The sequence below is a fragment of the Notolepis coatsorum genome, assembly GCF_963971535.1.
Source record: "Notolepis coatsorum genome assembly, chromosome: 1".
Lineage (NCBI taxonomy): Eukaryota > Metazoa > Chordata > Actinopteri > Aulopiformes > Paralepididae > Notolepis > Notolepis coatsorum.
Window position 1 is genome coordinate 188,313,570 of NC_140165.1, and position 250,018 is coordinate 188,563,587.

The following is a 250,018-nucleotide window of genomic DNA, read 5'->3' on the forward strand; positions in this document are numbered from 1 at the left end:
TGGGTACGCAACCTATGTGTAATCACCACCAAAACCCTGTGCTCTAACTCAAAAATGCTACTAAAACAAGGAACTACTAATATAACTATAAACTAATGTACTGGTAACCCAACGGACAAGGACTGTAAGAACCTGACAGCTCTTTCACTAGGCACAGACAGTGCATGTGTGTTTCTGGGTCTGCCTTTGAAGCTCCCCAGCAGGTAACCAATCAGCACTAATTGGCTAATTGGCAGCCCTCACCTGCCTGCCCTGGTGACACAGGAGTGACCAGGCCTCTAGTACATAACACACACACACACACACACACACACACACACACACACACACACACACACACACACACATGGACAACGTGCACACACACACACACACACACACACAACATGCACACACACACACGCACACACACACACACACACACACACACACACATGCATGGACAACATGCACACACACATTCACAAACACACACTCAAGGACAAACACACACACACATACACACACACACACACACACACACACACACACACACACACACACACACACACACACACACAGAGGACCCTACACTACAAAACACCCTACACTAGAAACAACCAGACACTGTTTCAATCTCACTTTCCTACAACATGAGCGTCTGCACGGGAATTAAAGTCATCGTGGGATAATATCGAAGTTATCAGCTCTCAATAAAAGCATGTTTTGAGGATATCAGTATGTTGGATCTATTGAATAACGATGACGATATGGGCGGGTTTTCATGTCTCTCTGTCCTGTCTTCACCCTCCTTCAGATAGTCAGCTAGCGAAGCCCTTTAAAATCTCCATCTGGTGTGATCCTATAGACCATGCCTATAGAACATGTGATCCTATAGAACACAGGCACACAGAACCAAGGCTGCGAGCACTGAGACAGAACAGCAGCTTCTTTACGAGATACCCTGGTATTTAGAGAGATACCCTGGTATTTAAAGAGATACTCTGATATTTAGATAGATACCCTGGTATTTAAAGACATACCCTGGTATTTAAAGAGATACCCTGGTATTTAAAGAGATACCCTGGTATTTAAAGAGATAATGTGGTGTTTAAAGAGATACCCTGGTATTTAAAGATATACCCTGGTATTTTTTAACAAGGCACTTGTAAATGTGGGGGGAGAAAGTTTCACCTCAGAAAAACTGCCTGTTATTATCCTCATCCAAACAAATGGGGACTGCTAGCAGCAAACTAGTTTTCTAGCTTAGCTTAGGGTGGCTACCCCCATTGATATATTATAGACAAATAGGCTCTAAAGGTGCTCCCATAGTCGAGCGGACCGTACACGGAGCGGACTCGCACGGACTCGCACGGACTCAAAGCAGACCCAAAGCGGACTCCAAGTGCGAAGCTCCAATTTTCTAATGCGCGGACGTCCGCGCCGCTCACTTGGTGTCACACAAAACGCTGCTCTGCGTTTTGGTTGACATCGACCTGCATTTAATGTGACGCCGATCTGCATTTTACTCTGACCACTCGCTTTTTCACACGCAAAAGAGAATGGCTTTTCTAAATGAAGTGTGTAAAACTGCCAGTTTTATTATCGAAATATTGGAAACGGAGATAACATACTCTTTATTTTGACATCGGATGACGACGACATGACAGAAGTTGAACAGCGTGGGAAAAATTGTGTAAACTGGCACGAGACATGTAGGAAATTGGTCTGCGGAGGTCCGCGGAGTTACGCTCGACTATGAAAGCTCAAAGAGTCCACGCGGACCTCCGCGGAGTCCAGTCCACGTACAGTCCGCTCGACCATGGGAGCACCTTTAGTTGAAAATAACTGAAATTATTCTTTAAAGGTCCCATTAGTAAGATAGTTGATTGATGTGCAATAAGCATATTTAATGGTTGAGTCTAAATGTAACAGTGAGGACTGTTGTGACTAGGGATGTTCGATATTGGCTTTTTTACCGATACCGATATACCGATATTGTCCAACTCTTAATTTCCGATACTGATATCAACCGATACCGATATCAACCGATACCAATATATGCAGGGTTTCCCCCCCAAAAAAACGGAATCATTTCAGGTAATTAACATTACATATCTCTTGTCGTGGAATTAACACAACATTATGCATACTTTTGACAATAAATTAAATCAGAATTTGTTCTTACTTGCTTGCCTGGGTAAATAAAGGTTAAATAAATGTAAAAAAAAAAAATAAAAAAAATAATTGAAAACCGATACCGATAATTTCCGATATCACATTTTCATGCCAATATCGGTAGGCCGATAATATCGGACATCCCTAGTTGTGACTAAATAGTGTAATGACCATGGATGCCTAGACTTGCTAGCCCTCAGCTAACGGGTTGGATCCTTTGGTTGACTGGTTAGCACTGTCACCTGTGGTCTGGGCGACCCGAGTTTGATTCCCGGCTGCCCCCTGTATTCGCTACATTGGTGTCAGAAGTGGGATGGTGGGAGTGTGAGGCCATCGGAAGCGTGTGTGCCTAGAGGCGTGAGGAAGCTGATAGGCTGAAGCGCTTAGACACACTTCCCGAAAGAGGGGGGTAGTGTAACGACCATGGATGCCAACTCACTAGCCCCTTTTTTTTTGACCAAATGTTTTTTATTTTCCCTTTTTTTACATAAAACAAGACAAACAATACAATAACAGTAATAACCAACGATAAATCACAGGACAATAACAGAAATAATAATAACCATAATGACAGTCCATTAATTAAATCAGAATGAAAGTAGATTAAAAGATTAAAATACATAAAATAATAAATTAGAGGTGGGCATAGATTAATTTTTTTTAATCTAGATTAATCTATCTGCAATCCTGGATTTAATCTAGATTAATCTAGATTAAAATGGCTCAAAAAAAAAAAAAAAAACTGCCGAAGGCATTCAAAATATGTGTGTTCTACCCAAATAATGACCAGAAGTAAGTCCTTACTTTTTCTTTCCTCCTTATGTTTCTCAGGCCAGGTGGCCCATTACACCATGAGCCCATCTCCCGTTTCCAAAATGCATTACAGACTGTTTGAAAAAGCTGTTTTGCTATGATAATTGGTAATGAAATATCAAAATAATGTTCAATAAGATGTACTTGTGTTTAATAAGTTGTTTTATTCAGAAGTTAACACAAATAAATAATATTACCAGTACAGTACAGTATCTAGCACTCTCAGGAGCAAAACAGAAAGAATCATTTCAAACTTGAACTATGTGACATGGCTTGAATCAACTGCTCCAGTGGAGTTGCTCAGTGGCCAATGGTGTCAACTGTGGTTGTACTGGGCAGCTCCCAGGTGTGAATGGAACTGTGTGAATGTGAAGCAGGGCGTTCCTGAAAAAGAGCATCTGTGCTCAGCGAACCTACCCTGGGTAAATAAAGGGGGGAAAAAAAGGTAAAAAAAGTATAGCGTTAACGCAGCACGTTAACGCCGTTAACGGCCCAGCTCTATAATAAATACAATACAATACATGGGCTCTTGCTCGCTCTTCCCCAACTCACTAGCCCTTGACTAATAGTTTGGACCCTTTAGTTGACTGGTTAGCATTGTGGTCTGTCTGACCCGGGTTCGATTCCCGACTGCACCCTAAATTCGCTACACTATGCTTATTCCACAAAATGTAACTCGCTTTGAGTCTACGTCATTCTCATTCCAATCTTTCTGATAGGACCTTTGAGGACAAATGCTTTTTCCCATATTGTGTTGAGCTCCTGTAAAAAGAAACAGACTATTCAAAGTATCAGCATATCTGTCTCACTCCTTGTATCAAATGAGACCAGGAGGACAGTCCCCACGGTCTGTACTGTGGACAGACGGGTATCATTGAGTAGGTCTGTTCTGTGTCTCAGTGACTCTCTTGTCTCATACTCACCTGCCTTACTGCACATCGCCGCTGCCTTTCAGAGCTTTTAATATGGACATGGAAATGAAGAGTTTGTTTAGTATGTACGTTGTATATTTGTTATAGACATATAGTTTAACAATGTGTGGATTGATAGTGCTCAGAATGTGTATAGTAGTGAACAGTACCTGCTGACCTCAGATGTCTAAACGTGTAATACCATGTGTTGTGTGTAAACGTCTAAATAGAGAAAACCATGAACCATTTTTTTCTCTCCATGCTGCCAGAGACCTTTTCTTTTCAGACCGACATGCTTCAGCTGCCTTTAACCCCACCCCCAACCAAGGGAGGTATTGGGCTTACTAGGTTTCAGGCCAAGGGAGATATTGGGCTAACAAGGTTTCAGGGAAAATGTGATATTAGGCTTACAAGGTTTCAGGTAGGGCTACTATGTCTGCTATGTCAGCCGCACCTGAGGGGGAACTGTTTGGAGAATTTACATGTTGTCTTTGTTTTTAGCAGTCGTCGGGACGGAGCAAAGAATGGCCAGACGCCCCCAGGCATTGTTGTTCAGTTTGACTCAACAGGAGATACTGTAGATTGGCGTTAACGCACAATTCCTTTAACACCACTATTTAACTAATTTCTAATGTTTTAAGAAATAATTTTTTTTACTACAGTAGACTTCACTCAGGTGTATTACCGTATTGATACTCTCATTGATACTATGTTTGTTTCTGACTCAAAGTGTGTGTGTGTGTGAGAGAGAGAGAGAGAGAGAGAGAGAGAGAGAGAGAGAGAGAGAGAGAGAGAGAGAGAGAGAGAGAGAGAGAGAGAGAGAGAGAGAGAGAGAGAGAGAGAGAGAGAGAGAGAGAGAGAGAGAGAGGGGGGGGGTGAGTCCTTTATTCATTGTTTCAATCATCCTTTTGTGATGGCTGCATAAAGCAAGCATTTGTTGACTCATGTTGATAAGAGTATTAAAACTTGAAAAATATCCGTTTAAGGTAGATTTAGAACAGATACAAAATATGCGATTCATTTGCTATTTAACTATGGACAATCATGCGATTAATCATATTTGAATCGATCGACAGCCTTAGTAAATATCTATGCCTACTGTTGCTGTACATTTATACTTTGATGCCTGTTTTTCCAGGAGCACCTTGGTCTTAATATCATCTTAAAGTCCTACTTTGACACTCTGAATTGTAGTTTGTTTTTCACTTGACATGCCAGTAGTTTAGTCTCCAGCTGCCCTAATGTTGGCTTGTTACTATAGCATTCCTCATTGACACTAATGTATACTGCTAGCTGCAAGCTTGCTCCATAGCTTGCTGGTTAGCGCTATCCATGTTGTGGCCAGCTGGAGGATAGACACTGAAACACTGTTGGCCACATTGTGATAAGGATTTGAGTAAAGAAACCATATTAACTACAATTCTAAATGTTGAGGTATTCCATTGAATAAGTTAATGTGTTCAGATATTCTATTATTCTAGTTTGTGTGTTTGTTTGTTTGTTTGTTTGTTTGTTTGTTTGTTTGTTTGTTTTAGCAAGTCAGGGCTCTGTGTGCCAATCAGTGGGTTTTCACTCTCCAGTCAAATTACAAAGTCAAAAATCATCATTTTAATTGATGATCATTATATTAAAAACGCTTTTTTTAAGTTTTTTAAATAAAACCATTTGTGTTCTACTGCAGCGTAGGGTTGCCACCCGTCCCGTAAAATACGGAATCATCCCGTAATTGGAAACTAAAAGACGCGTTCCGTATTGAACTGATACAGGATGCACTGTGTCCCGTATTTTAAGGTCGGGGAATCAATATGAAAGACATGTGCTGTCCTGTCTCTCCGTGTGATTGGGAATGTGAGAGCTCAGCTGTCCGCAAGTCAGTCAGTGTTGACAATATAGTGAGAGAAATGAGCCAGCCGACCTAAAAAACAAGATACATTTTGTCCAAAAGTCCAATATAAACAGACTTGGCAACTCTGGTATGATCCCATTGTCTGGGAGTGCGCTCAGCATCTCACGACCAATGACAATTAGCGCTTTCATGTTGCTAAGATATGTTCTGTGCAGTTGTGCCAATATAAATATATAAAATAAAATGTCTCCACATGTACACACCCATCCGCCTGGCCACACCCACATCCGCTCCTCTACATAAGTGGGGACGTGGCCATACTAATAATAATAAATAATAATTCATTTAATTTATATAGCGCTTCTCAATAACCCGAAGTCGCTGACAGTAGTCGGGAGCAGGGGTACAAACAAAGAGGCGAAAGCAAAGAAACAAAACAAAACAACAAAGAAACAAAAACAAAGGAACATGAGACCATGGGGGGAACGGGGGAGACAGCCTGGTGGCACAAAAAAAAGACTAGAGACATATCGATCAGGTTGGAGGGGAGGGGGGGGTTTAGGGGTGGGGGGGGTTGAAGGCAAGGGAGAACAGGTGGGTTTTGAGGCGAGCTTTGAAGGTGGAGAGTGTAGGGGAGTCTCTGATGGACTGGGGGAGGGAGTTCCAGAGTCGGGGTGCAGTGCGAGAGAAGGCCCGATCTCCGAAGTTTTTGAGCTTGGATGTCGGGACAGTGAGGGAGGCAGTGGAGGAGGACCGGAGGGAACGGGTTGGGCGGTAGGGGAGAAGGAGATCAGTCAGGTAGGGGGGGGCCAGGCTGTGGAGGGCTTTGAAGGTGAGGAGTAGTGTTTTAAAGTTAATGCGGTGTTTGATCGGGAGCCAGTGGAGGGAGTGGAGGACAGGAGTGATGTGTTCGCGGGACCGGGTGTTGGTGAGGAGGCGGGCGGCTGAATTTTGGACCATTTGCAGTTTATGGAGGGAGCGGGAGGTGATACCAGTGAGGAGGGAGTTGCAGTAGTCCAGGCGGGAGGAGATGAAGGCGTGAATGAGGGATTCAGCAGCGGGGGGGGAGAGGCAGTGACGGATTTTTGCGATGTTGCGGAGGTGAAAGTAGGATGTTTTGACGATGGAGCGGACGTGGGGGTCAAATGAGAGGGTGGGGTCGAGGAGGACACCAAGGTTGCGGACTAGGGGGGAGGGGGTGATGGTGGAGTCGTTGATGGTGAGTGTGATGGGTCCGGATCTGGTGAGGGTGGTTTTGGTGCCAATGATGAGGAGTTCAGTCTTGTCACTGTTGAGTTTGAGGAAGTTGTGGGTCATCCAAGTTTGGAGTTCGGTGATGCATGATTCAATGTGACTGAGGGGTGGGCTGTGGGGGGATTGTGTACTGATGTATATTTGGGTGTCGTCAGCGTAACAGTGGAAGTTGAGGTGGTATTTGCGGATGATGTGACCAAGGGGGAGAATGTAGCAGATGAAGAGCAGGGGGCCTAGGACTGAGCCTTGGGGGACCCCCTGTGTGACTGGGGAGGGGGGGGAGGTGTGGCCTGAGAGGGAGATGAATTGGTGTCTGTCAGTGAGGTAGGAGGAGAACCAGTCAAGTGCTGTGCCCTCAACACCCAGTTGGTGCAGCCTTTGGAGGAGGATGGAGTGACACACTGTGTCAAAGGCTGCACTGAGATCGAGTAGGATCAGGATGTTGAGGGCACCGGAGTCAGCGGAGATGAGGAGGTCGTTGATGACCTTTACCAGTGCAGTTTCGGTGCTGTGAGCGGGACGGAAGCCAGACTGAAGGGGTTCATATAGGGTGTTGGACTGGAGATGGGAGTGGAGTTGGGAGGCAGCAATACGTTCCAGTGTTTTTGAGAAAAAAGGGAGATTGGATATGGGGCGGTAGTTGGAGAGGGTGGATGGGTCGAGAGTGGGTTTTTTGAGGACAGGGGTGACAGCGGCGAGTTTGTAGGGGGAGGGGACGTGGCCTAGGGATAGTGACTGGTTGAAAAGGGCGGTGAGGTGGGGGATGAGAGCAGGGAGGCAGGCTTTGGTGAGAGTAGTGGGTAGGGGGTCAAGGGAGCAGGTAGTGGTCTTGGAGGTAGTCATGAGGTCCATGATGAAGGAGGAGTCAACTGGGGCGAAGGCAGTAAAAGGGGTGGGAGGGATGGAGTCAGGTGGGGGAAAAATGTTGGTGGGGGGGGCGAGGGTGGGGGAATTGGCGATGCGGGCAGTCAGTGAGCTGTTGATTAAAGATATTTTATTATTAAAGAAGAGGAGAAACGAGTTGCAGAGGTCAGGGGAGGAGAGTGAGTTATTGTCCGGGGGTTGTAAGAGTTTCTTGACAGTGGAGAAGAGGGTCCGGGGGTTGCGGTTGCTGCTGTTGATGATGGTGGAGTAGTGGGCAGATTTGGCAGCTTGGAGTGCATCACGGTAGGAGGAGACGTGCTGTTTGTGGAGGTCAGCGTGGATGGTGAGGCGGGTTTTTTTATAGAGGCGTTCGAGTTGACGGCCGGTCTGCTTCATGGAGCGGAGTTCCGGAGTGTACCAGGGGGAGGAGGTGGTGAATGAGACAGTGATGGTTTTCAGGGGTGCCAGTGAGTCGAGGGAGTCAGAGAGAGTAGAGTTGAGGAGGAGGGCATAGTCGTCGGGGTTAGAGGGGGCGGAGTCAGGGGGAAAAGCGGAGGATATGGATTGACAGCTCCTTCCCTATTTTCACCACCGACAAGTGTCTGTATACACCACTTGAGTTTAGTGCCGAAATAGTTGTTGGAAAGGAGCTACGTGGACATTGTATCTTGTTTTTCTCTCTCTCGCCAATTTACGAGAAAAGCTAAGACATAATGTCTGCACCTTCGGAGGGTTCGAGCGCTCACAACGTCACCCTTCACCAGCGCTTCTCCATTGCCGCGTGCGTCGTGGGGCGGCTCTGACTCCGCGGTCGTGGCAGTCGGATACGCCCGGGCGGCGCCCGGTGGTGAGTCTGCCTCTCCGAGGGGCCATTGACCCGCCATCTCCCGTGAGATGGCCTGGTTCCGGCCCTGGTTCCCCCGCCAGTGGACAGTTGACAGCTCCTCTGGTGGCTGGGGATTTGCGATGCAGACTCTTCGCCTCTGCTCGCTCCCGTCGTAGGGCGGCGAGCTGCAGGGGCGAACGGCCTGGCTTTGAGGTTGTGCTGGAGCCGGACGAGAATGCTCTTGCCTTGTCTCCATTTCCGATGGAGACTGAGGATGACATGGAGGGGGCGAGAGCGCTCTTGTTCGATGCCCCAGTGGAGACGTATCTTTCTCCCCCTCGGGGTGTGGCAGGGAGTGTTGCGTCTCCTTGGGGTCCCTTGTTCTCCGGTGTTGGGTTAGAACCTCCGACCCTGAGACAAGATGCCCAGCTATCTGCCGCGTCGGATGGTGGCGCCCGACATGGCAGCCTCCCGTATGTGAAGGAACCGAGTGACGTGGAGGGAGGTATGCAAGGGGAGTTGCTTGCCTTGTTCCCCGAGCTCATGGCGGCCGCCGCAGCCGCTAATGGCGTGGCGTTACCGCAGCCTCTGCCTGCACCTGTTCCTGATGACATGATAGGTCATCTCTGGCAACGTTGTCCTGTGAGAAAGACGGGCGTTGTCTGCCCATTCTTCCCGTCAATGGAGGCCTACGTGAAACAGGGACAGATAATCTCCCGCATCACTGGCCTTACCCCCGCCTATGTGCCAGTCACGCGGGTGGCGGGTTTGGTACAGGGGCTAAAGGACGGGGTGCCTCGGCTTGATAGCCCGATGGCATCCATACTTTGTCCCGAAATGGTGTGGAAGCCATTGTGGAAGCCGGTTCCCCAAGGGAAATTGGCTAGGCAGATGGCTAATTGGAGTGACCAGGCGTACATCGCCCCGACTCAGAGCCTAGCTGCGACTTCTAAAATCGTGCAGCTAGCGCGCTACATGTCGGGGATGATGGCGGGCGGGTCGGTATTGGATGACTGCTTGTTTGTTTTCATCATATCCGGGGTATGGGGTCATGAGGGGGTGGACTGATAAACCCCTCCTCCCCTTTTTTCTGATTGGTCAGGGGGTTGGACCTCCTGTCCTTCGGGCTTACTGTCACGCTGTTGGGTCAGCGTGTCACAGGGTAGGGAGAGGGGGGGGGGGGGGAGTTCCCTGGTCCCACGCCATATTTGGGCAGGTGGGTCACGGAATTCCCCCCGCCATAGAGTACGTCACTGGGTGCGTTTATATTAGTCGTGAGACTTCTGTGAGTTCTTTTCAGGCTCCATGTTGTGGACCACTGTTATTGTCAAGATTGGGTTATGCGGTGCGTGAGAACTTTGTTTTCTGCTCTGCGCTCTGTTGCATATGTATTGAGCTTTTGGTCATGTAGCTCAATGTTACATATATCTTTTCAATTATTACTCACGTGGGAGGTCTCTCTGGGGGTTCCCTGTCTCCTCTCTTTTATACAGAGCAGGTTTTTAACAGGGGTGTTTTCCCTCGGACGCGTCATATGGGACCCATATCTGTGTCTCTTGGCCAGCTTCCTGCCGCTCTCCCAGGCGGCTTGGAGGGAACGTTATCTGGGTTCTTGTTAGAATTACCATTGATGTGTTTTGTGTCTCGACGTGTACTGTACATAGTGCTGGCCCTGAGTGCTTCTGTGTGGAACCACACATGGGTGGCGCGCCTTGGTTGCTCATCATGGAAATGGTGTTTTTTATGGAGCAACTAGGATGGAGTTTTGTCTCTTCCGAGCGCCAGTGTACTAGGTTAATCTCGACGAATTCTCGTTCATCTCTGGGGGGAGATGACGGAATAGATCAAAGCATTGGCGGAGGGGTCTCATGCCCTTGGGGTGGGCCACCGGGCACGGTGCATTCATGTTCTGACCATCTTGGTGGCGCCCTCTGTGATGTGTTAGATCGACACGCGTACCTACCCCCCTCTTAGGAATGAATGAATGAATGACCTTTATTTATATAGCACCCTTCACAGCATGAATGCACAGGGTGCTTTACACTACATCTTAATATAAAAACACAATAAAAACAAAATCAGAAATAAATGACAACAACAACAAACAGCAGTTAAAAACAGTGAAACCAGATAGAAAAAGTAGAATAAAAGAATTTGGATAAAATCATGAGTCACTAATTAAAACAAAAACTATAGAACAGTGAGGACAAGAAAAAAGTGCCTATGCATGACCAAAAGCCTGTCTGAACAAATGTGTTTTTAATTGTTTTTTAAAATAGTTCTAGGACTGGGGATGGTGGCGTGATTAGGACACAGGACTGGTTCTGGTCGCGCCGGACCAGGTCAGTTAACCCGTTGTCCGCCGGGGCGCAGATCTGCTGTTCTGGTACCCTGAAGGACTTGTGCTTTTTCGGGTGGAAAATGCCGGGTTGGCCCGGGCATTGCAGGGTTTGATGTTATGGAGGTGTTTGTGGTTATGTCACTGCGTGTTATCCTTCACTGTTGCTTGGTCCATATTGTGTTGTGCCTTGCGCTGTGCTAAGGAGCCTGGTCCTTCTCCATTCTTTTTTGCCCCTCTCTTCCCCTGCTTGGCGGGGGTGGGAGGGGGCTGTCGAGGTGGTTCTTTTGTACCCCTCTGGCATCCCTGTGTACGTCCCGGTCCACCGGGCCCAGGTCCGGACTCGTTCTCGTCGACCTGTTGGCCTGGGTTAACCCCTTCTTGAGAACTGAAACACTTGTACTGCTGTATAGCCGGTGTATACCCGCAGTTGTGTTTCTGAGTTTTTTCTTGGGGGGGTTATGGGAACAACCGCCTCCTGTTAAACTAAATATAGGGAGGTGGTTGGTTCCCCAGTGTGTTGGTAGCGGAGTCGACTCTCGGGTTAGGCCGGGCTTGACCCTGTCTGCCTGCGAGTGTGCCCCCGCACCTTTCATGACGTCTGCCAATCATGTCAACCTTCTCTGCCTCGGCCTCTCTAGGGGGTCGGTTTTTTTGTGGAGGCTGCGACATGGTGCACAGCATACCGAACGCCCCTTCCGCCGGGGTGCTGTTCTCAGCAGACCCCTTAGGCGCCTGTCTAGTCCGCAGTGCTCCGGGCACAGGTTGAGTTATGCTTTTGACCTGTTGCCTGGATTGAGGGATCAACCTCTTTGGGGCGCTGCCTGGTCCCACTCTGTTGTGGGGGTGTAGCCTCTTTGGAGTGCTTCAGGGCGGCGTGCTGTAGGGGGGAAGGGCCTGCTCTTGGATGGGCCCTGTCCGATACGCTGGCGATGTGGGGGGTGGTGTCACTAGTGACCGTCTGGTGGGGTCTCGATGCTGCGGCATCGTTGGCCTCACCAGGCCCCCTTTCCGGGGGGTCCTGACCCTCAGGCTGTTCCTGGGGCTGGGTCCTCCTTCGCGCTCCGCTGCTACGGCCTTGCCACGGGGTTGGGTTCTTGACCTTGACCCCGTGTTGTTAGGGATTGTAACATGGTTTTTTTCCTTCCCGTTCGTTCCCTGGTGGCATGTGGGATGGCGCCTATGTAGTCGCGGGTTCTTCTGTGTGAAGGTAAGTCCCACGATCTGCTCACCCTGTGCGTTTGAGTTGCTAAACCCTCTTCGCACAGTCGGATCCGATTCCCTCCCGTCCTCCTCTAGGGGGGTCCGGGGGCTCGGGTCCTCCCCGGTTCTGATGGTTGTGGGGGGCCTCAGCGGGTACATTTGTCAAGCTTCCGCTCTGCTCAGCTCCTGTGTTCCACTACGAGCAGAGCGTAAGCTATACGATAATATAACATACGGTTATCCTATAACCATAGTTATATGAGTATAGCGAGCGCTCTGCTCGGACTCACTGAGGACCCCGTGATCTTCGCCTTCGGTGGTGAAAGACTTGGGAAGGAGCTGTTAGTATGGCCACGTCCCCACTTATGTAGAGGAGCGGATGTGGGTGTGGCCAGGCGGATGGGTGTGTACATGTGGAGACATTTTATTCAGAATTAGATTGAAAGGGATAAGTTCCACTACGAGCAGAGCGCTCGCTATACTCATATAACTATGGTTATAGGATAACCGTATGTTCTTCATGACTGAAACATCTCCTGAGATTGATTCGGTATGGGATATTACATCTTATTTATCTGGTTGTGTTTTTAACTAGATGTCAGTATTTCTATTTACCTGCCCTGGCAGCCAGGAGCCTACATTATTGGCTGCTGATGTGGGCATAGTCTAGGCTATTTCAGTTGACTAATATGGTTGATTGTTCATTAATGTTGAGTTTTTAAAGTCTAATAAATAAACATGTATTTAATATATATTAATCAATATAATTAAATAGTGTGCCCATTTATAATAATAATAATAATAATAATACATCTATTTTATATAGCGCTTTTCCAGGTGCTCAAAGACGCTTTACATGGGTAGAAGAGACAAAACTATGGCAAAACAAAAAAAACTGAACAAAAATAATACATGACAAAATAAAATAAAACTGACAGAATTAGAGGTCAAAAGCAAGATTGAAAAGGTGGGTTTTGAGGGCTGATTTAAAATATGTCAGGGTATTTGCATCACGGATATGGCTGGGGAGGGCATTCCAGAGGGAGGGGGCAGCAGCAGCAAAGGCCCTGTCACCCCAGGTCCGGAGCTTGGTCGTGGGAGGTGTTAGGAGGTTGGCATCAGCAGACCTAAGGCGTGTGACGGTGGAGGAGGTCGGACAGGTAGGGAGGGGCAAGGTTGTTGAGGGCTTTAAATGTGATGAGAAGTATTTTAAATTGTATCCTGTATTTGATCGGAAGCCAATGGAGGTCATGGAGGACAGGGGTCATGTGATCAGAGCGACGGGTGGAGGTGAGCATGCGGGCAGCAGAGTTTTGGACATATTGGAGTTTATTGAGGATAGTGTTTGGTGAGCCGTAGAGGATGCTGTTACAGTAATCCAGTCTTGATGAAATGAATGCATGAACCAGTGTTTCAGCAGCGGAGAGTGATAGGGAGGGGCGGAGACAAGCAATGTTCCGGAGGTGGTAGAAGGCCGTTTTGGTTATGTGGTTCACATGGGTTGAGGAAAGAAAGGGTGGAGTCCAGGATGATGCCAAGGTTACGGACGTGAGTGGAGGGGGTGACAATGGAACCATCAATATTTAGGGAGAAATCCTGGGTGTGGCTGGTGAGGGATTTTGGACCGATAATGATGATTTCTGATTTATTGCAGTTTAGTTTGAGAAAGTTATTTTGCATCCATGTTTTGATGTCTGTGAGGCAGGTGGTGAGGGTGGAGAGAGTGGCTGGAGTGATAGTCTTGGTGGAGAGGTAGAGCTGAGTGTCGTCTGCATAACAATGGAAGCGGAGGCCATGTTGGCGGAGAATCAGGATGTAGAGGTAGAGGATGAAGAGCAGGGGACCAAGTACTGAGCCTTGGGGGACACCATGAGTGATGGGGGCAGTGGGGGATTTGCAATTGTTGATGGAGATGAATTGGTGCCTGTGTGAGAGGTATGATTAGAGCAAGGTGAGGGGGATTCCGGAGATGCCAACGGAGGACTGGAGACGAGTGATGAGGATGGGGTGACTGATGGTGTCAAAAGCAGCGCTGAGGTCTAGGAGGATGAGGATGGAGAGGGAACCAGAGTTGGCAGAGAGGAGTATGTCGTTGGTGACCTTTAGAAGAGCAGTTTCGGTGCTGTGTCTGGTGCGGAATCCGGATTGAAAGGTATCATAAAGGTTATTGTTGTCGAGGTAGGATTTTAATTGGGAGGCAAAGGGTTGCTCAATAATTTTTGAGAGGAAGGGGAGGTTGGAAATGGGCCGGAAATTATCAAGGGTTTCAGGTTGAGTCTGGGTTTTTTTAGTAAGGGGGTGACAGAAGCAATTTTGAGGGCAGGGGGAAATAGGCCAGTGGTCAGAGAGGAGTTTACGATGGAGGTGATTAGGGGAGAAAGGGGAGGGAGACAAGCCTTGACTAGGATGGAGGGGATAGGGTCCAGGATGCAGGTTGAAGTTTTCATTGTAGAGAGAATGGAGGATAGGTCCAATGCGGTGATTTCAGTGAAGGATGTAAAAAGGGGGTTGGGCGGTGGAGGGGGGGTTGAATCCGGAGGGGAGACAGTGTTGGCGGAGGCAATTGTTAGTTGGGTGTGGATTTTGTCAATTTTTGTTTGGAGATGTGACAGATAGGAGACGCATTTACTGACAGTGAAGGAATATGAGATTGTGTCAGAGGGTTTAAGAAGTGTGTTGATGGTGGAAAACAGAGTCCTGGGGTTGTTGCTGCCAGACTGTATGATAGCGGAGTAGTGGGAGGAGCGTGGAGAGTTGAGGGCGTCTTTGTAGAGCTGTTGATGTTGTTTGTAGGCATCTTTATGGACAGTGAGACCGGTTTTATTGGATAGCCGTTCGAGCTGGCGGCCCTTGGATTTAAGGTGGTGTAGGTGATCGGTGTAACAGGGAGCGGAGTGAGTGAAGGAGACAGACTTGGTTTTGATTGGGGCGAGCTGATTGAGACAGGAGGAGAGAGTGTTGTTGTAGATGTTGACCAGGTCTGTAGGGGAGCCATGCTGTAAGAGGGATGGTGTCAGTCAGTAGGGAGGAGAGAGAGGAGGGGTGGATGGATTTGAGATTACGGAATGTTATGGAACGCATCTGCTTGATTGGGGGAGTAGGGATGAGAACGTCCATGGTGATAGCCAGATGATCAGAGATGGTGAGGTTGCAGCAGGTGAGATTACGGATGGAGATGCCAGATGTGCAGACCAGATCCAGTGTATGACCTTTCTTGTGAGTGGGAAAATCAGCATGTTAGGTGAGATTGAAAAGGTTTAAAATGTCCAGGAATTCTGTGGAGGTTTTGGAGTCTGAAGTATCAACATGTATGTTGAAATCACTAATTAAAAGGATGGATGGAGATATGGCACAGAGTTGTGTCAGGAATTCAGACAGGTCGGAGGGGAAGGTTGTGTTTGGTTTGGGGGGCCGGTAAATGACTGCAGTGACTATGGGTTTGGGACCAGACAGAGCGCACGTGTGTGTTGTTGTGATGATGTAATGTTGTTGAGGAAGTGCGCTGGGGAGACCAGAGCGTGGGGATGTGATTGGAGTCAGACCGGGAGTAAGCAAACTTTCTCCAGGAGGATCAGTGGATGTAGCAAGGGCGATGCAGGAGTCCAAGTGTTTTGATGACTGAGAGGCACGGAGGAGCGCTGACATATTTGAGTAGTTGTGAAACTGAGTATTTCAGAGACATGCCAGCTGGGAAGGATGTAATGTTGAATCTGTTGTCAGTCGGTCGCCAATGACTTGAATGAATGAATGAATGAAAACTTTATTTAACAGATTGCAGAATGGGTACAATACAGTACGGCTCAATACATTGATGACCAGAGAAGAAGTGCCAGACAAAACGAGATGGTCCACAGCATGATAGAAGATCCGTGATAGTGGTAGAGACGTTAGTCGCTGCTACTCAACAGAAAGGAGACAGTGGAGTTAGCTGGAGATGTTAGCTTCCAACAGCTAACTGGAGGGTGGCTAGCTGACAGCTAGCTTGAGGAGGCAGCAATCCCAGTCAACGAAGACCAACCACACCGTGCCAGTTGTAAGGTTGTCCAGGAAATAAATCTTGTAGTCCCAGTATGGAGCAGCGGAACAGTGACGAAAAATTATCCTTGAAAACAGCAGGAGCTGGCTACCGTTGGAGGTACCGGTAGGAAGCTGCAGGCTAACACAGTGGGACAGGTGAGTCCAAACAGTTCGGTGGAAATCCAAACAGAAAACAGGAAAATGTTTAAATAATGAATTGACTGAAAAGTAGAGATTGTTTGTAGAGACAAACAAACTTTGCAGGTAGAAAGTAGAGAAACTAAACAGATAGACTATAAAACTAAGTTTCAGGTGGAGAAGTGGCGAAAAAACAGCGCCTGCGTCCTCTCACACCGGAATAAAGACAGAGATTTAAACTCTTATGTTGTTATGCTCATCTGGAAAACGGAATTCTTCATAATGGATTAACAGTTAATAAATACATAAATAATATAATTCATAAATACATAAATGCAAAAATACTTAAATAAATACATAAATAAATAAATAGTGTTCAGACAACAATATAAAAGTCATACTGTTCAATTTCATTTCAATTTTATCATCCCACTCCTCCCCTCTAGGTTACTGCAGCTGAGGTGACACAGGTATACCACACGGTTAAACACAACCTCAGCTACAACAGTGCTGACTGTGCACACAAGCTCAATCAAAAGATTCTACATTATTCCAACATAGTGAAGAAAATTACTTTAGGAAGAACAAAGGCAGAGGCTCTGGTCAAAGACGTCCTTGCTCCAAAGGCAGTGGGTGATGTTCTCAAGGCCTTAATGTAGCACTTGTGTCACTAGCAGTAACAGCTGTTCGCCACGGGCACAGTTCTAGATTCGAATGAGGAGAGGAGTAATATACACAATTAAAGGAATAGTAGACCAGAGACAGAGTTATAACAATGACCGGTGGTTTATTTTCAAGCGTGCTAGCTAGACAATAATAATACATACAGACACGAAGTACAAGGTAGTAGTGCGAAGTATCCCTTTTAGGTTCTTTCATTAACCACTCCTTCTTTCGGGAGGGTTAGTTCGATATCAAGTCCTAGGTTGATTGGATTAAACACATTAGGGTTGGTTCAGACGTCTCTGAGGTTATCTCTAGCTAAAGCTAGGTTCAAGGTTGGATATTGGATGTATCCTTTTATCATGAGTAACTCGTTATCTTTTCTTCTGCAATTGCAGATCAGTAAACTCTATATTAGTTTATCATTTCAATAGGTAAGTGTTTAAACATATTAATTTAAACCTTTAAATGTGCAGGGAATGCAAGTACCTTATTAGGTGAAATGCCCCTTTAAACTCTTAAGTACCAATAGAAATATTCCAGGTTATAGGAATGCAAATACCTTATTAGGTGAATTTACCCTTTAAACCATCTTTCTTTACAGGAGAACCATCAGTGATTCAACTATAATCAATATGTCATCAATGAGATTCAAGTATCTTACTGGGTACATAGACCCTTTAACTCGTCCTCTATAATGGAGAACATCAGTGGTTCAAGTATCTTACTAGGTGTATTTACCCTTTAATTCTCCCTTCTTATAGGAGAAATATCAGTGGTTCAAGTATCTTACTGGGTGTATTTACCCTTTAATTCTCCCTTCTTATAGGAGAAATATCAGTACCCATATATCAAATCAAATCAAATACAAAATACAATATCAAAATAACAAAAGTTGAACGGGGTCGAAGTCCTTGTATTCTCGTTCAATCAGTTTGTGTCATAGAAAAGGATATGGTCCTTGGAAGTTCTTATGACTCAAGTTCAATCAGTTCGTTAATTCCTGATCCACTCCCTCACTGGGAATGAGGAAGGCAATTCTCAATCCTACCAGACTGTTGAGGCAACAGGAGTTGAGCAACAGGGGTATTCAGATCATTGATCTATATCAGAGGTTCAGTGGGTTGGCTCGCCATCTTGTATCGGTCCGGCACACTGCCTCGTCCCTCGTGGGCACACGTGGTGATGAGTGGTCGGCCGGGACTCCTGGAACTGCTCCCAGGGTGGAACGGGGTGCTAGAAAAACCTGGCCTGCGTCAAGCAGGCATTCAGAAAATAAAAGCTATTTACCATCTTTTATCGCTTCATCATCTTTTCATTGCTTTCAGAATGAATAATCAATCAGGCTACTTTTAGCTACAGTATGCTAAGCTAAAGTAGGCTACCTTATCACAGCACGTGGGAATGTCCGTCTGTCCCATGCGAAGTTAGACTGAAGTGCGCTAGCATATGGGACATTCCTCACGTTCCATATTAAACTCTCAAAAACAGTCAAAATGTATATAGACCATGTTCTTATCGTACAGCATATCAATACAATTATAAGTACTTCTGAAATGGTTTCTTTCTAGTTTTCATTTAACCAAATTGAGCTTGAAGCTTCGCTAGCATGACTCAGGATGAAGCTACATTATTAGCTTATAGCATTGAGCTAACGATTTTGTACATTCGACAAATGGACAGCACAATATTGATGAAACTCACCAAAAACGCAGGCTACTTTAACTGCAACGCTTCTTCAATTTTGTAACTGGGGGAATCTTTTATAACTGTTTGATAACTGTTTTTATCATGCTATTTCATCTCGGTATCCAGCAACATACAGCTGCGTCAATCTCCGTGGTTTCTGTAATCTCATCTGCGTGTTGCAAGACAAGATTGATTATTTTTTGAATTTTTTTTGCGAGGCCCCCCTTCCCGCGAGGCCCTTTTTCATTACAGACCTAAAATCTAGTTTTGCTTATATGCTTATATATTTCACATTAGACACGTTTGTAGAATGTGTCTGACTTGTTCCTGGGTCTGCAGTCCTGCAGACATACTCACTATTGGAGCTCAGCCTCTGGGGTTCTGCAGCAGACATACTATTGGTTTCAACGAAGGGAGTGGTTTTACTTACATCATGTGTAGTACGCCGGCGTGAGTCAGCTGCGTTTGACTATTTCGCGCGTGCAGCTTTTGACTATTATGCTTAGTTATGCCAGCCAAGACGAAGAAAGAGGTCGGTCATTATCAGTCGGTCGGTCACCAAGGAACGTTGACGAAAGGCCTCTCGCTAGCGGGACAAATGGCCGGAGCCTTGTCATGGTATAGCCATGATGATGTCGGCTAGTAGCTAGCTTAGCTAAAGGCTAACTAGCGTTAGCTAACCTATTCAGAGGAGCGAGGCGAGGCGAGTGCATGTCTTTTCAAAAGAAGGAGAAGAGAACTTGTGAGCAGATAAATCTGTTAGGCAGCAATACGCCGAAAGGTGTCCAGTCTGCCGGAAAGTACTCGAAGAAGAAGAAGAAGAAATTACACCGTGGGCCAAGAAAGTCTCCTTCCAACTTTACCATTGGCGCCGCGTTGATACTGCGTTATGGTGAGTCAACCTATGATTATATTCCCGCCGTGGACCTGACCTATCTCTCTTTCTCTCTCTCTGGAGCCAAACTGGTCGACTAGCTAATATAGTACTACTAGTAGCTAACGGTGTGTGCCTGGTGAGAGCACCTGGCTGTATGTAGCCGCATAGCTTGCAGAACGCAGAAGCAAGCTATGCGGCTACATACAGCCAGGTGCCTGATTGAGCTAACTGTTAGCCAGTTAGCTGTTTAGCGTCAGCTGGGAACGTTCGTTTGATGCTATCAGTTAGCCTTGAGAATAGCAGGCCCTGGCACTCTGACTACGACATCATCTTTGACAGAAGATGTAGTCGGGCCTGCACCATGACAAGGCTCTGGCCATAGCTTATTTGTCCCGACAGCGAGAGGCCTTTCGTCATTGAGCGAGAGGCCTTTCGAATTGAAAATGGGGGACCCTGATGGAAACAAGACAAACGTCTTTCTCAGGTCTGCATCCCCTTAACAATTGTATGTATTGAGCCGTACTGTATTGTACCCATTCTGCAATCTGTTAAATAAAGTTTTCATTCATTCATTCATTCATTCATTCATTCATTCATTCAACGTGGAGACCTGTGTTGCGGCCTTTCGCCCTGCGTTCCTCGTGCAGGTAAGATTAATGAAAATGTCATGACATTACCCCACTCTTCCTTCCTTCCCCTCCCGAATGTTTTGTTAATAACGATGTTTTTTTCCAGGCAAAACATATGCTACTTCACAACATTTGGAGATACGACATGTGCTGTGTGTGAATGGTCGTTTGTGTAGCTTGGGTAGCGTTGGGCCGTTGGCCAAAGCTGTGTGTGGCCTGGTGTCACAGTACCTGGCTAGCCTATTTAGCTGATGTCGGCCATTGGCTCCTTGCTGCTTTGGTTTCTCTGGTATAGACCCTCTTCTTGTTGGATTTAAGTGTTGATCTTTGTCCTTTTGGATCTCTCATACATGCTCTAGTCTCTCTCTAACACACACACACATGACAAACACACATGTTCTCTCTCTCTCTCTCTCTCTTTCTAACACACACAGTCTGCCTATGGCGGCCTTTCTCGATGGCTAGGCTGTGCTCAAGGATCTTCAGTCACAGTGCTCAGGTATTCTGCCACTGTGTACTCTCTGTTTAGGGCCAAATAGCATTTCAATTTCTTTCCAATGTGTCTCTCTCTCTCTCTCTCTGTACACTGTATATTGACTGTAGAACGGGAGCTCTCTCTCGCTCTCTCTTTTGCTATATGTTGACTGTATCATGCCCCGCCTCGGGCAGCGCTATTATTTAAGAATATGTTGACTGTATAAAAAAAAATATATATATATATATATATATATATATATATTTTTTTTTTTTATTATTTTTTTTACCTTTTGGGGGGGGGGGGGGGGGGGGGGGCTCGCGTTAAATCTCGCACAGGGCCTCGCATTTCTCCCAGGCGGCCCTGGGTGCGTCAGCTAGGTCGGGAGGTGACAGGGGGTGCACGGCCAAAAAAGTTTGGGAACCGCTGATCTACGTCATGAAGTAATTTAAAGGGCAGTGCAGCAATTCAAAGGATTTGGCCAAAGTTGCTAATCTCATACAAATATACATATGACCCAATAATATTAACTACTTATGTTCTTACATAATAGCATTAACTATTTATGTTCTTATGACTAAATAGTTATGAATCTGAAACATGGGTTACATTAACTTCAGACAAACCCCTCCCATTCTCCATACAGACGGATGCATCAAATAAAGGGAACAGGAAGATGTTTCCCCTTGCTGTCCAACACTTCACTCCAGAGTGTGGGGTCACCAACAAAATGCTAGATTTCATTGAGAATCCAGATGAGTCAGCTGCCCGGATTGTAGCTCTCCTAGAACAATCCCTTGAGAAATTTGGCTTATCATTATATCAAGTGACAGCATTTAGTGCAGACAACACAAATATTAATTATGGAATTCACAACTCTGTCTTCACCAACCTGAAGAAGAAACAAAAATATCTGCTGCAAGGAAACTGCCATACCCACATATTGCACAACACAGTGAAGCACGCTCTTGACAAGCTCACCGTAGATGTGGAAAATGTTGTGCTGAAGGTCTATGACCACTTCTCTGTATCTGCCAAACGAAGAGAATCACTCAAAGAATTTTGTGAGTTCTGTGATGTTGAGTTCCAAGAGATTCTACGACATGTCACAACCAGGGCTCTCTCTTAATCCAGCCATCCACAGACTAATGCAAACCTGGACTGCATTGAAGTCTTACTTCATCAGCCTGGGGGATGAGTGTCCCAAATGGCTTCAAGATTTGTTAAAGCTCAGTGAAGACTCAAATGAGGAAGATGAAGACATAGTGGAGGTTTACCTTCTCTTCTGCAATAATATCCTCTCCCTCTTTGAGGAAGTTGTAAAGAAGCTGGAGAGTAATGCAACCACCTGTGTTGAGTTATATTCCATCATGGATAACTTCGAGCAAAAACTCACACAGAGACGAGATGACCAGTTCTACGGCTACTTAACTAAATTGAAGCTGCAGCGCCTCCTTCCACAGGAAGCAAATATGGCAAGGGCAGAGTTCACTGCATTTCTTAACACTGCAATATCATATGTTGAGAAATGGTTCAACTTCTCAGAAGACAACTGGCTGTTCTCACTGCAACCTCTCTCTCTGCACCATGGCACCTTGACCTTTGATGACATTGAGAAGGTGGCTAGTAAGCTCAACCTCATCCATAAAGTCAAGATGGATGAACTTTATGATGAATGCACAACCACAGCCAATACCATTCTGAAGAGTTTCACAGCACTGCTTTGAAAGACAAAGAGCTACTCAGTGCTGCAAGGAGTAACAAGAAGTACACTTGGAAAAAGAAGTAACACAGTGAGGAAGAGCGGGAAAGCTGTTGACTGTTTAACCCTGGTCTACACCAAAGAGGACATAAACACTTTCTGATGGACCCATGACGTTTTGGCTAAGAGGGTTGAGGGAAGGAGGATTTCTTTGCACTTTATTTTTTATTAATCTTTTAATTTGGGTCACACAAGTGTTTCATTGTATTATTGTCCTCTTTCAGTAAAAGTGTTCCCAGGCTTTGTTTTTACAGCACTTTATATGCATACAGTATTATGCTCAAGTTGAGGCTATAGTTCAGCCAATTTATTTAAACATTTATAACGATGTTCAATGCAAATAAAGCACTTTAAACTTTAAGTATGACTAAATGCTTTGGGGGTTTGGGGGGCTAGCTCTTTTTAAATGTCATAGACAGTGGTGCAGTCGTAATATGGGAACTGGTTACACGCCACGTGCACGCGCGCTCCCGCGCACGCGCATACATGTTCCCCCAGTTGCGCACAGAACAGATGATTATTATGCATAACAATGGAGATCAAGCAGCCCCCCACCTTCTCGTAGGTTCCTATTATTATGCAAAGTCTAGGGGAGGCGGCCGGGTAGCTTTCTACAACAGCCGGGTACTTATCATTGCGTGCACTTCTGCCCTGAGTGACCTACTAATAACACGCTGTGTAACCGCGTGTGTGCACGACTGCACCCCTGGTCATAGATTGTTTTATTTAGATTTCATAGATTTCTATGCCTTTCAGGAGTTTTGGGGGCTGGCTCGCCCAAAATAATTAAATAACATAACCCTAACCTAACCCTAACCTTAAAACAGAAATAAAGTTAAAAAAATTATAAACTGCCTAAAATCCGCCAATTTTCGCCCAAAAACTGCCCAAAACCGCCAAAATTTGCTTCGCATGCGCGTGTGCCATGTGTCCCTTATTTCTGAAAGGTGGCAACCTAGATGCGTGATTCTTTTTCCGTAGCCGTAGTTTGCACCGACGGGCTCTGGGATAGAAATGTCCGCCTTGTACACACAAGATTGTTCGCACATTACAAACCCTAACCCTAACCCTGTAATGTGCGAACAATTGTACTGTACAAGGCAGACATTTCTATCCCCCAGAGCCCGTCGGAGCTAAACCAATCAGAGAGGGTCTTCGCTGTACGCGGGCTAGCCAATCAGAGAGCGTCTTCGCAAACTACGGCTACGAAAGAAAATCACGCAACCTAGATGTCTCATAACGTCCTTGTGGGTGGTGACAACTTTTCTGAGCCAATGGTCGCTTTGCCATCATGCATTTGCGTCGAGCAGTCGGGTGAGAGGTAGTAGGCGTGTTCGAGATGGATTTCGGTTTGCCTCGAAAGTAGACGAGAGTAGCCGAGTGAAGCCGGGGGAGGAGTTAAAAAGGCGGACACTTCCGATTTCACGAGAGCCTCTCGCCTAGTCTCGCATGGCAGATACGCTTTCACGTCACCACACACACATTACACACCTGTCCAGCTCATTATAATGCGATGGCCGTGTGCAAAATTTGATCAGATTCAAATGTACAGCACACCATATACTGCTATAGTGGAATATACTATTCATATACCATAATGTATACCATCTTGTTGCGCGCTCCTGGCCGCACGCACACACAACACACTGCTGAATAATTCTGTTTTGCATCAATATATATATGTATACTGTGTATATTGAGGCAAAACAGAATTATATTGAGGCAAAACAGACAACGCATGTGTGTATGTGTGTCTGACTGACAGCTTGAAGTTTATCATGATGATATGATGATAACGCATAACATAATAAAGTTTTCAATCAATCAATCAATCAAACGTCTCATAACTTGAAAACTTTTCTGAGCCAATAGGCGCTTTGCGCGACCATAGCAAGTCGCTTCCCAGCCGGGAGCAGCCGGGTGAGAGGTACTGTGGCGCCTCGCTCTGAAGGCTGTGCGTGGCTCGCTCCCGCGAGAGTTCCGCGCCTCGTCTCGTCAGATTTTCAGAGCAAGTCGGACAACATTCTAACCGTCATGCAACGCGCTTGGCGAGGCCGTAGTAAAACCTGCGCAGATCTGCGTCCGCCTATCCCATCTCGAACACGCCTATTTACAAACGGTTTGGTTTATTACAAGCATTATTTTAACGTGGCTATGATTCAAGCGGTTTGTAAAAAAACATCTTACATTTTATTTTTTATTTTTAAGTATCGCTGCTGTCGGGACAAAACCTCATAACTCCAAAAACCCAACTTTTCAGCAGATGAAAAAAACTAACACAGATTTGAGGGTGAATAGAGTTAGGAGGTTTAGACAGATGATCGGTTTAATGCTTTCCTATTGTTTAAACTTTGTAAAACCCACACACACATATGGAGGATGATCTACGGAGTTGATTTATATAATAAAAAAAAAAATTCTAAAAATGGAGTTATGAGGTTTTGTCCCGACAGCAGCGGTATGCAGTATCATAACTACATCTTTGATGTTTATAGCAAACCAACCCGTTTGAAAATCGGTAAAGAAATGAGCAATCTATGGTTATTTAAATAGTACATGCACCATAGACATTAATGTTATCAGTAGCTGAGCTGCCTGGGGCAAGATGGCCGCCCTACGACGACGTCGCTCTCCATTGGCCGGCAGGCGTGTTGCTTTTTAACAGCGGAGCAGTGCAAGAATGTGACAATTTGACCATGTGACCGCGGCAACGCGGGAGAGCGGCAGTGCGGAAATAGGCTGTCTCTAAGACAAACTCTAACCTTAACCAGCTCCTTAACAGCGCCTAAACTTAACCGTTCTAACCTTAACCAACTCCGAAACAATGCCTAACCTTAACCTTAACCTTAACCATGCCTAACCTTAACCATAGAAAGAATATTGCCATTCTCTAAGACAAACTCTAACCTTAACCAGCTCCTTAACAGCGCCTAAACTTAACCGTTCTAACCTTAACCAACTCCGAAACAATGCCTAACCTTAACCGGCGAAAGAATACACGTTAAAAAAAAAAAATTTATGGGATTCGAACTCGTCAACAACAGACCGCAGGACCGCAGGACCGCTGCTCTGCCAGGTGAGCTGAAGCACCGAATGAAAATCATGGCGGATTAGGGCGGTTACATAATTCCGCAAGCTCTGCCGCTCCGCTCTGCGGTTGCCGCGCCTGCCGCGGGGCGTGTCGCAGCCAATCAGGGAAAACGTGGAAGCAAAAGCAGCACTGCTCCGCTGTTATTAAGCAATAGGCGGCCGGCAGCGCGGGTAAGCTATCTAGTGTTCTATATATATCTATGGTTGTCACCACAAGAGGAAGTTATGAGACGTTTGATTGATTGATTGATTGATTGATTGATTGATTGATTGATTGATTGATTGATTGATTGATTGATTGATTGAACACTTTATTACAGTACGGGTCCCGTCTACCCGTCTATCAGATATATTTATTATTATTATTATTATTATTGGATACAGGAGTTTGGGTACCAAGCAGTGGTGCAGTCGTGGTCACACGCGGTTACACGCAGTGTTACCAGATCACATGTGCGTGCGTGTGTGTGTGTGTATAAATCAGTTCTGTGCGCATGCACGTGGCGTGGCGTGTTACCAGTTCCCATATTACGACTGCACCACTGGTTGCACCAAGAGCTTCTTCAAATAAAGTTATCATCATGATGGGGGACCCTGATGTAAACAAGACAAACGTCTTTCTCTGGTCTGCATCCCCCTTAACAATTGTGTGTATTGAGCCGTACTGTATTGTACCCATTCTGCAATCTGTTAAATAAAGTTTTCATTCATTCATCATATCATCATGATAAACTTCAAGTTGCGTGTTGGTGTTGTGTGTGCGCGCACTGCGGTGGCCAGGAGCGCGCAACAAGATTGTATATTATGGTATATGATTTATGAATAGTATATTCCACTATAGCAGTATGGTGTGCTGTACATTTGAATCTAATCTAATTTTGCACGCGGCCATCGCATTATAATGAGCTGGACAGGTGTTTAATGTGTGTGGTGGTGACTGACGTGAATGCGTATCTGCGATGCGAGACTAGACGAGAGGCTCTCGTGATTTCTGAAGGGACTCTCTGAAATTCCCTGTGGCTAAAACCCGGGCCGAGTGCACTCAGAACGTGTATTGATTGATTGATTGATTGATTGATTGATTGATTGATTGATTGATTGATTGAAAAGTTTATTAACAGATTGCAGAATGGGTACAGTACAGTAACCTACAGCTCAATACATACAATTGTTAAGGGGATGCAGACCAGAGAAAGACTTTCGTCTTGTTTCCATCAGGGTCCCCCATTTTCAATTCATCATAACATATATGACATACATGACATACAGATAGACAGTACTGCTACATCTATACATTTATGACATATCAGATTTGCAAATACAGTACTGTTTGTGATACAAAAGTGTCTGTCTATGTACTGTACATTGGGGGAGGTTGGGTGGGTGGGGTGGGGTTGGGTGGGTGGGTGGGGGCTGTACATTGGAGGTGGGGGGGGGGGGGGTTGGGAAGGGGGGGGGACACTGTACACTGTACATTGGAATACTGACAAAGCCATACTTGGTCATTTACTGTACAACTGGTTTAGGACATTTGTAGCGGCCTGTTTCAAATTGCAGTCTCCCGTAGGTGTTCTTTGAGAGTGTTTTTGAAAGTGGGTAGTGATTCACATTCCTTTACAGCTTTGGGTAGGGCGTTCCACATTGATGTGGCATAATTGCGAAACGTGTTTAGTTCATTGTTTGAGCCGAATCTGGGTTTAACATGATTTGTTGAGCTTCCTCTAGTGGTTGTGGTATTCACTGACCTTTGGGAAGTATTTTGACATGTACATGGGTACCTTGGTCGCGTAGTGTATCTTGTAGACCAGGCCCATTGCAAGTTGCTGTACTCTGTCGTCTACTCTAAGCCATCCTAGGTTGTCAAAGTGGGCAGGCGTGAGGTGGGTTCTGGGGGTAAGGTCAAGCAGTAGTCTGACCAGTTTGTTTTGAGATGTTTGCAATTTAGTTTTTATCGCCTTTGAGGTGCTTTGGTACCATGAGGTGCACGCATAGTCGTAGTACCCTTGAATGAGTGCTCCTGCCAGAGTCTTCAGGGTATTCTTGTTTACCAGAGAGGAGATCCGGTACAAGAATCTAGTTCGTTGGTTGACTTTTTTTATTACATTGGATGCCATTTTGTCACAGGAAAGATTAGCCTCTAGGATGGAACCCAGGTAGGTAATTTCATCTTTCCTTGTGACAATATTGTCACCCACTGTAACCGAGAAGCCTGACAATATTGTCACCCACTGTAACCGAGAAGCCGTCGGTCTTTCTGAGTTTGTTATTGGAACCGAAGAGAATGGACTCTGTTTTGCCCATGTGTAATGTAGTTTGTTGTCGGCGAGCCATATGCAGATTTTGCCTAGTTCTGAGCTGAGGGCTTTTTCAACCTGTAACTTGTTCTTGTCAGAGACCAGCAGGGCTGAGTTATATATATGTGTGGAGCAGAGAAGAGAAGAGAAGAGAAGAGAAGAGAAGAGAAGAGAAGAGAAGAGAAGAGAGGAGAGGAGAGGAGAGGAGAGGAGAGGAGAGGAGAGGAGAGATTGTAAATATGCGTTCTATGCAACGGCCTGGGCAGCCAGCATCTAACTGTTCTAACAGCAATATATAATCCATTTCAGAAGCAGAACGCACGCAATAAGTTATAATAATAATAATTATTGAAAAGTGCTGGGTTTATAAAGTTGTATATTTGGGGGTATTTGGGGGCAATTGACCAATGGTTTGCTTTCAACCCATGAACTCCTTCCTCTCTCACCTTTTTATATATATTTTTTTATTTTATCTACTAAAACTGTATTGTATTATATTGTTTGTTTTGTAAAGTGTCTTTGAGCATTAGGAAACGCGTTATATAAATCTGATGTATTATTATTATTATGAATGGTAGGCTTTTTTAAATGTTTCTCATCTGGGTAAGAGTTCCTTATCTGGGTAAGAGTGCTCTCGACCACTCTTAGAATTTGGTCTTGACTGAGAGAAAAGCAACAAGAAAATATTGCTGAATCCCAGGTAAGAACAAAATAAGAGGAAATGCTAGTTAAGAACTAAATCTAAAGTAAAGTCAAGAGTTTTATTTGTCACGGCATACAAGCATACAGTGAAATGTGGGGGGTCATGCCCGCAGCGATTGTGCAATAATACAAGTAATAAGAATAGGAATGAGAATAAGACATTTGTGCAATAATACAAGTAATAAGAATAAGACATAACAGGTATAATGTACATAAAGTTTACAAAAAGCATGGTAAGACATGCTACGGTCCTGCGATAGTGCATGTTAGCTACGGATGAAGCACTGGGTCTTATGTACACTACTATACAATGCTATACTATACAATCTACATATGTTTCCTTATGCTAGCTTGCTATATCCATCTGTTCACTATACAAGAACCACTCCTGTTCTTATATCGCTTCATGAATGAGGCCCAATGATCTTTCATCTTGGGACGTGACGATACATTTTTGAGTATTTAAATGTTCAAGGCTTATTGTCATCAAATTCTGATATTATTTGTTTGTTTTATTAAATACTTATAGTCTACTCCCCTTTGTATTACAATCACAAATACATTTACTTGTTTTAGTTACATACACACATTCATGAAATGGAACTATAAAAGTTCTGTATGTCTCAGTTAGCTCAACATTGTCATCATACAGTATATTTATTTCAGAAATAAATAAACAATGTTCCTGGTTCTTTGTTCCGCCTGTCCAGTGTTCACTTCCATCGCCCTCTGACCTTGCCCTTGCTGTGAACCTTTTTGCTGCAGAGAGAGGTAGGGTGAAAAGACAAGATAAGATAAGATCCCGATGGGGAAATTTGGGCGTCATAGCAGCATGGGGGAGGGGGAGGGGAAGTACAGGTATGGGCAGGGTAATATAAAGACATAAATATAGGCAATGAAATTAGATCAGTGTAAACAATATAATTAACTCTGAATATAAAAATATGCTAAAATAAATAGTGTAAACAAAGGTCTGTATGCCCTATTGGTTATATATTATGCGTTACTATAAATAAAGAATTTTTATCTGAATATATACTATTAGATTTGTATTTTAATATATAATATGAGAAAAGAGTTGGAGAAGGGTGTAAATGGTCATAATATATCACTTGCATCAAATATATCAACATGTACATGTCTGTTTACTTAACAGCAAGGCATAAACCGTATGTTTTCAATACAAATGATATTTGAGAGGTGATATTACGGGGCACCCATCAAGATGTAATAATTGAGTCAGGGTAACTTTATGATTGCTGTCTTTACCAGTCCTCGTGCAATGAAAGACACGTTGCGTCCACTGCTATTTTTATGCTTTGGGATCTCCGGTAACAAGTTCAAAAGCCTGAGATCTTTGCGTAGTCTATGCAAATGTACACATAATAGCAGGAAATACTGTTCACACACAACACAAGAGCATGTGTCAGTTTGAGACATCTATTTGTGGCGGGCCATTCAAACACTGTGTTGTGTTAATAGAAATTAAACAATTCATGGGGAAACTGCAATATGCCAAGTCATGGAAGACTAAATTAAAATGGGCAATTAGCTTACAATTTCTGAGCATGATGAATTCTGTTCAGGAGGACATTGATCTGCAGATACACAACAATGTACAGCAAATGAGATCACCAATTGCACAGAAATATTTTCAAGAGTGGTCAAATGTGACCAACAAGTGTTCTCTTCTCAACCAAACCACTCACTTCATACTTTTGTCTCCTAAATAGTGCATTTATATAAATGGTGCATTTATATAAATGGTGCATTTATATAGATAATTTATCCAAAGCACTTTAAAATTTTGTTCCTCACATTCACCCATTCACTCACCCATTGACGGCGGAGGCAACCATGCAAGGTGCCAACCTGCTCATTGGGAGAAATTAGGGGTTATGTGTCTTGCTCAAGGACACTTCGACATGCTGCCCAGGAGGAGCGTGAATCAAACCAGGAACCTTCCGATTACCAGGCAACTTCTCTACCTCCCGAGCCACTGTTGCCTTATCTTCTCAGTCAGATCAAACTTGACTGCAGCTGGTAGATCCACTCCCACAGCTCCTTGGCTCGCTATCTGACAGGGCATCAACAATGTCATTCTGCTCTCTGAGACAGTCACAGGGCATCAACAATGTCATTCTGCTCTCTGAGACAGTCACAGGGCATCAACAATGTAATTTTGCTCTCTGGACACTCAGGACGCCTGCAGGTGAGATCACTATGTAGCTTAACACTCAGGACGCCTGCAGGTGAAGAGAAGCTGTAGCTAATAATCTTTCAACTAGAACTATGTTGAATAGAAGCTGTAGCTAATCATCTTTCAACTAGAACTATGTTGAATAGAAGCTGTAGCTAATAATCGTTAGACTAGAACTATGTTGAAGAGAAGCTGTAGCTAATAATCTTTAGACTAGATGTATAGCACTTGTGTCACTAACAGTAACAGCTGTTCGCCACGAACCAGTTCTAGGCTCGAGTGACGAGAGGAGTAATATACCCAGTAAAAGGAGTAGTAGACCAGAGACAAGGTTATAACAGTGACCGGTATTTATTCAATTAAACAGCAGCGCTAGCAAGACAATTGCAATAACATACAATAGATAGAATAGAATAGAATAGAATAGAAAACGTTATTGCCATTTCAACACATAGTTGATTGGGATTTGTCTTGGTGCCAGCACATACAGTACATACATTATAAAAACATACAATATAAAAACACAAGAATACATCCAATACAATCCCCACAATAAAAGTTTTACACAGACAATTAAAAAGAAAAAATGCTACAGTACCTAAAATAAATAGCTCAGTGTTCCAGTTTAAAGTGCATATTGCCTTAAAGTGCCTGTCGGCTGGTGCTAGCCCTAGTGGTGCAAAGTGCCTGTACATTTGTACTTGAGTTCAGGTGACGGACAGCCTCGGGATATGTACTGTTTTTAAAACGGGATGTCCTGCACCTGAGACTTTGGAGTCTTCTGCCAGAGGGAAGGGGGTTAAAGAGGTCGTAAGCAGGGTGAGAAGGGTCCCTGATCACCTTCTCCCCTTTCCGCCTGATTTGTGTGGGATAAATGGAGGCCACAGAGGGGAGATCACAGCCGATGATTTTTTTAATTTTTTTTTATTTCTCTTTCTCCAATTTTCTGTTTTTCTCCCCGTCCCAATTTAGTCGACGTGCCAATTCCCCCCCTCCCCTACCTGGCTGCTATATGCATGTTCTCCTAAGAGTCAGTACAAGGGCGTCCCGAAGCCGACCGCACGCTTCCTCCGATACGTGCGGCGACTGCCAGTGACGTCTTTTCACTTGGCAGCGAGGACTCTCATTGGTGAAGTGTAACGCGTGGGAGGGCACACTATCTCCACCTAGTCCTGCCCCCGCTGAGCAAGCGCCGAGACCAGACCTGTAGGCGTCGCTGTCCACAACACCAGATTCCCACCCACCAGCTTCCCATCCCCTAATACTGCCAATTGTATTAGTATGAACGACCAGCCAAGCTGGTAGCAACGCCGAGAGCTGGGCTCGAACCCAGCATCTCCTGCGTTGGTGACGAGCACAATCTCCGACAGCCGATGATTTTTGACGCTGTGCGTACAGTTCTTTCTAGATGTCCCCCATCATGGACGGTGGTGTTTCCGTACCACACAGTCATTGAGAAGGTAAGGACACTCTCCACAGTGGCTCTGTAAAAGCTGAGCATCGCCTCCCTGGACACACTAAACTTTTTAAGCTGGCGCAGGGAGTGGAGCCTCTGGTGGGCGTTGCTAATTATGAGGCTACACAATGAGTAACGTGAGGTAGTGAAGTATCCCTTTTTTAGGTTCTTTCTTTAACCACTCCTTCTTTCAGGAGGGTTAGTTCGATATCAAGTTTTTATAATAATAATGCAGGACCTCTTTAGAGAGAGGTCTTTATTCGGCATGCAACGACACAACGACATGCAATGGGCGACACACACACAGAAGAATACACACACACACATGCAATTGTCTCTCAGGGTCGCCGATGCGATTGAGCTCTGCTCTTAACCCATCCCGTCGTCTTTCCCCCCAAGGGCTGCCGGGAGCAGACAAGGCGTCGGCGAGGGCCACGCCCAGGGACCAATCCAAGTGCTCCTGCTCAATGGTGCGTAAGCACAGATATGTGTGTAACCCGTGCGTACGATCATTTCTAAGCAAAGTGTGTGACTTATCAATTTGAACGTGTGCTTGACTTTGTGCGTATATTTACGCACAGAATACATGCAATACAATCCCCACAATAAAAGTTTTACACAGACAATTAAAAAGAAAAAATGCTACAGTACCTAAAATAAATAGCTCAGTGTTGCAGTTTAAAGTCCATATTGCCTTAAAGTGCCTGTCGGCTGGTGCTAGCCCTAGTGGTGCAAAGTGCCTGTACATTTGTACTTGAGTTCAGGTGACGGACAGCATCGGGATATGTACTGTTTTTAAAACGGGATGTCCTGCACCTGAGACTTTGGAGTCTTCTGCCAGAGGGAAGGGGGTTAAAGAGGTCGTAAGCAGGGTGAGAAGGGTCCCTGATCACCTTCTCCCCTTTCCGCCTGATTTGTGTGGCATAAATGGAGGCCACAGAGGGGAGATCACAGCCGATGATTTTTTTTAATTTCTCTTTCTCCAATTTTCTGTTTTTCTCCCCGTCCCAATTTAGTCGCCGTGCCAATTCCCCCCTCCCCTACCTGGCTGCTGTATGCATGTTCTCCTACGAGTCGGTACAATGGCGTCCCGAAGCCGACCGCACGCTTCCTCCGATACGTGCGGCGACTGCCAGTGACGTCTTTTCACTTGGCCGCTGAGCAAGCGCCGAGACCTGACCTGTAGGCGCGATCTGTTGTGCATGTTTTTCCATTGGGTTTCTCTTATCGGGGGGGGGGGGGGGGACCCTTGCAAGCACGGGGAGAACATGCTCCACACAGAAAGGCCTGGGAGATCCCCCACCTGGGTACCTGGCATCGCGGAAACCTGGGCCCTCATTTATCAATGGTGCGTAAGCACAGATATGTGCGTAACCCGTGCATACGATCATTTCTAAGCAAAGTGTGTGACTTATCAATTTGAACGTGTGCTTGACTTTGTGCATATATTTACGCACAGCTCTGACCATGCGTACCTGGCGCCCGGTGGTAGAATATTATTATTGCAACGCGGAAATAAGCTTCCATGCATTACTTCCAACACTGGCGCGTGTTCTGTATGAACCGTAATTCATTATAGTTCATTGTAAAATAGCGACAGTAGTGTAATTATAACGTGCTCACGCACGAACAAGAGGTTGGCCTGCTTGTATGGCACGGGGGGGCAGACGCAGAACACCCACCTCCAAACGCGATTAAATATTGTTTCAAATAAAAAGCTAAATACTATTATTTTGTGTGTCATGTTTCCAAATAAGATTGGTCACAACTAAATGCTTTCTACTTCAATTTGTTGGTTAGAATAGATGACCTCCGTTGAAACTTCACTGAGACTATTTGTGAGCTCCCGCACAGACGTGATAATAATAATAATAGCTTCATTTTATCGCCTTTCAAGAGACCCAAGGTCGCTTTACATAGATAGGGGGGGGGAATAACAAAGTAACAAACATAGTGGACAGACACAACATATAAATATGATGATGGAATTCAAGTTCAAGTTTGTATTGATCACATATAGGCAGGCTACACATGGCGTAGGCTACATCATACATGGCAGTGAGATTCATTGTTCTTGTATATGCTCTCGTATTATTGTTTATATAGGCTACCTAATACCGACATCAAAATAGATTGTATGCCTCTACAAATCATATGCAGGTAGAAAATGTATGGAAAATCTATCGCAATTTGGAATCAAATTGAGGAGAACTTTAATCCCTGGGTATTAATCGAACGAAACGGGAAAAGGCAGTCATATTCCAGCACGGTCTTTATTAGTGTTATTAGTTATTAGTTTATTAGTGCCCAGGCAGCAATGGTTAATAGATATCATATCCGATATCACTGTACGTGTACATGTCTGTCAGCCTGTCGCGTATTTCTCCCATAACACGCTTCGCTCGGCTTAGTCCACTTTTCCACATTTCATGGGGGTGTTTCATGACCGTATATGGTTAATTACGGGCGGTTCTATATGCAAATACTTAAAATCGTGCACAAGCGCGGAGCGTAGAACAAATGGTATTTATCAACATGGAGTGTGCATAGGACCCGTGTACGCACGTTTGATAAATCCAGATCTTTCTGTAGTACACACATTCTAAATTCTGTGCTTAAGAACGAAAATAGAACACTTTCTACGCATTGTTGATAAATGAGGACCCTGGTCCCCAAGTGGGAATCGAACCCTGGACCTTCTTGCTGTGAGGCGACAGTGTTAACCACTACATAACATATTAATTTAAACCTTTAAGTATGCAGGGAATGCAAGTACCTTATTAGGTGCAATGACCCTTTAAACTCTTCCTTTGCAGGTGTAATTCCAACAAAGTACCAATAGAAATCTTTCAACGTTAATAGGAATGCAAGTACCTTATTAGGTGAAATGATCCTTTAAACTCTCTTTCTTTACAGGAGAACCATCAGTGATTCAACTATAATCAATGTGTATCAAAGTGGTTCAAGTATCTTATTGGGTGAATTGACCCTTTAACTCTCCCTCTTTACAGGAGAAACATCAGTGGTTCAACTGTCTTATTAGGCGAATTGACCCTTTAACTCTCCCTCTTTACAGGAGAAATATCAGTATCCATATATACAATGCTCCTTCCAATCCTTACAGGAGAAATAGCAGTATCCATATATACAATGCTCCTTCCAATCCTTACAGGAAAAATATCAGTACCCATATATACAATGTGCTGTGGTAATATTGAGTTGAATTTCATAAATAATATGTGTGAATAATTAGAGAGTCATAATGTAGGAAAGACAGACATTTCACACCAACCCCCTCGCATGAGAAGGCTGCATACCCAAATGGTATATAGGGGAATAGTTACAAGTCACAAAGCCCTCACTCAAACTGACTGTATGTAAATGCTGATTACATGCTGAAGAGTCATGGATCTATTAATCAACTGTTTAGTATCAAAAGAGTAAACCATAATATTAGAAATAAGGTTTGAAGGGTGATTACACTCGTGTTAAAGAAGTCATCACAGCTACTCTGCCAACTAGCAGGGGTGACGAGAGCTACTCTCCACCCCCACTCTGTGATCAGATTAGTACTATATGGTAATTTGGCCCAAAGTGTATTCACACCCCCCACCAGAAGGACATCAGGCCAGCCCCCCCCCCGTGAGAAGACACACAGAGAAACCCAGAGGGAGGGGCTGCCAGCGCCCACCGGACACCGCTCACAGAAGGCGCCCACAGGAGATGCATGATTGGATCAACTGTAATAGTGAACTGGATTCTATTTTGGCTAGAAGTTGGGTATATAAGGAAGAGACAAATTGTAATTCGAGAGCTCTCAGACCAGACACAACCCCAGGGGGTCTGTTGGGCTCCACCGCTCCTTCGACCAGAGAGAGACTGCTGTGCTGTTTGCATTTTATGTGAGTAAATCATGGGAAAACACCATTTGTTGTTTAAAGTTTAGTGTAAATCCTTAATATCTGAAACCAGATTTACTCATGTATAAATGTGTGCAGCATGGTCAATGTATGTTCAGATTATGTTACCGACTGTTTTATGTACATTATTGAGGTTGGAGATGCAAACCTGGTTGTGATATTTCTGTACAACAGACAGCCCTGTTAATGTTTTCTGATAATCTTTTGTATGTGAAAGGCAACCTTTTATTCACGCTTGGCCCTGACTCAAATAAATCAGTTGAGTTGAACTACAGTTCTGGTTTGTCTGGCGTACACGTTTTATTCCTCATCTGCTAAGTCAGATGAGGAGACCAACAATTCTACAAGTATGAATCTTTCCTCCTCCTTCCAGATAGTCAATCTCATTGTGTTGTACTACAATAACCTCAAATTATTGTAGAAAGTCTGTGGGAATTTACCACAGAAATGGTGCCGTTCTTCCCATCCTTTGTGTCTCCCCCTGAAAGGGTGCGGTAGGGTCTTGTCATATGTATCATATCTGGACCTTGCTGTGTGTTGGGGACACGGGGCAAAGAGCTGGGGTGTTGCTGCGTTTGAAGTGATAGACGAGGGGCTTGTTGTCTGAATGGAGGGGAGAAAGGGACAGGATGAAGGTTGGTTGTGTACGCCACTGTTTGGGGCCCACGGTGAATATGGCTTCTGCATGCAGGGGGGGGAGCGGTGTCTTAGGTTAGGATGTCCGGAGGTATGAAGATCGCGCTTGTTGTGCAGTGAACATGCAAACGTGGGCTTTTTATGTTTGTATGTTTATTCAGACACAGGAGGCCGGTCTCGGCCCAGCGGGCCACGGGGGTTGGGTTGGTTAACTCGTATGGAATATACTTTATGAACTGTACGGGGAAGTTGAAGTAATTACAAGGCCTCATGTTATAGTAATGTGATTGCGTATTGGTGGCGCACAGACTATCTGGTCATGATATAACGGGGGTGGCGTCGCATGACGGCAGGTAAAAGGCTTTTCTTGCTAGGAAGCATGGTTATTCTTGTGTATACGACAGGAGCGCGTTCTGAGTATGTAATTGCCCTAAAATTATTCTCAGGAAGAGGGCGCAGGTAAGTTGGGGAGATTTGATTGTTCTGAAATGGAAGGAGAGCTGTGTCCAATGTGCATTATGACCCTGCTTGTAGCCACAGAATAGGCGGGACGGGGACCGTGAGTGGGTCAGTATGGGCATAAATGCGTCGGGCTAAGGGCTCTGTTACTATTTCAGAACATGCAAGTCAAGTATGGTGAAAGATTGTTAGACCCTGGCATGATCAGCGCAGGGGTCTGTGCGGTTACAGGATAAAAACGTAGTAATTAATAGAAGTGTAGGGTGCCGGCCTGTTCAAGACAAGGCTTGATAATGGACGGACTGAAGTCTGGGGGACCAACCGGCCTGTTTTAAATGTAGATATATTTGCCGTCCTTAGGCATAGTATCCTTTTTAATCTTGAGCGAAACCGGCCTGTTGATTAATTGCGTTCGCTGTGATACAAAAACAATTCGGTCGAAATGGCTGATAAGTACTTAGTGGGAATTCAACGGAGCTATGGTAGGCTTAAACATTCGGTAATGGTTGTATGGAGAGTATGGCTATGGTTAAGAAATGCATGAATGAATTATGGCTGTGGTTGGGAATGATTGGCGTGACGTAGGAGCTTATTGTTATTTTGTTATGATATTTTAATAACCAGCGAACATAGGTCGGATGCGAGTCCTACTGTTGGTTGGGGCTAGCTAGCTTAGCTCTGTGGAAGAGTCCACGGTGAAACTGGGGACGTTACGATGGCGTTATGAGAGAATTGTTTAAACACTGTGGCGGCGATTACAGGTAAGAAGCGGATCGAGACGTAGACTGGCGAGATTGTGGCCGTTTTGAGGGTTATTATTGATGCGGTAGCGATAGTGTATGATATTAAGGATTCGCTGCTTGGTGACGTCATGGTGTTGTGGGGAGTATGTAACGTTCGCGGTGCTATGGAGTGTGGCGGAGTAGGTAGGAGAGAGAATTCGTGTTGAACTATGTGTGCGGCGTTAGTTTGTGTGGATGTTTTGAAAATTATTTTCTGTTAGAGTGGTTGGCTATTTTAAGCTTGTGTGAATTGTTTATGCTTTGGTTGGTACTGAGCGAATTGCGTGGATGAACGGATCTTGAAAGGCACGGCTCCCGTGAGGGCCTTGAACGTCGCATTAGAGCTGGCTAAGCTAGTTAGCTTGCATGCCGTTGTTTTGTGGCGTTTGCGGGCGGCAGATGTTACGTTTCGAGTTTTGAGAATGATGTTGGGGAAGGGGTAGGGGACGTGATGAATGTCGTGGCAGATTATGAATATCGGGGCATGTTATGAATGTCGTGGCAGATTTTGGTTGTCGTAGGCGACGTTGTAACAGTCGCTTCGGTTGCTACTGCGCATGCGCGGTACGACGTGGATTGGGTCTAGTGCATTCGGAGTAGTTCGCTCTGGGGACAGAAATAACGGGTAAGAGAATATTCTGCATTATGTAATATGGCGGTGTTTGTATATTGTGCATTGTATTTTTGTGTAAGCAGGGGAAGAGATGTGACATGTATGGTGGTTAGGTTAGTGGTGATAGTCAGTAAGGGTTTACTTAGGCTGCAAACAATACAGTGAGCCTATTGAGGAGGAATGAAATAATGGATACATTGCCTATGATAGATCTGGGGTTCACAAACCGGCTATACTGGGTAGGTTGTATTATTGTCTTTGATGCACAGGGGTATATTTTTAACCAGGGGGGAATAAGTACAGCTCAATACACACAATTGTTAAGGGGATGCAGACCAAAGGAAGACTTTTGTCTTGTTTACATCAGGGTCCCCCATTTTCAATTCATCAGATAGTCAGTACTGCTACAGCTATACATTTATGACATACCAGATTTGCAAATGGAGTCACCCGTTTTAAATACAACATAACTTTTATTGCATACATGATACACAGATAAACGGTAGTTTGAGAGTAGCTATAGGCTGAATTTGGAAAAATGCTCTACACTAGAGTTACATGTTGCTTGCAGTAAAATCAATTTATCACTCGGGTATGGAGAAAGGAGCATTTGGACCTAACCACTAATAATGTTTTTCTAGATGAAAGATGCTTGTGTTTGTAGTATGCATAAATATTGTTTTGTGAAGATGTGATTTTTAAAATCTGTTTAGAGTGCAATTGTTTATGCTTGTTTTAGATTGTTAAATCTTTAATACACTGTTAATATGGTTAGGACATGTGTTTATGCTTGTTTTAGATTGGTAAATCTTTAATACACTGTTAAAATGTTGACACAAGCCTCCGACTTGTAGGATAATTTATTGATGGAGGCTTGCTGCAATGACACATTTTGATATGGTTGTGTTTACAGCGATCGAAACGATTGTTTTTATTAATCCTTAATGAGTTTCATTGCTATGTTGAAATACTGTTAGAATGTTATGTCTTTAAATGCCATTTGCAAATCCTTGGGTCACAGTGGGATAATTTAGTGACAGGGGGTTGTTTAGAAGCTGCTATGATGTAAGATTGTGTTTTAGCAGTTATTATAAATGTTTGATAGATGATTTGTGTATGAAATGATTAATCCTTCTGTTGAGTTACAGGGAGGTCACGGAAACTCACAGGAGTGACCCAGGCTATCTTTACTAAGCAGTAAACGGCCCAAGGGGGGTCGAGATGGGCAGCTGTTACAGTGGCTGTTTTTTATGACAGGATGGCGTGAGATTAGATGCAACAGGAAAGAGGCCACAGGTGGAGATAGGAGGGAACAGTCAAAGTGAGATAACAGATGGCGTTATTTTTAGAGCAGAGGACAGGAAGTGGGGGTACTGGGCCAGGGGGCCAGGAAGTGACAGGAAAGTGTGACAGGAAGCGTGCTAATACAGAACACAGCTGGGTCAGTGAGTGAGACAATCAGGGAGGTAGTCGTTCAATGGGGTTATGACTTTTGAAGGGCTAGCTTTTTGGTTAGGGGGAATAACGGTAGGCTCTCAAAGTACTAGGACTGCTTTGAGGTTCTGTCGTTGAGGGAGAGTTCCTAGACTCTCTCTGGCAGTAGGTAGGAGTGTAGAAATTAAGTGTGAATTGTATTAGCCAGGGATGAGTGTAGCCTGATGAGAGAGCAGAAGAGATGAGCGCAGGGGAACTAACATTGTTTGTCTGTCTGTTGGTTGATTAATGAGTGTATGAAAGGAAGTATATGTTTATAATATGAATGAAGCGTGGATGATGTTGAATTGTGGGTTTAGCTTTTATTTCTTTTTTAAATTTAATTTTTGTATGTATGTGTGAGATTGAGATGTCCTTTTGATTTCAGTGAATGATTGAGCGGGGGATGGGGGCCAGGAGGCCTTGATTACCCGTTCACACACAGACACACACACACACACACACACAGACACGCACACACACAGACACACACAGGCACACGTTCACGTAATCTGATCGACACATACATACACACACACAACTTAGCTTTCACTTAAGGTGAAACTAGTCTTAAAAATATCAAAATGTGTTTAAGTATGATATGTCTGGGTGGATGTAATCAATTGGATGAGGGTATTGAATTTAGATTTCTATTCTATTTTTGATCTATGGTTGTGTGGCCTGATTGGGTGTGAATGGTTCCTGTGGAGGGTGGATGTGCTGGCTTAAGGGGTGTCAAAGTCACTGACATGTGTGAATGGTACGGTTGGGTGATGAGATGTTGAATGGGTGGTTTTGGAAAACCTGGTTTTTATGTTATTTCATTGATTTACTGTTTTAGGTATGAAGGGTTTAGGTGTAGAGTTTTGATTTCTTTTCTTTTCTTTCTAAATAACCATTAAAGTGGTCTGCGGTTGGAGCTGGTTAAGTTCATTGATTTGCTTTCACATCTGTTGGAATGTTTTTTGATTATTTGCCTTTTGTTTCTTAAATTCTCTGTTATGAGCTGGTGAGAGGACGGTTGAAGCGTGAGGATACGTTGGATCAGATCGATGGCAGTTAAGTGGTCCCATTACGTTTGCATAATGGTTAAACATTTGGCTTCTCTTGAGAAATATTTGACATATTGTGTAAAGAAAATTTGTTTTGTGTTTTTGTTCCCTTGCAGTTCAGTCGGAGGGGGAGGATGGACCATCACAAGTGGAGGGATCATGGGAAGAATGTGTAGGAATACATTTCATTAGATTATGACATGATGGTGTGAACCCGTTCAGTCAGTTCCTGTGGGAGATTGTTGGATTGTGGAGAGAGGTCGCTTGTGACGCTGCCCCTCCTTCAATATAGCCCCAGATACAAAGGCCGGAGGTTGAGACAAACCTCCAGACTGACGGAGTCGTTCGTCTGTAGATCCATGGAAATACAGTCATGGGACAGAATATGACGAGGTCCAGGCCTACAAACATTGGCTTCAGCTGAGGCTGGCCGACATGGGGTGGAGGGGGGGGGGGCGAAAACGGTCGGAGACTGTGCAACCAAAGCGTTGAACAAGGGCCTCTGTGTGATTGATTGGTATGTTGAACGGGAGGTGACTGAACGGTAACAACTGGTATAGATTATGACACAACGCAAGAGTACTAAACTAAACACATGCACATAGGTAGAGTATTAGGTGTAGGTTATGGCCGACATGGTGAAAAAAAAATTTCCTTGCGTGGTGCTCCGCCCTCCCTGTCGACTGTGCACTGAGGTGGTAGGTATTGTTATGTCCATAGGGATGTTCATAAAGGGGGGAGAGGTGAGAAGACCAACTGAGTTGATTATGCAAGATGTGATTGGGCTGACTTGGAAAAGGAATTAACAAGAGAGGAGAAGCAAAATGTATGAAAGAATGAATAATAATTTCTGTGTCCTCCCCAGATCATGTAAACGAATACTGTAATTTAAAAAAAATTGTGATTGATTAGACTTTAAATGTGTAATGTTTAGATTGGAAAAAGAAAAAATGGAGAAATTTTGAAAAAATGAATTTTAATTTTGGGAAAAAATGAATTTTATTATGTATGGTTAGAATGTATAGAAAATCAAGTCAATATATCATATGTGACGATAAGAATCGTCAAAACGGGGAAATGTGGTAATATTGAGTTGAATTTCATAAATAATATGTGTGAATAATTAGAGAGTCATAATGTAGGAAAGACAGACATTTCACACCAACCCCCTCGCATGAGAAGGCTGCATACCCAAATGGTATATAGGGGAATAGTTACAAGTCACAAAGCCCTCACTCAAACTGACTGTATGTAAATGCTGATTACATGCTGAAGAGTCATGGATCTATTAATCAACTGTTTAGTATCAAAAGAGTAAACCATAATATTAGAAATAAGGTGTGAAGGGTGATTACACTCGTGTTAAAGAAGTCATCACAGCTACTCTGCCAACTAGCAGGGGTGACGAGAGCTACTCTCCACCCCCACTCTGTGATCAGATTAGTACTATATGGTAATTTGGCCCAAAGTGTATTCACACCCCCCACCAGAAGGACATCAGGCCAGCCCCCCCCCCCGTGAGAAGACACACAGAGAAACCCAGAGGGAGGGGCTGCCAGCGCCCACCGGACACCGCTCACAGAAGGCGCCCACAGGAGATGCATGATTGGATCAACTGTAATAGTGAACTGGATTCTATTTTGGCTAGAAGTTGGGTATATAAGGAAGAGACAAATTGTAATTCGAGAGCTCTCAGACCAGACACAACCCCAGGGGGTCTGTTGGGCTCCACCGCTCCTTCGACCAGAGAGAGACTGCTGTGCTGTTTGCATTTTATGTGAGTAAATCATGGGAAAATACCATTTGTTGTTTAAAGTTTAGTGTAAATCCTTAATATCTGAAACCAGATTTACTCATGTATAAATGTGTGCAGCATGGTCAATGTATGTTCAGATTATGTTACCGACTGTTTTATGTACATTATTGAGGTTGGAGATGCAAACCTGATTGTGATATTTCTGTACAACAGACAGCCCTGTTAATGTTTTCTGATAATCTTTTGTATGTGAAAGGCAACCTTTTATTCACGCTTGGCCCTGACTCAAATAAATCAGTTGAGTTGAACTACAGTTCTGGTTTGTCTGGCGTACACGTTTTATTCCTCATCTGCTAAGTCAGATGAGGAGACCAACAATTCTACAAGTATGAATCTTTCCTCCTCCTTCCAGATAGTCAATCTCATTGTGTTGTACTACAATAACCTCAAATTATTGTAGAAAGTCTGTGGGAATTTACCACAGTGCATCAATCAAATACAAGGTGCAAAGGGTACAAAGGCCCTTGGAAGTCCTTGTGATTCAAGTTCAATCAGTTCGTATCATAGAAAAGGATATGAAGGTCCTTGGAAGTTCTTGTGATTCAAGTTCAATTAGTTCGTTAATTCCTGATCTACTTCCTCACTGGGAGTGAGAAAGGCAATTCTCAATCCTACCCGATTGTTGAGGCAACGGTCCGGGCAGTTTGTATGCGGTAACTGGGGTGCATGTCTGATCTAGGCTATATCTGAGGTTCTTACGGTTGCCTCGCCATCTTGTGTTGGTCCGACACACTGCCTCGTCCCGTGTGAGTACACGTGATGAGCGGTGGTCGGTCATCGGACTCCTGGGAACTCTTCCCGGGGGTAGAAAACGGGGGTAGAAAACCTGGCCAAAACCATCTTGGGAAGTGGTATGTTCTTTAACAGCAACACCCTCTTCAGCAACAGTAGCAGGACAGTACATCACAGTGATGCAACACTGTTGAATCACTGTGATGCACTGTGATCCACTGTCCTGCTACTGTTGCATCACTGAAATGTACTGTCCTGCTACTGTTGCATCACTGTGATGTACTGTCCTGCTACTGTTGCATCACTGTGATGCACTGTGATCCACTGTCCTGCTACTGTTGCATCACTGTGATGTACTGTCCTGCTACTGTTGCATCACTGTGATGTACTGTCCTGCTACTGTTGCATCACTGTGATGTACTGTCCTGCTACTGTTGAATCACTGTGATCCACTGTCATGCTACTGTTGAATCACTGTGATCCACTGTCCTGCTACTGTTGCATCACTGTGATGCACTGTGATCCACTGTCCTGCTACTGTTGATTCACTGTGATGTACTGTCCTGCTACTGTTGCATCACTGTGATGTACTGTCCTGCTACTGTTGATTCATTGTGATGTACTGTGATGCACTGTCCTGCTACTGTTGCATCACTGTGATGTACTGTCCTGCTACTGTTGATTCATTGTGATGTACTGTCCTGCTACTGTTGAATCATTGTGATCCACTGTCCTGCTACTGTTGCATCACTGTGAGTTTGTGATGCACTGTGATCCACTGTCCTGCTACTGTTGCATCACTGTGATGTACTGTCCTTGTAAATGCAGCTGTCGCCTATGTTTATTTTTATATTTCATTTTATCTCTTGTGACGTATCACGTCCTGTCTCACGCTCTGACTTGCCGTAGTTTGAGCAGATCTGGCAGAACGTGGCCAGACTTGTCGGAGAAGACAGTGCAGCAGATTTATGCACTTTATTTGTCAAAGCTAAAAGATTAAAGTACTAGAGTTTTGAAGATAACCCCCTCCCATTGAGCTGCAAGCAGGCCAAAGTGGTTAGTAAAGTTTATTCACACTTTTCGTTTTGTTTTTGTAATTCTATTGACTGAATTGTATGAGTATTGACTGTTATTATTTCCTGCAATTGTAGTTCTACAGTGGTGAAGAATGTGATTTGCATCAATAAACAGCCATCTGTAATTAAAGAACTCGGAGTCCTCGTCGTGCATCAATGGGCGGCACAGTCCTGCTACTGTTGATTCACTGTGATGTACTGTCCTGCTACTGTTGCATCACTGTGATGTACTGTCCTGCTACTGTTGATTCACTGTGATGTACTGTGATGCACTGTCCTGCTACTGTTGCATCACTGTCCTGCACAGTACAGGACACAAAATGATTTAACTGCCTCTCCTCTTCGGTTTTGTAAATGGGGAATCTTTTATGACTGTTTGATAACTCGGCAGAATCGCCACCTGGCTCGCTGATAACAAACTATCATTACACCTGGGTAAAACAGAGTCCATTCTCTTCGGATCAAATAACAAACTCAGCAAGACCGACGGCTTCTCAGTTACAGTGGGTGACAATATTGTCACAAGGAAAGATGAAATTACATACCTGGGTTCCATCCTAGAGGCAAATCTTTCCTGTGACAAAATGGCATCCAATGTAATCAAAAAAGTCAACCAACGAACTAGATTCTTGTACTGGATCTCCTCTCTGGTAAACAAGAATACCCTGAAGACTCTGGCAGGAGCACTCATCCAAGGGTACAGTACTACGACTATGCTTGCACCTCATGGTACCAAAGCACCAAAAAGGCGCTAAAAACAAGTTCTGTATTCATAGTGGCTCCGCTCTGCGTCACTCATGCACTGTCCTCGCACACGTGCACGCGCGCTGAATAAAGACCACAATGTACCTTTATATCCCAATATTTGTCTGACCACACCCCTATCAGCTTACCTACATAAGCAGGGGTGGGGCCACATACTCGCCTCCTTCTCGCTTTCACCACAAGGTAGTGCCTCGGTAGATCCCCACTTGACGTGATGTGATGGTAGGAGAAGAGTTGGAAAACAAGAGATACGTTGACATCATATCTTTATTTTCTCTCTCACTATTTTCGAGAAAATACGGCGATATTGTCTTCGTCACTGGAGTGTCTGGAAGATGGTGATCATTCTAAAAACCTCCATCGGTTTTCGTATTGGGAGCACGCCGCTACATGCCTCCCAACTACAGTCTTCCTTGCTGCGGCTGGTTGGGGTGAAACCCTCCAGCGATACAGCTGGACTGTAGGACGCGCCGCTGTTGTGAGAAGCGGTGGGTTCCAGGTTGGTGAGTAATGTTGCTTGCGAGCGCCGCTTGTCTGTTAGTGCTATGGGGGTTAGCTGACAATGTTTACGAAAACCGGCCCCAGACCGGCCCCAGTTCAGCCTCTTAGGCAACGGCGGAGGACCTTGGTCTGAAGCCCATTATAGTTAACTAGTGGGCCACGACCAGTAACACTGGTGATCCCTGTGTTTTCTGGACGAGTGGATGTTTCTCTGTCACCGTGTAGGCCCCGTCTTTCATATACAAATGAGAGTATACCCTCACGAGGAAATATGGGCATAGATGTTCGTTATCGGAAGATCTGTGTTCAAGTCAGCTACAGCTATGGGACTTGTGCTGGCTCCGTCGGATGTTGGTAAAATCACTGTTGTAAAACTGTGTTAACATCTCGTTTCTCTTCTCTCTTAAAAGGTGAGAAGGGTTTCAGAACGGTGGCCTGTCTGAGTGTGACTTGTTGTATCGTTGTGTACGAGTTCAGGTGATAGCTGCTTAGCTTGCGTGCTAGTTGTGGCCTACTGTGTAGCCAGTCAGCTGTTAGCTGCAGCGCTAGCTCGCTGTGTTTACCAAGCCTGTTGTGTTACTAGGCTAGGTAACGTTAGCTTGCTGCTATCGGCCGAGAGCGGCCGTTAGCTTAATGCTACACTGTTGAACGTGCTGTGACTATAACATGTTTTAAACACTCTTGACTACGACGTCATCTTTGACAGAGGATGTTCGTTGAACCTGCCCTGAGCCAGGCCGGCAAGGACTGCGTCAACAAGGAGCACCGTAGCGGCGGGTTGGAGCAGCGAGCTGCCCGTGTCGTCAAACACAGGAGGCTGTGTTACTTCGGTGCCATGTTAGAGACTGCAATTCGCTTGATCTGCGCTCCCGGTAGGCAAGGTCCTGACCAGACCTTGAACACTTCTTCTTGCTTTCCCTTCTAAATGTTTTGTAAATAACGATGTTTTCCAAAACGAGTGTTGCTGCACTACATTTAGGATACGACGCGAGTTATGTGTGAATTGTCTTGTCACTGGTCTCCATGCAAATCGGGTTATTGTTACAGATGTGAAAATGATCTGGTTTGTTGTGTTGAGACACATTGTGTGTTCATGTACCGTGTACTCACAACTAAGGGGGTTAAACTAACCTATAAAGCTATGCTTAGTGACATATGAGTAAAGAATGATTCTTTTCTCAGCCTGTAATGACAATGAACAGTGTGTTCACATATTAACAGGTTTACCTGTTTAACTGGCCGTATTAAGGGTAAAGTAGGAGGGTTGTGTTTCCCCCCGGTTCCCTGGGGACTTCTTCATCCTCCTCTCAGACATGTTGTTACACTATATTGTGTCACTGTGTGGTAGGGATACGATGTAACCCTTAGCTTAGTTGTTGGGGTTGTGCTAACCGCTTGAGAAACTTTATTTTCCTAAAGAAAAGATTGTTTGGTCGCTTTTTCGTGTGTGCTTAGCAAGGCCTGTGGCCGATACTAATCGAGAATTGTGTATTCTCTCATTATGAAAAACGGCGTTCCTCTGTAGAGTGTTTTTTGCCATTTTTTTTAGGTGATAATGGGTTGTGTGTGTCGTGTGACCTACAACTGGGTTGGGCTGGCCACAGAAGCACATGTGTAAGTCTGATACCGGGGCTCTTGAGAGGGCCCTCTCTATTCTGTGTTTTTTCCTTAGTAAAAATCAGATAGCAGGTTGGCACATGCGCTGTGTGAAGCTGTTAGACGCTTCATGGAGCTGACTATGACTGCGTCATACTCTTTTTTGTCATTACATCGTATCATGGGTGTTGGGGTCGTAAAGGGGTGAACTGGTAACCTTTTCTCCCCCTTTTTTCTGTTGGTCAGGGGTAAACCCACCTGTCCTTCAAGGTTCCTGTCACGTTGCGGTTCGGCGCATTACAGGGTGAGGGGGGGGGGGGGTTTCCTGGTCCCACGCCCTGGAATATTGGGCGTGTGCACCGCAGAAATTCCCCCGCCATAGAGTACGTCACTGTGCGCGTCTTACATGGCTCAAGGTGCAATATATTCTTTTCAATCTGTACAGCTCGCGTGGGAAGTCTCTCTGGGGATTTCCGTCTCCTCCCTATGGGAGGGTGGTGGGATGTAAAAATGTGAAAAGATTTTACCCCCGGCTGTGTAGACTGGGATACATACTGTTGGTGCTTCCTTCTTTTCTATTAAGAAGAGTTGGAGTTAGGAAGCATCACACCCCTCTTGTCGTTCCCCTGGGCGCCTTGGGGATTCAATGACAGGTCTAAATAGCCTGTTCATTGATGTGGTTGTGTCCCGACCAGTGATGCCAGTAACTAGTTACTAAGAAACTAGTTACTCTAATCTGATTACTTTTTCAGTAAATAGTAATCTAACTTACTTACTTTTTACAAGCCAGTAATCTGATTACAGTTACTTTTCCAAGTGGCTGTGTGTTATTATTTAGTTACTATCTCATAATGCTGATGATAAGAGAGCCAGGGGTACAGTCAGCTAGACTGGAGATGGGATGTGCGCTCGTGCACGCACGCACACAGCCACACACGCATGTTTACGTTTATAGCTGATTTTAGAATGGCTTCAGCATGAAGTTAAATAAACTATCCAGTTTGTTTTATAGTGTAATTTGGCTACTTGAGAGAGAGTGAGAGAGTGAGAGTGAGAGAGAGAGATTCATGTTACGCGCGACTTGCGGAGTACGCACTGAGTCCGTTGTCTCAGAATGGATTTGGTAGAGAGAGAGAGAGAGAGAGAGAAGAAAAAAATGTGTCATTCTTATGTTGTGGCAGCAGCAGGGGGGACGACGACAACTTCGTAACCTAGTTACTTTCAAAGTAAATAAGTTACTTTGATAATCAAGTAATCAGTAAAGTAACTAGATTACTTTTTAAAGGAGTAATCAGTAATCAGTAATCAGATTATTTTTACAAGTAATCTGTGGCATCACTGGTCCCAACGCACGTATAGTGCTAGCTCGGGGTGTTCTGTAATCAGGCGAATGACTGGCACGCCTTGGTTGCTTGAGGTTAAAACAGCGTTTTTATAAAGCAACTGGGATGGAGGTTTTTCCTCTTCCGACAACCTGTTTTGGTTGTCGACGGATTCTCGTTCATATCTGGGGGATGATGACGGAATGGATCTGAACATAAGTAGAGGGGTCTCACGCCCTGGGGGTGGGCCACCGGGTGCGGTTCGCACAGAACGTCTGGGTGGCGCCTTCTTTTCATGTTTAAGATCAACACGCATATCTGCCCCTTCTCCTGGAGTAGGCATGTCGGCGTGGTTAGGGCACGGGACTGGTTCTGGTCACGCTGGTCCGGATCAGTTAAACCCGTTGTCCGCCGGGGATGCAGATCTGCTGTTCTGGTACCCTGAGGGACTTGGGCTTTTTCAGGGGGAAAATGCCAGGTCGGTCCGGGTGTCACAGGGTTAAGCGCTATGGAGACCCTGGTTGGGTACATTTTGTACTCTGCACTGTCGTAATGGCTTACGGCCATGCCAACCTGTACACGCTCGATCTCGTCAGATCTCGGCCGCTACGCAGGTTGGTCCTGGTTAGTACTTGGTTGGGAGACCGCCTGGGAATACCAAGTACGGTGTGCTTGGGGCTGGTTGGGTAACACCAAGGTGGTTGATTCCCTGGTGTGTTGGAGCAGTGTCAACTCCCGGGTTACCCGGTTGAGGGTGCCCCTGCACGTTCATGACGTCTGCCAATCGTGTCAGCCTTCTCTGCCTCAACCCCTCTGGGTGGGTTTTTTTTTAAATGGAGGCTTGGTCATGCAACAACGCCAGCATACGCCCCTTCCGCCGGGGCGGCTGTTTTCAGATGACTCCTTTGGCGCCTGTCTCGTCCGCAGTGCTCCAGGCTCAGGTTACAGCCTGTTGCCTGGTTTTTCCCCGGTGCGCTGCCTGCTTCCGTTGGTTAACCTTTTTTGTGTGCTTACGGCCATGCTGACTGCCTGTTCTGCAGGGTCAGTGTGCCAGGCGGTGTACTATTGGGGGGACAGGGCCCGCTCGGCTGAGGGGCCTTTGTCCGAATACGCTGGCGATGTGGGGGGCGGGGTCACTAAGTGCCCACCTGGTGGGGTCTTGATGCTGGCATCATGGACTTCTCCGGGCCCCCGTTCCAGGGGGTCCAGTCCCTTGCTATGGCCTTGCCACGGGGTTGGGTTTGCCCTTGACCCCGTGATTCTGGGGGCAGTAACAAGGTTGTTCCCTCCGTTCGTTCCCGGGTGGCATGCGGGTTGTGCGTGTGTGTAGTCGTGTGGTCAGGCCACGGTCTGCTCACCCTGTGCGTTGAGTTGCTTGAGTACCTCTTCGCACGGTCGGGTCCGTCGCCCTCCCGGGAAACCTCCAATAGGGGGGGTGCCCTCCATTAGGGGGGGTCGGGGGGGCTCGGCCCTCCCTGTTCTGATGGTTGTGGGGGGCCTTCAGCGGGGTGTATTTGTCGGCCGGTGGCTCCCGCTCGGCCTCCCTTGTGCATGAGTGACGCAGAGCGGAGCCACTATGAATACAGAACGATAGGTTATGACTATAACCAAGTTCTGTTAATAGTGGTGACGCTCGGCGTCTGCAGCCCTTGATCTCACCTTGTGGTGAAAGCTTGGGAAGGAGGCAAGTATGTGGCCCCACCCCTGCTTATGTAGGTAAGCTGATAGGGGTGTGGTCAGACAAATATTGGGATATAAAGGTACATTGTGGTCTTTATTCAGTGCGCGTGCACGTGTGCGAGGACAGTGCATGAGTGACGCCGAGCGTCACCACTATTAACAGAACTTGGTTATAGTCATAACCTATCGATTACAAACATCACAAAACAAACTGGTCAGACTACTACTTGACCTTACTCCTAGAACCCACCTCACCCCTGCCCACTTTGACTACCTAGGATGGCTTAGAGTAGACGACAGAGTACAGCAACTTGCAATGGGCCTGGTCTACAAGATACACTACACCACAGGTACCCATGTACATGTCGAAATACTTCCCAAAGGTCAGTGAATACCACGGCCACAACACCAGAGGGATTTCCACAAATCATGTGTGTAACTGAGGGGTACAATTCCCTGACTGTATTGAGAGTATGGTATTATTAAACCACTACTTAGTTATGTACTTTAATTACTGGCCATACAGTACATGATATATCTGGTGAACACCCCACACAAGAATACGGCGATGACAAAGAAAGTTCTAGTTAGAGGGATTTATTATTAGAGCAGCAACGGTAGGTTACAGATTGAGAATTATAATTGCGCTTGTAAGGCGAAGAACACTTAAAGTAGGTCAAGAGCGTAAGTCCATGAGAATAGTAAGATGGGTATAACTGACGCCACCTGTAGCATAGTAATTACATAAGGCACACTCGTAGTCAGCTGGAGACACTAGGGGGTTCCCTCCGGTTGTAAGCCGGCAGGGTAGAGGAATGTTCGGGAGCAAAGTCTGGGTCAACGAGGAATAAAGAAGCTCCAGCTACGGGAGTCGACACATGTACTCCCCTTGATCGGCAGACAAAGCAACAGCTATAATCCAAGTAGGCTCGACAGCATGGATGAAAGCTAGCCAGCCTCTGGTCCTAGAGGCGGGCTCGATGGATGCTCCTCACTGGGTAGATCCCACACTATAGTGGGGTAGACGGTTCTCTGCTCCAGCAGCCACGGTACCAAAGCAATATAATCCAGCCGGAAAAGGCTCTGCATTCGCCGGTGTAGATTCTCCTGTGCACTATCCTTCACACTTAACTAGGTCGAACTTGACGTTATTTCACTAAACTCTGACACTTTTACTATCCTATTCGCACATGTTATAAGCGCTCTATTTAGACGCAAAGTTGCTCACTTCACTTGGTCGTTGACTCGTGGTGAAGGCTTTACTAGTAATGAACGAACTGATACTTTGAACGAATGATGAACTGAATGAACTGCTGCTGCTTTCCACCTGCGCCGTATTTATACGTAAGGTGAATTATCTAGTGCCAACCTCAGTTCTGTCTCGTATTACTGCGCAAACCTGGACATGTTGAGACATGCCTTGGCGGTGTCTTTGAACTTGCCATTGGGGGTATGGCCGTTGGCGCCTAGGGGTCGCTGTCCAATAGGAGAATGAATATTATGGTCTGGCTTGTACCTAGGTAAAGGGATATTCCGTGTATATATACAAAGAATATACAAGGGATATCAGACGATATACAAATATTATGCAAGGTATCTCAAGTAATAAATATATATATTCGGTTTAATCTGACCCTTTGTAACAGCCGCCTCCTAATTAGTCCGCACCTAATTAGATAAGCAGAGACAGATTAACCGTCTTGTCAACTACTCAATATCCGTTGTGGGGAGTAGGGCAATTCACAAAGTCAGTGGGTCATGATCGTCATCAAGGGAGTCAGGGAGCCTTGGCAACTCTATCAGCCTCGCCACGGGTCGGGTGTATGTCCGTCCCTGGACAAGAACTCCTGCCGCTCTGACCTTTCCGTCGGCACCAGTGATCACTTTGCTTACGCGGCCGGCCGGCCACGCAGCTCGGGGTAGTGACTGGTCTATGATCACAACGATTGTGTCCACCTTTAAGTTGTCCCTGTCCTTGACCCGCTTCTGACGGGCTGGAAGGGATGGTAGGGGGCTTAGGAGGAAGCGGGCCCGAGACTGGTTGATCTGTGCTTGGCTGTGTCTCCACATCCTCCGTCTGTTCCTCTTGTTTGGTCTGTACCCCGTCTGAGGAGGGGCCGGTTCCGGCCGCCCCATCAAGGAGTCGTTTGGGGTGCTGGGTTCGAGGTCAGCTACGTCGCTTGGAGCGCAGCTGAGGGGGGTGGAGTTCGGAACTCCCTCTTGTGCCCACGGTTCTCTCACAGGCCTCTCGTCTAATGTCAATAGCCTCTCAACGGGCTGTACGAGAGAGTGGCCGGTGTCGCTCACCTTTGTGTGCAGGCAGCGTGTAGACGTGGGTTTACTGTCAAGTCCGTAGAGGGGGCCCTGGAGCGTCCACCCCAGTCGGGTCTGAACCGCGACTGGGCATCCTTTGGGTCCGATGTGTGTGTGTCCCTGGGGTGTCCCCCAGGGCTCGGTTTTAGGACCCCTTCTCTTCTCCCTCTACACTAAATCACTGGGTAACATTATCACGTCTCATGGCTTCTCCTACCATTGTTATGCCGACGATACTCAACTCTTCCTCTCCTTCCCTCCCTCAGATATCCACGTCTCTGAGCGGATCTCGGCCTGTCTGTCCGACATCTCAGCCTGGATGACGTCCAACCACCTCAAACTGAACCTAAGCAAAACAGAATTGCTCCACCTGCCGGCCAAATCCTCCCCCCTAACCAACCTTTCAATCACAGTCGAGAATGCAGCTGTGACTGCGTCCCCGACCGCCAAGAACCTTGGTGTTGTCCTCGACGACCAGTTGAACTTCTCTGCTCACATCGCAGCGACGACCAGAACCTGCCGATTCCTCCTGAGCAACGTCAGAAGGATACGCCCCTTCCTGACAAAAGAAGCCACCCAACTCCTCGTCCAATCAACAGTCATCTCCCGCCTCGACTACTGCAATGCACTGCTCGCTGGCCTCCCGGCCACTGCCACTAAGCCTCTTCAACTCATTCAGAACGCAGCGGCCCGCCTGATCTCAAACCTACCGAAGTCGGCCCATGTCACCCCACTTCTTAGGGAACTGCACTGGCTCCCCATTGCTGCACGAATCCGCTTCAAGGCCCTCGACCTAGCATACCGTGCGGCAAAGGGAACCGCTCCCGCCTACCTCCGGTCAATGGTCTCTAACTACACACCCTCAAGACCCCTACGCTCTGCATCTTCTGGCCGCCTCAGACCTACTCCTATCCAAGCTCCGGGAGGGTCATCAAAGAGAAGTCGCCTATTCTCAGTCCTTGCCCCACAATGGTGGAATGAACTACCCACCCCAGTTAGGACAGCCGAATCACGTCCAATCTTTCGCCGTCGACTAAAGACGCACTTCTTCAACCATTATCTGAATTAAAAAAAAAAAAAAAAAAAAATCTAACCCTAACTAACCGTACTGTCATGCACTTGTCCTAATAAACTAACCTACACTGTAGCACTCAACACTTTGATGAACATTGTTGCTCAGCTGATAGAGTTGTGCCCTTCCTGATGGCTTGTCGTACAGAACTTGTAAGTCGCTTTGGATAAAAGCGTCAGCTAAATGACTAAATGTAAATGTAAATGATGTGGGCCGCCTCAATTGGGAGAATGAGGTCCGCGTGGTCGGAGCCTATGAGCAGGGTCGGTGTGGCGCCGTCGATGAGCGGTATAGGTAGTCTGCGTAGGTGCTCGTACTTCGCCATCAGCTGTGGGATGGGGTAGGTGTACTGTGACAGGCCTATGTCGTGGCTGGTGAAGACGTTAGTGATACTATACTGCTTCTCGGGCTGGTCCACCGCTGCTATCTTGAAGGAGACATTTTCACCCTTTATGGTCTTCTGGTCTCTTCTGATGGTACGGATTGTCATTGTTCCTTTGGCACCCCGCAGGCCCAACTGGGCTGCGGCGGAAGCGAGGAGGAGAGTCTTTTCAGACCCATCGTCTAGGACGGCGTAAGTGTCCAGGACCTTGTCCTCGTAGCTCAGGAGCACTCTGACCACTTTGATGAGCACTCGGGGGGTCCCGCTATGCTGGTCTATGTGGAGCACTCCTGTTGGTGGGTTGCCTTGGATCTTCTGGAGTGGTGCCGACTCGCGGTCGTCCGAGTAGCACCGTGACTCCCAGTGTCTGCTGTAGCAGTCGGTACACCAGGGGGCGGTCTGGTGGATCTTCGGTACTGGTGCCACCGCCTCGGCCTGATACATCACCGTGACGGGCCCACTTTGTTGTCCTGGCGGACGCTTGTTGATGTCATGCAGGACCTCCAAGTGGGCGCCGTCGCACCTGCTGCATTTCTTCTTTAAACGGCACTCAGCTGCCATATGGCTGCGCGCGCAGCGGAAGCAGCGGCGGTTGGCTTTGATCCACTGACTCACCTCGTCCGTGGTCAGCTTCTTGAAATTGTCACATTGATACAGCCGATGTTCCCCTTCGCAGTACTGGCATTCAATCTTCCACTCCCCCTTGGTCGGGGGGTTGCTGTGGTTCTCGTGCTGCGGCACTGATTCGGCTTGGTGCATAACGGTCACCGACCGGCGGTTATCATTAGATCCCCGAGGTCCATCTCTTGGGCTTGGTCCACTCCACACGAACGTGTCCAGTCGTAGGCTGCTGACCTCCCTGGCGAGGAAATCAGATAAGTCTAGGAGGGATGCCTCTGGGCCGTTGGGGTCGCGGTGGTCTCTCTGCCGCCGAAAGCGATTTTGGCGGGCTGGAGGGAGCTTCTCTAGTATTCGTTCTACATTAGAGTTAGCATATAGTTCATGTCTCCCTTTTTCCCTTTGGGATCCCAGCATCCCTACCAGGGATTGTACCTTGATAGAGAGGTCATCCAATGCTCTATTGTCTTTGGCTGGGGGGAGGCGGTCGATGTCTCTTATTTCTTGTATCACGTAGTCCCATATGCGTCCATAACGCTGGTCGAGGGCCACTAGAGCCGCGGAGTATGGGGTGCTTGAGTTGGAATATGCCAGCGCTATATTATGCGCTCTGGGCACCTTGAGATGCTTGAGGAGGATGGCATATTTGTACGACTCGTCAGGGACGTCGGACATCATAGTCTCCAAGCACATCCGTAATTCCGTGTACTGTGCTCTGTCCTCGCGCGTAAAGTCTGGGAACGTCGGTGTGCCAAGGTACGATGCCATGGATGGCTGGCACATCGTGAGCGTAGGGGAAGAGACCTCCTGGGCGAGTCTCCCCGTACGTGTTGTCGTGGGTTGGTACTTGGTGGGTACCAGGGGCCGGGTACCCAGGTGCTGTTCCTCGGTGCTGACTGTACGTCAAACTCACCCGTGAGTTGGGTCGGGGGTTTGTAGTGCAGTGGCTCGGGGCTGACGTCGGGGCTGTACTGGGCCTCCTGGTCCAGAGTACGTTGCTGCTGGTCGGGGCTGTACTGGGCCGCCTGGTCCAGAGTACGTTGCTGCTGGTGGGCTTGACATTCCTCCTCTTCCTCTTCCTCTTCCTCTGCTAGGTCCTGGAGTCTTCTAGTCAGTCTCTCGGCCACGTAGGCCGGTTCTTCCCGGTGGCTGGGTCTCGTATGGACCGGTCGGGGAGGGGGTTCGGAGACGTAGACAGGATCCTCCTGCTGGCGGGGTCCCGGGTCGCTTGGTCGGGTAGGGGAATGTGCCCTAGACCCTTGTCGTGATGATCTCCGGGAGCTCCGTGCGGAGAGAGGGGGTGTCGCCATGGCAATCAATTGTTCTACCATCTGCGCCTGCAGCCTGTCGCGCTCTGCTTCGCGCTGGGCATGGGCGGCGTCGCGCTCTGCTTCGCGCTGGGCATTGGCGGCGGCGCGCTGTGCATCGGCGCGGCCTCTTTCAATGTTCTCTTCCGTCTGAAGGCGTCTGGTCTCCAGTCTTATGCGGTCGTCTTCACTCCTTTGTTGCGCCTGGAAGCGCTCTCGCTCGGTTGCAGCGTGTTCGCGCTCACTAAGGGCTTGCGCTTGGAGCTGCGCGTGAAGGCGCTCTCGTTGGTCTGCAGCTTGTTCGCGCTCGCTCGTCTGTTGAGCCTGGAGGCGTTCTCTTTCCATGGTAGAATGTTCGCGCTCACTTAGTTGTTGCGCCCGGAGGCGCTCTTGTTCCATGGAAGAATGTTCGCGCTCACTAAGCGTCTGTGCTTGAAGTCGATCGCGTTCACCCTGAAGTCGATTGCGTTCACCCTGAAGTCGATCGCGTTCGGTGGAGGCTGCCAGAGTGGCGATGAATGCCTGCGCCAGCATCTGGTCCGCCTCGCTGGGGGATGACACTGACGGAGGTGATCGGCTTCTGACAGTGCTCGTTGGAGATCTTTTCTCTGGGCGCGCCTCGAGATCCATCTCCTGGGCGCGCTTCTCTTCTGGTGGTGTGTCGGGTTCTGTCCCTGGAGCGCTTTCTTTATCCTGGAGCTCTCCGGGGACTATTCCGTTGACGTTGTCTGGGGGTATAGTCATGTCATGTCCCCCCTGGTCCCCCCCGTGAGCTTGGTCAGTTTCGTTAGAACCCACTGGGTTCTCTACTGGCAGGGTCGCCTGGTCGGTAGGATTTGACATGCTTTTACTATCCGCTTTTTCCGCATTTAACGTCTGTATAAAGCTAGGTATTAGACTGACAGCGTAGTCCTCTAGGTAGGGACGTGGCTGACGTCTGCGCGGCGGGCGTTCTAGCTTGGGAGAGCCGATTGGGGAGTGTTCACTGCTGGCCATGGTTAATATCAATATTATATTTAGATATTACACTGATATTCCTCCGGCTCGAAGGACCAATTGTAACTGAGGGGTACAATTCCCTGACTGTATTGAGAGTATGGTATTATTAAACCACTACTTAGTTATGTACTTTAATTACTGGCCATACAGTACATGATATATCTGGTGAACACCCCACACAAGAATACGGCGATGACAAAGAAAGTTCTAGTTAGAGGGATTTATTATTAGAGCAGCAACGGTAGGTTACAGATTGAGAATTATAATTGCGCTTGTAAGGCGAAGAACACTTAAAGTAGGTCAAGAGCGTAAGTCCATGAGAATAGTAAGATGGGTATAACTGACGCCACCTGTAGCATAGTAATTACATAAGGCACACTCGTAGTCAGCTGGAGACACTAGGGGGTTCCCTCCGGTTGTAAGCCGGCAGGGTAGAGGAATGTTCGGGAGCAAAGTCTGGGTCAACGAGGAATAAAGAAGCTCCAGCTACGGGAGTCGACACATGTACTCGCCTTGATCGGCAGACAAAGCAACAGCTATAATCCAAGTAGGCTCGACAGCATGGATGAAAGCTAGCCAGCCTCTGGTCCTAAAGGCGGGCTCGATGGATGCTCCTCACTGGGTAGATCCCACACTATAGTGGGGTAGACGGTTCTCTGCTCCAGCAGCCACGGTACCAAAGCAATATAATCCAGCCGGAAAAGGCTCTGCATTCGCCGGTGTAGATTCTCCTGTGCACTATCCTTCACACTTAACTAGGTCGAACTTGACGTTATTTCACTAAACTCTGACACTTTTACTATCCTATTCGCACATGTTATAAGCGCTCTATTTAGACGCAAAGTTGCTCACTTCACTTGGTCGTTGACTCGTGGTGAAGGCTTTACTAGTAATGAACGAACTGATACTTTGAACGAATGATGAACTGAATGAACTGCTGCTGCTTTCCACCTGCGCCGTATTTATACGTAAGGTGAATTATCTAGTGCCAACCTCAGTTCTGTCTCGTATTACTGCGCAAACCTGGACATGTTGAGACATGCCTTGGCGGTGTCTTTGAACTTGCCATTGGGGGTATGGCCGTTGGCGCCTAGGGGTCGCTGTCCAATAGGAGAACGAATATTATGGTCTGGCTTGTACCTAGGTAAAGGGATATTCCGTGTATATATACAAAGAATATACAAGGGATATCAGACGATATATACAAATATTATGCAAGGTATCTCAAGTAATAAATATATATATTCGGTTTAATCTGACCCTTTGTAACAATGTGCAACCCAGATTCGGCACAAACAAGGGACTAAACACATTTCGCAATTATGCCACAACAATGTGGAACGCCCTACCCACAGCTGTAAAGAAAATGTGAATCCCTACCCACATTCAAAACCGCTCTTAAAGAGCACCTACGGGAGGCTGCAATTCGAAACTGGACACCGTAAATGTCTAAACCCCCCACCCCCTCCTAATAGACAGTCTCCTCCCCACCGTATGTATATATTCTCTCCCCACCGTATGTGTAACGGTTGTTTAAGTTTAAGTTTATTTGGATCCCCATTAGCCACAGCAGTGCTGGGGCTATTCTTCCTGGGGTCCATAACACGTAAAATACAGTTACAGACTTATACACTGGATCTCCTCTCTGGTAAACAAGAATACCCTGAAGACTCTGGCAGGAGCACTCATTCAAGGGTACTACGACTATGCGTGCACCTCATGGTACCAAAGCACCTCAAAGGCGCTTAAAACAAAATTACAAACATCACAAAACAAACTGGTCAGACTACTACTTGACCTTACCCCCAGAACCCACCTCACGCCTGCCCACTTTGACAACCTAGGATGGCTTAGAGTAGACGACAGAGTACAGCAACTTGCAATGGGCCTGGTCTACAAGATACACTATACGACTAAGGTACCCATGTACATGTCAAAATACTTCCCAAAGGTCAGTGAATACCACAACCACTACACCAGAGGAAGCTCAACAAATCATGTTAAACCCAGATTCGGCTCAAACAAGGGACTAAACACGTTTCGCAATTATGCCACATCAATGTGGAACGTCCTACCCAAAGCTGTAAAGGAATGTGAATCCCTACCCACATTCAAAACTGCTCTTAAAGAGCACCTACGGGAGGCTGCAATTCGAAACTGGCCACCGTAAATGCCCAAAACCCCCACCACCTACTAATAGACAGTCTCCTCCCCACCGCATGTATATATTCCCTCCCCGCCGTATGGATATTTCCCGCCCACCCACCCACCCACCCCCTCCTAATGTACAGTCCCCTCCCCATCATATGTATATACTCTGTCAGGATCTAGGGGTAACAGTACTGTATATTTGAATACCGTTTATGTCACAAATGTATCAGTACTAAATACCTATATGTCCCTATGCCATAAATGTCATGTATGTTGTGTATGTCATAAATGTCTATATGAATTGAAAATGGGGGACCCTGATGGAAACAAGACAAACGTCTTTTTCAGGTCTGCATCCCCTTAACAATTGTGTGTATTGAGCCGTACTGTATTGTACCCATTCTGCAATCTGTTAAATAAAGTTTTCATTCACACTCACAACATTCACATGTCATACAGACAACGTCACAACGTCACCTCAAACTTCGATGCCCCGAGGGAGATTCGAACCCCGGTCTCCCACGCCGCAGGCAACAACACAGAATGCTATACCAAGAGGTGAATTCACTTCTTTGTACCGTGTCTATACGTCTTTTGAGAATGTGAGAGTGAGTTTAACCCATAGCACCGCTACTCACCCCAGCCCTTCTCGACTGCGCTTCACGATACCATCCGTTACATATGTATATTTTCTCCTCCCACCCACCCACCCCCTCCTAATGTACAGTCTCATCCCCATCATGTTAGGATCTATGGGTAACAGTACTGTATATTTGTATATCGTATATGTCACAAATGTAACAGTACTATATACCTGTATGTCCCTATGCCATAAATGTCATGACGTCATGTATGTTGTGTATGTCATAAATGTCACTATGAATTGAAAATGGGGGACCCTGATCATGATGTAAACAAGACAAACGTCTTTCTCTGGTCTGCATCCCCTTAACAATTGTGTGTATTGAGCCGTACTGTATTGTACCAATTCTGCAATCTGTTAAATAAAGTTTTCATTCATTCATTCATTCACTATTATCATGGTGCTAGTTTATACCAGTTCTATCAGTATTCAGTATCTGCGTCAGTCTCCGTTAATCTCTGATTCCATCTGTTGTAAGGCACGAACTGCTCACCTACTAGCGTTCTGAGATAACTTAAAGGGGCAGTGAGGCAATTCATAGGATTTGGTCAAAACGTTGTTAACCTCACATGAATATACATATAACGAAATAGCATTAACTGTTTATGTTCTTATACAATAGCATTAACTATTTATGTTAATAACTAATAAATAGTTATGAATCTGAAACCTGGGTTACATCGAACTATGTTGAAGAGAAGCTGTAGCTAATAATCTTTAAATTAGAACTATGTTGAATAAAAGCTGTAGTGTCGTATATTTCTAAATGAAAACATGAACATAAGCAACTATAAATGTACCAAATGATAAAACAGAGAAGTTGATTTGAAAGACAGGGTGATTGAACACCATATGAAGTTATTTCTGAGACCCTAGGCTAAAGAGGTTGAGAGACAATGGCCCCTCACCCCGCCAGCTGGCAGGAAGCGAGGTTGTTTAAAGTAAGTGGTATGAGACAAGGAAGGAATTTCAGGTTACAACACGGCAGCTGCTGACTACCCCAGAGGTCAAAAAGGTGACACAGGCTATTTGGAAATCGCCCCTTACACAGTAGAATGCCACTCTAATAGGTAGACTAGATGGTTTTTAGACCTTAAGGATATAAAGAAAACTAATGGCTTTGTCAGAGAGATTAGTTAGATGGCTTTAGAAAACATTGCAACACATATGTAAAGAAAGGACCATTATGTTAAAAGTGAGCTGTCATACCAAATCACCTTAGAGAAATAGGTTTGGCAGGCATGAAAAGTTGACCATAAGTGAACCACATACAAAGACATTGTTTGTAAATTAATGTTAATACTGAACAAAATAATAAGTGATCAAAATAGAGCTAAAACCTAGATTACAGCGTACTTTAGAATAGGAAAAACAAACAGTAAGATAAATAGTTCAATCAAATAAAGTAAAAAGTGGACCCAACTGAAGACAAGACAGTGAGTCACTGGCTAGACAATAAAGAATTATCTTAGTATTCTAAAATGCAATTACAGAATGGTAAAGAGTTTGTAGATGGAAATAGCTCATGTTTTATTATGAATGCATCAAGAGCCAGTCTGTCTCCCCATAGACTGTGAAAACCGTTGTCACCAGAACCAAATGGTTGTGTCAGCAGAAGAAATTGTGTAACATGTGGACACAGGACACCAACAGACAGGTTTCTGCTGGAATGTGGACCAAAATAAGAAAAGCGTATGGACGTGAACAGGCAGGCAGGGTCTCCCCCCCCCTCTCGCTCTCTGTCTCCCCCTCCCTCTCTCTCTCTCTCTCTCCTCTGATAAAAAGGGCTGATGGCGACTCACTAGACACACGACTCACACCAGAAGGAACCTGGAGAGACACGCCACACACACCGGCTGAGCGAAGGAACCTGGAGATGAGCGCTACTTGCTTGAGCGCTGAACCTCCACCGACAGAGAGAGGATCACCAACCGGAGCTTGAGAGCCGAGCCGGAGACTCAGAGCCACTGACACCCAATGACAGAAGATCGCTTCGCAGCAGGAGATCCTGCCACGGAGAGAGATGAAATCAAGCGCTCCTTGCTTGAGCGCTGAGACTGACGGAGACCCAAGGTTGCCTTGGCAACCATCACAAAGAGAAGCCGCGTGTTGGCCATGGACAACCTGAGACAGCGAACAGCACCGAGAGACGACAACAGCCAAATGAAAGAGACAATTAGATTGAACCAAAGAGACGATGTACTGTTTTAATTCCTAAAGCTGTTTTATTAATAAACACCGCCGCCCGTTGATTTTGACCATATCGTCAGTCTCCTCTTACTTGAAACCGAACATCTGAAAATACCTAAAACCATGCAGAGGAAAGGGTGAAATAGAACACTATACGATCAATGAACTTAGATAGAGATACATGAATGAAGAAAAGACACTTCAATTGGTCCGTGACCCGTCCTGCATTCGGCCAGTACCGGTTGAAAAACGACAGCAGCCACTTCTCAAGGACACGGAGAGGTTCTCTCCCCCTCATCGATGCTCTCTACGACTGAGGACTGAGGATCGTCACCGTTGCGACCGAGGCCAGTGGGAATAGGTAAGTAGTACTAATGTGTTTAAAATTGGTAAATGGTCGAAGCAGTCTCGCATTTTGGGGTTGCTGTTGCATTAGGTAGAAATGAGTTGTAAATGGACCGGGATAATGTTGGTGTTGGAGGAGTACCGGGGTCCAGGTTTCACAACCTGGCTCTGGTCTCAGCCACACACCGGCGCTGCACTTGGGATGTTCAGTTAGGATACCTATAGTTGGTACAAGGCCAAGTGAGGAGAGGTAATAGATGTCTATATTTAGTTATATCAGCTTAGGGGATAGGCTAGGGATTAGGTGAAATATTTGAGGGGACCGGCGTAGGAGCAGTAGAACGGAGATTAGTCACAGATAGCGGGACGTGGGACTGTGAGTGACGGAGTGGTTCATTAGAGAGAAGGTAAAAAGTTTAAAGAGATAAACCGTGGTGTAGTACAGGGCAGCCTGGTTCCACGAAGAGATAAACCGTGGTGTAGTACAGGGCAGCCTGGTTCCACGAAGAGAAAAACCGTGGTGTAGCACAGGGCAGCCTGGTTCCACGAAGAGAAAAGAGAACAGAAAACGGAGTGTAGAGTAGTATAAGAGAACCGTGGTGAAGTACGGGGTAGCCTGGTTCCGCGAAGAGAGACAGAGAACAGGGAGATGAGAAGAGGTTAAGGGTTCGGGCTAGAATGCTGTAGAAACCACACTTAGAATCGGTGCGACGGAGTAATAGACTTTGGAAGACGTTCCATAAGCGAATTACCACTTCTAATCCGACGTCATTTAGGCTCAGATTGGCTAAGGTCGATATCTGAAGAACATCAAGCCGCGTGGATGAATGCAAGGGGCTCTACGGGTGGCGGGGAGTACGGTCGAACACACGATTTGGCCATATAAACTCCGATACAAGCCAACATAGGGCGCTGCTGAAACTTTCACGGGCTACAATACATGAATGGAGTGGGTTTCTCAGGGGTATAGCAAGTCGGACTCAGTAGATATATGAAGCACTTTGGAAGTAAGTACTGCACGGGGGATTAGAAAATAGGAGGATATTGTGTGAAAAAAAGCAAGGAGATGCGTTTGGAATGATTGTGTACAAATGAATGGTATGCTTATAAATGAGACATTAATTTGCTAAGTATATGTGTTTGAATGGATGGATGTTAGGAGCTCTGAGTAAATGTCAAGGTATTTTTTGTATTATTATGAAACAGGTGGCCAAGGCTGCAACGGAGAAACCACACCCCTGTCCTGCCAGCATTAGCTGAGCGCGACGCGACTAGCGTGTGGACGCTGTGTTGCGTTTTCGAGTGAATTGAATGAATGACATGTGAGATGGAACCTAGGAGATGTGTAATGTTCGTTGAAATTTTTCAAATCGGGGCTGTAGAAGTCTAAAAGTAATGTAGTAAAGATCAAAGAAAACGGGGATTTTGGAGCTAATGACGTCACTGGAAGCGTCGGAGCTTGGGGTGCGTTAGATTTGAAATACGGAGCCGGCCGGGGCCAATCGGGCGTGCGTGCTAGAATAAGGATAATGATATATGTTCTGTGAACAGGGGCTTAATAGGATTAAAGTTATGTTGCGGGGGAAAGCAGGGGTTGTGTAAACGTTGCGATGTGTTGTGCCGCTCGAGTCAACAGGACTGGGCCGTTTGGGAGGAGTGATGTTGGGTGCTAAGCTAAGCTGGTGCTAGCGGCACTGAGCTAACGAAGCTAAGATGCTAAGCTACCTGTGCTAACAATATAGCATGATTGAACTCTCGGGGAATCTCGCGTGTTGCTACTGTTGCTGGCGCGGGATCTTGGAGAGGCGGAGGACAGGGACTTCCGGTGTAGAGGGTTCTGGGAATTGTAGTTTTATGGTTGAGGTGGAACGTCGAGTTCCCGTCTTGGGGTGGTTTACGTAATGACGCACTTGCGGGGGAGGGCGTGGGCGCCTCCTACAGGAAGTGGTGAGTGCTGTAGTGCGTTGGTGATGGACAAGACGTTCCAGCGGAGGGCGCTGTTGCCTCTTTTATAGTTTCACCTTTACAGGTGGAACGAGGTGCAGTAAACAATAGAGATCAGTTGTGATTATTATAGGTTTTGAAGCGCGGCAATCTGTGGGAATTTGTGGGTTCTTTTTATCGGTTTTAACTGTTGTTGATGATGGGTGTGTTTACTGGTTTGATTATAAATCTGTATTTGTTATGGGCCAAGTATGGTTGAAGTGAGAGCAGCGGCGTTTTGTGATGGGATTTGGCGTGAACAACCCCCCCCCCCCCTTTTTCCTCTGTCTCTTCCTCCCTCGTTCACGCTCTCTCCCTCCCTCCCTCCCTCCTTCCCTCCCTCCCTCCCTCCCTCCCTCCTTCCCTCCTTCCCTCCCTCCCTCCCTCCCTCCCTCCCTCCCTCCCTCTCTCCCCCCCCGCCCCCCTCCGCTCCATCCCTGTCTCCCGGCTTAACTTTGTGAGATGACAGGTGCACGGAGGGAGTTTTGTTTAGGATAGATTGCCTGATTGATTGATTGATTGAAAATTTTTATTAACGGATTGTTTAATGGGTACAATACGGTACAGCTCAATACACACAATTGTTAAGGGGATGCAGACCGGAGAAAGACTTTCGTCTTGTTTACATCAGGGTCCCCCATTTTCAATTCATCATGGGCTTGGAGTGTTGGTTATATTAATATAGTGTTACTTGCTAAAATAGGATTACATAAGGATAGATGGAATATTCATGGTCATTTTTTTGGTCTGATTAAAGTTAAGGTTGATTTAGACGGTTTTGGTAGTAGTTAATGTTGCATTGTGTGACCCCCCCCCCCCCCCCCCCCCCTTTCCTCCCCTTAGTCCCTGGATCCCTGTATCCCTCCCTCCTTTTTTCTTTTCCCTTCCCTGTCTCTCCTTGTATTTCGCCATCCCTGGATTGCGGCGTGTGTTGTGGGCATTTGGTTGTAGGTATTATGTATGTGAAGTAGGTACCGGATGGGCGCTGGCCTGTCTAGGTGCAGGTGGTGGTAGGATGATTTGTGATATTCTTGGTGTGGTAAAAGCTTGGGGTGTTTCCGTTCAGGTTCGAAACTGAAGGGAGGACGCTTTGGGCTGTGAGTTGACGGTTCTTTGTATATTCAGAGAACTGGGTGAATATTGCGGTGGCATAGTGCGGGTGTCCATGAAATTATTAACGTGGCCAGCTGTACTATGTGTCGGTCAGGGTTTTAGTGATCTAAGTTGCTAAAAGTTTATTGTTTTCCCTGATTAGGTGGTTGGTAGCAGTAGCAACACTGATTAATTTTTATTAAGTGTTGTGGGGGGTAATGGTTGTGTGTAAGGATGAATGAAATGGATGTAGTATGAGAAGTGAAGCGAAAGCGAATAATACATTTAGTCGATACGCTAATCGGGCATTTAAAAGTAAGAAATAAGGTTAGGATGAACAGATTCATCAAGCAAAGAGAGATTAGAATCAGATGAAGGACCAGGTTTACAAAGGATTATTAGACAATGGATAGGAAGGGGATTAATGATTATATTTCCCAGGAAATCAGGTGGAGAGAGCACACAGGGGATTGGAAAACCTCCAGTGTTCCTGTTGAAGGAACGGACAAAAAACAAGATAAGCTGTATCGTTATTTTTTCAAGCAAATCACACTGTGTCTCTTTAAATATATTAGTATAGTGTTGCCCGACATTTCCAATGCATAACGAAGAGTGGAAATAATAAGGGAAATGCCACTGTATTAAGTGCTGGATATTTCTGCTTTCTTTCTGTACAGGTGCTCGGCCGGACAGGTGCTCTAACGACTTCCATAACCATCTAGGGAAAACGGCTTTAATGCGCCTTGGTATAAGTATGAATGATAAGCCAGTTATCAATCCTTGTCTGCACAGTAAAAATTTGACAGTGTGAGTGTTTTAACTCAAGTAAGTAGAAGTAGTGGAAGACAGAGAAACTTGTTTTTTCAAACGGTGATTACAAGAGTGTGTTGAAAGTGGAATGAATGACAGTAACATAGGAAGTTCACTTTAGTGGGACATTTGATAGGAACAACTGAAGCGTTAGATGCAATAATAATAGAATAACAACAACGACAATATGGAAGAGGGCCTTAGTGATCGGGCCATTGGGGGGAGTAGGCCGAGAGCCTCTGCAGACATTTCCCAGATAGACTTTGCCGGTGATAATGATTTTATTGATTGGGACTTCTCTCATGTGACCAGTACGACAGAAGGACTTGGAATGATGACTTTGATTCCGATACAGGGAAGTGAACCAGTGACAACGGTGTTACTCCAACCAGAACCGATTCAAGCTGGAGTGTCCATTGCAGGCGACTGCGGTTTAACCAAGGGGCAGAAAAAGAGACTGAGGTTACAGCCGTCCCACGAAGTCCACTCTGGCCGGAGGGCTGGAACTGAGACCGACAGCAGGTATGGAATACACGAACAGTTTCTACAGCCCACCCGTTTCCCATATCCACCCTGCCCTCAGCACCAGAGCCAAGATGAGAGGCGGAGCCCAACGGTGGGACGTCAAACCGCCGGTGCTGAGATGGGGGAAGAGGCAGCATACTATAGACAACAGAGAGCGTTTGTGACAGCGTTCGAACAACACGAGGCAGTTCATCGAGATCTGATGAAGACACAGCTGGAGATCGGTCAAGCCGCACACGAGACTCAGAGATTGGAACGGGAACTGGCGAGAAAGACTGTGCTACTAGAAGCAACAGCTGTTGGGATCATGCTTCGGGCGTCTGACCTAGGCCGCTGTGATCAAAGAATGCCCTGTGCTCTGTTGCCCGGACAGGGAACTGGGCCGCGACAGGGTGAACAGAACCGCAGGAGGGGTGAGTTTCCAGGCCCCTCCCAACAAGAGAAGGCCCGAGGAGAGGCAGCAGAAAAGGACAGGTATGCCCCTCTCTCCTCCAGGCAACAGGACATGCGACCAGAGGACAGGAGAGGGGTGGACCTGGCGAGGACTGTGGGGGGCCAGCCGAGGGACTGTGGGAGTCGTGGTGAACTGGAACCCCTGGGATGGCCGGCGTCGGCTGTGTGCTGGGGTTGTGGGGAGGTTGGCCATTTCGCTCGGTCATGTGACAAAGGGTGGAGGACTCAGCGAACGTCCAGTAAGAAGCAAGTGCCCAAACAGGGTTGCTGGGGATGTGGAGAGTTGGGACATTGTCAGAGGGGGTGTCTGCATAGGTCATAGGTTAATTAAGAACGAGGCAGGAATGCACAAGCGGAGCTAATAGTGCTCGGGAAAATAGTTATTAATAAGTTAAAATGGGAAGAAGGACTGATTGGAATGAAAATAGAATAAAAAATATATAGAAGCGTTGGTACATTAGATTATGAGTGGAAGCGACTAAGATGGATGTGCAACTAACAGGGAGAGATGGAATGACTGACAGATGCATGAGCCAATCGTACTAACAGTTAATTAACCCTTAGAAGTCTAACCTAAATAGCTCCTCCTCCTGAGAATTTCCCCCTTTTTTTTGTTACATAATATAAAATTACAGATTCATACCTTCAAAATAAGCCATCAATTGTCAAATTTGAGACGATAGTTTTCAATCAATGTCCTATCAAACATTCTGGTAAAATCCTAACACCTTTTCAGTATAGGACTTTGAACTAGATCCAAGTTCATTCAGCTATCTGATGAGAGAACTACACTCCCAGAATTCAATGTGATCATTGTCACTAGCACCATTTCACACCTGAGCAAAGGTCCAGTCATTCCTTTGTTATTCCAGTGAATGGACCCAGCAGGAGGCCTAGCCTGTGTGTGTTTCTGTGTGTGTGTGTGTCTGTGTCTGTATCTACAGTACTGTACCATATCAAAAAAAAATAAGCAAACTAGACTAGATGTAAATGTAATGTGTAAATGTGTAAATGTAAATGTGTGTGTGTGTCTGTCTGTCTGTGTATGTGTGTGTGTGTATGTGTGTGTGTGTGTCTGTGAAACATGTCTTGTACTCATTTACCTCACTAAATACATACTAAATGTGTAACTGTAGATTTCAAGAGAGAGAGAGAGAGAGAGAGAGCGACATTTATAATAATTATATTATTAGTTTTTTTACACACACACACTAATAACATGATCATAACCAGAGAAAACAAGACCAAAGACAACTGGAATAGAATATCACACAAGGAAGGTGGCGCATGCATAGAAGCTGGTCTACTTTGGGGGAAAAGGCATTTTTCTATCACTAAATATGGAGTACTCCCCATTCAAAGAGATAGGGCACAGATCTTGTTCATCTTGTTAGTCCCTGTTATCAACAATGAAGCAGAGTGAACCATCTTCTCTCTAGACAGACTTTGGTAGTACCCTCTTGTAAGACCTTCTGGTGTATAAGATTTCAGACACACATCCAACTCCCAACATACTAACCGACATACTGTCATCCATGAAAGTGTAAGAATAGGACCTTTGAGGGAAGATGCCTCTCCTGTTTTGGGGTAATACGCCCCCCACAGACATCTAATGATTTTGAATAGACTAAGCCTAGCTAGTAGCTAATGTTAGATTTCTGAGAAAGTAAACTATCATCTAACAAAATAACACAATAGCTATGCTAAGAACTGTATTACATCGGTTTAAAAAGTATTATAATGATAAAACAATTGCTAGCACTATTATATTGCTATAGCATCGCAATAGCTTGAATTTCTTCACCTCCTGGGGTAAAAAAAGATAGTGAGAAGGCTTTTGATAAAACTGAACTCTTTTACATGATGCATTTAGCGAATGAGACAGTATTAGTTATTTTGTTAAGCTTGTTGATACATTACATTACAATATTTTACATTTCGTTCCATAATAGCAAAGCTGTAGTCTGATTTACCATCTAAATGTGTTTACTTAAGTGTACATATTATATGAATATTCAAATGATATATATTTTGAAAACACACACACACACACACACACACACACACACACACACACACACACACACACACACACACACACACACACACACACACACACACACACACACACACACACACACACACACACACACACACACACACACAAAACACACACACATACACACCTTAAATGTCAGGCACATGGACAGTGGACTATGAGGTGTAATGCACAGTGAGCCTTTAGATATGTTGTGGTCTTTATAGCTGGATCAGGACTGAGCAGCCAGAATGGATGGCTTTTCCATGAAAACCCAGCCGATTCTCTTACAGAAGGTAGGCTGCCTTGATGGAAACAGACATGTGGGTTGTTAGAAACTGCACTGGGCCAAATGGGCATCAGGATCTACCAGATTATTAACACTTGTGACACGACAGCCTCCAATATATCAGATATTTTGAGAAATGCGAGTTATGTGCTTGTTATTACCAATTCAGATATAATTGTGTATCACAATATCATGATTTCATCACGTTATGTTCCATCATGAATGATCTGAGGAGAATTAACTGAATTGCCCAATTAGCAACACCCCAACAAATAGTCTAACCTAAATAGCTCCTCCTCCTGAGAATTTCCCCCTTTTTTTGTTACATAATATAACATTACAGATTCATACCTTCAAAATAAGCCATCAATTGTCAAATTTGAGACGATAGTTTTCAATCAATGTCCTATCAAACATTCTGGTACAGTCATTACAAATTTGCCATAGAAACTGTGCATTGGGGGAGGTTGGGTAGGTGGGGTGGGGCTGTACATTGGAGGTGGGGGGGTTGGGTAGGGGGGGGGGGGACACTGTACATTGGAGTACTGACATACATTTGACATGGAAACTGTACATTGGAGGAGGTTGGGTAGGTGGGGTGGGGTTGGGTGGGGCTGTACATTGGAATAGCCATGCTTGGTCTTTATTGTACAACTGGGTTAGGACATTTGTAGGGGCCAGTTTTGAATTGCAGTCTCCCGTAGGTGTTCTTTGAGAGTGTTTTTGAAGGTGGGTAGTGATTTACATTCCTTTACAGCTTTGGGTAGGGCGTTCCACATTGTTGTGGCATAATTGCGAAACGTGTTTAGTCCCTTGTTTGAGCCGAATCTGGGTTTTACATGATTTGTGATTTACATGACTCAGACCGGGAGTAGTCTCAGAGAGGGAGATACAGAGGAGAGATGGAGGGAGAGAGAGGGAGATAGGGAGATATAGATAGAGAGAGGGAGAGAGAGAGGGAGAGAGATATATATAGGTTAGAAAGCAACCTGGGTTCTCAGACAGACAGACAGACAGACAGACAGACAGACAGACAGACAGACAGACAGACAGAGAGAGAGAGAGAGAGAGAGAGAGAGAGAGAGAGAGAGAGAGAGAGAGAAAGAGAGAGAGAGAGAGGCGACGTCATCTTTCCTTCACAAAGCGCATCGAACGCTGTCAACTAAAGCACCGTGTTTACTACAGCGCGGGTGCATGCGTAAGCTGTCAACTAGCGAGATGCGTTGTACTTGTTACAGAGCTGGTTACAGAGCTGGTCCACACTGCTATTATGAAATGACCCGAAATGTATGTAATTTTGTCAACTAAAGCGGTCCGTGTTTAATAATAATAATAATAATGACTTGGATTTATATAGCGCGACAGCGCGGATGAGCAAACTCGTCACACAGCAGCCAGTGATCATTCATACCTCGTATACACAGACGCACTCTGCCATACAGTAGTTAATGTTAAATAAAGCCCATTTGAATTGAGAGAGAGCGAGAGTGTGTGTATGTGTATGTAAGCTTTTTTTTTTTTATCTGAGAGAATGTCCGCGAATGTCCTCAGACTCCTCACGCAGGAGAGGAGAAACGACTGCAAAAAGTCGAGTCCCGTGGATATTATTGCAACAGATAATTCATACATTATTATGTTTAGAATTTGGATGGGGGGGTAGGCTCTGATACCAGTCTCACGCCTCTGCGGGGGTGTAAGTGTAACACCTATTCACAGCGCACACGCCGCTATTGTGTGTGTGCGCGCGTCCATGTATGTGCGTTTCGTGACGCGATTGTAGTTCTTATCGCAAATGGAGATTATTACAATCATGCCATCTAGCAAGAATTAAACGTATTTACAATTCGTATTAGGTTTAGCAAGTTGGGGGACGTATACCTTACATGTCAAAGCACTAGAAATGGCAATTTTTCTATTTTTATCGATTTCTGAAAAGATGTCCTTTTTGAGCATTTAAGAGGGATTCTAATTTCTTTTGTTGTCCGCCGACGGGTTCAAAGCTCCAGTGCGACCCCTAAGGGTTAATAGACAAATCATGGGTTTTCCTTTTTGCTACAGTGTGTCTGATCAACTCTTGCTGTGGCAGTGAGGAAAACGTAAGGGAGAATGGTATGGTGGACGATTTTTGGTATCTCCCACCTGTGCAGCCTGGCCCGGCTGCACAGATTGGAGAGAGAGAGAAAAATGGTCACCGCAATGGCTCTTGTGGTCGTGTGAACTCTGAACCAGACGGTGTCAGAGAAGGGTTAAACAGTTGGTTTTAGACAGGAACAATGGAACATATAATATTAGACAGAGTTAGAAACAAAGGACTATTTATAGTAGTGATTACAATACTTGATCAAAGGGTGGTCGAAGTTGAATTAAGGAATTAAAAAAAAAAAAAAAAAAAAAAAAAAAAAAGAACAACAACAATATTATTATTTCATTACTTATTTTATTTCTTTTTGGATTTCTAATTTTGCTGTCTTAGTTTTGCGGGGGTATTTATGCCTCTGGATGATAGTTTAATTCTGTTGGATGGGTGTGTAGCATGTAGGCACTCACAGTTTTTTGTTTATTTTTAATTTTCTTTGTTTTTGGTTGACTATACTTTTTTTTTTTTTAGGAACTGGCTGGCTGAGGGGAGTTCTCTCGCCGGTCGGGGATAGCAGGTGGTGGTGACACAGCGGGACTGGTAGGAAGTCTGATATAATGAGCTGGAAACTGGGAATGGACGGGAGCTGGTTCGTGGTTTGTTTTCCGCTCATTAAGAGTCCAGATGTAGAATCTGGGCGGTTGTGTCACTTTTTGGGTTATGATAAGTGTTGGGGAAACATATTTCTCTGTCTATAAGAAAGCTCTGTAGGTTTTTGGTCGCCAATTGGCCGAGACAGTGTTCATGTAGAGTGCAGACATGTGAATTTGATGATTGACTTATGGTAGACTCTGCACCGGCTTGTTGAAAGCTGGCAGAGACTGTGTGATGTGTGTTTAAAGGGACTGTGGTTTGTTGACCATGCACATAGGTTCTGTTGGTGATTGGCCTCGTCTAGAGCTGACTGTCCGGACCGAGGAGCTGTCGGGAAACGAGGTATTTGAAAGTGAAATAATGGTTATTCCACTGTCAAGGGTGGAGGTAGTTGTGTTGATCTTAAGATATTTGATCTAGTAAAACAGTACAGCACAAAAAGAAATGAGACAAAGATGATTTGATTGAATGCTAACGTAAGAAGCTGTGAAATACATAGATAATGAATTGGAGAAAAATGTATTGTCAAAATGCAGAACAGTAGAGAATGTATCTGCGAAAATAACTGTTTCCAATCTATTGTGTGTTTTGTAAATAATAATCCAAAATGCAAAAAGGACAGAGGGAAAATCGTTTCCTTCTGTGGAAAATCGGAGCAGTACCAGAGACCTGCATACAACGAAGAAGGGGCGGTGATTAGCACAAGATACAACAAGAAGAAAACGGTCAAAAACGAGTTAGCAGTAAAGGCCTTAGGAGGTTTAAACAGAGATAACTGACAGGGATGAAAGCGAAGAATAATTGAGGCCTCAGTGGTCTTTTTAAGGAGTAAAAATGATTTATGTTGCTGGTTTGAATTTCCCTCAAATGTTTAGAGTGTTAATATTTTAGTGGTGTGATGTATTAATCTTTTCTTGCAGAGTCCATTACACAAAATAGACATTTAAGCTAAGTACATGGATAAATATAGTCTTAAACGAAAAGAAGCTGAGAATGGTACGATCATCTCTTTGCATAGAGAGACGGACCTAGACTGGATGTCATAATAATAACTGATAAATGTGTATAATTGTGAAAGGAGGAAAAGGTAGGTGAAATGATGATTTTGTAACTGTACAGATGGAAAGGGGTTTTGTAGTTTGATTTGGGTCAATTTTGGATTTTTTTTGAAATTTTGAAAAATATTAGCAAAAATTATGGATATGATTTTTAACATGTTTTAATTTAGAATATTGATGTTGTATAGGAGGTTATTAAACCCCCTAAGGGTGGATTGTCGTATATTTCTAAATGAAAACATGAACATAAGCAACTATAAATGTACCAAATGATAAAACAGAGAAGTTGATTTGAAAGACAGGGTGATTGAACACCATGTGAAGTTATTTCTGAGACCCTAGGCTAAAGAGGTTGAGAGACAATGGCCCCTCACCCGGCCAGCTGGCAGGAAGCGAGGTTGTTTAAAGTAAGTGGTATGAGACAAGGAAGGAATTTCAGGTTACAACACGGCAGCTGCTGACTACCCCAGAGGTCAAAAAGGTGACACAGGCTATTTGGAAATCGCCCCTTACACAGTAGAATGCCACTCTAATAGGTAGACTAGATGGTTTTTAGACCTTAAGGATATAAAGAAAACTAATGGCTTTGTCAGAGAGATTAGTTAGATGGCTTTAGAAAACATTGCAACACATATGTAAAGAAAGGACCATTATGTTAAAAGTGAGCTGTCATACCAAATCACCTTAGAGAAATAGGTTTGGCAGGCATGAAAAGTTGACCATAAGTGAACCACATACAAAGACATTGTTTGTAAATTAATGTTAATACTGAACAAAATAATAAGTGATCAAAATAGAGCTAAAACCTAGATTACAGCGTACTTTAGAATAGGAAAAACAAACAGTAAGATAAATAGTTCAATCAAATAAAGTAAAAAGTGGACCCAACTGAAGACAAGACAGTGAGTCACTGGCTAGACAATAAAGAATTATCTTAGTATTCTAAAATGCAATTACAGAATGGTAAAGAGTTTGTAGATGGAAATAGCTCATGTTTTATTATGAATGCATCAAGAGCCAGTCTGTCTCCCCATAGACTGTGAAAACCGTTGTCACCAGAACCAAATGGTTGTGTCAGCAGAAGAAATTGTGTAACATGTGGACACAGGACACCAACAGACAGGTTTCTGCTGGAATGTGGACCAAAATAAGAAAAGCGTATGGACGTGAACAGGCAGGCAGGGTCTCCCCCCCCCTCTCGCTCTCTGTCTCCCCCTCCCTCTCTCTCTCTCTCTCTCCTCTGATAAAAAGGGCTGATGGCGACTCACTAGACACACGACTCACACCAGAAGGAACCTGGAGAGACACGCCACACACACCGGCTGAGCGAAGGAACCTGGAGATGAGCGCTACTTGCTTGAGCGCTGAACCTCCACCGACAGAGAGAGGATCACCAACCGGAGCTTGAGAGCCGAGCCGGAGACTCAGAGCCACTGACACCCAATGACAGAAGATCGCTTCGCAGCAGGAGATCCTGCCACGGAGAGAGATGAAATCAAGCGCTCCTTGCTTGAGCGCTGAGACTGACGGAGACCCAAGGTTGCCTTGGCAACCATCACAAAGAGAAGCCGCGTGTTGGCCATGGACAACCTGAGACAGCGAACAGCACCGAGAGACGACAACAGCCAAATGAAAGAGACAATTAGATTGAACCAAAGAGACGATGTACTGTTTTAATTCCTAAAGCTGTTTTATTAATAAACACCGCCGCCCGTTGATTTTGACCATATCGTCAGTCTCCTCTTACTTGAAACCGAACATCTGAAAATACCTAAAACCATGCAGAGGAAAGGGTGAAATAGAACACTATACGATCAATGAACTTAGATAGAGATACATGAATGAAGAAAAGACACTTCAGTAGCTAATAATCTTTAAATTAGAATTATGTTGAATAAAAGCTGTAGCTAATAATCTTTGTATGAAAACTAGAACTATATTGAATAGACGCGTAACTAATAATACTCTCTTGTGTAGAACTATATTGAAGAGAAGCTGTAGCTCTGTAATAATAATCTAAACTAGAACTTTTTTATAATTTTTTTTTAGCCTTTATTTAAACAGGTAAAATCACATTGAGACAGAGGTCTCATTTACAAGTGTGACCTGTTCAGACAGCAGCTCATACAACAGTTACACATGTAAACAGCAACAGTACACTCATCAGTCAATACATAATACATGATCTGAAATGAAAAAAATATATATATATCTAACCCTAACTAACCTTACTGTCATGCACTTGTCCTAATATATTAACCTACACTGTAGCACTCAACACTTTGATGAACATTGTTACTCAGCTGATAGAGTTGTGCCCTTCCTGATGACATGTCGTACAGAACTTGTAAGTCGCTTTGGATAAAAGCGTCAGCTAAATGACTAAATGTAAATGTGAATGTAAATGAGATAGTCACAGGGCATCAACTGTAGTGGCCGACTGTCATTCCTCTGTGTGCTGACAGTCGTCCACGATGCACCCGCTATTGCCTTTTTACACTGTACCAAAGTTGATGTTAAATGAGTTGAATGTCCACAGTTGCTCCTCTTACGGTGTACAGGGTTTATTGTTGTCCAAATGAAAGTGATAGTGAATTAAAGGTTACACAGAACAGTCGTCAGTTGCTCCGTGGTCGGTTCCAACAGTATAACAGTTCCAACAGTGAGACAGCGTTTGAAGGTAAGTCCTCCGCAGGTGCATAAGATTCCGTTGATCACCTTGGCCATTTATAGGAGTGGGCTGCAATGGGTGGTGAGCCCTCTAGTGGCCAAACAGTCTAAAGGTTCTAACAATAAGACAGTCTAAAGCAGGGGTCGACAATTAGGTTTGCCCACGGGCCAAATTTTCCCCAAGCCATTGTGTGGCGGGCCAATGATAAGTGAACATTTTTTAACTGTAAAAAAAAACGACATATACATGTTTGCACTGTCTTTTTTCTATTATAAAGTGCCTCTCACACAGTGCATTACACATGAATAGATCAGTCATTTGATTTTAATGCAGGTGCTCGCATTATAAATCGAGATCAGTAGGGTGCATTTGATTTTAAGCACCATGGCGGGTGTATTATACATCGAATGTATTATTATTATTAAAACACAACACTCACCGGCATAATGCAGGCAGCCCTGCCCTGGACTTATTATTGTTTCTGCTTTGGTCCTCCAAAATCCATGCTAATAACATGTTAAATGTCCACTCGCGTTGAATGCTCACCCAACTTGAACACAGTTGCTTGCTCGTGTTGCCATGTCAACAAGCGAGTCACCGGTTGCTTATTGCGAGAGTTACCTGTTGCGATAAACCCGTATTTTAAGAATGACTCCTGTTTATTAAAATAAGCTTTATAGGTCGTAGGCTCCTCTTCTGGCTCATCATATTTCCCCGTTGCAAAGAAGTTATTCAAAGACGTTTGTTTTGTTTTTGCAAACGTTCGCTCGCCGGCATCCCAAACGCGGAAGTGAACGTGCAATTCCATTGGTTCTACCAGTCCACGTGACCATTTCTAGCATTTCAATTGGCTATAGTGACAGCCATAGATATGATGAATAGATAGATACAGCTTCACAAAGACACTCTGGCGTCACGACGAGTGAACATTTCCTGCGCGTAAAATAAACATCATATTCTCAAAATAACCTGACGGGCCAGAAATTATTGCTGGCGGGCCCATTTCGGCCCGCGGGCCGCCTATTGCCGATCCCTGGTCTAAAGGTTCTAATATAAGACAGTCTAAAGGTTCTAATATAAGACCGTCTAAAGGTTCTAATGTATATATATAATATAATATATATATAAATAATAATATAATAATATATAAATCCACCAAGTCGGTTTCTGCCTCTACACACCGGCCCCTTAATTGTGCACCAAAACACAATTATAAAATTATATATATATATCAAAGAGGCAAAGAAGCCGACATAACTTACAGTCAATGCCAATGTCCTCAATAATAAACAACATGAAATCACAATTCTAAACATAAAGAAACTTGACTGGGTCCTGTGGTTTTCACCTGTTGTCCCTGAGCATGGGAAGAACAAATCAGTTAGTGAGTCAAGTAACAGATAAGGCAACTCAATAATATTCAATTTTTTTTTTATATATAACAAACAGAGCCATAAAGCTCCGACAGGCATATAGCCAATGTCTATTCAAAGTTCAATGTTGTGACTCTCCGCCAGGGTTAATCAGGACTGTCTGCGGTAGGTCGGTCAGGAAGTCTCAGCCGGCTTTCCCAGGTTTCCCTGCTCCGTCTTCTCTTGTAATTCTTTCTCCTGGAAACTGGCATGACATTTACATTTACATTTAGTCATTTAGCTGACGCTTTTATCCAAAGCGACTTACAAGTTCTGTGCGACAAGACAGCAAGAAGGGTATAACTCTATCAGCTGAGTAACAATGTTCATCAAAGTGTTGCGTGTTACAGTGTAGGTTAGTTTATTAGGACAAGTGCATGACATTAAGGTTAGTCGGGGTTAGATTTTTTTTTTTTTTATATCATTTCAGATAATGGTTGAAGAAGTGAGTCTTTAGTCGACGGCGAAAGATTGGACGGGATTCGGCTGTCCTAACTGGGATGGGTAGTTCATTCCACCATTGTGGGGCAAGGACTGAGAATAGGCGGCTTCTCTTTGAGGACCCTCCGGGAGCTTGGATAGGAGTAGATCTGAGGCGGCCAGAAGATGCAGAGCGTAGGGGTCTTGAGGGTGTGTAGTTAGAGACCATTGACCGGAGGTAGGCGGGAGCGGTTCCCTTTGCCGCACGGTATGCTAGGTCGAGGGCCTTGAAGCGGATACGTGCAGCAATGGGGAGCCAGTGCAGGTCCCTAAGAAGTGGGGTGACATGGGCCGACTTCGGTAGGTTTGAGATCAGGCGGGCCGCTGCGTTTTGAATGAGTTGAAGAGGCTTGGTGGCAGTGGCCGGGAGGCCAGCTAGCAGTGCGTTGCAGTAGTCGAGGCGGGAGATGACTGTTGATTGGACGAGGAGTTGGGTGGCTTCTTTTGTCAGGAAGGGGCGTATCCTTCTGACGTTGCTCAGGAGGAATCTGCAGGTTCTGGTTGTCGCTGCGATGTGAGCAGAGAAGTTCAGCTGGTCGTCGAGGACAACACCAAGGTTCTTGGCGGTCGGCGACGCGGTCACAGCTGCATTCTCGACTGTGATGGAGAGGTCGGTCAGGGGGGAGGATTTGGCCGGCAGGTGGAGCAATTCTGTTTTGCTTAGGTTCAGTTTGAGGTGGTTGGTCGTCATCCAGGCGGAGATGTCGGACAGACAGGCCGAGATCCGCTCAGAGACGTGGATATCTGAGGGAGGGAAGGAGAGGAAGAGTTGAGTATCATCGGCATAACAATGATATGAGAAGCCATGAGACGTGATAATGTTACCCAGTGATTTAGTGTAGAGGGAGAAGAGAAGGGGTCCTAGGACCGAGCCCTGGGGGACACCCGTCCGGAGGGGGCGGGTGGCCGACAGAGTCCCTCTCCATGACACTTGGTAGGAGCGGTCATTGAGGTATGATGTCAGCCATGTCAGCGCAGATCCAGCCACTCCCATTCCTGCGAGGGCCGCGAGGAGGATCTGATGGTTGACTGTGTCGAAGGCTGCAGATAGATCTAGGAGAATCAGGACAGAGGAGAGGCCTTTCGCTTTTGCTAAGTGAAGTGCCTCTGTGACCGCAATGAGGGCCGTTTCTGTGGAGTGGCCAGTCCGGAAGCCAGACTGATTGGGGTCTAGGAGGTCATTCTGTAAGAGATAAGCAGTAAGTTGGTTGGATACAGCACGTTCAAGTGTTTTAGAAACGAAGGAGAGAAGAGAGACAGGACGATAGTTGGCTATGACGGTGGGGTTCAGGGTTGGTTTTTTTATGAGGGGCGTGACTCTGGCTTGTTTTAGGGAGGTGGGGACCACCCCCGAGTTGAGTGAGGAGTTGATGGTTGCAGTTAGGAATGGGAGGATGTCCGGTGCTATGGTCTGGAGGAGTGGGGAGGGTAGCTGGTCCAGCTGGCATGTAGTCGGACGGTTCGACGTTACCAGTGTCAGGGTCTCGGCTTCTGTAATGGGAGAGAAAGATGACAGAGTGAAGGATGAGGTTCTCGATTCAGCGTTTGGAATGGGTGGGGGTTGGGAGAAGGAGCTGCGGATGTTCTCCACTTTTTCCTCAAAGAAGATCGCAAAGTCTTCGGCAGAAAAAGATGAGGGAGGAGGAGGTGGGGGGGGAGTGAGGAGGGAGGACATGGTAGCATGCAGTTTGCGAAGATTCTTGGCAGAGGCCTCGATCCTATGGTGAAAGAAAGAAGCTTTGGCATTAGTAATGGTTTTGGAGAATGTTAACAAGAGGTTGTGATATGTGTCGATGTCAGCAGTGAGGCGTGACTTTCTATACTTCCTCTCAGCCGCTCTCAGGACCTGTCTTTGTTCTCTCACTGCATCCGTCAGCCATGGACTGGGTGGGGAACGGCGGGCAGGTTTCTCAACGAGGGGACAGAGCTTGTCGAAGGAGGTTGCAAGGGCTGAGAGGAGGGTGGAGGTTGCCATCTCTGTGGGGAGAGCAGAGAAGGTGTCACTCAAAGGTAGAGCGGATATTATGTCAGAGGAGAGGGTGGAGGGGGATAGGGAGGGCAGGTTGCGTCTGAGTGAGACGGTTTGAGTTGGGGTGAAGACTTTTCGGTTAAGCATGAGAGTTAGTGAGAAGGATATGAAGGAATGGTCAGATACATGTAGGGGAGTTACCGTGGTGTTAATGATGCTGGAGTTACGGGAAAATATGAGATCCAAGGAGTTGCCTGCTTTGTGGGTGGGAGGCATGGCAGTGGGAGTCAGGTCAAATTGTTGTAGGAGGGAGACCACTGGGACCGACTGAGATGAGTCAGGCAGGTTGAAGTCGCCCAATAGAAGGAGCGGGGTACCATCTTCCGGTAAGGAGCTTAGAAGCATGTCCAGCTCATCTGTGAAGTGATCAAGGGGACCTGGAGGGCGATAGAGTGTAACAATGGTGAGATTGAAAGGATTAGAGACAGATACTGCATGATATTCGAGGGAGGAGAGTGACAGTTCTGGGAGTTGCGTTAGGTTTGTAGCCCATGAAGGAGATGTCATGAGGCCAGTGCCTCCACCCCGTCTGGAGGGTCGAGGTGTGTGAGTGAAGTTATAGTTTGTAGATAATGCTGCAGGTGTTGACGAGTTATTGGGGGTTATCCAGGTCTCAGTTAGAGCCAGGAGCTGCAGATTTAGACTATGGGCGTAGGCAGTAATGAAGTCAGCTTTCTTGACTGCTGATTGACAATTCCATAAGCCTCCCTGTACTGTGACAGGTGTATTAGTGGCTGTAGGAGGGTAGGAGAGATTAGCCGGGTTGCTAGCAAACTGGCGTGGATGGGTTGATTCTGTTCTTGAGGAGCAGATTGTGGATATAGGTATGAGGCACATTGTGGTGTCAAGAGTGGTAGGAGGAGGTTGAAGGGGGTAGGGAGGAAGCGAGATAGTAGGGAAATAGCAGAGTGGGAGGGAAATGTGGGATTATGGTGTACTTAGCACTGGGTGGATCGGTGGATCCCTCAGCGAAGAACTCCAGGAAAACTCCTCCTCTTTGTCCCTCTTCGTTTCTCGACGCTTCGCTGACGCTAAGCCAGCAAGTCTTTAAATCACTATCACTAATTACTGATGAGTGACACCTGCAGCAAAAGGCCACACCTCCAGTTTCTGTCAGCTGGGTGAAACTAATTACAAACAATTTCCACAACACAATTTAGTCACACACTTCAAAATGATGTACACAGTATTATTCAGTTAAAAGATCCTACCCTCTCTGCTGTTGTCCTCAGAATGAATCCAACAGAGAAAAAGCTGGTATTTAAGCAGAAAAACTGTCACAAGTGCCCACTTAACTACATGCACAAAGGCCACACCTCCAGTTTCTGTCAGCTGGGTGAAACTAATTACAAACAATTTCCACAACACAATTTAGTCACACACTTCAAAATGATGTACACAGTATTATTCAGTTAAAAGATCCTACCCTCTCTGCTGTTGTCCTCATGATTGCAAGTGCTTGGTCATCACCGGCCCCGGTAACACCATGGGCTTCCAGAGAAACCATTCCACTGCCGGTTGACATACCCGTTTCAACCGTCTTTTGTCCTTCATCCTCTTCATCTTCATCAGATATCAGAACACTTTTATCATGGTGTTCATCTGAACACGCCTCCTTTTCTTCTGATACTTTTACCTTGGTTCTGCTCTTTCCCGTTGGCTTGGCATTTCCTCCAACACTCTTGACCTCAGCAGGTCCTTGCAGAGTAGAGCTACGTTTTGGGAGATGCACTTCTATGCTTGTTTGATGTAGATCAGTGTGAGACTGAGGGGCTTGGATATGAGAGGTTGTTGGCAGCACATGCCGGCTTCGACCAGCAGGGGTAGCACATCTTGCTTTAGCAGTATGGCTTGGCCACTGGTCCACCTCTTCTACCTCTTCTTCCTCTTCTTTATCACTGTCCTCCTCCTCGTCTTCATCACTGTCCTCCTCTCCTTCATCACTCTGGCTATGCAGTTTGTTTTCGTCATCGGCGTCCTCTTCTTCATCATCGACGTCGACGCCGTCCTCTTCTTCATCATCGACGTCATCATCGACGCCGTCCTCCTCACCACCATCATCATCATCGTCATCGACGCCGTCCTCCTCACCACCATCATCGACGTCATCGACGGCGTCCTCCTCACCACCATCATCATCGACGTCATCGACGCCGTCCTCCTCACCACCATCATCATCGACGCCGTCCTCCTCACCACCATCATCATCGACGTCATCCTCTTCCTCACCATTGTCATCTGGTTCATTCTGATGAAGTGTCTGAGGAACAATCCACTCCTTGGAGGGAATATGAGGCGCGATCGAATAGTCATCCTCATCTTCATCCTCGCTGCCCTCTTCTTCATCGCTGTCCTCATCTCCTTCATCACTGTCTGACACAGCGACTTCCTCTGTCACTGATTCTTCTTCTGTGGAAACAGACTTTAAACAATCATTTTCATTGAAATTGCTTCGAACAGTGTCAACTGCTTCAGCTGAGAATGCATCTGTGTTGTCCTCTGCAGACTTTAATAGGGCATAACTGGTATGTGCAAGTTGGTAATGTCCATCACTTTTCACAGCAGAGTTCGACATAATTTCCACAAATCTTTTGTCTTCAACAGACATCTTCTTCTTTTCCTCACAACTTGATAGTGCCTTTAATGTAGCATCTGCAGCGTCAATGACAGTTTTCATCTCAAGCTCCTCTTGTAAGATGATTAATGCTGCTTGTCTGTTTTCCAATTCATGATTTATTGCTGCTTGTTTGGCTTCCAATTCGTGATTTATTGCTGCTTGTCTGGCTTCCATGGCTGCTTGTTTGGCTTCCAATTCGTGCTTCAAATCCCTTTGTTGTTTTTCAAGGTCATTTTTTGTCTTTAAATTGGCAAGACGTGCCATCATGGCAGCTTTTTCAGCTTGAGTCCTTTTAAACATAGATGAAGTTGTTGAGCTCACACTACTTCTATGACTGCTTGGCTGGCGAGGCACGTACTTTCCCAACTTGGCTTCAGACATTGTTATTTATTCTTTTTACTTTTTACAAATATCGTTTGTAGTTTTAAACGTTACAATCACATGGCGACGTGGTGTGACGTCAGAGCCTTCAAAGTGGGTTTATGTGCCAACGTTATCCCGTTTCCACACGTCCATACAATATTAATTGTGATGGTTCCACATTTAATTCTCCGTTGCACTGTCCGCTGTATTATATATCGGAATTAAATCATAGTTCATTGCGTCATCTAGTGTCCAGTTTCCACACGTCCAGACAATATTAATTGTGATGGTTCCACAGTTTCCACTTTCTAATACGGCGCATAGTCTGTTCTATAATCCACAGCATCACAATTTAATTAGTCCGACGCTAGAATTCTCCACAGCGTTCGCAAGGAAGCAATGTCCCGAGTCAGTTCCATTCGTAAATACAGCAGCGTCCACCAAACAATTTCAGCATAGCGTTCAAACTATTTATCTTCACGGAAGGCTTTTGCTCTTCACGCTACTATCCATTTCCTTTATCCAGGTCTTCATCAACAGAGGTGTATTTCATAAATCTTCTTACCTCTGGTTTCCTTTTGTGAGGGAGGTTGTCCAACCTTATACTCACATGTCCTTCTATAGTGAGGGTAACTTCAAACTTTGTACTCACGTCCTTCTGTCGTGAGGACACTTTCAAACTTTCTTCTTTTCACTCACGTTCTTCTGTTGTGAGGGAACCTTCAAACTTTTGTACTCACGTCCTTCTTTCAGGAGGAGACCTTGAGCAAGACACTTAACCCCTAATTGCTCCCGATGAGCAGGTTGGCACCTTGCATGGTTGCCTCCGCCATCGGTGTGTGAATGGGTAAAATGTGAGTAACAAATTGTAAAGCGCTTTGGATAAAAGCAGCCATTTACCATTAGTTCCCCCAAACTTAGGTCTGTTATGATAAGCTAAGAAATCTGCTAAGAAGCATATTATTTATTATTATTTTATTTCATTGGGTTTTAGCCCTAGTTGCACTTTTGTTGCAAACTCAGTTATCCCATTAGTTCCCCCAAATTTAGGTCTGTTATGTTAAGCTAAGAAATCTGCTAAGAAGCATATATTATTTATTATTCTTTTATTTCATTGGGTTTTTAGCAATAGTTGCACTTTTGTTGCACTTTTTTGTGTTTATTTCATGTTTTGAAAGATTGCGTATTACTGCAATTTTTTTTTTTTACATAAATCATAGTGGTTCAAAATGTTGGGTCGCGACTTAATGACTAAGGAAAATGTTGGGTCCCGAGGCTAGACCAGTTGAGAACCACTGGTCTAAAGGTTCTAATATAAGACAGTCTAAAGGTTCTAATATAAGACCGTCTAAAGGTTCTAATGTATATATATAATATAATATATATATAAATAATAATATAATAATATATAAATCCACCAAGTCGGTTTCTGCCTCTACATCAACAATGTCATTCTCTGAGACAGTCGCAGGGCATCAACAATGTTATTCTGCTCGCTGAGACAGTCACAGGGCATCAACAATGTCATTCTCTCCAGCAATGACTGACAGATGTGTGTGCTTTTAATGCTCAATAATACTTGACCTATGACTCAATGTGAATGGAATTACCAAGGACCTTGTAGAAACTGAGAGTTGTCTTTGTTGCTGTTGTTGTCGTTGTTGTAGTTTTTTAATGAAATATTCTTGAAAGTGGGGGGCTGGGTAGTGTCGTATTCGATTAAATAGAATAATCTTCAGGACGAGGAGATAACATTTATATGTTTATTCAAAGGTAAGCATCGTTCAGCATGAGTGTAACTCCATTCACGGCTGGCAGCCAACTGCCTGTGAGGACCCCTGGTCAGGTATACATAAGCAAGGTGCGCCTGGCGCGCCTGTCGTAAATGATATATTCACAGCATGAATAATATAGTAAAGATATATTCAAAGCATGAATATTACATCCTCCTTCTTTTAGAGAAAGCTTAATAAGCTATGAACAAAATTGAAATTAGGAATGGTTGTGCAATACTCTGTAAGAGTTTCTTTGTAAACAATAACAAGTGCGTTACCTGTGTCAGGACCAGGCAATGTAAACAGGTAGGATTAATATGTTAAACATAAAGATTCATGTATCAAGGTATTACAGTTCGTATTGTGTGCCCTCTTATTCTGGATAGTCTGCTTTAATATTTGAATACTTCAGCTGTGAATAAGGTATGTATTCATGGCTTATTTGGTCGTGTCTCAACACTCTTACCATATGCAGTTCTTATTTGTAGAAGTAGCTTGCTAACAAAATGGGAATATATCGACAATTAAGCAAGGTAAGTAGGTCATAGATTCAGCACATATAGTAAGTCATCATTTCAGCATACATTAATATTTGTTACATTTCACCACCCCCTTTTTTTTTTTTTTTTTTTTTTCAATGGGGCAAATGGTGTTATAATAGGGCAGCGATCCGCCTGCACCCTGTACATTTATAGGTCTAAAATGTCCCGAGGCTTCACTGCTCGGCCGGATCTGGTGTAGTATGAAGCTGAGTTCTCTTCTGAGTCCTCTGGCAGTTCAGGGTCGTTGGTCTCCGGCGGTTGATCGACGCTCTCTGGACTCGGCATACCGTCGCTGTCCTGGAAGTGTTCCTCTTTCGTGTCCCTCAGGTGCCTGCGGTTGCGGCGGTATTCGCGTCCATCTTGGGTGCGAACGTGGTATGACCGCGCAGTGTCAGCTGGTTGTATGACTACTGCTGGCCTCCAGCGTCCAAGTTCTTGTAGCCTGACAGATTCACCACAATGTAGTGGGGGCAGCGGTCTAGCTGACCTGTCATAGTATTTCTTCTGGTGCTGTTGTCTTTGCACTCGTTTGTTATGTCCATCTTTTTGGCTTACTACCCCTGGCCGCAGCTGTTGGTTGGTGCTCGGGAGGGTTGAGCGTAGCCTGCGGCTCATCAACAGTTGTGCCGGTGATTTGAAGTTGTCGACTGGGGTATTACGATACTCCAGGAGGCTTAGGTACGGGTCTCTTCCGTCTGCCTTAGCCTTGTCCATGAGTGATTTTGCCGTCTTCACGGTTCTCTCCGCTAGTCCGTTGCTTTGCGGATAGTGTGGGCTTGACGTGACGTGTGTGAACTCCCACGACTTGGCGAATGCCTCGAACTCTTTAGACTTGTATTGTGGTCCGTTGTCCGAGACTATGGTCTCTGGGATGCCATGCCTGGCACAGGCTGCCTTTAGCTTGTGGATAACAGCTGCCGATGTGGTGCTGTGAAGTCTGTCTAGTTCGAAGAATCTGCTGTAGTAGTCGACGGTCACAACATAGTCCTGGTTGTTCCAGTTAAAGAGATCTGTCCCTACAACCTGCCAGGGGCGGTCTGGGATACGATGAGGCATCATGGGCTCCTTGGTGTTTGATGGGCGGCGCTCTTGGCATATTGAGCACTTCTCCACGACTTGCTCTATATGTCTACCCATTCCAGGCCAGAACATGATGTCTCGTGCTCTCAGTTTGCATTTTTCCATTCCCATGTGGCCTGCATGGATCTTGATCAGCATATCTCCTCTGAGGCTGGTAGGGATGACTATTTTCTCCCCCTTGAAAATTATTCCATTCGTCTTGGATAGTTAATCTCTGTGATTCCAGTATTCGGTAATGTTCTGGGGGCATTGTTTTCTTTCCTCAGGCCATCCCTCCAGGATAGCCTGGCTGAGCAGCTTTAGCTGTGTGTCATTGTCTGTCGTTTCTCTGATCTCCTGTAGCCTGTCGTCGTGTACAGGTAAGCTGTTGTACACCATGTGTACCTGAAGGTCCATCCCTTCACTGAGACCGTCGTCGTGAGAGGTGAGTGATTTCCTGGACAGTGTGTCGGCTACTGGGATGTCTTTCCCAGGGCGGTGCACGATCGTGAAGTTATACTTGTGTAGTTGCAGTATCATCCTCTGTAACCGCGGTGGGGCTGCGGCGATCGGCTTCTTCATGATCGACTCCAGGGGCTTGTGGTCAGATTGCACCATAACATGGCGACCGTAGGCATATTGGTGGAAACGTTTGAATCCATAAAGGACTGCGTACATCTCCTTTTCGATTTGTGCGTAGTTGACCTCGCTGTCCGTGAGTGATCTGGATGCGTAGCTAATGGGCCTTCCTTCCTGCATCAGCACAGCACCCAGACCATACTTTGATGCGTCCACTTGTAAGCTGAGCTCCTTATCTGGGTCAAAGTAGATGAGGACTGGCCCAGGTTCACTGGTAAGTATGTCTTTCATCTTTTGGAATGCAGCGTCGTGCTGCGCGTCCCACAGGAATTCATTCGATTGTTTAAGCAGCTGTCTCATGGGTGCGTTGATCTCGGAGAGGCTCGGGGCGAATTTCGCCAGATAGTTGACCATACCTAGCACGGTTTCCAGTTCTGCACGGCTCTTTGGCGCCTCCATCTCCTTGATGGCAGCTATCTTGCCTGGGTCAGGCTTCATGCCGTCAGCTGAAAGGATGTGCCCAAAGTAGCTCACTTCGGTGGCTCCGATGGTGCACTTGTCTGCGTTGAGCCGAACGCCTCTCTCCCGTGATCTCACCATCATTGCATGTAGGTTCTTATTGTGTTCCTCTCTGGTCGCGCCATATACAAGGATGTCGTCTACTATAGCTGCTACTCCGTTCAGTCCCTCGTATGTCTCGTAGATTTTTCGTTGGAACTCGTCTTGGGCAGAAGCGAGCCCAAATGGTAATCGTAGGAATCTGTACCGTCCAAACGGTGTGTTGAACGTCGTCAGCTTCGATGATTCTGTGGAGAGCTTGATGGACCAGTATCCCGACCTTGCATCCAGTACGCTGAAATAGCGTGCGCCTGTTAGTCTGGGTGTGATGTCCTCTAGTGTCGGCAGAGGGTAGTGCGGGCGCTTGATAGCCTTGTTTAGCTCCTTAGGATCCAAACATAGTCTGAGCTTGCCTGTGCGTGGTTTCTCAACAATGACCAGTGCACTGACCCACTCCGTTGGTTCGATGATTCTAGCGATGATCTGTGTGTCTTCCATACTCTGTAGCTCCTTCTTTAGTCGGCCACGCAGGGCGATCGGTGTCCTTCTCAGTGGGCAGACTACTGGCTTGGCGTCTGGGTCTATATGGATGTGACACTCTCCTGGGAATAGTCCTATCCCTTTAAACACGTCGTGGTATTCTTCTGTAACGGTTGTCATCTGGTCAGAGATTGAAGAGACGGAACTGCTTTCGACTGTTTATTGCCTATAAAAAGACATGAAATAGAAACAGCTGTAGTGTTTTCTTGGTCACTGTACATCTGGTAGACCTCAAGCAGACCAGTACAACACTGCTCTTTTATAATGTCTCAATGACACAGTATTTATAAAAGTACATGTATTTTACATTCTCATAACAATTAAAATAACAAACCCACTACCCAACACACAGTATAATACCATTAAGTCTATTAACCAAATTGGTAAACTTGCACGACCTGCTGGACATAGCAGGAAGTGCATCAGTATATCCCCAACATATAATGACGTCGAATATAACATGTTTGCATTACGTATGAAGCCACATACCTATAAAAAGACATGAAATAGAAACAGCTGTAGTGTTTTCTTGGTCACTGTACATCTGGTAGACCTGCATGTGTAACATAAAACGGTACATTAGACTTCCTTCTCAAGATTATTGTACAAAGAAAGTATTCGCGCCATAACACGTTCCTCCAGTTACAACATTTGCAAACGCAACACACATACAGAACCAATACCAGCGGTCAAACCAACACAGCTATCATTACGTTATGTAATACAGTGAGCATTATGCACTAGGGTACATAGGAGACACGCCTCCAGTTTTTCAAAAGTTTTTGACACGCCTCAGCTTCTGAGCTGAAGGCGTGTTTTTGCGGACCTCCCAAACTTTCAAACTTTTTAGATGAAGGAATGGGTACAATAGGAGACACGCCTCCAGTTTTTCAAACGTTTTTGACACGCCTCAGCTTCTGAGCTGAAGGCGTGTTTTTGCGGACCTCCCAAACTTTCAAACTTTTTAGATGAAGGAATGGGTACAATAGGAGACACGCCTCCAGTTTTTCAAAAGTTTTTGACACGCCTCAGCTTCTGAGCTGAAGGCGTGTTTTTGCGGACCTCCCAAACTTTCAAACTTTAGACTGTTTTCTTTATACGTTTTTCTTTTTCTTTCTTTCTACCACAAGACGTGGCCACTGATGGGTCCATGGGACTTGGATAAGTCCTGTGGACCCAACTCTGGCCACTGACCACATGAGCGAACGGGTACATACGCACACAATACACGGCCACTGATGGATCCATGGGACTTGGTAAAGCACTATGGACCCAACTATGACCACTGATAAAAACGTAACTACACTAGCATTATAAGACCTAAACATTGCTACCTACCATACAAGTGCATTGGTTTAGTGCACTTCCGGTTGCCACTGAGCGGAAATGTTTGTGCGGACCTGTTCTCCCAAACTGGTAAGCAAATGACTGTTTTTACGTTATTTTCATTTTTACGTTACTATTATTATTATTATTATTATTTTTTTTAAACATTGATCTTAACTGATCACTATGACTTTATTGCTTTTATCGTTATATATGCCTATAATTGTGTACAGCACTTTGAGCTACATGACATGTATGAAAGGTGCTTTATAAATACTTACTTACTTACTTACTTACTTACTTACTAGGTTACTGCAGTTTAATGTTTAGACAAATTCTAACCAGAGAAATTAGTGAATTAGCAGAGCTACACTTCAATGAGGAACCTACCTCAAGCAGACCGGTACAACACTGCTGGATAGATACGGTGTCCCCACAGGGACATGCAGCGCGATATACAATGACCTCAACACGTCACCAGGTGGCTCCCAAAACAATATGGTATGATGTTTCTCAATTTAGATAAAATTCACATGCAAACAAATATCATTTCTAACTCCGTTACACCCACCCCCACTGAATTTTGGCGACATTGAGCACCAACCACGTACTACCTACTAAAGGCACAGTACAACACAATCACACACACACTGGGTCTTCAAAATAACAAAACCAACTCAAAGTATCCCATAAGGATGAAGTGGTATGAGAACAACGCTCTCAATCCAGCTACTGGCGGTAGGGTGCCTTGTACACCCCACAAGACCCTCATACACTGTGTAGTATAAGCCCATGAAAATAAATCATCCGAACATAAAAAAAAATTTATGTAAGATAAATTACTCTGGACTGTCAAAACCTAGAACAAGGACCCTGTGTTGCGAACAACATCCTGCCTTGACATGGTCTGTATTAACCTGCTAACTGGTTTGATAAGGCGGCCAAATCTAGACCGAGCCTGATCAGTGTGCACGGGTGGACTCTGTATGTCACTGCACTGCACATTTCTCGCCCTATCAGTCCGTGTCACAGTGTCAAGTGAAGGATCCGCCTGCACTCTGTGTACAGAACTGTCAGCATCAACAGTGACGTTCACTGGTCCATAGTCACAGCTCACAGACCGAACCTCCATCTGGCCCTCAGGTCCCTCTGAGATGTCTCGAGACACAGAGGCTGCACTGCTTATGTCTGTAATGTCGGCCTGCGAAAGACTAGGAACGGACAATTGCGTAATCCAGTCTCGGGTCCTTCCTTCAGAGTCCACAGATGCTGGGCCAGTCAAGAGATCCCCACTCCCTTCCTCAGAGATGTTCTCTGTGTTCTCCCCCACACCGTCGACACTTGGAATGGACGATTGGGTCTCAGGCATGGATGAGGCAAGGTCGGACACTTCACTCATGTCATCCACAGGGATAAAATTGACAAGCATCAGCAGGTTCCTATGGACCACCTTCTCACGTCCAGCAACTGTGTCACAGATCCTGTACGTATGTGTCTCAGCATTCATGCCCACCACAGTGTAGATGGTTGATTCCCATCGATCAGCGACTTTCCTCTTCCCCCTTTCCCTCCTGTTCGCCAAGAGCACCCTGTCGCCGACCTCAATGTCAGACCCCTTCACTTTCCTGTTGTAGAGCCGAGCATGCCTGTTCTGCTCCTTCGTGGCATGTTCCTGGGCAATGGCCATGGCCTCCCTCAGATCTTTAGTGAGAGATTCTACATACTTGTCATAACTCGTCACACATGAGTCATTCAAGACGGTTCGGAAGAGGACATCTACAGGTAGACGGGGAATGCGGCCAAACATGAGATAAAAGGGGGCGTATCCCGTCGTCTCATGGACCGTACAGTTGTACATGAATGTCAACGTCTGCAAACGCCGTGGCCAGTCAGCCTTTGCTTCAGGTGTCAATGCACGGATCATCCCACCCAGGGTCCTGTTGAATCGTTCCACACTACCATTTCCCATTGGATGGTAGGGTGTTGTGTGCGACTTCCTGACACCTGAAACTCTGAGAAGCTCACTGATTAGCTGACTCTCAAAGTTGGCCCCTTGGTCGCTGTGGATCCGCTCTGGGAACCCGAAGACACAGAAATATCTGTCCCAGAGGACTCTCGCCACTTGCTTGGCTGACTGGTTTCTACAGGAAAACGCCTGAGCCATCCTCGTAAAGTGATCGGTCACCACCAAGACATCGACTGACTTGTTTCTGGAATCTTCAGCCGACCAAAAGTCGATGCAGACAAGCTGCAGCGGTCTGGTTGATGTTATACTCTCTAAGGGAGCTCTCCCCTCAGGTTCGACTGTCTTGCTGACGATGCATCGCTGACAGTGGCGCACATGGTCTCTCACATCCCTGTCAAGGTTTAGCCAGAAGAACCTTTGTCTGGTTAAACTGAGACTCCTGAACTGGCCCTGATGTCCTGCATCATCATGAACACCCTTCAGAACCTCAACCTTGAGTGAATCAGGCACGACATACTGAGACCGCCTTGCCTTGGTGATCTGGTCTCTTGAAACTCTGTACAGCACACCATTGCTCACAGCGAGCTTCTCCCAGTGCTTCAAGTATCTCATGACTGTGACAGACTCTTTCACTCTTTCTCTCCTGGAAGGTCTCCGACATCTCTCCACGTAATACAAGACACGGGAAACTGTTCTGTCTTCCAACTGCCTATCACGGAGGTCCCTCTCTGTGTGGGCAGGCAAAGAGTCTTGTCCAGGCGGAACCAACTGAGGCAAATACTGCAGCACTGCCACAGCACGAGCCCTTGAACCAGCCTCCCATTCCACATGTGATTGTACAACAGCAGACACATCTTCCATCTCAATGGATTGAGTATGCATGTGAATGGGACTGCATGAGGCCTGAGCATCGACACTCATCGGGGGGTGTTCCCTGTGACCACTGGAAACCCGAAAGGCATCTTGAACAGAGCCACTCGACATATCCCTGACTTGGGACAGGAGACTCAGGTAGGGCTCTTCCAGCAACCTATGACCAACACTGTCCTTAACAAACGGCACACGGCTCAGGGCATCAGCCACAACGTTCAGCCGGCCTGGCACATACTTGATGTCAAAGTCGTAGCTTGCCAATTTAGCTACCCAGCGCTGTTCACAACAGTCCAGCTTCGGCTTTGTCATTATGTGAGTCAGCGGGTTGTTGTCAGTCCAAATTGTAAACTTGTGGCCCTTCAGCCAGTGACTAAACTTGTCACAGACTGACCACTTCAAGGCCAGAAACTCCAAACGATGAGCTGGATAGTTCTTTTGAGACTGAGACAAGGACTTGCTGGCGAACGCAATAGGCCTGGCTCTGGTTTCGCCTTCCTGGACTTGTGACAGGACAGCACCAATACCATCCAGGGATGCATCCGTCGACAGCATGAAGGGGCGGCTGAAGTCAGGGTGAGCCAGGACCACCGTGTTAACAAGGGATGTCTTCAGCTTCTCAAAAGCCTGTTCCTGGTCTGAGGTCCAGTCAGAGGCTCTCAACTTCTTGTTCGACAGTCTGTACTTCCCCTCCTTCCCTTTTCTTCTCTCGCCCTTTAACAGAGAGAAGAGAGGCTTGGCGACGGCGGAGTATCTGGGAATGAAGTGCTGGTAATAGTTGATCATCCCCAAAAACGATCTTATCCGCTTCTGTGATGGGTTCACCCCATTGGGCTCCATGAGGTCAGCACTCGTCATTTTTGCAATGCTCTCAACCTTGCTGCGGTCTGTTGACACGCCCTTCTCGTCTATTATGTGACCGAGAAATTTCACAGACCTTCTAAGGAAGAAGCATTTCTTTGGGGCCAACTTCAGGTTATGACCACGCAGTCTGTCGAACACCATTTTAAGGCGCCCCAAGGCAGTCTCCTCATCTGGAGCAAACACCAACAAGTCATCCAAGTAGCACAGTAAACTCAAGTAGTTCTGGTCCCCGAAGATACTGGTCATCATGCGCATAAAGCTCCCGGGGCTATTGCAGAGGCCCTGCGGAAGGCGGTTGTACTCATACAAGCCCATGGGCGTGGTGAAGGCTGAGTACTTTCTGTCGTCCTCATGTAATGGCATGTTATAGAACCCGGAGGTCAAGTCCATTGTACTGAAGAAACAGTTGCCACCAAGCGCAGCCAGGCAATCCGCCTGGTGAGGGAGAGGATGAGCGTCCTTTAGGGTCCTCTTGTTCAGCCAACGGAAATCCGTACACACACGGAGATCGCCATTCTTTTTCCACACAAGTACCAGAGGAGACGCGTATTCACTGGTGGACTTTCGGATGATCTCCTTCTCCTCCATCTCACTCAGTACCCGGCGTAATATCTGATACTGGCCGGGGGGAACCCGCCTGAATGGGAGCCGGAATGGTCTGTGGTCAGAGAGGTGAATGCGGTGTACGAAGTCCTTCGCTTCTCCACAGTCAAGATGGTGGCGTGAGAAGATGTCCTCATACCGCACAATCAGGTCAGCCATCTCCTGTTTCCAGCTCTCTGATACATCACAAGACTGGACGTCGAGACTGCTCAACCCAACTGACTCAAGTTTGTCATCAGTGGAACGTACCTCGGCAGAGGCGGGCATCTCCACTTGAGTGCAACTGACCAGGGGGACCTTTGGAGGGTCAGCGACATCCATGTCCTCAAGCGCCATGCAGGAGAAGACGTCGGCCAGCTTTGCATTACGCCTCACCAACACGGGCCTGTCAGAAGTATTGATGAGCTTCAGTGGGACCCATCTGTCTCCCCACAATGGAGTAACAATCCTTGCTACCAAAACTCCCCTCGGGGCCGAACGAGCAGATGTGGGCTCTGTCATTACGGTGCTGCCCGGAGATACAACAGTGTCTTTAGGTAGTTTTCCCCATACGAGATATTCACGGCCAGGTTCAAGGCAAACAGCTGAATTGCACCTCACAGTGCCAACTTTGTCCGGCACGTCCTGACCTCTCCACGGACTCAGACCAGAGAGCATAGATAGGAACTGTTCAGATTCTTGATCTTTGGCAGTGCAGGGGTCGGATACAGCTTTCCAGTAGGAATCGCACAGCTTAGACTGACGAAGGACATGCTTAATAACATTAGTCCCCAGTATCAACTCATCATGCTGTCCCTGAACAACGAGCGTGGGGACCGACATCTTACAGCCATACACTTCCATCTCCACATCGAAGGCAGACTTTGGCGTGACACGACGTCCACCACATCCAACAAGGACCACGTTCACATTGATCTGGTTGTGCTCAGTTATCACTCCAGCCTCCCTCAGCTTCATCTCTGCTGCCTCGCTGATGCTACAAGCCATGGACCCGCTGTCCAGCATGCCACCCAGCGTTGTTGTACCACCCACACCCACAGGTGTATAAAAAAGACTGTCACTGCTGCTAATCCTGTGTATGTTCTGATACACAACAACTTCTGAGTCATCACTTGAATCCTTCACAGACGTATAAACCGTCTCAGCATCAGATATATAACTAGTTTGGGAGTTCACGATGGGACCTGTACTGCCTCCCTTCACATACAGGTCAGTTAGTTTCCCCCAAACTGAGGTTGGGAGGACTTATTGGCCTGACAGTCCCTCTTTGTATGCCCAGGGGCCAGACAGGCGAAACACAGCCTCTCATTCATGCAGTGTGAAATGGTGCTATGACTAGAGTCATCACAGACCCGACAAGCTTGCTCCCTGGGACGTCCCCCTCCAGGGGTACGCGGGAACCTCCCACCACGCATTGGCGTAGCGACATTGCGCTGCTGCATTTTCTCCATCATCCCCTGAAATATGTCCACCATACGGCTAAGAAGCCTCTCCTCCGACTGCTGGAGATTCTGACCGACAACTGCCGTAGAGGTGGGGCGTGGGACATGGCAGAACTCTCCTTGAACTGGGACAGAACCAGGAGAGGGGTAAGGAGTATGACACTCCTGGTGTTGGGCTTGAAGAGAGAGAGAGATAGGACTCTGGGTGTGGCACTGCTCAGGTACTGACAAACTGGCTGGTGATGAGCTAGACTGCTCATGGAGGACAGTGGTGGTGTGACTCTTTAACTGCACAGCCCCACTAACTCTGCTGCTAGCCCTCAACTCCCTTTGGTAATCATCAATCCTCATCTGCACATCTCGTGAGGTCCATTCATGGATTGGCTTACATTTCAGAGTGTAGGATAACTCTGGGTCAGGACAATGTTTCACAAACATGAGCGCCACCTCATCACTCATGTTCCCTGCTTGCTTGCCCTGTCTGTCCAGACCCTCAATAGCTAGGTCTGCTGCCTTGTTCAATCTAATCCAGTAATCGACTGGGTTTTCTCTGGGTTTGGGCAGGGTGGCATAGAAGTCTGAAAGAGGGAGACATGAGGATGCATCACTGAAGTACTGAAGGAGGATATTGTAAATCAGCCCAGGGTCTCTATTGGCATCAAGTGATGGATCACTACGTAGGCCGATCCTCACAACATCTCTAGCTTTACCCCTTAACCGACTCAGAATTTCCTCAGCCTGCTCAAGCATAGGTATCGCCTGTTTCCTGAGATGAGACTTAGTCATGTCAATCCACTCCTGAACTGAACACTTATCAGAACCGTCACCTCTGAATGTCTGGGGTTCTCTGTCTGGCCTAACCTGAACTGTCACATGTGGGGCTTCCTGCCTGGTAGCTTCCCTGTGCGTATCCTGACGTGAAGTATTCTGGAGATCGCCACTCATGTTTATTACACCAGATGACATCAACTTTGCGACTATAGACTCGCCAATCTGGGCACCTAACTGCCCTACCATGTCTGTGAGGTTGTTCATAGCATCAGCATCACTACTAGGTGTAGAAGTGTGAGGACCCTCCCCCATGACCTGCTCAACAGGGGCACAACCTGGGCTCTGACTCAACCCTGTACCCCTACCGCTGTCAGCCATGGACCGGGAATGCCCCACCCCCCCATCAAACTTCCTGGTGACATCGCTGCCTTCAGCATAGCCACTCAACGCCAAACCTCTTCCCATCGATAGGACTGGGCTGGCAAAAGTATCCACCCTATCGTCATCAACTCCCCCCTCAGACATTGCAAGTACTCGCGTTGTGTTAAACTACGGAATATCAAATGAAAAGAAAGAAAATAAAGAAAAATAAATAAAGAAAAAGAAAATTATAATCAAAATAATAATTATATATATATTTTTTCTTTCTTTTTAACAAAACAAAACAAAACTAATCGTCACTCTATGTATGGGAGTGAAAACACTTCGCTCTGACCAATATACTAGTTACAGATCTGACCACACACTGATCTTGTACACTGGACAGCCACACAGCATCCACGGCGATCGGCGTCGAGCCCCCCCAACCACCTCCAATGTACAGTCCCACCCCCACCTACCCAATCCAATGTACAGTTTCTACGCCTAATGTATATACTCTTTTCTTTCTGGACTCTTTTTGTATCACAAATACAGTACTGTAATTGCAAATCTGGTATGTCATAAATGTATAGATGTAGCAGTACTGTCTAGTAGGGGTGGACGGTATGGTCTAAAATTTATATCACGGTATAATTTGAAGCATAGACGGTAACGGTATATATCACGGTATCATCGTTTTTGATAAAAAAATTTTTTGTATTTTATATAATTTTTTTTTTTTTTTTTATAAAATATATATATTATATAATTAGACTTGTACTTGTATTATCTGCGAGACATCGCCACCACGCAACAAGCTCCACTGTCTGTGTGTACTCTAGTAGCCTCCAGCTACGGCCAGGTTTCCCCGGAGCTGCACCTGGACCTATACTCAGTAGCCTCGAGCAGAGCTACGGCCAGGATTCTCCGGCGCTGCACCTGGACCCTATTATATTGGAATAACGTTAGCAAGCCCTCAGCTCGAATACGCATCGAATCAGTGTTATAAGACATTGATATCAGGAGCTATCCGGCTAAGCCGGATATATAACGTTAATACAACGCCTCAGTGAATTATTTAGTTCAATGGGACATTTCGTTTTGAACGGTGAACTAACTCGCGTTAACGTGAGCTAACGGCTAACAGGTAGCACACACACGTCTCTCTCTACTAGACTTTGTGGAGCGTTTGTTGATGTCAGGAGCTATCGGTAGCTGGCCGACTAGATACCGTTCGGTTAGACAATGCCTCATCATGTATTAAACTAAAAGTGAATAGTTGACTGGGTCATTTTGTAACGGTAGCTAAGCTAACGTTAGCTCAGGGAGACGCCGCCGACAGCTGAGCTCCCGTGTCCCGTCCCACTAGACTACTAGATCCGTGTTTACATGCGTGCGGTAGGGGCTGGCACGCCCACTGCGCGAAGCCTCCTAAATAACTTTTTCCAGTTCGCACATATCTATTATCTATGACTAATTCTATCTATTTTTAGGGGCAAATGCGAGTGAAATAGTCGCGCTGTGGTTACATGACGTCATTGGTATTTTAGAGCTGCACTACCGGTTTAGACGGTATAGTCAAAATCCATACCGTAGAGCAAATTCATACCGTTTATACCGTATACCGTTTATACCGTCCACCCCTACTGTCTAGCTGTATGTCATGTATGTCATATATGTTACGATGAATTGGAAATGGGGGACCCTGGTGTAAACAAGACGAAAGTCTTTCTCTGGTCTGCATCCCCTTAACAATTGTATGTATTGAGCTGTACTGCACTGTACCCATTCTGCAATCTGTTAATAAAGTTTTCATTCATTCATTCATTCATTCATTCATTCATTCACCTCAACACGTCACCAGGTGGCTCCCAAAACAATATGGTATGATGTTTCTCAATTTAGATAAAATTCACATGCAAACAAATATCATTTCTAACTCCGTTACACTTCCAAGCTCTGAATATCAAATGAAAAGAAAGAAAATAAAGAAAAATAAATAAAGAAAAAGAAAATTATAATCAAAATAATAATTATATATATATTTTTTCTTTCTTTTTAACAAAACAAAACAAAACTAATCGTCACTCTATGTATGGGAGTGAAAACACTTCGCTCTGACCAATATACTAGTTACAGATCTGACCACACACTGATCTTGTACACTGGACAGCCACACAGCATCCACGGCGATCGGCGTCGAGCTGATCTTGAAGATCCAGAAGGTCACGGCACCAGTGTAACGGTTGTCATCTGGTCAGAGATTGAAGAGACGGAACTGCTTTCGACTGTTTATTGCCTATAAAAAGACATGAAATAGAAACAGCTGTAGTGTTTTCTTGGTCACTGTACATCTGGTAGACCTCAAGCAGACCAGTACAACACTGCTCTTTTATAATGTCTCAATGACACAGTATTTATAAAAGTACATGTATTTTACATTCTCATAACAATTAAAATAACAAACCCACTACCCAACACACAGTATAATACCATTAAGTCTATTAACCAAATTGGTAAACTTGCACGACCTGCTGGACATAGCAGGAAGTGCATCAGTATATCCCCAACATATAATGACGTCGAATATAACATGTTTGCATTACGTATGAAGCCACATACCTATAAAAAGACATGAAATAGAAACAGCTGTAGTGTTTTCTTGGTCACTGTACATCTGGTAGACCTGCATGTGTAACATAAAACGGTACATTAGACTTCCTTCTCAAGATTATTGTACAAAGAAAGTATTCGCGCCATAACACGTTCCTCCAGTTACAACATTTGCAAACGCAACACACATACAGAACCAATACCAGCGGTCAAACCAACACAGCTATCATTACGTTATGTAATACAGTGAGCATTATGCACTAGGTTACTGCAGTTTAATGTTTAGACAAATTCTAACCAGAGAAATTAGTGAATTAGCAGAGCTACACTTCAATGAGGAACCTACCTCAAGCAGACCGGTACAACACTGCTGGATAGATACGGTGTCCCCACAGGGACATGCAGCGCGATATACAATGACCTTTCCCCCCCCCCCCCCCCCACCCACCCAACCACCTCCAATGTACAGTCCCCTCCTACCCAACCCCCCCCCCCCCCCCCCACTCCTACCCAACCCCCCCCCCCCCCCCCCATGCAAACAAATATCATTTCTAACTCCGTTACACTTCCATGATGGACTGTTTATCTGTGTGTGCATTCACTGACAATACTAGTTTAATGAGGTCCATATTCAGGCATGCCTGTAAACCTAGAACTGGGGGTGCCTGAGTGTCTACTATGTAAAAGTCTAACAACATGCCACGCTCTTTGTATTTACACTTTAACGTGCATGTGCCCTTTACCACTAGCTTCTCTCCACCATATCCTGTCAGTCTGCGTGAGGTAGGCTGTATTTTGCGTTTATCTTGTAAACTGTGATACTCTCTCAAAGGAATTACATTTACTTGTGCACCTGTGTCTAACTTAAATTTAAGCTCTGTGCCCTGTTTTCCTACTTGTATGTCTGCGAACGCTTGTTCTGTTGCATCAAACCGTCTGTCTGTCACGGTGTCTACATACAGTTCGTCTGACTCTTCTCCTGACTCAGAGCGCATGCTAATCTCGTGTACTGACTTTTTCTGGAAGCTACCGGCCCTGCAGACTTTGGCAAAGTGGTTCCATTTTCCACACTTCGTGCACTGTTTTCCCCTAGCTACACAGTTATCCCCTTCCTTGTGAGCTCTACCCCCACAGTATCCACAGTTCTTACGTGTGTCTGTGTCGCTCGCTCTGTTCGCTCTCTCTGTCCACTCTGCTCTGGGGCGATATCTCTGAGCGCTATGCTTCTGTTCATGTCTGTGCACCTCGTGCACGAGCTGCTCCTGCGCGCTGCACGTGGCGCCAGTAAAGCTCTTTATCTGTGATTGTGCTAGCTCGTGGGCTCTAGCTATATCTATTGCGTTGTCTAACGACAAGTCTGATCCTATGTTTAATAGTTTCTCTCTTACTTTTGCTGAGTGTATGCCAAACACTATGCGGTCTCTAACCATCTCATCATTGTTCACATATGCACAGTCTTTCACCAGTAGTTTCAATGCAGTGACAAATTGTTCGAATGACTCGCTCGGTCGCTGGGTTTTCTCATGGAATTTGTACCTGGCGAAGATTGTGTTCCTCCTTGGAAGTACGTATGCTTCGAAATTGTCATAGTAGCTCTTCAGTACCTTTGCTTCATCTGCACTGAGAGTCCATGTGTTGTGAATGTCTCTCCCTCTTTCTCCGCTCCACAATAGCAGGTAGCTACATTTCTCGTCCTCTCCTTTCTTCTTGAGTGGGCCCGAAAACATCAACTCCGCGTGCTGCCTGAACTTCTTCCATTTTCCCGGTAAGTCCAGAGAATCCCAATTCATCCGTGGCGACGGGACTCCGTTGATATCCATGTTCATCCTGCTTCTGACACCATGTCGTATTCGATTAAATAGAATAATCTTCAGGACGAGGAGATAACATTTATATGTTTATTCAAAGGTAAGCATCGTTCAGCATGAGTGTAACTCCATTCACGGCTGGCAGCCAACTGCCTGTGAGGACCCCTGGTCAGGTATACATAAGCAAGGTGCGCCTGGCGCGCCTGTCGTAAATGATATATTCACAGCATGAATAATATAGTAAAGATATATTCAAAGCATGAATATTACAGGTAGCACAGTGAACTAAGCACTTGCCTACCACCGCAGAGATTCTGGGATCGAATCCAGCTGTCAGCGTTACCTCCGGCTTGATCAAAGGTTAGCGTAGAGCCCTCTGGACTACAGCCCCCCGTTGTACTTTAGTTTGTATATAAATATTGTATATTTGTATAGTGTTGGGACTTTATTCTTCTTTTACTTTTTTACTGTATGAAGCACATTTGCAGGGGCTCATACATAACCAAGCATGTACTTTATACGTGACAAATTAAAAACAAACTTGAACTTGAAAACTTGTAGTCATGTCACCACCAGTGAGGCTTTTTATAGTTCCTCACTGCATCTGTCAGTCTGGTTGTGGAACGGCGAGCAGAGAGAGCAGTCTCACTCAACAGGCTGACAGGATGTCACAGGAGAGGGTGGATGGGGACAAGGAGCGTGTCTGTGAGACAGTTTGAGTTGGATTGGGTGATTTGAAGTCCATATGAATGTCCTAGTTTCCCCCCAACTCTCTCTCGCGTGAATTGAAGTACGTGAACTGTGCGCAGTGAGAACTGCAGGCAGGTACTCTGCCATTGCTGTGTGGAGAAGATAACCGTCGCTTTGGCTTCGGCTTGTCAACAAGAACCGGGGGAGCCGAAGCCATCAGGAAAGTCGACCGAAAGCTCACCGGCCGCTGTCCCCTGTCCCTCTCTGGAAAACACTTTCATGTCAACACGGAGCACACGGACGAGCTAATAACCATGTCCAATCTCAGCAAAGGCGGCACCAAGAAGGACACCAAGATGAGGATACGGGCCTTTCCCGTGAGTATACGCCGCCAGATGCGCTCTGTCTGCGCGCCGGGCTGTGACTCGAGTACCGCGGTCTGAGCTGGTAGCTACAGGCTAACAGGCTAACCAGCTGAGCAGGCCCGAAGATTAGTAAACAAACCGCAGGCGTCAAAATATATCTACATAACAGAGTTAGCTTCTTAGTTATTTATATTTCTACATAACGAGTTAACTTGTTAGTTAAGCTATTTAGTTATTAATGTCTATACATAAAGAGTTAGCTTGTTAGTTATTTGTCTATATAACGAGTTAGCTTGTTAATTAAGCTTGTTAGTTATTCATGTCTCCACATAACTAGTTGCTTTGTTAGCTAATTATTCACATCTCTACATAACTAGTTTGTTGTTAGCTAGTTATTAACATCTATACATAATTAGTTAGCTTGTTATTCACATCTCTACATAACTAGCTGAACACCTGGGTGCTTGACAACCCTTATCTTCTCTCAACTTGCAATGCTAGTTAGCATGGTTTTGGCTTGCTAGTTAGTGCACCATTGTGTTGACTGTGGGCCCATATACTAGTTGGTTTGGCTGCTATATAGGCTTCTTGTTCAGTTGTGTTTAAGGCTTAAGCCATACATTTATTTTAAATAGAAATGTTACATACTTTTTTAGTTGTCCGGCAGTATGTGTTCTTCAGTAGTTGGCAAAGTGTTGAAATTGGGTTACAATTGAGTAACTAGGCATCTGAACATGGTTGATCTTAGTGGTATGAGGTCGTTTAGTAAATCTTTAGGTTACTTGTAGACTTCGTTCAGCCCATCCGTTATTTTGTTGCAAGTTATTCTTTGTCTTTGAATCTAGAACCAGCTCGTTCAGATGACTAAACTCCACCACCAGCCTTATAAAGATATAATTTCAGTCGGACAGCCGTACCCAGGTAGTTGGCTGTCTCCTCATCTGTTCAGCACCGTGACCCTCTGACACCGTCCTGTTTGTAACATAGACAGAACATAGTGTAAGTGTGTTGAATGTGGCCCATCCTCGACAGAGAACCGCCTGTTTGTGTGTGTGGAAGCAGCATCTTGATATCGCTGTGTCGGGGCTTGTCTGAAGAGAAGGAACACATTATTCTCCAAATTAAAGCTGAACACATATTTAGAAAACAAGATTTTCTCATCTTGGGCATGTTGTGTCATCTCCTGCAGACAGTCCAGGGCCCTCATTTATCAATATGCGTAGAAAGTGTTCTATTTTCGTTCCTAAGCACGGAATTTAGAATGTCTCTACACACAGAAAAATCGAGATTTATCAACCGTGTGTGCACAGGTCGTACAGGTCGTACAGGTCTGTGTTGATAAATACCAATGTTCCTACCGTCTATGCTCGTGCATGATTGTAAGCATTTGCATACTGAACCGCCCCTAATTAACCATATATGGTAATGAAACACAACACCCCCATGGAATGTAGAATAATGGACTAAGCGGACTTGAAACTTCACTGATAGCGAGTCCTCCGTGATCAATCGCGCTCTGTGAAGATTCAACGGAGGTCATCTATTCTAACCAACAAATTGAAGCTAGAAAGCATTTCGTTGTGACCAATCTTATTTGGAAACATGACACACAAAATAATAGTATTTTGCTTTTTATTTTAAACAATATTTAATCGCTTTTGGAGGTGGGTGTTCTGCATCTATTCTATTCGGAAAGAAAGACTTATTCCAAATGCTATTTATAGGGTTTGACAATAAGTACACTACTGTCCAGGGCTGTACAGTGCGATGATATCGTCGCGAATTGCCCCTTTAATTGGCCGTTGCGATTGGTAAATATTATCTGGGGGCGGGCTTGCGAGTAGTGCTTTCAAGCCTTGGATTCGCATTTCACTCCTAAATTATCCAAGGCGCGTGATGACGCGATGACGTCACTCACGCGAGCTGAGCAGTGAGCACTCAGCAGGTATGATCAGCGAGCTGCGGCGTCTGCTCCTCCTCCAGCGCTCTCGCACCCGTGGCTGTTGTAAACACTGGGACCTCGGTGAGCCTGCCAGCCGGCTAGCTACTGATAGCTATCAACAAATGCTCCAGTAAGTCTAGTAGTGCATGATAGCTTGCGTTAGCTTACTGTTCAAAACGAAACGTCCCATTAAACTAAATAGTTCAGATAGCTCCGTCCTGATATCAATGTCTTATAACACTGAGTCGATGCGTATTCGAGCTGAGGGCACGCTGAATATAGTCAATAGGGACCAGCTGCAGCGCCGGAGAATCCTGGCCGTAGCTGGAGGCTACAGTATAGGGCCCAGCTGCAGCTCCGGAGAATCCTGGCCGTAGCTGGAGGCTACTCAGTACACACAGACAGTGGAGCTGGTTGCATATAGCGAGCATTTAGACTTGTTGCGTGGTGGCGATGTCTCGCAGATAATACAACTACAAGTATGATTATATAATATATATATTTTATTAAAAAAAAATTATATAAAATTTTTTTTTCTTTTTTTTTTAAATAAAAAACAACCGATATAAATAATGGTACAATTGTTATTTAAAAATTTGCCCCTAAAAAAAAATGTTTGCCCCTAAATTTCTCATTTAGGGGCAAGTGTGCCCCTAGTGAAAAAGCTTAGCGTACAGCCCTGCTGTCGCTATTTTACAATTAACTATAATGAATTACGGGTCATACAGAACATGTCAGTATTGAAACTAATGCATGAAAGTCAGTCTCATGTTGCAGTCTTCATATTCTACCGCTTTGTGTGACATGTACGCACGGTCTGAGCTGTGCGTAGATATACGCATAATTTCAAGCACACGTTCATTTTGATAAATCCCACACTTTGCATAGAAATGATCGCACGCACGGTTTACGCACATCTGTGCGTACGCACTACGCAGCATTGATAAATGAGGGCCCAGGAGTCTGGAGCTGGGGTAGCCCCTTTCGTGACTGTGATGCAAGCCTTGCTTGAATACGCAGTCAGTGATTCCACGGTACTAGCTATGTTAATGTGCACCATCAAGCACTGGTTAAAAACGAACGGATCGTTCAAAATTTATCAGATAGAAATTTCAAAGGTACTCAACGTTGCACGAGGGTTTCACACACAACCGGGGTGGTTTGAAAGCTTGGCGTTGCTAATAAACATTTTAAATAATTTTTATAAACGAGTAAAAAAATCACTGAGCTAGCCTTGGCTAAAATGGCTTCTTCCGCATTTTGACGTCGGAGCGCTGTGATTGCTGGCTGCTTTGTCACATGCCTGGTGCGCCCAGCAATCACAGCGCTCCGGCGTCAAAATGCGGAAGAAGCCATTTTAGCCAAGGCTAGCTCAGTGATTTTTTTACTCGTTTATAAAAATGTTTTAAAATGAGGCAGCCGTCGCATCTTTTCACCTGCACAGCGCGATCTTTCAGAGGCGAGGGTCTGCGTGGGAGGGACAGTGGGACACGCTGCCCTCGTCGCTTCCTGATTCTACTGCGCAGGCGCACCAACCGACCTGTTGGAGTCGCTGTCCACAACATCCGATCCCCACCCACCAGCTTCCCACCCCCTAATACTGCCAATTGTATTAGTATGAACGACCAGCCAAGCTGGTAGCAACGCCGAGAGCTGGGCTCGAGCCTCGAACCCAGCATCTCCTGTGTTGGTGGCGAGCGCCTTGCCCACTGCGCCACCTAGCCACCCCCGAATTTTTTTTTTTTTATAATTACATTTTTATTTTTTTGAATTACGTGTCTATTCAATCTGTTTCAACTAATGGGGGTTTTCTTCACAGTTGCAGTTAAAGATTAGGCTACACTAATATTATAATATTATACTATAAGACGTCACCATCACTCAGGGTTAGAAATTAACATTTTTTTTCAAGGGCTTTTTTTGCCCCCCTTAATTGATTTTCGGGGGCTTTTTTTGTATTTCGGGGGCACAACATTTTTATAATGAAAATTAACAAAGATTATAAAACATTGTTGACACTTTTTTTTACAGTCTTCATCCCTATGTTTGATAACGTAATGTTAATGTCTCCATATATAGGGCTCTACGCTAACCTTTTTCCCAACCGGCGCACATGTGCTCCTAAATAAAATGTTAATAAATGAAATCTAAATACAAATTTAGGAGCACAGTGACAATTGTTCAAGTAATACACACACACACACACACACACACACACACACACACACACACACACACACACACCCACACGATGTGTGACATGGCTTGGTTTCATGTTTTGAGGTAACTTCAATTATCTGTAAATAATACATACATACTCTATCTAAATAGATTAAATATGATTGTCCCTGAGGGCAAGTTGTGTTGTTGTCTTGATATATCTACAAATAGCAGACGAATAGCCGGTTGCCTCTGGATCAATGAATGTCTAATATTGAATAATATTATTAGCTATTTTATTTTTAACATCCCTAATTCCAACAGTCAAGAGGCTTGTTTCAAATTGATATATGAAAAACCCCACACACGCAACAACATCCACCTCAAACACAACAAAAGAACAGAGCATCTCATGAACTTATGTCATGGACTCTATGGACTGTCGGCTGAACTCGCACCAATGCATAGGGAAATACACACATCCCAGAATTATTTCATAATACAAGTTTTGAATGGACGTTTGGATTAAAATCATCCTGAAGACAGCACTGGAACGTTTGTGAGTATAGGCTCTGGCCAGATCTATCAATGAAATACGTTGCACGCTCAGCGCTGTGGAATGAAGGAAATGCGCATCGGGATCGGATTTGGATGTTATTCTTTGGAGTTGTGTTACAAATGGAATGGTCTTTCCCCGCGGAACACAAGTTACTTAACGTTACACAGGTCGCGCTATGCAGATGCTTAGCTTGCTAACGTTAAGATAGCAGTGTATGCATGCTTGATGAAAGCAGAGCTCTCTGTCTGTCTGCGTTCGCACCTCTCAAGTACCCTGTAACACGCAGCAGGCCCCGCCTCCCTCCCTCCTTGCAACACGGTTCCACCCAAAAACTGAATTTCAGTCCAGTTTCTGAACTATTAACAGCGGAGCTGTTTTGTAATCTTCACTCGTCTCGCACACTGCAAGTAAATAATTTTTCCGGTTCGCACACACATATTATTAGGGGCAAATACGAGGGAAATGCTCGCACTGTAGAGCATATATATAATTATATATATAATTAGTAAACTGTCGGGGGCTTTTCTTGCCTCCCTTAACTGATTTTCGAGGGCATTTGGTCAATTTTCGAGGGAATTTTTGCCCCAAGCCCCCGTTAATTTCGAACCCTGCTGGCATCACTTTAATACCAACCGTGTCCTTAGGCTTATCAAAATAAATGGGTTTGGTTCCGGTTGCCGACCGACCCTGCCAATTTAGGTGCGACCAAATTTATTTTATGAGTAAAAAAAAAAAAATTAAATCTTTTAATTTTTTACAATAAAGTTTAATAAAAATCTTAGTCAAACCTTTAGTATTATGGATATTAAACATGCTGGCAGAGTACATGCATCCATGGAAAAAATAAAATAAAAAATAAAATAAATTCCCTACCTACCCATGGCCTTAACTGACAACCAACAGGAACCAAACAATTTATTTTGTTAGGCCTTATTGGATTATTTATGTTGACGAAACTGATTAGTTATATTCATTAAAGAAAGTTGATTTAATAAAAAAAATACTAATTTAATCAGATTAATCACTTTATTCAAATTGAGGATTTTGTTTGAGATATTTTTAATTTCTTTAAGTACATTTATTTTTTATAGACATTCAAAGCTTCGTTCGAATACTTCAATAGAAGCTTTGAATGTTAAAAAATGACATTCGGTACAGCCCTAGAATGCAGTTCTAGTTCACAGGAGAGGGTTTGATCATAGATCATTGTGTGTTTCTAGTCCAGGGGGCATGGAACTAATCACTAATCAGAGCTGTCTCTACACACCTGTATGACAAAGCCTCCGAAACATAGGGATGGGAATTGATCAGATTTTATCGATACGATTCCATTATCGATTCTGCTTATCGATCCGATTCTTTATCGATTCCTGATACATTTATAATTTAAATAAATAAATTGGAAATGCAACAGAACTAAGCTGGTTAGAATAACAACATGCAACTTGACATTTCTGATTGTCATTTATTGTTGAGCCCCCATGTCAGAAAAATACAAACTGTAAAAAAGAAAAAAATGTAACTATAGCCTACACTTAAATAAAATAATGTATTTGAGATTCTCTTAAAGGGGAACTCCACTTTTTTTGGAAATTAGCTTATTTAACATCTTCCCTGGAGTTAGACAAGAAGATGCATACCTTTTTTGTCTCTGTGCGTGCATTTTAGCTTTGGGAATAGACGCTCCGTTAGCATAGCTTAGCTTAGGGCTGGGCGATAAAACGATAACGATAACTATCGCGATAAATTATTTCCTCGAAATAAACATGAAACGTGGTCGCAAAGTTTCGATATATCGATTTTCCAAGCTTGGCTCCGTTCAGCCTCGGCTCACCACACTCACTGACAACAACCAACGTTACGTGATGACGTGTTTACGCACAACAGCTAACAACCAATCAGTGAAGGAGATGGCCGAGAGCGAAGTATACCCGGAAGGAGGTAGGACTCACTCAACAACCAGGCTTGCTAGGCTAATTAGCTAGCATACAGTGGACGTCGTTTCAATATATTGTGGCGGAAGAGAGTATTTTAGTGTAATATTTAGCACATTGTCATGGAATACTCCGCTTAGATACTACAGGCTTGCTAGGCTAATTAGCTTGCACGCCGATGTTTTATATATTTACGTGCCGAGTATGTGTGTGTTTTGAATTCTTAGGCCACGTTTATAGTAGTGTGAGGTATACAGTTTGTTTCAATATATTGTGGCGGAAGAGAGTATTTTAGTGTCATATTTATTGTCATGAGATACTCACTCCACCCAGGGCATCCGGGTCTAACGGCACCACGTGTAGCCGGTGTGATCTTGTCTGCGTTGTGTTTAGTCGATTCGACCCATGTTAAGGGATCGCCCTGAGTGGGAGTTGAACCCCGGACGCCCGCGTCGCGGGCGGCATCACAGACCACTAAGCAAGAAGTGAATTCACTTCTTGCTTCCGGGTCTGGATGCCTCTGGGGAGTGAGTTTACTTGCAGTACCGCTTACCATCCACAGCCACTGAACTACTTGTACCATCGTGACTGTGGATATACTGCGGTACCTCCGTTACAACTGCATAACTCATAAATGTTCGGATTACATTTTTGGTTATTAGTGATACTCTGTATGCACCAAATTCATAGTTAAAGCTGCATTTGTTTTGGTAAAAAAAAATTCCCTCTTGGGCCAGGTGTTTCGGTAGGGATGGGAATCGAAGCTAACTACTAACGTAACGTGCGCGGACTGATGACGACATCAACTCGACTTGAGACATTCGCAGCAGCATAAGAAGTCAATTAAACTTGACGGACATTATATCGACGATAATTATCGATATCGAATTATATGAAAATAATTTTATAATTTTATCGCGATAACGTTTTTGGTCATATCGCCCAGCCCTAGCTTAGCTTCATCACTGGAAGTGAGGCAGGACAGTAGCCTTACAGTGCCTTACAGTGTATTGCAAGGTCTGACATTGACCAAACTTGATATGCATGACCTTGGTGGGCTCTAGGTCAACTCCTGAAAAGGGGGTCAATGTCAGACTTTGCAATCAAAAGTTAGGGGGCTAATAACCCTTGCCATAATTTCAGTGCGCCCCCTAACTTTTGATTGCAAGGTCTGACATTGACCCCCTTTTCAGGAGTTGACCTAGAGCCCACCAAGGTCATGCATATCAAGTTTGGTCAATGTCAGACCTTGCAATACACTGTAAGGCACTGTAAGGCTACTGTCCTGCCTCACTTCCAGTGATGAAGCTAAGCTATGCTAACGGAGCGTCTATTCCCAAAGCTAAAATGCACGCACAGAGACAAAAAAGGTATGCATCTTCTTGTCTAACTCCAGGGAAGATGTTAAATAAGCTAATTTCCAAAAAAAAGTGGAGTTCCCCTTTAAAGAAAATGTATTTTTAGAATTTTTTTTATTCTTACACTAATTTAATCTATTGAATAACGACCTGTTGAATGTATTACAGTTCAATATCTTAAACTAATTTAATCTATTGAACCGTAGTTGCATTCAACAGGTCGTTATTCCTCTGTCTTCTCTGTCTCTGGTCTTTCAGAGACACACACACACACACACCCACACACACACACACACCTACACACACACGCACGCACGCACGCACACTAGGGATGGGTACCTTTCACATTTGAACCGATACCGGTACAGGTACCTGTGAATCGATACCGGTACCCAACGGTACCTTTTTTCGGTACTTTAGTCTCAAGAAATGTAATGTACCTACCTCAGTCGTAAAAAAAAAAATCCAAACTTCAAATAACTACAATTTCGACAGTTTTCGGCTTGCCATTGCTCCGACTGCTTTGTTGTTGAATCAAGTCAAATCCTAGGTAAGCATATATTGTGCGTGTGAACGTTGACATGAAAAAAAAAAAGTAAAAAAAAAAAATTAATAAATTATTTTTATTTTTATTTTTTTCCGGTTTCTCACTTGATTCGATACTCGGTAGTACCGACGTGTTTCGGTTCGGTACCTCAAAAGTACCGAATTCGGTACCCATCCCTAACGCACACACACACAGAGCTCCCTCCCCGGTCCCCGCTCGCCCCTGTCCTGTAAGGTATTGGCTTGTGTTACTACACGGACATGTTTGTATGTTGCACGGTACTTCCTGGCTTACCGACTAGTAAACAAACACTCAACGTGATCATCACACGCTCTCCGTCTCTTATTATATGTGAACTAAAGAGTACAAGGTTTACACAACAGCCCCTACCCCCTTTTTTTATTGGATTTGTACCTGCTGTCAGCTGTTATCTCTCTCTGTGAGTTTGATTAGCTAGCGTTAGCTCCGCGGCTAATCTTAGGTTACTTAACGCATCCCACGCCGGAAACGGCTTACGACGTGTTTCAAGTTCATGCGAAATCTGCCAATCCACGGCGTACGACGTTATTGAGATCATATTTAATTTTTTCGCCATGTTATTCATAATTCCCTCACGGAGCCTGGTATGATGCAGTGGGAGCATGCACAACTCTGCAACGCTTCAATACTGCCACCTGGTGGATGATCGGCGAGTTGCCAAACCGGAAATGGACGAGTCGATCTCGGTGCGTCTTGGAAATGCGTCCGGCACTCTCATATTGTTGCGGGACTGTATACACACGTCCGTGTGTAGCGATCGCTGCCATAACGCAATAATCTATACGATTTGGCCGTTTATTATGATTGTACGAACCGGAAATGGATTTAGGAGATCGCCGTCAAATAAGTGGGATCTTTTTCCTCCAGTCTCATCGTCGAACGCTGACAAACACTGACGTCATTTTCAGCACGTTTGTTTATTATTATCCATGCAAACCGCTCTGATCAATATATCACCCATACTACATAAAGCATTTACCGACGATCACGGAATTATAAACGACCCCCCTCCCCCCGTTCATCCGCGCATGATCAGTCATAACGTTTAGGATCATGTACAGTTGAAATGTTTAATATAGCGTGTATCGCCAACAAACGGCATTTGATACTGCAGAAAACGATAAAAACATATTTATATTCTAGACGGTATTTTCGTATGAATCTACGAATGAAAAAGTAAAACGTTCCTACATCCTGAACGATAGATAATCGATGTTGAATGGGCCATAGTAATGTCAATTTAGCAATACAATTAAAAAAAGTTATAGCCCTGCAAAGAAGGTGAACATCTCCATAGGCTTACAGTGCTGGCAGAGAGTGGTATGAGATGCTCAAATTGCGTGGCAGGGAATGTGTTAATGACTTAGAACATTGGAGTAGTTTTCACTGCAGATAGAAACAGCCAAACAGCTTATGACCAAAACCCAGGCAATTTCGAGCCCTTAAGGAATCAAATAGTCTGCCATGGCTACATGCGTGGCACTAATGTTATGCGCAACTGTAGGAAAAACCTGGCAGCAATAAGGGAATCGATAGTCACGGAGGCATGCGATTCCAGGAATCGGATAATTAGGAACCGGCTCCCAACGGGAACCGGTTTTCGATTCCCATCCCTACCGAAACACCTGGCCCAAGAGGGAATTTTTTTTTACCAAAACAAATGCAGCTTTAACTATGAATTTGGTGCATACAGAGTATCACTAATAACCAAAAATGTAATCCGAACATTTATGAGTTATGCAGTTGTAACGGAGGTACCGCAGTATATCCACAGTCACGATGGTACAAGTAGTTCAGTGGCTGTGGATGGTAAGCGGTACTGCAAGTAAACTCACTCCCCAGAGGCATCCAGACCCGGAAGCAAGAAGTGAATTCACTTCTTGCTTAGTGGTCTGTGATGCCGCCCGCGACGCGGGCGTCCGGGGTTCAACTCCCACTCAGGGCGATCCCTTAACATGGGTCGAATCGACTAAACACAACGCAGACAAGATCACACCGGCTACACGTGGTGCCGTTAGACCCGGATGCCCTGGGTGGAGTGAGTTTAGGGGGGTGAGTGTAACGGAGGTACCGCAGTACAGGGCTGTACACTGCGACGAGATCGTCGCAAATTGCCCCTTAATTTGGCCGTTGCGAGTTGCAAATATTATTTGGGAGTAACGTTGCGAGTTGTGATTTCAACCCTTCATTCGCATTTCACTCCTAAATTAATCCATACAAATTGGATACATTTTTTAAAAAACATTAGCCTACAACCAAGGCTGTACAGTGCGACACAATGTCGTGGTGCTATGAAAGAATCTGTCGGCAATGAATGAACTTACTGCGATCACCGATAGCCTGAGTGAAAAAAAAGATTTGCGTGTGGAGTGAATCTGGGTCACGCTATATACTTGGTACTTGTAGTCTATCGTGCGATTAAAGACCATGTCCCTATCTGCGTAGTCTATACATCCAACACCAAATCCCATAATTCCTAGCAAAACAAAACTGAATGTGGCCTCTCTTCCTTTCAATATGGGCTATTGCATCGCCAAAGAAGCACCTCCTTTCAATACATTTAAGACGGAAATTTTGCTCTGCAAGAACAACGGAGTGGATATCAGTCCATCTTATGACAACCACGTCCGATGTGGAGAGATGATAAGATGATGATGATTGACGTGATGATGTGATGATTGATTGACGGGGACACGGACACTTCTAACGTTCAGGTTCAGCCATGCATTAGGTGAGTAGTAGTAGCCCACTATTAGGACGTGAAATACTGTCTACTTAAATTTATAAAATATCAACCTATCTATCTATCTAATAATGAGACAATATGCAAATAAGATAATACTAATAATTGTCACGGTTCCCCGTATATGAAATGAAAGTGGCTTGCAACTTTACTGCTGGTAAAATCACTGTTTATTTCTCGTTTAGCATAGTATTACATTCCACTTCTATAAACAATCAAAGTCCTACCGTAAGAGCCTCATACGGGTCAATTAAACCTTTTTGATTAGTCTTTCCTTCGAGCTAAGTTGGACTGAACATTTCACTGTCAAAAGCGCAAATGTAAATAAGGTTGCGTCGCAACACGGTTTTCAAAATAAAGGTCACATATACAAATACCTCTCAATTCTTATTAAAAAAAGTCCCGGATATACATAAACATTAATTGGCATAGATCTCTATAAACGGCCCAACACATTGATCACTTTAGGCACACACTGAAACCAGTAACATCACAAATATGAAGCAGGTAATTACCCATACAAATAATAAACCTTTCATGGGGTTATTTACAATAATAATTCATTTGATTTCTAAAGCACTTTTCATTGTGAAACAAATGTATGCAGAGTTTCTTGTCCTCCTGATTAATGCAATGGTGTGTGTGTGTTGTGGTGATCTCATTCAAGGAGCACTACACAAGCGCGCACACACACACACACACAGTTTGTTGTTTTTGTTCTATTAGTGATTTACACACTTTCTCAGTTGGTTCATTATAAAAGATACAAACCTGAAAACAAACGCACTTAAATGTTAAATAAAAGGACCACAGTAATGAGGCAGGAGGAACATATTTTTTTAATAATGGTAAAATTGTTATTTAAAAATGTGCCCCTAAAAAATATTTTTTGCCCCTAAATTTAGGGGCAAGTGTGCCCCTAGTGAAAAAGCTTAGCGTACAGCCCTGCAGTATATCCACAGTCACGATGGTACAAGTAGTTCAGTGGCTGTGGATGGTAAGCGGTACTGCAAGTAAACTCACTCCCCAGAGGCATCCAGACCCGGAAGCAAGAAGTGAATTCACTTCTTGCTTAGTGGTCTGTGATGCCGCCCGCGATGCGGGCGTCCGGGGTTCAACTCCCACTCAGGGCGATCCCTTAACAGGGGTCGAATCGACTAAACGCAGACAAGATCACACCAGCTACTAGGGCTGACCTTCGAATATTTTTTTGGCAATCGAAGCTTCGGGGCCGAGCTTCGATTTTAATTCGAAGCTTCGAATACATTTTTTATTTTTTTTTTATCTTATGTTGTGGGACTTGTACAGCACTTTGGTAAACTTTGTTGTTTTTAAATGTGCTCTATAAATAAAGTGGATTGGATTAATGAATTAAGTAGCCCCTTTCGTGACTGTGACGCAGCCAACACGGCTGTGTGATTTAATTCAAGGTGGATCGCTGTTGTCGTTTGAACAACTTTAGATTTCATGGGAACTACCAATCCCCCAAATTAAGAATGTTTAAGATGAATGAAGTAAGATTTTGATTATTTGAAATATGGCCTGTGTAGACTAAACTATGCACAGAATTATGTCAGTCTACAAGGTCCGGATTCTACATGGTCCGGCAATGTAGACCTTGTAGACTCCACTACAGACCAATTATCAGTGAATGTTCATGCATTTTTAAGAAGGGCTACTTCCACAAAAAAACAAAGAACTCACCAAAACATCTCAGTAGCACCTTATCTAAATGTTCTATTTCATATATGGAGATTCATATTTATTTATGTATTGCATGCATTTCTACATTTTATTTCCTATTTTGTTTATTCATCCCAGTATCTTTCTTTCTTATGTGTGGAATTCTACAAGGCATTTACATTCACATTTACATTTAGTCATTTAGCTGACGCTTTTATCCAAAGCGACTTACAAGTTCTGTACGACAGGTCATCAGGAAGGATACAACTCTTATCAGCTGAGTAACAATATTCATCAAAGTGTTGCGTGTTACAGTGTAGGTTAGTTTATTAGGACAGGACAAGTGCATGACAGTAAGGTTAGTTGGGGTTAGATTTTTTTTATTTTATTTTTTTTTATTTTATTTCAGATAATGGTTGAAGAAGTGCGTCTTTAGTCGACGGCGAAAGATTGGACGGGATTCGGCTGTCCTAACTGGGGTGGGTAGTTCATTCCACCATTGTGGGGCAAGGACTGAGAATAGGCGTGTAGGTGGTGTATATGTGTTTGAGGATGATATCCTTCAAACGGGCAATAGTGATGATATAAGTTGGGCAGTACTGAGCTGGGTTCCTTTCCTCCAGTGTATTTGTCCCCCGGCCCCACCCAATGGCCGCACACACACACACACACACACACACACACACACACACACACATACACACACACACCACACACCACACACCACACACCACACACACACACACACAGCGAAATTAACTTTTTGACTCACCGGCCAGTGGCGGGTAGATGGGAAGAGTCTACCCGCCAAGCATATTTCTTACCTGCCAAATTTTTTTTGATTAAAAAAATATATATATATATTTTATATAAAAATTTTTTTTTATAAAATATATATTATATAATCATACTTGTAGTTGTATTATCTGCGAGACATAGCCACCACGCAATAAGTCAAAATGCTTGCTATCTGCAAACAGCTCCACTGTCTGTGTGTATACTTGAGTAGCCTCCAGCTCCAGCAAGGATTCTCCGGCCCTGCAGCTAGACCCTATATTCAGCTAGACCCTACATTCAGCATGCAAGGATTCTCCGGCGATGCAGCTGGAACCTATTTATAACGTTACGGTCCTTTTGTCAAATCGCATTCAACATGCCCTCAGCTAGAATATGCATTCAATCAATGTTATAAGACATTGATATCAGGAGCTATCTGTAGCTACTGCTAGCCCGGTAGATAACGTTAAGACAATTTAGTTTACTGGGACAGATCGATCATCTAACGTGAGCTAGCTAACGCGAGCTAACGAGGGAACGGAGGTATTTATGCACTCGAGTCGACTATTGCTGGAGCATTTGTTGATATCAGCAGCTATCAGTAGCTAGCCAGCTAGATACCGTTAGACAATGCCTCGTCATGTATTAAACTAAAAGTGAATAGTTGACTGGGTCATAGTTTAAACAGTAACGGTAGCTCGTGGAGGTCCGCTCTTCTAGAGCAGACTGCCTGTGTTGACATGAGCACTGCGAGCAGAAGCCCTTAGCCAATAGTATCCCGCTGCAGGGCTGGGCGGATATGACTCGTTGCCACGGTTACACGCCACACGGCGTGCAGCCCTCTAAGTGTCAAGCGCCAAAGGTAAAAACTGAGCGCCCCTGGCGGGCGGCGGGCTTTAGTTTCGGTCCCTGCACACACACACACACACACACACACACACACTTTTCTTTTTTTTTAACTTCGATTTTTTTTTTATGTTCGAAGCTTGTCGAAGGTTCGAAGTATTTAAGACAGCCCTACTGGCTACACAGTGATGTAGTCAGAAAAGTAAACAGACTATAGCGTCTTTTGTCTTTTCTGCGTAAGGAAACCATACCTTTATGACTGCATTCATCGTCGTTTTGATGGACACAGTGAATAAACAAGGCTGCACAGTAGGGCTGACCTTCGATTTCTTTTTGGAATTCGAAGCTTCTGGGCCGAGATTCGATTTTAATTCTAAGCTTCGAGATAAAAAAAAAAAAAAACTATAATTTACTTATTTATTTTTTATTTTTTATGTTGTGGGACTTGTACAGCACTTTGTTCAACTTTGCCAGTGCTGTAAAGATTAAACCTTTTTAAATCTTAGACAAACAAAACACTTTGCTTTCATGAAATATTGTAAGCCGTCATTTGAGGCTTTATAAAAGCAGCACAATGAACACATCGGTCAGTGCCGAGTCCGACCTCATCTTAAATAACAAACGGCACTCATTTTAAACAAACAGAATTGCTTGTTGTAGTTAACAAACTAGAGTTGATTTAGAAAAAAAAAAATTAAATATCATGTATATATATTTTTTTATTTTTTTTATAATCGAATTTTATTTTCATATTCGAATCCCATGCCCATCGAACGAAGCTTCGAAGTATTTAAGACAGCCCTACTGCACAGTAAGGCTGTCCCCGAAGCCTGTTTTTGGTATTCGAACTTCGTCAGGGTTTTTCGAACGTACGTTCGAACCTTCGTTTTTAATAAATATATAATTTTTCAAGTTCAAATCTCCTTTTTTTTTTTCTCCTTTTTCCGCTTTTTCTCCCATCCCACTGTTAGTCGTTATGCCAATTCCCAACCCCCTTCCTGGTTGTTGCGCACTCCCCCCTACTGTTGGTCCGAGAGAGAGTGTAACGTGTGGAAGGTCGCACTACCTCTCTCCAGATCCTACCCTCGCTGAGCAGGCGCCCCGACCGAACTGTAGGGGTCGCTGTCCACAACGCCCAGGACCCACCCACGGCTCCCCTCCCCCTAACTCAGCCAAACGAGTTAGTATAGCGATCAGCCCGAGCCAAGGCAATGCTGACTCTCCGGGAGTCGAGACCGCAGCCTCTTGCATTGGTGACGAGCACAATCTCCGCTATGCCCACCTGACCGCCCCCAAATCTTTTTTTATTATTATTATTAATAAATATCCTCAAACTAAATCCTCAATTTGAATAAAGTGATTAATCTGATTAAATTAGTCTTTTTTTATTTTTATTAAATCAACTTTCCAGACCCAGCCCAGGGAGAAGCCCCAGCCCAACTAAATCAACTGTCTTATAAATGGCCTTTTCCAGTGTTTAGCATTGTTTTATAGCAATGGGGGTTAGTATCAATGGGTCTGTCTCTAATTGCCATTTTGGCGGATTGCTCTAATTCAGTTGAGACAATCTCTTCCCCCAGTGAATTAGGTCGTTCTGATTTGACTCGCAATGCGACGTAGCAAGGAGCTGATCTGCAGTAACGCCCCCTCTGTGGTTGTAGCACAACCATTCGCTCAACAACAGATAAGCGAATGGAAATACCCGACACTTCCTCAAGCAGGTTTTGACAGAGAGAGGCAGAGAACGAGCGAGCGGGAGATAGAGAGGGAGAGAGATTAGGGATGGGAATCGAAAACCGGTTCCCGTTGGGAGCCGGTTCCTAATTATCCGATTCCTGGATTTGCATGCCTCCGTGACTATCGATTCCCTTATCGCTGCCAGGTTTTTCCTACAGTTGCGCATAACGTTAGCGCCACGCATGGCAGACTATTTGATTCTTTAAGGCATAGGTGTCAAACTCACGGCCCGCGGGCCAAATCCGGCCCGCCACGTCATTTGATGTGGCCCCCCAAGAGCTCAGGTAAAAAAATAAATAAAAAAAAAAAAACGTTTTTTTTTTTTTTACATTAATATTGGGTTAAAAAATAGCAGTGTTAAAATAATTGTGGGTTAATGCGTTAATAAAGCTTTAACTTTGACAGCCTTAGTTATTACACATTCTTACACATACATGTATGTTGAACATCTGAGGTAACAAAGGAAAAAAGCCAAAAGCACTTACTCCTCAGACATTCTTTGACAATTTTACAGCCCAAAATACAAAAAAGATCCAGGCGGAATAGGTAACAAAGGGTTGAAGAAATATTGTCTGAACTGTCAGATGCAAACTGGCTGTGTGACATAACCGAGCATCTCGCTCAATTGAATAAGAAGCTGTAGGGACGCAAACAAATCCCACCCAAAATTTGACCAATATAGTTGTGAACTGAGACAACCCTTATTTTGTTATTTTTGAGTACAGTTACAGTTGTGTGTTCATGCAGACACATAATAGCAATTTCATTACGAATTGAAAATGGGGGACCCTGATGTAAACAAGTCGAAAGTCTTTCTCTGGTCTGCATCCCCGTAACAATTGTGTGTATTGAGCTGTACTGTACTGTACCCATTCTGCAATCTGTTAATTAAAGTTAATTAAACTATCTTCCATTAGTTGGATGTATGGCCTCTGCAAGGTTGTGTGCAGCCATTTGTTTTTGTAACATCTGCTACATCTGTCCCATGTGTTCTTTGCAGCTCACAGTTGTTAGTTCTGCCCCTCTTGACTGTGACAAAAAGGTTTTGAACAAACTTAATGTCATAGCTTGTATTTGATGATATTCTTCTTTGTTATTTACTTGAATGGTTTGATCATTGATTGGTGGAGTAATATGGGGTTCTGATAAACTAAAATTATTTGTTAAAATAACATAAGCTAACATATATTTTTACATTTATGCAAATTAATATCCAATATGTATAACTTGAATAAGTAATAAATACAGAAACACCATGTTTAACAATATGTAAATGTGTAGCTACATTTATTTTACATTACATTAACATTTATACGGTCTTTGGCCCTTTGAGGGCAACCATAATGCTGATGTGGCCCTCTGTGAAAATCAGTTTGACACCCCTGCTTTAAGGGCTCGAAATTGCCGGGGTTTTGGTCATATGCTCCCGAAATGCTCCCGCTGTTTGGCTGCTTCTATGTGCAGTGAAAACTACTCTAATGTTTTAGAACCTAGTCATTGATTTAATTCAGGGTAAGCTAAGATTAGCCGCGGAGCTAGCGCTAGCTAACGCTAGCTAATCAAGCTCACAGAGAGAGATAAACAGCTGACAGCAGGTAGTACAGGTACAAATACAATAAAAAAAGGGGGTGGGGGCTGTTGTGTAAACCTTGTACTCTTTAGTTCACATATAATAAGAGACGGAGAGCGTGTGATGATCACGTTGACTGTTGTTTACTAGTCGGTAAGCCAGGAAGTACCGTGCAACATACAAACATGTCCGTGTAGCAACACAAACCAATACCTTACAGGACAGGGGCCCGGGGAGGGAGCTCTGTGTGTGTGTGTGTGTGTGTGTGTGTGTCACAGTTTCCGTTAGAATCTTTTTTTGTCGGTCCGAGTGTCCGGTAGATTTCAATCTACCGGACAAATGGGATCAATTCCGGTCAGAGTTTATTGAGCTTAAAAACAATTGATAGGCCTATATAAAGAATGACATCCTCAAGGCATTTATAATATTTTAACTTAAAACTAGGCTACTTTTGCGTATATACAGTCATTAATATATTCCAAATAAAATAAGTCCCTCGAGACTTCGTGCTGCTGCCGACTTGAGGTGTCGGTGGGCAGTCTGCCCGACATTAATAAACAGCTGTCTGTTATAATCACATTTTTATGAACTAACGAATTCCGTTATATTGGACATTTGTATTCATTATATCAAGCGAAGAACTGTGAAATTTGGCAGAGAGAGACGACAACATTATCGTGGGTTTGCGTGATGTATATCTCCACCTCCCAACGACTTGGTGCTGGTCATAATGTCCGGTGAAAATACGAGATTTACGAGAAGCATGGAGCTGCAGAGCAGCAGTGTTTTCAGGTCCGGTCGCGTCAATATTTTAGGTAACCAACTTGTGTTCAGCGTTTCTCTGATTGGCCACGACGCCCATGTGACCGCGGCAGCGCGAGAGAGCGGCAGTGCGGAGATAGGCTGCATTCTATTGCCATGCTCTGCGACAAACTCTAACCTTAACCAACTCCGAAACAATGCCTAAATTTAACCCTAACCTTAACCAACTCCGAAACAATGCCTAAACTTAACCATAACCTTAACCAACTCCGAAAGAATATTGCCATGCTCTAAGACAAACTCTAACCTTAACCAACTCCGAAACAATGCCTAAACTTAACCCTTCTAACCATAACCAACTCCGAAACAATGCCTAAACTTAACCCTAACCTTAACCAACTCCGAAACAATGCCTAAACTTAACCAGCGAAAGAATGCATGTTAAAAAAAAAAAAAAAAAAAAAAATTAAGGGATTCGAACTCGTCACCAACGCACCACCGCAGGATCCACAGCAAGGCGGCGAACCAGTTGAGCTAACCGTCGATGTTAGAAGAGGGGGAATTACGGCTGCATAATGCGGGGGCGTGGCTAGACGCAAGATTATTCTACCGACGACGGCTAGCCTTCCCCGGCTTGGATTATGCTTTGAGTACTTTGATTATTCTATGGATAAAGGCCAACACTGCGGTGTGTTGGAAATACCCCCCCCGGAGAGGACGACAGGTGAGAAGACGCTCTACACGACGAGGTCGCCTCACGTCTCTCCATCGTGGACCGGAGGACGCCGGCCACAGAGTGTCCAACTGCTTTCATCTGTGGATCGAGGATCGCTGGGCACCGGGTCGCACGACTGTGGGCTCTCCCAGGATACCCTCGGCCAGACGGGATACAGCCAGACTCTACCCCCCCCCTCCAGCTGTCCTACAAGCAGTCGGAACCTTCCCCTAGAGTATCCAGCTATATAATCATTCAAGTATCATTGCTATTGTTCCCTAAATATTCCAGGTTGTATATTTGCTTCCTGCGCAATCAGAGATTGGACATTCGATATTGATCTACCTACGAATACTCATTTGCCATAAAAGTGCATACTATTTCAAATCATAAATGTAATTAAGTGATCGTTGTACATACCTTTTGCTATGTATTATTAATAAACGCAGACTTTCGACTTGGTACATTTGTGTTGGATCCGTTTCATCAGGTGGGAGTGTTTATCATAATTATTTATACCTAGTACTGGGTGGCCAGAGTCTAAAGTACAAGAGGTAGTGGTAGTAAGTATCATATCTAACCATACAGTCAGGGAATTGTACCCCTCAGTTACACTAACTATATAATGTTAATGCCACAAAACGAATGTTTGTCATTTTAACAGCAGATACTTTCTTAAATGACATCTTCCCGAGAGAGGGGTGTTGACGGGGAGCTGTGATGGGTTCGCTTGGTTGTGTTATTAATAGCATTGAACAGCTAACCGAAAGCTAGCGTTAACTAACGTTAAAGGTTTAGCCATAACGTTACCTTGGCTAAAGTTGGGGCTATTCATAATCCAGCAATAATGGCTGCAGACCTGCAAGCAAAGTACAGCAAGTTGGCAAAGGAGTATTCCAACGTAAATCACATTTTCACCAGTAACGTTAGTCTTCCATCTCCCGGTAGCTCATGCTAGCTAACCTAGCTCATGGTAACGTAGTCACTGAGCGACCACCTCGTGTACACAATTAATGACATGTTGCGGACAGCCATATCGGTGACAATGTTTAGCTTTTAGTGCCAAATGATAAGAGTCTGAAGCGGAGTCTCAAAAGAGAATGTTGAATATTTAGTAGTAACTTTGATGCAGTAGCTTGTGTGTGGGGGACTGGGGGCGGCGCCGTTGGCAGGACGCGACTGAACTTATCGGCTACTGCCATCGGCACATTCGAGCTTATAGGCCGATTGCAGTCAACAAGGCACTTATCGGCCGATACCGATACCCGACCGATACATCGGTGCACCCCTAAAATGTGTCTTTAACATGCTTTATATCCTCGCCATTACTATATGCCCGTCGCGGTTAAAACATTTTGAACTAACGTTAGCGTTAAGCTAGCTAACGATTCCATTCCCCTTTGACCCGTCTCTCGTAAGCTACGTCATCCCCCGCTAAGAGTCATGGGAGATGTAGTAAATACAACAGTCCTGTGTGTGTGTCTTTATGCAGATCGTTATGCAGTTTTAAAGCACCTTGGCTTTGTTCTGAATGCACTTTGTTGTAGTTATCCTACAGAGAAAAGAAAATGCACTTGACTTTAATGCACATTTTGTTGTATGCAAAGAGAAAATGTTTAAATTGTACAATCTTTCAGCAGTCAGTCTGAAATTAATGTATGCATTCAAAAGTGCTGAATAAATATTTTATGGGCCCATAATAGTATTTATTAATATTATTTAAGTTAAGTTTGCCATAATCATGTCTTTTGCCATAATCAGGTAGCTAAAAAAAAAAACATTATATATATATTTATATTAATCATTTTCGGCCTTTCGGCATTCGTTTTTCGGCCAACTGTTTCCTATTTTCGGTATCGGTTTCGGCCAAGAACTTGGGACTTTTGAAATGTTCTGCGTCATCGTTGAGGAATAAAAACCCTTAAATTGTACTAAACCTGCCTCTCTCTTTCTCACCACCACTCCCACCACAGATGACCATGGATGAGAAGTATGTGAACAACATCTGGGACCTTCTGAAGAACGCCATCCAGGAGATCCAGAGGAAGAACAACAGTGGTCTGAGCTTCGAGGAGCTCTACAGGAACGCCTACACCATGGTGCTGCACAAACACGGGGAGAAGCTCTACACAGGCCTGCGGGAGGTCGTCACCGAACACCTCGTCAACACAGTAAGACCACGTCTGTCTCCATAACAGGTTTTCACCAAACACCTCGTCAACACAGTAAGACCACGTCTGTCTCCATAACAGGTTTTCACCAAACACCTCATCAACTAGGGCTGTACCGAATGTCATATTTTAACATTCGAAGCTTCTATTGAACGAAGCTTAGAATGTCTGTAAAAAAAAACATTTAATCTTTTTTATAAATAAATAAAACATTTATTTTATTTTTATCCTCAAACTAAATCCTCAATTTGAATAAAGTGATTAATCTGATTAAATTAGTCTTTTTTTTAATTTTATTAAATCAACTTTCTTTAATGAATATAACTCATCAGTTTCGTCAACAAAATTTATCCAATAAGGGCACGGTTGGTACGAAAGTGATAGTGACGTCTTATAGTATAATATTATATACTATATTATATTAGTGTAGCCTAAACTGTATCTGCAACTGTGAAGAAAAACCCCATTGGTTTAAACAGATTGAATAGACATATACAAAAAATATTTAAAAAAATAAAAATAAAAAATATTTTATAAAAAACTCGAATGTTGATTTAGAATTTGAATGTCAACATTATGATCGAAGCTTCGAAGCATTCGGTACAGCCCTATCATCAACACAGTAAGACCACGTCTGTCTCCATAACATGTTTTCACCAAACACCTCGTCAACACAGTAAAGGTGCTCCCATAGTCGAGCGGACTGTACTCGGACTGGACTCCACGGATGTCTGCTGGACTCTTTGAGCTTTCATAGTCGAGCGGACCTCCGCGGACCAATTTCCTACATGTCTCGCGCCAGTTTACACAATTTTCCCCACGCTGTTCAACTTCTGTCATGTAATCGTCATCCGATGTCAAAATAAAGAGTACCGGTATGTTATCTCCGTTTCCAATATTCCGATAATAAAACGGGCAGTTTTACACACTTCATTTAGAAAAGCCATTCAAACATCTCAAGCCCTACTCTCTCTTGGCACGGAGCGAGTGGTCAGAGTAAAATGCAGATCGGCGTCACATTAAATGCAGTTTGATGTCAACCAAAACCCAGAGCAGCGTTTTGTGTGACACCAAGTGGGCGCCGCGGACGTCCGCGCGTCAGAAAATGGGAGCTTCGCACTTGGACTCTGCTTTGGGTCTGCTTTGAGTACCCTTTGGGTCCGCTTTGAGCCCGCGGGAGTCTGCTCCGTGTACGGTGCGCTCGACTATGGGAAGGGCTTAAGACCACGTCTGTCTTCATAACATGTTTTTAAAGGTCGTCACTAGGGCTGACCTTTGAATTTTTTTTTGGCATTCGAAACTTCGGGCCGAGATTCGATTTTAATTCGAAGCTTTGAGATAAAAAATAAATAAAATAAAATAAATTAATATTAATTAAATAACAAACAGCATTGCTTGTTGTAGTTAACCCTTTAATCGCCAAGGAAGAGTTAACACATCATTCTCCGCCATGCGTAATATGCCAATGGCGTCGTAACACGTCATTGAGATCAATATTTCAAAAATCTGTGATGGCAATCATATTTCACCCGCGGAGACTTGAGATCTCCTGTTGATCTCCTCTCAACTCTCCAACGGTTCAAGAGCGCCATCTGGTGGCCGATCGGCGGATCGCCCAAACAGCAAACCGGAAACGGAAATTGGTGCACAAGCCAAAGGTCCGGCCTATAGCTCCCGGGCTCCATCTCGACACACTGGATAATCAATCGCTCCCCCCTACTCAATAAACAAGTTATTTACTATTATAAACAGTTATTTGACGTATTATACAACCTGGAAATGGTTCATCTAGATCAGGGGTGGCCAACCTTTTTTGAACCAAGATCTACTTTTTAATTTACCACCTAGCCGAGAGCTACCAGCCAAAATTGTATATTGTAAGCCGTCATTTGAGGCTTTATAAAAGCAGCATAATGAACACAAATCTGTCAGTGCCGAGTCCGACCTCATCTTAAATAACAAACAGCATTGCTTGTTGTAGTTAACAAAGAGAGGCAGAGTTGATTTAGCAAAAAAAAAAAAAAATAAAATTATATAATACAATTTTATTAATCGAGATCTACTTTAAATCAGCCCGCGATCTACCTGTCGATCGCGATCGACTGGTTGGGCACCACTGATCTAGATCAACATCCCATAATAGAAAACTGTCTACTCCAAGCTGATCGCCCAACGGCCCGAGGAGACTGGGGTAAATTTCAGCGTTTATTATTACCGTGTTCGATACAAACTGCTCTGATGATCATATCACCCACACTACATGAATCATCTAACGTTGGCCACGGAATTATAAACGACCCCCCCCCCCCCATCCGGTCAACATCAGATGATGAGTAGTAACTTCTAGAAGCACGTACATTTGAAATTTTTTATCTGGCGCAGATCGCTATCAAACTGTATTTGATCATCAATATAATGCATTTAGGGCTATAAATCACGTTCTGCAGAATGCTGCAGAAAACGATAAAAACATATTTATACTTTAGACCATATTTTAGTATGAATATGTGAATGAAAAAGTAGAACGTTGCTACATCCTAAACGATAGATACTTGACGTTGAATGGGCCATAGTAATGTCAATTTAGCAATACAATTTAAAAAGTAAGGATTTTGGCTTCCACTGTATTATCAAAGGAGGTGTGTTTTATTGCTTGCAGTTATGAGGCTGAAGGGCCAACTGTATAAGAACTCTCGGACAGTACAGCCCGGGGTCTTTTTTATTGTTCTCTTTTATTCTTAACGGCTTGTGTAATCTGTTCTACTATTTGTGCATTTTTATAATTTTTCTCTATATATATATCGCTGTGAAACAACTTTGTATTCTCATATTTTTTTTATTAAACCGTTCCTTTTTAAAGCAATTATTTTCCTCTGTTTTCTTACTGCATTTTTGACAAAAAACAAATAGATAGTGGTTTTTCAACAAAGCTTTGCGACCGCGCCCTAACTTCTCTGTCAGTGTTCAATGGGTTATTAAAAGGTTTCTTTAATAAGTACTGGACATCGCCTGCTACTCTTCAATCCAGCTGGTAAGCAAAAATACAAACAAGGAGTATTACAGTGCTTTGTGTAATATGACACTTGCTCAGAAAGCCTCTTGTCTATGAGAGTGTGAGGCAGAGTGACTGCTCTTTTCTGGTGAAGACGTATCTGGTAGCCAATAATTCAGATCAATATAATTGTTCTTGCTGTTTATAACTCATACTTCTGTATAGTTATTGAGTAGTCTCATGTCTATACCCTTAATCAGAGTCCATTGTATCTATTGTTTTTCTACCTGGTTTTTAAAATATTAGAAAGTGGAAAGTGACGCTGGGATTTATGAGGGCTCAATGAAAGGATGTTTCTCCCAAGCAGACATTCTGTTTATTACAACAAAAGAGGATTAACAAACCTCATTAAGTTATATTTCGAGTGAAATTGATAACTAATTAATTAACCAGTGACCATGAAATGAATTAAATAAAATTAGACTTGGCAACTTTCATGAAGAATTAGCAAATCTTCCGGGAGGGGTTTTCCGAGCGAGCATCAAGGCTTCTGATTCAACGGGTTCTTGAGATTGACAGGGGCCTTGAGGCTTATTACATAGGACGCTATGTGATGAGCATCAAGGCTACTAATTCAAGGAGTTGTTGGGGTCCTGGGGCTTTAACACAGGCTCCTGATTTACTTTACAGGATATGGTTCTAAGTTACTTTACAGAACAGCAGAGCAGCTCAACTTTGCGTTTCTTTACAAAGGTCCGTTCTAAATTAATTTATAGAACAGTCCGAACAACAGGGCAGCTCCTTCTTACTTTGAGTTACTTTACAAAGTTCAGTCCTAGATGTTTTATAGAATAGTTCTGAATTACTTTACAGAACAGAGCAGTGCCTTAAATACTTTGAGTTTCTTTACAAAGTTCAGTTCTAAATTACTTTATAGAACAGTTGTTCAAACTATTAGAGTAGCCCCTTAATACTTTTAGATTCTTTACAAAGTCCAGTCCTAGATATTTTATAGAACAGTTCTGAATTACTTTACAGAACAGTTGTTCGAACTATTAGAGCATTTCTGAACAGTGTTGCTAGGCAGATTACAGTGCATAAGCGGTAGTAAGATCAAATCTGCATTGAACCGACACATGAATTTGACAGGAAGTGCATAAAAGTAGGCAGAATAAAAATAGTGCAGGATAAAATACAATTTGTGTCAAGATATCAAGTCTGCCTGATGTCTCATTTAAATGCCTGCAGTTTAGAACCTGTAATAAAAGAGGAAAATAGAATGGACAGAGAAAAATGGTGCAATCTACATTACAATCAGCAGCGGAGTGTATTAAAAGGCCATGGTGAAGAGGTACGTTTTTAGCTTATTTTTTAAAATATTTAGAGATCTAGCATCCCTAATGTCCATAGGTATTGTGTTCCATAACTTTGGTGCATAGTTTGTGAAGGCTGCGTCCCTGATTCTCTTTAGGCTGTGGTTTGGAACCTTCAATAGACCAGTAGATGATTGCAATATTCTAGAAGGCTGTCATGTACAAAGGTCTGATGACCATATAAAATATACCTGGAGCGGGCTGTACATGAAACCAGCCCGTCCAGTGAGTGCTTTAAGCACAGGTCCCGGTAGGCAAGTAAGTAAACAAATGCGTTTTCCAAAAGTAAATTATATTTATTATAATGCAAGAGGCGAATGAAACCCACAACAAATAGACAAACAGGGAAAAGGGTAAGGGGAGAACAAACAAGGTAAGTATAATAAAGTAAACTAAATCAGCGTCCACAGACACTAACCAACCAGCCAGAGGTTGGTACTGGGAACCACCCAGCAAATGTACCAAAAGTACAAGTCCACACAAAGTGGCAATGGCATACAGTTTACTAATATATATATATATATATATAGTTCCACTTAAATGGGACATGGCAGTAGAGTATCACTCAACACTCAGTGGAAATAGGCACAGAGGCCAACAATAGAATACTCACTCAAGTAGGTAAGTGGCACAGAGGCCAACAATATATATATATTAACACACAGTACTTGGTCCACACAAAGTGGTAAATAAGCACAGTTCCACAACAGTGGCAAACAATGGCAACCCCACTCCACTCTGGTCACTGGCAAATGACAGAATGAGGCGCCAGGAAGCGTGAATGCCACCTACAACAGAACTGTACAGAACTGCGTTTTCCGCCTTTGCTCTGATTGGCCACTGACCCCACGTGACCCTACCCTATTACACGCCCCCTTATCGACACGCGTTATGCGACGCTCTACAGCTCTTTCGCTCACAGAACAGCTGTTTCCGTATTTATAATATTGGAAACGCCGCGCTGTGAGCGCTGTGAAGCACCTCTGTATTTATAACGTCTATCTGCTAACGTATTTATAATATTGGAAACGCCGCGCTGTGAAGCACCTCTGTATTAAATGCCGACAGCACCTCTGTATTAAATGCTGACTCATCAATCAATCAATAACAACATTAACGATAACGCCAAGCTGTAATAATAACCGGTTTAAAATGGATGGTGATTACCTCACGTTGTGTCTATTCTACTAATGTCTAACTATGAATGAACACAACACTCTAACTTAACATCTTTAGATAATAAAGTACTCAACCTCTACTGTCTAAAAATTGTAAAGTCAATTAACGACTGATGGCTGTTTGTTGTAGAGGGCGCGGTGGCAGACTGCAGGAAATTAAGTCTATGTAACTAAAGAAATCCTGATTATACGTGCCCCATGTAAAATATTTAAACAACCATTAAGCAGTGTTGGGCAAGTATTTTGTTTTTAGCGCCTTTGAGGTGCTTTGGTACCATGAGGTGCAAGCATATATAGTACCCTTGAATGAGTGCTCCTGCCAGAGTCTTCAGGGTATTCTTGTTTTACCAGAGAGGAGATCCGGTACAAGAATCATGTCAGTCTTGTGCTTTGCCACACCATTTAGAAAAGTGCAGAATAAAAGTATTGCTTTCCCCCTAAAATATACAAGATACAAGATACTTTAATGCCACACATTAATATATTGATGAATGAATGTATCATTTAAAAATCATTCCGGATCCTAAATGAATGTTGTTGTTTACATGTTGTGTGTATGTATCCCTTCCCTACTTCCCATTTCCCCACGTGGAACACACCTAATAGGATAAATTACATGCTGGTGCTCTAGTGCAACATTGAGTGGCTGAATGTTATCTATAGCACATTTAACCCATAGGGGTCTAAGCTGACGAGCTTCTCCTTTTTGAACCCATCGGCGGAGAACAAAATAATTATGGCTCCTAAATGCTCAAAAAGTACATCTTTTCCCTAAAAGTACATCGTTCCCTAGTGGCATGTGGGTTGCGCGCCTGTGTGTTTGAGTTGCTAAACCCTCTTCGCACAGTCGGATCCGATTCCCTCCCGTCCTCCACTAGGGGGGTCCGGGGGCTCTGGTCCTCCCCGGTTCTGATGGTTGTGGGGGGGCCTCAGCGGGTACATTTGTCAAGCTTCCGCTCTGCTCAGCTCCTGTGTTTCACTACGAGCAGAGCGTAAGCTAATACGATATATAACATACGGTTATCCTATAACCATAGTTATATGAGTATAGTGAGTGCTCTGCTCTGACTCACTGAGGACCCCGTAGTCTTCGCCTTCGGTGGTGAAAGACTTGGGAAGGAGCTGTTAGTATGGCCACATCCCCGCTTATGTAGAGGAGCGGATGGGGGTGTTACAAAGATGAAAACAGGAATGTCCAGTCGTTGCTTTTCTTTTGAATCAAATCTTAATTTCTTTTATTTTCTATTAGTTCACAATTCCTAGTTCAATTCAGTTCAAAATCCTTTTACATTCTGTGTGCTTGACGAGCCGCACCAAACATATCACAGCTGTTTCTAATGCAGCAATCAATTCGGTCACATGCAACTCAGCACGGCTGCAGTGTTGGCAGGAGCTGTCCACTCTTGAGTGGTGCTGAAAGACAAATGTGTTATTTTTGTGGCAAACAAGCGGTGCACTTTCAATGTCATTAAAGAAAATAAAACAAATAAAACAAAACGTTATCACCAATTAACTATGTGTATATTTTACTTTATGAGTCTGTAAAGAAAATGTATATTATCTATATAATAGTTGCAACAAACTCCGGCCCGATGAACACTGTTCATCAATTAATCTCAAGGTTATACAATAACTGTATTGGCCGTCTGATTATTTTTCTTCCTGGCAACTGTATTGAGCAACTTCTAGTTTTGCCATCACGACCTGGGAATACTTCATGTATCCTACCCATTCTCCAGAGTTGTCTTGGCAACATGTGTTCATTCACTAGTACCACATCGCCTTCCTTCAATGGTGTTGTTTTCTTTGTGGAGGATGCTTGAGCAGATCAAGTCAAGTCAAGAGTCAAGAGTCAGGAGTTTTAATTGTCACGGCATACAGGTATACAATGAAATGCGGGTGGTCTTGCCTGAGCGCACCACTCTCTGTAGGGCCTTCTTGTCCTGTGCCGTGCTGTTTCCATACCAGGCAGTGATGTTTCCGGTCAGGATGCTCTCTACAGCTCCTGAGTAGAAGGACTGGAGTATCTTTCCCGATACTCTGAACTTCCTTAACTGTCTCAGGTGGTAGAGACGCTGTTTCGCCTTCTTTACTACTGTGTCTGTGTGTTGACCATGTCAGGTCCTCTGAGATGTGGACCCCCAGGTACTTGAAGCTGCTCACCCTGTCCACGGTAGCCCCGTTAATCATCAGTGGTGTGTGCGTCTCCTGCTGTCCTCTCCTATAATCCACGATCAGCTCCTTGGTTTTACCAATGTTCAGGAGCAGGCTGTTGTCCTGGCACCAGCGTTCCAGTACCTCAACCTCCTCCCGGTAGGCCTTCTCGTCGTTGTCCGAGATCAGCCCCACCACCACTGTGTCATCTGCGAACTTCACTATGGAGTTGGAGCTGAACTTGGCCACACAGTCGTGTGTGTAGAGTGAGTACAGCAGGGGGCTCAGAACACAGCCCTGGGGGGACCCGATGCTCAGGGTGATGGTGTTGGAGGTCTGACCCCCCACCCTGACCGCCTGGGGTCTTTCGCTCAGAAAGTCCAGTACCCAGGCGCTCAGGGCGGAGCTCAGACCTAGCTCGATCAGCTTGTCCACCAGTCTGGTGGGGACTATGGTGTTGAACGCTGAGCTGTAGTCAATGAACAACAGTCTCACATAGCCCCCCTTCTGACGATCTTAATTCCATCAGGTATTCACTTCTCCACCGATTCCAGTATCCATTGACGAGACGTTCTCTGTACCGCCATCTCTTGTTCATGTCCTTTCGAGTTCCTTGTTGTATGTTTGACTCTTTTACCGTCTGTGGTGGTAGTGTCGTCAGTCGGTTTCCTACCAGGAAGTGAGCTGGGGTAAGAGGTGCCACCTCGCTTTCGTGGTCCACATAAGTGAGCGGTCTTGAATTTATCACAGCCTCCACTTCAGTCAGAAAGGTCTGCAGTTCCTCGAAGCTCAGAAATGCCTTTCCCACGATTCTTTTGAGGCTGGTCTTGACTGAACGCACCATACGCTCCCATATACCTCCCCACCATGCAGCTCTTTCCACAATAAACCTCCAGGTTATCCGTTTTTCTGCAAAGAAGTCCTTCACTTGTTTGGATTTCATTGACTTCCATATTTCGTTCAAGTCCTGTGATGCCCTTTTAAATGTCTGTACATTGTCTGAATAAATTGATGAGCAAATGCCTCTTCTTGCAATAAACCTTCTGAAGGCCAAAAGAAAGTTTGGTGTTGTCAAGTCTGACACTAATTCTAAGTGAACAGCTCTGGTCACTGCGCACGTGAATAAAGCAATGTAGGCCTTTTTGTGGTTAGGTCTGACGTACAACGGCCCTGCGAAGTCGACTCCAGTCACTTCAAATGGGGCGGCTTCAGTTGTCCTGTCTAGGCCTGCCACGATAACAAATTTTGCTGGGCGATTAATTGCCCCCGAAAATATCGCGATAAGCGATATTATTGCGACCGGTTAGAGAATTTTTTTTGAGAAATTTATTTCCCAAAACTTTTATTTTGAAGCCCACCGCTCCGTCTTTTCCGGTGTTTTAGACTTTTATTTTGAAGCCCACCGACCGGACCGGAAGTATTGTTGTTATTATCCTAGCTTGCTGATGCTGCTGGTGGACTGGGGCCAGCTAACGTTAGCTTGCTGATGCTACTACTACTTCGACATGCTGCTAATGGGCTGGGGCCAGCTAACGTTAGCTTGCTGATGCTGCTGGTAGATCGACATGCTGCTAGTGGACTGGGGCCAGCTAACGTTAGCTTGCTGATGCTACTAGTAGATCGACATGAGCTAATGATAAAACAAATGTTGAGATTGTTGGTGAACAACTAACTTTAAGTTAGTTTTAACGTTAGCTACTAACGTTAAAACGCTAACGTTACACTACAAATAACGCTACTTGGTTAAAAGGAGCAACACTATTGAGAAATGTAGTTAAGCTATGTGGTGTTGCCCCACGGAGCTCCTGTGCTGTGCTCTCTGCTCTGTAGTAAAGCCAGCGGCCCGCCTCCCAACACGGACAGTGACTGACAAGGGGCACTGGTTCCGCCTCATTAAAACAAACGCGCAAATAGCAATTAATCGCGCCCGTCAAAATCATTGCATTAATTTTAATTATCGCGGCAATTAATCGATTTATTGCTTATCGCGGCAGGCCTAGTCCTGTCCATAGGTAAAGGTGCTGTTATTTCCTGACTGGCCTTGGTTGTAAACCTTTTGCAAATGAGACATCGGTTTAGAATCAGTTTAGTTGCTTGTTGTCCTCTTAGGATCCAGAAACGCTCACGTAGTGGTGTTAAGGTGTTCTGAAGTCCATTATGCATTACCTCTTCATGCGCATCATCATGTTTTATTTCCAGTTCTGTAAATACGTCATGCGCGGGTAGAATGAACGGGTGCTTTTGTCCATATCTGAGGCTCGATTTTTGCAATCTACCTCCAACTCGCATTACTCCATTATCCAAGAATGGGTTTAGATCTTTAATTTTCGAGTGCTTGTGAATATCCGTTCCCTTTTGCAGTTCCTTCATTTCTTGTGAGAAAGCTCTTTTTTGCGTTTCAGCAATCCAGTATAACTCTGCTGTGTTCATTTCCACTGCCGTTAGTGGCCCTTAGCGTTTACTTTTATTGCGCGAGTTATGCACAAATCGGTTTACCCATGCAGTAATTCTGAGAACTGTAGTTAGCCTACTGTAATTTTCAAGTGGAATAATTGCAGTTTCTTTTAGGTATGTTTTCATTTCGGTCACAACGTGGTACTGTTTGACAGTCTCCTCAATGGGCTCTTGTAGGCTATGCCCATTGGTCTCCTTTTCAATTTGACGGGGGTCCGCGTCTCTTAGCCATTGTGGTCCATTCCACCATAAGCTCTGAGTCTTTAAGTTTTCCGCGGATATTCCTCGCGTGCCTAGATCGGCTGGATTATCTTTACCAGGACAGTGTCGCCAATCTTCTGGCTCGGAAAGCCTTTGGATTTCAACTATCCTGTTTGCAATGAATGGTTTCCACTGGTTGGCGGAGCCTTTTATCCAGTGAAGTGCGATTGTTGAATCTGTCCAAAGGTAAGCTTTTATCGGTGTGTCTCTGGTGTCCAATATATATTTACAAAGTCTCGCTCCTATTAGAGCCGCTAATAACTCCAGTCTTGGTAGCGTCACCTTCTTCAAAGGGGCTACCTTCGTTTTGGCGCATATTAACGTGCAGGTGCTTTCATCGTTCCCAACCGTGCGTAAATAGCCTACGGCGCAGTACGCGGTTTCACTGGCATCGCAGAATACGTGGAGTTGTCGCTCTGTGATTGAACTCGGGGTTCCAGTGTCGTAGGGTCTGGGAATTACCATAGTCTTGACAGTTTGTAACTCTATTTCTTTCACTATTTGGGCACTTTTACACAATTCCTGTGAGTCTATGGAACACCTCTGTAAAATATATATATTTCTTTATTCATTGTTTTGTATTTCTAATCAAGTCCTCAAAAACAGCATTTTTCTACCTCAAGATCTCGAGCCGTTTTGAGCCTGGGCTCCTAAACCACTGCGCAGCGGCGTCGTCGCCTGAACATTAACATGCAGCGGTGTCTTTCTGACATCACATATCGCGCACATTTTCAAATGACTCAGTTCAGTGAGGGTGAATATTGTGAGAGGAGAATTGGAAGAATGCGCCAATATGAGAATTTTGAGACATAGATCATATTAATATAAGTTCACATAGCTAGGAAACAATGCTAAACACTCAAAAAGGCCATTTATAAGATAGTTCCCCTTTAAATCGGTGAGCAAGTCTTCATCCCACTCTAGGCCTCGTTCCCATGTTTCCTGGAATAGTCGCTTGGCCCTCACCGTGAATGGTGGTGACAGGAACCCGATAGGGTCGAATAGCCTGGCGGCTGTTTGCAGGACTGTCCTCTTTGTGCATTTTGTATTCTTTGATTCGCGTAGAATACTTGTCAGATCAAACATGAAATCGTCCGATGTCGTTCTCCACGTCATTCCCAGAACCTTGACTGGGGCATTCTGGTCCAATTTAGTTTCCTGTAGTTTGTTCTGTAGTTCAGGCGAATTAGTTTTCCATTTACACATCTTCATCGCGGCCTTGTCCATGATTATTTTGGATTCTTTATACAACTTGTATGCATCTTCTACTGTATCCGCTCCATTTATGAAATCATCCACATAAAGAGTTTCTCTTAATGCTTTTACCGTAGAGGGGTATGTTGACTCCAATCCCTCCAGATGATGTCTGATAGTTGCTGACAGCAGGAATGGGCTGGCAGTCGCGCCAAATGGAACCCTTGTCATCCTCATTATGCATTCATTATGTTCGTTTTCATTCTCTGTATGAGGTGTCTTGTCTGTCCACAGGAACCTCAGTGCGTCTCGATCTGTCGGGTTTATTGAGATTTGTAGGAAGGCCTTTTCAATGTACGACATGAAAGCAATTTTGTGTTGCCTGAATTTCAATAGAACACTCAATAAATCACGGTTCAAATTGGGCCCAGTTAATAGACAGTCATTAAGTGAGTCACTATTTCCATCATGTGACGACGCATCGAATACAATCCTGACTTTCGTCGTTGCGCGTTCCTCCTTCACAATAGCATGATGTGGCATGTAGTACAATGGGTTACCGGTAGTATTGGTTTTGACTGGTTCAATGATTTTCTTCTCCAAGTAGTCATCGATCACCTCATTGTATCTTGTGAAGAGTTTACCATCATGTTTGAATCTTCTCATCAGACGTTGAAACCTGTTCTCTGCAATTCTGTAGTTCGATGACGGTTTCAAAGTATCTGTGCGCCATGGTAGTTGCACTTCATAACGTTCTCTGTTGTGCGTAATGGTTTCTTTGAATTGTTTCAGGGCAATTTCATCATTGGCGCTCAACTTAGTTTCTGGTTCAGGGTTGATTCCCAGGGATTCTAGCTCCCAGAATAAGCGCAACTGTTCAGACAGTATTTTATTATCTACATTAGTGTTGTCACGATACTGGAATTTCGACTTCGATACGATACCTTGAAAAGTATCGATACTTCGATACCATTTCGATACCAAAAAAAAAAATATATATATATATATTTTTTTTTATTTTTTTAAACAAATTTAGCTTTTGTTGCTGGTTGATTCTCCTCAGCTTCTCTCTGGTACTATAAGAGAAGATAAATATAACACTTTTAAAACCCTTTGTTTATCTTTAGATCAGAGAGAGAGAGTGGCTGCTGGAGATTTGAGGTCTACTGAGCGCACCTTTCTAGTTATGACCCGAAAACAAGGGTACTTGAGAGAGGGAGAGGGAGAGATTTCTCCGGAGCTATGCTCGGAGCATTTATTAACGTTACATTTTCAACAACATTGCTGCTAATTGGACACTTCATGGAGGCGGGGTAACGTTGTGTCGAGTTCATGCGTGTACTGGTGTAGTGTGGGTGGGCTCGGCTTGACGTTACTCCGTTTCCATGAAGTAATTATAAATGTGGCCAGCTAGCTAGCATAAGCTAACGGAGGAACGACCGCTAACGTTAGCTAATAATAGCTTTGTTGAACACTCCCGGCTGTAAGGGGGAGGAGGCTGCAGCAGCAGCTTGTGTCTGTTGCCGGTCTCTGAGGAGGAGGAGGAGGCGGAAGGGCAAGCGTGCTCTGGCAGCGCGTCTGTCTGTCAACAACTTGCGGGAGCAAGCCAGCTGGTATCGGTACTGCAGAAAGTATCGGTATTTTGGTAAATGAGTATCGAAACCTTTTTAAATATTCAGTATCGATATGTATCGATACTTCGATATTTTTTTGACAACACTAATCTACATTGACATGCATCACTCCAACGTTGGTTATGGTGCTGACGTGCATTGTAGTTACCGTGCCTTGAATGAGTCATCCGAAGCTGCTCTCAGCTGCCACTAGTCCATCTTGTAGTCTTTCAATCTTTCCAGAGACCACTTTCCAATAGTAGTCGGATCCGATTAATATTTCCACATCTTGATTTTCCATTCCGTGGACCTTTACGTCGGCCAACAGCATTCCTTTTCCTTCCATTTCCGTGCGTAATGGCTCTCCGGGTACACTCATTAGTGACGTGCACACTTGTGGTGATTCCAGTAATTCAATTTCGATTGTTTGGCCATTTCTCACATCGGATAATTTTGCCCGTACTTTATTGCAATGCACTCGTTTTGGTTGTAGGCTACCAAACGTGTGTAATTGTATTACCTCGGAGCCTATTACCGGTAGATTTAGTTTGCGTGACAATTCTGTTCTTATAAAGCTATGTTGACTCCCACCGTCCAACAGGCATCTGGTCAATTTACTCCTGGTTGAGTTTTGGCTAACTAACCACACTGTTGCTGTTTGGAGTAAAACATTGCTGTTATGGCCCGAATTATATCCGACGGTAGTATCAGTTTGTAGGTTGTTGCGCTATGCGCAGTCTTGGTTCATAGGGACGCGTATCGTGGAGCTGAACGCATACTACTTTGTGGTGTCGCCGGCCACACTTCTCGCATGAAACCTGCGCCTTACAAGTTCTGGCCATATGTCCTGTCCCCAAACACACAAAACAACGTCCTTGTTTTTTAACACTTTAACTGCCGGAAGACGCTTTTAGGCGTCCTTCCCCGCCATGCTCAAGTTGCCGAGGACGCCGTAACTCGTCTTTGATATCAATATTTCAAAAATCTGTGATCGAAATCATATTTTCTTTCCGGAGCCCTGAGATGTACTGGTGAGCTCCCATCAACTGTCTAACGGTTCGAGAGCGCCATCTGGTGGCCAAACAGGAAGTGCTCATCCATATGTGCTCCGGGCACTTGCGATCGGTAGCCGGACTCCATCTCAACACACTGGATGATCAATCGCTCGCCCTAACTCAATAAACAACGTTATTTGGACGTATATAGTATTATACAACCTGGAAATGGTTCATCAGGATAAACATCCCATAATCGAAAACGGTCTACACCACGCTGATCGTCCAACGGCGCGAGGAACATACGGTAAGATTCAGCGTTTTATTCTAACGTGTTCCATATAAACTGCTATGATGAACATATGACCCACTCTGGATGAATCATCTAACGCTGCCCACGGAATTATAAACGATCCCCCGCCCATCCGGTCATCATCAGATCATACGTAGATCATTCTAGAAGTACATCCAGTTGAAATTTTTCATCTCGCACAGATTGCTACCAAACTGTATTTCATCATCAATATAATGCATTTGGAGCTATAAATCACGTTCTGAAGAAAGCTGCAGAAAATGATAAAAACATACTTATACTTTAGACCATATTTTACTATGAAAATGTGAATGAAAAAGTTTAACGTTGCTACACAATGAACAATACATATAGGACTTTGAATGGGCCCTAATAATGGCAATCTAGCAATAGGATTTAAAAGGTTATAGCCCTGCAAAGAAGGGGAACTTATCCATAGACAAATAGAGCTGGCAACATATGGTATATCATGAATTTAACCTCCGGCAGCCAAAGTGTTAAGGAATTCTCTTCTCTGTTCGACTGTATTTTCCGTGCAGTGTTTGGAGATATGGTTGGCTTTGTTGCAAAATATGCAGTTCTGTGGCGCTCCCGTATATAATGCAGTGGTAGACGCTCTATAGCAGTGGTGCCCAACCAGTCGATTGCGATCGACAGGTAGATCGCGGGCTGATTTCAAGTAGATCTCGATTAATACAATTTGATTATTAATTTTTTTTTTTTCTTTCTTTTTTTTTTTTTTTAAATCAACTCTGCCTCTCCTTGTTAACTACAACATGCAATGCTGTTTGTTATTTAAGATGAGGTCGGACTCGGCACTGACAGATTTGTGTTCATTATGCTGCTTTTATAAAGCCTCAAAATGATGGCTTACAATATAAAATTTTGGCTGGTAGCTCTCGGCTAGGTGGTAAATTAAAAGGTAGATCTTGGTTCAAAAACGGTTGGGCACCCCTGCTCTATAGGCTGCGGTAGACCTATGTCTTTGCTCATCATTTGGTTTGTCAATTTGTGGGTTCAGATCAATCAAGTTTGCCGTTCTTTCTCGGCTTTCAACCTCTCTTTTCAGGAATTTAAAAGGCATAAAAAAAAATATTGTTTGTTTCCTGTTGGTTGTCAGTTAGGCTATGGGTAGGTAGGGATTTTTTTTAATTTTTTTTATTCTTTCCCACGGCGACTATGGATAGGGAATTTCTTTATTTAATTAAAATGTTCACAACAACATGGATGCATGTACTCTGCCAGCATGTTTAATATCCATAATACTAAAGGTTTGACTAAGATTTTAATTACATTTTTTATTTTTTTTTATTATTTTTTTTAAAAACTCATAAAATATATTGGGTCGCACCTAAATCGGCAGGGTCGGTCGGCAACCGGAAACAAACTATTATTTTTGTTAGGCCTAAGCCCTCTACTTCCAACATGTCATCTTCCTCTCTTTGGCGGCTGAACGCGAGCGTTATGCTCTCTGGCACCATTTTCATTAGGATAGGGCAGAGTAGGCTACTTTAAGCGCTGACAGACTTCTGACTTGTATTTCGATCTCATCATATAGTTTTCGTAGGGCGACTGTCGTTTGCACGTTTAACCGGGGTCAAGTTTAATAACATTCATATGGGCATTGATTAAAAGATCCTTTCGGCCAAATCTGTTTTCCAACATTTTAATCGCAGCATCATAATTTTCATTGGTTAATGCGAGACCCGTGATTGCGTTTGCAGCCCTTCCCATGAGATAGGACTTCAGATAATTAAACTTGTCAGCCTTGCTGAGGTCTGGGTTTCTATGAACTGCCATGTCGAACTGACTCCAGAATGTTTGCCATAGGCTAATTTCTCCGTTGAATTTGTCAATGATCAGTCTCGGGAGTTTGACTGCAAAACCATATCCCTTGTTGGAGCCCACTGATGAACTGTTTTCTTCTCATAGCCTTTTTCAGTTTGGTTTTGCGCACACATATATCCTCTTCATATCGTTGCACACCCTCAAGTTCATCTTAAAAATTCTCTTCCTCAATTCTGTCTTCAATTTCTGTGTTCAAGGCTTTCAATGCAATTTCTTTTTCCACAAGCATGTCCAATATTTCTTCATAATCCGCATCCACATCTTCTAATGACACTCTTGTCTTCTCATCTATCACATTGATTAACTTTGTTATCGCAGTCCTTACCACCCCTCTTTTCAGAAGTAGTTTCTTTAGTTGCGTCTTGGACATCGCTGCTGTAGGCATGTCTGTACATTCCCTTGATCCTTCTTTGTTTCAAAGCACTTCTTTTCTTTGTTCCTCCCTGGTTTCGGCACCAGCTCTTGTTACAAAGATGAAAACAGGAATTTCCAGTCGTTGCTTTTATTTTGAATCAAATCTTAATTTCTTTTATTTTCTATTAGTTCACAATTCCTAGTTCAATTCAGTTCTTTTCAGTTCAAAATCCTTTTACATTCTGTGTGGTTGACGAGCCGCACCAAACATATCACAGCTGTTTCTAATGCAGCAATCAATTCGGTCACATGCAACTCAGCATGGCTGCAGTGTTGGCAGGAGCTGTCCACTCTTGAGTGGTGCTGAAAGACAAATGTGTTATTTTTGTGGCAAACAAGCAGTGCACTTTCAATGTCATTAAAGAAAATAAAACAAATAAAACAAAACGTTATCACCAATTAACTATGTGTGTATATTATATTTTACTTTATGAGTCTGTAAAGAAAATGTATATTATCTAATAGTTGCAACAGGGGGTGTGGCCAGGCGGATCGGTGTGTACATGTGAAGAAATGTATTCAGTATTAGACTGGATATGGGATATGTTCCACTACGAGCAGAGCGCTCGCTATACTCGTATAACTATGGTTATAGGATAACCGTATGTTAACCAAACGCTTGGTTCAATAACCAACTAGGAATTAATTGACTGTCCTATCTATCTGTCTGCATAACAGATACTAACGTCATGGAATCGTTTGTTCAACCCGGTGGCCAGCGAATTAACACCAGCTAAAGCTAGATGGATCTGGTTACATGGGGCTCACTCAAGAGTTAAAGGAAAACTCCAACATTTTGGGAAATTAGCTTATTTGCCATCTACCCTGGAGTTAGACAAGAAGATACATACCTTTTTTCTTCTCTGTGCATGCAGTAGGAGTAGGAAGACGCGCACCGTTAGCCTAGCTTAGCGTCAGTCACTGGAAGTAGGTTCCTCCATTAGCCTAGTTCCCAACGTCTTCCTACTCCTACTGCATGCACAGAGAAGAAAAAGGTATGCATCTTCTTGTCTAACTCCAGGGTTCCCAAAATGTTGGAGAGTTAACACTTTAATCGCCGGAGACGCTGTTCGGCGTCTTTCCCCGCCATGCTTATTGTAACTGAGGGGTACAATTCCCTGACTGTATTGATAAGTATGGTATCATTAAACCACTACCGCTTTATGTACTTTAATTACTGGCCATACAGTACATGATATATAAATATAATGAACACTTCCCACAATGAACCGGTTCTACACAAAGTTGTCTTTAAGTATTTATTGCAGCAAAAGGTACATAATACTTCTCGATTATACTTTGAATGCACTTGTAAGGCAAAGGAATGTGCGTAGGCAAATCAACAATGAATGTCCATTCTCTGGTTACGCAGGAGGTAATTATACAACCTGAATCTTAGGGAATTATATCTATGGTACACTAGTAATATATAGCGGGAGATACTGGAAGGGTCCCCCTGGTTGTAAGCCAGCAGGGGTAGAAGATCTGTCGGTAGTAGAGAGTCTGGTCAACGATGACTAAGGAGACTCAAAGTACAGGAGACGGTGCAATAGCCTCTTGATCCACAGACGAATACAGCTGTTCTCCGTAGATTGTAGCTCCACAGTGAAGAAAGCTAGCCGGCCTCAGGCTCTCTGAGGCGCCGACTCGACTTGGCTCCTCGCGGGGTAAATCCAACACGTGCAGGCGTCGGCGATTCTCCGCTCCATAAATCACAGGACCAAAGCAAATATATTCCAGCCGCAAAGGGCTATGTAGTCGTCGGGTAGATTAATCCAGTGTACATGTCCACACGGTTCTCGTCTAGGTCTCCTCGGGTGAAAGCGCCATGAAAGCAGCCCAGCCTGGATAAGAACTCTAGCTAATACGAGGAAGCGTTGGGGATGCTGGTCACTGTAGAACTTTAGCCGCACGATACACTATACACAAATAGACTATTATTGACTTAATAGAAATATGTCGCACTCGACGGTATAGCGCCAAACTCTGACAATTCAGTTATTAATTCGCACGCGGTCTCAATGCTCTATTCTGGGGCCAAACAGGCCATACTTCACCGCACGTTGTATCGTGGGTGAGGCTTCAACTTATTGGGTAACTCTTGACTTCTGACTAAATAAGACTAAGTGCTTCTGTATTCACCTGCGCCGTATTTATATGCACGGTGAACAAACTAGTGCCAATCTCATTTCTGTCGCGTATCCCTGGGCAAGGCCGGGCATGTCCAGACATGTCTTGACGGTGACTTTGAACCTGACTCCGGAGGCTGGTCCCTGGCGCCGGTGGACCGCTGTCCAATAGGGGAATGAAATATTATGGTCTGGGCTAAAGGGATATTCCGTGTATATGTACAAGGAATATACAAGGGATATCAAACGATATACAAATACTATGCAATATATATCAATCAATAAATATATATATTCGGTTTAATCTGATCCTTTGTAACACTTATTCTGCCGAAGACGCTGGACAGCATCTTTGATATCAATATTTCAAAAATCTGTGATCGAAATCATATTTCTCCCCCGGAGACATTATATGTACTGGTGAGCCCCTCTCAATTCTCCAACGGTTCAAGAGCGCCATCTGGTGGCCGATCGGCCGCTCGCCCAAACAGGAAGTGATGCGGATTAAGTGGTGCTCACCCTTATTTCGTCCGGGCACTCGCTATCATTAGCAGGACTCCATCTTTCTTGACACAATGGATGTCGATCGGTTCAGGGTTCGTACGGGTGCTGGAATTCCTTGAAAATGCTTGTATTTCAATGTGCTGTTTTCAAGGTTTTAAATGTGCTTGAATTGTGTATAAAGTGCTGGAAAGTTACTGAAATTGTAATTGCACTTTATACTTTAATAATAAATCGCTATCTGACTGAATAGTTTGGTTTGTTTAGACAAAGAAATAAAATAAGTCGGAGCGATTCGAGTGAGCTTATTTTGCAATCGCCTTTCACGCAAAATGAAATGTGGCTTGCCTCGACCCGTAGTGTTTTTAGCTGTGCCATCTGAGAACAGCGCGCGCGTGTGTGTGGTCAAAATGCCGGGAGGCTGCCGTTTCAATGAGCTCTGGCTCGAAAATATCAAATAAGTCATGGTTGAAAAGAGGAGAACATGCTCGAGTAGCCGTCTGCAAAATATGCAGAAAGGACTTGAAGATTTTTACGATGGGGGAGAGTGCACTTTCGAGCCACATGCAAGGTGAGCTAAATGGATCATAATATTAACGTGTCTCAGTTTGGCTCGACACTACAAGTGCTCCACACCGGTCTCCGTAAATGTTAGTTTTAAAAATACCACTTCAATAATCGAAATAGTCAAGTAACAGCCCAGGCAGAATACACTATTGGAATTACAAACTTGTGTTTACCGGACTCTGTTTTCACCGCAGTGTTTTGAAATACGCAGCATGTAAGTTAGCAAAGCCTTAACGTTAGGCGAATCAACGTTAGCTAATTTCCTTTCACTTGTTGTGTATTGAAATGGTATTTTATTTTTATAACGGAACATTTACGGAGACTGGTGTGGAGCAGTTGTTGGTTGGAACGCAGTAACGTACTGTATATGTGTATGTCATAAATGTTATGATCAGTGTTGGGACTAACGCGTTACAAAGTAACGCGTTACAGAAACGAAGTTACTTTTTGCCGCAACTAGTACTCTAACGCATTACTTTTGAAATTCAGTAACGCTACTTACATTACTGAATGGTTTGTTAGTTCGTTACTGCGTTCTTTTTATGTAGATTCATAGCGAGCATCCTTATTTCGCCTGCGTTTGTTTTGTTTACTGTAGACTGAAAGGCGCTATATAAAACGAAGTATTATTATTATTATTATTTCTTTCCGTAGCCTCATTCTGGTTTCGCACTTCTGATTGGCCACTGACGTTCTGAAAGAAATAGGCGCTCTCTACAGTAAACAACAAGAGGACGCTCGCTATGAATCTACATAATAAGAACGCAGTAATAATAACGAACTAACAAACCATTTAGCAACTACTTGGAGAGATAATTAATATACAACATGGAAACGAGATAAAGAACATGTTTGAAGGGCTGCTGGAGTCAACTGGACTAACGTTACATCTCGACCACCGCAGACTGGTGACGGTGAGTGCAATGTGTTCACTGAAACTCAAGATCAACGGATTTTGACTGTACGAAATCTGCCAGGGAATCTCATAATACTAATCAAACAATATAAATATAGTCCTTTCATGCACAATTGATATCCTAACTATTCTAACGTTGCAATGCTTTGATAACAACGCTGCAAGATGGTTATGAATGAATTAATGAATGGATGAATGAATGAAAACTTTATTTAACAGATTGCAGAATGGGTACAATACAGTACGGCTCAATACATACAATTGTTAAGGGGATGCAGACCTGAGAAAGACGTTTGTCTTGTTTCCATCAGGGTCCCCCATTTTCAATTCATATAGACATTTATGACATACACAACATACATGACATTTATGGCATAGGGACATATAGGTATTTAGTACTGATACATTTGTGACATAAGCGGTATTCAAATATACAGTACTGTTACCCCTAGATCCTGACAGAGTATATACATATGATGGGGAGGGGACTGTACATTAGGAGGGGGTGGGTGGGTGGGAGAGAAATATACATACAGCGGGGAGGGAATATATAATGAAACGCTCTAGACCACATTGCTTAGCAGAGTTCGGTGATGTGAATGGAAACTGTCAAGTTGATCAACCGATTTTGAGTATATGGGGCATGGGACTTGAGCAATTTATTTTTTTTTATTTTTTTTTTAAATAACTAAATAGTTACTTTTCACAGTAACTCATTACTTTTGGGTGTAAGTAACTAGTACAGTAACGAAGTTACTTTGAAATGAAGTAACTAGTAAAGTAACTGAGTTACTATTTTTCAGTAACTAGCACAACACTGGTTATGATGAATTGAAAATGCTTCTCTCTTTGCTCTTGATGAGCTCCCTAGGATCCAGGACAGAGATGCTTCTAACAAGAGGATACTTGAGTGGAGCCTTTTCAAAAAGCTTGGAGACCATCTTCAGCAAAAACACCTTACAGTTCTGCCTGAACTCCAGCCTCAGCCTCTCAGCATTTGAGTTCTTCTTCATGTGCTCCTGCAGAGCTCGCTCTGTGACAAATCCCACACTCAGTTTGGTGACATCCATGTGGTTGACTGGGTCAGCATAATCAACTTGGAGAAGCTTCACTGTGGTAGTTGCGTCCTTCATGACACTGGGCTTGATGAACTTCTCCATTAGACTCCTCAGCATATTGGTGAGATCCACACTCATAAACGGCAGCATGGGTTTGTCGGTCTGGTATAACTTCAAAAATGGTGTTATTTCCCTAGCCACCATTAGAAAGAAGTTGAGCTTTGCTGGGAAGAGGTCATCTTGAACAATCATCTGAGCAGTCTTGAAAGACTTAGTAGATGGTTCCGTTACTATTTTCGTTTTGGCTGCATTAATGTACATTTTCAGAGAAGGCAAAATCTCTAGTGCACGCTCAGCCACCTCCACATTTTCCAGCCATCGATGACTACAGAAGTCAAGAGGGAAGGACGAGGAACCAGTGACTGCTGTATAGTCCTCCCTACGAGCTGGAACATCTTTGAATAGCCATTTAAGGCTCGACAGAGCATTTCCTAGCTCCCAGTCTGTGGATGCACACCCTCCTCTGAAGGAATTGTGTAGTATATGCAAACCACAGCTTCCTACATTTAGCATCGTCTTGCCTGTTTGTTCTTCTATCACTATGTTTTGCTGGGCCAGGGAGAATAGCTTCCAGTTAACATTTGGGCCATCCATAGACAGCTGAATCAGGTTTTGGAAGCCGATATCCGAACACACTGCCTCAACCTTCTCATGTATTTGTTTTGCGGTGTGATGGCCCATGAAAAAAGATGTCAGATACCTTGAGTTTACTCGATTATCATCCCAGAATCTCATGTGCATGTCAAGCTGGCATTTCTTCATTTCCCGATTTAGACTCTCATCAAACGGAAGTACATATCCAGATTCTTTCTTGGCTTTGGCCTTCATCAGGGAAGAGAAATGAGGAGCTATCCCAAATGTGGTGAGGTATGCCACTTTATTCTCCCCACAAGTAAATTGTTTTGCTATCTCACTGTCAGGAAACATTGTTTGAAACATGGCCCCCATGTCATTACATGAATGGTAGGAATAGTGGCTGGTTACAGCTTTTGTTGCCCAGCATATTTCAGCTTGAAGTGTTGGATTAGAGGTAACAAATGATTTAATGGTGCCTGTGGTGTTGCTAGTTGACTGGTTCTTGGATGAGCCTGTGGATGGTAGAGGGGCAACTCCACTGCAAGCTACTCCACTGGCTGCTTCCACTGTACTGGCTCTCACTACACTGCTGCTTGTTGGTGTGGATGTAGCTGTGCTGCATGATGCATTGCTTGTCTGCTGGAAATAATCCACTAATGCAGGACCTGGATTTAGTCGTGCTTTCATCAGAATTTGATGCTTCTTGCCTAAATAAAAAGGAGCAACATCATGTTATAAATAAAACAAAGTGTTTTAATTTAATCTCACTGGTTGCACTTAATTTTAAGAGTGTTTATTGTTTAATGTTGACATCTAATCTAAATGGATCATTATGATATTATGCATTTATATTTCATTTTCATTTATAGGCTACTGCCTATGAATTTTAGAGCCTAATGGTGGCCTGGAATGAACTAACTACATTATTATCCATGTAATTAACTGTAAGTTCACGTTAGCTGTTAGATTGCATATTCCATAAATAAACATGCTAAAATTGGCCTGGCTCGTCACGTTTGATTGAAAACGTTATTAACAGATTGCAGAATGGGTACAATACAGTACGGCTCAATACACACAATTGTTAAGGGGATGCAGACCAGAGCAATACTTTCGTCTTGTTTACATCAGGGTCCCCCATTTTCAATTCATCATGACATTTATGACATACACGACATACAGATATACAGTAAGGTTACTGCATAACACATGGGCTCAGCCAGGTTATATATGATGCCAAGTCTACATAATTTTGGTTGTTTATAACTTTATAGCACAATAACATCTGATTTAATGTGATGGAAGAAGTGAAATAATCATTGAGTAAATATTTAATTTACCACAGCCGCATAAGATGCTGGAAAATCTTGAAAATGCACCTTGAAAATGCTTGAAAAGTGCTTGCATTTTGCCTTGGAAAAGGTGTACAAACCCTGTCGGTTGCAAATAACTCGATAAACAACATGATTTGGACGTATATACTATTACCGGTATACAACCTGGAAATGGATCGGATATTTCCACATCCCATAATAGAAAAAATTCTGTTCCACGCTCATCTCCCAACGGCGCGAGGAAGATACGGTGAGTTTCAGCGTTATTTTGTAACGTCTTCGATACTAACTGCTCTAATGATCATATCACCCACACTAGATGAATGATAATGTTGCCCACGGAATTATAAACGACCCCCCCCCCCCCCCATCAGGTCAACATCAGATCATACGTAGTAACTCCTAGAAGCACGTCCAGTTGAAATTTTTTATCTCGCACAGATTCCTACCAAACTGTATTTGATCGTAAATATAATGCATTTAGGGCTATAAATCAAGTTCTGGAGAAGGCTGCAGAAAACGATAAAAACATACTTATACTTTAGACCGTATTTTAGTATGAATATGTGAATGAAAAAGTATAACGTTGCTACACCCTGAACAATAGATATAGGACGTTGAATGGGCCATAGTAATGTCAATTTAGCAATACAATTTAAAAAGTTATAGCCCTGCAAAGAAGGGGAACTTCTCCATGTTAAATAGGGCTGGCGAGGGATGGTAAATTATGAATTTAACCCCGGCGATCAAAGTGTTAAGATACATACCTTTTTCTTCTCTGTGCATGCAGTAGTAGGAGTAGGAAGACATGCACCGTTAGCCTAGCTTAGCGTCAGTCACTGGAAGTAGGTTCCTCCATTAGCCTAGTTCCCAACGTCTTCCTACTCCTACTGCATGCACAGAGAAGAAAAAGGTATGTATCTTCTTGTCTAACTCCAGGGTAGATGGCAAATAAGCTCATTTCCCAAAATGTTGGAGTGTTCCTTTAAACTGCTCACTCAGCCCTATCGTTACATTAGATAGCCAACAGTTTAATCCCTAACGTTATGTGTAGTTGGCTTCCCTTCAACACATACCATAACACGGCCCAGGAGTACATTTGAGCTTATTCTACCAGGTGCCTCTTTCTACAACCTGTTACAGACCCGGAGCGAACTTACTGACGTTAACGCGGGCAGCTGCGCTTAGCACACGCGCGCACACGCACACACACCCAGGCCCCTACACACACACACACACACACACACACACACCTACACACACCTACACACACACAATTAGGGCTGCAACTAATTACTATTTTGGTAGTCGACTAATCTGTCGATTATTTTTTCAATTAGTCGACTAATCGAAAAAAATTATATTAAAAAAAAATATATATATATATATATATATATATTTTTTTTCTCACTACCCATCTTTGTGAAAGTGGCTTCTCAGCTCTGGTCCAGCTGAAGACCGAGCAGAGGAACAGATTGGACATTGAGCATGACCTCAGAGTTGCTTTGAGACTCTTGTCAGGACCAAACAACATCCCCAGTTATCCCATTAGTTCCCCCAAACTTACTGTCGGTCTGTTATGTTAAGCTAAGAAGTCTTCAGCTGGACCAGAGCTGAGAAGCCACTTTCACAAAGATAGGTAGTGCAAAAAAAAAAATATATATATATATATATATATATATATATATATTTTTTTTTTTTAAACGACTAATCGACGCAACAATTCCTCGTCGACGATTTTTTATAATCGACATCGTCGATTATGTCGACTAATCGTTGCAGCCCTACACACAATATGGCATATCTACTGCTCCAGAACAGAACCAGAACTTACCTATCCTCGCTAACCGTAACCACTCCATCTTCTTTCGGGATCAAAACGGCAGCATTCACGGCATCCGAATGCCCTTAAATTGGGTTTCGCTACAAGATCCATGTTTTTAGCAGAATTCAAAGCGGAAACTTTCCGTAGCAGCAAAGCACGTTAGATCAGAATGTTAACTGCGCAACTGTGGGTGGTCAGGTGGCGTAGCGGAGATTGTGCTCATCACCAATGCAAGAGGCTGCGGTCAGCATTGCCTTGGCTTGGGCTGATCGCTATACTAACTCGTTTGGCTGAGTTAGGGGGAGGGAAGCCGTGGGTGGGTCCTGGGCGTTGTGGACAGCGACCCCTACAGTTCGGTCGGGGCGCCTGCACAGCGAGGGTAGGATCTGGAGAGAGGTAGTGCGACCTTGCACACGTTACACTCTCCCAGTGAGAATCTGCGCTGCCAGGCTGGCTGCCGGCTGGCTGCACATGCGTCGGAGGAAAGCATGCGACAGTCTCCGGCCTCTCGGACCAACAGTAGGGGGGAGGGGGGGGGGGGGGGGGGGGGCTGCGCAACAACCAGGAAGGGAGTTGGGAATTGGCATAACGACTCGGAATCGGAAAAAGGAGGGGGAAAAAGATGATAAATGAAATTTTAAAAAAAATGCGCAACTGTGAGTGGAAACTTTCGAACACATGGCGTGAAGAAAATAGGCTATACACAACTATAATAATAATTATTATTATTAAAAAAAATAAAAACAGCCGGTGATGCGGTAATCAGCGTGACTCTGCGGTGGGCGTGACGTGATGGCAATACCGCGATATTGCGGTAACCGCAGCAGCCCTATACAGTATGTAGTCTCTCTCTCCTCAGGGACACAGGGGTCAGTATCGGTAGTATGCTGACTCACTCTGCAGTACAGCTCTCATCAAACCTGCCTCTTCTAAAACCACTTCCTGCATCAACCTACCACCACTGCTTTTCTCTATAGTGGTTCAACCAGGGCTTCCCTTATCCAGTCATTTACCAGGAAAATCTGTTGAAGTCCAACCTATTTAAATCTCTCCGGTGAAAATAATTACAGAGTGGGCCAAACTGGCCAAGGTAGCCTGCTTGATCCCTATCTCCATGCCAGCAGTGAAAGGATTCTCTCTCTTTGGTCCTGTTCAGACCTGTTCAGACCCCCCCCCCCTGTTTGTAAGTGTAGCTGTACAATAAAAGAGTCGAGTCGCGCTGGTTCTTAATGCCGTGTATTGCCAAGCAACAAGTAAACAAACCACACCTTCCCCAGGAAGTGAGACACGTCATATCATACAGGCACCGGCCCAGCACGCCCACAAGGCGGAGCTGTAGCCCAGCCTGTAACATCTCCCTTCCTTTAGTAAGTAACAACATCAATCCGTGCAGACCTAAGTAGTATCAAAACACCTCATCAATAACAACCACAATTAAACACAGAATCACAATTTTCCCACATTCCCATTCCCTTTTTTTTTTTTTTTTTTATATCTTACAGTCCATACGCATGTGCACAGTCCTTGTGTGCTGGGGTGCGAGCGTGACTATGTGTGTGTGTGTGTGTGTGTGTGTGCATGTGTGCGTGTGAGACAGTCTCAGTTTGTGTGCGACCTAGAGGTTAAGTCTGTCCGGAGGCCGTAACGGCCTCCCGCTCCGGGAGAAGGCCCGGGCCTGTAACTCACGGCCTGGTGTGTTACCAGTCTGCGGGGAAGACGGCGTCGACCTCGGGGCTGATGACTTTGGAGACTCCTCAGGACCGCTGACGACCTCTTCGGTGCTTCCCCCCCTCGCAGGCTGTTCTGGGGCCAATTCTGGGTGAACTGACGGCTGGGGAGGGGCCGCTTCTGCTGGTCGGAGATCAACCCTGTTGCGGCGATACGCAGTTCCCTCCACGTCGACCAGATAGGACCGGAGTCCCAACTGCTGCAGGCACACGCCTCTTCTCCATCGGCCCGTCCTGTCACCCGGGAGTGGCTTCATCCGTATGGGCTGGCCGACGTTCAGCTCCGGCAGATCCTTCGCCGATCGGTCATACATCAACTTCGCTGCCTGATGTTTCACTCTCAGCTTATCCGGGACCCCTGTGACGACCTGAGGTACCAGCAGCTGGTCGGCCACAGGGAGAAGGGTTCTCAGTCTCCGCGACATAAGCCGCTGTGCAGGGCTGCACTGCATACCCTCAGTGGGTGTGTTTCTCCAATGTAAAATGGCCTTCCAGGGGTCCTCTCTGGCCCGGTCTGCCTTTCTGCACAGGCTCTTCACAATCTTTACCGCCGACTCCGCTTTGCCGTTAGCCTTCGGGTGCCTCGGTGAGGACATAACGTGCTCAAAGCCCCACTCCCTCGCAAACGCCCGGAACTCCCCACCGGCAAACTGGCCGCCACCATCAGAAATGGCCCTGTCTGGGACCCCGTGGCGAGCAAACTGTGCCTTGCATCGTCGGATCGTGGTGTCCGCTGACAGGTCAGGGAGCAAGTCGACCTCCCAGAAGTCCGAATAGTGGTCCACCACCAGAAGAAAGTTCTGTGCTGCATAGCTGTACAGGTCCATGCTTACCAGCTGCCAGGGCCGTGTGGGGAGCGGGTGTGACATCATAGTCTCTTTCTGTTGTTCGTGTGCATACTCATTGCACACGGAGCACTGCTGTACGTAATCTTTGACTTCCCCTTGCATACCGGGCCAGTACAGTGTATCACGAGCCTGTCTGTAGCACGCCTCGGCCCCCACATGGTTGTAGTGGATCCGTCTCAGCATTTCCGGACGCATAGCTTTCGGAATTATGATGCGCTGACTCCTGTAGAGCACGCCATCCTGTGCACTTATCTCGTCCCTGATGGCCCAATAGTCCCGGACGGCTAAAGGGGTCTCCTCTCTGTGGTCTGGCCATCCCTTCAGCACGACTGACTTGAGTGTTTGCAGACACACATCCTCCTCAGTGTGTGTTCGAATCTGTGCCAGACGTTGGCTGCTGACGTTCAGATAGTCCGCCTGCCGAATGGCGGCCGTGTCCCACTGCTCCTGCCGCATGCTGCAGACCATTTCCCGTCTGTACAGTGTATCTGTTCTCTGTGGTGGGGTGGTGGCTCTGCTGAGTGTGTCACTTATGTACATTTCGGGGCCTGGCTTGTACACCACCGCCAGGGAGTAGTTCTGCAGTGTGAGGAGCATGCTCTGAAGGCGCTTTGGCGCACTGAGGAGAGGCTTAGTGAAGATGGACACCAACGGGCGGTGGTCGGTCTCTGCAGTCACATCACCCCTCCCATATAGGTAGTAGTGGAAGCGTTGACAGGCGAATACGATGCTTAGACACTCCTTTTCTATTTGTGCATAATTTTGCTCCGTTTGGGTCAATGCACGAGAGGCAAATGCGACAGGCTGTCCCCCCTGAAGCAAGCAGCAGCCCAGACCCGTCTGACTGGAGTCGCTCTGTACGGTGACCGGCTTGTGGACGTCATAGTACCTTAGGACTGGCACCGCCGTGATCAGAGCCTTGATTTCCTTCATGGCAGCCTCATGTTTGGGCAGCCAGTGCCACATCACATCTTTGTCGAGCAGTCTCCTCAGAGGCTCACATACCGCTGACAAGCGTGGCATGAACCTCGACAGGTAGTTCACAAACCCAACACATCGCTGGACCCCTTTTGCGTCTGTGGGGTTTGGCATGTCCAGAACCGCCCTGACCTTGTCAGGGTCAACCTTGAGGCCCTCTGCGGACAGTATGTGGCCGTGGAAGCGGACCTCCTTCAGTCGAAACTGCAGCTTTTTCAGGCCCAGTCTCAGCTTTACCTCTCTGCATCTGTCCATCAGAGCGACGAGGTTCGTGTCATGGTCGTGGTTGGCCTCATCCTCTGTGTCCCCACAGCCCACTATGAGGATATCATCAGCTATGGGCTCAATCCCCGTCAAGCCAGCCAGCAGCTCATGCTGCTTTCTTTGGTACAGCTCTGGAGCCACTGACACACCGAAAGGGAGTTTTAGCCAACGTTTCCTACCCCACGGTGTCCAGAACGTTGTCATCAGGCTGCTCTCTTCGTCCAAACGGCACTGTAAAAATGCATCCCGTGCATCCACCAGCGTGAATATACGTGCCTTTGGCAGCTTATACAGCACGTCATCCAAAGTGGGCATCAGGTAATGGGACCGTTTCAGAGCTCGGTTAAGGGGCTTTGGGTCTATACACAGTCTCAATTTGTCTGGCCTTTTCACTATGACCAGATTGCTAATCCAGTCCGTGGGTCGAGTGACTGTGGTCAAGTGCCCATCTTCTTCATATTTATCCAGCTGTGCTTTAACAGCTGCCTTCAGGGCCACTGGAACGTTCCTGGGAGCACACTGCACCGGCGCCACCGTGCTGTCCAGCTCAAAGTGAATATCACCGGGCAGAGACTCAACAGGGCTGGTGAACACATCATGGTAGCCTGCTGGCCTCTTTTCATGCAAACTTTTGCAAAATGGTTAGCCGTGCCACATGAACGGCATGATTTACCAAAGGCGGGGCACTGGTCACGCCCACGTTTGTGCCGTGTGCCACAGTACTTGCATTCACCAGTGTCTCTCATGTTCTGTGGCTGTGCCGATGTGTTGGCCTCGGATGGCCTGCTGGCAGGCCTCCGTCCATATCGCTGCCCTTGTGTGGCGTTAACGCTGTCCCCAGGCCCGGAGCTGCCGCTGCCCAGAGACATGGTCTTTAACCTACTGTCCATGACCTCAGCTGCTCGACAAATACTGATGGCCTGATCCAATTTAAGGTCCTTTTCTCTTAATAAGCGCCGTCTAGCGCCCTCATCAGTTATCCGTAGGACAAGCCTGTCTCTTATGAGTTCATCTTTAATAGCTCCATATTCACAAGAGGCAGCCTTTTCTCTCAGTCTTGTAACAAAAGCATCAAACAGCTCTCCATCCTCCTGTTTCAAGTTGCCAAAAACGTACCTCTCGAATATCACGTTCTTAGCCGGTGTGAAGTATTGCTGCAGTGCTGTCAGAATAGCCCCCACATCTTTTTGTTGCGCCACGGTGAGTCCCAGGTTGTGTTTGTAAATATGACGACAGTCATTCCCCATTAACCGTCTGAGCGCCGCCGCCTGTACTGGCTTTTCCTTCTCGCTGAGCCCGGTCGCAAGCAGATAGTCCTCGAACTCTGCTTGAAAGCTCACCCAGTTGCCGTGAATGTCTCCCGTCATCTTCATTGGCTCCGGAGGCGGAATGCTGGATGCCATTGTCGCCACAAACTCTCACCCAAACAACACATAAACGTCCGCTGTTATTGCAAACAGCTGTTTCGGGCCGTATATAAATCCTCTTTGGGTCCTCCTAATCCCACTTCTGACACCATGTTTGTAAGTGTAGCTGTACAATAAAAGAGTCGAGTCGCGCTGGTTCTTAATGCCGTGTATTGCCAAGCAACAAGTAAACAAACCACACCTTCCCCAGGAAGTGAGACACGTCATATCATACAGGCACCGGCCCAGCACGCCCACAAGGCGGAGCTGTAGCCCAGCCTGTAACACCCCCCCCTCAGCATCGACAGGGCACCGGTCATGAGAGTGAGCAGTTCTAAGTACCTCGGAGTCCACATATCTACTACTTGACATGGACCACACACATTGACAGTGTAGTGAAGAAGGCACGGCAACACCTCTACTTCCTTAGGCGCCTAGGGAAGTTCAAAGTGAGTCAGAAGATCCTCAAGAACTTCTAATTGTGCACAATAGAGAGCATCCTGACTGGTAACATCACCTCCTGGTTTGGGAATAGCACCGCACAAGACTGCAGCAGACTACAGAGAGTGTAGAGCCATATGAAATCCGTTTTATTTTTTTCCAAATTCCATTTTATTTTTTTCCAAATTCAGTTTTTTCTGTTTTAATATTTCAGAATTCTGTATTTTGCTTTGTACGCTCATTTTACCATCAGAAATAGTGTCTAATAAGTGGGAATGAATAAATGTCCACAATTTAATAAGATATAACAGTCCATTTAATAGGGCTGTCTTAAATACTTCGAAGCTTCGTTCGATGGGCATGGGATTCGAATATGAAAATAAAATTTGATTATTTAAAAATATAAATGATATATATATATTTTTTTGCAAAATCCACTCTGCCTCTCTTTGTTAACTACAACAAGCAATGCTGTTTGTTATTTAAGATGAGGTCGGACTCGGCACTGACAGATTTGTGTTCATTGTGCTGCTTTTATAAAGCCTCAAATGACTGCTTACAATATTTCATGAAAGCAAAGTGTTTTGTTTGTCTAAGATTTAAAAAGGTTTAAACTTTACAGCACTGACAAAGTTGAACAAAGTGCTGTACAAGTCCCACAACATAAAGAAAATATATATAATTTTTTTTTTTTACAGTTGATTCCATTTTTATTGCTCAATTCCGCGATTCCGTCCGCGATTCCGTGATCGCGGATTTCATATGGCTCTAAGAGAGTGGCCCGTTCAGACGAGCGCACAATTGGAGGTGGGCTTCCCACTCTCCAGGACGTTTATAACAAGCGTTGCAGGGCCAAGGCTAAGAGAATAATCAAAGACTAGTCACCCAAACAACTGCCTCTTTGAACTGCTGCGGTCAGGCAAGCGCTACCGGAGTCTCATGGCCAGTACAGAGACTCGGAAGGAGCTTCTATCCCCAGGCCATCAGGATGCTCAACGACAATGACACTATGTAACAACCCATCATCTACACTCACTGCACACACATCCACATCTAAACACTCACTTTAAACAAACACTCACCTTACCACTCACTTTATTCACTTTAGACACTTTAACACACTTTATATGTATCTATTATTAAAGAGATTTGCACTACATTCATACCTCATTTGCACCCTACCCTACGTTTTGTACCTCTGCATTGTACCTCACTGTTACTCATTTTACTCTGTATTGTATATTGTATATATGTATATTGACTTTACTTACTTTTTACTTACTTCTTAATAACTTTTTTTACTTTCTTTTGACTGTATTTAGCACACTCTCAGTACAGGGGCTCCTACAGAAACACGCATTTCATCATAAAGTATTCTGTATTTTGTTGTGACAAATAATAAACAAACAAAACAAAGAAAACAAAACAAGATCCGATCTGGGTGATCCGACCAGCTCTACGTACGCATGTTCACACCTGAGTGTGGTCTCAACTGGCCCTGCTCGCTTTTGAATAGAATGTGCTAACAGAATACAGAATGTGTTCAAGCGATCCAGAATGCGACTCCAAATGTGGTTTGAGTGATGAGATCTCAGTGCGTTCACACCTGGCGTTAAAGCTGCTCACTAGAGCTGGTCACTAGAGCTGTTTACTGGAGCTGGTCACTATAGAGTTGCTCACTAGAGCTGGTCACTAGAGCTGATCAGTAGAGCTGGTCACTAGAGCTGTTTACTGGAGCTGGTCACTATAGAGTTGCTCACTAGAGCTGGTCACTAGAGCTGATCAGTAGAGCTGGTCACTAGAGCTGTTTACTGGAGCTGGTCACTATAGAGTTGCTCACTAGAGCTGGTCACTAGAGCTGATCAGTAGAGCTGGTCACTAGAGCTGATCAGTAGAGCTGGTCACTAGAGCTGTTTACTGGAGCTGGTCACTAGAGCTGGTCACTAGAGCTGGTCACTAGAGCTGGTTACTGGAGCTGGTCACTAGAGCTGTTTACTGGAGCTGGTCACTAGAGCTGATCAGTAGAGCTGGTCACTAGAGCTGTTTACTGGAGCTGGTCACTAGAGCTGTTTACTGGAGCAGGTCACTAGAGTTGCTCACTAAAGCTGATCAGTAGCGCTGTTTACTGGAGCTGGTCACTAGAGCTGTTTACTGGAGCTGGTCACTAGCGCTGTTTACTGGAGCTGGTCACTAGAGCTGGTTACTGGAGCTGGTCACTAGAGCTGGTTACTGGAGCTGGTCACTAGAGCTGTTTACTGGAGCTGGTCACTAGAGCTGGTTACTGGAGCTGGTCACTAGAGCTGGTTACTGGAGCTGGTCACTAGAGCTGGTTACTGGAGCTGGTCACTAGAGCTGGTTACTGGAGCTGGTCACTAGAGCTGGTCAGTCACTAGAGCTGTTTTCTTGGAGCTGGTCACTAGAGCTGGTTACTGGAGCTGGTCACTAGAGCTGGTCAGTCACTAGAGCTGTTTTCTTGGAGCTGGTCACTAGAGCTGTTTACTGGAGTTGGTCACTAGAGTTGTTTACTGGAGCTGGTTACTGGAGCTGGTCACTAGAGCTGTTTACTGGAGTTGGTCACTAGAGCTGTTTACTGGAGCTGGTCACTAGAGCTGGTTACTAGCGATCTCTCAGGATTCTGTGTGTGTGTCTCTCTCAGGAAGATGTCCAGAACTTAAGTATTCAATATTAAATGAAGCATCTAATAAATTAACTCTCTCCTTCTGTTTTATCACCCCCCCCCCCCCCCCCCCCCCCACACACACACACACACACACACTTCTCTCCCTCTCTCTCTCCCCCTCCCTGCTCCATAGGTACGAGAGGACGTTCTGAACTCTCTAAACAACAACTTCCTGCAGACATTGAACCAGGCGTGGAATGACCACCAGACAGCCATGGTGATGATCAGAGACATTCTGATGTACATGGTTAGTAATGATGATCAGAGACATTCTGATGTACATGGTTAGTAATAATGATTAGACATGGTTATTAGTAGTCATAGTGATGATCAGAGACATACTGATGGGCATGGTTAGTAGTCATAGTGATGATCAGAGACATTCTGATGGACATGGTTAGTACTAGTTACGTTAGTAGTCATAGTGATGATCAGAGACATTCTGATGTACATGGTTAGTCTCTCTCTCTCCCAGGATCACATGTATATATTTAGTCTCTCTCTCTCAGGACCATGTGTATGTATTTAGTCTCTATCCTCTCTCAGGACTGTGTGTATGTATTTAGTCTCTCTCAGGGTCGTGTGTATGTATTTAGTATCTCTCAGTCAGGACTGTGTATGACTATGTATTTATCTCTCTCCTCTCTCAGGACTGTGTGTGTTTAGTCTCTCTCTCTATCTCTCTCTTTCTATCTCTCTCTCAGGACTGTGTATGTATTTAGTCTCTCTCTCAGGACTGTGTATGTATTTAGTCTCTCTCCGCTCTCAGGACTGTATGTATTTAGTGTCTCTCCCCTCTCAGGACTGTATGTATTTAGTCTCTCCACTCTCAGGACTGTGTATGTATTTACTTAGTCTCTCCTCTCTCAGGACCGTGTGTATGTATGTATTCAGTCTCTCCTCTCTCAGGACCGTGTGTATGTATTTAGTCTCTCTCTCAGGACTGTGTGTATGTATTTAGTCTCTCTCTTCTCTGTCTCTCAGGACCGTGTGTATGTATTTAGTCTCTTTCTCTCTCTCTCTCAGGACTGTGTGTATGTATTAGGGCTGACCTTCGAAGCTTTTTTTGGCAATCGAAGCTTCGTGGCCGAGCTTTATCTTATGTTGTGGGACTTGTACAGCACTTTCATAAACTTTGTTGTTTTTAAATGTGCTCTATAAATAAAGTGGGTTGGATTAATTAATTAAGTAGCCCCTTTCGTGACTGAGCCAACAAGGTTTCACTCGGCTGTGTGATTTAATTCAAGGTGGATCGCTGTTGTCGTTTGAACAACTTCAGATTTCATGGGAACTACCAATCCCCCAAATCAAGAATGTTTAAGATGAATGAAGTAAGATTTTGATTATTTGAAATATGGCCTGTGTAGACTAAACTATGCACAGAATTATGTCCGTCTACAAGGTCCGGATTCTACATGGTCCGGCAATGTAGACCTTGTAGACTCCACTACAGACCAATTATCAGTGAATGTTCATGCATTTTTAAGAAGGGCAACTTCCACAAGAAAACAAAGAACTCACCAAAACATCTCAGTAGCACCTTATCTAAATTTTATTTCCTATTTTGTTTATTCATCCCAGTATCTTTCTTTCTTATGTGTGGAATTCTACAAGGCATGTAGGTGTATATGTATTTGAGGATGATATCCTTCAAACAGGCAATAGTGATGATATAATTTGGGCAGTGCTGAGCTGGGTTACTTTCCTCCAGTGTATTTGTCCCCCGGCCCCACCCAATGGCCCCATGCGCGCGCGCGGCACACACACACACACACGCACACACACACACACACACACACACACATTTACATTTAGTCATTTAGCTGACGCTTTTATCCAAAGCGACTTACAAGTTCTGTACGACAAGACAGCAAGAAGGGTACAACTCTATCAGCTGAGTAACAATGTTTATCAAAGTGTTGCGTGTGTAACAGAGGCAACTCGCCCCTGCCACGAATTCGACCATGCCTTGAGTGGGAGTCGAACCCCAGGCGTCCGCACTGCGGGCGACATCACAAACCGCTGCGCCAAGAAAGGAATTCCCTTCTAAGCGCTCAGTTTGGATGCCTCTGGGGAGTGAGTTTTACACCCGTTACATTCACCCCCCCTAAACTCACACCACCCAAGGCATCCGGGTCTACGGCACCAGTGTAACAGAGGCAACTCGCCCCTGCCACGATTTCGACCATGCCTTGAGTGGGAGTCGAACCCCAGGCGTCCGCACTGCGGGCGACATCACAAACCGCTGCGCCAAGAAAGGAATTCCCTTCTAAGCGCTCAGTTTGGATGCCACTGGGGAGTGAGTTTTACACCCGTTACACGGTTACAGTGTAGGTTAGTTTATTAGGAAAAGTGCATGACAGTAAGGTTAGTCACGGTTAGATTTTTTTTTTTTTTTATAAATCATTTCAGATAATGGTTGAAGAAGTGAGTCTTTAGTCGACGGCGAAAGATTGGACGGGATTCGGCTGTCCTAACTGGGATGGGTAGTTCTCACACACACACACACACACACACGCACACGCACACGCACACACACACACACACACACACAAAGCGAAGTAAAAAAAAAAAAATTATATACCGGTATATATATATATATTTTTTTTTAAACTTTGATTTTTTTTTTAATGTTCGAAGCTTGTGCCATCGAACGAAGCTTCGAAGTATTTAAGACAGCCCTAGTATGTATTTAGTCTCTCCTCTCTCTCTCTCAGGACCGTGTGTACGTGCAGCAGAATAACGTAGAGAATGTCTACAACCTGGGTCTGATAATCTTCAGGGACCAGGTTGTTCGTTATGGCTGCATCAGAGACCACCTGCAGCAGACTCTACTGGACATGATCTCCCGCGAGAGGAAAGGAGAGGTGGTCGACAGGTAGGACTCCAGCCTATAGAGATGAGAGTCTCTCTCGCTCTCTCTCTCAGGACCGTCTGTATGAATTTAGTCTCTCTCTCGACAATGTGTATGTATTTAGTGTCTCTTTCTAAGGACTGTATGTATTTAGTCTCTCAGGACCGTGTGTATGTATTTAGTCAAAGTGAAACCTAGAAATCTGCACGTTCAGTTCATAATGTCTGATTTACACGCTTGATAACACGTTTAGCACCTTTGGTCATGCTACTGAAACAGCAAAGGAAAGAGGGATAATAGCAAGGTTTATGAAGTACTTAGAAAGAACAGAACGAAACTAATGTGTGCGTGTTTGTGTGTGCACGCTGCCCACACTCTGAGCCACTCCGAAGAATATGTGGTATGGGTGTGCACTGCCAAGTCAGTGACAGCAGCTCCTTCACAGTATTTCACAAATTAGCGCTTTTTATTTGAATGTGGGCACGGATGTGGCGACAGTGGCTCAGGAGGTAGAGCGGTCGCCTGGTAATCGGAAGGTTCCCGGTTCGATTCCCAGGCAGCGTGTCGAAGTGTCCTTGAGCAAGAAACTTAACCCCTAATTGCTCCCGATGAGCAGGTTGGCACCTTGCATGGTTGCCTCTGCAGTCGGTGTGTGAATGTGTGAGTGCGTGAGTGAATGTGAAGAACAAAAGCACTTTGGTAAAAGCGCTATATAAATGCATCATTTAATTTACCATTTCAATGTACAATTTTTTTTATTTTTATTTTTTATATAAACATACACCGGTGGGAAAGTAATGTACTCTGTGTACCACGGCAAGCCTAATGGACAGGTAGGACTCCAGGCTGCAGAAACTCTACTACTAGTACATACACACTACTCTACTACTACTACTACTACTACTACTACTACTACTACTACTACTACTACATACACACTACTCTACTACTACTAGTACATACACACTACTCTACTACTACTACTAGTACATACACACTACTCTACTACTACTACTACTACTACTACTAGTACATACACTCTACTACTACTACTATTCTACTACTAGTACATACACGCTATTCTACTACTAGTACTACTACTACTAGTACATACACACTACTCTACTACTACTACTATTCTACTACTAGTACATACACGCTATTCTACTACTAGTACTACTACATACACACTACTCTACTACTACTACTAGAAGTACAGACACTCTACTACTACTACTAGAAGTACATACACACTACTCTATTACTACTACTAGTACATACACACTACTCTACTACTCCTACTAGTACATACACACTACTCTACTACTACTAGTACATACACACTACTCTACTACTCCTACTAGTACATACACACTACTCTACTAGTACATATGCACTATTCTACTACTTACTACTAATACATACACACTACTCTATTGCTACTTCATGTGCTAGACTGGGTCTCATACAGTTTAAGGGGCAAATTGGGCTCCATTATTCCAAAGCCAGACTAACAGAGATATACCCCAATGTAAACAATAATATATAATAATAATAATAATGTGATCGCTGTAGCCACACCCCTGCCAACCTTATAATAATAATAATAATAATAATAATAATAATAATAATAATAATAATAGCTTGCCTTGGATTTATATAGCGCCTTTCATGAAACCCACAGATGCTTTACAAAGCAACAAAAAGACGGATAAATCATTAACAGAAAAATAACAACAACAATGATGGACAGGGAGACGACTAGAGGCCATAGGCCTTCACGGACAGGTGGGGTTTCACTCATAACACTTTGAGTGCCAGCCGACGAGATATCTTCGTTTTTAATCGTTATTTTTTTTATTAGCGATTTCCATTCATATTTCATCAATCTAGCCTCATTGGAATGGACTCAATGAAAATGGATGAGAAAAGAAAAATCCGGAATCCACATTTTACTTCTCAGGCAAGTAACCCGAGCCGATCGGACTCATTGTGGACAGTCGGAACAGTGTGGAATATATATTTCCAGTACCCAGCGTTGGATCAATAAACGCGATCGATATTTGGAATGGCGATCAGGAATTGGAATAATCTGTTTGGAGAACATCTGATCTGAGGTAAGGAATCTATTTTACCAGTATTGGGATAATCAGAGCTATTTTCACCTATATATATCAGCGTGTGCCATATGTGTGTGTGTGTGCGATCAGGAAATAAGAGAATCGATTTTTCAGCGCGCTTCTATAGCGTGCATAAGTACACATATACTATCGATAATCTAGCGTTTATTTGAAAACGATTCATAAATAGGCCGAAAAATTACAACGTGTTTTGTGTATTACAGTAAAGGGCGTTTATCACAGAATCTTCTGAAATCTTCTGGAAGTTTCAAGAAACAAGCGTTTTTCAAAATGGTATAAAACGGAAATGAACCGATTATTAAAAAAATAAATAAAAAAAATTATCCGTTTCGACAATGTTGACTGCAAACAAGTCATTGATAAGCAACGGCCACATTAGACACATAGCCATAATTTAAGATATAGTTTATGCGTTTGCAAATATGAGAGCTCTATCATTGAAGTGGGTGGCGGCATTTAAGGGGGTAAATAGGAAACGGAGGCCGGCACCGAAAGTGTTAAAAGGGGGTGTTTTTCTTCTGCCCCAAACTACTAATATCATTTTAGGACACTTTTTTAAAACCCTGTCCGACATCCTGGAAACTGATCTGCAACCATGTCCCTGACCGCCATCTTTGGAGTTCCTGAAATGAGATGATATTGCATTTTCCTCTCTCATCCTCCTCATCTCCTGGTCCCCCTCATCACCACCTTTCATGTGAAGACATGGTGTTCTTTATTAAAGTTTATAGAAGTTCAGTGGCAGGCGGCAGTGTCTCTGAGGAGCCCTTCTCATTTATTTTCTCCTCCTGAACGTCTCCTCCCCCTCTTTTCTCTCCCCCTCTTTTCCCCTTTCTTCCTTTTTATTTAATTTTTGTTTTGTGTGTATGTTTATCGGGGTGGGTTTGAGACTGAGCCTGATGATTTATTTATTTACATCCATAGTGCAACTAAAAAAAAATAGTTTTTAAATCATTTGGATACATAGCTTGTATGTTTCATGTCACATTCATTGTATCGTCTAATGTCCAGCCTGTGTGTTGTCCTGTTGGAACCAAGTCACATTCTGATGTACCCACACACTGGTGAATAAAGTGTTGCTGATTCTGAAGAACATGATAATCTTTTTTTATTTTACTGTGTGTGTGTGTGTCCATCAGGGGAGCCATCAGGAATGCATGTCAGATGTTGATGATTCTGGGTCTGGAAGGCAGGTCTGTGTATGAAGAAGACTTTGAGACTCCTTTCCTAGAGATGTCTGCTGAGTTCTTCCAGGTTTGACCCAGTCTTTCATTCTCACATTCAGTCTCTGCTATAGAACCACATGTCATTATTACATTCAGTCTCTACTATAGAACCACATGTCATTATCACATTCAGTCTCTGCTATAGAGCCACATTTCATTATCACATTCAGTCTCTGCTATAGAACCACATGTCATTATTACATTCAGTCTCTACTATAGAACCACATGTCATTATCACTAGGGATGGCACGATACCACTTTTTCATGTCCGATACCGATATCACAGCCTTGAGTATCGGCCGATACCGATCCTACCCCCACCCACAAAAAAATTTGAGTTTCACCTTTTATTTTTTTGTTCTTTGTTTTTCTTTTATTTATTTTTTTACATTTATTATTTGAACGGCTTAAGGCTATATCTGTACTTGATGTTTGTTTGTTGTGTTGCATATTTGAAATAAACTTCAATCAAATCAAACCCCCCCCCCCCTCTTAAAAACAAAAACCTGTGTTTAACCTAGCCATCTATAAAACATCATGCTAAAACTGAAACAAATGTCCTACTCCCCTAAAGGAAGAAATACATAGCAAACATGACAGTTATGCAATAGTGCTGCTGCTTTTTATTTTGTTAATCTTTTAGTTAATAAGACTACAGCGATTTCATGATGGCTTCCTGTCCTCGCCCCCGTTTTCCGGTGCAATGCTCGGAGATTTTTAAATCATTGGTAAACAAACGTAGTGCTGAAAATATACAATTTGAATGCTGTTTTGATAGGGTTATGATCTTACTCTTGGCTACGTTTGAAAAAGAAACACAACATTGTACTTATTTGGAATAGCCATGTCGGAGATAAAATGCCGGTTTGCCAACATGAAGCAAGGCGGAAACCTAACGTTACATTTCCTACAAAGGGGCTGGTCGTCCTGCACAATACATTCGGTTATTTTCTCTGTTAGAGTTATCAGCTTTGCTTTGTTACCGTCTGCAGGGAGTTTCTCACACTTCTGAATGGTTTCCAGCGAACTTAGTTGCGGTCTTGGCATTCCTTCGTTGCACGTATAAATTCGGCATACTCCGTTTCAATGATGTAACGTTAGTCCAAGTGTTTAATTAAGTCTGTGGTGTTGAAGTTCCCAGCCATCCCTAGAAATACTTCCGTAGCAGATATTACACTCGGCTGTGTCGTGTTATGCCACATACACGTGAGTCCTCTGTATTTGTGAGTGTCTTTATTGTTAGCTGTTACGTTAGCTCTGTAGCTCCACCATTATCTGCTCCTAGTCTACCTGTCCGTGACCCCAGTACGTTGGCCTGTACTCTGTGTCGTATTAGCACGCATACACAGGCTGTTTTGCCTTTTTCTTCTTGGAGCTTAAAATAACTCCACACGGGCGGCTAGGTGGTGTAGTGGGCAAGGCGCTCGCCACCAACGCTGGATACGCTGGGTTCGAGCCCAGCTCTCGCCGTTGCTACCAGCTTGGCTGGTCGCTCATACTAGCACAATTGGCAGTGTTAGGGGTGGGAAAGCTGGTGGGTGGGTCCTGGGCGTTGTGGACAGCGACTCCTACAGTTCGGTCGGGGCGCCTGCTCAGCGAGGGAAGGATCTGGAGGGAGGTAGTGTGACGTTCCACACGTTACACTCTCCCAGTGAGAGTCTGCGCTGCCAGGCTGGCTGCCGGCTGGCTGCACATGTGTCGGAGGAAAGCATGTGACAGTCTCCAGCCTCCCGGACCAACAGTAGGGGGGAGTGCGCAACAACCAGGAAGGGGGTTGGGAATTGGCATAACGACTGACAGTGGGATGGGAGAAAAAATCGGAAAAAAGGAGGGGGTAAAAAGATAATAATAAAAAAATAAAAATAACTCCACACAGCTGACATGACTGCGGGACTCACGTTTAGCTAACGCTAACGTTGTTGTCGCGCTAGTACTGTTAACGTGGTGGCACGCTTCACGCCGTGTATCAGATCATAAAATACGTCCTGTTTTTCCGATATCCAATCCCGTGAATTTGGCCAGTATCGGACCGATACCGATACTGAGTATCCGATCTGTGCCATCCCTAATTATCACATTCAGGCCTAGATCCACAAAGAATGAATTGCACGGTGCTAATTGCACCCTTACTTACAATTCATTATGAATTGAAAATGGGGGACTCTGATGTAAACAAGACTAAAGTCTTTCTGGTCTGCATCCCCTTAACACATTGTCTGCCAGGCATTGTACCCATCCGTATGCCCAATCTGCCAGTGCTGTAACCCTATGGAGATGTTTACCTTCTTTGCAGGGCTATAACTTTTTTAATATTATAGCTATATCGACATTACTATGGCCCATTCAACATCGGGTATCTTATCGTTCCGGATGTCGCTACTATACAACTACATGTCATTATCACATTCAGGCCATGTCCAGATTTAGGCAAAGTATTTGATCGTTTGCACCTTTCTGCCACACGGAACTGCGTTCTGGCAGCCTGAAGACGGTACTTTCTGATACCAGCTCCCAGAGTGCGCAATTCTGAAGACGCCCCCCATTGCGTCACCATCTTTACAAGCGATACGCGTCTTCTCCTGAACCGATGGCGCGATAGCCCACCTTACCCAGTGTGTGAAAACATCACAAGAACAATGACATGTACAGCTATTGAGCTTGATCGGGCTTTTACAGCTTTACATATGCTGTGCTCTCTCTATCTGTCTGAAGCGAGCGGGGCTCTGCTGTACACACACTCCCAACCGAGGCGCACACACATACTCACACGCATCTCCCTTAATCCGCATGCAAACCCAGACAAAAAAAAATAAACATGATACATATGTCTTATATGTCCTGGCTAGAAGTGTTTATTAAACACCGGGAGTTATTATTAACTGACAACCAACAGGAAACAAACAATATTTTCTTTTATGCCCTATAGAAGCGGGCTGAAAAATCGATTATCTTATTTCCTGATCGCACACACACACACGCTGATACGTAGGTGAAAATAGCTGATTATCCCAAGACTGGTAAAATAGATTCCTTACCTCAGATCAGATGTTCTCCAAAAAGATTATTCCAATTCCTGATCGCCATTCCAAATATCGATCACGTTTATTGATCCAACGCTGGGTACTGGAAACACACATTCTCCGCTGTTCTGGTGGTGGGCAATGACTTCGATCGTCTCCGGTTACTTGTCTGACAAGTAAAATGTGGAAGCAGGACTTTTTTCCCCCATGCGTTTCATTCAATCCAATGGGGTGCAGTACCATCCGGAGAGACGATAGGGGGCGGTATTTTCCCTGTTCGAGTTCAGACAGATCCCCACTGGTAACGTGAGGCTAGATTGATGAAAAATGAATGGAAATCGATAAATAAATAATAAATAACGATTAAAAACGAGATCTCTCGTCGGCTGGCACTGAAAGTGTTAACTCTGAAAAATTATTGCATCACCCGAGCCTACCCGAGTATAGCCGAGGGGCGCCGACGATCACTGTGGAAAAAAGCGCCCCCTGTCGTCTCCCAGATGATATAATTGATTTTGGAATGGACTCAATGAAAATGAATAGGGAAAAAAATCCGGTACTCCACATTTTCCAGTTCACTGATCCAGCCGGGGTTACTAGAGTTCATTCTGGAGCCTCAGATCCCCGCGGATCATGGAGTTCTACTGTATCGCGTTGGATCCATACACGTATCGATTTTTTCGAATGGTGATCAGGAATTGGAATATACCAGTTGGATACCATCTGATGTCAGGTAAGGACTCTATGTTATCAGTGGTAGGATAATCAGAGTAAGTTTGATGAAGTTATAAGCTGTTTTGTGAAATGTCTTCTTTCGGTTTCACTGTAAAAGTCTGTGAGCAAATCAACGGAGCGATTATCAGTGCGCGGCCGTAATGTGCGTGCGTGCACGTATAATATTGATCATCTAGCGTTTATTTGAAAACGATTCATAAAAAGGCCGACGAATATCAACGTTGTGGAATATTCCACTAAAAGACGATTTTCATAGAATGCTCCAGAATGAGCTGTTTTTTATATCAAAACGGGGGCTTTTCTAACTGCTCTGAAACGGCAACGACGCGATAAAAAAACAATCTGTCTTCACAGCACTGACTGGAAAATAGTCTTTGATAATGCGATGGGCAGATTAGACACATAGCCATAATTTAAAACATAGATTAGGCGATATTAACGTTAACATTGGCGCCGATGGTGGCATTCAAGCAGTAAAACGGAAAACCAGGCGTGGCGCTGAAAGTGTTAAGGCCATGGGTAGGTAGGGAATTTATTTTATTATTTTTTATTTTATTCTTTCCCACGGCGACTATGGATAGGGTATTTCTTTATTTAATTAAAATGTTCACAACAACATGGATGCATGTACTCTGCCAGCATGTTTAATATCCATAATAGTAAAGGTTTGACTAAGATTTATATGAAACTTTATTGTTAAAGATTTTTTTTATATTTTTTAAATTAAAATCTTTTAAATCGGCAGGGTCGGTCGGCAACCGGAAACAAACCATTTTTTCTTTTAGGCCTAGCGTGCATAAGTACACATATACTATCGAATCTAGCGTTTATTTGAAAACGATTCATAAATAGGCAGAAAAATTACGACGTGTTTTGTGTATTCCAGTAAAGGGCGTTTATCACAGAATCTTTATTTTTTTCTGAAACTTTAAAAAAACTAGCGTTTTTCAAAATGGTATAAAACGGAAATGAACCAATAAAAAGAAAAAAAAATCCGTTTCGACAATGTTGCCTGCAAACAAGTCATTGATAAGCGACGGCCATATTAGACACATAATTTAAGATATAGTTTATGCGTTTGCAAATATGAGAGCTCTGTCATTGAAGTGGGTGGTGGCACGCAACAGGGTTCCGGGGCACTGCATGGCTGGCACTGAAAGTGTTCAACAACAATGGCATCAGAGTAGTTGCATTTGTGTTACAGAAGCTATTGAGCTTGATCGGGAGGCTACTGTGATGCAATACACGATACTAACTAGAGATTAGCGTCACATAGCTGGCCTTTTTTTCCTGAAAACCCAAGCATATATTGTTCCATAGCATACGCCTTCAGTTGATTGTGACAAATCCTCTCTTACCTTGATGATTAAAAAGCCTCCATAATTTAGTAAATAAAGCTGTAGCCAGCCAGCTAGCATTGATGCTATTCAAAATGCTATCCACTAAGGCTGTCCCCGAACCCTGTTTTTGGGATTCGAACTTCGTCAGGGTTTTTCGAACGAACGTTCAAACTTTAGTTTTTAATAAAAATAAATAATTAAAAAAAAAGTTAAATATTTTTTTAATAATATTAAAAAAGTTAAGCTGCTAGCAACAGACACTATAACACTTCCGGTCGGGGGTTTTCAAAATAAAAGAGCGATGTCTAAAAACAGGAAAGACATTTATTTTGTAAATTTGTGGCACGCACTTATTATCTTGACTGTTTCGTTTTTACGGAAACCTTTTTTTAAATGAAAACGAAACGTAAACGAAAAAGATCAAAATCGTTTTAGTCTGGACAAGGCCTCAGTCTATAGAACCACATGTCATTATCACATTCAGTCTCTGCTATAGAACCACATTCCATTATCTCATTCAGCCTCTGCTATAGAACCACATTCCATTATCTCATTCAGCCTCTACTATAGAACCACATTCCATTATCACATTCAGCCTCTACTATAGAACCACATTCCATTATCTCATTCAGCCTCTACTATAGAACCACATCCATTATCTCATTCAGCCTCTACAATAGAACCACATTCAATTCTCTCATTCAGCCTCTACTATATAACCACATGTCATTATCTCATTTAGTCAGATAAGGATGATGATAAGCAGTAGTGTTGCTCAAGTCCCCCTTTAAAAATCGTTCAGTCCCCCCAAAAAGATTTCCCCCCCCCAAAACACCATCTTGGCTCCATTAGCTGATCTTCGTGCTGATTATCTAAGATAGGTCGCAAAGGTAATTGTATCGTAAAACTAGACAACCTAAGGTACCCACGCTCCAAAGTTAGGCTGTACGGCCCATGGGGACATTAACGTGTGTTGTCGGGCCTTATAAATAAATTTGATTTGATTTGAGTTAGGCTACATTTTGGCGAGGGCAAAAAATTGCAGGGTCATATTCAAAGGGATTCCATGACCTCTCACCTTAACTCATTCAGCGCCGGAGGCCTAGAGCATATTAGTTCCTACCACACCAACGCTCTAAAAGATAGGAATAAGTGGCGGTGTTTGCAGGGCTATATATATATTCTATATTATAGCTATGGATACAATACTATGGCCCTTTTGACATCAACTATCTATCGTTCAATATGTGAAAAAGAATAAATGTTTCCATCAATACGTTCGCGTGTTATACCGTGGTGAATATAAGTATAGTTTTAGAGTGATCCTGTCTAATCCCAGAAAACTACGATATGCGGCAAAACGTGAATTTCACTAAAAGTGTTGCCGTTTCTCGCCTGGACACGCTACTATTTCCAAATCAAATGTATATAATAGGTATTATGTTTCATCATGAATGCATGAAAGGGGGGGGGGTCGTTTTTTGATGCTTTGATCGTTACCAACAGCATACGTCGTGGAGTAACGTTACACACACGTTCTGATCGAGGTCAAATCATGGTTGGATCAAAGCAGGATTGATATCATTTAGTCCTTACCTTCACTAGGAGGTACCCCAAAAAGAATATTCCAATTGTCTGATCGCGAGTCCACGTACTGGTGTCCATCGTGTCGCCAACATAATCCACCACAACAGATGCATCGGAGGCATTTGACGCTTCTCAATGTGATCAGGATACCCGCTCGGCCCGCCTGACAAATAAAAGTGCGCCCGGAGACATTTGATCATTGCACAGGCCAAGATATAAGGTTTCAAAGGGTGCTCGATACTGCCACCTGGATGGATGCGGCCGGTATTGCACTTAGGCATTTTCAGGATGATTTCCCATGTTAACCCCGAGTCCGTGTGCCTGTAATGAATGGAAATATCGAATAAAAGAAATAACGATGAAAACCCGACTATACTCGGGTCTGGCGCTGAACGGTCGGCGAGATAACCCGACTATCCTCAGGTCTGGCGTCCAAAGAGTTAAGATATCTGAACAAAAATGGGTCCTATGGCGTCTCCTCTTTACAGACAGGCCTAATGTATGCTAATCCCATACAGTCTTGGGGGCAAAACCATGCAATGTAGTACAAATGTGTTATTTTCACCTATTGAATTGCATACATTGGGTATTACTGGAAAGCTGGACTCTTTGCTGAGCTTTGATTCTCTGTCCGAACAGGATTGGGCCTGGCTGTAATTTATCTTAGCACATTGAGTGCCACGCCCCTTCCGGGAAGTGACCACTTCCGTGCCGCCCATTAACCCCATGTAAACGTAGTTGTAGTTTGTAGAACTAAACCTATATTTTATCGTATCGCTATGGGTCTAATAACGCCCTCGAGTCTCATTGAGCTACTTCTGGTCAACGTGCAAAAAACTGATTATTTTTTCATCCGTACATTTCCGTTTGATACCGTTTTGAATATGAACATAGTCCGGCCGCTGCTGAGCAATTCCAGGGAAAATAAACACTGTCATTTTTCACCTGATTATCGGATCTTCCTTAAACCAACGCTAGATCATAACTATTATCCTTTGTGGTGCACGCATGCAATGTGGTTTAGACCGGCGCGCCCCCCCTCCTGCATCCCAACGGCAGAAGAGCCAGACACATAAACACATATAGCTTAAATCGCAGTAGAAATAAATATCAGATCAACGCAAGCTTTCATATATAGTGTCCTTACCTGGTCTCTGAAGTAATGAAAAAAAAAAATCCAATAATCTCATCGCCATTCCAGTTATCCACAGCGATCGTGCCTCCGACGTAGGCCTGCCGCGATAAGCAATAAATCGATTAATCGGTGCGATAATTAAAATGAATGCAATGATTTTGACGGGCGCGATTAATTGCTATTTGCGCGTTTGTTTTAATGAGGCGGAACCAGTACCTCTCGTCAGTCACTCTCCGTGTGGGGGGCCGCTGGCTTTACTACAAAGCAAGCACAGCACGGGAGCTCCGTGGGGCAGTAGCAACGCCACATAGCTTAACTACATTTCTCAATAGTGTTGCTCCTTTTAACCAAGTAGTGTTCTTTGTAGTGTAACGTTAGCTATTTTTAGACCCAAGTAGTTACTCGCTACTGCCCGGAGAAACTGGACTGCTAAATAAAGATTAAAGATCTAACGTTGATGCTCATTCAATGTTAACAACATTAGCTAAATAGCTAACAAACGAAATACAACGTATAGCTACAACACAGAATAACGTTAATACAATTACATGCATCATTGTTTACAATGAACGGGTGGGGCTAGTCAAAGGACTGGACACAGGGACAAGTTAAACATGAATTAATTTATTATAACAGGTAGTTTCGAGTCGTGCCTACGCACCACAGGGCTACTATTATATACGGCTTTGACGCTTCCTCCTCATCGTTGATTGCCTGTAGTAGCTGCATCTAACGTTAGTAGCTAACGTTAAAACTAACCTAAAGTTAGTTGTTCACCAACAATCTCAACATTTGTTTTATCATTAGCTCAAAAACATAGAACCGGACGAGACAAATTGTCCGCTCATACGTTCTGCTAGGATAATAACAACAATACTTCCGCTCCGGTCGGTGGGTTTCAAAATAAAAGTCTAAAACACCGGAATAGACGGAGCGGTGGGCTTCAAAATAAAAGTCTAAAACACCGGAAAATACGTTTATTTTGTACAGCATTTTCCTCCACGAGTACTCGAGTACATCATGTGATCAATCGATCTGGATTATTTTTGCCCATCCCTAGTTTATCCTGTGCTGAAGTCTCTATTCCAATAGAGATAGTATATATTTTGGTGTTTATTTGATTATTGTTTCACTGCCTTTTTATTTATTATGTTTCCAGTTTTTTCCTCACTTTATTAACATTTTGTACATGGTACCGCGGCGCAAGGTACATTAATAATACATGTACATGTTAAAAGGATGACACAAAAAGCCAGACGGAGGGCCACTTTCAGTTTGTTTTATAATAAACAATCAAACTGAGCATTTTTTATTTAGGATATTTAAAATGTCTTCCAATGTTAAATAAAAGTTTATTGCACTTTGAAACGGTGTCCTTGCATTATTATGCTATTATCATTATATTAGTGAATTTTTAAAAGAAAATTGAGAACTTTTGGGAAATAAATGTCTCCAAAAAAATATTCTCTAACCGGTCGCAATAATATCGCTTATTGCGATATTTTCGGGGGCAATTAATCGCCCAGCAAAATGTGTTATCGTAGGCAGGCCTACTCCGACGTTATTGGGCATTGCTCTTCAACGGGCGGGCGGGGTCAGTTGTCCAAGGCATCCCTATAAGCGTGTGTTTTGCCGGAGTGTTTAGGACCCGCCCCCACGCCGCAGATCGGTATAGAAAATAAACGAACCCGTTTCTAACCGGGTGCATTACTGGCCGAAGGCGTTAGAGGGCGGTGTAATACCGTCTGCCAGCTTAGACACACTCGGAACAGTATGCACAAGGTGCCCCGCTGAATTATGAATGGATATAGATAATAAAAGAAATACCGTGACAGAAACGTAGATCTACGTTTCCGGCACTCAACGATCGGACGACAGAAACGTAGTTCTACGTGACGGCACTGAAAGTGTTCAATTCCCCTGGGCTTGAATCGGGTAGGTGTAGACTTATAGTGGCTGTGTGCTTGGCCACTACATAATTGAGCATGGCAATTATTTTTATTTAATTTCAAACCTTTATTTAAACTCGAAAGGAAATGGGGGTTTCCCTCATTTACAGTCACGTCGAGTGTACATACAGAAAATAAGCGGGCGGGGGGGGAATTGTTGAAAGGGGGCGCTAGTTTATTTACTATCATTGTTTTAATATCAGGACAACAACTTGACTGGAACCAGAGAGGAGCCTACATGCAGTGAACACACTCAAAATCCCACTTCAGAAACAGGGAAAGTGTCACTTTTTAGCAAAGAAAGGGGTTATATAAATAAATATATATATATTATATATATTTGAATAAAGGTTTTATTGGGTCCCATTGTTTGTTTACCTTTATTTACCCAGGGTAGGTTCGCTGAGCACGGATGCTCTTTTTCAGCTACGCCCTGCTTCACATTCACACAGTTCCATTCACACCTGGGAGCTTCCCAGTACAACCACAATCTGACACCATTGGCCACTGAGCAACTCCACCGGAGCAGTTGGGGGTTAAGTGCCTTGCTCAAGGGCACTTCAGCGGTTGGTGTTAAGGGTATGGGAGAGGGTTATTAATTCACTTCCCCAGCCCAGATTTTTCCTGCCGGTCTGGGGGATCGAACCGGCGACCTTCCGGTCACAAACCCGCTTCTCTAACCTTTAGGCCAGGGGTTCCTAAAGTGGGGGTCACCAGATGATTTAAAAAAAAAAATTATAAAAAAAATCCTAAAAATGGGTGTCCGTACTAATACACATTGGCAGTATTAGGGGGTGGGAAACTGATGGGTGTGGATCGGGCGTTGTGGACAGCGACTCCTACAGGTCGGATGGTGCGCCTGCGCAGTAGAATCAGGAAGCGATGGGGGCGGCGCCCCTCCAAAGCGCAGACCCCTGGCGCTGAAAGATCGCGCCGCGCAGGTGAAAAGATGCGACTGCTGTTACCTCGAGTATCGGAGGGGACTCGTGCTATGTATGACTTGCAGCCGGCTTGTGGGAGGCAAGAAACAGGAGAAAAAGTGGAAAAAAAAAAAAAAAAAAATCTAAAAATAAAATAAATTTTTTTTTTATGCAGTCAGGCCACTGAACTTAGAAGCAGCCCAGGCCAGTGTTTCTAGTTGCAGCAGCGCAATAGTTAGATAACCTAGGTGGGGAATAACCAGGAGATCACTGCAACTCGCACAAGTTGGAGAACTATCTCTCTCTCTCTCTTGCTCTCACACACACACAAAGGGAGCTGCATGTGATTGGTGGAGGCGGGACCCTTACAAAAAACTGTTGTTGCTAATCATTGACACATGCTAGCCTGTAATAATCCCCCCCAGAAAAATCTACTTTGCATTTGATATATTGCAAATATATGCCATCACACATACTGGCATTTAAAGGGTTAGAATTATAAAATGAATATGTGGTGTTATGATCAGGGGGGCTGAAGTTGAATAAAAGATAATATTTTTTTCAATCTGACATTACAAAAAAACAGAAAATCCATCAAAATCAGTGTTGTTGCTAATCATACATATGCTAGCCTGTTTTTTAACAATAATTTGTGATGCCATCACAAACACTGGCATTTAAAGCGTACAAATAAAAAAATTCCTGCACCAGAATGCAGGAAATGAAGTCTTTGTGGGGGACCCCAGACCCCCTGCTTAAAAAGTGGCCTGACTGGGGCTATATTTTGCACTATATTTCCTGGCCTGAATGATTTCCCCAGTCCGGCCCTGGTTAAAAGCCTCCAATGCTTATGAGTGTGTGTGCGTTTGAACGTTTGCATGTTTCAACCACACATTTCCATTTATAAAAAAAATAAAGAATACAAAAAATTATAATCTTTTTCTTTGACATTTTTTTTTTACCTCCTATAATAGTGGGGGTCGCGGCTCTCTGACACCGTTATTTGGGGGTCGCGGCCTGAAAAGTTTGGGAACCCCTGCTTTAGGCCACCGCTGCCTTAGAAGCCTTCATTTTACACACAACACTGACAGGCTTAATTGACTCAACAAACTGAGCCAAATAGAAACATTAATGGCTGAGCATTTCATAGATGATGAACTGAAAATGAGGAAAACTCCAACATTTTGGGAAATTAGCTTATTTAACATCTTCCCTGGAGTTAGACAGAAGATACATACCTTTTTCGTCTCTCTGCATGCATTGGGCTTAGGGAACGCCTGGACCGTTAGCCTAGCGTAGCTTCATCACTGGAAGTGGGGCAGACATCTAGCTTAGTTCACTACAGTCAGGACATATACTCCAAATACAATCAAAATACAACTCCCAAACGTTCCTGTAAACATGTTGTGACCTGTGTATTTACCACATCTCCCAGTCACACAAGTCTCCCAGTCACATGAGTCTCCCAGTCACACAAGTCTCCCAGTCACACAAGTCTCCCAGTCACACAAGTCTCCCAGTCACACAAGTCTCCAAGTCACACAAGTCACACGAGTCTCCCAGTCACACAAGTCACACAAGCCTCCCAGTCACACAACTCCCAGTCACACAAGTCTCCAAGTCACACGAGTCTCCCAGTCACACAAGTCTCCCAGTCACACAAGTCACACAAGGGACTGGGAGACTTGTGTGACTGGGAGACTTGTGTGACTTGGAGACTTGTGTGACTGGGAGACTTGTGTGACTGGGAGACTCGTGTGACTTGTGTGACTTGGAGACTTGTGTGACTGGGAGACTCGTGTGACTTGTGTGACTGGGAGACTTGTGTGACTGGGAGACTCGTGTGACTGGGAGACTTGTGTGACTTGTGTGACTGGGAGACTTGTGTGACTGGGAGACTCGTGTGACTTGGAGACTTGTGTGACTGGGAGACTTGTGTGACTGGGAGACTTGTGTGACTTGTGTGACTGGGAGACTTGTGTGACTGGGAGACTCGTGTGACTTGGAAACTTGTGTGACTGGGAGACTCGTGTGACTGGGAGACTTGTGTGACTGGGAGACTCGTGTGACTTGGAAACTTGTGTGACTGGGAGACTTGTGTGACTTGGAGACTTGTGTGACTGGGAGACTTGTGTCTGGGAGACTTGTGTGACTGGGAGACTTGTGTGACTGGGAGACAAGTCACACAAGTCACGAGTCTCCCAGTCACACAAGTCTCCCAGTCACACGAGTCTCCCAGTCACACAAGTCTCCAAGTCACACAAGTCTCCCAGTCACACAAGTCACACAAGCCTCCCAGTCACACAACTCCCAGTCACACAAGTCTCCAAGTCACACGAGTCTCCCAGTCACACAAGTCTCCCAGTCACACAAGTCACACAAGGGACTGGGAGACTTGTGTGACTGGGAGACTTGTGTGACTTGGAGACTTGTGTGACTGGGAGACTTGTGTGACTGGGAGACTTGTGTGACTTGTGTGACTTGGAGACTTGTGTGACTGGGAGACTCGTGTGACTGGGAGACTTGTGTGACTGGGAGACTTGTGTGACTGGGAGACTCGTGTGACTGGGAGACTTGTGTGACTTGGAGACTTGTGTGACTGGGAGACTTGTGTGACTGGGAGACTCGTGTGACTTGGAGACTTGTGTGACTGGGAGACTTGTGTGACTGGGAAACTCGTGTGACTTGTGTGACTGGGAGACTTGTGTGACTGGGAGACTCGTGTGACTTGGAAACTTGTGTGACTGGAGACTCGTGTGACTCGTGTGACTTGGAGACTTGTGTGACTGGGAGACTTGTGTCTGGGAGACTTGTGTGACTGGGAGACAAGTCACACAAGTCACACGAGTCTCCCAGTCACACAAGTCTCCCAGTCACACGAGTCTCCCAGTCACACAAGTCTCCAAGTCACACAAGTCTCCCAGTCACACAAGTCACACGAGTCTCCCAGTCACACGAGTCTCCCAGTCACACAAGTTTCCAAGTCACACGAGTCTCCCAGTCACACAAGTCTCCCAGTCACACAAGTCTCCAAGTCACACAAGTCTCCAAGTCGCACAAGTCTCCCAGTCATACAAGTCTCCCAGTCACACGAGTCTCTGTCACATGAGTCTCCTAGTCACACAAGTCTCCAAGTCACACAAGTCTCCCAGTTACACAAGTCTCCCAGACACACAAGTCTCCAAGTCACATGAGTCTCCCAGTCACACAAGTCACACCAGTCTCCCAGTCACACAATTGACTTGGAGACTTGTGTGACTGGGAGATTTGTGTGTCTGGGAGACTTGTGTGACTGGGAGACTTGTGTGACTGGGAGACTCGTGTGACTTGTGTGACTTGGAGACTTGTGTGACTGGGAGACGTGGTAAATACACAGGTCACAACATGTTTACAGGAACGTTTGGGAGTTGTATTTTGATTGTATTTGGAGTATATTTCCTGACTAGTGAACTAGGCTAGATGTCTGCCCCACTTCCAGTGATGAAGCTAAGCTAGGCTAACGGTCCAGGCGTTCCCTAAGCCCAATGTATGCAGAGAGACGAAAAAGGTATGTATCTTCTTGTCTAACTCCAGGGAAGATGTTAAATAAGCTAATTTCCCAAAATGTTAGAGTTTTCCTTTAAGCATACATTTTTTTTAATTGCCATTGGGTTGAGGGGGGGGGGGGGGGGGCGTTATGGAACATGGATGTCAAAATAGGGGGTGTTGACCCAAAAAGGTTGATAACCACTACACTACAAATAATAATAATAAAATAAAAACAAACATATCCCAGGTGGCATATATTACATTATATGATGGTCATCACATGCTAATAAAACACACCCTCTGTTCTGTCAGATGGAGAGTCAGAAGTTCCTGGCTGAGAACAGCGCCAGCGTCTACATCAAGAAGGTGGAGGCCAGGATCAACGAGGAGATCCAACGCGTCATGCACTGCCTGGACAAGTCCACCGAGGAGCCCATCGTCAAGGTGGTGGAGAGAGAACTCATCTCCAAACACATGAAGACCATCGTGGAGATGGAGAACTCTGGCCTCGTTCACATGCTGAAGAACGGCAAGACGGAAGGTCAGTTGGAGAACGGTACATGAGAGGAGAGACGCTTCAGTATAGGTCAGTCAGAGACAGTAGATTACAGTAGGAGACAGTAGATTACAGTAGAGGGCAGTATATTACAGTAGATTTACTGTAGGGGACAGTACTGTAGATTACAGTAGGAGACTGTAGATTACCGTAGGGGACAGTAGATTGCAGTCAGAGACGGTAGGGGACAGTAGATTGCAGTCAGAGACGGTAGGGGACAGTAGATTGCAGTCAGAGACGGTAGGGGACAGTAGATTACATTTGGGGACAGTAGATTACAGTCAGAGACAGTAGGGGACAGTAGATTAGAGTCAGTTCCAAGCCATGGTTTGTAGATAATTTGTAGAAGTCCAGTGCTTCACCTGTCCAAGTCATCTTCATGTACAGGATTGGTCAATCAGAGATGGTAGATTAGAGAAGAGAGAATCCGTTCCAAGCCTTGGGAATGTTTGTAGATCTGCTTATAGTCCAGCTCTCCACTTCACAAGCCCAGAAAGTCTAAACTCACTAATGTTTGATCTTCTACTTCTACAAACTGAAACTGTCAAATTGCATAGAATTAATTTTGAAGTAAAATCTATGGGTGCACTGATCAAGCGGTCAGTGGATTTGGGCCGGTTGTGTTTAACCGTTTGCCCCCCGCCTCCGGCGTGACTGTCAACCGGGTCGGACTGTCCTCTGTCCGCGCCCGACCGCGTCACGTCGCCCGGGCGGGGATCGGCTCTCGTAACATGGCGTCAGGGGTCTGCGGCGATGTCGGCTGTCATAATCACAGTGTATGTGATTATGTGTCACATTTACACATGTGCACCTAGGGCTGGGCGATATGGCCAAAAATTATATCGCGATAACGAAAGACAAGTCTGTCCACTGTCTCTTAAAACTGCCCTGTTGCAGGTAAAACAAATAAAAATAAATAAAATCGATATTTTTTCCCCCCGATATCGATTATTAAAATATATCGCGATAATTATCGTTATCGTTATATCGCCCAGCCCTACGTGCACCGCATGATGGTTTACATCATGCACACAGCAGTGCAGATGGTAACATCATAGCCAAACGCACACATGTCATCATCGTGGAAGTTGTGAAGAAGATATAAAGCTTGCAATTTGTAATACCTGTAAGGCCAACATAGGCAGCTACGAGCAGAATTGGGTGAAGGTCAGTCTCTCCCTGCCGCTCCTGTGTCTCTTTGAGTGGCTAAAACATTAGCTTGTTAGCTAAATAGCTAACGAAGCTAACTGTTGGACATACCTGCAATGAGGGTTTGTTAGATTACAAGGTCAAATATACCTCTGGCTCTTCAACTAAAACATTTCCAGGAGCTGCTATAGATCCATTTTCACCTTGGATCTAAACACTGTAAACACTGCGTGCAGGAAAGGCAGCATGGCAGAATCGGTCTAGTGTAACAATCACACTAGGCTGTCAATCAAAGTCATTGGGGCGGGACTAATCTCTAGAACTGGTCAGGCTTGAGGCACCACAGACGCCATAAACCTGGTTACATAATAGGTATTGGCTGTTATGTGTATGTATGTATATATTGAAAATGAATGAAACATCCTAATGTTTTGATAATAACCTGGAGCACTTTTAATTTTGAGATTTGAGTGAGATAAGGTCATGTAACCCAGTGCAATGTAATAGTCAGTGTTTTAATATGAACTACTATTGATTTTTCATTTAAAGAAAAGTTACAAAAATGTTTGTATGATGTCACAATTATAGTTTTAAAAGAAAGAAAATCGGAATTACAAGTCAGACGTCGGCCAAAAATATTGCAATCGGTGCATCACCTAGTAAATTCACTTCAACACTAAGGGCGGGATCCACTAAGAATGGATTGCGCGGTGGGAATTGCACCCTTACCTGCACAGGGTTTGCACTCGGATTCTGCTCCGTCTTTGCTTGCTATCCACTAAAGGACATTGCGCGGATGAGATACCAGCGTAGACACGCCCATTACAGTTTTCCCCTGTGCATTTGGCTCGCGGGGCAGTCTGCACTCCTGACAGGCTGTTGACAAAAATAAGACAGAAATGAGGCATAGACACAAAATACAAATTAAGCATTCCGTCAGCATTGCATCCGGTGCAATTGGCGCATATTTAAATGAGGTAATATGGGCGGAACATGTCCCCTTTCTATGTAAATGAGCTTCGTCGGAATCTGCTCGGTATCCACAACGGCCGCCGCCAATTGCACCAACCAGTTAATTCGACGCACCTGCCGTCTTCACAGACGTTGTGGTAAATAAGCGCAGATCCCTAAGCGCTATAAAGAGGCATCATGCCAGCGTCACTGCCAGCGTTGTTGCCAGACGCAGGCATTGTAAAATGCCAGGCGTGCCCCGTGAAAGAATATTTCGAAGGAGAATGTCACCTTTTTTATTTAATTGAGACCGAAATACACTGGTTGCTAGCTCAATCAATCCTATACATTTTGTCCTGTACAGCCAGAATCTATGGACAGATTTTGTTGATTGAGGTTTCGTTGGAACGGCAGACAATAGATCTTATAAACAGTATATAATTTGTTGTGAGAAATATAAAGCCACATGCCGAGATAGCCTTCGCAAAGTGGCGTGATTTGCTCCAAGTCTGGCAGTGAACACCATTCGAAATAAGGCTAAGCACTAGACCAGGTAATTTCAAATGCTTGGTTCTGAGATTATCAATACAGTAAACATTTATTTCTGATAGGCGACATGCTGATCAGCAGTAATGCAACGTCATGATTATTATTATTATGAAGTTATTATTATTATGGGCGGCTGGGTAGCACAGCGGACTAAGCGTCTGCCTACCACCGCAGATACACTGGTATCGAATCCAGCTGTCAGCGGTACCTCCGGCTTGGTCGGTCGTCCATACTAACCAATTGGCAGTGTTAGCGGGTGGGAAGCCGGCGGCAGGGTTTCCGTTAGCCGGTAATTACCGGTATTTGACCGGCAAAATCTGTTGAAGTCCGACATATTTAATCTCTCCGGTCTTAATGTCCGGTGAAAATAATTCCCTCTAAGCACAATTTGATTATTTGAATTGTATTAAAATAGGCTAAAATTAAATAGCCTATGCGATAAACGAAACAATCATTACATTTGTTTCATCGTTGCATCACCAAGCAGGTATAATAATGACAGCGATGTTGTCAGCGGGAGTTTAGTGCTGGGTTTGCGAGTGCATGCAGCTGCAGAGCCACAGAATCCACCATGTGTGCCGGCACAGTGCAGTACTCCAATTCAGCCATTGGCAATTCAGCTGTTGGGTGGGGGGCGCTGCTGAGCGGTCCCCAGATAGGGCCTGAAAACAGCTGAATCTGCTGCTCTGCAGCGGCATACTCTCGCAAATAAGTCGTTGGGAGGTGGAGAGTCATCACGCAAACCCACGATAATGTTGCCGTCTCTCTCTGCCAAATTTCTCAGTTCTTCGCTTGATATAATTAATACAAATGTCCAATATAACGGAATTCGTTAGCTCATAAAAATGTGATTATAACAGACTGCTGTTTATTAATGTCGGGCCGACTGCCCACAGACACCTATTTGATTTAAAGTCAGCAGCAGCACAGAGTCTCAGGACTTATTTTATTTGGAATATAATGACTGTATATGCAAAAGTTGCCTAGTTTTAAGTTAAAATATTATAAATCTACATGCCTTGAGGATGTCATTCTTTATATAGCCTGCCTATCAATTGTTTTTAAGCTCAATAAACTCTGACCGGAATTTCTCTCATTTGACCGGTAGATTTAAATCTACCGGACCCTGAGACAGAAAAAAAAAAATTCTAACGGAAACCCTGGCCGGCGGGGTGTGTATCCTGGTCGTTGTAAACAGCGACTCCTACAGGTCGGTCGGGGCGCCTGATCAGCGAGGGAGGGAACTGAGGGAAGTAGTGTGAGCCTCCCACACGTTACGCTCCCCCAGTGAGAGTCCTCGCTGTCAGGTGAAGAGAAGCGGCTGGCTGACTCTGCATGTATCGGAGGGGACATAATAATAATAATAATAATAATAATAGATTCAATTTGTACCGCACTTTATATTTGCGAGAATCTCAGAGTGCTACAGGAGATGTAGTCAAAAAGTTAAATGAATAAAACAATTCAAATGAATAAAAACAATTCAAATGAATAAAACAACCAATGAAATGGAAGAACATAAAAGTAAAATAAAATAAAATTATAATAAAATGAATAGAAGTAACAAATAAAAGAAAAATGCAGGCAAAAGCATGTGATGGTATCTATCAACCCTCCCTAGACCGGCAAGTGGGGGGCAAATGCGCGCAACGACCAGGAAGGGGAGGGGGGAATTGGCATAACGACAAAATTGGGATGGGAGAAAAATACAGAAAAAAAGGAGGAGGAAAAAGTAGATAAAAAAAATGTGTTATTAAATGAAAAATAACTATAATATAATTATGAAATCAAATATTGGCCAGGGCTTTACAAATTAATAAAGAGATTGAATACAATTAACACATTGACCGCCAGCAGCAGGGGGCGCTGATCCCCCTTCATCGCCAGGTCTTTATTCAATGGATATAGTTTTAGACTGCGACATTTGCGAGTGCTTAAAATATATCTTATATTATAGCTATGGGTCTAATACACCCGTCGATTGTCAGTGAGTTGCTTCCAGTCAACATGTACGAAACAGATTGTTTTTTCATCGGTACATTTCCATTTTATACCGTTTTGAATGAGTATAGTTTTGGTGATTCTTAGTAATCCCAGGAAAAGACGCGATAATAGCCCTTTAGTGGAATACACTAAACACGTTGTCATTTTTCGCCTGATTATCGAATCTTCCTGAAATCAACGCTAGATTATCATTATTATCCTTCCTCATGCATACATGAAATGGCCCTCGTAGTGCGGCGCTCCCCCGCCACCTCCTCCCACTCAACGGTAAACAGCCCCACACACACACACACAGCGTCGATCGGGGTAGAAAGAAATATCAGATCAACGCAAGATTTTATATATAGAGTCCTTACCTGGTATCTGATGTAATGCAAAAGAAATAATCCAATTATCTGATCGCCATTCCAAATACTGCTTGTGGAGGTCCATCCCACATTACAGAGCGTTACACATGAACGTTACACATTACAAACCCCGCCCGCACGGCTCGTCCCAGAAAAGAAACTACACCATTTCTAATGGAGTGCAATACCAGCTGGAAGGCGTAGGCTGCGGTATTTGCCCTTTTGCGAGCTCAGACCCATTCCCAATGTTAACATCAGGCTGGATGGATGAAAAATGTATGGATATAGCGGATAAAATAAATAACAATCCCAAAAACAAGTTAACTCGTTTTTGGCGATATTCGCATGGCGGGCACTAACGAGTTAACTCGTTCTTGGCAATTAATGTGTTAAATGGGATATAAACTAAATTAAATATAGCACAATAGAATATAGTACAATCAGGGCTGTACGCTAAGCTTTTTCACTAGGGGCACACTTGCCCCTAAATGAGAAATTTAGGGGCAAAAAATATTTTTTAGGGGCACATTTTTAAATAACAATTTTACCATTATTTATATCGATTGTTTTTTATTTAAAAAAAAAGAAAAAAAATTATTTTATATAATTTTTTTTTAATAAAATATATATATTATATAATCATACTTGTAGTTGTATTATCTGCGAGACATCGCCACCACGCAACAAGTCTAAATGCTCGCTATATGCAACCAGCTCCACTGTCTGTGTGTACTGAGTAGCCTCCAGCTACGGCCAGGATTCTCCGGAGCTGCAGCTGGGCCCTATACTGTAGCCTCCAGCTACGGCCAGGATTCTCCGGCGCTGCAGCTGGTCCCTATTGACTATATTCAGCGTGCCCTCAGCTCGAATACGCATCGACTCAGTGTTATATGACATTGATATCAGGACGGAGCTATCTGAACCATTTAGTTTAATGGGACGTTTCGTTTTGAACAGTAAGCTAACGCAAGCTATCATGCACTACTAGACTTACTGGAGCATTTGTTGATAGCTATCAGTAGCTAGCCAGCTGGCAGGCTCACCGAGGTCCCAGTGTTTACAACAGCCACGGGTGCGAGAGCGCTGGAGGAGGAGCAGACGCCGCAGCTCGCTGATCATACCTGCTGAGTGCTCACTGCTCAGCTCGCATGAGTGACGTCATCGCGTCATCACACGCCTTGGATAATTTAGGAGTGAAATGCGAATCCAAGGCTTGAAAGCACTACTCGCAAGCCCGCCCCCAGATAATATTTACCAATCGCAACGGCCAATTAAAGGGGCAATTCGCGACGATATCATCGCACTATACAGCCCTGACAATTATATGTGACGAATGTAATTGGACTAGGACATTACAAACATGCAATGACGAAAGATAGTGACAAAAACATAGGATGCAATGTGTCATGAAAATACAAATTAAGCAAGCTCTATACATTACGAAGTAAACAAAATACAATACGAAATGAACAGAATACTAATGGTGAAAAATACGTTATGCAAATGTTTTGTGTCTATAGTCCAACACACACGGTGGGCGATTTTTTAAGCGAGGCGACTGACAGAATTGTATCGCTTCCATTGTTATGAATGAAACAACCTGTTTCTCTCTCTCTCTCCGTCTCTCACACACACACACACACACACACACACACACACACACACACACACACACACACACACCACACACACACAGGCACGCGCGCCTGCTGTGTGCCTAATTTCTGGCTTATTTTTCACTTCCTGATATCTGCCAACAGCGCTGTCAGGAGTGCAGACTGCTCCGCGAGCCACACATATTGGGCGTGTCTGCACTGGTATCTCATCCGCACAATGTCGTTAGTGGATAGCTCGCAAAGACGGAGCAGAATCCGCATGCAAACCCTGCGCAGGTGATTGATTGATTGAAAATTGTATTAACAGATTGCAGAATGGGTACAATACAGTACGGCTCAATACACACAATTGTTAAGGGGATGCAGACCAGAGAAAGTATTTCGTCTTGTTTACATCAGGGTCATCAGGGTCCCCCATTTTCGTGTGTGTGTGTGTGTGTGTCTCTCTCTCTCTCTCTCTCTCTCTCTCTTTCTCAATCTCTCCACACAGACCTGGCCTGCATGTATAAGCTGTTCAGCAGAGTTCCTAACGGTCTGAAGACTATGTGTGAGTGTATGAGCTCCTACCTGAGAGAGCAGGGCAAGGCTCTCGTGTCTGAAGAGGGGGAGGGCAAGAACCCTGTGGACTATATCCAGGTAACTCCGCCCCCTACCTGTAGACCATTTAACCACCCACAGCCTACCTACAGACCCTTTGACTTACTTACAGACCCTCTAACTTACCTACAGGCCCTTTAACCCCCCCCCCCCCCCCCCATAGCCTACCTGCAGACCCTTTAACTTACCTACAGACCATGTATCCTACCTACAGACCCTTTAACCTACATATAGAACCTTTAACCTACCTACCTACAGACCCTTTAACCTACCTATAGACCCTTTAACCTACCTACAGACACTTTAACCTACCCATAGACCCTTTTATCTACCTACAGGCCCTTTAACCTACCTACAGACACTTTTACCTACCTACATATGGACCCTTTAACCTACCTACCCATAGACCCTCTAACCTACCTACAGACCCTTTAACCTACCTACCCATAGACCCTTTAACCTACCTACAGACCCTTGAACCTACCCATAGATAGAGCTGCCGCGGTATTGATTTTTTCCTTACCGCACAAATTAGCGAAGACATTCAAACCGCTGCGGTAACCGCCATTAAAAAAAATAATAATACAAGTTGTATGTTAAAATAATTGGTTCCTAAATAAACTTTTTTGAATGCATTTATTTCTGTAGTAGTCTATTCTTTATAGCGTCTAGTCTAACCTTAAATGTCTATATTTATTCCAGTGTTGTCATCTGAGAAAAGCTAATCTGAGAAAAGTGTTGCCAAATTTCTATCAGCATGTGACTTGTTCCTCCAGAGGCGGGAATATTTTAGACTATTGCTACTCGCAATTTAAGAACGGGTACAAGTCTCAAGCTGCTAGCGCTTTCGGCTTTTCGCTTTCTTTCTTTTACCCCAGTATAAACAACGTCTCAAACGCGTTCCTGTAGTAACGCGAGAGGTTAAGCGTTGGACTGTGGAATCAGAGGAGACACTCCAGGCTGCACTTGAATGTGCAGACTGGGATGTGTTCCGCGACAACACAGACAATATTAATGATATTGACTACACGGAAACAGTGCTGGACTTTGTTTGTACTTTGGTAGAAGAAACAATCCCCTCTACCACAATTAGAGTTTACCCAAACCAAAAGCCCTGGGTAGACAAATCCGTCCGTGAGGCTCTGAAAGCGCGCACCTCAGCCTATAACGCCAGGCTTGTGACCGGCAACATGAATGAACACAAGGCGGAGAGATACAATGTAAGGAGAACAGTAATAGAGGCAAAACGGCGCTACAGAGATAAGCTTGAACTTCAGTTTGAACAGGCTGACTCTAGAGGTATGTGGCAGGGCCTCAGAACGATGAAAGATTACAAAGGCACCTCCCTCAAGCTGAACAGTGACATCTCATTGGCAAATGATCTCAATACCTTCTATGCGAGGTTTGAGGCTGTGAATAACAACTGCCTACAAACCACTGCAATGGAGGGGGGGGCCACTGCCGATGGAGACTCAGTGTTCAGGATAACAGAACATGAGGTGAGGAGGACCTTTAAGAAAGTGAATATCAGGAAGGCAGCAGGACCGGACGGTATCCCCGGCCGCGTCCTAAAAGTCTGTGCCGACCAATTGGCCCCGGTATTCACTGACATATTTAACCTGTCCTTAGAACAGGCTGTCATCCCCACCTGTCTGAAGAAGTCCACCATTATCCCTGTACCCAAAAAATCCACGCCCGCTTGCCTCAACGACTACCGCCCTGTAGCTCTCACCTCCATAGCCATGAAGTGCTTTGAGAAGCTAGTGAAGGGCTACATCTGTTCCTCCCTCCCCATCAACCTGGACCCCCTGGAATTTGGTCCACGGAGGACACCATAGCCCATGTGCTGCACACAGCAGCATCACACCTGGACAAGAGGCAGGGGAACTATGTGAGAATGCTATTCATCGAATACAGCTCAGCATTCAATACCATAGTCCCCTCCAAACTCATAGCCAAGCTCAGGGACCTGGGCTTGAACTATGACCTCTGCCAGTGGGTCTTGGACTTCCTCATCCATCACCCTCAACATAGGGGCCCCCCAGGGCTCTGTTCTGAGTCCCCTCCTCTACTCGCTGTACACACACGACTGTGTGGCACAGCGGAACAACAACACAATCATCAAATTTGCTGACAACACAGTAGTGGTGGGCCTGATCTCTGCAAACGACGAGAGGACCTACCTGGAAGAGGTAGAGGTTCTGGCGGGATGGTGCCAGGAGAACAGCCTATCCCTGAACGTCAGCAAAACAAAAGAGATGATTGTGGACTTTAGGAGGTTGGGTGTCAGGGACTACAGTCCCCTCAGCATCGACGGGGCACCGGTCGAGAGAGTGAACAGTTTTAAGTACCTCGGAGTCCACATATCCAAGGACTTGACATGGACCACACACATTGACAGTGTAGTGAAGAAAGCACGACAACGCCTCTACTTCCTTAGGCGCCTAAGGAGGTTCAACGTGAGTCAGAAGATCCTTAAGAACTTCTACTCATGCACAATAGAGAGCATCCTGACAGGCAATATCACCTCCTGGTTTGGGAATAGCACCGCACAAGACTGCAGCAGACTACAGAGAGTGGCCCGTTCAGCCGAACGCACAATTGGAGATGGGCTTCCCACTCTCCAAGACATTTACAACAAGCGTTGCAAAAGTAAGGCTAAGAGAATAAAAGACTCTAGCCACCTGTTAGATCTGATCACAATCAGCCACTTATCACCTCATCTGTTGGCTTGTGTAGTTTCTGCGTTGTTTATTTCTCCGACATCTTCTCATACTGGCTGTACAATCTTTGTCATTCCCCTTTAATGCATTCGTATTGTCCTTGAAAAGTCTTTGATGGAAAACTAAATTCATTATTCTATCGTCTCTTCTGCTTTTAGTCCAATGGTGGTTGAGGCCTTGTCGTTAGCCAAAACCCTTCTTTGTTAGCCGAAGCTAGGCATAGGAGGGGGGGGGGGTTAGTGCTCTGTCTCTCTCTCCACGTCTGCTCGTATCAGCCTTGCGTCCGGTTCTAACTTACACTGCAAGAAAACTCACAGCTATAGACTATAGTCCTTAGCAACAGCTGTCCGCCCCTAGCAACCGCTACTTCTCCTGACCTACGACCCAGATTTCTCGGTCTCTCTATCTGCCTTCCCTGTGACAACGGTTATGTTGATATTAAAACACCTCTCACTCCACCCAGCTGATAACGGCCCTCTGTCTGCACAGTTTGGCTGGAGACACACATACTGATATTATCCTCTTAAAACTCATATCTATATAGGTTATAACCAAATGCTAATCGATTTCCTTCAACAACTGCCTCTTTGAACTGCTGCGGTCAGGCAAGCGATACAGGAGTCTCATGGCAAGCATAGAGAGACTCAGAAGGAGCTTCTATCCCCAGGCCATCAGGATGCTCAATGACAATCAATGAAAATAACATTATGTAACAAACCATCAAATACACAGCACACACATCCACACGTGCACACTCACTTTAATAAACAACTCACTGTAGCACCCAGGCCATGTGAGCGGATCGGAGCGTGAGCGGCGCGGGGCGCGGAGCGGGCTGTTTTGACGTGAGCGAGGAGTGGGTTTTAAAATGAGTCGGCGCGACGTCCGGAGCGAGAGTTCTCCTCCGCTCCAATCCACTCCAGGCCGCTCACAGTGGTTTAACACTGTTGATGTAATATATACATGCAGTACAATGCCAAAGCAACAGATGGCGATGTACAAACATGAAGGCCATTTTCAACCAATGAGAAGGGTTCAGGCTTCGTCACTGTAGAGACGCCCACCATAGATATCTATGACGCCCACACTCACTCCTGTTAAAAAAAGTATCGACGCCATTGTTGTTGACGTTAGCTTACATGCTAACGTTAATGGCAGCGACCATAGCATTGTGGCTCGGCTAGCCTATCATCGCTTAATAGAACTAGTGAATGGATAAACAACGTTATTTAACATTGCAGAATGGCTACAATTACAATGCGGCTCAATACAAACAATTGTTAAGGGGCCCAGGGGGTGTAGACTGTTGTAGTTTGAGCTCATTTACACCATGCTCCAAAAAAGAAAAAGAAAAACTGCCGAGCGATCTGGCGCGGGGAGCGGGGAGCGCTCGATTCAAGGTGAGTGGGGAGCGAGCGGAGAGCGACTTGGGAGCGGGGTCAACATGAGCGATTAGCGGAGCGGACCAAGCTTTAAAGAGCGAAGAGCGGATTTCTCGGCCGCGCCGATCCGCTCACGTGGCCTGGTAGCACCCACTTTAGACACTTTAGACACTTTAACACACTTTATATTTATTGGTATATTGGTATATTTTTTAGTTGAGATTTGCACAACTCAACTCATACCTCATTGCACCTCACCACCACAAGGTAGCACCACAAGCTGTACCAGTTGTACCTCATTACATTCCTGCATTGTACTGTATATGGGAACTCCGTTACCTTTCTCTACTCTGCATTGTATACATGTATATTGAAAATGTTTGTTTTGTTTACACTTGTTTACGTACTTGACTTTCTATTCTACACTTATAATATTATATCAGTGTTTCCCTTATATGCATTGAATTAGAACCGCTGCTGCTATGAACTAGACTATTAAAAAAAAATTATTAAAAGAAAAAAGAAAAATTATATATATTTTTTTTATCATTTCATTTGGGCTGTGGGGGGTGCTTAACACATTGATTGCCACGCAGTATGCCCATCATTATACCCAGTCTGCCACCTCTGTAAGCCTATGGAGATGTTTACCTTCTTTGCAGGGCTATAACTTTTTAAATATTATAGCTATATTTGCATTACTATGGCCCATTCAACATCGATTATCTATTGTTCCGGATGTGCGAACGTTATATTTTTTCATTCATACATTGTTGTGTTAATACCGTCGAGAATATAAGTATGTTTTTAAGCTTTTCTGCTGTAATTCCAAAAACGCTAGTTATAGGCCCTGACGATAGATTATCGATTGGCGTTTCTTTCCTATACACGCTATATTAAAAAATTCAAATGTATATGATCGGTATACATTATGCTTCATCATGCGTGAAGGAAAGGGGGTGGGGGGTCGTTTATAATTCCTTGATCGTCAGTAACGGCTTTATTTAGTATGGGTTGATATATTGATCAGACTGATTGCAAACAAAGAAATGGACAATCGGGCTGAAAATAACGTTAGTGTCCTCTTACCGTTCGCCGATGAGACTGGAGGAAAAATATCCCAATTATTTGACGTCGATCTCCTAGATCCATTTCCGGTTTGTATGACGCAATAATACAATAATCATAATAATCATATCTGCTTAATCATATCGATTATTGCGTTTCGAAAGCGATCAAAATGCACTCGAGTGTGTATATTGATCCGCGCCACAATATATCTCTGGCGGAGGAATTTCCTCGATGCACCGATCGCCACTTCCGGTTTGGCGTGAGTGTAACTCGCCCGACCATCCACCAGGCGGCGGTATTGAGGCGTTGCAATATCAGACAGGGTGCCACTGCAGTCCGGAGGGAGGCTGGATGAATTATGAATGCCATGGCGAAAAAATGAAATATCGATCCCAAAAACGATTTACGCCGTTGTTGGCGTTCAACGCATGGCGGGCAATAATGATTTACGCCATTTATGGCGCACAATGTGTTAATGTAAAAGACTGACCTGAGGAAAAGGCTGCAGGGAGACCATCTGGCCGCTTGTATGCGTCTCAGCATCAATGGGCCCCTACCAGTGAATTCCCCACCAAAGAGCCCTGGAGCTTTTCTTTCAAAAGCCCAGGAAAATGAAATGCTCTAAGGCAGAATGTAGCCTATGCCACTGAGACTTCTTAGGTGTAAAGTGCTGTTGTAGTGTTATGATTTGTGTATGTTAGACAGTTAGTATGTTAGTATTTATTAGGGCTGTCCCCGACTAAGGATTTGCATAGTCGACTATGATTGGCCAATATTTGCCGTTAGTCGAGTATAATATAATATTATTATTATTATATATATTATTTTTTTTATCATTCCATTTGGGCTGTGGGGGGTGCTTAATGTCTGAAGGAGTCGACTGAAGGCTTCTTGTCCTCTGAAAAAGCATGCAATTGGTCCACTGATGGATACATCTTGATATTTGTCTAGTCTAGTTTGTTCATTAGATGGGTGAAATCGTAGGCAGTTAGCCTCTGGTATGCGTAGGGATGGGTACCGAATTCGGTACTTTTGAGGTACCGAAACGAAACACGTCGGTACTACCGAGTATCGAATCAAGTGAGAAAAAAAAAAAAAAAAAAATTTAATTTTTTTTTCCTTTTTTTTTTTTTTCCTTTTTTCTTTTCATGTCAACGTTCACACGCACAATATATGCTTACCTAGGATTTGACTTGATTCAACAACAAAGCAGTCGGAGCAATGACAAGCCGAAAACTGTCTAAATTGTAGTTATTTGAAGTTTGGATTTTTTTTTTACGACTGAGGTAGGTAAATAAAATTTCTTGAGACTAAAGTACCGAAAAAAGGTACCGTTGGGTACCGGTATCGATTCACAGGTACCGGTACCGGTATCGGTTCAAATGTGAAAGGTACCCATCCCTAGGTATGCGTGCCATTAGCGTTAGCCACGCTTCTAGGCCTCTTTTCTTTTGGAAAGAATGATAAAAAATTTAAAAAAGATTATAAATAGTTTATTATTATTTTTTGTATTCGACTAAGAGGTTGGCAGTTGACTACGGCTCCTTTCGACCGAAAAGCCCTAGTCTTTATATTATCTATTAAATCATCTATATCTACCGGTATGTACAATACAAATAGTGTACAAGTGTTGAGGCATGTCATTAATCTTGACATTTACTTTGATTACAACTACACTGCAAAAAAAATTATCTTATCAAGTGAACATATATTGTATTTGGTACAATATGTCTATATTGAGTAGAATTATCTTGAATAATCTTATCCCAGTGGCAGATAATTTAGCATTTTTTTCAGATTTGTCAATTTAATCTTGTTTTAAGAAAACAAGATTAAAATGTTCTTAAAATAAGATTAAATTGACCAAAATCAAGAAAGAAAGCAAAATTATCTGTGGAATAAGATAATTCAAGATAATTCTACTCAATATTGGACTTATTGTACAAAATACAAGATATTTTCACTTGATAAGATTTTTTTTGCAGTGTACAAATATGTTCTGGGCCTCCAGTGCAATTCTAGTGTCAGTGGACACACCAAAAACATCCTAGCAAATTCACACGCACATGACTCCATGAACATGAATAACCTATCTCGAACAATTCGAAGGTAGTTTTAAATTATTTCTCCGGCAGCGTGCGCTAATATGGATTCTGGCGGCACGTGCGCACGCACAAATATGGATTCTGGCGGCACGTGCGCACGCACAAATATGGATTCCGGCAGAGTGTGCGCAGCACAGCACCGCTGTTGAATTCTTTTTCAGGGGAAACACTGTATATTATACTTTTTATACTTATCCTTTTATATAGCACTCTCAGGAGCAAAACGGAAAGAAGCATTTCATATAAAAGTATTCTGTATTTCTATATGACGACTAATAAAGAAACTTGAAACTTGAACATTAAGAGGACGACTTTGCAGCAGGAATATTGGTTGAAAACAGCTGGTTGTTCTTGAAACTGCTGTTCGCGGTAGCTAACGTTAACCAAACGCTTGGTTCAATAACCAACTAGGAATTAATTGACTGTCATATATATCTGCATAACCGATAATAACGTCATGGAATGGTTACTTTGTTCAACCCGATGGCCAGCGAATTAACACCAGCTAGTGATGGATCCGGTTATTACATGGGGCTCACTCAAGAGTTAAACTGATCAGTGCTCAGCCCTATCGTTACATTAGATAGCCAACAGTTTAATCCCTAACGTTATGTGTAGCTGGCTATCCTTCAACACATACCATAAGACTGCCCAGGAGTATATTTCAGCTTATTCTACCAGGTGCCGCTTGGCGCTTTCTACCAACCTGTTACAGACCCGAGTTTATACCCAGCAAATAGACTGAGCCAACTTGCTAACGTTTACGTTAACGTTAATGTGGGCAGCTGCACTCAGATCACACACACGCACACACACACACACACACACCATATGGCATATCTACTGCTCCAGAACAGAACCAGAACTTACTTGTCCTCTTACCTGTCCGTCTTCTTTTGGGATCAAACAGCAGCATTTACGGCATCCGAATGCCCTTCGATTGGGTTTCGCTACAAGATCCATGTTTTTAGCAGAATTCAAAGCAAAAACTTTCCGTAGCAGCAAAGCACGTTCTGGGGTTCGACCAGAATGTTAACTGCGCAACTGCGAGTGGAAACTTTCGAACACATGGCGTGAAGAAAATAGTCTATACACAATTACAATTATTATTATTATAAAAAAAATTTCATAAAAAAAAAAAAAAAAAAACAGCCGGTGATGCGGTAACCAGCTTGACTCTGCTGTGAGCATGACGTGATAGCGATACCGCGATAATGCAGTAACTGCGACAGCCCTACCCATAGAGTCTTTAACCTACATACAGGCCCTTTAAACCTACCTACCCATAGACCCTTTAACCTACCTACAGACCCTTTAACCTCTTAAGCCAGACTGGGCCGGTACTGGTCCCAAAATGACATTGTGTCATAAATCAATATCTCCAGACTGTTCGACAAAAGTATAATTTTTTTCCCCAAACGTATTCAAGTATAAACATCATAACCATGTCACAACAGCATTTATATAATGTATATTATCATCAATACGTTAATTTAGCAATAGGTTAAAGTGTTATTAGATATATTTAACTTTTCGAAATGGTCTGTTTATTTCGCGAGAGGCCACCATTTTGGATATTTTGAATCATGGGAATTGTAGTTTTTTTGGGGCCATTTTGTAATAGCTAGCTGTCTATCAGCGTTGGAATTTTTCAGAACTACACTTCCTGAAAGCCTCTATGGGTTTTCAAATGTCATACTTCTGTATGAATTTTTTTAATATCTTATTATTCTGGATAATAAACCACAACACTAACATTATTGACATATTGACAGCGCAGTTAGTTTCTCTTCCCTATTTTTAGCATGCAGCAACAGATTTGATTTGAAAATAGTTTCAAAATGGTGCCACCCTGATCAAAATAAAAAAAAGTACAGTAGATTTCATTATCTGTTATTATGCACGCCTGGTGATACTAAATCCAAATTGAACTTGGTCATTTGAAAGATAATATATGTATATATATAAAGAAAAATCATAATTCATATTCTCCTTTGTTTCATCACAATTTAAGCAAGCCTAGTAATAGACACAATATTTCTGACACTCGGAATACATTCACTGAGGTCCATAGATGTCCCTAGATACCAAGAATATGGAAATGGACCTTTTAGAAGTGGAGCAATATTCCATTTACTTAGGTATGTATTTTAGGCAGATTTTCAGAAAATAGGCTCCGGGCTTAAGTTAACCTACCTACCCATAGACCCTTTGACCTACCTACAGACCCTTTAACCTACCTACAGACTATACTGTGATTTCGGCACTGCTGTGATGATCTACCCTGCTTTCAGGCTCATGCCTGCAGCTACATCTCAGTTTATCATGACCTCAAGTGCAATGCTGCAATACTTTCAGTCAACTCGGTTCTCTCTCTCTCTCTCTCTCTCTCTCTCTCTCTGTCTCTGTCTCTGTCTCTGTCTCTCTCTCTCTAATCTACTCTCTCTCTATTCTCTCTAATCTACTCTCTATTCTCTAATCTACTCTCTCCCCCCTATTCTCTCTAATCTACTCTCTATTCTCTCTACTCTCTCCCTCCTCTCCTCTCTCCAGGGTCTGTTGGACCTGAAGTCTCGCTTTGACCGCTTCCTCCAGGAGTCGTTCAACAACGACCGTCTGTTTAAACAGACCATCGCAGGAGACTTTGAGTTCTTCTTGAACCTCAACTCCCGCTCGCCAGAGTACCTCTCTCTCTTTATAGACGACAAGCTGAAGAAAGGAGTAAAGGGGGTGAGACCATCCCTCCTTCCTCATCCCTCCTTCCTCATCCCTCCTACCTCATCTTTCCATCCTCATCCCTCCTACCTCATCTTTCCATCCTCATCCCTCAATCCTCATCTTTCCATCCTCATCCTTCCATCCTCATCCCTCTATCCTCATCCCTCTATCCTCATCTTTCCATCCTCATTACTCCATCCCCATCCCTCTATTCTCCTGTATAGACAGGGTTCCATCCCTCTAATCTCCTGTATAGACAGCATTCTATGTCTTAAAGACTTGATTTACACTATCTCTTTCTGAATGACCATCTATGTATGAATATAGTATAGCTCTGTGTATTATTAATGACCATCTATGTATGAATATAGTATAGCTCTGATTATTATTAATGACCATCTATGTATGAATATAATATATCTCAGATTATTATGAATGACCATCAATGTATGAATGTAGTATAGCTCTGATGATGATTAATGACATCTACAGTATGTATGAATGTAGTATAGCTCTGATTATAATAATTATTATTATTAGTGACCATCTATGTATGAATGCAGTATAGCTCTGACCAGTATTAATGACCATCTATGTATGAATGCAGTATAGCTCTGACCAGTATTAATGACCATCTATGTATGAATGTAGTATAGCTCTGATTATTATTAATGACCATCTATGTATGAATATAGTATAGCTCTGATGATTAGATGTGTGTATGTGTGTGTCCAGCTGACGGAGCAGGAGGTAGAGTCCATCCTGGACAAGGCCATGGTTCTGTTTCGGTTCATGCAGGAGAAGGATGTATTTGAGCGCTACTACAAGCAGCATCTGGCCCGCCGCCTGCTCACCAACAAGAGCGTCTCTGACGACTCCGAGAAGAACATGATCTCCAAGCTGAAGGTGACTGAGGAGGATGTCCAGAGCTTAAATCTTAATAGACCTTTAAATGTATGAGTTGATTTATCCTTTTCGGACCGTCAGACTTTTAGTTAAAATAAAACATATTTTGCTAAAAAGAAAGAGTTTTTTTCCCATGTTCCACGATTATGAAGTTAAAGTGTTTTCTGTCCTCCCTATGTGTGGATAGTATGTGGATTGGTATAATGAGGTAGGTATAATGAGGTTTGTTTCCTGTCCTCCCAGTGTGTAGGTATTATGTAGATGTAATGAGGTTATTATAAGGTAGATATGATGAGGTTTGGTGTCTGTCTTTCCTTTTGTGTAGATGTAATGAGGTAGGTGTTATGAAGTTAGGTGTAAGTAGGTTTGGTGTCTGGCCCTCTGTGTAGGTATTTTGAGGTAGATGTAATGAGGTTTGGTGTCTGTCCTTCCTTCCAGTGTGTAGCTATTATTATTAGGTAATATATATATTAGTTGAATATATATAATGAGGTTTGGTTAGTTAATTTAACAGGGGCCATGCACAACGCAACAATTGAGCCAGAATTAACTGGATAGCCCAATTATATCTGGCATCCCTGGGCGGGAAGATATTATAAACAATTAAATTAGCAAAGTTTATAAACGGTACATCACATGTAAAACGATATATATGTTACATATACTCCATGTTGGAGAACAATTGGTTCCATACAAAGGTTTACACAATCACAAACACAATGTCTGCCCTGTCTGACCCTCTGCTCTGTTCCCTGTCTGACCCTCTGCTCTGTTCCCTGTCTGACCCTCTGCTCTGTTCCCTGTATGACCCTCTGCTCTGTTCCCTGTCTGACCCTCTGCTCTGTTCCCTGTCTGTCTCAGACGGAGTGCGGCTGCCAGTTCACCTCTAAACTGGAGGGAATGTTTAGAGACATGTCCATATCTAACACCACCATGGATGAATTCAGACAACACCTACAGACCACTGTGGTAAGTAGATACATTTTCTGATTGTAATGTGTCTCTACAGCAGTATAAAGTGTTTCTGATTGTAGTGTCTCTACAGCTGTATAAAGTGTTTCTGATTGTAGTGTGTCTACAGCAGTATAAAGTGTTTCTGATTGTAGCGTCTCTACAGCAGTATAAAGTGTTTCTGGTTGTAGTGTGTCTCTACAGCAGTATAAAGTGTTTCTGATTGTAATGTGTCTCTACAGCAGTATAAAGTGTTTCTGATTGTAGTGTGTCTACAGCAGTATAAAGTGTTTCTGATTGTAGCATGTCTACAGTAGTATAAAGTGTTTCTGATTGTAGCGTGTCTACAGAAGTATAAAGTGTTTCTGATTGTAGTGTCTCTACAGCAGTATAAAGTGTTTCTGATTGTAGCGTGTGTACAGAAGTATAAAGTGTTTCTGATTGTAGCGTGTCTACAGAAGTATAAAGTGTTTCTGATTGTAGTGTGTCTACAGCAGTATAAAGTGTTTCTGATTGTAGCGTGTCTACAGCAGTATAAAGTGTTTCTGATTGTAGCGTGTCTACAGAAGTATAAAGTGTTTCTGATTGTAGTGTGTCTACAGCAGTATAAAGTGTTTCCGATTGTAGCGTGTGTACAGAAGTATAAAGTGTTTCTGATTGTAGTGTCTCTACAGAGGTATACAGTGTTTCTGATTGTAGTGTGTCTACTGCTGTATAAAGTGTTTCTGGTTGTAGTGTGTCTACAGCTGTATAAAGTGTTTCTGATTGTAGTGTGTCTACAGCAGTATAAAGTGTTTCTGATTGTAGCGTGTCTACAGAAGTATAAAGTGTTTCTGATTGTAGTGTGTCTACAGCAGTATAAAGTGTTTCTGATTGTAGCGTGTGTACAGAAGTATAAAGTGTTTCTGATTGTAGTGTCTCTACAGAGGTATACAGTGTTTCTGATTGTAGTGTGTCTACTGCTGTATAAAGTGTTTCTGGTTGTAGTGTGTCTACAGCAGTATAAAGTGTTTCTGATTGTAGTGTCTACAGCAGTATAAAGTGTTTCTGATTGTAGTGTGTCTACAGAAGTATAAAGTGTTTCTGATTGTAATGTGTCTACAGCAGTATAAAGTGTTTCTGATTGTAGTGTCTCTACAGCAGTATAAAGTGTTTCTGATTGTAGTGTCTCTACAGCTGTATAAAGTGTTTCTGATTGTAGTGTGTCTACAGCAGTATAAAGTGTTTCTGGTTGTAGCGTCTACAGCAGTATAAAGTGTTTCCGATTGTAGTGTGTCTCTACAGCAGTATAAAGTGTTTCTGATTGTAATGTGTCTCTACAGCAGTATAAAGTGTTTCTGATTGTAGTGTCTCTACAGCAGTATAAAGTGTTTCTGATTGTAGCGTGTCTACAGCAGTATAAAGTGTTTCTGATTGTAGTGTCTCTACAGCAGTATAAAGTGTTTCTGATTGTAGCGTGTCTACAGAAGTATAAAGTGTTTCTGATTGTAGTGTCTACAGCAGTATAAAGTGTTTCTGATTGTAGCGTGTCTACAGAAGTATAACGTGTTTCTGATTGTAGTGGGTCTCTACAGCAGTATAAAGTGTTTCTGATTGTAGTGTCTACTGCTGTATAAAGTGTTTCTGATTGTAGTGTGTCTACAGCAGTATAAAGTGTTTCTGGTTGTAGTGGGTCTACAGCAGTATAAAGTGTTTCTGGTTGTAGTGGGTCTACAGCAGTATAAAGTGTTTCTGATTGTAGTGTCTACTGCTGTATAAAGTGTTTCTGATTGTAGTGTGTCTACAGCTGTATAAAGTGTTTCTGGTTGTAGTGGGTCTACAGCAGTATAAAGTGTTTCTGATTATAGTGTCTCTACAGAAGTATAAAGTGTTTCTGATTGTAACGTGTCTCTACAGCAGTATAAAGTGTTTCTGATTGTGTCATGTCCTCAGGTGTCGTTGGGTGGAGTTGACCTGACGGTACGAGTGTTGACAACAGGATATTGGCCCACACAATCGGCAACACCCAAATGCAGCATCCCCCCCTCACCTCGACACGCCTTTGAGGTCTTTAGAAGGTTGGTCTCCTCTACCAGTATGTGGCTTGAAGTTAAGTTACCCGTGAGCTAACCCATGTGATAATTTCTCCAGATCATCGTTGGTGAGATCAGGCCAGCTTTCCATTACAAACGTTCACTGTGCGTCACGTTGTTTGTAGAGCTAAACCTATATTTTATATTATAGCTATGGGTCCAATATCATTGTCAATTGACAGTAAGAACCTTCCATTCAATATGCCATAAAGAAATATTTTTTCCATTGATACGTTCCCGTTTTATACCGTGGTGAATATGAGTGTTATATTGGAATAATCTGGGATCATTCCTGTGAGGCTATTTATAAGGCACAACGCTAATAACGTTAAATCCATTGGCGTTTCGTCCCTACACACGATACAGTTAAAAATCCAAATGCATATGATCGGTATTATGTTCCATCATGAATGCGTGAAGGGGGGGGGCCGTTTGTGATTAATTAAACAGCATTCGTTATTACCACAACATACACTGATCTGGGGTATGGCTATGAAATCCTTGCACGATCAAGCTGAAATTGACATCGAATTGCTCTTACCTTTGGCCGGTTGGATTCCAAAAATTGTTCCAATTATTTTATCGCCATCTGGTAGATCATAAGTCCATTTGGCACACGCCATAACCCTATACAGCATAATGAATCCGGCGTCACAAAAAGTATTCCATGCAATCGGGTGAAGCCCTCGCTTCAGGCTAACAGAAAAGTCCGCCCGGAGCGTTTTCAGTGTGACACCAGGTCTGCAACAGGGGTTACTGCATTCTCGAGACAGCGCCACTACCAGGATCTGGCCGGTACTGCACCTTCGGAGTCCCAATATGCCTTTTCCAGGCATATTCCAGGATATTAAAATCGAGAATCTTCGTTTCCGGCACTCAACCGCTGGGCCACAGAAATGAGAATTCTCGTGAACGGCACCCAAAGGGTTAAAAGAACACGCCAACATTTTGGGAAATTAGCTTATCGTCTTCTCCAGAGAGAGACTAGAAGATATATATCAGTTTCCTCTCTGTGCGTTCAGTAGAAAGCTATCTGGCTGCATGTTAGCCTAGCTTAGCACAATGAATGGAAGCGGACATGACCAGTTAGCCTTCGGGAGAGGTGTTAGTTGGACAATGTCTAGGCTAACCGGTCATGTCCGCTTCCATTCATTGTGCTAAGCTAGGCTAATATGCAGCCAGATGGCTTTCTACTGAAGGCACAGAGAGGAAACTGGTATCTTATCTTCTTGTCTCTCTCTGGAGAAGACTGTAAGCTCTAGGGGTGTAACGATGCATTGATTAATCTAAATGCATCGATTCTAATGGGACGATTCAACTGCATCGATTTGGAAATGTTAGAATAGATTATAATCGATAATGAAAAAATAATTAAGAAATATATATATATTTATTTTAATTTTTTATGTTTTTATTTTTGTGTGTATTGTTTTTATTGACCTATAGTCCATTCATGCTGAGTGAATCAGTTCCCCCAGCCACATTTGTGTATTCAATTTTTTTGGGGAATTAACTGATAGAAAATGTATCGAAAATTAATCGAATCGTGGTCAAATGAAGAGATTTCATGATGCATTGAATCGTTGCCTGAATAATCGTAATCGAAATTAATCGTTGTGAGGTTGCATCGTTACACCCCTAGTAAGCTCATTTCCCAAAATGTTTGTGTGTTCCTTTAAGATTAAAATCACTCTTTTAAGGGAGACCTGGCCAAGAGGCGTATCATTAAGTCAAATAAATGTTATTTATAAAGCACATTTCATACACGGAGGCAATCCAAAATAATCATTCTCTGGAATAAAAATATATATAAAAGGAAGACGCAGAAACAAACCTACAGATTTTTTGCCTATTCTTAACTCATTGGACGCCAGTCACGATGATAGTCGGGTTAACTCGCCATCGCTTGAGCGCCAATTGCGAGTATAGTCGGGTTTTAATCGTTATTTCTTTTATTATCGATATCCATTCATTTTCATCCATCCAGCCTGATGTTATCGTTGGGAATGGGTCTGAGCTCGCAAATGGCTGGTATTGCACTCCACTGGGAATGGTATAGTTTATTTTCTGGGACGATCCAAGCCGTGCGGGCGTGGTTTAAATACTCAGGCGAGGTAACCTGATTTCAACGATGCATCTGCGAGGCTGCCCCCCCCCCCCCCCCCCATATGCAATTACTGTTGAACGTGGCACGGACCTCCGCGCCCAGTACTTCACGAGGGCCATTTCATGTATGCACGAGGAAGGATAATAATGATGATCTAGCGTTGATTTCAGGAAGATTCGATAATCAGCCGTAAAATGACAAATGTGTTTTGTGTATTCCACTAAAGGGCTATTATCGCGTCTTTCTCTGGAATTACTAGAAATCACCAAAACTATACTCGTATTCAAAACGGTATAAAACGGAAATGTACCGATGAAAAAACGATCCGTTTTGTACATGTTGACTGCAAGCAACTCACTGATAATCGACGGGTGTATTAGACCCATAGCCATAATTTAAGATATATTTAACTAAGCACTCGCAAATCTCCCAGTCCTCCCATTGATTAAAGCGCTGGCGCTCTAGCGCCCTCTCGCGCACTTAAGCGATGGCGTCCAATGAGTTAAAAATAGGCAGAGTTGGACAGATCTAAGATCTTCTGGCAGTTTATTCCAGCTATGTGTGGCATAGTAGCAGGATGCGGCTTCGCCAGGTTTTGTTTTGGTCCTACGAACAGTTAGCAGACCAGTCCCTGATGACGTAAGAGGTCTAGATGGTTCATAGTGTAGAAGCAACTCAGATGTATTTAGGACCTGACCTGTTAAGTGATTTATAGACTAGTAACAGTATTTTAAAGTCTATTCTATGACACACTGGTAGCCAATGCAGAGATGTGAGGACTGGTGTGATATGTTCAGCTTTCCTAGTCCTTGTTAACACTCTAGCAGCATTCTGAATGAGCTGCAGTGCAGTTGTTTCTTTTTCTTTTTATTATTTTTTTTGTTCTCACTTTTTCTGTATTTTTGCTCCCATCCCAATTTAGTCGTTGTACCAATTCCCTTCCTGGTCGTTGCGCACATTGTCCCACTGTCGGCCTAGGGAGGGTGTAGAACTACCACATGCCTCCTCCGATACATGTGGAGTCAGCCAGCCGCTTCTTTTCATCTGACAGCGAGGACTCTCACTGGGGGAATGTAACACGTGCGGAGGTTCACGCTATTTCCCCCCGATCCTCTCCCTGCTGAACAGGCGCCCCGACCGACCAGTAGGAACCGCAGTTTACAACGACCAGGACACATACCCCGCCGGCTTCCCACCCGCTAACACTGCCAATTGTGTTAGTAGGGACGACTGACCAAGCTGGAGGTACCGCTGACAGCTGGATTCGATCCCAGAGTCTCTGCGGTGGTAGGCGAGTGCATTCTTTACTGCGCTACCCAGCCGCCCCGAGCTGCAGTTGTTTGATTGCTTTTTGCGGTAGGCCTGAGAGAAGACTGTTACAATAGTCTATAAAAGTCTATTACAAAGTCGATAAAAGCTAACATGTTAAAAACAGACAAGAATTACAGATAACAGATGCACAATACAACATCCAACTTACATTACATGATCTGTACTAGTAGTAATAATAATAATAAACTTTATTTGCACCTTTCATACAAGAGTCGCAGCCCAAAGTGCTTCACAGCAGTACAATATAAACATCAATGCAGAGAATAAGAAAAAGGTTAAACAATGCAGGTAATAAAACACTTATTTTGGATCTCCTCCACCAGCACTCATACAACAACAATAAAATAGCTCTAATTTACAATACAATTATCACAGTGTGGATGTAATGTAAAGTTGCAGAATGTATTAAAAGGCTATGGTGAAGAGGTAAGTTTTTAGCTTACTTTTGTAAATATTTAGTGAGCTGTAATGTCAAACGTTGGAAGTATTTTATACCTGCATTCGACTCTCTATTCTTAAAGAGATACACTAATGGTGTGAAATCAAGTGTATTCAGATGATGTATGTTTGTATGTTTTCAGGTTTTATCTCGCCAAGCACAGTGGCAGACAACTCACACTACAGCACCACATGGGGTCAGCTGACCTCAACGCCACATTCTACGGTCCAATCAAAAAGGTATTTTATTTTAACCCTATATTTACCACGGTAACAGACTGACAACATTTGCTCTTTTCCAGTAACACCCTGCTTTACCCAGTACAACCACAGTCTGACACTGTTGACCACTAGGAGCTGCCCAGTACAACCACAGTCTGACACTATTGACTACTTGGAGCTGCCCAGTACAACCACAGTCTGTTGACCACTAGGAGCTGCCCAGTACAACCACAGTCTGTTGACCACTAGGAGCTGCCCAGTACAACCGCAGTCTGACATTGTTGACCACTAGGAGCTGCCCACTACAACCACATTCTGACATTGTTGACCACTAGGAGCTGCCCAGTACAACCACAGTCTGACACTGTTGACTACTAGGAGCTGCCCAGTACAACTAGTCCACATTTTTAAATATTAGTATCTCAGAGGATTTTGAAGTTGAAGACCAGTACGGTCTCAGATGTTGTGTCTCCTCCTCCATGCTGTAAATAATGTAATATGTGGGATATTCAACAAGGAGTTATAGGTTGAGCAGTTTTAAGGCACGACGTGGAGATGAAGAACCACCCGACACACAGTGGAAAAAACGTCTAACGCACGCCACACCTACAAGTTGATTATTCCACTTATACCATCGTCATTTAGATTAGATTGAAATGTATTGTCATCATACAGTACAATGAAAATAAGTTTGGCATCTAACCAGAGTGCAAATGTAACAGTAAAGTGCAATAGTAATATACAATATACAGGTGATTAAACTATATAAAATATAATGTATAATTTAACAATATCAAATAAAAGCAGTCACAAATTTAGGTGAAAGTTTTTCACTTTGCCATTGTTTTCCTTCCCGGTCGTTTTCTTCACGACAGCTGTGTTCTTTAATGTTGCTATGGTTACAGATTGGGTAGCGGATTCATCTAGAATGGTGATTAAACTTGAGCCGAACTATGTGCACATTAAATGGTTTTAACTAGGGGTGGAACGGTTCGCATTCTAACCGTACACCGTTCGGTACGACCTCCACGGTTCGGGGCATGTGTGTATTGTTCGGTTATAACGTTAGCCGCAAGCTAAGAGTGGAAACGCTCACAGCGAAGCAGGGGTGTAAAAAGTACCCAGAAATTATACTTAAGTGAAAGTATGGGTACTCTGACTCAAGTAAAAGTCAAAGTATCTGGCTAAAAACACACTTGAGTAAAGTCAAAAAGTAATTTTTTTTAAAGGGATAGACCAGGGGTCTCAAACTCATTCCATCGTGGGCCAAGTTTTCATTTTAACTATACATTGCACCAGGTGAGTTAGTTGAAGAGGTGAGCCAATTAGTGAAATCATCAGCTGGTGTTTAGGCAAGGCTGGAATGAAACCAAGCATACACTCTGCCCACAATGGAATGTGTTCTGCGATAGACAATGCTGAAATGAAAGAACAGAGGACACTTTTTTTGCATTAAAATTATTTAATGCACTTCTCCATTGAGGGTAAACTAACATGGACGGCATTCACATCACAGCATGAATAATAGGGGTGGGGGGGGAAATCTATACGTAGTAGTATCGCGATACTTTGCGTGGCGATACTGTATTGATACAGGGACGGCAAGTATCGATATTTAATTATTCATTTTTTTTTTTTTTTTATAATTTTTATATAAGGAAGTTGCATTGTTCATTTCAATACCTGTAATAGTACAGTAGTCCACACACATGTGCATTCAGTTAAGTTGGAATATGACTGTAATACAAACAGTTCAGTTTGTCAGGTACATGCAACACAGATTACAGTGTTTACATCTGTCTGCTTGAGAAAATACCATGTTCTGCAATAAAGATGATTGAAGTGAGATGAACAGACTGAACTTTATTTTATTAGATAAAACATGTTGACAAAGTTTTACTTTGCAGTTGAAAAAAGGTAAATTAAATTTGATAAAAAAAAGGTAAATTTAATTTTTTTTTGCAATAATCAGCGTATCGCGATATATTTAGTATCGCGATACTATCATTTCGTGACGCAAGTATCGCGATAGTATCGTGAGGTCTCTGGCGATTCCCACCCCTAATGAATAATATCACAATATTAAAAACAATGGTGTATCCTGAATAATATCACTATTAACCACCGCATACTGGATTATCCTGAATAATATCACAATATTAAAGACAGAATACTGGAGTACCCTGAATAATATCACAATATTAAAGACAGAATACTGGAGTACCCTGAATAATATCACAATATTAAAGACAGAATACTGGAGTACCCTGAATAATATCACAATATTAAAGACAGAATACTGGAGTACCCTGAATAATATCACAATATTAAAGACAGAATACTGGAGTACCCTGAATAATATCACAATATTAAAGACAGAATACTGGAGTACCCTGAATAATATCACAATATTAAAGACAGAATACTGGAGTACCCTGAATAATATCACAATATTAAAGACAGAATACTGGAGTACCCTGAATAATATCACAATATTAAAGAGAATACTGGAGTACCCTGAATAATATCACAATATTAAAGACAGAATACTGGAGTACCCTGAATAATATCACAATATTAAAGACAGAATACTGGAGTACCCTGAATAATATCACAATATTAAAGACAGAATACTGGAGTACCCTGAATAATATCACAATATTAACCACAGCATAATGCGGATCTGACTGTCTATTCTTCTGATAGCAGGTGTTTAATCAAAGATCCCCGCTTTCTAGTCTTGCACAAGGACCAATCAGCATGGGTATGGGCGGGTTCATTTTCCATTGATGGGGATTTGATTGGCTGTTTACCTGCGGTTGCTAGATTAATAACGTTAACGTTAGTTCGGCCAGATAAACAATTCAAATATACTAATTAAAATTGTTGGACCTGTGAGATTTGTACTTTGTAGGTCTGCATTTTAAATGTAAGGAGTCAAAAGTATGTTTTTTTTCTTCTCTGAAATGTAATGGAGTAAAAGTACAAAGTATACAAACTAGGGATGTCCGATATTATCGGCCTACCGATATTGGCATTAAAATGTGATATCGGAAAATATCGGTATCTGTTTTCAAAAAAGATTTTTTTTTTTTTTTTATACATTTCTATAACCTTTATTTACCCAGGCAAGCAAGTAAGAACAAATTCTGATTTTATTTATTGTCAAAAGTATGCATAATGTTGTGTTAATTCCACAACAAGAGATTATGTAATGTTAATTACCTGAAATTATTCAGTTTTTGGGGGGGGGGGGAAACCCTGCATATATCGGTTGATATCGGTATCGGAAATTAAGAGTTGGACAATATCGGTATATCGATATCGGTAAAAAAGCCAATATCGATCATCCCTAATACAAACCTAATAATACTTGAGTAAAGTACAAATCCCCCAAAACAGTACTTAAGTATTGTAACAAAGTACAATTACTCAAGTACTTTACACCCCTGCAGCGAAGTGACTCCACAACACCAGTTCCATTAGTGGGGAAGGGGGGGTATATTGATGAGGCTTGACAACAGAGGTTCAAAGATAACTTCACGTTTATTGGCTGTTCGTTTATATTATATCATCGGTGCTTCTCCAGGTTCCAACGCTGTGTGTTACTGTTGACTATTTACTTCCTGGTGTGACGTCACTTCAAATACGGCTACCAAGACTCAAAAAGCAAAAGCGAGTCGAGTCGATTAGGTACCATGCAGTGAAAAGCGCCATAAGAGAATACTTCATAATGTTTCATGCAATTAAAAAGTAAATATATATTTAGTACACATGATTTATTTATCTTAAATAACACAGTGACGTTTCCTTTTTGATAAGAAAGTCTAGTGCTGGTTGAGCATATGCATCCCCTTACAGCTGTACTGTATTGTACCCATTCTGCAATCTGTTGATACAATTTTCAATCAATCAATACTTTATGTTGATGGCCTTTGTCTATAATGTGGCCACAAAAATATAATTATTTAGTTTGTTTGCACTAAGTTAATACTTTGACAAATGTTGCCTATATTTTTCAGTCAGTTCGGTCTTTGTGTGCCAAACATTATTGCTGTAAACTTTTTTTTACCAAATAAATGAGAAGCATGTTTAAATCGGCAATGCCCCTCTTGCTGTACCAACATCTCTCCTAGCTCTAACCGGTCACTGTCAAAATAATGTGCCTGATGTCAAACTGCCTCATTCTTTACGTTTTTGCATGACTACGTCCTTGAGAATAACTGAAAAGTTGGATTCTTTTTAGGCTATATATATCTTATGCTGATGTATGGTATTTTTGGAGTGTTACATTTATAAAAAAATATGTATAAACAACGTATACCGAACCGAAAACCGTTCCACCTCTAGTTTTAATGCACTTAACCTGCCAGCCAATCGGAAAAGAGTATTCACCCAGACCATGGTATAAGTGGTATAAGTTGACAGCCCACTACTGTCTGTGTCCCTAGGAGGACGGATCAGAGGTTGGGGTGGGCGGGGCCCAGGTGACTGGCTCCAACACCAGGAAGCACATCCTCCAAGTCTCCACCTTTCAGATGACCATCCTCATGCTGTTCAACAACAGAGACAAGTCCAATTTTGAGGTACCAGACATTAAAGGGTTAAAGTAGCTGTTCTGGTAGCCTGGTACCAGACATTAAAGTAGCTGTTCTGTTAGCCTGGTACCAGACATTAAAGGGTTAAAGTAGCTGTTCTGTTAGCCTGGTGCCAGACATTAAAGTAGTTGTTCTGTTAGCCTGGTACCAGACATTAAAGTAGCTGTTCTATTAGCCTGGTACCAGACATTAAAGTAGCAGTTCTATTAGCCTGGTACCAGACATTAAAGTAGCTGTTCTGTTAACTTGGTACCAGACATTAAAGTAGTTGTTCTGTTAGCCTGGTACCAGACATTAAAGGGTTAAAGTAGCTGTTCTGTTAGCCTGGTACCAGACATTAAAGTAGCTGTTCTGTTAGCCTGGTACCAGCCATTAAAGGGTTAAAGTAGCTGTTATGTTAGCCTGGTACCAGACATTAATGGTGTGGTTGTGTTAGCTTGGTACCAGACATTAAAGTCATTGTTCTGTTAGCCTGGTACCAGACATTAATTTAAAGTCGTTGTTCTGTTAGCCTGGTGCCAGACATTAAAGTAGTTGTTCTGTTAGCCTGGTACCAGACATTAAAGTAGCTGTTCTGGTAGCCTGGTACCAGACATTAAAGTTGCTGTTCTGTTAGCCTGGTACCAGACATTAACACTTTGATCGCCATGGTTCAAATTCATAATTTACCATCCCTAGCCAGCTCTATTTGTCTATGGAGAAGTTCCCCTTCTTTGCAGGGCTATAACTTTTTAAATTCTATTGCTAAATTGCCATTATTATGGCCCATTCAATGTCCTATATCCATTGTTCAGGGTGTAGCAACGATATACTTTTTCATTCACATATTCATACTAAAATATGGTCTAAAGTATAAGTATGTTTTTATCGTTTTCTGCAGCTTTCTCCAGAACTTGATTTATAGCTCCAAATGCATTATATTGATGATCAAATACAGTTTGGTAGCGATCGTTGCCAGATGAAAAGTTTCAACTGGAGGTACTTCTAGAAGTTACTACGTATCATCTGATATTGACTGGATGGGCGAGGGGGCGTTTATAATTCCGTGGGCAACGTTATACCATTCATCTAGTGTGGGTCATATGATCATCAGATCAGTTAGTATAGAATACGTTAGAAAATAACGCTGGATCTTACCGTATGTTCCTCGCGCCGTTGGACGATCAGCGTGGAGTAGACAGTTTTCGATTATGGGATGTTGATCCTGATGAACCATTTCCAGGTTGTATAATACTATATACGTCCAAATAACGTTGTTTATTGAGTTAGGGCGAGCGATTGATTATCCAGTGTGTTGAGATGGAGTCCGGCTACCGATCGAGTGCCCGGACGGATTATGGATGAGCACTTCCTGTTTGGCGCGCCCCTCCCTCTCTGCCGATTGGCCACTTGATGGCGCTCTTGAACCGTTAGACAGTTGAGTGGAGCTCACCAGTACATCTCATGTCTCCGGAGGAGAAATATGATTTTGATCACAGATTTTGGAATTATTGATATCAAAGACGAGTTACGGCGTCTTCGGCAGAATGAGCATGGCGAGGAATGACGTCTAAACACGTCATCGGCGATTAAAGTGTTATAGTAGCTGTTCTGTTAGCCTGGTACCAGACATTAAAGTAGCTGTTCTGTTAGCCTGGTACCAGACATTAAAGTCATTGTTCTGTTAGCTTGGTACAAGACATTAAAGTAGTTGTTATGTTAGCTTGGTACCAGACATTAAAGTAGCTGTTCTCTTAGCTTGCTACCAGACATTAAAGTCGGAATAAAAGTATTGCTTTCCCCAAAAAAATCATTATCATTTAAAAAAAAATTGGCGGGTCCAAAATGAATGTCGTTTACATGTTATGTGCATGTATCTCCTCCCTACTTCCCATTTCCCTATGTGGAATGCACCTGATTGGATAAACAACATGCTGTTGCTCTAGTGCGACATCTACTGGCTGAATGTTATCTATAGTGCCTTTTAGATAAAGTACCTATATTTGCTTTGTTGTTGTCGTTGGTGTTGCTGTTGTTGTGATGACAACACTGATGTCTCTGTATGTCTCTCTGTGGAGCAGGAGATTCAGCAGGAGACAGATATCCCTGAGAGAGAGCTGGTGAGAGCGCTCCAGTCACTAGCCTGTGGGAAGCCCACCCAGAGAGTCCTCACCAAGGAGCCCAAGTCCAAGGAGATGGAGAACGGACATGTATTCACAGTTAACGACCAGTTCACCTCCAAACTGCACAGAGTCAAGATCCAGACTGGTAAATAAGATTAGAGACACACTAGATTCCGAATGGTTAAACAGTAGACACACTAGATCCCGACTGGTTAATAGAGTAGAGACACACTAGATCCCGACTGGTTAATACAGTACAGTGTTTCCCCTACCATTGCCTTGGCCCCGCCAACGGGACCCCCCAATGGGAACCCCGCCCCTCCTGAAAAGATTATAATAATAAAATGTTTTAAAAATTATTATTTAAAAAAATATATATATATATTTATTAAAGTTTGCTTTAATCACAGTAACGTTGGCGAGCTAGCTAAATTATACATAAATCGGTGTTCATATAAATCAATCTTCACTAAGACTTTAAAACGGTGGTGCGGCACGGTCTACTCTGTACTCTGTAGACCAGTGGTGCCCAACCAGATCGCAGACTGATTTTAAGTAGGCCGTGAGATTATTTTGGAAAATCATTTAATTTAATTTGATTTGGAGGGGAGGACAAAAAAAGCTACCGGAAAGCACCAGCATCAGCGCCGCAAGCAAGACCACCACCAGCAGAACCGGAACAGCCAAAAGACCAAAAACATATCATTTCCATGAAGAGTGGGAGGAGGCTTACTTTTTAGTTTATTTCAACGCAAAATCAGTCTGTCTGATTTGCAAACAAACCGTGTCCGTGCCGAAAAAGGGTAATTTGGAGCAGCATTATACAACGATGCACAAGAAACACCACGCAGATTTTCCTCAAAACAGTTCTACGAAGAACGGAACTCCAGCAGATGAAGTCTTCACTAGTGGGACAACAGTCTACTTTTACGAAGCCCAAAACCAAGGCAAAAGCTGCAACAATTGCATCTTATCGTGTCAGTCACGTTCTCGCTACAAAGAAAGAATCCTTCAAAGACGGCGACTGTAAAAGAGGCATTGACTGTGGCTGCCGATTCACTCTTCTGTGATTCCAAGTATCACACAGAGATTATGGATGCTGTCAAAGACCTTCAGCTGTCACGTAATACTGTGACCCGGCGCTGTGAGGAAATGTCCGAAGTTGTTCACAAGCAACTCATGAGGGACATTAATACATGCGAGTGTTATTCCCTGCAGTTCAATGAATCGACTGATATGGTAGATGTGGCACAGCTATGTATTTACATTAGAATGGCCTTTGACAACATGAGTGCAAAAGAAGAGCTGCTCACCATATTGCCTCTTAAAGGACACACTAAAGGTGAAGACATTCAAGCCTTCATGGAGTTCACTAAGCAGAGCAAACTGCCCCTCCATAAACTCATCTCTATTACAACCGATGGTGCACCAGCCATGGTGGCTGTAATAATGGGTTCGTCGGGGAGCTCCAGTAGCTCACCACGTACCGCGAGCGCTATTTCGGCGCCGTGGACAACCGTGCTCGTCACGGATCTGGGGTTTAGCGAGTTCGAATCCCGGACTGCAGCCGTGCCTTTCCCAGAGTGTCTTCCCCCCCATCTGAACCCTTTCAGCCTGTTTCTGTCGGTCATCCTTGACCAGAATAAATGTGATAAACACATAAAAGAGCCAGGGGAATGGCCAAAGTTTAAAAAAAAAATAATGGGTTCGTCGGACTGTGCAAAAAAAGCGACGCTTTCCCGGACTTCCTTAATTACCACTGCATAATTCACCAACAAGTTCTGTGTGGTAAAATTTTAAATAAGGAAGTTATGGATATCGCTATGAAGATTGTGTGCTCTGTCAGGGCAAGGAGCCTACAGAGGAGGCTATTTCGTGCACATATGGAGGAGACGGGGGCAGAGCACACCGGCCTGCTGCTGCACACAGATGTAAGGTGGCTGAGCAGAGGTACATATCTGGAGAGATTCAGCGAGTTGCTGCCTGAAATTAAAGAGTTTCTCAAGCTTGCTAAACATGCCGAATATACACATCTAAAGGACAACAACTGGCTTTTGAATTTGGCATTCATAACCGATGTCACTGGCATGCTGAATAACCTGAATTTAGAGCTGCAGGGAAAGGATAATGTGTAATAAACATGATCAGCTCAGTGAATGCTTTTAAAAGCAAGCTCACCATGTGGGCGAGAAGGCTGCAACGCAGTGACCTGCGCAACTTTCCTTACATGCAAGCTAGGGGTGTAACGATTCGACCTCACAATGATTCGATTCGATTACGATTCTTCAGGCAACAATTCAATGCATCATGAAATCTCTTCATTTGACCTCGATTCGATTCTATACATTTTCTATCAGTTAATTCCCCAAACATTTTTGAATACACAAATGTGGCTGGGGGAACTGATTCACTCGGCATGAATGGACTATAGGTCAATAAAAACAATACACACAAAAAGAAAACATAAAAATAGAAAATAAAAAAATCTTTCGATTACGGTATAATCGATTCTAACTAGGGATGTTCGATATTGGATTTTTTACCGATACCCATATACCGATATTGTCCAACTCTTAATTTCCGATACCGATATATGCAGGGTTTCCCCCCCAAAAAAACGGAATAATTTCAGGTAATTAACATTACATATCTCTTGTCGTGGAATTAACACAACATTATGCATACTTTTGACAATAAATAAAATCAGAATTTGTCCTTACTTGCTTGCCTGGTGTTGGATTCTGGCAATCAGCCAATCTCATCTCATCATCTCCTTCGTCTCTCTCTCTGTTGTGCGTTGTGTTTTTCTTGCAACCCCTGATAGTACATCCATAGTCATAAGAAACGACACTGCAACTTGATCTCTTTCCTCAGATCATCATGTTTATTTTCATAAACCTAGCCTCGTCATCAGATGTAAACCAGTTCTGTATTGTCATTGTTCAGTCTTAATTCTCTTCTCTCCGTCTCCTGTCATTAGTCCGGTGGTTCTGGGCCTTGTCGTAGCCAACCACCATATCTGCTAGCTATGATGTGTCATCTTCTCCATTGCTGCCCCCCCCCCCCCCCCTTTGCGAGGAGGAGGGAGCCGTTTCAAAGTCTCTGATCAACGCTTCTCCTCTGTGTGTCGTAGCTCAGTCTAACTTACACTGCAAGGAACTCACAGCTATAAACTATAGTCCTTAGCAACGGCTGACCGCCCCTAGTAACCACTACCACGTGACACGCCCTGGCTCTTTGACCCACATCACTATAGCAATGGCACCTCTGTGGTTACACTTCTATGTGACTACTGCCCAGCGCTGCTGTAGACACTTGACCTTGATGCTGTGGCTATCAGCTGTTGATGTTAAACACAGGCATTAAAGCGTTCCGTCTTGAGACGGATATCCGCCCATTTGATTAGGAGATTCCGTCATTTTATTCCGAGTCGTGACGGATTTTAACCTGAGCCAATCAGAGGCGTCAAGCAGTCATTTGCGAGCAATCGTTTACAGCGCGTTCACCCGCCTCCACTGTGCTCAGCACCAATGGGAAGCGACTATTTGAGTTTTCAGTTTCTGAAATGTCGGCCATTGCTTTAGCTCTACTCAAGACATGGTAGACTCGAGACATGCGGCAACTTTTCCGAGATAGTAAGTTAATTTTACTTATTCTAGTCTAAAGAAACATATATATTACTATTGCTATTGATACATCTAGGTAACGTGAATGCCACAAAACGAATGCCTTTTGTTAATCGGAACGTTATTTACGCAACGTGTTGTTGTTGTTGCATCACATTCATCATCATTCTCTCCGTTACTGTTATGTATTATTCACGTCAACTCAATTCCACTCCAAACAAACTTTTCTCTGATTCTTATTTGCACCTTGTGGTCTTCATACAGTGTATCGGCAGTCAACTGGCATTTAAACGTTGTGCACCCTTGTGGGAAGCTCAGGGGGTTTAAGCTCAATTATTGTGTCTTTTAGTTGTATGTCTACAACCATAATAACTTGTGCATTTCGTCTCTGACTTGGTGGATATGTGTGTGTGCTTGCGCCGCTCGCTTTCCGTGTATGATAAATGTACATATGAATGTTGATACATTTTTTTATTTTGTTTATTGTTTGCATACGAGGTGGTCCGCAAATGTTCTTGATAACAATCTAGTGGTCCGCATAAACAAGACGTTTGGGAACCACTGATACAGACGATCTCTAAATATGCGTTATATGCTACGTATACAGTTATGTATGTCATGATGTATATCTGTATGTTGTGTATGTCATAAATCTCAATATGAATTGAAAATGGGGGGGCGGCTACGTGGCGTAGTGGGCAAGGCACTCGCCACGAAATGCTGGAGACGCTGGGCTCGTCAGTTTGAGCCCAGCGCTCCACATTTGCTTTCAGTTTAGCTGGTCGTCCACAGTAATACACATTGGCCGTATTACGGGGAGGGAAACTGAAGGGTGGGGATCGGGCGTTGTGGACAGCGACTCCTACAGGTCGGTTGGTGCGCCTGCGCAGTAGAATCAGGAAGTGTCGGGGGCAGCGAGAGCCTCCCACGCGTTACTCCTCGCCACTGAGAGATCGAGCTGCGCAGGTGAAAAGATGCGACTGCTGTTACCTCAAGTACCGGAGGGTACTTGTGCTATGTATGACTTAGTCCACATTGCATCCGGCTTGTGGGAGGCAAGAAACAGCGTCCGTGACAGGGGAGGGTTGAATTGGATGATACGAAATTGGGATGGGAGAAAAATATAGAAAATGGGAGAAAAAGTGGATAAAAAAAAAATGAATTGAAAATGGGGGACCCTGATGTAAACAAGACGAACGTGTTTCTCTGGTCTGCATCCCCTTAACAATTGTGTGTATTGAGCTGTACTGTATTGTACCCATTCTGCAATCTGTTAAATATTGATTGATTGTTATTAACAGATTGCAGAATGGGTACAGTACAGCTCAATACATACAATTGTTAAGGGGATGCAGACCAGAGAAAGACTTTCATCTTGTTTACATCAGGGTCCCCCATTTTCAATTCATCATAACATATATGACACACATGACATACAGATAGACAATACTGTTACATCTATACATTTATGACATACCAGATTTACAAATACAGTATTGTTTGTGATACAAAAATAGATATATATGTATATAGAGTATATACATTTGAAGTAGAAATTGTACATTGGTGGAGGTTGGGTAGGTGGGGTGGGGGGACTGTACATTGGAGGTGGTTGGGTGGGTGTGATGGGGGGGGGGTTGTAACTGTACATTGGATTATCGACGAAAACTTACTTGGTCCCAAGAAGAGGGTCTCATGTATTAAATAAAGTTTTCATTCATTCACTCTGGATCTGGTAAATCCAGTAGCAATACACACAATTGTTAAGGGGATGCAGACCAGAGAAAGGCATTTGTCTTGTTTACATCATCAGGGTCCCCCATTTTCAATTCATAGTGACTGTTATGTACCAGGAGCTGATCACTCCTGTGTCACTGTGCAGGCAGGCCTGATTACTCCTGTGTCACGGGGCATGCAGGTGAGGGCTGCCAATTAGCCAATTAGTGCTGATTGGTTACCTGCTGGGAGCTTTAAAGCCAGCCCTAGTAACACACATGCAGAGTCGGTGCTTAGAGGGAGAGCTGTCACAGTGCAATACTGCAATTCAGCCATTGGCAATTCAGCCGTTGGGTGGGGGGCGCTGTTGAGCGGGCCTGTGACCGGACCTGAAAGCGCCCCTACTCTGCGGCTCTGCAGCTGCATATGCTTCTAGCAAAATCCAGCATCCAGCCCCGCTGTTGGCAATGGGAGCAGCACGGAGTCTCGACTCTGGACTTATTTTATTTTGAATATAATGTCTGTATACGCAAAAGTAGCCTAGTTTTAAGTTAAAATATTATAAATCTACATGCCTTGAGGATGTCATTCTTTATATAGCCTGCCTATCAGGCAAAACTAATTATTCTAACGGAAACACTGATACCGTGATATATACCGTTACCGTCTATGCTTCAAATTATACCGTGATATAAATTTTAGACCATACCGTCCACCCCTACTCCTGGCTGTTCAAACTAATTGTACCGTGTGAAAGAGAGGAAAGTTGGTTAATTTCCACAAACTACCAGTGAAAAAAACAGTGTTGTTGGCACGTTGGCTCAGGCTGGCTGCACTCAGGCGGCGCGACCAGCCTGTTGGACAGGGAAGGAGGATCTGCAGCGAACACTTCATTGCCTCGGATTATGTTGTTGGGGTGGGATATTTGTCCAGAAGACCACTAATCAGCTGAAGCCGGACACGGTTCCCTCGGTCTTCGACAGACAGACCGGCCCAGGCAGTTCAGCGTCGCGGAGCATTCAGCCTGCTGGCTACCTAGCTCCACTTCAACCAGCCGAGCGTCGGGAGCTCCAGCAGCTTGTCGATGTGCTAATAGCCTGGAGCTAGCTACCGTTAGCTTGCCGAGGCTATTAGCACACCGACAAGCTGCTGGAGCCAGCTACCGTTAGCTTGCCGAGGCTATTAGCACACCGACAAGCTGCTGGAGCTAGCTACCGTTAGCTTGCTGAGGCTATTAGCACACCGACAAGCTGCTGGAGCCAGCTACCGTTAGCTTGCCGAGGCTATTAGCACACCGACAAGCTGCTGGAGCTCCCGACGCTCGGCTGGTTGAAGTGGACCTAGGTAGCCAGCAGGCTGAATGCTCCGCGACGCTGGTTGAAGTGGAGCTAGGTAGCCAGCAGGCTGAATGCTCCGCGACGCTGAACTGCCTGGGCCGGTCTGTCTGTCGAAGACCGAGGGAACCGCGTCCGGCTTCAGCTGATTAGTGGTCTTCTGGACAAACATCCCACCCCAACAACATAATCCGAGGCAATGAAGTGTTCGCTGCAGATCCTCCTTCCCTGTCCAACAGGCTGGTCGCGCCGCCTGAGTGCAGCCAGCCTGAGCCAACGTGCCAACAACACTGTTTTTTTCACTGGTAGTTTGTGGAAATTAACCAACTTTCCTCTCTTTCACACGGTAAAATTAGTTTGAACAGCCAGGAGCAATACAAAAAGAACCACCGCGGTCCCGTTGTTTTGTAGGCAACATTTTATTTACTGACTGACCCATTCACTATAGGCAGCTAACCAGCAGTGTATACACCAAACCAGCCCCATGACGTCAGCAACAAAATGGCCGCGCCCATAATGATAAATGCTTCAAAAATGCAAATTGTTTTCTTAGAAACTGCTTATTTTTATAACGTGATTTTTTCTGTGGCTTATCTAAATACTAATGTGATGCTATGAATATGTATTTATCGCTATGCTTCATCTCCACTTTAATCCCTGTGTTAAACAGCACAGCCTCATCTGTGGAGTTAGTCTGCTGCAACACACTCTCTGACTGCCAGCTACTTTTAAGATCTATAGATCCATCTGAGTAGATGCTGTCACCCACCGATATATATATACATTATATACATATTGAAAAACATAGACATCCTTCACTGGGTAAATAAAGGTTAAATAAATGTCAAAAAAATATATATATATCTTTGAAAACCGATACAGATAATTTCCGATATCACATTTGAATGCCAATATCGGTAGGCCGATAATATCGGACATCCCTAATTCTAACATATTCAAATCGATGCATCGAATCGAACACATTAGAATCTATGCATTTCGGTTAATCGATGCATCGTTACACCCCTAATGCAAGCAGAACTTCAACGTCAGGGTGAGGACACAGCACAGTTTGATTGCACACATTATGAGGAGCTGCACACATTATGAGGAGCAAGTTCAAAGCATCTTGTCAGAGTTTGATAAGCGCTTCACATACTTTTCAACACTTGAACCTGTTGCAAGCTACATGTGTTTTCCATTTGGAACTGTAGATGTGGATGACATCACATCCAAAGTGGCCACACTGTTTAATCTGGACAGCCTTGCTGTGGAGAATGAGATTCTCACACTTCAAACTGACATTGAGACATTGTGTAGACGGTATCGATTGGCTCAGGCTGCCTGACTGCCTGCCCATCCACAGGACTGCTCGAAAAAATGTGTCCTCTCCTCCAAATCAAATTAAATTAAATGATTTTCCAAAATAATCTTGCCGTCTACTTGAAATCAGCCCGCATACTGCCGGTCGATCGGTTGGGCACCACTGGTCTACGGAGACACAGTCAAAAAACTGTGTCGCCACATACCAAACATTCTTAGAACACTGGCTGTGTGACGGCCAGCCCATTTTAAACACCTGATGCCTGTTTCCCCAAATTAGCTACATGCATCCCAATTGGCATCTCCATAATTAGCTTATCAAAAATATAATAATTACAACAATACAAGATCACAAAACCCATTATTTATATAAGTCATGACTTCATTCATACCAATAACAATAATAATAATTTCAAAACCATACATTTGGCTCCAACAGTGATTATATAGATTATGGCATTTTAAGTGCTTCTATCGGCTATGTATGAAATATAGACTATAGACCTATACAACTGTTTACAAAGTAAACAAAATCATACATTTGGCTCCAACACGCCGGCCCCTAATTGTCGTGGAACCTTACATGGCAATTACCAAAAACATGCTTAAACAGAGCCAACACAATATTTTTTGTATTACAATAAGTCTGCGTCACATTGCACACTGTCCAATCTTCTGCTCCTTGAGCGTAGCGCGAATGTGAAGAACATAGCGCACAGTTCATCATCTACGAAATAGTTGTGTGTATAGTCGATGCGTGTAATGTGTGTGCGTGTGTAAAGGGAGGGGGGTAGTGTGTCTTCTTGGGGGCGTGGGGGGGAAGAGTGCGTATTCAAAGGGAGGGTAGGATAAGGGCCGTCTTAGGGTGAGGAGAGGGGGGTGGTTGCAGGCTGTGGTTCATCTTGAGCCTCTACCAGCAGAACCAGCTTTGAGATTGGCCGGCGAAGTGTGCTTGTCTTTGTCCTAACCAGCACTTGCCGCACAAATCCTCCTGCATCCGGTAGGACTTGAGTGACTTGGCCCATTAACCAAGAGTTTCTTGAGGAGGTGTCATCGATGATGAGGACCACGTCTCCTTCTGTCAAGTTTCTTCTTTTCTTGGTCCATTTCTCGCGTTTCTGCAGCTCTGGCAAGTACTCTTTTAACCATCTCTTCCAGAACAAGTCCGCCATGTACTGAACTTGACGCCACCTTCTTTTCCCATAGCCGTCGCTTGGATCAAATGTGCCGGGAGGAAGGTAAGGTTTGGTCTTGAGCAGGAGGAGGTGGTTAGGTGTTAGTGGCTCTAGGTCTCCAGCATCGTTGGAAGCGGTAGTGATGGGCCGATCATTTATGATAGCCTCCACCTCGCACAAAAAGAGTGGTGAGCCCTTCCTCATCAAGCCTCTGCTGTGTGAGGGCACTGAGAATGCATCGGACAGTTCTTATTTGCCTTTCCCAGATTCCTCCATGATGGGATCCTGTTGGTGGGTTAAATATCCACTGTATCCATTTAGTCAGCAGGGTGTTCTGGATCGTTGTGTGGTTTAACCCTTGGATAGCTTCTCACAGCTCCTTCTCAGCTCTAACCAGGTTTGTCCCATTGTCTGACCTCATGATCTTCACGGTGCCTCTTCTTGCCACAAACCTCCTGATGGCGTTAATACATGAGGTGGTGTCGAGACTTTGAGCTAGCTCCAAGTGCACTGCTCTGATGTTGAGGCAGGTGAAAACCACACCGTATCGCTTCACTGTGGATCTTCTTTGCTTCACCTCAAATGGGCAGAAGAAATCTATGCCCACATTTGTGAAGGGCGGATCCTCAGGAGTGACTCTTTCTTCTGGCAAGTTTGCCATGAACTGTTCACCCCTCACTTGACTTGAGTTTCCTGCAGGTCACACATTTCGAGATGACCTTTCGGATGGCGGCATTTCCTCCAGGAATCCAATATTTCTGCCGCAGTCGAGAGAGGGTGTGACTCCTTCCACTATGTCCTACGTTCTCATGAACGTGTCTGCAGACCAGTTGAGTCATGTGATGGTTCGGGGGTAGGATAAGCGGATGCTTGGCTTCCAACGGCATAGCTGATTTCATCAGCCGACCACCCACTCTCATCAAGTCGTCCTGGAGAACAGGGGAGAGCTTATTGAGGTGACTGTTCTTCTTTACTGAAAGTCCCTCTTTCAGCGCGGTCATCTCCTCCTTATATGAAGTAGACTGACAACTGGATTATCGTGGTTTCTGCTTGCTGTAGATCTTCAGCTGAGAGGGGTCCTTTCTCGTCTTTTGCCTTCTTGTCACTTGGGCCTTTTGTCGCTTGTGCTTTCAGCACAGACTTGATGCGCAGGATCCAAGCAACCGCTTTCTTTAGGCGATGCCATTCAGAGTAGTTAGTGAGCAACTTGTTGACTGTGCTTTCACCATCCTTTCCAATGGTCCCATCCTTTCTGGTGGTAACTTGTACCGAAAGTACTTTCACCTCCGGGTCACTGACGGTGAGAGGTAGATCCGGCTCTTGGGGCCAGTTATATTCAGGGAAATTAAGGAACTCTGGCCCTGCCAACCACGCTTCGTCCTTGAGAAAGCGAGTTGCGGAGGTGCCTCTTGAGGCACAGTCAGCGGGGTTCGTGTTGCCATTCACAAACCTCCACTGGGAAGGCTTTGAGGACGCTCTTATAACAGCAATTCTGTTAGCGACGAAGGTCTGAAACCTTAAAGCCTTGTTCTTAATGTACTTTAGGACGGATGTACTGTCTGTCCAAAAGACAGATGGTTCAAGTGAAAGTTCAAGCTCTTCTCGCATCATCCGGTCCATACGAACTGCTACGGTGGCAGCCGTAAGCTCCATTCTTGGGATTGTCACAGGCTTGAGTGGAGCCACCCTGGCCTTGCCCATGAGGATAGAACAGTGACCTGTACTGTCACTGTTCATCAATCTTAGGTACGAGACGGTACCGTATCCTGTTTCGCTTGCGTCCCCAAAGTGATGCAACCGTGCGGAGACCAGATGGCCGAAGCCGATAGGCGTGATGCATCTTTTGACCTTGAAGCCTCTCAGAAAATCAAGGTCACTCAACCACCTGGACCACTGCTGCTCGAACTCCACAGGGATAGTCAAAAGTCAAGTCAAGAGTTTTATTTGTCACGGCATACAAGTATACAATGAAATGCGGGTGGTCTTGCCCGCAACGATGTGCAATACAGTGGTACAACATGTAATAGAATCCAATAAAAACAACATTGTGCAATAAACAGGTAACAGGTAGCATGGTGGGACATCTCGGTATCTGTACATAGTTATTTACAGGGCATATAGGACATGCTAGGTAGCTTAGGTAGTGCAATACACTGTTACTGTTGTTATACTAATTTAAAGTGACCTTTCCTTTTTGGCCATAAGTGTGGGGCGTGTGCGGCATGAGTGTCTGCTCATGTTAAAGTGTTAAGTGGCTGCTAGTGTGTGAGCGTGCACAGCGTGCGTGTCATGTGTGTGCTCATGTGTGCTTGTGTGTGGATAGATCAGTGTTCTGTGGCACTCAGTGTTCATTGTTCAAGGCTCTGATGGCCTGGGGGAAGAAGCTGAGCCTAAGCCTCTCTGTCCTAGTAGCTGGGGTTCGCAGGCGTCTGCCTGACCTCAGCAGCTGGAACAGGCTGTTATTGGGGTGGTGGGGGTCTTTCATTATTCTGCAGGCTCTGGATTTGCACCTCTTGTTGTATAGAACCTGCAGGGGAGGTAGTGCAATACCCGTGGTACGCTCGGCTGAGCGCACCACTCTCTGTAGGGCCTTCTTGTCCTGTGCCGTGCTGTTTCCATACCAGGCAGTGATGTTTCCAGTCAAGATGCTCTCTACAGCTCCGGAGTAGAAGGACTGGAGTATCTTCCCCGATACTCTGAACTTCCTTAACTGTCTCAGGTGGTAGAGGCGCTGCTTCGCCTTTTTTACGACTGTGTCTATGTGTGTTGACCATGTCAGATCCTCTGAGATGTGGACCCCCAGGGATCTTTTCATCCCAGCTGAGCTTCCTTCCAGTTAGTCTTTGCAGGATTTGCCTTCCAGGGAGGATGACGGGGGCCAACATGCCCAACGGATCGTAGATGGAGCTCACCGCTGACAACATGCCTCGCCTGGTAAGCGGTTTGTCTGGTAGGTTGATCTTGAATTCAAATGAATCCGTTTCGGTACACCACTGTACGCCTAGGGCTCTTTCCACAGGCAAGATGTGGTTATCTAGATCCAGATCCAGATCTCTGACTTCCTTTGAGCGACTCTCCTCAGGTAGGGAAAGGAGTAGGGTTCTGCTGTTACTAACCCACTTATTCAGCTTGAAACCACCTGTATCACAAATGGCTATGAGCTTGTGAGCAACTTGCAGTGCCTTTGGTTCGTCCTCCACTGATTTCAGGCAGTCGTCCACGTAGAAATTCTTCATGACGTAACAGACTGCTTCAGTGCTGAATTTATCCACGTTGTCTTTTGCACACTGCCGCAAGGCAAAGTTTGCGCAACTGGGGCAGGAGGTGGCACCAAAAATATGCACAACCATCTTGTACTCCTCTAGCTCGCTGTCCAGGTTCCCATCGGGCCACCACAGAAACTTGAGAAGATCTGAGTCAACCTCTGGCACCTTGACCTGATTAAACATGGCTTCTATGTCGGCCATAAACGCGACACGTTTCTGCCGAAACCTTGTAAGGACGCCTGTAAGACTGTTGGTCAAGTCTGGTCCCTGGAGCAGTTGTGCGTTTAGAGATGTACCTCGATAGGTCGCTCCGCAATCGAGCACCACTCTCAGTTTCGGCTTCTTTGGGTGGTATACTCCGTGGTGTGGAATATACCAACTCTTGTTTTGCTTCGCCTTTGTTCAGGTGTCAGCCTGGTAGAAAAACCCTTGGCCATGATATCAGCCATGAAAACTTTGTAGTCTTAATAGATCTTCTTGTTCCTTTGAAACATTCTCTTTAAGTTTAAAGCTCTTTGTTCCGCAACACCACGATTGTTGGGGAGCTCAAGTTGCTCTTCTCTCAGTGGGAGCCCAATAGTATAATGTCCATCCACCAGTGTGACCGAGTTGGAGACTAACTCCAAAAATGTATGGTCTTCCCGTGTTCCGGGAAGTCGAGCTTGACTTGCTGCTGCAGCAATTCCTCCACTCTTGTGACAGATATTCTGTTTGCACTTTTCTAGTGCGGGATAGATCCATTGTCCTTAGCGGTCCATTTACCGTCCAACCCAGGATAGTCTTAACGGCGTATGGGCCATTCCCTCGGCTGCTAATGACTCTCAATGGCTCTAGAGCCTTTGGCACGTTGCATCCAATTAGCAGACCAATTTCTGCATCAATCTGAGGGATCCTGATGTCTTCCCTCAGGTACGGCCATGAATTCACATCCTTTTGGGTGGGTATGTTATCTTTACGCACTGGAATCTGCACATACTCATCACTCTCCAGACCACATATTTCCAGGTCACATGCAACAGAGGTTTTAGTGGATTCCTCTTTGTTTAGTGTTTTCAACAGTATTTCTGCCTTTTGGCCGGTTACTTGGAGCTGCTGTGAAAGTGCTTCAGTGCAAAATGTTGCGGTGCTCCCAGTGTCTAGGAACGCATACGTCATTACGATGTTATTACCCTTCTGTGCTTTCACTTTTACAGGCACAATTGCTAGGATGCCTTCTGGCTCCCCGGCCCCAGTATCCTTCCGTCCATCCTTACCCCTGTCCACAAAGTCCACACTGGAAGCAGCACTTGCTACAGCCTTTTCGGCTACAGCCTTTACCCTTTTGTCTTTCGGTCCCATTGCTGCTGGTGGTGTTGTTGTTTCAGTAGCTGCCTGTGGCGTTGTTACACTTGTGGCAAAGCCACTCTTACCCTATTTGGCCCTTAGGCTGGTTGTGCTGGATGCAGTTGGCGCAGGACTATAAATGGTTTTGGCCGTTGTGGTGGCATGAGAATCTTTGAGGTTACCAAACACAGGGTGGGAAAGAAGCCTTGACTGCTTATCTATGAACAGCACCAGGTCTTTAAACTTGGCTAGTCTCTTCTCTCTTTCTTGTATGTCACAAGCTATAGCTCTCCATTTCTCTTTGAACTTATACGGGAGCTTGGAGAGAACAGCTTTCATATTAGTTGGGTGGTCCATTTCTTGCATGTAGTCCACCGTATCCATTGTGTTCAGACAGCTGCTGAGAAATACTGAGAAGGCCTTTAAAGCTTTTGGGTCTTCAGCTTTGATAAACGACCAACCAAGAGCCTTGTTGATGTAGGCCGTGGCGATCTGATAATCCTCTCTGAAATGGTGCTTCAACAATTGTTTTGCCTCTGTGTATCCTGTGTCGGGTTGCATGTACTGGCAACTACGCACCAGCTCTCTTGGTTGGTTAACAGTGTATTGCTCCAAAAAATAAAGCCTGTCCTTACTGTCCTCTGTCTTCTTCTCAATACCATGTTCAAATGCTCTGATAAAGAACTGATAATTTAAAGGATCTCCATTAAATGTTGGGATACTGAGTGGCGGTAATGAAGACATTTTCTGTTGTTTAACGAGTCAGCTTCAAGCTTGGCTTCCTCCCTTTCCATAGCTTGTTGCCGTGCCAACCTGTCAGCTTCAAGCTTGGCTTCCTCCCTTTCCATAGCTTGTAGCCGTGCCAACCTGTCAGCTCTTGCCATAAGCTCTGCCTCCTTACATTCCAGAGTAATCTTAAGTGAGCCAAGAGATGATCCGGTGGTGCTTGACCTTGACCTCTGTGAAACTCTGTCACATGGTTTTACAACATTTGATTCACTCTGAACGGAGGCAGCAGAAATCCAATTTTTAACTGTAGCCTTGTACTCCAGAAAAGACTCCACTTTGGGGTCATACCAGTCAACTTGATCACTTTGCATCTCCTCTGTGGTCAGTAATTCACACAGCAAGTCATTGCATGTACCCAGGTCACTGCACAATTGTGGAAGTTAATTTTCCAGTTTGGATCTCACCAATTCAACATTGCACACATTTTGCATTAATTGTTATTTCGTTTTTCATTTTGGTTATTAAACCCAATCTTGCACTTCTGGAAGCCTTTAAACATTTGAGCTTTTCTTTTTTATTTTCCAACTCTCTCTCTTCATGCTCAGCTCCACCCTCTTCCTTCGATTGTTCAGAACCACCTTTTTTCAATTGATCAGGCATTTTCTCCATTCACAAAAACACCAACACAACGTTTCAGTTTTATTTTACTTCAGCCGAGTTGCGCGTTTTAAATGCACTTCATTCATGCAGTCCTTCTGGGTGCATTGAAACCTCCCATATGCTTTTACACACACCACTGTGACGCGTTGGATACAGCCATTCAGCGGAGGGCGGAGCGTATTCATTCATAAACAACACGGCAACGCGGAAGTCTTGGATCCGTAGTAAATTTCAGACACCGCTCGCATTCCATTCGCAGCGCGAAACATGTACAACATCCATTTCATCAACAAGCAGCAGGGTTTTTTGACTATAAAGATGCAATCCTTATTCAACGTAAATGCACCTTCTAGTTCTACTGGTATGCGCTTGGTTGACGCGCTCAGATAGCAGCACTCGGGAGATCGGATTTTATATATGACATTTATTTTCCTTTCAGATTTTCCTTGCAGATCTTCGGATTCCAATAATCCCCACAATGAACTTTTAGGAAATGTTTATCTTACCATTTGACGGCGAAATCATATTGTAGAATCAATCAATCAAAAACATAGGCTGCTCTGCAGCGGTCAAAAAACCGTGTCGCCACATACCAAACATTCTTAGAACACTGGCGAGTGTTGTATGTGCCTCCCTGTATTGTAAATAGTTCATATGTGTGTTGTCACTACTGTATGTATAATTGTAAATAAGTTAATTTGTGTGTTGTAAATAATTATTGTTAATATTTATTTACCTAATTTATGTGCAATCGTTTAATTTCAGCTCCGTGTAGAGAAATTCACAGATACTAACTTATCCGTGACACGTGCGCCCTGCGAAAACACTAGTAGTTTTGGGGGCCTACCACCCCCCCTGAAAAAAATCCTAGGGGAAACACTGCAGTAGAGACACACTAGATCCCGACCTGTTAATAGAATAGAAACACACTAGATCCCGAGACACACTAGATCCCGACTCGTTAATACAGTAGACACACTAGATCCAGACTGGTTAATAGAGTAGAGACAAATTAGATCCCGACTGATTAATACAATAGAAACACACTATATCCAGACTGGTTAATACAGTAGACACACTAGATCCAGACTGGTTAATAGAGTAGAGTAAAGAGTTGGCACCTTGCATGGTTGCCTCTGCCATTGGTGTGTGAATGCTTGAGTGAATGGGTAAAATGTGAGGAACAAATTGTAAAGCGCTTTGGATAAAAGCACTATATAAATGCAGCCATTTACCATTTACACTAGATCCAGACTTGTTAATAGAATATAGATAAACTCGATCCAGAATGTGTGAGCAGGCTTGTTTAAACATGTGTGAATGTCTCGTCAGCTGACTGGTTTTGTTTGTGTTTCTGTAATGAATGTATTATTTGTGTTTGATCTTCCAGTGGCGGCCAAGCAGGGAGAGTCGGACCCCGAGAGGAAGGAGACGCGGCAGAAAGTGGACGATGACAGAAAGCACGAGATTGAAGCCGCGATCGTCCGCATCATGAAGTCCAGGAAGAAGATGCAGCACAATGTATTAATAGCAGAGGTCAGTAGACTATCTATCAGAACAATGCTATATACTGTATATATATACATATACAACGATATATTAGTATAGAAGGTAACTTGATTAGGTCATGTTGATATAACTGCTCAAAAGAGTAAAGGGAACACTTAAACAACACATCCTAGATCTCGATGAATGAAATATTCCAGTTGAAAATCTTTATTCATTACATAGTGGAATGCATTGAGAACAAAATAATAACATAAGAATGATCAATGGAAATCAAAATCAACCCATGGAGGTGTGGATTCAGAATCATACTCAAAATAAAAGTGGAAAAATCTGATCACAGGCTGATCCAACTTCTGTGGAAATTCCTCAAGACAATTCAAAATGAGGCTCAGTAGTGTGTGTGGCCTCCACGTGCCTGTATGCACTCCCTACATCGTCTGGGCATGCTCCTGATGAGACGACTGATGTTCTCCTGAGGGATCTCCTCCCAGACCTGGATCAGGGCATCAGTCAACTCCTGGACAGTCTGTGGTGCAACATGGCGTCGGTGGATGGAATGAGACATGATGTCCCAGAGGTGCTTGATTGGATTCAGGTCTGGGGAACGGGCAGGCCAGTCCATAGCATCAATGCCTTCGTCATGCAGGAACTGCCGAGTGCTGACACACTCCAGCCACATGAGGCTGAGCATTGTCATCCATGAGAAGGAACCCAGGGCCCACTGCACCAGCATAATGGTCTGACAATGGGTCTGAGGATCTCATCCCGGTACTTAATGGCAGTCATGGTACCTCTGGCTAGCACATGGAGGTCTGTGTGGCCCTCCAAGGATATGCCTCCCCAAACCATCACTGACCCACCGCCAAACAGGTCATGCTGTAGGATGTTGCAGGCAGCAGAACGTTCTCCACAGCGTCTCCAGACTCTGTCATGTCTGTCACATGTGCTCAGTGTGAACCTGCTCTCATCCGTGAAGAGCACAGGGTGCCAATGGCGAATCTGCCAATCCTGGTGTTCTCTGGCAAATGCCAATCGGGCTGCACAGTGTTGGGCTGTGAGCACAGGCCCCACTTGTGGACGTCGGGCCCTCATACCACCCTCATGGAGTCTGCTTCTCACTGTTTGAGCAGAAACATGCACATTAGTGGCCTGCTGGAGGTTGTTTTGTAGGGCTCTGGCAGTGCTCCTCCTGTTCCTCCTTGCACAAAGGACCAGATAGCGGTCCTGCTGCTGGGTTGTCCTCCTACGGCCCCCTCTTCTGATCTACTGGCCTGGCTCCTGGTACTGTATCTCCTCCATGCTCTTGACACTGTGCTGGGAGACACGGCAAACCTTCTTGCCACAGCGCGCATTGATGTGCCATCCTGGATGAGCTGCACTACCTAAGCAACTTCTGTGGGTTGCAAAAGTAACCAAAAATCAGCCAGAAAGGATGAGGACAGGGAATGGTCTGTGGCCACCACCTGCAGAACCATTCCTTTATAGGGGTTGTCTTGCTAATTGCCTCTCATTTCCACCTGTTGTCTGTTCCATTTGCACAGGAGCAGGTGAAATGTATTCACAATCAGTGTTGCTTCCTAACTGGACATGTTGATATCACAGAAGTGTGATTGACTTGGATGATTATGTGTTCCCTTTATTTTTTTTGAGCAGTGTATATTGGGTCATATTGATATATTAGTATAGAAGATCACTTTATATATTCGGTCATATTAATATATATTAGGTCATGTTGATATATTAGTATAGAAGATGACTTGATATATTAGGTCATGTTGATATATTAGTAGATGACTTTATATATTAGGTCATGTTGATATATTAGTATAGAAGATGTCCTGATATATTAGATCATATTGATATATTATATAATGTAACACGGTCCAGGTCGGGTTGTTAAGGAGCTCGGGTTGTTAACACATTGGGTGCCACGCCCTTTTCAGGCCCCATCTATTCACTGCCACGCTTTAAAAGATAGGAGTCTGTCACCTTGTTTGTACAGCTATAACTATATTATAGCTATGGATACAATACTATGGTCATTTGACAGTGAATTTCTTCCGGTCAAGATGCAAAAAAGAGATACATTTTCCATGCATACATTCGCGCGTTATACCGTGGTGAATATAAGTGTTTTTCGATCGGTCTGGGATAATTCCCGAAATGCTGAGGAATAGCCTTATGCGTGTATTATACTATAACCGTTGCCGTTTCTTGCCTGGACCCGCTATTATTCTCAAATCTATATCATAGGTATTATGTTTCATTATGAATGCATGAAAGGGGGGAGGGGGGGGTCGTTTTTCACCAACGGCATACGTTGTGGACTAACGTTGCAAACACACGTTCTGATCGAGGTGACGACATGCTTGGATCAACGCAAGATTGATATCATATAGCCCTTACCTTGACTAGGATGTACCCCAAAAAGAATATTGCAATTATCTGATCGCGATTCCAAGTATTGATGTCCATCGTGTCACCAACATAATCCACCACACATCATGCATCGGGAGCATTTGATTCTTCTCAATCTGACCGTTATAACCGCTCCCCTTGCACACAAAAAAAACGACCCGGAGACATTAGATCGACGCACAGGCCAAGATACAAGGTTTCAAAGGGTGCTCATTACCACCGTCTAGCTGGATGCGGCCGATATTGCACTTTGGCGACCTCAGACCCATTCCCTATGGTAACACCAGGCTCCCTGGATGGATAATGAATACATTGGCACTCATAGGTTGGGGCCCAGAAACGTGTTAACACGTGATTGGCACCCAAAGTGTTAAGGAGCTCACGATTTATTATAAAAAATAAAACAGCCCGGCGGTCTCCCTCTCGACTTCTCGCGTGTGTCTGAACACGCTGCATGACGGACAGGAAAGACGTGACCTTTACGTGCACCTTACAAAAGCACTGGATCATAAAAGTATACGTTCACACTAATAAAACGAATTGTCTGTTGGCTGAGCAGCCTGGTATTCGTGTGACATGTCCGGAATCAACCAGGAAATGGCTAACGGCTAATAGTTGTTGTCGTTGTCGAAAAATTATAATAATCACAAGATACATTCAGTGCTGGCTCTAACTAAATGGATTTATGGAGACACATTTATGGAAAGTTCAAGACTGGACCTATTTCTATTTTTTACTTATTATACTTATTTATACTATCTTATTATTATCTAGCACACTCTCAGGAGCGAAACAGAAAGAAACATTTCATGCAAAGTATTCTGTATTTCTGTATGACAAATAATAAAGAAACTTGACCACAAAGCTTCTATAAGGGTTAGAATGACACGTGATGGCGCTTCCAATTTGTGATGATGGCAGAGAGTTCAGATCCCAGCTCGGCTCTGCAGAGAGTGATTTGCACTCCGAGCAATCTGAAAAGCTCCGTTTGGAAACACTTCGGATTTATGCTGAACCAGTTAGCTTTAAGTCAGATAAGTTACATGTATCTTTTTGTGTGCTAGCGTTTTGAGTTTATAGTGTCAATCATTTTAAGCACCCTAACTTTTGCGTTTTTTATAGCACTTTATTGTAAATCATCCCTCAGGGCAAAACGACTTTGTTTAGTCACATTTCTAGGAATTGTGTGCCTTCATTTTATTTAAACAAAACATGAAACAAGTATATAGGCTACTGTAGGCTTACTGAACAGATATTGAATCATTAATTGACAGAAGCATCATACGGATCCCCAATGGTTTGATTACTATTTCACAGGAAAATATATTGTTTGATGTTTATCATGCCTTTTTCGGAGGTGCACTGCTGAATTAAAAAAATAAAAAAATAAAAAATTATCTAACCCTAACTAACCATACTGTCATGCACTTGTCCTAATAAACTAACCTACACTGTAGCACTCAACACTTTGACGAACATTGTTACTCAGCTGATAGAGTTGTGCCCTTCCTGATGGCTTGTCGTACAGAACTTGTAAGTCGCTTTGGATAAAAGCGTCAGCTAAATGTAAATGTAAATGTCCATTCTATATACCTTGAACTTTCATTCATTTGATCTTGCTCCAAGAGACGGACCCTTCTGAGAGATTGAGATAATACATTATACTATTTGTATGCTGGTGTAGGTATGTTGATATTTATTTTGTTTAAGTAAATTACCTATAGCCTACTAGTTATGTCTCCCGTTGTATTGGTTTGCCCTCTTGTGAACATAATGTGCAACAATAGATATTTGAATGGTTCGAAGGAATATTCTAATGTCATTTTTGGCCAATTTTTTTAGCCCTAACACACGAACACGCACACATACACACGAACACGCGCACACATACACACATACACCCACACACATTCCCCACTCCCTTCTGTTTGTTCTGAGTACGTCAAAAACCTCACCATTATTCAGTCTAGTGTTTTTGATTTTATGTTCCGCTGTGATCACTTCTTCCTCTAACAGAATAATCACCTTTTTTCATTGTCAGCTCTTTGTTGTATGTTTTTACAGTTTTTACAGAGTTAAATCAAAAATAAATTATACAAAAGCCTCTGTTCCTCCTTCCTTTAAAGGTGACATGCATTATAAATGTCTTTTTTCAGTGTCTAGCATTGTATTATAGTAATAGGAGTTAGTATCAATGTATCTGTGTCTCTAAATACCATATTGGCGGATTGCCGTCATTCAGGTCATTTATTTCCTGCTCCATTTAATCCGGTCGTTCTGATTTGACTCGCATGGTGACCCAAACGGGGTTTGACAGAGAGCGAGCGAGAGAGCGAGGGAGTAACAGATAGACCCTTGCGACAGAGCACACATACACACACGCGCGTCGCGCTGTCGTCTCTCGGTCTGTCTCTCTCTCCCCCTCTCTTTTTTAAAACTTTTACCAGTCAGCTGGTTCTTTTAGCGTTTATCGCTTTTTCATCGCATTCATACTTGGTCAAGTTCGACCGACAGAAGCAGGCTGAAAGGGTTCAGATGGGGGGGAAGACACTCTGGGAAAGGCACGGCTGCCGTCCGGGATTCGAACGCGCTCAGCCCCAGATCCGTGACGAGCACGCTTGTCCACGGCGCTGAAATAGCACTCGCGGTACGTGGTGAGCTACTGGAGCTCCCCTCTCTCCCCCTCTCTATCTCTCTCTCTTGATTCGGGAGCATAACTAACGCCCCGTCTATAGCTGTAGCGAGCGGCACAGTGGAAGACTTCCTCAAACGGGAGAGGGAGAGGGAGAGAGAGAGAGAAAGAAAGAAGGGGACCTGCATATCTCGCACGCAGCTGTGTTTACATAGTGCTCTCTCTTTCTCTCTCTCTCTCTCGCAGACTGTGTGGATGACTGTCACTGAAAGTGCTTATGGGCGGAGCCCAGCCAATAACAGGCTGAAATCTTGAGGCTGGAAAATGATGCTTTTGAGTACTCCATTAGAAATATAAAACAATGATTTTTTTTTTTTTAAATAAACCTTACAGATGTCTTCCATAGGAATTGTGTAAAGTTGCCCAAATAGTGCTAGGAATAGCAATGCAGGTCCCCTTTAAATCAATCGGCGCCAATCACGAGTTTACGCGTTATTGGCCGCCAACCCTTGAGCGCCAATAACGAGTTAACTTGTTTTTAGATCCTTTTTAATTTATTCTATACAGTCTCACGGACCTCTGTGTATCATTGAGACTCATTCTGAGACCCCGAGATTGTAATGCTGGCTGAATCCTGCTAGGTGGCAGTATCGCCTACCCTTTGAAACCTTATTTCAAACTGTGTTACATTTTATATGGTCCGGGTGGAGAAATGGTACCCGGGCAAGTGTAAGGCTTCATTCGAGCCACTTGGAACGCGTCCAGCACACTTCATGCATAGTTTGTCCCATTTCATGTCAGGGACCCGATGGACATCAATACTGGAAATCGCTGTCAGACAATTGGAATATTCTTTTTGCAATACCTCCTAGCAAAGGTAAGGACTACAGTATATGGCATCAATCCTACTTTGATCCTACAATGATTTCACATCGATCGCAACGATCAACGTATGTAGTATTCAAAACGTATGCCGTTGCTGATGATCAGAGCATCACAAAACGACCCCCCCCCCCCCCCCCCTTTGATGCCTTCATGATGAAACATAATACCTTTGATTTAGAAATAGTATTGTGTCCAGGCGAGCAACGCGAACGACTTTCGCAAAATGCACATAGCGCTCCATAACTCAGCTTCCAGGAATTAGCCCGGATCACTCTGAAACTATACAATATTCACATGTGAACGTATACATGAAAAAATTTACTATTTTTTTACATGTTGGACGAGAGATAGTGACTGTCAAATGAGCCATAGTATTGTGTCCATAGCTATAATATAGAATATAGATATAGCTCTGCAAACATCGTGAAAATGCCTATCTTTTAAATCGTGGCCCATTGACACTGGGGTTGAATGAGTTAATGGAAACCCTGTGTCGGGATTTAGTAAGACTAAACTGTCTCACATCATTACATCATAATAACAAAGCTCCTGCAGCTCAGCTGGTGAGGGAGGGGTTAGGTGTGTTGCAATGTGGGTAAAGTAGTCCTTCATGCATAGTTAAGAGAAACGCCTCCAAGCCTTTGAAGCTCCGTCGCTCTAAACGAGCGGTATAATTTATTATTATAATTTTTTTTTAGCCTTTATTTAACCAGGTCAGTCCCATTGAAACACAATGATCTCTTTTCCAAGGGATTAATCATCTTGGTTATTAAGACATAGATTTAAAAGTATCCACCCGATTTGTACAAGTGATGGCTTATGTTGAAGAAATTAACCTGTACTTTCATATCATGTAAAAAATATTTAATTGAAGATTTCTCAACAAGACCTAAAGTCTGTGCCTGGTCACATATTGATATATTTGTATAGAAGATAACTCGACTCATTCTGTATCTGTGTTCTTTGTCCCACCAGGTCACCACGCAGTTACGATCACGATTCCTCCCCAGTCCCGTAGTCATCAAGAAACGCATTGAAGGACTCATTGAGAGGGAATATTTGGCACGGACGGCAGAGGACCGCAAAGTGTACACTTATGTAGCATAAAACCAACCAGTTTAAATGAAAGCCTAGCGGCATGGAGTCAAGAGAAGCGGAGGACGGCAGAATGAACACTGGGAGGCTTAACTTTTCTTCCATAAGATGTATTAAAAAAAAAAAATTGCATTCAAAAGATGGGGGACATTTTCTTCTAAGAAGATTGTGAGAGTGGTCGGGAGCTAACGTTAGCTTTGTTACAGAGTGGTCGGGAGCTAATGTTAGCTTTGTTACAGAGTGGTTGGGAGCTAACGTTAGCTTTGTCACAGAGTGGTCGGGAGCTAACCTTAGCTTTGTTACAGAGTGGTTGGGAGCTAACGTTAGCTTTGTCACAGAGTGGTCGGGAGCTAACGTTAGCTTTGTCATGGTTGGGAGCTAGCATTAGCTTTGTAATAGCTGGGAACTAACATTAGCTTTGTTACAGAAAGGTTGGGAGCTAACGTTAGTTTTGTTAATGAAAGGTTGAGAGTTAAGTTAGGTTTCTTAGAGAAAGGTTAGGAGCTAAAGTTAGCGTTGTTACAGAAAGGTTTGGAGCTAAAGTTAGCGTTGTTACAGAAAGGTTTGGAGCTAAAGTTAGCTATGTTACAAAATGGTTAGGAGATGATGTTAGCTTTGTTATAGCTGGGAGCTAATGTTAGCTTTGTTACAGAAGGGTTGGGAGCCAACGTTAGCTTTGTTACAGAATGGTTTGTAGCTAACGTTAGCTTTGTAATAGCTGGGAGCTAACGTTAGCTTTGTTACAGCAAGGTTGGGAGCTAACATTAGCTTTGTTACAAAGTGGTTTGGAGCTAACGCTAGCTTTGTTACAGAGTAGTTTGGAGCTAAGGTTAGCTTTGTTACAGATTCTGATGTGGCCTTTGGAGAGAACTGGTTGAGTGCATCACTGCTTAGTTATGTTTTGTTCTATTGCTCTATTTTGTTCTATAGGAAAGAGAAGTTAACAATAAGACATGTTGTTAAGCAAACGGGTGGTCAAATGGAGACGAGAACATATTCCGAAAAAGCTAAAAGTGTCTGACATCCTGTACAACCACTGTGGTGCCACGGAACACCAAAATAAAATAACACATTTAATGGATGATTTGGCCCTGATCTGCCCCCTAGTGCATTTACTTTCTAATCCACCAGCTACATACAAAGTACTCAGGCAAGTACGTGAACAATGCCTCTTGCTGCGTAGCCGCTTGTCTATGTGTGCGCGCTGTGAGTTTATCTAAGCCTTTACATGGAATAAGCGTGAAATCTAATGGTTGAGTCTGTGTGGTTCTCTTCGAGATGTCACTTCATTAGAGTGCTTAAATTGTGCAAACAGAATGGACCAGCACTCTAATGAATAGTGACAACAATGCACCAGTTAAGCACCCTAATGAAGAGTGACAACAGAATTTAGCTGCCCTGTGTACATGACATTTGACTTGTTAAAATGCTCAATATCTCTTTGAAATTCATAATTTTGAGATGCATTTAGAAATGTGAAAGATGTGGTGATGTCACTGGACGGGGGGCTTCAAATCAAAGAGGAGGATGAAGATGTTTGAGACACGGTTTGAAATCGTCCTTGGATACATCAGGAAAACTTGGGAGAAAATAGACTATTTCCAGGCCTTTAATTGAACAAAATACAACTCATGACTACCGTTTGGACAAATTCTACCACACAATCACATTGTCCCTGAGAGTCTGATGGCACCTTTAGATACACCTAACACTCTGTCTCTGGTGTAATGTGTCTGCAAGGAAAGAAATAACCTGCGAGTGAGTTCTGAAAATGTTTGGCCTCTTCAAATGGAGAATGTGTTGAAACCGTGAGGTCATCAAAGGAGCTTGACAACATGCTTTTATCTGATGGGAAATGGATTGGTGGAACAAGTCAGATGATGCTTTATAAAAGGTTTATGGTCTCTCATCTCAACTTTTCTTTCCCTCCTGGGTGGGGGGTTCAAAGAGCAGCGTTTCCCAATCAGGACTGAAGAAGAATCATAAATGCTATCCTTTTATGTCTTCAATAATTTGTCCATTTAAACTTTGATATTGGTTGCCATACCAGCTGATGATACATTATCAACAACACCTAGAATGATGAGACCGGGGTGAGTTCTTCGTCACACTGTCTGTCTCCTGGTGCTGAACGTCTTCATCTTCTTCACATCACACTGTCTCCTGTTGCTGAACGTCTTCATCTTCTTCATATTCTAGAACAACATTATTATTACTTCACCCTACAGCCTTCTGTATTCTTGGCTCAACGTCAGCCCAGAAAATATTCCTCCTCTTTGAATGAAAGGTTCTTTCCATTGCGGGTCTCAACAAAGATCTTTTTTCTTTTCATTCTAAGCTGCGTTTGGAACTGAACCGATCTAGCACCATGTTTTAATGTGTACAAATTGTAAAATAATTGTTATTGTACTCACTACTAAGGGCCTTGTTTTCATCCTATTAAATGTAGAAAAAAAGCCAGACGGCTGGGTGTTTTCTTTAACTTAACTTAGACTTTATTTATGAGCAGAGAGAAGGACATGGTAAATTGCCTATGAAATATTCACCTCTGTGACCACAACTAAAGGCTTAATTGTAAATAGCCACAGTCAGAAACTCAATGTGCCTCTGAGAGGAACTCTAGGCCTGAGAGGAACCTTAGACCTCTGGTGGAACCAGAGAGGTTAATTATGCGCGTGGTCAAATCTTCTAGTTCTGAGTTTTCAACTTTAAAGTTTTTGTACTAGTACATTACAGTGAAATGCTTGGTTCTGTATGAGCCTTGAGCCCCCTGAGATTGTGCCTCATACTGTAAAAAAGTTAAAAGAATAAAGACCAAACACTATACAAAATACAATACAAACTAAAAGTACAAAATGCAAACGTTTTAAAATACGGATGTAGTGCAAAAGTAGGGATGTAGTGCAAATATTTTTAGTAATAAATAGATAATAAATATAATTATAAAGGTGAGTTTAAAATGTGTGTGCAGTGAATGTAGATGAATGGGTTAGTGTTGCATAGTGTTTAAATTATTTTATTTTATTAAATACCTCATACTATACTAAAATACTAGGTCTTGTGGCATGTATGTTTTAGTTAAAACATCCCCATTTCATGTAAATTCAGTTGAATTGCAACTCTGCACCGTGCATTAAATATGCAGTGCACTCCTCCATCACATCCAGAGACCTCCGACTATAAAATGAGAAGGATCACTGTGGTCATTTTGAATGGGGAAATCTGTAACACTAAAGATGGCGGCAAGGACAAAGAATTGCTGCAAAATAAACATACATTTGTTGTTTAAATAATAATTATAATAAAAATGTAAAATAAAAAATAAAAATTATACTAATACAAATATCAATCATTTGGTCCCGATTTATCGATTCTTCCAAATGGCATATCGTCTCAGCCTTAAGGCCCACCACAGCTGTGTCGTCAGCAAACTTGACGATTGTGTTGCTGTTGTGCTTTGCCACACAGTCATGCGAGTAGAGGAGGGGGCTCAGAACACCCTGTGAGGTATGGAGTGATATGGACCCTATGCAATTTGCATACAGGCCAAATAGGTCCACTGACGATGCGGTCTCCCAAGTACTGCACAGGACAGCACCCTCTCTCACCTAGACTGCCAGAAGGGGGGCTATGTGAGACTGTTGTTCATTGACTATAGCTCATCGTTCAACACCATAGTCCCCACCAGACTGGTGGACAAGCTGATCGAGCTGGGTCTGAGCGCCTGGATACTGGACTTTCTGAGTGAAAGGCCCCAGGCGGTCAGGGTGGGGGGTCAGACCTCCAACACCATCACCCTGAGTATCGGGTCCCCCCAGGGCTGTGTTCTGAGCCCCCTGCTGTATTCACTATACACACATGATTGTGTGGCCAAGTTCAGCTCCAACTCCATAGTGAAGTTTGCGGACAACACAGTGGTGGTGGGGCTGATCTCTGACAATGACGAGAAGGCCTACCGGGAGGAGGTTGAGGTACTGGAATGCTGGTGCCAGGACAACAGCCTGCTCCTGAACATTGGTAAAACCAAGGAGCTGATCGTGGATTTTAGGAGAACACAGCAGGGGTTACACACACCACTGAGGATAAACGGGGCTATCGTGGACAGGGTGAGCAGATTCAAGTACCTGGGGGTCCACATCTCAGAGGACCTGACATGGACAACACACATAGACTCAGTCGTAAAGAAGGCGAAGCAGCGCCTTTACCACTTGAGACAGTTAAGGAAGTTCAGAGTATCGGGAAAGATACTCCAGTCCTTCTACTCCGGAGCTGTAGAGAGCATCTTGACTGGAAACATCACTGCCTGGTATGGAAACAGCACGGCACAGGACAAGAAGGCCCTACAGAGAGTGGTGCGCTCAGCCGAGCGTACCACGGGTATTGCACTACCACCCCTGCAGGCCTTATCTAACGAGGTGCAAATCCAAGGGGCGGCTAAGTGGCGCAGTGGGCAAGGTACTCGCCACTAATGCAGGAGATGCTGGGTTCGAGCCCAGCTCTCGGCATTGCTACCAGCTTGGCTGGTCGTTCATACTAACGCAACCAGGCGAAGCTGGTGGGTGGGGATCGGACGTTGTGGACAGCGACTCTTACAGGTCGGTTGGTGCGCCTGCGCAGCAGAATCAGGAAGCTATGGGGGCGGCGTGTCCCTCCCACGCAGACCCTCGCCGCTGAGAGATCGCGCTGTGCAGGTGGAAAGATGCGACGGCTGCCTCCTCGAGTACCGGAGGGGACACGTCATGCAAGGCTTCGTCCACATTGCAGCCGGCCTGTGGGAGGCATGGCCTAACAGCGTTCTAGACAGGGGAGGGTAGAATTGGACGATACGAAATTGGGATGGGAGAAAAATAGAAAATGGGAGAAAAAGTTGATACAAAAATAAAAGGTGCAAATCCAGAGCCTGCAGAATAAGGAAAGACCCTCATCACCCCAACAACAGCCTGTTCAAGCTGCTGCGGTCAGGCAAACGCCTGCGAACACCAGCAACTAGGACAGAGAGACTTCGGCTCAGCTTCTTCCCCCAGGCCATCAGAGTCCTGAACACTGAACTCTCCACACACAAGCACACATGAGCACACACACTGTATACGCTCACACACTAAGCAGTCACTTTAGCATGAACACACACACACATGCTGCACACGCCCACACTCAACGGTCACCTTACACCAGGCTTACACAATGAAAAGGTCACTTTAAAAAATAAGAACGGGAGTGGTTCTTGTATAGTAAACAGAAGGATATAGCAAGCTAGCATAAGGACACATAGTATAACTGTAGATTGTATAGCATAGCATTGTATAGTAGTGTACATAAGACCCAGTACCTCATCCGTAGCTAACTGTGTATTGCACTATCGCAGGACCTTAGCATGTCCTACCATGCTCTTGTAAACTTTATGTACATATACCTTATTATTATTACTTGTATTATTGCATTGTATTATTGCACAAATGTCCTATTCTCATTCCTGTCTTATTACTTGTGTTGCACATCGCTGCGGGCATGACCCCCCGCATTTCACTGTATGCTTGTATGCCGTGACAAATAAAACTCTTGACTTGACTTGACTACCTGTGTTAAGACAGAGTGATGGATGAGGAGGTGCAATTACCTGCTCTCACCACTTGGGGTCTTCCTGTCAGGAAGTCCAAGGCTGGCAGCTTTTTACTGTTCCGCAACTGTAGCTACTTCCGGGGTAGGCCTGATTGGCCCAGACAGGCACGTGACAGGCGCGGCCACGCCCCGTGCCACGCGGCCACCTCAGGACGCGCAACTTTCTCTGCCGCGCGGCACGCTCCGCGGCAGCATTATGTAGTAGTAATACGCCCTTTTTCACTATCCAGAAATAGCTCAATTGGCAACGCCAAATTTTATTTTTTTTTTAACGTGCATTCGTTCGCCGTTAAGTTTAGGCATGTTAACTTTAAGCATTGTTTCGGAGTTGGTTAAGGTTAGGCATTGTTTCGGAGTTGGTTATGGTTAGAAAGGTTAAGTTTAGGCGCTGTTAAGGAGCTGGTTAAGGTTAGAGTTTGTCTTAGAGAATGGCAATATTCTTTCGGAGTTGGTTATGCCTTATGGTTAAGGTTAGGCATGGTTAAGGTTAGGCATAGTTTCGGAGTTGCTTAAGGTTAAAGGGTTAAGTTTAGGCGCTGTTAAGGAGCTGGTTAAGGTTAGAGTTTGTCTTAGAGAATGGCAATAGACAGCCTATTTCCGCATTTCCGAGCGACAGCTCTCAGCAGCCTCGTTGCGCGTCCTGAGGCTGCCACGGGGCGTGGCCGCGCCTGTCACGTGCCTGTCGGGGCCAATCAGGCCTACCCCGGAAGTAACTTACTGTTGCGGAACAGTAACAGGCAGACTGGCAGAGGTACTTCAAGCCCAGGTCTCTGAGAGCTTGATGACGAGCTTGGAGGGGACTATGGTGTTGAATGCTGAGCTGTAGTTAATGAATAGCATTCTCACATAGTTCCCCTGTATCTTGTCCAGGTGTGATGCTGCTGTGTGCAGCACATGGGCTATGGCATCCTCTGTGGACCTGTTGGGGCGGTATGCAAATTGCAGGGGGTCCAAGGTGTTGGGGAGGGAGGAACATTATGTAGCCCTTTACTAGCTTCTCAAAGCACTTCATGGCTATGGAAGTGAGAGCTACAGGGCGATAGTCATTGAGGCAAACTTGTGGGTTTTTTGGGTACAGGGACAATAGTGGACTTTTTCAAACGGGTGAGGATGACGGACTGTTCTAGGGACAGGTTCAATTATGCCAGTTGGTCGGCACAGACTTTTAGGACACATCCTGTTATGCCGTCCGATCCTGCTGCTTTCCTGGTATTCACTTTCAATTATAGCTCGGTTTGAGCACTATAAGCATAAGGAATTGGTGAAAAGCCGTGGTAAGGAGTTGAAGGGGTCTGTGGTTAAATTACCAATTTCTTGTGGAGAATGAGATCAATGACAGGAGAAAACAACTGCTTCCTATCATGAGGGAAAACAGGGCTCTGAATCACAGAGTGGCTTTGTCTGTTGATAAACTACATAAATGGACAACTGTATAGAGACTCAAAGGTGACCTGACTCTTTTAGATGGAGGAGTCTAAGAAATAAGGTCTGAGCTGACTGCTATTCTTCATGAAAACAATATTCCTATAATGGCAATTATATGACTCAGAAGTGCATATTCAAGGATACAATTTATTCAGATTAGACAGAAATGAAGGAGGAACTGCATGCTATATTCAAGACCATATACCAGCTAAAACTATAGGATATACCTGTATATGGAGGGGGTGGAAGCTATTTGGCTCCAGGTTCACTTGCCTCATTTAAAACCTGATATGCTGTTGCTAGAGACCACCAGGTACTAATATTAAATATTTGGATAAGATTTGCAATATGATACATAACGCCACGGATTCCGACCAGGAACTACTTTTGGCTGCAGATATGAATATTAATTGTTTTGATAGTAATTTTTTTTTGAAAAGAAGGCTGATCAATGCAGCTTCTGTTTGCAACCTGTCACAGATCATGAACCTCCCAACCAGAATACATATTAATCAAGATGGTTCTAGAACTTCTAGGTCATCAACTTGTATTGATTACTTCATCACTAATGCTCCTGAAAAATGCTCGAATATAATTTCTGTTGCTGTGGGTTTTAGTGACCACAACTTAATTGCATTAACTTGGAAAGCAAAAATACCCCAAAGTGGGCAGATGATAATTAATAAGCGTATGTATTGAAGATATAACGTGTTGTAATGTTGTTTGCTGGAGCCACTTCATCCACAACAGCACACCCCGGTCAGAGAGCGGACACAGACAAAGGATCAAAGGTTGATAGGGTTTCTTCAGTACAGGTGATTTCCAGTTTGTAAGGCTGGATGAACAGTGAGGAATTGAGTGAGTGATTTCCATCCAGGTTGTAAGGCTGGATGAAGTAGTGAGATATTGAGTGAGTGAGCGAGTGGTATTCTGCAACGGATAAACAGACTATACAGGGAATTAGCAGAATACATACCTCCTAGTCATAACACCCTGGCATCGAGAATATTCACATAACTGAAACGATGCTATATCATATTAGCATTGGCATAGCATTTGCTCAATGCATTAGCTCAATTAGCAGCTTGAAACAAACATAGCACCAAGTAGCAAACCCAAGCTATAGTCATATAAGTCACTTAGCAACATAATATAAGCTACATATGACATTTATCTATCATACAACCATAGACATCACATTTGGACGCTATTGACTTACTTCTTCACGAACACACTCATGTGATAGCAGACAGCAGTATGTGACGGCAAGATGGCCGCTGCATTTAATCACCAAATTAAGGACCCCTGGGCTGTCCAGATTTATGCCTGACTAGAAAGTAATAATACACAGCATAGAAAATAATGGGGAACAGCCGCCCCCAGAATAGCATAGCTATTATGTAAACAGTCAAATTCCCTAGGTGGCTACAGAGGTCTCTGGATTGTCATCGTCTGCGACAGTCGGGTCCGGAGCGTAGGACACTTGTGGCAGGGAGGCGTCCCGCCGCCCCATCAGTAACCTGTTTGTTGTCACAGGGTCCGGATCCGCGATGTCTGATGACAGAGTGATGGCGGCTTAAGGGGCCCCAAACGGGCAGGAGGTATTTCTGCCATTGCTGGAACCACCGGCTTCCACCTCCACTTCCTACATCCTGGGCAGGTCCTCTGGTGATGCTTGATGGCCCGTCTTCCCCACAGGACCCAATACTGGCGCCTGATCTCTGCGTAGGCGCTATCGGGCCCTGGGTGGAGTAGGCGTGCATCCACATCCTTGATGAGGAGTTTTGTCACTGCATGGCCAGGATCGAGGACTATGGGGTGGATGTCAGTGGAACAGGAGGTGTCCAGGTGACTAGAGCGTCCACCAGCTCGGAGGCACTTAAGTTCCTCTGGGAAGCAATCCGCCTGGCTGGTCTTCAGCAGGACGACTTCGGTGTCATGCAGGTTAGGTTGAGGTAAAGAGTAGTTGGCCGCCGCCCCGTGATGGGTGAACCATGACTCCGACCTATTCACCTCTTCTTCACCCAGCTTGGGAACACATCCTCCATTGATTTTAACGATTGGCACCACCTTAAGGTACACCTTTCCTCGTTTGGAGTTGGAGAGCGAGGCAGCACCCTTTGGTGTGATGAGGTAGGCGCGGGGACCCGGCTTGGCGATGGCATGGAGAACTCTGAGGTGGACCTCCTGGCACTCACTGCATGCTTTCCTCAAGGTGCAGGCATCTTGTTCGTGGCTGGTACGACCGCAATTACGACAACGTTTGCCATTTGCTATCCACTTCTCAACCTTTCCCGGTGAGCATTGGACAATGTCTGGACACTGCGATAAGTAGTGCTCGGCACTCCTACAGAAGAGACACATCCTCTTGAACTTCTGCTTCTTGGCTTCTGATCGAGATGTCTCAGCAGGCTGACGGCTGTCTTGTTTAGGCTTGACGGAGCCATAATAAACTGAGAAAGGCTGGTTGCAAGGTCTGGGTGGGGGAACTTGCTTGTCTCTGTTAGAGAACTGTATCCCTTCCATCCGATGGCGCTGTGCCATTCTCTCTGACAGTCTTTGAGCTTCTGCCTTTACCCTGAGCCAGTCGGCGAGGTCTCGAAGGTTGTACGGGTTTAGGCTAGTCGTGTTGAGGCGACCTTGAGCCAGTAGGTGCTCCACAAAGCAGTCCCTCACTTGCGTAGGGAGCTTACACAGGAGCCGATCCACATGGCCGGTCGACATGACTTCCATCCCATTAGGTCCTTCCATCGACGTCAGCATTCCCACTAGCAAGTCGATACTAAGGGTGAAGCTCTGGAAGGCTTTGGTATCTCCTGCTTTGAGATCAGGAGCGTTCATTATTTCTGCAATCTCGCTTTGTGCAAGTTGATGTGGCTGGCCATATTGCCGCTGCAAGGCCTGCATGGCGGCGGTGTAGGGTTGCGCATAATGCCTGCAGGACTGGGCTATTAGCTTAGCCTCATCCAGAACCAGCTGCTCCATAAGTACACAGTACTTGTAGTGCTCAGAAAGTTCAGGGTGGGCATCGAGTAGGTCGTCCAGCGCCATCTTAAGGTCAGTGAATTCTCTCTCGCTGTCATGGACCAGGTTAGGCAGTTTAGGTACAGGGACTGGCTGCCTGGGAGGCTGGAGAGCGTATGAATCCTGTAGTGATGTATACTGGGGCTGACAGACATACTGGACCAGTGGAACTGGTACCGAATAATAGGGTGCTGGACCAGGTGTTAGATGCACCAGCTGATAGGCTGGCTGAGTCAATGGAGCAGGCTGAGGCTGATACACTGGTTGTGAATGGTGGCTCAGTTGGTGCGGCAGCGATTGATGCATTTGCTGAGCAGGGATGACTTGTGGAAGCTGATATGCTGGTTGTTGATGGCTCTGCTGGTATGGCAGCGCTTGATACACTTGCTGAGCAGGGATGACTAGTGGTGGCTGATATGCTGGTGTTTGATGGTGGCTCAGTTGGCGCGGCAGCGATTGATACACTTGCTGAGCAGGGATGACTGGTGGAGGCTGATATGGTGGTTGTGGATAGTGGCTCAGTTGGTGCAACAGCGATTGATGCACTTGCTGAGCAGGGATGACTTGTAGAGGCTGATATGCCCTCGCTGCTGCAACAGCGGTTGTGAATGGTGAAGGCGCCACTGTCCAGGAGGGTAGTTGATGGGTAGTGTATAGCCTTCCAAGCACAGCAGACACAAGTGGTTTCTTTTTACGGGTTTATTAAAGGCTTGGTCCTCCAATCCACCTCCAATCCACCGTGAAAACTTAAAACGGAAAACATAAGTCGCGTCAGGTCAACACAAACAATAATATACACAGTATGAAAACAACACATCAGCAAAGCAAAATACAAACAAACATTAAATACCTCGTTGGCTGCATGCTACATAAAAGGGGTCTTATTCTTCTGTTCTTGGTAACAGTCTTGATAGTGGTACACTGTTGATAGTCGTACACTCTTAGAATTAGGAGAGCCTGTACAACTCCGACCATCCCTGCCGCTTGCTCGCAGGTGTCGTAATCAGTCCCAAAAGTAAAAACGTGACAGCAGCCTAACGGGACACCATATATAACCAGACGTCAAAATGAATATATTATAAATTGTAGCAAATTAAATAATAAAGAAAATAAGAAATGAAACATAAATACATTCTCAAATATTACACTTACAAACTGAAATAACATATAAATGATGAAACCATATAATGGCCACAGTTACACTCCCACCAAATCGCACACACGTGGGATTTCTCTGAACATAATTTTGGTTGACTTCTAAATTAAACATTTCTTGTGGTCATTCAGCTGATAGTTGTGCCCCTCCTGGGGACCTGTACAGAACTTGTAAGTCGCCCTGTATAAAAGCGTCAGCTAAATGACTAAATGTAAATATCATTTTTAACATAAGTTTTAGACAAAACATTAAATTAGTCTGCTTCGAGTAGCGTTATAACCTTCTGTACAGGTCTATCAAGGAACACTAGTTATAGGTTTACCTTTTAAGGTGGTGTCACTCACCAGCAATTTCAATTTTCTCACCCTACCATCTGACCCCGTGTATGGCCCTTAAACATAGACAGGTAAGTAAGAGATCATATATTTTGAGATTCTTCCTCCCTTCCACATAGATCGGATCAAAGCAGTCTATGCCAGCGTAAGTGAAGGGTGGAGTTGCTTCCGATCTTGTGGTAAGTCACCCACTCTTTGTCCTTCAGTACATCTTCTGTACTTTCTACACTTGACACATTCCGAGAATCTCTGTAGGCGATCCAATAATGATCTGTTTCCCTTTGCTTTAGTGTTGCACACAAAAGCCTTGTGGAGTTCAGGATTATCTTTCTTCATTTCTCCCACCTTGAGTTCTCCGACAGGTCGTTTTTTCTTCTTTTTTCTTTTCTTTTCTTTTTCTTTTCTTTGAATGGTAACGGCATTTCGTAGTGACCATTGTTCTTTTGCGTGATGGTCTCTCACCTTCGACAGGCACTTGATATGTTCTTGAGACACAGGGTCATGTTCTCCAGTTCTTTCTGAGAAGTCTGATTCAAGAACTCTTATGTCTGAGGGAGTAATTTCTTTTACTTGGGTTCGGCTCACATAGTGTACTTCAGTTTTGAGATTAACAGAACGTTTCACACCTGCTGTTACTCGTCTCAATACTATGCGATGGCTGATTCCGATGTCTACACAGGGATTCCCATGGCCAACAATACTCCATCCAAGGTCTGTACGCTGTGCATAAGGCTGACTTTCTTCGCCAGACACAACTTCCCTTGGAAGCAGGGCTTGTGAGCAGTCGTACCCAATGAGCAGACTTACTTTACAGTCCTGCATAGGTGCAATCTTTCCTTGGAGGTGCTCTAGATGGGACCACGCTTTTGCAGTTCCATCTGTTGGTATGTGTGTTCTGTTGGCTGGAATGAAATCCCGCGTGTAGACTGGTGGTAAAGATATCTTTTTACCAGAGTAAAAGCCACGGATTTGTAAGTTGTCTATTCTTTCAGAGCTTACTACTGTGGTTCTTGAGGTCATAGTAGAGAGCTTGACTTTGACTTTGGTTGCTTCCAACGCTTCTGCTACTTCCCTTATAACAAAGGTTGTGTCGCTTTGAGAATCCAACAGAGCGTAAACAAGGACTTCTTGTGTTGGTTGAGTCGTGGATGAAAGCCAGACAGGAATTATTGCAGTCGTTTGTGTGTTAGCTTCATGAAGTATTACTCTATGTGAAGTAGAGTTGCTGGTTGTTTCTTTGCATTGTGTTGATTGAGGTCTTTCTTTGTACCATTGTTGACTTGTACTTGGCTTGTCTTCATTTAGCTTAGCTTGTGGTGGTCTTTGTCCTTCTTTGGCTCGCTCCTCATGCAGACATGTAGGATGCTGCTTGTGGCACATGTCACAAACATTCCTACTGCTGCAGCTCTTTGAGTAGTGACCAGACTTGAGACAACCAAAACATAGCTTTCCGGTTTGAACAAATTTGACTCTGTCTGAAACAGTTTTCTCCATGAACGTCCTGCATTTATGCAAAGTATGCCCTGACTTCTCACAGAAAATACATGTTATGACAGTCTTTTCATTGGAACATGTGGTCAGTGCCTTTGCTTCAAAGCTTTGATATCTTGGGCACTTTGGTTTTTCAGTCTCGCCTTGTTTCAGTGACTGTAGTGATGTAACAGGGTTGCAGGCAATTTTCGCTTCTCTTGTCAGAAACTTTACAAATTGGCTGAAGGAGGGGAATTGGTTACGCTCTTCTTCTTCTTCTTGGATAACCATCCTGTTCCATCTCGCTGTTAGCCAATCAGGCAACTTTAAAAGAATGTTCCTGTTTTCATTAGTCATTTAAAATGTCCAATGTCTTGATGTGGACCATGGCAGCCTCGCAACTCCCGAGAAAGTCTGCAAACTCTCTGAGCTCAAAGCTGTCCTTAGATCCCATCTTGGGCCATGCTTGGAGCTTGTCTCTGTATGCTTTTGCTATTGTAAATAGATTTCCATCTAACAACGCTTTATGCCTGCTGCCTCTTGCTCAGCTATCTTCTTTTTAGCTTCTGCTTCTAGGCACTGTATTTCCAATTGTTCTTTTTCTTGTTCTTTTAAAACTTCCAGAACAGCTTGGCTTGCATCAGCAACAGCTTCTCGTCGCTTTACAGAAGATCTGCTTGAACGCACTGAGGTGCCTTTCCTGGAAGACGTGGCAGAACCAGATTTATAGGTGCTTGAGTCAAAGAGAGAGCCTGCTTCTGGCCACTCTTTCTCTCCTCCTTCTTCTAACACACTTCCCCCCAGTCTAAATGTGGCTCTGGATACAATTAACTCAGAAATCCCTGCACACAGATCCACTCTTAGACATGTGTCCTAGTCTGGAGTTGAGATGTCACGTAGTTCATCATAAATATGCTGGACATCATTAGAAAGACCTGTGACATCTGTAATGATATCAGTAAGCAGCTCATTAGACAAATGTTCTGTCGATTGTGATAACGGACCTTTAGAAGATTTAACTTGTGTCCTCCATTTATTGTAAATGTAGTTAAATCTTTGTTGCAGCACTTTGATATTTTCCTCCTGCATTGCTTTACCCTTCTCTGTTAGAGTTCTGGTTCTTTGAGATCATTTTGGTTCCTCTTGCTGGGCTTCAGCACCTTCTACCTGACCTTCTTCAGGTCGGTCTTGGGAATTTGCACTATCCCTAACACTGTCCCCTACCTCAATTGCAGGCTCACTTGGCTCTGTCATTGTAAATCACTACTTTAAATTGACAAATTTGTAAAGAAAAAATAGTAAATACACCTTTAAACCTTTAACATGTGTTGTACTCAAATTTGAATTAAATGCAGTACTATCCAAATAAATCAAATTGCTTAATTCAATTGGCTTTCAAAATAACCTACATATATATTAAGCACTTCAGAACACTTAGAAACATAAATATGAAATGCCAATAATAGCCTTCACCTATAAATTATAAGTGTCTTTTATAGGTTATAATTTCCAAAACACACTTTAAATTAGAAATGGGTGTTCAATCAGAAAATATATTTACACTTTAACGTTGACACCTTAATGTGTGTACAAATGGTTAGCTTCAGTTAAATTATATAGGCAAATAAGTCAAAACGTTTAGCACGCACACCATAGTAATTAGAATTCACAGTCAAATATATTATAGAGACGTTTACAAAGCCCTCTTCTTGACCTGACCACTCGTAATTTATAATAATAACTTGGACTTGCTTCATCACCCACTTGCGTCGATGAACAGTCGAGTTTTCACTGTAACGCCTTCCAAGCACAGCAGACACAAGTGGTTTCTTTTTACGGGTTTATTAAAGGCTTGGTCCTCCAATCCACCTCCAATCCACCATGAAAACTTAAAACAGAAAACATAAGTCGCGTCAGGTCAACACAAACAATAATATACACAGTATGAAAACAACACGTCAGCAAAGCAAAATACAAACAAACATTAAATACCTCGTTGGCTGCATGCTACATAAAAGGGGTCTTATTCTTCTGTTCTTGGTAACAGTCTTGATAGTGGTACACTGTTGATAGTCGTACACTCTTAGAATTAGGAGAGCCTGTACAACTCCGACCATCCCTTCCGCTTGCTCGCAGGTGTCGTAATCAGTCCCAAAAGTGAAAACGCGACAGCAGCCTAACGGGACACCATATATAACCAGACGTCAAAATGAATATATTATAAATTGTAGCAAATTAAATAATAAAGAAAATAAGAAATGAAACATAAATACATTCTCAAATATTACACTTACAAACTGAAATAACATATAAATGATGAAACCATATAATGGCCACAGTTACAGGTAGACTGCTGAGGTTCACCTGCTGTATGTTGGCCCACTGGCTGGAGAGCAGCAGTGGGTAACCATCACGCAGGGTAGAGTGCTGTTGCAGTCTGGGGTTGATAATTAGGCTGTGCAGGCGTAGCTGTAGTATATTGATACGCTGGATATGCAGATCTCATTGGCGTAAGCTCATACCGGGTCTGTGCGGCCGCTGGTGTGCTGCCATGCATGCTCGCCACAGTCAATAACACAGGCTGGTTTGACTGGTAGGTAGGCTGGTAACTTGGTACCGTTGGCATTTGCTGGCCCACGTGACCCACTGCTTGCATCGCCTGGAAGTCAGACTGTGGCATGACCAGACTCATCGTGGTGGGGGCTGGGGGCCTAGGAGCTGCTCCGAACAGCGGTGCGGAGGTTACTGTTGGCGGTAAAGACTTAGTCGACATGTAGGCTGGCTGCCTTTGGCCCGGCA

General features: G+C 44.0%; 1 protein-coding gene across 1 annotated transcript; it reads left to right on the forward strand.

Annotated features, from left to right (window-relative positions):
• The first annotated feature begins 101,591 nt into the window (after positions 1 to 101,591).
• Positions 101,592 to 236,833, forward strand: LOC311233006 (cullin-3-like). Its single transcript, XM_084319859.1, has 16 exons — positions 101,592 to 101,941; positions 123,275 to 123,472; positions 157,705 to 157,818; positions 160,289 to 160,449; positions 163,706 to 163,820; positions 178,319 to 178,547; positions 185,669 to 185,814; positions 195,610 to 195,786; positions 196,510 to 196,680; positions 197,542 to 197,649; positions 199,564 to 199,688; positions 203,724 to 203,820; positions 208,254 to 208,388; positions 210,461 to 210,647; positions 227,045 to 227,190; positions 234,074 to 236,833. The coding sequence occupies exons 1-16, from the start codon at positions 101,879 to 101,881 to the stop codon at positions 234,203 to 234,205; spliced, it is 2,304 nt and encodes a 767-aa protein (XP_084175985.1). The 5' UTR covers positions 101,592 to 101,878; the 3' UTR covers positions 234,206 to 236,833.
• The last annotated feature ends 13,185 nt before the right edge of the window (positions 236,834 to 250,018 follow it).

Bases quoted from the DNA above. Each gene is read 5' to 3' on its own strand.
- LOC311233006 (XM_084319859.1), top strand. From the start codon at position 101,879: ATGTCCAATCTCAGCAAAGGCGGCACCAAGAAGGACACCAAGATGAGG. The intron at 101,942-123,274 runs GTGAGTATACGC...CTCCCACCACAG, and splicing joins TGAGGATACGGGCCTTTCCC to ATGACCATGGATGAGAAGTA. The intron at 210,648-227,044 runs GTAAATAAGATT...TTGATCTTCCAG, and splicing joins CAGAGTCAAGATCCAGACTG to TGGCGGCCAAGCAGGGAGAG.